This window comes from Lepidochelys kempii, chromosome 9 (assembly GCF_965140285.1).
Source record: "Lepidochelys kempii isolate rLepKem1 chromosome 9, rLepKem1.hap1, whole genome shotgun sequence".
Classification (NCBI taxonomy): domain Eukaryota; kingdom Metazoa; phylum Chordata; order Testudines; family Cheloniidae; genus Lepidochelys; species Lepidochelys kempii.
The window spans coordinates 987001-1274115 of NC_136388.1; the positions used below are offsets into that span (position 1 = coordinate 987001).

At 49.0% G+C, this 287115-nt stretch overlaps 2 protein-coding genes across 7 annotated transcripts; both read left to right on the top strand.

The window, feature by feature from the left end:
- Positions 1 to 345: 345 nt before the first annotated feature.
- ACAP2 (ArfGAP with coiled-coil, ankyrin repeat and PH domains 2) lies at positions 346 to 121453 on the top strand. Of its 4 annotated transcripts, XM_073358980.2 has the most exons (24): positions 346 to 572; positions 30710 to 30767; positions 32616 to 32735; positions 35482 to 35535; positions 38281 to 38339; positions 39813 to 39996; positions 42202 to 42246; positions 43802 to 43897; positions 51105 to 51179; positions 73076 to 73188; positions 77430 to 77450; positions 81132 to 81183; positions 83175 to 83275; positions 84517 to 84622; positions 94729 to 94940; positions 95187 to 95256; positions 97266 to 97360; positions 99879 to 100060; positions 100852 to 100944; positions 106212 to 106399; positions 106710 to 106819; positions 112601 to 112711; positions 112985 to 113046; positions 117971 to 121453. In XM_073358980.2, exons 1-24 carry the CDS (start codon positions 520 to 522, stop codon positions 118072 to 118074), a joined length of 2364 nt encoding a protein of 787 aa, XP_073215081.1. In that variant the 5' UTR covers positions 346 to 519; the 3' UTR covers positions 118075 to 121453. The 4 variants fall into 4 exon arrangements, with proteins under 4 accessions (XP_073215081.1, XP_073215084.1, XP_073215082.1 ...); XM_073358983.2 differs by lacking the exon at positions 100852 to 100944; XM_073358981.1 differs by lacking the exon at positions 77430 to 77450.
- A 4489-nt stretch (positions 121454 to 125942) lies between these two features.
- XXYLT1 (xyloside xylosyltransferase 1) lies at positions 125943 to 229518 on the top strand. 3 transcript variants are annotated; one of them, XM_073358987.1, is made up of 4 exons: positions 125943 to 126017; positions 150881 to 151028; positions 189731 to 189863; positions 228046 to 229518. In XM_073358987.1, exons 2-4 carry the CDS (start codon positions 150938 to 150940, stop codon positions 228440 to 228442), a joined length of 621 nt encoding a protein of 206 aa, XP_073215088.1. In that variant the 5' UTR covers positions 125943 to 126017; positions 150881 to 150937; the 3' UTR covers positions 228443 to 229518. The 3 variants fall into 3 exon arrangements, with proteins under 3 accessions (XP_073215088.1, XP_073215086.1, XP_073215087.1); XM_073358985.2 differs by lacking the exon at positions 125943 to 126017 and adding an exon at positions 126248 to 126633; XM_073358986.2 differs by lacking the exon at positions 125943 to 126017 and adding an exon at positions 129045 to 129438.
- The last annotated feature ends 57597 nt before the right edge of the window (positions 229519 to 287115 follow it).

Here is a 287115-nt window from a genome sequence, read left to right on the forward strand (position 1 = left end):
CGCCTACTGCTTTTCCCCTCTGAGGTTGGTCGACCTAACTGTCAGTCAGCAGTAGAAGACGTTACTTTGTCTATCTCCATTGGCTTGCGTGGTTGTCATTCACTGAGAAAGGGCGGCATAAGGAAGTAGCTCTCTGTCGCGTTCCGTGATTGGCTCTCTCTTCCTGCGTGCCGCTGCTGTAGGCGGGGCGTAGAAACATCGCCTCATGCTGGGTTTGGTGATTGGCCAGGCCTGGCTCAGCTTCTGATCTGGTTGGATAATCTGGTTGTCACTCACGCTAGTAGGCTGCGCAGCAGGAAGCCCGCCTCTATCCCCCCAGAATTGGCCAAGCCTGTGTAGTTCGCTTTCCGATTGGCTGGCTGGGTTGTCAGTCCCTTCAGCGGGACAGGAGGAGCGCGAGCGGGGACGTCTCTCGGTCCCGTGTAGGCGTAGTAGCAACGGCTACGGCCGCCCCGCGCCGCCATGAGCCCCGCCCCGCGCGCCTAGCCCCGCCCCGCGGTCGCTGCCCGTCGCCCCGCGATGAAGGTGGCCGTGGACTTCGAGGAGTGTCTGAAGGACTCGCCGCGCTTCAGGTGGGGGGGGCTGGGTCCCGGGGGGGGGTTCCCCTGAGCCCGCGCAGCGCCGAGCCCGCGGGAGGAACCGCGTTGCGCTGGGCTCGGGGGCGGCGGCGGCGGAGTCCCAGCCGCGACCCCGCGGCCGCGGTCCTCCCTCCAGCCGTGCCTCCGTGGCCTCGCGGGGGCGTCCCGTGGCTTGCGGCAGCGACGCGGGGGGCCCGCGCCCCTGCCCCGCCCCCGCCCGCCGGGGCCCCCGCCCGCGCCCCTGCCCCTCCCCCGCCCGCCGGGGCCCCCGCCCGCGCCCCTGCCCCTCCCCCGCCCGCCGGGGCCCCCGCCCGCGCCCCTGCCCCGCCCCCGCCCGCCGGGGCCCCCGCCCGCGCCCCTGCCCCGCCCCCGCCCGCCCGCCTGCCCCCGGGCGGGACCCCCGGGACCCCGCGCTGCGGCGGCCGCGGGCGCGTTGCGAGCGGACTTTCTCGCCCTTTTTTCTGCGGCTGGCCCAGCCTGGCCCCCCGCGAGGAGCCCCGCACGGCCCGGGGCGGCGGCGCCTCTCTGGCCTCTCAGCGCCGCTGCGAAGCGCCCGGGGAGCGGGTGCGTCCGTCCGCGCTGAGCGCGAGCTCCCGGCGGCTTGAGGGGGGTCGTGGAGCTGTTCCGCGGCGGGGAGTTGCGGGGCGACGTGCGGGATCGTTAGGGCTTGCCGAGGGCTCTGCGAGCCTACACACCAGGAGGTGCGGTAGAGTTGGAAAGTTTTACTTTTCATATTCGTGTCTGCAGACCCCAGGAGCTGTTGGGAGATGGGGGTCTCGTGAGACCTTTCTGCGCCCCCTCTTAAAACGCAAAGCTAACAAGGAAATGGGGACGCGGCTCTCTTGATATGTTTAAATACCTTGCACCCAATGAAGAAGCTGCCCTGCGGAGGGCCCCTGGGGCAGGGCGTGTCTTGTGAGAACTGAATTGGGACAAGGAGCTTTATAGGGGGTAGCAAAGACTACTTGGATAAAAGTCTTGATTTATTTTTTAAGTGCAAGTATTATTAAGATCCTGTGTGTACTCTGCAAAAATTAAAAACACAAACCATATTTAAACAGTGACAAATAAGTCAGACGTTGGTTGAACAGATTCTGTTGATGTGACTCATTTTCTCTGTTTATAACTGGGGGATAACTTCCTTTCTAATATGTGAAACAAATACAGGGCAACAGAACCAAAGTCTTAGTTTGAATTTTAAAAAGAAGCAGCAAATTTAAAATACATGGAAATATATCTGCTGTGGGTGACAATTGCCAATCTTAGTAAATAGTCAAATGAAAAATGTACTCTGCTGATCCAGTTTTATGTAACTGAAGCAGCCTTTCAGAAAATTTGGTTAAAATACCGGACTGAAACAATGTACAAATGAGCCCATGAAAAGCAGGTAACGGGTCCTTATATATACTGCAGAATTGCTAGCCCAATAGGATATTTTAGCTAATATCACATGGATGAACATTTCTCACATTAGTCACTTTGGGAAAGGAATATGTTCTAGCCCTGCAGACTCGGGGACTAAAAGTTATTTTACCTTTAGCTAAGAATGTTAACCAGCAAACATTTTAATTGTACAATTTTTCTTACCCCTAACATCTGTACTGTAGTTCAGTAAACTAGAAAAACTAGACAGTACCCATGGTATTCTATTCAAAACTGCCAGAGACTAGAACTGACAACAGCAGTTTCAGTCAAGCACTAAACCTGACCTGTGATGAATGAGTATAGCTCAGAGACATCTAAGTGATTTGCATATTTATAATGTATTAGGTAAGACTTGTAAAACAAAAATACCACCCACGCCCTAGTTGGCTGATGGAGAAAGTGGCTTGCATGAAGGATTGTCAATTTGAATTTACCACTTCTTAGAAGGAAAAGCCTCTATAGTCATTGGAATAATTAATGCACTGTAATGTGAGCTCACAAAAAACACTTTATTATTTTTATAGATTGAATTCACCTAGAATATTACATAACTATTGTTCAAGAAAGAAAAGGAGTACTTGTGGCACCTTAAGAAACTAACCAATTTATTTGAGCATAAGCTTTCGTGAGTTACAGCTCACTTCATCGGATGCATACTGTGGAAAGTGTAGAAGATCTTTTTATACACACAAAGCATGAAAAAATACCTCCCCCCCACCCCACTCTCCTGCTGGTAATAGCTTATCTAAAGTGATCACTCTCCTTACAATGTGTATGATAATCAAGGTGGACCATTTCCAGCACAAATCCAGGGTTTAACAAGAATGTCTGGGGTGTGGGGGGGGGGAGGAAAAAACAAGGGGAAATAGGTTACCTTGCGTAATGACTTAGCCACTCCCAGTCTCTATTCAAGCCTAAGTCATTATGCAAGGTAACCTGTCCCGTCCCCCCCAAACCCTGGATTTGTGCTGGAAATGGCCCACCTTGATTATCATACACATTGTAAGGAGAGTGATCACTTTAGATAAGCTAGTACCAGCAGGAGAGTGGGGTGGGGGGAGAGAAAACCTTTTGTAGTGGTAAACACCCATTTTTTTTCATGCTTTGTGTGTATAAAAAGATCTTGTGTACTTTCCACAGTATACATCCGATGAAGTGAGCTGTAGCTCACGAAAGCTTATGCTCAAATAAATTGGTTAGTCTCTAAGGTGCCACAAGTCCTCCTTTTCTTTTTGCGAATACAGACTAACACGGCTGTTACTCTGAAACCTATTGTTCAAGAGCTTTTGTAAATGTGTCATGTATTACAAATTTTACAAATTCAGACTCAAGGAAGGAAAGTGGGACTGGAAAAATCTTCAAATACTGTGAGCAATCATGAAACTGACAAAAACAATGAAGTTTCACCCTGCTGCTTAGGAAACTGACAAATTGCTGCAGAAGAGCCTAAAAGAGCAAAAACAACCAAGGAGTGCTTGTGGCACTTTAGAGACTAATTGTTAGTACTCCTCAGTTTTTTTGCTGATACAGGCTAGCATGGCTACCACTCTAAAATAGAGCAGTGGGTTAGATTAGAAGAAACTCCCTCCAGCTTCCTCAAAGCAGACCATAGACACTGGGACTGGGAAGTGGGGCAAACAATGAAAGCTTTCTCTCCTCTTTTAAAGCCTGAGAAGGTAGTAGGTTTTTAATTAATCTGATATCTGCTAGTCAGAGTCTGATAAAAAGGTGGAGCAACTTGTCAGGGTCTGAGGACAGCAGGCTGGTAAGAATCCCAGCTGTCTGTGGGTAGGTACTTGAGTGTTTTAGGAGGGCAGTGCTCATGGATCTTGCTGCTGCTGGTAATTGTCTGAAGTGGTGTTAGTAACACAGGTAATTTATTTTAGCTCTTCTCTTTAAACACAAAGATGAGCAGCTATATGAATTGGTAATTGTCATATGCAGAACATCTTCTCTAACTAGGAGCAAGTTGGAATGTGCAATTGACTAATTTACCTTTAGAGTTAGGAAATCTTTTAAAAATATCTAATGGTAACAAAAATCAGTTCTGCTAAAATCCATTGCATTTATTTTCTAGCTAGTTATCCCTCCCTCTCTCCTTTTTTAAAAAAATACAAACAAAAAACGCTTGTTTTGGCTTATTGTTGCTATCTAGTAACCCACAGTTTTCCTAATTTTTTTCTTGAGCCTTTATAGAGGCAACACTAAATATTTGTAAAATATTATTATAATGTAAAAGAGTAACCAATATTCCTTTACAGATAACTTTAAAAGAAAATAAAAACCAAATCTGAGTCCTTATGAGTATTCTTATCCTTTGTATCACTTTTTTCCAGCAGCGTGCTTACATGCTGCTATTATCATAACAAAAATCCATACCATTCAAGCTCAGTTGTATACTAGTTTTTCCCTCCCATATTGAGTTTTATCAAATTTATTTTATTTCTGGATTTATAAAATGTGCCTATCACACACACAGTGTGCTCTTAATAAATTGTGAATTTTTTAAACTACTGTCAAAGTAAACATATGCCAACCCCAAAATAGATCCCTGTTTCCTGAAAACACCTGACTAAATGATGATTTGCATTTGCATGATCTAAGCATGAAATGTGAGATTTCCAAAGCACTTAGAAAAGGTGAGTAAATATCACTTATTCCCATTTTACATGTGAGATGACTGGGGTGCAGAGAGAAAATATAATTTGACCAGAATCACATGATGATCATTGGCAGTTAGGAACAGAACCCAGACTGTCTCATTCCCAGCTGTGCTAACTGCACTAGACCTTGCAAGTTCACGGACTCTGTCTACCAGCATAATGGAGCGAGGAAATTCCAGAGTTGAGGGCCCTCCATTGATGATGCCTGGCTTCCAGTTCCCTAGTGTTCAGATTCAGGGACTGTGACCCACCCTAACTTGATCTGTCATGATATCACATAGATTGTGAGGCAGTGTTTCCAGTAGTGAAGAACAAACCACACTGAGCTTTATGCATCAAAATAAACTGCTTGAATGGCCACAAGCAGCAAGGAAGGAGCCAGTGCAGTCTTGGAGAACTGGTCTCGTGCTATTTGTGGTTCTCCATAGAATACTGGCCCAAGTTCAAGATCCTAATTCTAATCTTCACACCTTTCCATGGGCTGGGATCAAGCTGTCTGAAGCACCACCCAGCTGTCTATAACCAAACCTTCCATGACAACCGCATTTCTCAGGAACAGCGTAGTGGTCTAGAACAAGAATAAGACTGAGAGCTGGAGACAAAGCTTGTTTAGTGGTTGGTCCCACAATTGTAGAACTCCCTTGGTCACATCAGGATGTTTACGTATCTCTGTCTTCAGACTCATTTTATAACATCCTTACTTTCCCTGAGAAATTAAATAAACCCCAATAACACCAGTTATCCCTCACTATCATGGAACAAGAAGAGAGAAAGACTGCTGCTCCATTTTATTGGAGCCATTAAGGTTTGTGCATGCTTCGTTGAGTAAGTGTTACCTTTTCTCATACCTTCTCTTTTTGTCTTTTAATGACGCTTGATGTGTCATGTTAAATATAGACTGTAAGCTCTTTGGGGCAAAGATGTCCCTTTACTCTTTTTCTGTGAGGATCTGAAAAACAATACCCTATATAAAGCATGAACGTAGGCCAGAGTAGCATTTGCAGTAATTTACTGCGTCGTAATGGTTTAGGTGCTCACACATTTTTCATTCTGCTTGGTTCATAGGCAATGTCTAATTTAATCAGTTGCAGAATGCTGTTTGAACTTTGCACTTAAACAGTGCAACAACTTACTGGCTTTCAGGTTCCAAGCTCTGTGCTCCATCAGGAACTATGAATTTTCTCAAATCCTCTCCCAAAAAGATGGAAATAATATTTACAGCTTTTTTTGTTGCGGCGTAATATTTTGTTGATGGTGACTTGATTAGTCCTGCCACCATATTAAAAACCAGTAGTTGTGTTAATTGTAATGTTGTTGTTTGAGAAATATGAATACATGATTAGATATCTTTTTCTGTCCCCTAAATTTATTTTTGTCTTAATTAGAGCATGAAATAGTCATTTACCCTTTTGCCATTGCAGGACTAGATTACTGCACTTCTTTTTTTTAACAGGCTTGCTTGAAAACACCTTGCATAAATGGGATAGTCTTGCCTGTTGTTCTAGAACTTCTTTTGGCAAATATTCTGGGGACTTCAGAATTTTTTCTCAGTGCTCTGAAACCAAAGTTTAGTTGATAAGCTCCTCTGACCAAAATAACTGTCAATTTGAAATCCAGGTAATTGTAAGAAAGCAAGCTGAACTGTGCTGAACTGGGGTTTTTTATGTTGTTGCCTTGATTGATTACATGAGTTGTACAGGTGCCATTAAAGTGGACAGTTCAATCCCTTGCATATGTTCTGAGTGTGTAATATAAAATTCTTATGTATTCTTGATTCAGAAAGTGCGTTTATGAAGAGAAAATGAGAATGTCAGAAGAATCCTCCGATTGGAATACAATGCTGTTAACATTAAATGACAAAATACAGTACAGAAATGAACAAGTATTTCTTAAAATTCTCTTGCATTTTTATATCAGTTGTGTGAGAAGCAGATGTTTGGATGTGGATTACTGTGGTAGTAATACAAGAGGAAACTGATGTGTTATACATCCTTGTGCTCAGCTTACTCAAATAACTGGTTTGCATAAGTGAATAGTTAAATGTTGGTCTTAATCTACCAATGACAAATATAAGCAACTTACATGGACAATATTAAACTTAGAGAATTGTATCTTTTAACAGCATACCTGGGAGTAAATAGGAAAAATTCTATGAGCTGAACTTACTTTTCTGAAACTGTTCTGTCATGTAATGGGTGCGGTTGGGTATTTTTGGTTACTTATTCCGAGTAAAACTGAGCTGGAGTGCCCCTCCTCCTCTTCTTCCCCAGGCATTCAGGCCAGGCTGTTGGTCCTGGGGCGGTGGGGCTTCAGCTGTGAACCTCGCGTGGGAATGACAGCCAGCGGGTATTGTAAGTAACGCAGTGTTTACACGGACACTGCATTGCCCTAATTACATTGACCTAAGCGTGACATCTCTCACAGACATGGAGTTCATAGGTCGGTGTAGTGGGTGACTTACATCAGCAGAAGCAACATTGCAATGTAGACACAGAATTAGGTCGATGTAAACTGCCTTATGTCAATCTAACTAGTGTAGACCGGGTTATAGTAATTCTTAACTTTGGTTCTTCTTCGAGTGCTTGCTCATGTCTATTCCATTCTAGGTGTTGGAGACTTTTGCCTAAGCGCTATCTGTAGGGTGGGATTCAGCATCCCTTTGAGTGCCGCGCTAATGTGTCGGTATATTAGGTGCCGCGGACTCAACACCCTCTCTGTTCCTTCTTCCTGTCTGTTGATGGTTGGTTGGAGTACCTTGTCTTGCAGATGGTAAGAGCATTAGTGATTTTTACAGCTTTTCTTATCTTCTTTGTATATAGTTTATCTTCTTTTGTATATTTTAGTTAGCTGTTAAGTGTTAGATTAGTTGGCAGTTAGAGACCCAGCTGGGATTTCGTCCCGGAGCAGGGCATGCTCCACTCTCCTAACTTCAAACCGTGCTGGTTGTGCAGCAGGCCAATGCATATCGGTGACCCCCACAACAGCTGTTTGAAGTGTTTGGGGGAAACTCATAGAAAGGAAAAGTGTCAAATCTGTAAAAACATTTGACCTAGAACCCAAAAGGAATGGGATATCCACTTGAAGGCCCTCCTCATAGAGGCTGCATTTTGTCCTGCATCAGAGCCCTCCCACTCGGCCCCATGCTGAGTACTTTGGCTTCGGTGTGGAGTGCTCCGCCCGGCACCGTTCCCCCTCACCAGTGCCTAAGTGGCAAAAGAAGAGCCTCCTGACACTGGAAGGGAAGGGGGCTTTGAGCAAAGGACCGATGTCAGGCCACGTGACTGCCTTGGGGCTTCGCTGGTGTACTGTAGAGGTTGGACCTCCCCAGCCCAACCAGGGATCCGCCTCTGGGGAGTGGCAGGAGACCCTGGTCTCTCCCAGGACCCTCATAGTCTGAAGTGGCCCTGGCGGCTAAAGAATAAGTAGGTTGACTGGCACCACAGGCACTGCATCAGGCGGAAGACTTGGCTAAGACCCTGACATCTAAGGGCCAGCTGATCATGGGACTGCCTCATAGGGCAGTGGAGCACCTTGGTCACCGGGCTGCAGGCGCAGATCTCCATCTCTGCGGCCGTGGACCCCAGCACCGTATCCTAGGTCTCCGACCAGAAGGCCGAGGTCTTTGACACACTCCCCACCTACAAGACGTGGGACGCCAGACTCTCGGTGCCGGTCCCCATACCACAGGTATCGGCAAGCTTCCCATCAGAGATCGCCGTGGTCCAGGTCATCTTTGCCTAGATAGTTTCCCAGTCATTGGTCCCCGCCCAGGCAGGGCTGCTCCTGGTCACGGCACCAGTCCCCTTTCCCTGGTACCGTTTGAGCAGGAGTTGTCCCCGGACGAAGCGGTGGTAGATCCCTCCCAAACAGGCAGTCCTCTGACGGCTTCAGTGTGCACCAGACCCTCCTCAAAAGGGTGGTTGCTAACTTGAACCTACAGTCTGAGGAGGTTGCGGAGGAGTCTAATTACCTATTTAACCTTATAACCTCATCTACCCCAGCCCGGGTCATGTTGTCTGTTCACCCAGGCGTCCTTAAAATTGTCAAATCACTGTGACAAACCCCCTCTTCCATTCTGTCAACTTCTAAGAAGGTGGCAAAGAAATATTACGTCCCTACGAAAGGGTTCGAATAACTCTACATGCACCCTCCAGCAACGTCACTGGTCGTGTACGCTGTGAACAAATAGGACAGGTAGGGCCACATTAGTGACACACCCAAGAACAAAGATGCCAAGAGACCTGATTTATTTGGCAGGAAGATTTATTCAACAGTCAGCCTACAAATCTGGGTGTCTAATCACCAGGCACTGATAGGCAGGTACAGTTTTAACCTATGGGATTCCCTTAACAAATTCAAAGAGGCCATCCCACAGGATTGAGCCCAGGAGTTTGTCACTTTGGTGGACGAGGGTACTGCAGTGGCAAATGGCCTTGGACGCTGTTGACTCAGAGGCCAGGATGGTTGCCTCTGCGGTGGCCATGAGGTGCAGCTCCTGGTTGCAGTCCTCCAGGTTGTCCCAGGAGATGCAGGCCACTATTCAGGACCTCCCATTTGAGAGGGTGATGCTCTTTTCCAAGCTCAGGGCCTTAAAGACTGCCGCTCCACCCTCTGCTCCTTGGGCATTCACACTCCTCAGCAGGCCAGGAAGCCGTTCTGTCCTCTGCCCCCGCAGTCTAGGTCCTGGGGAGCTCCCCGATCAGGTTCCTACAGGAGAAAGGACAGAGACAAGGGTCTAAATGGCAATACCATCATCTTCCCACCTGTCTGCTCAGCCTGACCCTCCCAGAAACCAGGGACGCCAGAAGCAGTCATTTTGAGGGTGTGCTCAAGGATTACACCCCAGTCACTTCACTTGATCTACCCTCCCTCTCTTTCCTTGATCGCCTCCGCCCCTTCCAGTTGGCCTGGTCTTGGCTAACCTCAGACCGTTGGGTGCTGGAAGTAATATCCTCAGGTTACACCCTACAGTTCATAGACAACCCTCTCTTCCACCCCCCTTCCCCATCCCTTTCAGGGACTCTTCTTACAAGCAGCTGCTTGTCTAGGAGGTCGAAAATCTCCTGCGCCTGGGGGCAGTGGAGGAAGTACCTCAGAACATGAAGGGAAAGGGATTCTATTCCCACTACTTCCTAATCATAGAATATCCTAGAATATCAGGGTTGAAAGGGACCTCAGGAGGTCATCTAGTCCAACCCCCTGCTCAAAGCAGGACCGATCCCCAGTTAAATCATCCCAGCCAGGGCTTTGTCAAGCCTGACCTTAAAAACTTCTAAGGAAGGAGATTCCACCACCTCCCGAGGTAACTCATGCTAGTGTTTCACCACCCTCGTAGTGAAAAAGTTTTTCCTAATATCCAACCTAAATCTCCCCCACTGCAACTTGAGACCATTACTCCTTGTCCAGTCATCTGCTACCATGGAGAACAGTCTGGAGCCATCCTCTTTGGAACCCCCTTTCAGGTAGTTGAAAGCAGCTATCAAATCCCCCCTCGTTCTTCTCTTCCGTAGACTAAACATCCCTGGTTCCCTTAGCCTCTCCTCATAAGTCATGTGTTCCAGTCCCCTAATCATTTTTGTTGCCCTCCGCTGGACTCTTTCCAATTTTTCCACATCCGTCTTGTAGTGTGGGGCCCAAAAGTGGACACAGTACTCCAGATGAGGCCTCACCAGTGTCGAATGGAGGGGAACGATCACGTCCCTCGATCTGCTGGCAATGCCCCTACTTATACACCCCAAAATGCCATTGGCCTTCTTAGAAACAAGGGCACACTGTTGACTCATATCCAGCTTCTCATCCACTGTCACCCCTAGGTTCTTTTCTGCAGAACTGCTGCCGAGCCATTCGGTCCCTAGTCTGTAGCGGTGCACTGGATTCTTCCGTCCTAAGTGCAGGACTCTGCACTTGTCCTTGTTGAACCTCATCAGATTTCTTTCGGCCCAATCCTCCAGTTTGTCTAGGTCCCTCTGTATCCTATCCCTACCCTCCACCGTATCTACCTCTCCTCCCAGTTTAGTGTCCTCTGCAAACTTGCTGAGGGTGCAATCCACACCATCCTCCAGATCATTAATGAAGATATTGAACAAAACCGGCCCCAGGACCGACCCTTGGGGCACTCCGCTTGATACTGGCTGCCAACTAGACATGGAGCCATTGATCACTACCCGTTGAGCCCGACAATCTAGCCAGCTTTCTGTCCACCTTATAGTCCATTCATCCAGCCCATACTTCTTTAACTTGCTGGCAAGAATACCGTGGGAGACCGTGTCAAAAGCTTTGCTAAAGTCAAGATACAATACATCCACTGCTTTCCCTTCATCCACAGAACCAGTAATCTCATCATAGAAGGCGATTAGATTAGTCAGGCATGACCTTCCCTTGGTGAATCCATGCTGACTGTTCCTGATCACTTTCCTCTCCTCTAAGTGCTTCAGAATTGATTCCTTGAGGACCTGCTCCATGATTTTTCCAGGGACTGAGGTGAGGCTGACTGGCCTGTAGTTCCCAGGATCGTCCTTCCCTTTTTTAAAGATGGGCACTACATTAGCCTTTTTCCAGTCGTCCGGGACTTCCCCCGATCTCCATGAGTTTTCAAAGATAATGGCCAATGGCTCTGCAATCACATCCGCCAACTCCTTTAGCACTCTCGGGTGCAACGCATCCGGCCCCATGGACTTTTTCTAAATACTCCCGAATCACTTCTTTCTCCACAGAGGGCTGGTCACCTCCTCCCCATGATGTGCTGCGCAGTGCAGTAGTCTGGGAGTTGACCTTGTTTGTGAAGACAGAGGCAAAAAAAGCATTGAGTACATCCTCTGTCACTAGGTTGCCTCCCTCATTCGGTAATGGGCCCACACTTTCCTTGACTTCCTTCTTGTTGCTAACATAGCTGAAGAAACCCTTCTTTTTACTCTTGCTAGCTGCAAGTCCAGGTGTGATTTGGCCTTCCTGATTTCACTCCTGTATGCCCAAGCAATATTTTTGTACTCTTCCCTGGTCATTTGTCCAATCTTCCACTACTTCTTGTAAGCTTCTCTTTTGTGTTTAAGATCAGCAAGGATTTCACTGTGAAGCCAAGCTGGTCGCCTGCCATATTTACTGTTCTTTCTACACATTGGGATGGTTTGTCTCTGTAACCTCAATAAGGATTCTTTAAAATACAGCCAGCTCTCCTGGACTCCTTTCCCCCTCATGTTCTTCTCCCAGGGGATCTTGCCCATCAGTTCCCTGCGGGAGTCAGTCTGCTTTTCTGAAGTCCAGGATCCGTATTCTGCTGCTTTCCCTTCTTCCTTGTGTCAGGATCCTGAACTCGACCATCTCATGGGAACCTGGGAGGCAGTGACCATCCACTTTTGCTTCCCTACTGATTCTTCCCGGTTTGTGAGCAGCAAGTCAAGAAGAGCTCTGCCCCTAGTTGGTTCCTCCAGCACTTGCACCAGGAAATTGTCCCCTACGTTTTCCAGAAACTTCCTCGATTGCCTGTGCACCGCTGTATTGCTCTCCCAGCAGATATCAGGGTGATTGAAGTCTCCCATGAGAACCAGGGCGTGCGATCTAGTAACTTCTGTGAGTTGCCGGAAGAAAGCCTCATCCACCTCATCCCCCTGGTCCAGTGGTCTATAGTAGACTCCCACCACGACATCACCCTTGTTGCTCACACTTCTAAACTTAATCCAGAGACACTCAAGTTTTTCTGCAGTTTCATACTTGAGCTCTGAGCAGTCATACTGCTCCCTTACATACAGTGCAACTCCCCCACCTTTTCTGCCCTGCCTGTCCTTTCTGAACAGCTTATATCCATCCATGACAGTACTCCAGTCATGTGAGTTATCTCACCAAGTCTGTTATTCCAATCGCATCATAATTCCTTGACTGTGCCAGGACTTCCAGTTCTCCCTGCTTGTTCCCCAGGCTTCGTGTAAATCCTGAAAGCAAAAGGGGGCCTCAGACCCATCTTGGACCTGTTTCGTCTCAGCAGGTCTCTCAAGAAGTTGAAATTTCTCATGGTCTCCCTGGTTTCCGTTATCCCCTCCCTGGATCCAGGAGACTGGTATGCCGCCCTTGACTAAAACATGTATTTCCATTTTCCCGGGTCACAGACACTTCCTTAATTTTATGCTGGGCCAGCGCCATTTCCAATTCACAGCAATGCCCTTTGTTTCTCATCATCCCTGAGAGTGTGCACAAAGTGCATAGCGCCAGTGGCCACTTACCTCCGGCATTGGGGTGTTCAAATTTATCTGTACCTTGATGACTGGCTGATAAAGGGCCGGTCCCAGGATCAGGTGCAGTGGCGGCATCTCAATGTGGTTTGTTCCACCTGCCGTGACCTGGGGCTGTTAATAAATGAGAGAGTCAATCGTATCCCCAGTGCAGTGCATAGAATTAATTGGAGCAGTCCTCGACTCTACTCAGACCAGAGCCTTAGGCCCTGAGGCTTGGTTCCAAGCCATGGGAGACCTCATCTCGTTCATGCAAGCCCACCCTCTCACCTCTGCTCACACATGCGTGCTATTGTTGGGACACATGGCGGCCTGCACCTACATGGTTCGGCACATGCGTCTCTGCCTTAGGCCCCTGCATGCACAGTTGGTGTCAGTCTACATCCCCAAGAGGCACAGAATGGATGGGTGGTCAGGGTTCCGGACCATGTACTGTTGTCATTCACCTGGTGGCAGAATTCTACATCGGTAATTGAAAGAGTCCCCTTTGTGGCTCCATCCTGTCGGTGACCCCCGTCTCCGATGCATCGGACCTGAGGTGGGGAGTCCACCTAGGCAATCTTAGCATGCGAAGTCATTGGTCCAGTCATGATTGCTCTCTACATGTCAATGTCAGAGAGCTCAGAGGTTTGCCTGGCCTGCCAAGCCTTTCTACCTCATAAAGAAAGCAAGGTGGTCCAGGTCCTAACAGACAATATAGTGACTATGTTCTATATCAACAAGCAAGGCGGAGCTAGATCGTCTGCCCTTTGTCAGGAAACCCTCGGGCTCTGGGACTCCTGTCTGTAGCATAACATCCATCTCATAGCAGCTCACTTCTCCAGGGCCAAGAACCTTGGGGAATGTTACGTCCACTCTTCTTAGAATTCTGAGGTGCCTCATCGCTGGCCCTGGCACTGTCAGTTTTCTCTCTTGAGTTGCTGCCCAGGTGTGACCCTGATGTTCTTTTTTTCACTTATTCTTTCCCCTAGAAGTTTTTCTGTTTGCAGAATATCCACCCTCATTTTATCAATGAGGAATTCAGGGAGCTACTGCTGCTAATGTCCTTTTAATAATAATTTACAGTTGCCAGCTCTTGAAAACTAAATGACTACTTAAGATAACTACTCTTTTTTGTGTGTCCTTGTTTTTCATCTTGAGCACCAGGAATAGTTTACTCCTACTGACTTCTGGTTACCTGTCACATTTTGTATATGCCAATTATTTTGATTTCACTTTCTGAATATATATTCTTTCATAATTTTCTTTTTCTGACACAGGAATCTTAACTTTCCTGGGACAACCATTATTTCTTTTAGTGTGTTAAGTGGTCTTTCCCAAGCATTTTTCATAGCCCAAGATAGGAAGATAATGTTTGTTTCACTGTTTGCTTCCTCTCCATGCAACCATCTGATTATTTATACAGCTTCTTTCTTTATCTATACTTAATATTCTCTCCTGTGTCTCTCCTTTTCTGCTTACTAGTTTATATTCATCCCAGCAGATCTATCTACCCAGTCAGCCGATTTGTTGTTGCACCTTTTTGTGTGCATGTAATCATCACGCTTCTGTCTGCCCATTTGCCTTTTTTTATAGTTTATATATTGCCATTGGGGTGGTGTGTGTGTGTGTAGTGCTTCAGATGAACACAAGTTCTTGCTCCAAGGACCTTACTATGTAAACAACCCAAACTTATGAAAGATAACGTTAAGCCATATGGGGAGAGGAGAGGGACATTACATAAAACAAAACAAAGGGAAAAGAGGCACAAACTTGAAAACAGACTATATTTGCAGCTATATTCTTAGTACACTTGGTTCCTCATGTACTTGGGCATAGATATGTCCAAGAAAATGATCATTTAGGGAGGTGCTGTTCTCTAGTTTACTTGTTATAATTCCTGACACCTAGTTTTCGTGACCTTTTGTCTACAGTTGTTTGTCACTGATGAGAATATGGACCAAAACTGTTCTCTCTTCAGTTTCAGCCTGATTCTAGTCCACTTGTCCTATGATATCTCCTACACTGCCAAAAATCATGAGACTTGGTCATCACTCAGGCGATCTGTTTTGGAACCTGGCTCAACCATAGACTCTGTGTGTGTCCATGAGCAAGTCACTTAGTCTCTGTTCCTCAGTTTGCCATTTATAAAATTCAGATAGTAATATTTCCCTATCTCACAGGGTTGTTTTGAGGACAAATTAATGTTTGTGATATATAATTTAGCTGAAGGGATCCATATAAGCCCTTAGATTGACACGTACAGATGATAATGAGTGTGATAGATTAATATGCAAAGAAGAGTTGTGGAATACATTTAATATGTTCTTTTAATGTACTTTTTTAACAACCGTTTTAAGCTGAGTATTCTGAATATAGTAAGGACTTATTGGTCAGGTGATTCTGCAAGAAAAGTACAAGAGGCAAGCTAAGTTAAGTGTATGAGATCATTGCAATTTGGCAAATTAATTCTGAAATTTTACAGAAAACTAACATAATTCCTCAGAAAACAAAATTCCAATGTTTAGTAAGATACTGCAAACATGGTACAGCATTTTTGAGTTGTTAGGGCAACAGTGAGCTAATACTGCTAACTTTCAAAGATGCCCACAGTTGTCTCAAGATTTGAAACATGATAAATGTAAGCAAATGCTCAAAAATTACTCATCTACCTTTAGTAATCCCAAATTTTGGGAGCCATCCCTCACATACTTGAAACTTGGATTTCTTGCTAGGATCTACCAAATAGGAATGTGAGGAACAAGGGCTAAATTACAGCTGGAATATCCAGGGAAGAGATGGTCTTCTATAATGGTTGACGACCACTATAGGTTAAATATAAATTTAAATTGCGTAAATAAATTTAGTCTCGATAAATATAGTTTGGAGACAAAGATTTTTTCAGTTGCTAGGTTTGCCATTACTTTGTTTAGTAGTGATGCCTTTAAAAAAGTTAGTATGAATACTCAATTTGTACAGAAATGTGTTAGAATTTGAGGAATCGCCTGCTTTGCAAGTTTGTATTTGCAATTTAAGAATGCGTGTGGAGAATCTTTGACTCTGTCCTTTCTTGTCTTGAGGTAAATTTTCAGATTGGTGTAACATAATATTTAGTGCAGAGGAATGGGAAGTAGGATGAGGAAGCAGTTGGGGTCATGCTGTTTTGCAGTGTAAATTTAGCTCTGGACTTGTTGGTTTGGACACATAATTGAGGACAGGATTTTGTCAAGTAACCTTAAATGATGGGCATTTTGTCCACAGTAACACATACACTGGCTCTGGATTTGAAGCTACTAACTAAAATGGTCAATCCCTCTTACCTAGGCCACCTAAAACCCAAATCTACTTGACCGAGTTAGAGAGCTCTGTTAGCTTGTATTGCTCAGATTTCCTAATCTCCTTAAATGTTAAAGTGAGGAAGTAAGAACAGTGGGAAAAGGACAAAAGGGCGTTCACCACAAAACCATTCACTTGTTAGCTGTCCCTCATTAAATGGAACATGGCAATGGTGCTTTATTTACTTTTGTTACTCTAGAGCCAGCCTTTGAAGTTGAATGCAGCTACACTGTAGTAAATGAAAAAGTGATTGCGGTAACTTCACCATAAAATTAGACATTTGAAGAAAACTGGAATTCACTGGATAATCTATAGCTAATTTTGCTTATCCATTTTATGCTATTGAACTGGTGTGGATATTCGTCTGAAGGAGACAGCTGCTAGTCCAAGTCATGCATCGGGGGTACATGCAGGAAACTTGACTCTTCCCAGATTTTGAAAATGTCACTTTACTAACATTGTGTTTTTACAGTACAACTTGGCATTGATAAAACTTCAAACAATGAAAACCTATTGTCCCCATCTCAGAAATAGAAAATGTACAGGCTGCTGGCTAGGGGTATCTCCACAGATAGCACTTAATTTTGTACTCTTGTATACTGGCCAGCTGCCAGTGAAAGTATAGTCTTCTGAGCCTTTCACTTAATTGAAATAAATCTGAAGAAATTATGGTAGCATTTGGCTAGCTCTGCTTTCCTTGTGTACCGAGGTTCTATCTCTTCTTTCTAAGGAAATTATCTCCTAAATTTGAGATGCGTTATTCCTGTAAAATTATGACTCAATGTTATATGTTGAGTATCACCTTGAGGCCTCAGACAGGTGGCACCCATTGTGTTAGGCGCTGTACAAACATGCAGTGACTGACAGCTCCCGCCTCCCAAACCTTATAGTCTAAAACAAGACATAACACCTGAGTGAGGCAAGGAGATTGGAGTAACAAATTGGCCAGCCTTCCTGCATCAATTAGAGGGTGAGGTAACTATCGTCACTTTCATTTTGTTCTTTCAAAAAAAAAAAAGACAATTAATTAAGCCAGACCTTAAGTTTTTTTTCCCCATCATCTCCCCTACTGCTCCTTCCATCCATCTGAGGCCATTCAGGGAGATTGACTCTAACCACACTGCACCACACTCGGTGGGTGGCTGCAGAGGAGAGAGTGATGTTCTTGAGTCTGCATTACAGAGTGAACATAAGATTGGCCAGACTGGGTCAGACCAAAGGTCCATCCAGCCCAGTACCCCATCTGCCGACAGTGGCCAATGACAGGTGCACCAGAGGGAGTGAACAGAACAGGTAATGATCAGGTGATCTCTCTCTCTCTCACCATCCATCTCCACCCTCTGACAAACAGAGGCTAGGGACACCATTCCTTACCCATCTAGGCCAATAGCCATTAATGGACTTAACCTCCATGAATTTATCCAGTTCTCTTTTAAACCGTTTTATAGTCTTAGCCCTCACAACGTCCTCAGGCAAGGAGTTCCACAGGTTGACTGTGTGCTGAGTGAAGAAGAGCTTCCTTTTATTTGTTTTAAACCTGCTACCCATTAATTTCATTTGGTGGCTCCTAGTTCTTATATTATGGGAACAAGTAAATAACTTTTCCTTTTTCACTTTCTCCACACCACTCATGATTTTACATACCTCTATCATATCCCCCCTTAGTCTCCTCTTTTCCAAACTGAAAAGTCCTCGTCTCTCTAATCTCTCCTCATATGGGGGCTGTTCCAAACCCCTAATCATTTTAGTTGCCCTTCTCTGAACCTTTCCTAATGCCAGTATATCTCTTTTGAGATGAGGGGACCACATCTGTATGCAGTATTCAAGATGTGGGCGTACCATGGATTTATATAAGGGAAATAAGATATTCTCCATTGTCAAAGTCAGATTCATTACTCTCAAAATTCGTCAGACCACTCTGTTTATTAGCAAAGCGCTTTGCCAATGCACCCAGATATGTGAGCCTCCTGCAAAAGCTCAAGCTAACTTATTTAAACCGATAAGGGAAAGCCAATTTAACATAAGAGACAAGAGGAAGCAGAAACTGACAAATATACATACATATCTTATTTGCATACTAACGTTTACCAATCTCCTAGCTAAGTAGGAGCTCCAAGTTAATTAGTTTGAAGACCCATTGTCTCACACTCCTTAATGTTTCTCTTCCTGACAACTATATTTCAACAAACCCTTCAAGGAGCATTTCTTTAATGAATTATAATTTCAATATAATTCTTTCTATTTTCACAGTCCCTTCTTTTGGTCAAGCTACACAATGACCAACAATTACTGGGTTCCACATATCAATCGTTCTTTCTCTTTGTTCATCTGTGATACTTAAAATCATCACATTAGCACTCTGGTTTGGGGCAGCTATCATAGAATCATAGAATATCAGAGTTGGAAGGGACCTCTAGAGGTCATCTAGTCCAACCTCCTGCCCAGAGCAGGACCAATCCCCAACTAAATCATCCCAGCCAGGGCTTTGTCAAGCCTGACCTTAAAAACTTCTAAGGAAGGGGATTCCACCACCTCCCTAGGTAACGCATTCCAGTGTTTCACCACCCTCCTAGTGAAAAACTTTTTCCTAATATCCAACCTAAATCTCCCCCACTGCAACTTGAGACCATTACTCCTTGTCCTGTCATCTGCTATCACTGAGAATAGTTTAGATCCATCCTCTTTGGATCCACCTTTCAGGTAGTTAAAAGCAGCTATCAAATCCCCCCTCGTTCTTTTTTTCCGTAGACTAAACAATCCCAGTTCCCTCAGCCTCTCCTCATAAGTCATGTGTTCCAGACCCCTAATCATTTTTGTTGCCCTTCGCTGGACTCTCTCCAATTTATCCACATCCTTCTTGTAGTGTGGGGCCCAAAAGTGGACACAGTACTCCAGATGAGGCCTCACCAATGTCGAATAGAGGGGAGCGATCACGTCCCTCGACCTGCTGGCAATGCCCCTACTTATACACCCCAAAATGCCATTGGCCTTCTTGGCAACAAGGGCACACTGTGTAGCATACCTGACACAATTTTGGATACAAAAGGAAAGTAACTGAAAACATACAAAAATTATTAGGATTCCAAACAGGAGAGTTAGGGCTCCCTGAAACAACCGGTTTCCTATGTCAGAGAAATTGAAAAGGTTACTTAGCCACTTCCATAAAGAATTTGGCTCTTCGTGGGGAAGATATGCGATTTGTTCTAAGTGGCTAGCATGAGCTATTACCTCATTGGTGTTGTCTGGTATATACACACAGCAGTCTTTTCCAATGAGAGCACAAGTTCCTCCTTTTGCCGCCAGCACTATGTCCAATGCCTGACGGTTTTGGAGGGCCTTCTGTCGGATTGCCCCTGTTTCTTTGGCCAGGGCTCTTAAACTTTCTCTGGTTTCATTTGCCATTATTTCAACTACTGCTTGTAACCTTAGGAGCCTTTTTGCATGGTGTATTACTCCCCCTAATGGTATGAAGGAACCGCCAATGGCCTCTTCCCAGGTTAAGGGGCTTATGTTATTTACACACCACTGGGCATCTGTTAAGTCCCTTTTTCGCCTGAAATTGCAGAGGTGTTCTCAAGGGAAGGTTCCTAGTACTCGGAATTGTGGGAAGAGATGGGCGGGATAACAGATTCCTGACCAATTAGCTGGTAGTGTGGTATAAGCTCTGGTCCCACACACCCAGTGATGGCCTATTAAGGCTGAGAAGGGTTGGTTGCACCCATTTGTCATATAGATGTTTGCAAAGGAGGAGTAATATCCCCCAAAGGGTACAGGGTAATTCTCCTTACGAGGAGTGATGTTATTTGCATGACATTGAAAGATTGTATTGTTTTCACTAAGGTTACTGTAGGGGGAATATGAGATTGATTTCTCTGTTTGATTCCAGGTTGAGAAAAAATTCATATCTCTGTACTCGGCCCGCCACTTTTTAGTTTTGTTTGAATAATCCCATACACCATTGGCCACAATATGCTGAAGGCAATGGCTTTTCCCCAGATCCAGCCCTGTCCTATTACACACCCGACACCAATGACCTTTTCCCTCCACCACACTTATCCATTTAGATGCATTTATTCCCATCGCTTCCCAAGTGTTATTGCTGTTCCATATTTTGTTAAATGGACGAGGCCCTCCAGTGAGGTCTGGGGACTTGAGTGGGATAGCCAGGACAGGAACACCAGTTTGAGAGTGGACTGGGATGTGGCTGCACAGACCCAGCAATTAGAAATATTAAGGGTCTGAGCTATCCACACCTGCTGCTGGATAAAAGAATTGTCATCATGGTCTCCCCAGACCGTAAGGCACCAGCAGCCAAGGAACAGGCAGAGGCGCACGTTGGAGGCAAGGCTCTTCTGGTTCTGACAATCTCAACTGAGGGAATCGCAGTCACGGTTTTACGCCCACCAGGCAGTAGGCGCTAGGCTCGCAACTGCTTTTTTTGTTCGTCTGCTTCTGGCAACCCTTACGAGAGCGTAGATTGTAAGGTATTGCAGACTGTTTCTCTGCGTCGTCTTCTGGAGTCAAAATTGACTCTGCGTTGTCCTGAGGTGATGAGTGGTTCTCTGGGGATGGTGCCTTCTTACACTGTGAAGCATGTATCCACGCTGCGATGCCAGATAGTTTGACTGCTGTCTGTGTAGTAAGCAGTACCTGATGAGGACCCTTCCACCGGGGCTCCAAGGCGTGCTTTTGATGATGGCGGTGTACGTAGACCCAATCGCCTGGCTCGAGGTTGTGGCAAGCGTCGGAGGTGGGTTATGTGGGCCAGGCGGCTCGAACCTGTGAATGGAAGTGACTTACAGCTTGCATTAGTCCATTGCAATACTGAAGGAGCGCACTGTGAGTCAAGTTAAAATCTGGAACAGGAGTAATGGTAGTCATAGCTCACATAGGGCATCCCATAATAATTTCAAAGGGACTTAATTTATGCCTTTGGGATGGAGTGGATCTCATGTCCATAGGGGCTAATTGTAAGGCTACCGGCCAGCTTAATCCTGTAGTCAGAAATTTTAGCAAGCTTATTCTTAAGTACACTAGTTCGTCTTTCAACTGCACCTGCACTCTGTGGGTGGTAGGGACAGTGCAACAGGTGTTTGATATGCAGTATACAGTCCAGGTGTTGAACAAGTTGTCCAGTAAAATGTGTACCCCAATCACTGGACAGAGTAGCAGGAATTCCCTTGGCAGGCATAATATGATTTAACAAACATTTGGCAACAGACAGTGAGTCAGCTTGTCGACGAGGAAAGGCTTCAATCCAACTAGAGAATAAACATACCATAACCAATATAAATTCATATTGTTGACACTTAGGCATTTGTACAAAATCAAGTTGCCAATGCAAGAATGGTGCTTGAGGCAGGCCCCGGAACCCATGGGCCACTTTTACAGGTTTACCAATATTATGGCTTTGGCAAATGGTACAGGCCGCACAGTGGCGGGCTGCAAAAGAGCTAAAATGGGGGGCCCACCATCCTGTCTTAGTTACAGCAGAGACCATCCCCTCCTTTCCGACATACAAAACGCCGTGTAGCAGGGTGGCCAGAGACGGGTAGAATGGAAAGGGGGCTACAAAGGTACCAGTAGGCAAGTGCCAAAGAGAATCGAGATGTAGAGAGCAACCTTGGGCAACCCAGGATTCTTTCTCGGTTTCTGGGGCACAGTCTTGGAGCACGATGAGGTCAGTGAGGGACGGCGGCAGTATAGAAACAGAAAGGGAACCTAGAAATGCATCTGGGGAAGGTTCTGTGGCAGCAGCATGTTTAGCACAGGCGTCAGCAAATGCGTCACCCTTAGCAACATCAATATCCGCCATTGAGTGGCCAGGGCACTTAACAATAGCTAGGGCAGACAGAAGTAAAACTACATACAGAAGGGCAGCGATGTAGGGCTCATTTTTAATAGGGGTACCGGCAGAGGTAAGGAAACCCCGAGTTTGCCAGAGGGTACCAAAGTCATGTACAACCCCAAAAGCGTAGCGGGAGTCAGTGTAAATGGTGGCGGAGCATCCCTCCGCCAAAAAGCAGGCACGGGTAAGAGCAACTAATTCAGCGACTTGTGCTGAGGTTACAGAAGGTAAAGGCTCAGCTTCCTGGGTTTCAGAGAATGAAACTACAGCGTATCCTGCAAGGAGACAACCTTGGCCTTCTCGAAAACAGGAACCATCAGTAAATAAAACAAGGTCAGAGTTAGGGAGAGGGACATCAGAAAGGTCAGAGTGCGGGATGGTAACAGCAGAGACAGTTGCAAGGCAATCGTGGGGATCACCGTCATTAGACAAAGGAAGGAGAGTGGCAGAGTTTAACTGAGAACAACGCTTTATGGTGATATATGAAGCTGATAGTAGTAAAAGTTCGTACCTGGTTAGGCGGGCAGAGGAGAGGTGGCCTGTGTTATGTTGTAGCAGGAGAGTTTCTACAGAGGGAGGGACCAGGAGGGTAAGAGGAGAGCGGAGAACAAGGGAATCAGACATTTTGACTAGGCGCGCTGCGGCAGCCACAGCACGCAGGCGGGGGGGGTAAGCCTTGAGCAACAGGGTCTCAAGTGGCAGAGAAATAAGCCACTGGGCGGTTCTTTTCCCTGTGCATCTGAGTGAGAACTCCAAGTGCACACCCAGATTGTTCGTGGCAGAAAAGGATAAAAGGCTTAGAATAGTCAGGCAGCCCTAAGGTGGGGGCAGAAGCCAAACCCTGTTTGAGGGAAACAAAGGCAGAATTGGCTTCAGGGGGCCACGGCATGGGGTCAGGCACAGAGAATCGAGTGAGTTCCTGGAGAGGTTTTGCAAGGGAGGCATATTGGGGAATCCACTGTCTGCAAAATCCAGCCATGCCTAAAATCTTCTGGACCTGGCGTGGGGAGCGGGGTCGGGGAAAGCTAAGGATAGCTTGGATGCGGGTGGGAGAAAGTGCATGGGAACCCTGGGAGAGGAGAAAACCAAGGTATGTGACAGAAGCTTGACAGAGTTGTAGTTTAGAGCGAGAAGCTTTGTGACTCTTATTTGCTAGGGCAGTAAGGAGCACTAAAGAGTCAGTTTCAGAGGCAGACAATGAAGGGGAACAGAGGAGTAGATCATCTACATATTGGACTAGTGTGGACCTGGATGGGAAAGCAAGGTCAGCAAGGTCTCGGGCTAATGCTTGGGAAAAATATGACGGGCTTTCAGTATACCCCTGGGGCAGTGTGGTCCATGTGTACTGTTGCTCCTTGTATGAAAAGGCAAACAGGAACTGGGAGTCAGGGTGAACCGGGACAGAAAAGAAAGCAGAGCACAAATCAACAACAGTAAAATGAGTTGCATCTGGTGGGATAGAAGCCAGAATCGTCGCTGGGTTAGGGACAATGGGAAAGGCAGGAATGACAATGCGGTTAATGGCCCGAAGATCCTGAACAAACCGCACGATTTACCATCAGCTTTTCGAACTGGGAGGATAGGGGCTAGAGCAGGGGATGATAATGCCTTGTTCCCGCAGGGCGGTCAAGACTGGAGCAATTCCAGCCTATGCTTCAGGGTTTAAAGGGTATTGAGACAGGCGAGGCAGAGGTTTGGAGGAATCAACAATAATGCAGACGGCGTCAGTATGTAAACGGCCCACTTCAGATGGGTGGGTTGGCCACAGAGGATGGGACCTGTGAAATTAGGTGTTCAAGGGATGGGACCAATGGGTAGCAGGGGACCGCAGTGGAAAGGGGAGTTTCAGACAATAGGGAGACTACAGAATCACTCAGAGGACTGGGGGATTTCTAAGTAGACACCATCCGGGGAACAGTAGATGGTACAGCCAAGTTTACGTAACAGGTCCCGACCCAAAAGGTTCACCGGAGTGGAATCCGAGAGGAGGAATGCATGGTCCGCGGAAAGGGGACCAACCTGGACTGGTAGAGGTTTTGAAAGGGGATAAGGGGTTGGGACTCCCGTAATGCCCACAGCGGATATGGTTTTTTCGGAGCGGGGAACCTCTGGCAAGTCGACAGTACGAACTGCAGAGAGCGAAGCTCCCGTATCAACAAGGAAAGGGAGAGAAAGATCATTAATAGTCAAAACACATTCACCCGTGGGAGTGAGAGGTAGTAAAGGAGCTAAAATTTCCTGAGGTTCCCTGGTGTTCTGTCATTGCTATGGGACAAAGTAAGTCTGGGGACTGTCGGGCTATGCCGACGGGGGGTCTAGCTGGTTGGCCGGCGCGGACACTTGTTTTTCCAATGTCTGGGTTGTTTACAGTAATTACAAACACCCCCAAAACCCGAAAATCCAGTTCCGCAGCCCCTCCCGTGACCGCGCTTCCCCCCTCCCACCCGTACTGTTTACCTTGCCCTGAATAATGCTGTATTTGCAGGGCCATTAACTTTTGGGCAGATTGTTCCTCCTTTCCCTTTAGAGTGCGATGGCAGTGTTCTGTCACTGATTGCAATTTATCCATGGTTTCAGTTTCCTACCCAACACTTATTTGCTTTAGCATACTGCCAGTAGCAGGTAGGAGGCCATTAACAAACGCATGAGCCAGGGCGCCCTTCCCATTTTCACTGCTGTATACCAGAATGTTGCAGAAAAACATCAGTCCGTTGGGTGCGACAGTCACCCGGACTTTCTCCCTGTCGCTGTTTACAGTAATGTATGGCTGTCCAGTTTGTTTTTGGAGTCCATACTCGAGGGATGGCCTCATGTAGGTTTTTAGCTCGGTCTTTACGCTTTTTCCGGTATTCAGCGTCAGGACCAGTGTCTGGTAAAGTTGAATGGCGCTCACTGATGGGCCAGTTGGCTGCTGTGAGCCATTTTTCGTGCTCGCTAGGGGTTACAAGTAGCTTGCACAGCTGCAGGAGGTCTGCCTCAGACAGTTCATAGGTGTCGCACGCTAACAAAAATTCCTCTGCAAATGTGGTAGGATTTTCCAGGGGCTTTGGAAAGCCTTTTATAATTGAAAGGAGCTCTGTACGAGTCCAGGGTTCATAGCTCCAAGTGGAACCCTCTTGTGGGCCCCCAGTATGCAGGATTTGGAGGGGAGCCTGGATAGGTTTAGAGCCAGAGCATAAGCGTTGGGCCCAATCAGTGTCCAAGCTGTCTTCGTATGTATGGGGGAAAAATAGGAGTCAGGCAGACTGGAGGGTTTCAGGGGAACGGGGGGTTTTTCTTTACGGGTCTGAGTGGTACCGGAGGAATGGGCCTGAACAGTATTGGACGATCTGGACTGGTCTGAACTGGAGACCCCTGGGAGTTGTTGTGACCGCCTATTGATCCGATGCAAGGATGCCAGGCCAATTAATGCATCTTCCTCATCGTCATCCCCAGAATTTAACAAGGGGTTTTCTTCGTCCTTTCCCACAATGAGATGGGAGTATGAAGGGGGATGGGATCGATCCTGGTTTTCTCAGAGAACTGGATAAAGGGGAGCGCTCGGTCTGGCAGTGAGAGGGGAGGCTTCTAATAAAGCTTTTAACTTATCATTTGAATCTTTGAGAGAGGCAAGTTTTGATTCTGTCCACCTATGATTTGCCTTTTCCCACCACTGCATGAAACAATCAACCTGTCCTTTTGCCAATTTAGTTTGGCCGAGTTTGTTGTTTAAGATGTCTACTCGGTCTTTGTCCTAAGATCCTAACAGTGGCCACTGAATTTTGGGATTCTCCTGAGTTAGCCTAGACCATTTTTCCAGTAATTTATAGGAGTCCGGACCCTTCCTAAAATACATAAAATGAGCCGGTGTTCCTTTAGGGAACTGTCCCGACTTAGACGTCTGGTAACCTATTCAGGAGGACTTTACACACCAATCACACAAGAAGGAAAGTCGGGTTCGTCAGAGCGATGCCTGGTGCAACGTACAAAAGGAGCCCACAGGCTACTGCCTCAGTCGCCCTTGCTTTCACACCGAGGGTTTTACCCAAGGTGCGGTGCGGCTGTGATTGTGCAGATTTCACTCACTCAGACCGTGGGGACAGGAACCCTTTGGTCAGCCGATCACCGGATGGAGATGGCGCCCAGACTCAAACACACCACAGGGAGGACGGATAGACACAGAGACAAGACAGTCCTCAGTCCGGACAAAACACAGAAATAATTACCTGACCAGATTCCTGATGTCAGATCCCAGGATCCCTACCAGAACAGAGTGGGAACCAACAGGTTCGATGGTGTAGACTTCACTGTGGTCATGCACCCTTTCGTTCTGGTGGAGGACCGCTTGGGCCAGGTGCCGGCTTGCCACGGCCGTCCTAAGAATGGTCAGGAGTCACACGGCCCCAGTGAAGATGGTTGCCATCTCGGTGGAACCTCCAAATTGTCAAAGTCAGATTCAAGACTCTCAAAATTAGTCAGACCACTCTGTTTATTAGCAAAGCGCTTTGCCAATGCACCCAGATATGTGAGCCTCCTGCAAAAGCTCAAGCTAACTTATTTAAACAGATAAGGGAAAGCCAATTTAACATAAGAGACAAGAGAAAGCAGAAACTGACAAATATACATACATATCTTATTTGCATACTAACGTTTACCAATCTCCTAGCTCAGTAGGAGCTCTAAGTTAATTAGTTTGAGGACCCATTGTCTCACACTCCTTAATGTTTCTCTTCCTGACAGCTATATTTCAACTTTCACACCATCTTATTCTCTATCCCTTTTTTAATGATTCCTAACATCCCGTTTGCTTTTTTGACTGCTGCTGCATACTGCTTGGACGTCTTCAGAGAACTATCCACGATGACTCCAAGATCTCTTTCCTGATTAGTTGTAGCTAAATAAGCCTCCATCATGTTGTATGTATAATTGGGGTTATTTTTTCCAATGTACATTACTTTACATTTATCCACATTAAATTTCATTTGCCATTTTGTTGCCCCAATCACTTAGTTTTGTGAGATCTTTTTGAAGTTCTTCACAGTCTGCTTTGGTCTTAACTATCTTGAGCAGTGCAAGAGAAGAGGTAACTCATTTGCACCAGACATCATGCTCCCTTCAACTGCTGCTCTGGTTTTGTTTTGCCTGCTTGGGTTTGACTAGCTCAGGAGGTTATAAATGTTTCATGTTGCATGAGTGAGAATCAAGACAGTAGAGTTGTTCCCTTAGTCCTAGTGGCAAACCAATCTGTTATAGACTACAGTGGCTCAAAGCCCTAACCCCACATCCTGCTTCTTTCTGGAAATTCACGCACTAATGGACAAGCTTTCCTGGTACTCAACTTTTGGTCTTGTTTTATGACTACTTCCCATGTTAGAGTTTTGACTAAGTATGGGGATTAGGTCTGAATTAGTTTTTATGAGGTTTAAATGATCCCTGCCCCAGATGCCTTATAGTGTAGAAAATGTGCCCGCTTTAGTTTGCATCGCCTCCCTTCTGGCAACTAAAAAGAGAAAACAAATTTTTTTGTTAGTATAACAGTCTGAGATGAGCTGTTCTCAGTGTGTTCTCTGATATGGCAATAATTCATTCTTTTCAAGTAGCTTGAAAATTCATTGATACACTGCTACTACTACATTCCTTGTGCAGGAAGGACAGCCCATTCATTGTCTGTCCTAATATTAACGCGTTGTGGGTCTGATCTTGCAAAACACACATGCATGAATGTAATTTTACTCAGATAAGTAATGTTAGGAGTGTGTTTTCAGGATGGCACCCTCACCTGGCAAATGTACTGAAGAATTAATTCATTCTTTTTTTTTTTTAATTTGCTATCTAAACATCTAAATACCTATTCAGTTCTTCCTTTCTGTTTGACCCTAATCCCAGCTCTCCTTTGAAAAACAAGTACCTACTGTAGAGACCAGATGAAAATGAATCCCTTATGAGCAGGAGGTGGAAGGGAGCGATCAATGACTCTGTCATACCTGAAATCCTGCATGTTCTGATGCTGGAGAACACGTTTTTTAGATTTAGAGAGAGTAGTGCTATAGATGTACCACATCCTGTGATGTGTTGAGAGCCTCCCATTGAAGCCACTGAGGGTAATCAGCAACACCTTACAGAACTGGACTCTAATAAACTTGCCAGGGTTTAGGATTTCTAGCTCTGTATTTCTTGGTCTCTGTGAACAAATGTGAATTGGAGGAAGAGCTACCAAAATTTGTAAGGAAAATGGAAAATTCCAGTGTACTAAAACGGAGCAAAAGGCTGGATCTTTAGGTGTTAAGTGAAATCCTAGAACGCTGTGTAAATGTAGGTGAAGAGGGGGTGAGACCAGGATGGTAGATGGTTGTGTAGCTTGAGAGCTATATTGCCATAAGACAAGCACTGGTGCTTGACTTTGTCATAGATGAATAACTGAACAAAAGCATTTGACTTTATCTTGCTGAGGATTACAGCAGAAAATGGTGCAGTGTAGGCTTATCATTCTGAGAAGAGCAAGATTGAGAGAAGGAAGATGCTGGGTTTATACCAGAGAAAGTAAATGAGCAGATTTTCATGGTGCAGCATTTATTGCTAGAAGTGGAAGGATTCAAAGTCCCAAGCATTAGACTGAGCAATTCTAATATGGTAATAAACTTTTTGCAAACCTCCCTTAATCTATAAAGCAGTTCTCAGTGCTGCATGTTTCAAGTACCAGTGATCTTTTTCTAAATTAAATTTTAAACCTCTCAAAGGGGAGGTGGGACCACCACATAAGCCACTCTGGTCATAAAGTAGGTTTTAGAAATGTCTTCTCCAAGCAGCTTGTATTAGCTCAAATATGAAAGAAAAACAGAATCTGACTAGACTTGACACAAGACCTAAAAGTGTCATCTGGTATTTTACTACAAAGACAGATACATTATTGTGTACATTGGAGGAGATAGTATGATGGGATATCATGGTTTTGGTAATTAAATATTCATGGTAAATAGGCCCAATGGCCTGTGATGGGATATTAGATGGGGTGGGATCTGAGTTACCCAGGAAAGAATTTTCTGTAATATCTGGCTGGTGAATCTTGCTTATATACTCAGGGTTTAGTTGATCGCCATATTTGGGGTCGGGAAGGAATTTTCCTCCAGGGCAGATTGGAAGAGGCCCTTCCTCTGTAGCATGGGGTACGGGTCACTTGCTGGAGGATCCTCTATTCCTTGAAGTCTTTAAACCACGATTTGAGGACTTCAGTAGCTCAGACATAGGTGAGAGGTTTTTTGCAGGAGTGGTGGGTGAAATTCTGTGGCCTGCGTTGTGCAGGAGGTCTGACTAGGTGGTCATATTGGTCCCTTCTGACCTAAATATCTATGAATCTATGAATTATGTGTGATTTTTTTCTGATTTTTTCAGTCTAAATTTCACCTTTTTAAAAGCTCATCCTCTAATTGTTTATTGAATGATGATACAGGGTGATTGGCACTGTCTGAGATGCATAATATAGACAGTCCGTGCCCCCCCCCCAAAGAATTTAAGCTTCAATGTGTCACATGATTCCTCTCATCCTTTGGTGCTATCATCTTCAAATGTTTGTAGGCAGTTGTCATGTGTTCCCTTAGTCTAGTGGTTCCCACACTTTAACAACCTGTGAACCCCTTTCACTAAAATGTTGTCTCGTGAACCCCCTCCTGAAAATGAATATTTCCAGGGATTTTCTCCTTTACCTGAGTATAAATTATAAAAGCAGTGATCTTGGAAATATAAAATGTTGCTTTTATGACATGCTTATTACACACTACTATGATTACAGTATTTTTATTACATTATGAAAATAGCAGCACTCTTCCAAGATCTCACTTTCGTAGCTTGTATCACTTTAAATAAGCCTGTTATAAGACAAGGCTCCTATGTTTCATCAGTGGGTATCAGATGTGGAACAGCATGAAGGTATTTAAGAAGCCAACTCGGAGTTCCTCCTACACAAGCATTCAGGTCTTGAGCAGTCCAGGCAAACAACGCACATTACAACAAAGCTTAAACTTGTTCTTCGTAATAATTTTAAAAACAATACCAGCTGCCTATTTATTTAATTTTAAAAACATCAAAAAATATCCTCCTCCCTTTCCATTTCTTATAAGTAGTCTTGAAGTTTAAATCTCCTCAGTGTGATAGATATGCTTGCTTTGATCTGCTTAGCTCTTGGAAGTCCAGGGGCTCCGGGCTGCTGGCCCCATGCTACCTGGGGTTCCTAGGGACAGCTCTGTCCGCCATTAGAGAATTTTTTCCTGGGAAACCCCTGTAACATTTCGCAAACCTCCCAGGGGTTCATGAACCCCAATCTGGGAACCACTGCCTTAGTCATTGCTTAGCCAAGCTTATACATATGTAATATTTCTCATAAATCAATTCCACCAGCCCTTCTTCCCCAAACCAGCCAACTTGTCACTATTTTTCTGGTAATGTGGTGCACATTCAATTAGCAAGGGATTAAGCATGTCGCCTCCTTTGTGCTCCATTATAACCCATGCTAGTCTAAACTGTGTTCTTAAGCATTCAAGTCTGCATGAAACTGTGGACTCATGAAAGCTCTTAATATGAGCAACTGAGACCTCGTGCTAAATCAAGAGAATTTTTAAAATAAAAGATGAAGTGTGTTTTCTGTGTAAAGTCTTACTTTCCAATATATTGTTTTTAACTTTGCAGGGCTGCTTTAGAGGAAGTGGAAGGAGATGTGGCAGAATTAGAACTGAAACTTGAAAAGGTAAGATGCTTAAGTTGATTGTGTACACTTTGAAAACTTAAAAAAATTCAGATGAACAGGATCAAATAAACCTATTATTCTGCTTCTGATTCTCTGTGGCAACTGTTGCAGTGCTGATGTTCTGTTGCAATTAATGTTACGTTAGGATGTACCTGATACATTCAGCAGCACAGTCGTTCATTTTCTATGACCTGCTTTTTGTGTTAGGCACAGTCAAGGGGTTAAGTACTAAACCAGATTTGGTATAGTAGTCACAGCTATAGATAAGCAAAATTGTAAATTTTGCATATAATAAATGATTTCAGAAGCAATAGAACTAAGGTTAAAAGTATCAGATTGTTGCTAAATCTGTTTAATAGACAAAAGGTGGGTTGTTGCTGGAAACAAGAGGAACTTTCTACAAGGTCACTCAGCACTACTGTATCTCTGCTGTTGTCTTGAAGTGCAAGTTACCCATTTGAATTCCAGTGCTCGTCGTCACTAAGCATTTTGCAATTACATGTATTTTAAAAATAAATTGACTCCTCTTGGCCATCACGTCACCTTTAACTGATTCTACTTTTACTGAGTTTTTGTGCTATTTTAATGTGAACCTTGCAAACAAGTACATTTTTCTTTGCATTATTTTACTCTAACTTTTTTTAAAATGCTCCCAGTACTTCCCCTTTCCACCTGACCAGGATGTTTCCATTCACTGCTTCTCTTGATCTTCCAGTTCTTTCATACAGTAATAGGATAGTGTTTATAAATGTATAATAGGAGAAATTCTTTCCTCTTGCATGCATGGTGGGTAATATGCTCCTCTTTAAATCAGTTTCATATTGCTTCCTTCTGGTTTGTTACAAGTCTGAGATTCACACATAGTTGTAGATTAGACACAACTGGCTCTAATAATGATACTGCAAAAGTAAACTTTCTCTTTTTTTAACCTTTATTGGAACTGTAGAAGTTCCAGCTGCAGTCAAGTCAGAGAGAGCAAAAATCAATCAAGGTGATCTGAAAGCAACAACTAGGCATGAGGTGTAGAACTTTTGAGTTAATGGGGCAGGAGAAAAATAATACTGAGTCCTTTTCATAGTTAAGAAACAGTCAAGGTGCATTACACAGTAATGAGTAAGTTACTGATATTTCACTGACTCTGTAAGTAAATGGAACAGCCATTTTCCACAAAGCACAAGCTTACGTTCCACCTTGAAAATCAGAATGTTTCATTTAGAGTGCGTACATGAATTAAGATGCTGGAGTTTTCACTATCAGAAACAGCATGATAGTGCAGTACTTCATCGATAAGACAATATTGGTAATAACCCAGCAATACAATAGAATGACTAAATCCAAACTCCTTTGAGGAAGTGAAAGTGCTACCGCTGAACCATACTGATGGTGATGACTTGGAGTTGCCTTCTCTTTTTGAAGAAAGTGTGTGTGATCTCGGTTAACTGTAAGGGAATTTGTGCTTACTGATGGTGAGAAGAATAAACCTCTTAATGTCACAAGCACTCTAAACAGTCTCTTGGAATGCTGGTGAGATCAGTCTATAACAGCTTGCGGTTAAATGTTTTCATACAGCTTAGGACAAAATTAAGCAGCAATTTCTGAAATACTGAAGTCAAATCATTGGTTTCTAAAGTATTTGTTTTAGTTCAGGCTCTCTCCTATGCCTGGACTAAATCTGCTACAACAACTTGGCTTATCTAATGGGTCAAAATAACTACTGCACCTGTGTGTGATCGCTTGCTATGTACCTATAAAGGTTGTCTTTCACAGGAAATAACTTTGAAATTCTGTGTAACAAAGTAACTGAAATTTTTTTTATTTACTATGATCATTTTCCCCCCCTCTCTTTAGCTAGTAAAGCTTTGTATTGCGATGATCGATACTGGTAAAGCTTTTTGTGCTGCCAACAAGCACTTCATGAATGGAATTCGAGACCTTGCACAGTATTCCAATAAGGACGTAATAGTTGAGGTAAGTGTTTGAGGGTTAAATATTTAAAAGGTGGAAACATATAATAATTTAAGTGGGAGCAAGTGTTGGAGAAATCTTTCATTTACAGTATTACTCATTCTTGCTACTTCTATACAAACTTACTTAACCATCACTGGCACACCTGTCTTGATGAAGAGGCTTCATTCCAGGCCATGGCACAATCTCCTAGTCAGTTTTGGGTTCTGACCTGCACTGGAGATTGGGTTGTGCCACACCCCTACAAAAAATATTCTGGGACAGGGTTCTCAAGTTGGGGGGTGCTGAACAGGCATGACGGTTACAATCACTGTGCCCCTTCCTATGTAGGGGGTTGGGTACTGGTATGGAAAAGCTAGAGAACCACTGGTCTAGGTTTGACTACAATAAACCACAAAATAGGTAGCATCAGTTTAGATCATGGGTCTGAGATAAAGCACTTTTTGTAAATAAAATACTCTCCTGGCCTACCTTTGCACTGCACTGGGCCCATTTCAGCAGAGGCATAACTTCAAATTCAAATGTTGTGTGGTACAGCTAAGTTCTTTAGTCTGGTAAACTGGTATAACTTGTCCTAGAAAATATACAAATTTTGTTCTATGGAATTCTGCATAAAATTCCTTTTAAGTGTGATTTTTCTCCCTTCGCCCCCTGAAATTTTGACTTGCTATTTCAACGAAGAGCTTGTCTACACATACAGCATGGCAGCAACACCATTGCAGCTCTGCTGCCGTAGCACTGTAGCGAAGGTGCTACTCTACCGATGGGAGAGCTTCTCTGGTTGGTCTGGTTAATCCACCTCCCCGACAGGCAGTAGCTATGTCGGCCGGAGAAACTCTCCCTTCAACGTAGCATAAGAACATAAGAATGGCCATGCTGGGTCAGACCAAAGGCCCATCCAGCCCAGTACCCCATCTGCCGACAGTGGCCAATGACAGGTGCACCAGAGGGAGTGAACAGAACAGGTAATGATCAGGTGATCTCTCTCTCGCCATCCATCTCCACCCTCTGACAAACAGAGGCTAGGGACACCATTCCTTACCCATCCTGGCTAATAGCCATTGATGGACTTAACCTCCATGAATTTATCCAGTTCTCTTTTAAACCCTGTTATAGTCATAGCCTTTACAACCTCCTCAGGCAAGGAGTTCCACAGGTTGACTGTGCACTGAGTGAAGAAGAGCTTCCTTTTATTTGTTTTAAACCTGCTACCCATTAACTTCATTTGGTGGCTCCTAGTTCTTATATTATGGGAACAAGTAAATAACTTTTCCTTATTCACTTTCTCCACACCACTCATGATTTTACATACCTCTATCATATCCCCCCTTAGTTTCCTCTTTTCCAAGCTGAAAAGTCCTCGTCTCTCTAATCTCTCCTCATATGGGGGCTGTTCCAAACCCCTAATCATTTTAGTTGCCCTTCTCTGAACCTTTTCTAATGCCAGTGTATCTTTTTTGAGATGAGACCACATCTGTATGCAGTATTCAAGATGTGGGTGTACCATGGATTTATATAAGGGCAGTAAGATATTCTCCGTCTTATTCTCTCTCCCTTTTTTAATGATTCCTAACATCCCGTTTGCTTTTTTGACTGCCGCTGCACGGACGTCTTCAGAGAACTATCCACGATGACTCCAAGAGATCTTTCTCCTGATTAGTTGTAGCTAAATTAGCCCCCATGTTGTATGTATAGCTGGGGATTTTTTTTCCAATGTGCATTACTTTACATTTATCCACATTAAATTTCATTTGCCATTTTGTTGCCCGGTCACTTAGTTTTGTGAGATCTCTTTGAAGTTCTTCACAGTCTGCTTTGGTTTTAACTATCTTGAGCCGTTCAGTGTCGTCTTTGCCACCTCGCTGTTTACCGCTTTCTCCAGATCATTTATGAATAAGTTGAATAGGACTGGTCTAGGACTGACCCCTGGGGACACCACCAGTAGCGCTGTCTACACTGCAGGTTAGGATGGTATAACTCAGTCAGGAGTGTGGATTTTTTCACAGTCCTGAGCAACACAGTTATACTGACGTAAGTTTGTAGTGTAGACCTGGCCTACGTATTTTTCATTGAAAACTTTTGAAGATGTCGTGTGTGTGTGTATGTTTTCAATATGAAGTTTACATCTAACTGAAAAATTCTCATTTTTTGTTTGAAAATGATTTTACTGAAAAATGCACATAAAACAGCAAAGTTTTTTCCATGGAAAATCTGGATAATTTGTAATTAATGAAATTTGAAAATGTCTGAATTCCAAGTAGCTTTTTGTTTGCTAACCTCTGGATACAGTTGCTTGAAAAGGCCAAGGACCACTGGTTTATAACACTTTTCATGGAGACATTGTAAAGGATACAGAAGTTCACCTGAGATGTTGCTCTGTTGAACTATGCTGATTTGCAGCAGCTGGGGAATCATTCTTTTTTTGTTTGACAATAGTTGACCCCTTTCACACAGCAAGCCTCTGAGTGTGGACCTCCCCCCCCTTATAAATTAAAAACACTTTTTATATATTTAACACCATTATAAATGTTGGAGGCAAAGCGGGGTTTGGGGTGGAGGTTGACAGCTCGTGACCCCTCACGTAATAACCTTGCGACCCCCGAGGGGTCCCGACCCCCAGTTTGAGAACCCTTGCTATACACTTTATGTTCTCAGTATAATGGAAAATTTATAGCCTTTTGAAGGTTTACTTTTTGTGTTCCATATCTGATGGGATTTACCTTTACCTATTTGTTTTCTTTCTTTACAGACGAGCTTGACAAAGTTTTCTGACAGCCTACAGGAAATGATCAATTATCACACAGTAAGTGTGGGTAATTAGAGGATAATTGTGACCACTTCACCTAAACAAACAGATTTTGCTAGCTAATGGTATATTATAATATTTATTTATGGCCCTTAATTCTTAATGGATTTGAAATGTGTATGCCTTGATTGTGCTGATATTGCTGGAACTCAACTTTGCACCCTTTGATGCAGATCTGGAAACTGTGGGTTACTTCTCCCTTCTTAGCAGGCTAATGGCAACAGAACCAATTTGTAGCCAGAGTTCTTTGCCAGACTGAGTCTTGCTTTCCCTCTCCATTGTTTGCTCAATGTTTCTGGCACAACAGAGATGATACAGCGGATGCAGTGTCTCTGTTCTTTGTGCAGCTTCCTTCTTTGGAGCTGTGACAGATCAGTCCAGAACAGAAAACAGAGAAAATGCCAAGTTTGAACACAGCAGTAGTTTGTACCATTGTGGACTCCATCTGGAAGCTCAAGTACAAGTAGAGAGGTTATTTTTTTCTATATTTGGCATGGTTACAACTGCTGCTGGAATATAGTGTCCAGTTCTTGTGTTCACAATTCATGAAGGATGTTAATAAATTAGAGAGAGCTCAGAGAAGAGCCACAAGAACGCTTGAAGGATTAGAAAATATGCTTTATAGTGATCTATTCAAGAGCTCAATCTGTTTAGTTTAACAAAGAGAAAGTTAAAGGGTGACCTGAAGTCTATAAAAAAAACCCTACATGGGGAACAAATATTTAATGGGCACATCAGTCTAGCACAGACAGGTATAATAGAATCTAGTGGCCGCAAGTTGAAGGTAGACAAATTCAGATTGGAAATAAGGCATACATTTTAACTATGAGGGTAATTAACCATTGGAACAACTTGCCAAGGGTTGTGGAGAATTCTCCATCATTAGTAGTTTCAAAATCAAGATTGGATCTTTTTTCTAAAAGATCTACCCTAAGAATTATTTTGGGGAAGTTCTATGGCCTGTGTTTGACAGGAGGTCAGACTAGATTACAGCGTTTCTCAAATGCGGCCACCGTGCCCTCTTGTGGCCACAGCCTCCTGGGCTGTGATTGGAGGGTGAGGGGGGAAGCAGTGGCTCCTCCCTGGTGCTCCTGGATACACTGCCTTGGTGTTGATTGCTGGGGCCACCATCGGGGTTGAGCCCTGTCCCCATCTGGAGACGCTTGGGGCACAATGGTGGAGGAGCAGGCAGCCATGGGTTCCTCACCTTCCCAGGGGCTGTGGGACTCAGGCTTTGGGGTTCAGCCCTGGGGTGGCGGGGCGGCAGGATCTGGCTCCGGCTTTGGGCTCTGTCCTCTGGCCACGAGGCTTTGGGCCCAGCCCCCTGCTGTCTCACTGGCCCCAGCTGCCTCCCCTGATCACCCATCCAGGGCTTAATTTGTCCCCAGACTTGCCAGGGCTGAGTAAGTCTGCTGTGAATGTTAGTTAATATCACTTTTCACAACAGACTTACTAGCTAGCAATAAATAAATTTCGAGTTGGACATGTATGTGTGCATGTTTGTTTGTTCCTAATGCTAATTAAGTATTTTAGGAAAAGTGTGAGAGCAGCTACCAGCGAGGGTTGGTGGCTGCACTTTGTGGCCACCAAATTAGTTGTTCTGAGAGCCTTAGGACTAGATAGCACCCACCTCCTATCATACAGATTACTACTTCTCAGTCACCAAGAGAGGAGTGTACTTGGACAAGCACTCAAAGAAGAAATGGTTACCTTAGGGAAACTGTGGTTCTTAGAGATGTTGTCCATACATATTCTGCGACCTTTCCCCGCTGCTGCAGAGATCACTATCTGAATTGTGTACTGGCAAAGGAACTGAGATGTTTGTGGTCACCCCACCTTTTATGCCTTTGGGTGAGGTGTCCCAACAACACTGTGCTGGCCAAATGGATTCAATCTTGAGTGCATGGGGCACATGTGCACCAAGAATGAAATACATGGGGACAAGGTGTCAAAGAGTCACAGTTAAGCTAAGTAATGGTTTGTCTAATTCACTGTTTTTCGTTAAACCTCTTGGAATGAGGTGTAATCATGCGGGCACATGAACGTTAGGCAGAATACTCCACTGAGCGTGTGTTCTTATAGGTGCTCCACTGCCTGCCCTCTTTTCCTCCCTGCTTCAAAGTTCCCTTGCTGGACTTTGTGGTAGAGAAGGAACTGGGGAAGGTTCGCCTGCTAAGTCCTGTACAGCCTTGGTGCAGGGCATGAGGATGAATAGGGCGCATGCATGGGCCGAACGGAGATTGATAGTGAAAATCTGCGATCAAAGGCACTTGGGGCATATGTGCACCTGAAATGGAGCTCCCATGGGGGACACATCTCAAAGAACTACAGTAACTTCACAAGGTGGGTAACTTCCTTCCCCAGCTTTATGCTTTAAACTTTCTCATATGCACATCATTGGGAACAAGTACAAGAGCAGCAGCCAGAGTTCGTCACTAGAGTAGCTTTAGCTTTTCTTTTATCTTGCTGCATAGTGGTATGCTGCGAAGACTTTTCAGGTGAAAGATGTTTTTAATTTTGAAATATGTCTAATTTTTTAAAAACAATTTTAGAATAATGAGAAATGCAGTTTAAATGCAAAATCTACTGTTAGACCTGGAGACTTCAGAGAGATGGCCTAAAGAGATCCAGGTCTTCGGCAGAATTAAAGGCTTTAGATGTTTTTTGGCCTAAAATTAAAGGACTCCAATACTTCCAAATCCTTTATTGAACGAAGTTTTTATGTTTTTTTCCCTCTTTCAGACCCTATTTGACCAAACCCAAAGATCAATTAAAACACAACTTCAGATGTTCGTTAAAGAGTAAGTTAATTTTCATTTCAAATAAATTCACCTTAATAAACTGCAAGGAAAAATATCTCCACTAAGACCAACTAGGAAGTGAAATCAGCTTCTGAGAGAGGTTGAAGATATTTGGAAATCGTCAAGCCATAGCTTGCATAGCACCTCTTAAACTTGCCAAAAATAACCCAACAGCCCAATAGGGGTTGGACTGGCATGGAGACATTTTCAGTCATTGTATTTTTTTTAAATCATTGCTTTAAGTCATGCATTGAGTGTTTGTCAAACTAATCTGAAAATCTGTACTATTGCAACTTTAAAATACCATTTATAATGAATTCAATTATGGATGTTTTTTTAATGTCACTACTGGGATGGTATCTTATTTTAATTTTACGAAACTATAATGGGCAAAAAACAAAAGATTGAAAATAATGGCCCTGATCATGCAAACACTGAAACGGATATGTAACTTTACTCACCTGAGTAGTCCCATTGACTTCAGTGGAACTATCAATATGTTTAAAGTTAAGCATGAGCAGAAGTGTTTTCCATATGAGGAGCTTTTGTATTAAAATTTTCTCTTGTAGGCCCTCATCCTGCAAACAGTTAAGCAGCTCCTTAACTCTGCCCTGGAAGTAGTCTCAGTGACTTTGGTGGGACTGTGCTCACAGTGCATAAAATTAGTATGTGCATACGTTTTTGAAGGATTGGGGCCTTAGTGTCATAAAATCTTTCACTTTAAAACAGTACTTCAGAACTAACAGCAAAGATTCATATTTAAGCACCTAAGGTTGGGATGTCAAAAGCACCTAAGCCACTTAGAAGCACAAGTCCCGTTAACTTCAGACTGCAAACTGTAAAGGAAGAGTATGACCTGGTTGAAGCATTTCAGCTTTCTTGACATTTTGAAGTTCAATACATCAGAAGGTAATGCTGGTTTCAAACATAGCATGGCCTGTTTCCTTACCAATTTTGTGTTTGAGTTTGTGGTGGTATCACAGTAGAGATGTTGAATGAGATCATGGATTGTCTTTTTCAGGATAGATGAACATTTAATGTGAATCTCAGCAGAAAAAAACTGTTAAATCTGAAATTCTAGTAACAATTAGGAAACTATTTAAAGAAAATACAAAGCAACCCACCTTTTTTGTTTTAAATCAGATTTTTTTAAATCATGGTTACCATCTGCCCTGGGTTGGACTAGAGGAATATACCAGTGTCTACAAAATGTATTCTTTCAAATTATACTCCCTCACTTGTTCAGAAGAACAGAGCAGCCAGGACAGTCACACTTCCATCATTCTTGTGCTGTAACTTGCACCTGATCCAGATATTTAAGGTGGAAAAGGGAAATAATAAAAAGATCAAATATGATACCTGTAAATGGAACCATGTTAGAAAAGGTTTAAAATTTGGTATATTTTTAAATATTTCATGATCAACAAAATGAGCCTTCCAAGGATATTGCAATTCATCTCCCCTTTTGTTTAGAGATATTAGAAAATTTAAAGATGCAAAGAAGCAGTTTGAAAAAGTCAGTGAAGAAAAAGAAAATGCACTAGCAAAAAATGCTCAAGTTCAAAGAAATAAACAACATGAAGTAGAGGAGGCCACCAACATTCTCACTGCAACACGAAAATGCTTTCGGCACATAGCTCTGGATTATGTTCTTCAGGTAAGTGTAGTTTTTCAAGAACAATGTGTTACTCCTGGGGGTGTTCTGCACCAAAAACTAAAAATTCTGCACACAATATTTTAAAATCTACAAATTTTATTGTCAAAATAACACTGCATAATCACACCAGTTTAAATTATTTTGGTAATTTATGTCAAAATACCCCCCCCCCCCCCCCCCCAGGAGTAGGGAGTTAAAGAAACCTCTATGACAACTCAGTTCCTGTTTCTCTCTAATGCCATGACAGGTCTGTATCCATCCATGGATGGATACAGATCCTGTGGTCATCAGCAGGGATTGAATCTGAAACCTTCAGCACCAAGGATTAAATTAATTCCTGTCCAGAGGCCCTGCACAAGATCTATGATCTCTGGACCACTTTACAATTAGAACTGAGGCTGCACCTGCAGGCTAGACACTGTACAGGTGCAATAAAAACATTCCCTGTCCCGAAGAACTAGTATAAGAGAAAAAATAAAGGTTTATTCGGTAAATGAGAAGTGTAACATAACAAAGAACAGCACAAGCCGTACTCACAGCATTCCAGCTGCCTAATCATTATCAAGGCTTTTTTTGTTGGCATTATGTCAGAGGAGAGGTTTCAGAAGATGCTTAAGTGAACATAAGTGGTTCATAAGGGTCAATATAGGGGTGAATTTAGTTCCTACTATGTGAGATAAAGGAGTACAGTAGAGTTACAAACACCAGTGTTATGAACTGACCAGTCAACCACATACCTCATTTGGAACCTGGAAGGATGCAGTCAGGCATCAAAGACCCACCCCTGTCCCCCCACCAAAATAAAGCAAGGCAAGGTAACTGTGCTTGTTTCCTTTAAGATGGTTAAAAGCAGAATTTTTCTTCATAGTAAAGTTTCAAAGCTGTATTAAGTAAATGTCCAGTTGTAAACTTTGAAAGAACAACCATAACATTTTGTTTAGAATTACCAACATTTGAGTTATGAACATGTCCATTCCTAAGGTGTTCGTAACTGTGAGGTTCTACTGTAACTTAGCTGTCCGTAGCAGGCTCTTACTATTTTGGTACAGGCTTAGGAGAAATGATCACATGCATTCAGCCATTTTTGCACATTCTATATTGGAATTCATGTGCCTTTTGGAGTTCATCTATTCTTGTGTACACTACAGTCCACTTAATAAAACTCCATTTATGGTGAAGGAAACTCCCAAATTTTCCATGTAATCCGCCATGCAAACAATTCAAGTTATAGATGGACCTTTCTGCTTACAATGAAGCTTTCTTCTGGAGGAAAAAATGACTTCACTATGAAAGGAGTCTACTGGAGTGTCTCTGTGGTCATATTTACTTGGATTTAATGTGTATTTCAATATTTCTCCGAGTTCCCTTTTATTTTTTTATCCAGGAAAGTCTTTTCTGAGTGAGTGTGTGTGTGTGTGTGTGTGTGTGTGTTGCAGAATGCTTTCCAAAGCATTGGATGTGTAGCTTTAAAATACCGTCTGTTTTTGTTTACAAGTTCTGTAAAAATATTGTACTTATTAGCATTAAACAGACATACTAAGGAAGTGAATTCCACATTAATGTATGTGTCCGTTAAGTGAGGGTTTTTTGAGAAAATCTTATATTGTGGCAGGTAATTAAAGCCACTGACGAGAAAGCAAGAAGAGGACATGTGAAAAATCAGATATTGCACATAAAATAAGACAAGGGGCATGAATGTTACTTTCTTGGATAACCAATGAACACAAGTGGTTAGTGATGTCAACTAACTTAATAGCATGATTGAGGTGGCAAAGATAAAATGTAATTAGCTTAATAGAATTCTTGCGAAGACTTTTAGACTCCGCTCTCAGAGGTGGGGACCCAGTCATCTTAAGTGACTTTAAAGTGTCTGACATGTTTTGGCATTACATGAATAGATTTTAAGAACATAACCCGTGAGGTTTGTAAAATACTTTTTTCAACTAATATTGAAACTTCATGAGCATCTTTTGGGAATTCTAGCATTGCAAGTTTTTTCTCTTAACTGTAAATGGCGATGGTAAATACAATTAGTTGCAGTCTTCTCTGTAATATTAAAAAAAAATTTCTATGAAGTCAGATTTTTGAATTCTGTTTTCCCCATATTTTAAGGTTACTTTATTTATTAACAGTTAACACACAACCTGGATTATTGCAGTTTGCGTGGGGATTGGTGAATAAAGCAAGATGTTTGTTTTTTCCTAGATTAATGTTCTTCAATCTAAGAGGAGATCAGAGATCTTAAAATCGGTAAGATCTTTACATTTTATGTGTAAAATGTCTGATTAAATCTGAAATATAAAAAATAAACATTTGAGACTACAAGTTGCTACCCTCTGATCAGCGACCTATGTAACATGAATTTGTCTGTTTGTCTCCATGTCGCACAGCCACCATCACAACTGGCACGCTGGCTGGTGGTAGCAAGAGAGGCTAAGACTGGGTGGGCATGTGAACTACACTCTATCGCTATGCCTGCACTGCAGTCGGAGGTGGGATTGCAGCTCATGTAGGCACACCCATGCTAACTTTAATTTAGCAAGTGCAGCTAAAAATAGCAGTGAAGAGACGATGGCTTGGGCTTCAGCGCAGACTGTACAAATCTTCCCAGAAACCTGGATGTGTGTGTGTTGTGCTAGCTGCCCCCAGATCCACGCCACCACATTGTCACTGCTATTTCTAGCTGTGGTAGCTAGGTTAAAGTTTGTCCAGGTGTGCCCACCTGAGCTGCACTTGCAGCTCTGACTGCAGCGTAGACATACGCCTAATGGTGATCCTTTCACATCAGGGTGGAGGAAATCACTAAGGTTTTACGGCTATTGTGTATGCTGTACATGTTGTGTAGCGAAACTTGAATAGTTTGGTCTCCAAGGCTTTCAATAAGGCACCCTTTGGGAAAGCTGCATTCACTTAAAATTAATACTTCTCCAAATCTGTTTTCAAGGTTGTCTCTCATTTCCTTAAAATGGCACATTTTTACATGAAGAAAATAGATTGGGACCATTTGAGGCTAATGTACGTTTTTGCTTCAAATCTCATCTCTTTTGAGTGCCAGATACATAACTGGAGACCGTGTCCTTGACTTTGTCCCTTTCAAATTCCACTTTCCATTCCTTCACATCTTTTTTTCATGAGATTAAATGAATTATACAAACTGTGACAGGTTGGGTCATTATTACAAACCAATCTTTTTCTCTGTGCCTTTGGAATCCTGGATATCTTCCCTTCTTTTTTTCTCACAATGTATGAAGACTGCTTCATGGTTTCATCTCTTGTTTTTGATGAGTTGTCTTGGAAGTCCCAGGGAAGCAGATTGTGAGCTATTTCAGCTGTAACTGTAGAAGTTATGGATCTTTAACAAGCAGATTCTGTGCCTTCCAGCTGGTTTCTTAGGTGTTTGAGTGGCATATTTTTTTAACAAGTTTTAAATAATCGGACTAAAACATGACCTCACCTGTCAATCAGGTTTTATAGGATAATTTTATTAGCCCGTTTATGAAAGATTTAACTTAGTGGGATGATTCATTTCTGTCTTGACCCTTGTATAGTCATTTAGACCTGTGCAAAGTGACCACAGAGTGGGTGTAGAGCACTACCAAGGCAGAATGGTAGTATTTTGCATGCACCTTGCACTCACTTTGTACTCATGTGTATCTCCACGAAGTGCAGAGCAGTGGAGAATTAAGCCCTGCACTTCAAGCTTGTTTGTGAGAGTTCATTCAGTGTGAGTTATGTATGCAAGATCTGATAACGCTCTATTTAAAACTCCTTTCTAACATATACTTGTATTCTTTCTTCCTTCTAGATGTTATCCTTTATGTATGCTCATCTGACCTTCTTTCATCAAGGCTATGATCTATTTAGCGAGTTTAGGCCATACATGAATGATCTTGGAGCACAGGTAATGTTACAATACAACTCCTGAATTAAAATGCACATACTAATTTGTGCTTGGGAAAACTGTTGGGGAGAACTATGTATGTACCAGAGCCACTGTACATTTATTCAATAAAAGTGGAAACTTTGGGAGATAGCCAAGATGAAGGCATAGTATCACCATAAAAATTATACATTTAAAAATGTGTTACTAATTAAATGCAAAAAAAAAAAGTTAATACAACATTAAGGCTGCACATAAAAATAAATTTTATTTCCTTGCATTTTTCAGATTTCCCACAGCAAAATTTCCTTTTCCTTAATTTTCCTAATTAAGTTCCACATATATAGTAAAATCTGTCCCTGTTTTGTTAAGTATGTTCATGTTGTTCAGTATATACTGTAAAATGTACAAGTTTATTCAATGCGTCAGTTAATCCCCCCCCCCTGTACTTTCTTCTTTCTATTACCTTATATACTTGTTCATAAGCCGAAAATTTTTGGTAAAAAAGTGATGCATCAAAGAGCAGGGGTCGGCTTATAAACGGGTCAGCACCAAAATTTGATTTTAAACTCTATGAAATCATTGAATTGAATATCTAATACATTGTCGTTTTGTTTACCTGGAGCGTTGGCAGGAACGGAGCCCCTCAACTCTCTGTGACTGCGGTTCGCTGTTCCCAGCCATTGGGAGCTGTGGGAAGTGGCTTACCCTGATGGGCTGGGAGGCAAAGTTTGCCAACCCCGGAAATATAGGGTTGGCTTATGAAAGGGTCATACAGTTTTTACTATTTTTACCTATCCATCTTGGAGGGGTCAGCTTATAAACGAACAGGCTAATGAACAAGTGTATACGGTATGTTAAGATCATGTCTATTTTTTGTTGTGAAGAATTGTGCTTGTTGAGTTTAATAGAATATCAGGGTTGGAAGGGACCTCAGGAGGTCATCTAGTCCCACCCCCTGCTCAAAGCAGGACCAACCCCAACTAAATCATCCCAGCCAGGGCTTTGTCAAGCCTGATCTTTAAAAACCTCTAAGGAAGGAGATTCTACCACCTCTCTAGGTAACGCATTCCAGTGCTTCACCACCCTTGTAGTGAAAAAGTTTTTCCTAATATCCAACCTAAACCTCCCCCACTGCAACTTGAGACCATTAAATCATCATAGAATCATAGAATATCAGGGTTGGAAGGGACCCCAGAAGGTCATCTAGTCCAACCCCCTGCTCGAAGCAGGACCAATTCCCAGTTAAATCATCCCAGCCAGGGCTTTGTCAAGCCTGACCTTAAAAACCTCGAAGGAAGGAGATTCTACCACCTCCCTAGGTAACGCATTCCAGTGTTTCACCACCCTCTTAGTGAAAAAGTTTTTCCTAATATCCAACCTAAACCTCCCCCACTGCAACTTGAGACCATTACTCCTCGTTCTGTCATCTGCTACCATTGAGAACAGTCTAAAACCATCCTCTTTGGAACCCCCTTTCAGGTAGTTGAAAGCAGCTATCAAATCCCCCCCTCATTCTTCTCTTCTGCAGGCTAAACAATCCCAGCTCCCTCAGCCTCTCCTCATAAGTCATGTGTTCTAGACCCCTAATCATTTTTGTTGCCCTTCGCTGGACTCTCTCCAATTTATCCACGTCCTTCTTGTAGTGTGGGGCCCAAAACTGGACACAGTACTCCAGATGAGGCCTCACCAATGTCGAATAGAGGGGAACGATCACGTCCCTCGATCTGCTCGCTATGCCCCTACTTATACATCCCAAAATGCCATTGGCCTTCTTGGCAACAACAGCATACTGTTGACTCATATCCAGCTTCTCGTCCACTGTCACCCCTAGGTCCTTTTCTGCAGAACTGCTGCCGAGCCATTCCCCTAGTCTGTAGCGGTGCACTGGATTCTTCCGTCCTAAGTGCAGGACTCTGCACTTGTCCTTATTGAACCTCATCAGATTTCTTTTGGCCCAATCCTCTAATTTGTCTAGGTCCCTCTGTATCCTATCCCTGTCCTCCAGTGTATCTACCTCTCCTCCCAGTTTAGTGTCATCTGCAAACTTGCTGAGGGTGCAGTTTCCATGAGAGAGTTACAATTGTTATATAATTTGTACTGGTAGCAGCCCCTATATTTGACAGGTTAGAAAGAAGGTATATTGTGTCATCCCAGAATGGGAGGGGATTCATTAGACTCTACAGAAAACTTTAGCAGATACCTACTGATCATGCTCATAAGTGAATTTTCAGTTGCTTGTAACCAGTCTGGTTGTGGATGTATTTTAAAATGGCTACTATTTACACGTTGACTTTTGAAGTTCAGCTGATTTTAGCTCTCTCTACAGAAGAAGCATGGCATTAATTTTTTTCAATGAGAGAACCATATTCCTTTCATAATTCAAATGTATGACATGATTTTTCTTAAGCTTTCAGCAATAGCATCACCCTTCAGTTGAAAGCAGGGATGGGAAATGTCAGTCCAGAGAGCGTAGTTCAGAGTTTTAGTGGGAGACCTTAACCAGTGTGTGCTGCCTGGGACTCTGTGTACCTCCATTCCCTCTTCTGCCACATGCCAGGGTCCCCCAGTTTCCCTCTGCCAGGGAATCTGTGTGCACTCCATTTGCCTCTAGTTCCCATATCAGGGTTCCCCATTCTTTCCCCATGCTACTGGCTTTGTGTGTGCCCCTTCCCTCCTCCCACATATCATGGTCCCCTAATACCCAGAACTCCTGGTGAGGGGGAATCCCCTATTCCTCTTTCACTGTTCCAGAGTGCCTCACCAAGGCAGGGGCTGTGTGCGCAGCCCATTGCTCCTTTCCCTTGCATGCCAGTGACTGTCTGCTTCCCATTTCCTCTGCATCTCACAGCAGGTTTTCCCATTATTATGTCAGGAGCTCAGTGTCTCTTCTTTTCCTTCCCCAAAGTACACCCCACCTCCCAGGGGAGTAGGCAGGGGGCTAGGAGGAAGGAAAGAATGAAGCCGCCTCCTCTCTCCTATCCCTCTGGCTGCCTCTGCTGACTGACATCTGTCCCATGGCTCCCAGCAGGGAGAGCAGCTATTTCTTCTCTCTCTCTTGGGATGTAAGTCATTCAGGGTGTCAACATGTTCCATTCTGCTGGGAGGATGAGCAGGGATAGTGTTATGCTGGAAGATGTGAATAGGTGTCATCATCTAGTTGGATATATAGATGATTTCAGAGGTGCTCAGAGCTGTGGCTTTGCTAATCAGGTGGCAGGGGCTCCTTGTGCCCCCCCTTTTGGTTTTTGGAATTCCCCCCAAATCAATAGAATCATAGAATATCAGGGTTGGAAGGGACCCCTGAAGGTCATCTAGTCCAACCCCCTGCTCGAAGCAGGACCAATTCCAAGTTAAATCATCCCAGCCAGGGCTTTGTCAAGCCTGACCTTAAAAACCTCTAAGGAAGGAGATTCTACCACCTACCTAGGTAACGCATTCCAGTGTTTCACCACCCTCTTAGTGAAAAAGTTTTTCCTAATATCCAATCTAAACCTCCCCCACTGCAACTTGAGACCATTACTCCTCGTTCTGTCATCTGCTACCATTGAGAACAGTCTAGAGCCATCCTCTTTGGAACCCCCTTTCAGGTAGTTGAAAGCAGCTATCAAATCCCCCCTCATTCTTCTCTTCTCCAGACTAAACAATCCCAGCTCCCTCAGCCTCTCCTCGTAAGTCATGTGTTCCAGTCCCCTAATCATTTTTGTTGCCCTTCGCTGGACTCTCTCCAATTTATCCACATCATTCTTGAAGTGTGGGGCCCAAAACTGGACACAGTACTCCAGATGAGGCCTCACCAATGTCGAATAGAGGGGAACGATCACGTCCCTCGATCTGCTCGCTATGCCCCTACTTATCCATCCCAAAATGCCCTTGGCCTTCTTGGCAACAAGGGCACACTGCTGACTCATATCCAGCTTCTCGTCCACTGTCACCCCTAGGTCCTTTTCTGCAGAACTGCTGCCTAGCCATTTGGTCCCTAGTCTGTAGCTGTGCATTGGGTTCTTCCGTCCTAAGTGCAGAACCCTGCACTTATCCTTATTGAACCTCATCAGATTTCTTTTGGCCCAATCCTCCAATTTGTCTAAGTCCTTCTGTATCCTATCCCTCCCCTCCAGCGTATCTACCACTCCTCCCAGTTTAGTATCATCCGCAAATTTGCTGAGAGTGCAATCCACACCATCCTCCAGATCATTTATGAAGATATTGAACAAAACCGGCCCGCGGACCGACCCTTGGGGTACTCCACTTGATACCGGCTGCCAACTAGACATGGAGCCGTTGATCACTACCCGTTGAGCCCGACAATCTAGCCAGCTTTCTACCCACCTTATAGTGCATTCATCCAGCCCATACTTCCTTAACTTGCTGACAAGAATACTGTGGGATTTGCTGTGGGAATACATAGGGTTTTACCTTTACCTTTGAGGCCTGAACACTCCCTGAAATTTTGAAATTGATCAGATATGGTGTTCAGATGTCATCATGTTATAGACCAACAGAAATGCTGTCAAGTTGATTATAAGGCCTTTGCAAAATCAGCCAGTGATGTGAAAGGATTCTGCTGCGAAAAAATCAGCTTAGAAAATTATTTTGTGCCTTTTTTGAACAAATGCATGTGATTGATTCCCCCCGGGGTGCCATCTGGAGCTGGGGTACCACTGAGCATTCTGACCCACCAGCCTGGGCTCCCTCTCACACTGTGCTGCTGTGACTAGTTGCAAAGGCCTCCAAGCTTGCGCTTTCACCAGCATTCACACAGGTAGGGACACGCCCAGCTGCAGTCACATGCACGCTTTCTAACCACCAGCTTCCTAGCCTAGGACCCCGGAGCAGTACTGTCCTTTCACGGTCAAATCTGGCCAGTATATGGGTTTAAAACCTTGTACGCCTCTCCCTCAATGTGAAGAGGACCATACATACTTGTGGTGACCAAGCTGAGATTTTCCCCAGAGACCTTAGTTAAACGCACACTGATTTGGATTAAAACATAAAATAAGTTTAACTACAAAAGGATAGATTTTTAAGTGATAAGTGGTAGCAAACAGATCAAAGCAGATTACCTAGTAAATAAACAAAACCGCAAACTGAGCTTAACGTACTAGATAGGTAGGATATGAATTAGTAAATTCTCACCCTGAGTGGTAAAGAGGCTGGCAGATTCTTAAGGCACAAGCTACCTTGGCTTTGCAGCTTGGGTTTCCCAGGTTTTCATACACAGGCTAGAAATCCCTTTAGCCTGGGACCATCACTTCCCCCCATTCAGTCTTTGTTCTTCAGGTGTTTCCATTGTTGTAGGGAGAGTGAGGTACCATCATGATGTCATTTCCTCCTTTGTATATCTTCTCACTTTCTGGAAAGCTCTTTTGCTATGCCCTGGGTCAAACAGTTCCCACTGTGTAGTGCTATCTCTACACAGAGAGATGTTTCTATTGTACACAGTTGCTGGGGTAATCCTGGTGCTTTTGTGCATTTCCTCAATAAGCTATTAACATTGTCTGGCCTTTTTACTGTTGGACCTGAAAGACTGCTTGTGGGTGTGTTCAGCGTCAGAACATGTTTCAGTAATACATACCTAGCCAAACTTCATAACTTCACATACAATCCAATGACATATTAATGTCGAGCAGAGCAAGGCTTCTAGAATGATGCGGGGATTTAGTACTGCAGTCATCTTCCACCCTGTGCAGCGGGGTGGGGGAAGTGCTGGCAAGAAGCCAAGTACGGCTTCTGGATTCTGAGGTCAGTTTTGTGCCAGGCCTGGCCCTATGAAGTTTAGAGCAGTCGAAGGCCTGTTCTAAACATGGCCAGATAGTAATGGAACCCCAAGGATAGCTGGAGTAAAGCATGCTCTGGACACTCTCTGTACTAGAGAGTAGAGGGGCGATAGCAGAGGAACCAGCTACAGAGCATCTATTCCTCCTGAGGAAATGGCAAACAGAGAGATGCGGCTAGTCTCCATCCCTTTTGCATTGCCGTAATGGTAGAAATGAGAAGGGCAGGGCAGACTTCCTCACCCATAGTTAGTTTTACGCGATGAGTTTCTCTACTAGGGATTCTGTTGGTCAGATACTGTGTCCTTCTTCACGACTGACTTGTGGTGGTGAAGTGCAGTTGCTCTCTGATACATACAACTTTGCTACCCCAGTGCTGAGGTAGGGCAAAGGCTGCACAAAATCACATATGCAAAATTGCTGGTCATCACTCTGTTTAGTGCCAACTCTTAGTCCTCCAACCGTAACTTCTTTATCTGCATTAATGTTCAGTGATCTTGTAACACTGATTGGGGCTGAGGGAAGTATAATATTCTGGTTTGGGGTAAAAGGACCAAATTACCGTACTTAATTTTTATAGGATGTTGAAAGACTAAAGTCTACAAGAGTATACAAAATATTATACCACGCTGTATCGTACCAAAGGATCTGTCAACGAGCTTCCATCTCCACCACATCAGAATACCTTTTAACCAGTCATATATTCATAGATCTCTCTCAAGTAATTCTGGGCAAAAGCACTGACATCAGTAACATTATTATCATAGTTCTACTGATTATTTTATTACAAGACAGGTTTTAAATAGTGATATTTTTTATCTTAAGACATTTAAATGTGGGTTTTTTTAGAAATATCTCCTGTATGCCATGTTTTCTGCAATGATCACTATTTTTACAACATCTGGGAAGCCGCAAACCACCTGAATAGCTATAGAACCTTGCCCCATTTAATGCTGTCTCAGGGAGCACATGGGAGCTGTCAATTTTAAAAAAGCTCAGCTGGGGACATCACCACCTTCTCTTTGGAGGGGAAAGTCCCCAACCTCCCCTTCTGTCTGGCTTTCTCTGCTAATGCCACTGCTGCTGAACGGACCAGTCAGCCAGCAAGAGCAGCTAAAGCATGAGTCATTCCTTTCTTCAGAGGCTGAATATGTCATCAATGCAGTGTACCAGTCGCATATCCCTGGCACCATACTATTCTTGGAAACGTTTTCCTTAGAGCCTAAAGGAAATGTACACCTATCAAAGAGGTTTTGTGTCAGGAAAATTTGTTAATTCAGAATGGTAGTAAAATGCTTTAAACAGGACTTTAGTTGATATTAAAGGTAAAGCTCTGTGATCAAGGAAGTGACCTTCCTGTGTATAAGGCAAGTCATGCAATGTCTAGACATAATATATTTTTTCTAACATGCATTATAAAGTCTAAAGAGCCAAATTTCTTTTTCTCTTTACAGCTGGATCAGTTGGGTGTAGATGCTGCAAAGGAGAAGAGAGATATGGAGCAAAAGCACTCCACTATTCAACAAAAGGTACTTGAAGGAATGTAAAATAGAAACTGTACACACATTTTGTACATCTGTTTGGTATGTCTCCGCAACAGAGCATAACTGCATTAGAATTGCTAGAAATAGTGTCCGTGCAGTGCAGTGAAATAGAATTACAGGTAATTAAACGGAGAGATGGTTTGCAAACGTTCGGATTGTGTTACCAAACAAGGTCACAATATTTCTGTGCGCTAGCTAAAATATCAATTTCACTGTTCTACTGAATGACTATATTCAAATGCTGAGAAATATAACCCATTTATTAGAAACCTGACTCTGAATATGGTATCTTGGAGTCTTCTTTGCCATAAAGTTAACTTTTTGCTTGCTGTAATTGTTATAGAAAGGGCATCCTCCATGTGGCCTTGTAGATGTACGTTCTTTTTTACTTTCTTCCTGAATTGGGGCGAAATATAGTGTTTTGAAGTTGAGAGTATCTGCCACTCTTGTAGACAAACAGTTAAAGGAAACCCAAGGGGAAGCTTGGCTTGTATTTCTTATTTAAATGTATATGAATGTGAAAGCTAAACACTAACTGAAAGTTAATTATTGGCAAATTTGGATATGTACTAACTGGTGCTATAGCATGTTGGGAAAATTGCAGCCATTTAAAGTGGAACAAAGCATCTTCAGTTGCATGGATAGTTATAAGGATCTGGGTCAATATTCATTTTCTTATTGTAATGCTAGAATTTAATAAGAAAATTCAGTAGCAAAATGAAGTTGGGAATAGGATGGAAGTTCTTTTTTGGGGAAAAGCTATAGTTGGAAAGTAATAGCTGCTGTTAGAGAGCAGCAGCACCTGGCACAGGATTAAGACCTCTCTTGGTACATACTATCAATTGACCACTGAAGGAGTAAGTTACGTGATTAGTTACCATGAGCTATAATAATTGCTGTAGGCCCATTATCCTTACTTGTTTTGTTTTTTTCCTTAAATGCTGCATAAGGCTGCATTACAGGTAAACTATTTCTAATAAGCTGAGTGGTTACTATGGAGCTTTGATAAAGAAATCCAGTACTTATGGAAACCTGATCAGTTAGAACTTCAAAAACATGAATTGGATCTTACTTCTTGTTGCCGTTCAACTACTGCACTGGAATTAGGTTAGCAAACTATATGAAAATAATTCATCAAGTCATCTGTAATTATTTTAGTTTCTTAATAATGTTACACCGTTTACAAAGACTCCCAGTGCGTTTACAGATGCTATTCATGCTGGTTTTGCTCTAAAAAGCCCTTGGGTTTAGGCCTTGTTTCTGTTGGACATATGCTCCTCATCTCATAAGTCAGGATCACCTCATTTGCTGTGATGATAGTCCCTAAATTCATCATTCTGGGGCTTGAAGGAAGACAGAGTTTTTGGTGGAAAGCGCTTAACTTGAACAGCAGCTTCTTAAATTGCTTTCCTTGTCTCTCTATCCTCTTCAGATCCTTCCACTTGCCTATGTACCAGGTTTAAGCTTCTTGCCTCGCAGGGCCTTCACAGCTCTCAGCTGGCCTAAAGCCTAGCTCTGGTTTCTTGTCATCTCATTTCCCTGTCACTCGATCTAGAGTGCCAGCCCCTTGCTGTCCCATTTCTTTCCTTCTCCCCCTCCCATTCCCATCATTGTACCTTCTTCCATACTGCCCATAGGCATGAACCCTCACAATGTTGGCAAGCCAAGCACTTCCCTCCTCCTACCAGTATTCACATCCCTCCTAAAGGTTCACTTATTCCCACAAACATTAACCTTCAATAAAAAGTGCGTGTGTGTGTGTGTGTGTGTGTGTGTATATATATATATATATATATAATTCATAGTTTTAACTTGACACCTTATCTAGGTTTTTCAGTGTGTGTATTCTTCTTTGAGTACTTGCTCATGTCCATTCCATGTTGTGCGCATGCCATGTGCACTGTTGCCGGAGATTTTTCCCTCAGTGGCATCCGTTGGGCCGGCTCCAACACCCTCTGGTGCTGCGCGCTTATGCATCGGTATAAGGGGCCCCACGGACCCCACTCCCTCTGAGTTCCTTCTTACCACCTGTGATGGCTACTGGAACAACTCCTCTTGCTTTGGCAAGGCGTCTTTCAGTGGTTTCGTCTGTTTCCTAGTTTTTTAATCTTAGTATAATTGTAGCGTAAATATTATAAATAAGACTAGCGTAGATAGTTAGAACCCCTCCTGTGGCATGACCCACATTCCAGTTGTCTGAAGTGTCTGGGAGTGGCTCACGTATGAGAGCGCTGTCAAATTTGTTGAGAATTTAAGCCTCGTACGAAGAAGGACAGAGGCTAGATCGAGGTCTATCCTAATAGAAGCCGCTCTTAGACTGGCTTTGGAGCCAAGCTGCTTGCATTCGGCACAGAGCACTTGGGCCTCAGTGCAAAACACTCCTCCAGGACTGCACGTATCCCGATACCATTCTCTATCTCTGGTGCTGAGGAAGAAACATAAAAAGCAATAATCAGAGAGGGCGCTTGCTGGTGCCAAAGAAAGAAAGGCAAGCAAGGGGAAGGTAGTAGAGTGCAACCCATGTTGGACCACTCCGCCCCCTTCCTTCCCTTCCGCACCGTTGACTCCGCCCAGAATGTTGATTCTGCTGCGGGACCCTCTGCTGATGCCGAGAAGTCATTGTGGCACCAGTGGAATCATGGTGCCTTCAACCCCAGAGGCCTTTGCAGGAGCCAAGGACTTATTACTCCTGGTACCACCGACTCCAATGGTACAACCACCAGCTCCGATGAGCATGAGCAGAAGAGAACATGGTGCTCCGAGCTCCTTCCCAGCACCGGGACCTTTGATACCTTCCAGGGGCAAACTGACCCTACTTTCTTCTATGAGGTCAACCCCAGTCCAGCACTTGTTGCCAGACTCTCAACAGTGATTAGTGGAAGTGAGGGTTACCGCTCCCCTGTGGTCACCTCAGGACTCCTCCTACACCCAGTCCAAGAACTGCTACCGGTACCCATCTTATGTGCTGCCGGACCCTGGTGAGGTTCTCCTCGCTGGTACCTGCCAGGTGGTCAGGGCTTATGCAGTGGCCATTCTGGAACCCATGAGGGTTTTCCCTGGTATCGGGTCCATCTCCTCACCAGTTCTACTTGGTTGCTTCTGAGAGGAGAGCTCCTGCACCACTCCATTCGGCACTGAACCCAGTACTGACACAGGACATGGACCCCATTGAGGTAGTTGAGACTGAAGAAGAGGAAGTAGTCCCCCCCGGTACAGGCCTCTTCCTCTTCCTCCCATCTCTGGACCAAGCGGCTCACTGCTGCAAGATGACTTTATATCCTATCAAGCAGAAGGACACACAGAAACTCAAACTGTTTGGGAGAAACATTTATTCGCCAGGCAGACTACAGCCATGAATCTCGAACCAAGAAGCCCTGCTTGGGAGATGCAAAATTACAACTTGTGGGACTCCTCAAATGTAAAGACTCTGTGCCTCAGGACTCAAGGCAGGAATCCTCTGCCCTCTTAGAGGAGGGAAAGAACGTTGCCAGAACCTCTCTCCAGGCAGACCTGGACGCAGCCAACACGGTGGCCAGGCCAGTGGCCTTTGCAGTGGCTATGAGGCAGTGTTCTTGGCTGGAGTCTTCAGGGCTACCTCAGGAGGTCCAACAGTTGATTCAGGACCTCCCTTTCAAAGGCTTATTGTTGTTTTTTTGAAGCAAACGGACATAAAGCTCCAAGGCCTGAAGAACTCAAGGCCTACCCTCGGGTCCCTGGGCTTCTATGCTCCAGCGCCTTCAAGGAAACCCTTGGAGCCTCAGTAGCCAACCCGTTTTTTCGGCTCTGCCACCAAGACAGGACTTCTTCAAAAGAAGAAGCGGAGGTTACAAGCGCAGTCAACTGCTTCCATCTGCCTCCGCCTCAATGCAGGGGTCATATAGGTACTTTGGGCGGGCCCAAGCAGGCCTTTTGAAGGTGCACCCGAGGGCACTATGCCAGTTCCTGCTTTGGATCCTGTCCCCCCTTTGTTTTTGGACCAACTTTCCCACTTCAGCCTGGCGTGGTCCCACAACACGTCAGACCACTGGGTGCTAAATACAGTGGTGGGCAGTTATATCCTTCAGTTTTTGTCCACCCCTGCCTGCCACCACCCATCCCCATTCCTCTTCAGGGACCCTTATCACGAACAACTCTTAGCCCTACAGGTGATGACTGTGGAAGAGGTACCTCAAAAATTGAGAGGGAAAGGGTTTTACTCCCAAAATTTCTTAATCCCAAAGGCCAAGTGGGCCCTTGGTCCCGTTCTGGACCTGTGTCACCACAACAATTATCTCAAGAAACTGACATTCCACATTGTCTCCCTAGCCTCCATCATCCCATCCTTGGATCCAGGGGACTGGTACACTGCCCTCGACTTGAAGGTTGCTTACTTTTACATTTCCATCTTTTGTGGCCACAGAAGATTCCTCAGATTTATGGTAAACCAGACTCATTATTAATTCACTGCTCTTCCTTTTGGCCTGTCCACGGCCCCCGGGTTCTTACAAAATGCATGGTGATGGTAGTGGCTTTCCTCAGAAGGCAAGGCATTCTAGTCTACCCGTACCTTGACGGCTGGCTGATCAAAGTCCAAGCAAAGAACAGCATCAGCATGGGCGAAGCCACCTTCTGAGTACTGAGCCTGTTGATAAAGGAACAGAAGCTGACTCTCATTCCAGTACAGAGAATAGAGTTTACTGGGGCAGTGTTCGACTTGACCAGGACAGAACCTTTCTTCCAGAGGCTCAATTCCAGACAATGTTGGACCTGATACCCAAGGTCATGGCCCATCCAATCACAGCAGTCCGATTTTTGCCTCAAGCTCCTGGGACACATGACCACGTGCACTACGTGGTACGGCACTCAGGGCCTGCAAGTGTGGTTAGGTTCAGTGTACTCACCAAACAAACACCACCTGGACTCGGTGCTCACTGTTCCAGCCCTGGTCCCTGCCTCCCTTGACTGGTGAAAGAGCCCCCCTTCGGTGATGGCGGGTGTCCCCGTTGTCGCCCCTCAGCCGTCACTGTCTATAGTGTCAGATGCTTTAGACCTGGGTTGGAGAGCACACCTCGATCCGCCGCATAGCCGGGGGGAGGGAATGGGGGAGCGATCCAAAAAAAAAGACGCCACCCGCTGTGGCGCTTTTACTCACCCAGCGGCGCTCTGGCGGCCGCCCTCACTCGCTCCGGGTGTCTGCTGCCAAAGCCCCGGCGTGGGTGACTGTCCCGCCGCGGTGCCGCTGAAGCCCCGGGGCGCTGCCGGGTGAGTAAAAGCCCCGCAGCGGGTGACGCCTTTTTTTTTTTTTTTTGGATCGCTCCCCCCGTTCCCTCAACAGAGGAAAATTTAAAAGGCGCCAAGACATTGAGCAGGTGCCACTTGTGCTCAGTGGGGGAGTGGGCGCTGCCCCGCTCCCCCCTACCTACGCTACTGACCTTGATCACCTCAGGACACAGGCCCTGCGGTCCCAGGACGGACTCTCCCAGCATGTAAATGTTAGGGAGCTCCGAGCGGTCTACTTAGTTTGCCAAGTGTTTCTTCCCCAAATCACAGGCAGACACCTCAGTCATCTTCTACAAGCAGGGAGGAGCACACTCCTCCGCCCTGAGTCAAGAGGCCACACCTCTATGGGACTTCTGTGTAAAGCACTCAATTCACCTCGAGGCTTCCAATCTTTCAGGAGGCAGGAGTGCCCTGGAAGATAATCTCAGCAGATCTTTTTCCCCTCACCACGAGTGGTCCCTTCATCCAGAGGTCATGAAGTTCATGTTCCAAAGGTGGGGATCTCCCCAGGTAGACCTGTTTGTGACCAAGCAGAACAGGAAAGCCCATCAGTTTTGTTCGCTGAACAGGAACAGCCCTGGCTCCCTTTCAGACGCTTAGAATCATAGAATATCAGGGTTGGAAGGGACCCCTGAAGGTCATCTAGTCCAACCCCCTGCTCGAAGCAGGACCAATTCCCAGTTAAATCATCCCAGCCAGGGCTTTGTCAAGCCTGACCTTAAAAACCTCTAAGGAAGGAGATTCTACCACCTCCCTAGGTAACGCATTCCAGTGTTTCACCACCCTCCTAGTGAAAAAGTTTTTCCTAATATCCAATCTAAACCTCCCCCACTGCAACTTGAGACCATTACTCCTCGTTCTGTCATCTGCTACCATTGAGAACAGTCTAGAGCCATCCTCTTTGGAACCCCCTTTCAGGTAGTTGAAAGCAGCTATCAAATCCCCCCTCATTCTTCTCTTCTCCAGACTAAACAATCCCAGCTCCCTCAGCCTCTCCTCATAAGTCATGTGTTCCAGTCCCCTAATCATTTTTGTTGCCCTTCGCTGGACTCTCTCCAATTTATCCACATCCTTCTTGTAGTGTGGGGCCCAAAACTGGACACAGTACTCCAGATGAGGCCTCACCAATGTCGAATAGAGGGGAACGATCACGTCCCTCGATCTGCTCGCTATGCCCCTACTTATACATCCCAAAATGCCGTTGGCCTTCTTGGCAACAAGGGCACACTGCTGACTCATATCCAGCTTCTCGTCCACTGTCACCCCTAGGTCCTTTTCCACAGAACTGCTGCCTAGCCATTCGGTCCCTAGTCTGTAGTGGTGCATTGGATTCTTCCATCCTAAGTGCAGGACCCTGCACTTATCCTTATTGAACCTCATCAGATTTCTTTTGGCCCAATCCTCCAATTTGTCTAGGTCCTTCTGTATCCTATCCCTCCCCTCCAGCGTATCTACCACTCCTCCCAGTTTAGTATCATCCGCAAATTTGCTGAGAGTGCAATCCACACCATCCTCCAGATCATTTATGAAGATATTGAACAAAACCGGCCCGAGGACCGACCCTTGGGGCACTCCACTTGATACCGGCTGCCAACTAGACATGGAGCCATTGATCACTACCCTTTGAGCCCGACAATCTAGCCAGCTTTCTACCCACCTTATAGTGCATTCATCCAGCCCATACTTCCTTAACTTGCTGGCAAGAATACTGTGGGAGACCGTGTCAAAAGCTTTGCTAAATTCAAGATACAATACATCCACTGCTTTCCCTTCATCCACAAAACCAGTAATCTCATCATAAAAGGCGATTAGATTAGTCAGGCATGACCTTCCCTTGGTGAATCCATGCTGGCTGTTCCTGATCACTTTCCTCTCATGCAAGTGCTTCAGGATTGATTCTTTGAGGACCTGCTCCATGATTTTTTCAGGGACTGAGGTGAGGCTGACTGGCCTGTAGTTCCCTGGATCCTCCTTCTTCCCTTTTTTAAAGATTGGCACTACATTAGCCTTTTTCCAGTCATCCGGGACTTCTCCCGTTCGCCACGAGTTTTCAAAGATAATGGCCAATGGCTCTGCAATCACAGCCACCAATTCCTTCAGCACTCTCGGATGCAACTCGTCCGGCCCCATGGACTTGTGCACGTCCAGCTTTTCTAAATAGTCCCTAACCACCTCTATCTCCACAGAGGGCTGGCCATCTCTTCCCCATTTTGTGATGCCCAGCGCAGCAGTCTGGGAGCTGACCTTGTTCGTGAAGACAGAGGCAAAAAGAGCATTGAGTACATTAGCTTTTTCCACATCCTCTGTCACTAGGTTGCCTCCCTCATTCAGTAAGGGGCCCACACTTTCCTTGGCTTTCTTCTTGTTGCCAACATACCTGAAGAAACCCTTCTTGTTACTCTTGACATCTCTTGCTAGCTGCAGCTCCAGGTGCGATTTGGCCCTCCTGATATCATTCCTACATGCCCGAGGAATATTTTTATACTCTTCCCTGGTCATATGTCCAACCTTCCACTTCTTGTAAGCTTCTTTTTTATGTTTAAGATCCGCTAGGATTTCACCATTAAGCCAAGCTGGTCGCCTGCCATATTTACTATTCTTTCGACTCATCGGGATGGTTTGTCCCTGTAACCTCAACAGGGGTTCCTTGAAATACAGCCAGGTCTCCTGGACTCCTTTCCCCTTCAAGTTAGTCCGCCAGGGGATCCTGGCCATCCGTTCCCTGAGGAAGTCGAAGTCTGCTTTCCTGAAGTCCAGGGTCCGTATCCTGCTGCTTACCTTTGTTCCCTGCTTCAGGATCCTGAACTCAACCAACTCATGGTCACTGCCTCCCAGATTCCCATCCACTTTTGCTTCCCCCACTAATTCTTCCCGGTTTGTGAGCAGCAGGTCAAGAAAAGCACCCCCCCCTAGTTGGCTCCTCTAGCACTTGCACCAGGAGATTGTCCCCTACGCTTTCCAAAAACTTCCTGGATTGTCTATGCACCGCTGTATTGCTCTCCCAGCAGATATCAGGAAAATTAAAGTCACCCATGAGAATCAGGGCATGCGATCTAGTAGCTTCCGTGAGCTGCCGGAAGAAAGCCTCATCTACCTCATCCCCCTGGTCTGGTGGTCTATAGCAGACTCCCACCACTACATCACTCTTGTTGCACACACTTCTAAACTTAATCCGGACACACTCAGGTTTTTCTACAGTTTCGTACCGGAGCTCTGAGCAGTCATACTGCTCCCTTACATACAGTGCTACTCCCCCACCTTTTCTGCCCTGCCTGTCCTTCCTGAACAGTTTATAACCATCCATGACAGTACTCCAGTCATGTGAGTTATCCCACCAAGTCTCTGTTATTCCAATCACGTCATAGTTCTTTGACATCACCAGGACCTCCAGTTCTCCCTGCTTGTTACCAAGGCTTTGTGCATTTGTATATAAGCACTTGAGATAACCTGTTGATCGCCCCTCATTCCCAGTATGAGGCAGGAGCCCTCTCCTCACAGACATTCCTGCCTGTGTTTCCAGGAACAGAGCTTCTGTTCTATGCATTTCCTCAGTTTCTCTGGTACACAAGGTCCTTCTAAAAATCAAGCGAGGCAAGGCAAGAGCTATTCTTATAGTCATAGTGCAGTCATGCCAAGACTGGTTCGGCATGCTGTTAGACTTATCCATAGCGCTACTACTTCCACTCCGCCTAGACCTGACCCTGGCTACGCGGCTGTAAGACAATGGCTGTTTACTCCACCTGAACCTCGTGTCCCTTTACCTGACTGTATGGAAGCTCCATGACTGAACCTGGAGGAGCAAACCTGTTTGGAACAAGTTTGACAGGTCTTGCTGGATAGTAGGGAGCTGTCCACTAGAGCAACCTACCTCGCTAAGTGGAAGCACTTTTTTGATATGGTTGTCCCGACGAGGCCTTTCTGACTGTCTTCTCTTCAATCCATTTTGGACTGCTTGCTCCACCTTAAACAAGGAGGTCTGGCATTCACATCTGTCACACCTAGCAGCAGTCTCAGCCTTCCATCTGTCAGTGGGGGGGAAGGTCATTTTTCTTTCACAAGATGACAATCCACTTTAAGGGGTTAGAGAGACTTTACTGTCAGGTTTGTGAACTGATTCCCATGTGGGATTTGAACTTGGTCCTTTTGAGCGGCTAGTATCATGTCCTCTGCTGTTTCTCTCCTGGAAGGTCACCTTCCTGATAGCGATGACCTCAGCCAGAAAGGTCTCTGAAATCAGGGCCCTTATGTCAGAACCACTGTACGTGGTGGTCTTGAAGGGCAAGGTTCAACTGTCCCGTCCCCCCCCCCCCCATATGGCCCTCCTGCCAAAGGTGGTCTCGCAGTTCCAAGGCAACCAAGCCATTTTCCTGCCAGTCGTCTTCCCAAAGCTGCACAAGAATTCAGAAGAGCGACAACTTCACTCATGGGATGTTAGTCGTGCCCTTGCTTTCTACATCGAGAGGGCTAAATTGTTTTGCAGATCCATACAACTCTTTGTGGCAATAGCAGAGAGGATGAAAGGACAACCAGTTTCAGTCAAGAGAATCTCATCCTGGATAATCTCCTGCATTTGGGTACACTATGAGCAGGCGAATGTTCCGCCGCCTGCCATCTTGACCATTCATTCCACAAGAGCTCAGGCTTCTTCAGCAGCGTTTCTGGCCCATGTTCCAATCCAAGACGTCTTCAGTGCTGCAATCTGGTCATCAGTGCATACTTTCTCATCCCCCTACGCCATCACCCAGCAGGCTTGAGATGACGCCAGGTTTGGGAGAGCAGTGTTGAAGTACGCATGTCCGTGAACTCAGAGCCGACCTTCTTGGGTACTGCTTGTGAGTCACCTAATGTGGAATGGACATGAGAAAGCACTCGAAGAAAAAATGGTTACTGACCTTTTGTTCTTAGATATGCATTGCTCATGTCCATTCCCCAACCCACGCTTTTACCCCTCTGGTCACTGAGGGAAAAATCTCCGGCAGTGGTGCACACAATGTGCACACACCTAATGTGGAATGGACAAGAGCACCATATCTCAAAGAACAGCAGTTATGGAAGGTCAATAACCGGATTTTGTGTAGATGGCAAGCTTTTCAGGGACAGGACTTGTGTATATAGTAATCCTAATTAATAACTCATTTCTCAAGTTGATGTTCAGTGTGCTGAAAAGTGTATTTTTTTAATTTTCGCTTTTCCTGAGAGGTTGGTGTAAAAGTGGTGGGGCTGGGTTAGATGTGCTGGGTAGTCTGGTTTTTCTGTAGATAAGATGACCTCCATTTGTTATGGTTTAATTTATGTCTGTCAGGTTCATGCACATACTGCAAGGATGCTAGAAGCAATCCATATGTATAAAAATAGAATAAATGAACTTTTATCTCATATTTGCTCAGGTACATGGTGGTTGGTGGAATAAGATGGCAACACCAGGTGAATTCTAGGACCCTTTCTGCTATAAATTTACAGACGGAAAAACAAGTATTTTAGCTGCCAAAAGAGGATAGGCAGCCTTCAGCGAATAGTATTGTCAGTCTAATGTGAGACTGCCAGATTTCTTGTTTTCTTAGTCTGATGCAGCCGTGTGTTGCAGCAACAACTGTTGTGTAATTAAATAACTTTGGACTCACTACATTAATCCCTTTCTCTCAAGGCTATAATGACTTTTTGTTTTGTAACATAGCTTATATGATGCTGTGAACACAGCAATAATACGGTAAAATATGTTTTTACTGTATTCAAAGTATGTTTTTCATTGTATTCAAACACACTTTTTACATGAAAGAATAAACTTAGAGTAATGGTCAGGAGGGAGCTGGAGTGAGGGGAGGTGGATGAGCAAAGTATCATAGCACAGGCTGTGTCTACACTACAAAATTAGGTCGAATTTATAGAGGTTGATCTTTTTAGAAATTGATTTTATACAGTCGATTGTGTGTCCCCACTTAAGACCATTTAAGTCGGCGGAGTGCTTCCACAGTACCGAGGCTAGCGTCGACTTCTGGAGCATTGCACTGTGGGTAGCTATCCCACAGTTCCTGCCGTCTCCGCTGCCCATTGGAATTCTGTGTTGAGGTCCCAATGCCTGATGGGGCAAAAAAACATTGTCATGGGTGGTTCTGGGTACGTGTCGTCAGGCCCCCCCCACCCCCCCTCCCCAGTTAAAGCAATGGCAGACAATTGTTTTGTGCCTTCTTTCCTGGCTTACCCGTGCAGATGCCATACTATGGCGAGCATGGAGCCTGCTCAGCTCACTGTCACCGTACATCTCCTGGGTGTTGGCAGACCCAGGACTGCATTGCTACACAGCAGCAGCAGCTCATTGCCTTGTGGCAGCGGATGGTGCATTACGACTGGTAGCCATCCTCGTCGTCTCCTGGGTGCTCTTGGCTGGCCTCGGTGAGGGCGGTTGGGGTGCCTGGGCAGACATGGGTGCTCCTGGCAGACCTCAGTGAGATCTGTCAGGGGCGCCTGGACATAAATGGGAGTGACTCAGGTCATTCTCCAAGTTTTGTCTAATGGAGATTCAGTCCTGCCTGGAATATTGGCAGAGGGATAGCTCAGTGGTTTGAGCATTGGCCTTCTAAACTCAGGGTTGTGAGTTCAATCCTTGAGTGGACCATTCTGCTTCAGGCTGCTCTCCCGGCCAGCAGCACTGCAAGCACCCAGGAGACGATGACAGCTAGCAGTTGTACTGCACTGTCTGCTGGCAAGCACCCAGGAGACGACGATGGTGGTAATGGGGCAGGTTCATGCCGTGGAACGCCGATTCTGGGCCCGGGAAAGAAGCACAGACTGATGGGACCGCATAGTGTTGCAGGTGTGGGACAATTCCCAATGGCTGCGAAACTTTCGCATCCATAAGGGAACTTTCAGGGAACTTTGACTTGCTTTCCCCTGCCCTGAAGTGCCAGAATACCAAGATGAGAGCAGCCCACACAGTTCACAAGTGAGTGCTGATAGCCCTGTGGAAGCTTGCAATGCCAGACAGCTACCCGTTAGTTGGGAATCAATTTGGAGTGGGCAAACCTTCTGTGGGGGCTGCTGTGATCCAAGTAGCTAACGCAATCACTGAGCTGCTGCTGCCAAGGGTAGTGACTCTGGGAAATGTGCAGGTCATAGTGGATGGCTTTGCTGCAGTGGGATTCCCTAACTAGTGGGGCGATAGATGGAACCCATATCCCTATCTTGGCACCGGAGCACCAAGGCAGCGAATACGTAAACCGCAAGGGGTACTTTTCAATGGTGCTTCAAGCATTGGTGGATCACAAGGGACGTTTCACCAACATCAACGTGGGATGGCCGGGAAAGGTACATGACGCTCACATCTTCAGGAACTCTGGTCTGTTTCAACAGCTGCAGCAAGGACTTTCTTCCCAGACCAGAAAATAACTGTTGGGGATGTTGAAATGCCTGCAGTTATCCTTACTACTGAAGTGAGCTGTAGCTCACGAAAACTTATGCTTAAACAAATTTGTTAGTCTCTAAGGTGCCACAAGTACTCCTTTCCTTACCACAGTGTAACTCTTCCCCCCAGAAATAAGTAACAAATGCATTCTTAGTGCTTAGTTATCCTTGGGGACCCACCCTACCCTTTAATGCCATGGCTCATGAAGCTGTACACAGGCAGCCTGGACAGCAGTCAGGAGCTGTTCAACTACAGGCTGAGCAAGTGCAGAATGGTGGTAGAATGTGCATTTGGACGTTTAAAAGCGCGCTGGCGCAGTTTACTGACTAGGTTAGACCTCAGCAAAACCAGTATTCCCACTGTTATTACTGCTTGCTGTGTGCTCCACAATATCTGTGAGAGTAAGGGGGAGACGTTTATGGTGGGGTGGGAGGTTGAGGCAAATCGCCTGGCTGCTGATTACGCGCAGCCAGACACCAGGGCGGTTAGAGTACAGGAGGGTGCGGTGCGCATCAGAGAAGCTTTGAAAACCAGTTTCATGACTGGCCAGGCTACGGTGTGAAAGTTCTTTGTTTCTCCTTGATGAAAACCTTCTTCCCTGTAAGCTAACCACCCTCTCCTTCCCCCTTGAATCACCACTTGCAGAGGCAGTAAAGTCATTGTTGCTTCAAATTCATGCATTCTTTATTTATTTATTCACACAAATATGGGGATAACTGCTAAGGTAGCCCAGGAGGGATGGGTCAGGAGGGAAGGACAAGGCCACGCTGCACTTCAAAACTTATTGAATGCCAGCTTTCTGTTGCTTGGGCAGTCCTCTGGGGTGGAGTGGTTGGGTGACCGGAGGCTCTCCCACCGCATTCTTGGGTGTCTGGGTGAGGCGGCTATGGAACTTGGGGAGGAGGCGGTTGGTTACAAAGGAGCTGTAGCGGCGGTCTGTGCTGATGCTGCCTTTCCTGCACTTCAACCATATGCCGGAGCATATCAGTTTGATCCTCCAGTAGCCTCAGCATTGGCTCCTGCCTTCTGTCAGCAAGCTGACGCCACCTATCATCTTCAACCTGCCACCTGTCCTTGTGTTCATATTGTGCTCTCATGGACTCTAATATTGTCTGTCTACACGCATTCTGCTGGGCTCTTTTAGTGCAGGAAGACTGCATGAGCTCAGAGAACATTTCATCACAAGTGCGTTTTTTTTTCGCCTTCTAATCTTCGCTATTCTCTGGGAAGGAGATGATGTTGTGAGTGTTGAAACATTTGCAGCTGCAGGAGGAAAAAAGGGAGAGTAGTAGTTAGACACATTTTAGAGAATAATGGGTAGACTCTTTCAGGGTGAACCTTGCTGTTTAATATTATATAGCACATGTGCATTTGGTACAAGATCGCATTTTGCCTCTTATATTGAGGGTCTGCCGGTTTGGTGTGAGAGATCACACACGCAGGGCTGGTGGGCAACAGAATTGGGCTTGCAGGCAGCCATGGTAAGCCACGGTCTTTTGGCTTCTTTAACCTTCATAACGTGGCAATGGTTTCAAACAGCAGCGCCCGCATTTCCCATACCAAACAGCCGTTGGGTTGGCTATTTAAAATGGGTTGGCAATTTAAAAGGAGGGGCCAACTAATGGTTTCTCCGCTTGCTTGCTGTGCACTATCTTCAGCCGCCGCCTCCTCCTCATCTTCCTCGTCCCCAAAATGCGCATCCCTGTTGCGTGATAATCCATTGACGGAGTGAAAGCACGGGTGGGGTAGTGGTGGCTGCACTCCCTAGAATGGCATGCAGCTCATCACAGAAGTGGCATGTCTGGGGCTCTGACCCTGAGTGGCTGTTTGCCTCTTTTTTTTGGTAGGCTTGCCTGAGCTCAAGTTTCACATGGCACTGCTGCGGGTCCCTGTTATAGCCTCTGTCCTTCATGTTCTTGGAGATTTTTTTCAAATGCTTGGGCATTTCGTCTTTTGGAACGGAGTTCTGATAGCACAAATTCGTCTCCCCATACAGCGATCAGATCCAGTACCTCCCATTCGGTCCATGCTGGAGCTCTTTTGCGATTCTGAGACTGTGTGGTCACCTGTGCTGATGAGATCTGCACTCACCCGCAGGTCACTATGCTGGCCAAACAGGAAATAAGATTCAAAAGTTCGCAGGCCTTTTCCTGTCTACCTGGCCAGTGCATCTGAGTTGAGAGCGCTGTCCAGAGCGGTCACAATCAAGCACTCTGGGATAGCTTCCAGAGGCCAATAACGTCGAATTGCGACCACACTACCCCAATTTCAACCCGGCAAGGTCGATTTCAGCGCTAATCCCCTCGTCGGGAGAGGAGTACAGAAATCTGTTTTAAGAGCCCTTTAAGTTGAAGTAAATGGCTTCGTCATGTGGACGGGTGCAGGGTTAAATTGATTGAACGCTGCTAAACTCGACTTAAACTCGTAGTGTAGACCAGGGCAGTCTCCTTCAGCCAAGATGAGGAGCCAGATGCTGCCATGTCTATAAATCAGGAGTGGATTCCTTCACTGCTGTTGCTGAAGCACGTGCACATTTTGGCCCTTTGCTCCTGAAGGGAGAATGATCCCTCTCGTCCACCTAAAACAGAACTGCTGTTGGAAAAATAAGAGTTACTTCCTGGCCCTAAAATAGGGATGAAACAACCTTGTGTTTTCCCAGCTTCTGCTAACTACTCAAACTATTTCAGGTTTTACTAAAATATCTCAAGTTTGTTGGCTTTTTTTTTCTAATGGTGATTCAGTTTCAAAACCAAAGATACCTTTCTGTGATGCTGGCACTGTATGAGGGGAATAGATGATTCCCCTCTCAAAAGCTGGATTTGCACAATGGATATCCTAAATACTGGGTATGCTGTATTTATTTTTCATTAAGATTTCCTCTCCAGTCATCTCTGTTTTTGTCGCGCTCTTTGTATTTGATGTTCATTCAACCTGCCCCATTTTCCACCCTATTTTTCATTGAATTTTTTTCTCTGCTCCTTTTTTGACAGTATCACTTAAGCAAAATACAAACCCAACTTTTGAACATTGAGTGCCTTCAGAGTCTGGCAAAATGAGTTTAACCATCTTTTCTATAGACTTTAATGAAGAACTTATAACCAATCACTAATTTTGGCTATTGCAAGGCTCTAGAACTGCAGTTGCTAAAGAATAGGATTATATGCAATAGCCGCAAGAAAATTATCTTATGATAAAAGTGGAAAAAATACATGTCGCATAGCAAGTTTTAAAATCCTATATGTCCAGAATATTGGTGGTGTTTTTCAAGCATTTCTGAGACATTATGGCTCTTATGTAACACTGTCAGATTTAGTAAGACGTACTGCGATGTTGCATAGGCGCTGACTTTTTAAAATTTTTTCCTGGGGGTGCTCTGCTCCACCCCTTCCCCTGAGGCCCTGCCCTTGCACAGCCTCTTCCCACCCCTGCTCCGCCATCACTCCGCCTCTTCTTGCCTCTGCTCCAAACCCTCCCCCGAGACCCCCACTGCTCGTTTTTCTCTGCATGCCCTCAAGCACTGCCTCCAGCCACCCAACAGCTGATCGGCTGCCCCCAGCCGCCCAACAGCCGATGCTGGTGGTGCTGAGCACCCACATTTTTTTTCTGTGGGTGCTTGAGCCCAGAGCACCCACAAAGTCAGCAATTAGGTGTGTGACTTACTAAATTAGTGTTGGTTGCACATGTTAAAGTTGCCTTGGGGTAGCTTTACTAAAGGGGGATCCCTGCTTTCAAAGATATGAAAAAGTAGAAGACCATACTATACATTTCAATTGTTTGTCTGGCTCATTTCCTCTACGTGACCCTCCCCCAGTAAATGGCAAATCTTGAGAAATGAATGAATACCAAAATAGAAAATATAGTTTGAATTAGAAATCTAATGTTGTAGCACTTCAGTTTTGTCTGTGCTGGCTAGTGGAAACATAATTTCTGTTTTTAAATGTAAATAAATTTGCAAATAAATTCAGTCTTTAGCAAATATGTTTATGCTTAAGGAATATAAAATTCTAAATCATGTGAAATGAGTGGGTTTATTTCCTATAGAGCTCTCTGGAAAGAGCTGGAAGTATTTTTTTTTTCCCCCCTCTGATTATTTTTGTGATTCATTAAACTTTTTTCCATTTGTCAGGATAAAAATACATTACAATAATATGACTGCTTTGCCCCTCTTGTTTATATTATGAAATACAAAGACGCTAAAGATGATACTCTGCCAGTTTCTTTTTCAACAACTACTCTGTTGCTGTTATAGAAAATCCCCCTTCTCCCCCCCAAAAACAAAAAAACAAAAAAAAAAAACTCCACCAGTAAACTACCATGGATAGAGCAGTTGGAGGCCTTTAATTGGTTTTGGCTTTCTCTTGCAGTTTGATCTTTGACTCATATGTAAATGATCTGCTGGGAAGAACAAACATTAAAAATACTTAGTCAGTTGTGTACTGCATGTAGTTAGGAAAGTATGAAACTACTGTCTGCACCTACTCTCAAGTCTTAATGTACCATGTAAGGTTGCAAGTCAGTTGAGCTAACATCAGCAGTATTGTCCAGGCCTTAAGAGAAAGTCATGATTTCAGTCAATGTGAATTGAAGCAGGAGCTGCATAATGAGAGAGCACTTGGATCATTCACGCAAGGCTACAAAGAAAGCAACTAATGGATCACGTTTCTTTTTACAAAACAATTGCAATGTCAAACAACTTTGCGAACCTAGAGGAGAATGTGATGACTGCATGGCACTCTTGGTTGGGCAGAAAGAATCCAGGAAATCTACCTTTTTTCCTCAGACGACAAATCACAGAAATCATTAAGGACAGTAAGATGCAAATCTTTAGCAGGTTTCATTATGTTTGGGAGTTGGTAAGTTTGAGCGAAATTAAAACATTTATTAACTTAATTACATTTTGTAAGAAGAACGTTAACTCAGCAAATTTTAGCCCTTTTGAAAAGGTTACAGTATGGAAAAAGAAACCCTGAAAATACTTTGTAAAACACTTATATTTTAAAATGTTTGTATGTTATATATGAATTCTTACATTATACTAAAATGGTACTATAATATTTATATTGAGTGTGCATTTTTATATGAAATCTTTTTAATATTTAGCATCTTCTGAATTGGGGACCAGGTATCAGAGTATTAAGGTTTATGAAGTGTTGAGGACTAAAGAAAAGTATGCATGTCTGAATTCTGGGTTTTATGAGCATCGGGTTATAACTGCTTTGTTTGTGTTTTTTAACATATACGCCCATACAATAGCTCGTTACTGCTAAAATTCAAAGAGTAGTTTTCACTTTTATAGTGAGTGCCTACTATCAGATTCTGAATTATTAACCAATATTCTGATCATGATATAGTTACCTATTAAAATAAATTTGGAATAGCTGAGAATATTCTGTGTGTAAGCTCTTCGGCCATTTTATTGAATAATGTACTGTCCTGGGCCCAGGCACCTGCTGTCTTTATTGCCTGCATCCATTCATAAAAGGCCTAAATTAACAGTTGTAACCGTGCCCTTCTGGGTTACCACTTTCTTCCAATCACAGGGGCAGAGCAATGTTCCCTTTGGGATCTTTTTAGAATCCTATTAGTAGGGTATGAGGCTCATCAGTGGGAGCAGATTATGCTGTCTTTGCTGCTGCCTCCTTTTCCTTCTACCCTAGGTCTGGTCATGACACAGTTTTTGTGTCCATTCAACTATTTCAGTTAAGGGCAAGAACCCACCCCACCCCCGTGCACGCGCACACAGACACACACACACCAAAATAGCTAAATCAGTACAACCCGTAGTGAGGACACAGGTATACCAGCATAAAGATGCCTTATGGAAGTAAAGCTTCTTCCTCCACATTTCCATGAATAAGCTATGCTTCAACAAGCATCTTTATACCGATATAACTGTCTCCATACTAGAAGGTTGTATTGCTCTAACGACACTCATATCTGATATAGTTATAAGCAATACAGAAAGTGTTGGTAGATGAGCCCCTATGGAGCAAAGCTCAAATCAGAGAATTAAATGGGCGTCCCTCATTAATTTAGCTACTGCTAAAAATTAGTATAGTCTGGCCACCTTGCTCTTTGTGAAAAGTCTCTGTGCAAGTTTGTCATTCTCACCCTCAGCAATGAACTGCCCCCAATGTGATGAAGGACTGGTTAAACTTAGGGTTTGTCTACATAGCCCTGCTCTGTAGGGTAGATTCAAATCCCAGCTTGCCATGAGCTAAATGTTATAGTAGAAAAGCCCTCAATTTATTTCAATTAGTTTACAACGTGAATTAAGATAATACTGAATTCAGGTCACTTTAAATCTGAATAAGCATGACCACGCAGTGGTTTCATGCAGTTTAAACTACTCTGAAAGTGAATTCAGTTTGTTTCCTGAGTTTGCCCATGTAACCAAGTTCTAAATGTATTTCTTGTCCTTTGGGCCATGACCTAAGGTTTCACAGTGTATATATGTATATAATGTCACTCTGTGTGCATGTAAATCCATGGCAGACTTCAGCCTGTTACATGCAATGAAGATCTAGAATTTCTTAGGAAGATTTGAACTCTCCACCCAAGAACAGGTCTGTGCACCTCCAGGAATATGAAAACCAGCAACAATGACGATGTATTCTACTTGTAGATCAGCACCTCCTTCATAGAAGTAAATCTGTCAGCCTCCCTGAAGAATGTACTAGCTGACCCAGTCCTGAAAAAAGCCAATATAAGATGGAGACAATCTTTCTATCGTCCTGTCTCTAGCATCATTCTGCAGTAAAATCATTGAGAAAATAGTGACAGCCAAGCTCCAGCCTTGTATGATCTCTGCAGCCATGCTGGATGCTTTGCAATCAGGCCCCAGACAAGGACACAGCATAAAGCAAGGGTGGCCAGACTTATTGTTCCTCACATACAATAATCTTCAGAAATTTGAGAGCCCCAAGATGTATGCAACCTGCCCCGTGGGGCGGAGCCTATTGGGGCTTGGGACTTCATCCCTGTGGGGCAGCGCATGCCGTAGCTTTGGGCTTCCACCCTGTTGTGTGGTGCCTTGCTGGGGGGCACACCTGGCTGAAGACCTGACCCACACCATTTACCTCCCATCCCTGCAGGGCAGAAGTCCCTAGCCTCACCACCTTGATGCAGGGCAGAGGCCCCAAGCTCCCTCCCCTAGACTGGTAGCTGGAGAATGGTGGGGGAGTGCAGAGGGCTCTGCGAGCCATGCTTTAACTGTAAAAGAGCTGTATGTGGCTCATGAGCTGCGGTTTGGCCACACCTGGCATACAGCCAGCACTAATGGAGTTAAGAGAGCCTTCTTATGGCAATGGATGGAGACTACATCTCAGTGTTTCCACACTTAACCTCTCCTCTGACTTTTGACACAGCTGCCCTGTTTAGATGTGTCAGGAGACGGTGGTGTAGATATACAATGGCTTCAATCGTTTCTCTCCAACCAGATGCAGAGAGAATGGACAACTGCTTCTCTTCCTTTCCCACACCCCCTAACCCTCACTTAAGGACCTATCCTAGTCTCCCTCTTTAGTAACCATGCAAGACCATTTAGAGAGTGGTGAGGCCAATAAAAGGTTGATGAAACTCAGCTATCTTTCCTTTTCCAAAAAGTCAACTAACGTCTGCATAAGGATGCTGCAGGTCTACAAGTGACTGACTCCTGGAAGAAGAGTAGCTACCTCATATCAAAGCAAGCAAGACTCAAGGGAGGCTGGTCAGAAGAGGGGGAAAATCTTTGAAGGAGTGGTTGGGTATTGTGTTCCCTTTCAAATGAAGGTGCATTTTGTGTCATTGCAGAAATTGTTTTGGGATCGTGCTTATTATTCCAAAATCCATTGGCTGTATATTTATTGACAGCAGTGCCCATGTTTTTTTCGTTGGACCCTGTGATGTATTTATTTTATGCTCTGGATGTTCAACTTCCATTAGGTTTGTGTTTGTCGGCAAGGTTGAGGAGAAGTCCTATCAGACTTTTAGCCAGATATGGTCTTCCTTTGCTCACTGTTTTCTCCACCTCATACATTTATTGAATAATATCTGTTGATACATAGTTGTGAGTTCAGTCATGATTCCAAAGGGCAGTTTAGGATATGAATTTCACAGCCATCTACTGTATTTGGATGCCTATTTACTATTCATTTGATTGGGAATAGTGTTCATATCCCTTAGACATCTTTGAAAATCTCACCCTATTAATAAAATATCAGATGTAAAATTCAGATGTAATCAAAGCAGAGAGATAATAAAAGAAATAGGATCATGGGATGGGGGACTCTGTACAAAACACAAATATACAGTGTTGAGCGTAGGGTGACCAGACGTCCCGATAAAATCGGGACTGTCCCGATTTTTAGTTCTTTGTCCCGCCTCCCGACTGATGCATGGTCGGGACACCATTTGTCCCGATATTGCGGCTTTGGCCGTTCTGGTGGTTGGTTTGGGGTTTTTTGTTTTTTTTTTTTTTGCTTCGGCAACTCCGACCGCTTTTTTAATGTTACTTTTGTTTTTTTGTTTCCCCCGTGTGTCCCAATATTTTGTCCGTTTCATCTGGTCACCCTAGTTGAGTGTGTTGCTGTGAAATATAACGTTCCAGTAAAGACATGGTGATTACCACAATTTCTGCTTAATTGCAACTTTCTGAAAATATACTCTTAGTTCAGGTATTGTTACTCAGTCACTCTTTTGTATCTAGACAGTTGGATGCTCTGCTTTTAATGAAATTACAGAAGTTTTCATATTTCCTTTCAGTTTGATTTCAGTTTCTTGGCTTTTCTGCCACTTGCCCACTGCTGATGTGCAGTTTACTGAGCTGTAGAATGCTGCTCTTTTTCACAAGTATCTGTAAATATGGCTGGTAAAACTCCCCATGTCTTGTTATGTAATGCAATTATGACGGGTATAGATTTTGTGAAATAAAATGGACTCTAATGCCTTAATCTTCCCTGAAAATTCACCTTCTTAATGTTCGCAAAAAGAAAAGGAGTACTTGTGGCACCTTAGAGACAAATAAATTGGTCAGTCTCTAAGGTGCCACAAGTCCTCCTTTTCTTTTTGCGAATACAGACTAACCCGGCTGCTCCTCTGAAACCTTCTTAATGTTGTGTGTGGGCCTAATAGCTGCAGAATAATCACTAGGAATTGCAGGCATGATGCTATTGCCAAATATCTGCACAGTTTAAAATTAATGTTTTTGAGCTGCATTTGAAATTTTTTTTTTTTTAAATACCAGGATTTCTCCAGTGATGATACTAAGCTAGAATACAATGTAGATGCAGCCAATGGCATTGTTATGGAAGGGTATCTCTTTAAGCGAGCCAGCAATGCCTTCAAGACTTGGAACAGGTAAGACTTCAAAAACTCTCCTTGTTATGGTTTGTAACCATGCTGATTATTAGGCTAAATTCTGGGCTGATTTATAACCCTGGAAAACCCATTAATTCCACAAAGTTGCCTGAGGCATAAATTGATGCACCATTTGGCCAGTTATATTTACTGCAGTGACTGTACAGAATTCAAGGAAATTTCTTCTTTTGTTTTGTTTTCTTGCTTGTTTGCAAGCACAAGGCCTGATCTTTGCAAGTTCTCTTCTCAGAGCTTCTATTGAAATCCATAGATGCCACAGGTGCTGGCTTCTAATTTTCCCCGGAGGTGCTCAAACCCTGCTCCACCCCTGGCCCCACTTCCACTCCACCCCTCCCCCGCTGCCCCATCCCTGCTCCTCCCCCTCCCTACTAACACCTCTTGCACACTGTTCCCTGGCCTGCAGGAGGTGCTGGGAGGGAGGGGGAGGAGTTGATTGGTAGGGCTGCCGGTGGGCGGGACTGGGGGGAGAAGGAGGGGAGCTTGGCTGCCGGTGGGTGCTAAGCACCTGCTAATTTTTCTCCATTGGTGCGCCTGCTGGCTTGCTGGATTGGGCCCATGGGTTGTGACTTCACACAAACTTTGCCTTGCTCTTTGGGTGGAGCATGAAACTCGTGATTGTGTGCACAATGTCATTTGGTCACAGCGTTGCACTAGAACAAATGTTCAGTTGATTATCAGAGTCACTGTTTCACAAGCTAGAATGCCCCATCCTGTAAGTATGGCCTACATTCTTTGTTCCTAGATGCATATATTTACAATTAGTCATATTAAAATGCATATTGTTTGCTTGCTCCCAGCTTACCAAATTATCCAGATAGCTGTGTATCAGTGACCTGTCCTCTGCATTATTTACCACTCCCCTAATTTTTGTCATCTACAAACTTTATCAGTGCTGGTTTGGTCTTCCAAGTCATTAATAAAAATGTTAAATAGCATTCAACCAATAACAAATCTCTGCGGATCCCACTGGAAACACACCTGTTCGATGATGATTCTGTGTTTATAACTACATTTTAAGACTTGTCAGTTATTAAATGGGTTTAAAATTGGCTGTGGGCCATGTTAATTTTATATCTTCTAGTTTTTTAATCAAAATGTTGTGGAGTACTAAGTCAAATGCCTCCCACAAGTCTAAGTATATTACGTCAACGCTATTACCTTTAACAACCGAACTTGTAATGCCATCTTTAAAAACATCAGGTTAGTGTGACAGGATCTATTTTCCAAAAAGTCATGCTGGCTGGCATTAATTCTATTGCCCTACTTTAATTCTTGATTAATCATGTTCTATATCAGCCATGCTGTCATTTTGCCTGCTATCAATTGTCAGACAGGCAGGCTTATAATTTCTTGGGTCATTCTGTTAACTCTTTAAATATTGGCACCACATTAGCTTTCTTCTGGAACTTTCCCAGTGTTCCAAGACTTATTGATGGTCCAGCAAGCACCTCAGCGAGCTCCTTTAAAATGATTGGATGCAGGTTATCCAGTCTTCCTGATTTTAAAAATGTCTAACTTTAGCTGCTATTTAACATGTTCCTGAGCTGCTAGTGGAATGGAAAGTGTTTTATCATATGATATGATTACATCAAATGTTTTTCCCCAAATACAGAACAGAAATATTTATAGAATGCTTATGCATTTTGTGCATTATTATTGATAATTGTACCATTGGCACCTAGAAATGGACCAGTACGCTTATTAGGATTCTTTGTTCCTAATATATACTTTAACATCTCCTTTACTGTCCTTAGCACCACTGACTGGATTTTTCCTTGTGTCCCTCAGCTTTCCTTATCAGTTTTCTGTAATTCCTAACTTTGGATTTGTATTCATTATTATCAACTTCCCCTTTCTTCCATTTGTTGTAAATATATTTTTCTTTATTTTTATTTACAAGTACATTTCTAACTTTAGTTCATTGCTTTCTTAGGCATAAATGCAGTAACTTCCTATCTGTTTCTGAAGCCTAAAATGAGAGGTGATCAAATGCATTGTTTACATATAGAAACTGGACATCTCACTGAAATGTAATTAGAAATATGAAAGGTAAAGGTGACATAAGAACCAGTTTTACACACTTATTACAGTGACATCACACTTTATCACAATGAGATGCATTCTGTCAAGAAAAAAAGATAACATTTTTCTCTTGCTCTCCTATTTTCTGGTGTGTGGTTACTTCAATTCCCAAACTGGCCAGCTTCTCTCCATGTATTGTGCAATCCTCTGGGCAAAAGATTTGCTTTTGGTTTGTGTTCATATTCCTGAGATTCCAGAAATAGCCAGGAATCAGATGCTATAGTCCAGAGCGCTCTCTTATTGGCTATACAATTAACATTACTGCCAGGAGTTCAGACTGGTTTTCAGTGTGGCGCTTTTTTTTAAGATTAGTACTGATGCTGCAGTGCAATTCTTCATTTATTTTTCTCTTTTTTTTAAAAAAAAAAAGAATATTTTTTACTACAGAAGCAGAGACTTCAGTGTTAATTTAATTAAAAAGGTCTGTCTGGTGTTATGACAGTAATGCCAGTAAGTGGTGAAGATGTTAGAAACTTCTGTGGATTCTGATGGCTGAGGCTCATAGTTAAGATTTAAAGTTTACAGTGTATTAAAGGAAAACTGCATTAGAATGTCTCCAGTCACTTGACCGCATATAACACGACTATAGTGCTGTTTATTTCTTTAAAATGTCCTGTATATAAAAATGTAAAATGAAGCAGAAAGCATTTAGGAATTCTGATGCCTTTATACATCTGAAAAAGTTGAGAACTGCAAGACCCAGGGAAGCGCAGGAAACTTCCACAGTGTTTTTTTTTTTTTTTTTAAAAAAAAGATTTCTGCACACATGAAATGGGGGGAAAAACAACAAAAAGCCTTAGGAAAAAATATAGAATTTGCCTAGAAAGTGCTGTTGAAATGTACTTTCCTGAGTCTCCTTCTACAGTGCTGATCTTCTTTCTTGCTAAGTGCAGGCTGCATTTCCAGTTGAAATTATTTTAAAAAGGGTAACTGCCAGTTCCACCCAGTTTCTGTCAATTAGCACTTTGACATCTCTTCAGTATTTTAAAATAGTTCTTTGTAACTCATTTTCTAAAAATACATTGTAGTAAAAATCATGGCACGTTTTACAAAAACATTTTGATCTTAACTTTCCAAGATGTTTTACGTTAGACTGTCTTTTTAAAACTGCCATTGTGTTTCCGTAACTATCAAATGGATGCTGCCCTAATTAAATAAGTTTATATTACCTTTGATGAAGACATCATATGAAAATGTAAGAAAAAGGAAGTTGACAGCTTTTGGGATTCTTTGGGGGGAAATTATCTGTTTACAGGCAACCCCGCCCCTTTTCCCAATAAAAATACTATTGTAAGTTTTCATTGGGTGTGGAACAGATCAGTGCAGTGCTAGCTGACAAATACTGTTGATGGTGCATGTCTTGGTATATAAGATTCATAAATAAACTTGTGGATGGATTACTAGGCAAATATGGAAACTCTACACAATGTGACATTGTTGTCATGTAACTTTATCAATCAAGACAAAACAATTGGGTGATATTCTCTGAACATTATTTGTGATATTGAGTGTTCTTCCCTTTATTTTCATTTTGTGTAATTGTATGCTCTGCAAGTGTGTGTGTGTTTGAGGGGGATGAGGGTGGTACCCAGTGCTCCTTCTTTTTAAAGTATTAGGAGCTAAACATTTTGAAATCTTGTATACTACTTACTGTGGGTATTCATATACGTGATGATGGACTTCAGTGGCGATGGGAGCTGAAATGTAGTAATTGGACAATGGAAAGCTTGCAAAGAGGGGTGTGCAGATTTCTGCTGGAGTTATCGATATATGTACTAAAAGATACACACACATGTCACCTCAGTGGTTCAGGAAGTGAAACCACACTCTGTTCTTAGTGTGATGCACTCTATGGAAAATTACTTGGGTTCCTGGAAATTCAGTATTTTACAAAAATTCCTTCACTCTATCAGTGGTGTGAATGTGGTGGGTGGAAACAAACCCCTTAGGAAATACAGTAGTACTCTCTGTGTATTCTGTGCAGTTTGTCAGGTTGTGGGCACTGTAAGCCTTATCTTTGATTTGTGCTGGGTTTTCATATCATGCTAATTCTTCATTTATTTTGCTCATTTTGCATTTTCATTCCTGTCCCTCCTTTCCCTTATGTTTTAATCCTACCCAATTTTTTCACACGACAGGAAAAAGCCAGATCACATCAGGTACCAACCAGCTTTTTATACTTTCCCAATGTTCTTTGGCACGTAAAAGCTCATCATTAACCCTGCATTTCATTTTGATTACTTGCAATGGATATAAAGTGTCTGTTTATGAAAACAGAAGGATTTTGCATGGATTGACAGCACATGTGCTGTTCAACACCTTTTAAGTTGATAAGAAGGTTTGATGCATTTATAGTCAGAGGAGCTTAAAACACCCCTGCTTCCCCAACTTAGTCTCCACTGTCAGACTTTTCCAGAATATACGTTAAAAGTGCTGTCTTGCTCCCATTTAAAAGTCAATGGGCATTTTGCTACTGACTTCAGTGGGAGCAGGATTGGGTCTTCAAGTGTTTCTCTTTTGATCATTCTATTTAATTCTCTGAGCCTAGATGATTCGGTCAGCTGCATGCCTGTCAAACAATAAACAAAATGACTCCCTCTTGAAAGTTGTTAAAGCTGATTTAAGTTTTATGTAAAGACACGAATGTCATTTTTAAAATTTTCTTTTCTCATTGCTCTTTTTTCTCTCTCGTATTTTCAGACAGCTTAAGAACTACTCTCCACTGATTTTTGTTCTTTTCTAACTGACAAGTGTTGATTTTATTTTTCCTTTCTTTTGGATAAAGAAGTGAAATTAGCCGTTTTATTTAACGGCAACTTTGAATGATATAGAAGAATTTAATGTCAAAATATCTGCCTTGTGGAGCAGCATCGTTTTAGTTATGTGCTACTAGCGAGCCAGCAGGAACAAAACTAATTTTTTTTAGGCCCCCACAAACTGTCTCTTCCCCCCGTGTTTTGAGGTAATAGAGTGATGTATTTAAAACACATGGTTGATAAAGCTCAGCACTTACAACACAGCTAGTCTCCAAATCATTTACAGTCAATCCCAGGAACGCACTAGGGACGTTGCATCCAAATAATGTAGGAACAGAGGCACAAGGTGCGAGTCTGATTTGTCTTTGGACCATGCCCTTCTGTGTGGATTAGAAACCAGAGAACTTCCCTCATCGGATCTAACCCTTTTAAGATAGACTAAAATTTGGGCCAAAAAAAATCTCGATTATCTTTAATAATGAAATCACTGTGGTGCTACTAGTGACCTTAATGCACTGTATTTTGTAGTTGTCACTTTTCAAAAAATGCTATAATGCTAATGCGCAGTCACTCACCCATTTGGCATAGACCTGTGGCTAAAGTAAAGCCAGAAACTAACAGGTATTCATTATGGCATATACTGTACCAAATAAAGGGTTACATTTTCAGTGAAATTTTTTCCCCATCTCTAAAAATTTAAATCATTGGGCTTCTTTACCTTGACTTTTTGTAAAAGGTAGATAGAGCAGTGTGAAAACCTCCAAGAGAAGACTTCAGAAGTGTTGTCATACTGTACATTTATACTGTCAGATATACCATGGTTGCCAGATTGGAGTTTATTCACTGTGGAGATTCACTAAATGTTAACTGTACAAGTGGAGTGTGTTGCATTCATAAAACTCACCACACTTAACAGTGATTATTAGAGATTTGCTCCATTGCATGTTATCTCTTGTGGCAGGGCTGCACTTTGCTTTGTAGGGGTTGCTTTTCATGTATCTAACTGGTTGTCTGTACAAAAGCAAAGAATAAGTGGGAGTTTATCTTCCTTTTTCAGCCTGCTTTGTAGCTGAATTATCCATTTCTTTACTTAAAAATCTACATAATGATTGGGTTACATCCTCGATTAATACATTCCTTTTAGATGGTAAAGGTGATACCTTTTTAAATTTCAGTGACTGAAATATACTGTAGTTAATAACTTGAAAAAATCCTTTCCATATTTCATCTAAGTATTTCAGTCATTTAGAATTAACCTTTATAATTTTCTAAATGGAGATCTTGCTTTTTGAAACTAAATATATTCCTACAACATTTGGAAATATAATTGTTAAAAGGTAGAAATCTCAGCTTTCTACAGGCTAAGTACTAACTGTTTTACAATAACAAATTCCTGGCATGAGTCTAATTCTTTTTATACCTTATTTCCTGCTTTGTTCTTCCTTAAGTATTTTTTGTGTTTGTGGTGGTTGAATGAATAGGGGTGTTTTGTTACTATTTGTAGTGAAGTAGAGTTCAGTATTAAACAATTTCATGGATATGTGACTAAATGTTTTGATGGGTACTTTACATAACATTGTTCTTCGTCTTAACAGGCAGCCAAAAATAAGTGACATACTGTATGAGTGTGTTTGTGATAGCCACTTTGATAAAGGTTTATTTTAATACAAGCCTGTGTTTTATATCTTATATTAAACAAATATGCCCAACTTTGACTGTAGTGCTGAATTGCTTTTGTTTTGTTTTTTAGTTTTTTCTGTACTCTTTAGCCAGTTACAGTGATTCCAATTTTGTGTTGCATCCCAAGGAAATAGAGTGGCAGTTAATCAGTTATATTTGTCATGTTTCGTGTATGGTAGCCTGATGATGAATCAGATGTTCTGGACCAGGGTCCTATATGCAGAGTCTTTTCCAGAGTAGTAGCAGTATTTCCAACCCCAAGCATTCAAAAACCATGAGTCAGGGCCCCAAAAATAAGATTGGCAATTTTGGGAGTCTTTTTATTTGCCTTCTGGTATTTGAGCCTGCAGGGTGAATTTGCTTCATGTTTTCAAGCTTATCTCTCCAAAAGCAGGGGCTAGGAACTAGCTTAAAAAAAAAAAAAAAAAAAAAAAAAGGTTGATTCTCATGCAGTCTCTTAGAATCATAGAATATCAGGGTTGGAAGGGACCTCAGGAGGTCATCTAGTCCCACCCCCTGCTCAAAGCAGGACCAATCCCCAATTTTTGCCCCAGATCCCTAAATGGCCCCCTCAAGGATTGAACTCACAACCCTGGGTTTAGAAGGCCAATACTCAAACTATTGAGCTATCCCTCCCCCTCGATTCTAGCATCTAGGGCTTTAAGAAACACCAAATACTAGAAAACTTGCAATAAATCGCAAGAGGTGGCACACTGCAATAGTTTCAGCAACTTCATAAGTTATTTCTAAAACCTCTCTCTCTCAAAAAATATTTGAGTGAGGAATTCATATATTCTAAGGCTGGAAGTGACTGCGGTTATCACCTAGTCCAACCTCCTGCATAACAGTTCATGGAACTTCCCCGAAATAATTCCCTGTTTGAACTAAAGCAGTTATTAAAATCACATCAAAACTTGATTTTAAATTTGCCAATAATGGAAAGTCCATCACAACCCTTGGTATATTGTTCAGTGCTTAATTACCTCACTGCCTTGATTTCAGTCTGAATGTCTAACCTCTCAGCTTCCAGCCACTCCCTAGTTTAAGTGTTGTTGGTAAACAAGCTAAAATAGTTTGATAAATAACCATTTAAAACATTTCGCTTGTCATAAAAATATAGATGTGACCATACATTGGAATATGTAACTTTTGGAATGAATAGCTTCTCTAACATAGTGATAATGTGCATGCACTTGTGTATGATTTAACTAACGTGAATCTTGCTTAATTTCTTTTCTTTTGTCTTGATGAAAGCCCATCCTTGTGCAAATTTGTCAACACTTACTGAGACATAACTTTTGTGAACTATTTTATTCAGTGTGATTCCATAGATATGTTTGTCTGTTACAACCAGTAAGCACTGTGAAATCAGTTAAATGTTTGGATGTCTTCTTATTTATATAGACGCTGGTTTTCGATACAGAATAATCAGCTTGTTTACCAGAAAAAATTTAAGGTAGGTACTGTACTTCCAATACCCAAGAATGTTGTTGTTGGGAATTAGGGTGGTCTGTTGATGAGAGCAGAGGGATGAAAGTTGAGAGATGCTGCCACTCATTTGCAACATGACCTTGAGCAACCCACTTAATTTCTCTGTCTCAATTTTCTCGCCTATAAAATGGGGCAATATCAACTTTGTAAATCTCTGAGATCCCTGAATGATAGGTGATTTGTAAGTGCTCATTGTTATCATTGGGGTTCCTGATAATGATTCCACAGGTTGGGCTGCATTCCAAAATGAGCATAAACTCCTGTTTTTCTCTCAAAGTAGGCTGCTGGTTGCTGTTAAATTTCATATAGGATTAGTTTTTATGCCCTTTGAATTTTCTGTGCAGTTTTTGTCTCGCTTTCATTCAGAAATTTGTAATAGGAAGACTTTTAATTTGGGCTTTAGTTAAAACTGCCAGTGACAAATTTAGCTTTTCATTGTTGGCTGATGCCACTTTTAAAAACATTGTCTGTTTTCATAGAACTTGGGAGAGCTGTGGTACATGGGCAAATCTGGTGCAATAGGTAGCTTGTTTTTTAAGTAATATTCTTCCTATAATTGAAAATTTTTGTGTGCACACACAAACCTGATTGGGGCGAGGAACGTGCAGTCCTGTTTGATTGATTGGGAGGTGCAGGTGGGCAGATCCACATAAAAATTTCTCTGTTAAGAGTTACACTTTGGTCAGATTTTATCCTACAAGAGAAGGTATGTGGAGCTGCTGCTGGACACAGTATTCTATGATGCTTCAACAACAGCTATATTTCTACCCCTACTGGTCTGCTCCCTGCCTACTTATCCACCTCCCACCCCTAATTAAAAAAATTATAGGAAATGAATACATGGAAAGCTTTGTTGTGAAGCACTTGGGGGTTGCTACACACAAGATGCCTGACCCAACCCACAAAAGCAAGGCTATGAAAAATTAAGCTACTTTATATACATATCCTCTTTTCTTCTACCCACAAGCACACACCTTACATTATCACAGCTACCAAATACCACAGATCGCTCAGAGCATCCTTAACTCTGCCCCACCTGCAGCCCAGGGAGGCCAACCTTCTTCATTCCCTTCAGCAAATATGCCTGTACCAAATTATCCGTTTCCCCATACAACTAACTTCTGCACCAAACCGCCCACAGTTACTAGTGTTGGGGGAGAAGAGTCTAATAAAGGATTGTGTGCAGAAGGGCAGAAGTGGGGTGGGGGTGGCAGAGTTAGTTAGAAATTGCCATAGTAGATCAAAACTGAGGTCCATCTAGTCCAGTGTCTTGTGGCCAGCAGCTGGGTGTGGTGTGTGGTCTGTTGTGTAAGGTGGCTCTGGTAATGGTTGGATTACCTGTGGGTGGACTGGAAGAATGAATGTACTGATTAGGTGATTTAACTTTTTTTTTTCTTTTTTCCATTTGGGGGTTTGTCAGGTCTGGGAGTGTGTGTCAATCCTAACAGCTTCGTGATAATGTTTTGTGAGCAGTATTATTATTATTCTACCATGATCACACTGTAGACACCATAACAAATATTATACTTCAACAAAATCCTTAAACTAGCATCAGTTTTTGTGTTTTTATGGACCCAAATTTTAAAGCACCTTCAACTTAGCGTCTGATTTTGCACTTGCAGTGAAATGTGGGCACATTTAATTGTGACCCCTCTGTCTGATTTGCAAGCTAATTATTTTCTTCTCAGAAAGAACAGTGGTACTCAGTTGAGCCACTGTGCTGTTTAAATATCAGCTGTCAATCACACCGTCAATTTTTATAGGAAAGGAGGGGGTTCTCCCAAGTCTGTATTACATTTTCATACACATTAATGTTTAACTTCTACTATGGATATTACATGAAGTCTGTTTTGATGAAATGGAAAAATTGGAAAGCAGTTGGGACTAGCAGTGGCTTCAGTAAGTTTCTCCCCTCACCATAAACTTGACTTGTTTTGTTCATTTTACCTTTTCTAGGATAATCCCACAGTAGTCGTTGAAGACTTGCGGCTTTGCACAGTTAAGCATTGCGAAGACATAGAAAGACGTTTCTGCTTCGAGGTGGTCTCTCCAACAAAGTAAGGGGTAATTTTTTTTAAAGTTCATATATAACACAAGTTTTACATACCCATTTCAGACTTGGAATTTAAGAAGGCCATGTAGGGTTCTGGACTAGAGGACCTCTTGAAGTCTCTTCCAATCCTATGATTCTGTGTTTTGGGAGTGGTCACAATGGGAAAAGAATCTCAACCACTTTGTTTTCTAAATTCTGGGACCTGGAGCATGTGATATTCTGGGCAGCCGTAGTGACTATTCAGTCTGCTTTTTGCACTTGTAATAAATATGCATTCTGGTGCTCGTTATACAGTAGTACAGTTGGTAGGCAGATTGCTGCTATATGGATCAGTTGCAGGCAGTACTGTCAGGCTGCTTCTTAATAGTACAAAAAATGGCTTCCAATCACGTCTGATAATTTCTAAATTCAGGAATAAAGCACAACCTAATAAAAGGAAAATATTGAATTTTTAAAAAGTAAATATTAGCCCAAGCAGCACCAGATAGTATAAAATACTGCCTAGTGTGTTTAGAGAGAAAAGGCAGCTCTGCATGTGCAAAAACTGGACATTCATGTCACGTTAGTGTCCTGTGGTATAAGGCCAGCTGCTCTTGCAGGGCGCTGTGTGTGCGTGTGTGTTCTCTTCATCTTATTATTTGTCTGTTTCCTGCTCTTTCTCCCTCTACCCTATAGCCGAATTCTACCTCTATTTGGCTTTTGCCTATCTACGCTTTCTCAACCCTTCAGTTTGACACTTGATTACTTGTTTTCTCTGAATGTTAGTGGGGGCAGCGGTTTTTCCTCTTTAAATCCCTGAAGTCTCCTGCCTTTGAATTCAGTCCCATATGTTAGACATCAGAACTTTGTGCCTTCTCTAGGACTGATGTCCATGTCCTATTTAGTCAGTCATGCAGGTGAATGGGAGTTGAGGATGCAAAGCAGAAGCTTCAGGATAACTACATGGAAATTTAAACAGCAAATTAAACCCTCCTTTGGATTTCTTAGAGTGTCCTACCAAGGTATCCATCATTTAGATTTGAGTATTTTGAGGCAGGGAACATCTTCATTCTGTGTTTATGAAGGCTCAAGCACATGTCAGCTGTTAACAATAATAGTAACTGTGTGGTATAGTATGTATACAAGGATGTGCTGAAGTTTCTAACATAAAACTTGCTTAAGAGTCTGGGTTTTAATGAGTGAGTCTCTTCTTTGAGCCAATTGGTCAGTTTGCTTGAATCTCAAAGTCTGTCTTATTTCTCATAGAAGCTGCATGCTCCAAGCTGATTCTGAAAAGCTGCGGCAGGCATGGATTAAGGCTGTTCAAACCAGTATAGCTACGGCATACAGAGAGAAGGGGGATGAATCCGAGGCAAGTACATTTACCTTTCAGGATCCAGTAATACAGTAAACCATTTCTGATCCTTTTTTCTTCAAGTGAGAATTGTACACGAAATTTAATTATTTTTGTGAGGTCTCTGATCTGTCTCTACTCAACTTTTCATCTGGTAAGGTTATTTTGACCATTATGTTTTGAATCAATAACTTCTTTGAGTGATTATCTACACAGATTTCACTGTTGGAGTGCATGCAGCCCATGTGCACAGATTGGGTTATTTTGAATGACAGTGTCTGTTGAGGGGCACAGGTGTGGTTCTGCTCCCACTGTAGATGAGAGAATAAGGGGCAAGGTGGCCTCAACCACCTTGCAGAGCACCAGCATGTGTCCCAGCGCCCAGGTAAACAATACCAAAAACTACAGAGATCTTGGTCCTCCTTCAGATACCAGTCCTAGCAACAATTCCAACAGCGTCTCTCAGAACTACTGAGGAAATGTCAGTGGTTCCACTTGCAGTGCTCATCAGTCTCGCCCTCCAGCAGGGACAAACACCAAGGAAGCAGTTTGGAAGGGACACTTGAGAACTCAGCTAAATCATCTGTGGATCCACCCCCTTGGTTTTTGTTTGGCCTCTATTGTTTCAAAGAAGTCTGAGTTAGGATGACCTTGGACTGGTGGGTCCCAGAGGTTGTGAAGAAAGGTTCTCACCCAGTTTCAAACTATTCATCTCGCCCATACCCACCCTCCACCTCCTGTCCCTCTTCAGGAACTCTTCTAATGAGGCACTTCTACAACTAGAAGTCAGCTTCCTACTACAACTGGGAGCTTTAGAGGAAGTTCCTCAAGCATTGAGAGGAAAATGCTTCTACTCCCACTACTTCTTGATCCCAAAGAGGAATGGTGGGTGGAGACCCATCCTAGTTCTGTGATGTCTGAATTCCTTCATTGATGTTTCAAGTTCTGGATGGTCACCTTAACCTCCATCAACCCCCATTGGATCCTATGGACTGGTTTGCAGCTCGTGACCTATAGGATACTTATTTCCACATCTAAATAGTCCTGGAACATAAACAATTCCTGCTGTTCATGGTATGAACATCCTGCTCTCAGTACAGAGCCCTACCCTTTGGTCTGGACAGCCTGAGCCACATTAAAAAAGTCGTTCCCCAATAATAGTTGGATTGGGTTATGGGGAACAGCAGCAACTGTTAATTCAGCTTGCAAATTCTCAATTTCCATGTGCACTTTAGCCAAAGGCTCAAGGATTTTGTGACCCCCCCCTACTAACAAAAGCTCTGCCATCTGTCCTGGCAGTATGTCTTCCTCCTGAACAAGATCTCTCCTGACCACAGAAATTTCTGTGCCAGTATCCTTCCACCCAAGAAGTTCTTTGCCATTTACTCTGACAGCCTTTGTGCTTCCCGCCAGGTTGTGCAGTTGCTATTTTTACAAACCCTGTGTGATAAGTGGCAATTGCCTGAGGTGTCTCTGTGCTCTGGGTAGCAGCATTTCCATGAGCTGCTTGCTGCCTGTTCCCACTCAGCACTGGTCATTTATTCCTCAGGTGCTCAGTGGAATTACAATGATAGCACCTTCTGGGCTCTTCTGTTTTTCAGGAGAGTTGGGATGAGGACTGGAGGAATTACTTGGGGAGCTGAGAGCCTACCCTCCCATTCATCCTCCTTCTTCCCAGGGGTAAAACAGGAACCCTGCTTCCCACCAAACTTAAACCCCTCTGCCTGTGATTTATTTCTAATAGATGCTTGGGATTCAAATTCCTCCACAAAAGTAGCAAGCTCTTCAACAGTTTTTTCACCTTTTTTATCCCATAGACACTGTTTCACCTCATCATTAGACATATTCAGGAACTGTTCCTAGGCAACCAGATCACACATTTCAAGCTTCGAAGAAATACCTTTTCCCCTTACACACTTATCCAGTAAATGTCTCATTTGGTTACGTATGCCACATTACTCATTCCAGCCCCTCTCTTAAGGCTTCTAAATTTTACTGTAAGTTTCATGTGTAATCTGAAACTTAGTTTTTAAAACCAATTCCTTAAATTTACCATAATTTGAAGCATTACTAATTGGCATCTTACTGAATATATCCAGAGCTCTCCCAGACAACTTTGGAACTAAAGTGGTCATCTTTTGATCATCAGCAATCTCATGGAGCACTCAGCCTTTCAAAGGTGATGAAATATTCAGCAATGTCCCCAGTCTCGCTATATGCAGAACACAACCACTCCCATTTGTGGATTTTTGGAGAGGTGGGGCCCCCTGGTATGGGGTTCTGATTCCGCTTCTCTAGCAAGGCCAGTTCATGCTGTCTCACTTTTTCTCTCTCCTCCATGTCTTTGGCTTGCAGTTCCAGTGCAGCTTTTTGCCTAGCTGCTTCTGTCTCCATCTGCAGACTCTGTAATTCCATACGTTTTCTGTGTTCTTTTTCGTTTTTTGCTGCCTGCGATCTGCAGAGCTCCAATTTTGCAACTGTTTCACTATCACTCATTTTCCTGCTTTTTCTGCCCCTACTTCCCTTGCCCGAAATAAGCAAACAGAAAATAACAAACTGGTAACCACTTTCTGTTCTCTAGCCAACACGCTTAAAACTCCCTTAAAATCACCACCAGTGTGTCAGAGCAATAAGCTGTGCACATTACCCTGCTCTCTGTGCCACTGTGACGGGTTGACCCCGATTTTCCGGGGTGCCACCTCGTGCTGGGATATCACTGAGCCCCCCTGTTCCACCAGCCTGTACTCCTTCACCCTGTCCTGCTGTGCCAGGCCCTCAAGCCTCCTCTAGCACACACAGACAGGTAGGGACACACCCGGCTGCAGAAGGACATAGACACTGGAAATCAGCTCTGCGTGGAAAGACTCAGCTTGAGAATTGCCCTTTCTGGAGTGTAAACCCAAAAAGTTTATTAACTACGAAGGATAGATTTTTAAGTGATTATAAGGGTTAACAAACAGATCAAAGCGCAGATTACTGAGCAAATAAAGCAAATGCAAAGTAAGCTCAATACACTAAAGAAACTGGCCCCTAAATATTGTTTTAAGCATTTCTTTCACAGGCCAGATGACTTTTTCTGGCCCAGGCTCAACTCTTCTTCTCTCTTCCCTGCCCTCCCCCCAAGTCCTTGTTTCTGAGATCTTCTCAGCAGTCATCCTGTGGGAGGATTCAGTGAAGAAGAAGCTTTGATTAACTTTCTTCCCTGCATTAAATAGGATTTACATATGGCGGGAATCCTTTATTTCCCAGTTTGGTCTTTACCCCTTCTGTGGAAAAATACTAGCAGGCCAAGATGGAGTCCAGTACCAGGTGACAGGATCACATGACCCTGCAATGTCAAAGCAGCATCCCAGGAAGCTTCTCAGGAAGGTGGGAGATTAGCATCTTCAAAGTCCTATTGCCCTCCCTAGTGGCTCATTGACTAACCAGCCAGTCTTGTGGGCATTCCCCAGGTGCAAACACTTTTGTAGTTGATACATAATCTATATTCCTAACTTCAGATACAGAAATGACACATGCTTACAAATAGGATAATCATATTCAGTAAATCATAACCTTTCCAATCGCTTACATGACTCACCTTGCATAAAACCTGTCCTAGTTATGCCATATTCATATCATAAGCATATGGGGCATAGTGTCACAACATCCACACCGACTTTGATGTAATATACAGAATTCATAGGAACAGTGATTGATAGATTCCTAGTTGGCAAAAGGATACCTTCCACAGCACCCAGACATCAGTGACAGACATACGACAATTTTATGTGCACCCAGTAACGCAAGTGAAAATCTGCCTGAAGCTACTGGGGCTCATGTCGTGTATGACCTGCAGCTTGCTAAACCTCAAAGGGTGGTTAAGATCTGTGTATTAACCCAAGAGAGACTGTAAGGACATGTGGATACCTCTCCACAGAGAGCCTTTCTTCATTAGACTAGTGGATACACCCAGACCAGGAGTGCACAGGAGCTCCGTTGTCTGCCTCCCTCCCTTAGAATAATCTGATCACGAGTACCTCCACCTATAGGTGGGGAGCACACTTGGACCAACTCTAGATTCAGGGGAAGTGGTTGGCTCTCATGTCATTCCTTCATATCAGTGTGTTGGAACTCCAAATAATTCGATTGGCATGCAGAGTATTCTTACCTCTCCTTTAGGGTCTCCCTGTGCAAGTGCTTATATACAATACCATAGTGATGCACTACATCAACAGGCAAGGAAGGGCCCTATCCTCCCCCTGGTGCCAAGAAGCTATGAGTCTGTGGATATGGAGTATTCGGCACCAGGTCACCCAGTAGCTTTCCATCTCCCAGGCCTTAGGAACATCTTGGTGGGCCAGCTCAGCAGAGATTCTCCAAGAGCCACAAGTGGCCCCTCAAGCCCTTGGCCCTCCAGACAGTCTTTTGCAGATGCGGCTACCCAACAATAGACTTGTTTGTGCTATGCCACAGCGACAAATGCTAGAGGCTCTGCTCCAGAGGAGGCGGAGTCTGGGATTCCTCACAGGTGCTTTCCTCATCCCTTGGTCTCCAGACCTCATATATGCTTTTCTCCAGGGTCCTGTGAAAGTTCAAGCAGGATTCAGGGACAGTCATCCTGATAGCATCCGCTTGGGCCAGACAGTTCTGGTACCATACCTGATGAAACTGTCAGTCCAGAGGCCAGTCACCTCACTAAGTCTGCCTCGCCTGCTCTCTCAGAATAACAGTCAAGTCCTGCACCTGAACCCAGAGTAACTGAACATGACTGCCTGGATACTGGCTGGCTGATGTTCCCCAGGAGGAGTTGTTTGCTGGCAGTCCTTGACATCTTGCTGCAGAGCAGGAAACTGTCCACAAGACAAACTTACCAATGTAAATGAAGCAAGATGGATTGATTAAGTCACTTATTTAAATCACTGATTTTTAATAATTTAGATCAGCGAGCAGGAGACTTTGTCATCAATTTTAATTTTGTTTTGCATTTGTATTTTTCTACAGAAAGATTGATTCTCATTGATTTGATAACTATTAAAATATGTTGATTTGTAACTACATATAGTCTTTACCCAGTTTTTCTGACTAGGAGGATACACTATCATCTACACACATTTATTTAAGCCGTTATATAGCTTAACTTACATTTATTCACAATATTAATTTTTACATTTTTATGTTAGAAAGTGGTGAATGATGCATTTCTTATTTAGTAAAATTATTAGTTTTTTAAGTTGTGATTTGTGTCAAGCTGTATTTGGATGGAAATTCAAACAAATTAAAATGCACAAGCGTTTCAAATTGTTTATTAGTTAAATAAAATGACCTTAAATGAGCTGTATGCATAAGGGAAAAATGGTTATAAAAGCATGTCTTGCATTTAAAACTAACTGATTTATTAAACAAAAGTATTATCTGTTAGTGAATTGAACTAATTTTTTCTGGTCACCATGTCCTTCAAGATTTTAGAACTAGTAGCTTTCATCCTCGAACACCCAATTGTTGTTCTGTAGAGTGGGAGAGGATAACAAGCTTTCCTGCTGTTTCAGCTTTCAGATGTTTTCTTACTTTGAGCTAGTTTTTTAACTGAACTGGTTTAATAAACTGAAATTAAGAAATTATTCTCTCTGTACCTGTAAAAAAGACTACTGCTATCAAAGCTGATTTAGCACTTCAGCAAACTCTGGGTGCAGGTACTTAGCCAGTGACTTCCACAAGTTCAGTGATTTGACTTTCTTTGAAACTTGGCGACAAGCATGTACTGCTTACTATTGTTTAATGTATCTGTTTTTAATAGATTATACTAAGGTTAGTCCTTAACATAGGTTGTCAAAGTTTCAAATTTAAATGATTTAGTTTTTTAAAAATCAACCCATATTTAAATAAAAATTCCTATTTTTAAAAATAAAATTTCAAATACTGATTTTTTTTTCCTCCACCTTACTGTAGGGGGATTAACCATGTTTGTCCCTATGTATATTCCACATGTGACATGCACGTGCATCAAGTGCTTGAGACTCAAAAGCCTTTCAAGTAGTGTCTGTTGGTCCATGCCTGTGCTCTGGTCCACGCCTGCGTCCAGGGTACAAGTGCCTCTGCAGTTCCTTCTTACCATCACGTGGCCTGAGTTGGAATCTCTTGTGTCTGAAGATAACTTTGCACTCTTTCTTATCTATAAATATAATTGCATCCAGTTCTTAGTCTAGTGTATTTGGTAGTCTCTTTATAGTTAGTGTAGATCAGCTTTTCCCTGCACCAGGGACCCTCTCCATTTCCCCTCTTGGGAGGAGAACTATGCCCAGGGTTCAAGAACTCTCTCTTGTCCTTGCTGCTACTTGGTCAGCAACGACCACCAGTGCTATCTTTACTGCCTTAGAGAGGCACGTTTCTCTGCCCTTTCCTCCCTGGACCCGAGGGATGAGAGCTTCGACTGTGGAAATACCTCATGGATAAAGTGGTGAGACCTCAGTTGGATCCAGGCTGGGGTGAGTTCCCCGTTCGTTGGCCTCAGCACTCGAGTAGCACCCCTCCGAGCATAAGCTCTGGAGCGGAGGCCAGATCTGATAAAGCTAAAAACTTTGTGTCAGGCTTCTCATGAGAGTTGAGGACACCAGTCACAGAAACAAGAAAAAATGCCCTTCCGGGTCTGTTCCCAAGAGAGAGGATCCCTCTTCGACTCCTTCCAAATCAGGTGAGCTCTCGCGTTCAGGTCCTAAAGACTTAAGCCTCCCAACCATGAGGGTAAGGTGCGCAGGAGCAAGTGTGACATTTTGGAGATCACCAAGATCAGTAAGTGTTTCTCTCACCATCTGCCCTATAACCTCAGGTGCCTTCATGCTCTTCTGCTGTAGCTCACATCCCTGATGCTGGACCAGCTGCTGGTCTCCTCCCTGAGTAGCTTTGCTGCTAGGCAACCAGTGAGCCCAGCTGCAGTGCCTTTGAACTGACAGAGTAACCACAGCCCCTGATTGGCTGCTGATTTACCAGCCATGCTTATAAGCCTGGCCCGATAGTAGATGAGCGGATGTTCAGTGTGTACCAGTCCTGCAGCTATGCTTGCCCTTGTTCCAGCCATGCTCCAGCCTGCGTCCAAGGCTTGCCCCTGCTCTGCACCAGCCCTGTTCCCTTCTGGCTCCACTGCTCCACTTCTTCCCTACGACTCTGGTTGACCCTCTGGCTCTGGCATTCAGCTTCTGTCCCTCCAGTACTGACCCTTGGCCCATTCCTGAACTCTGTCTACCCTGGACCTAGCTCTAATCTCTCATTTCACTAGGCTCGACTGTCCACAGCTCAGTGGCAACACCTACCTACAAGCCCAGGGTCTCACCCTGGCTTCCACTAGCCCAGTTACTACTTGTAGGGTAACCCCAATAGCGCTTCTTGTCCTAAGTCTGCCCAAGTCCATCCTTTCCGAGTTCTTAGGTACCTTATGCTCAGACTGTTCCCTCCATCAGCCCCTTGGCCATCCACTCACTTTGGCATCCACATGCCACACAATTTGCAAATAGAGGGCTGCTTGGGGTGGAAAAGTAAACAAAAGATTTACTTAATAGAAAAACCGATTCAAAGCTGAAATAGCAAGGGAAAGCAAACAGTCAGGTTACACATAAAATAAACATAAACGCAACATCAGGCTTTGTTCTTCTGTATTAGATAAAATCCCTTTTCTAATGAGAGTTACCTATTGCCTTTGGACAGTTTCCCACGTATCCCCCTGGCTTGGGGATCAAGGGTTCACAGACAGCTTCCGACTTAAAGACTGCTCCTCAGTTTCTGGAGGCCAACCCTAAGACACATGCCTGCTTTTACAAAGCTTCTCACCCCTCCCTCCACCCCCCCCCCCAATACATGGTGACTCATGGTCATACAGACTGTGGAGATCCCCTCTTGATTCGAGAGCCGGGATGTCTTTCCATTACGTTCAGTGGTCCACCATTGTCCTTTCCTGGGCTGGAAAATGGATGTGTACTTGAAGTTGGTCTAGTGTCAATGACTGGCTGGGAGGTGCCTTTCCCTGTCTGATTGCTCACTGTACTACTGTAAGGTGGAGCTGAAGTTTTATAGACTGAGGCTTATAATTCCCTGGAGGACATCTTCGCCCTCCCATACCCATAATCGCCTGGGCTTTCAGGTTCAGTCCTTCTGAGGGAAGTATCCACACCAGAAAAGGAATCAACTTCAAGGAGAAAGAGCTACTCCACTGACCCTGAGTGGGAGATACACAATTCAGTGCTAAACAAAATCTTCATTCAGTGGGAAACTCCATCGTGGGACCTATTCATCTCTGATATACAAGGAGTTCAACATATACTGCACTAGAGCAGCACTGGGTTGGGACTCCAAGGCGATGCCTTTCTACAATCCTGGAAAGACCACTTGAACTTTTCCCCCTGTTTTGCTGCTGCTGTAGGTTCTGTGGGAGGTTCATCATGACAAAGTGCAAGTCATTGTTATTGCATTCAACTGGCCCAGGCTATTCTGATTTCCAGACCTCCTGTGAATGTCTACCCATCCACCATCCAACCCTTCCTGCATCTATCACTAGAGAATGGCAGAACTAGACATCCCAGCCCATACGGTTTCCACCTCACGGCCTGGTGTCTGGAAGGGGATCAGACCTAGAGCGTTCATGTTCGGAGGCTGTTCATCAAACTATTCTTAATCACAGCAGACAAGACTCCACCAGAAAATGCTATCTTGCTAAATGGAGGCACTTCTCTACCTGGGCACAACAAAATCATTTATCTCCAGAGACAGCAGGTATTCCTGTTTTGTTCTAGAATACCTCCTCACTCTTGAGAAGTTGGGCCTTCGTATTCACTTGCTGCCGGTCCACCTAGCAGCAATCGGTGCCTTGCATCTTTAAGTAGAGGTCTAGTCTATTTTGACTCACCCCATAACACTCAGATTCCTGAAGGGTCTCACTAGGGCCTTCCCACCAGAATTGAAGCCAACAGCTAACTGGGACCTCTGTCTTGTACTCTCAATACTTACTAAGCTGCCCTTTCAACCGCTGGCCATGTGCTTGATGTCCCACCTATTCGCAAAGGTTGCCTTCCTTATCACCATCACATCAGCCAGGATGGTGAGTGAGCATGATTGAATGCAATCATGGCCAACCTACCATAGGGAACTTTTCTTTTTGACAAGGTATCCCTTTGCCTCAACCCAAAATTCATCCCTAAGGTAAGTTCTGGGTTCCACATAAATCAAGTCCATTAACTTACCGGTATTCTTTTCAAAGGTTTATAACTCCAGTAAGGAGAGGAGGCCTGACTCTCAGATGAGCTTTGGCATTCTGCCTACAAAGAATGAAACCAATTAGAAAAATGCCTTGACTATTTGTTGCTATAGCAGTGTGAGCACAAGGACAAGTAATACCTGTTCAGAGACTATCTACATGGATTTCTATCCTCCTTTACTGTGAGTGCATCTCCCTCTCCAGGACGGTGTAAGGGCCCATTCTACTGGAGCACAAGCAACCTCAGAAGCATCTCTTTGATACTCATCTATGGTGGACCTTTGTAAGGTGGCAGCCTGGGGTTCCAGCCACACTTTCGTGAAGCATTACGCTTTAGTCTAAGCCTCTTCTGCAGATGCAGGTTTGGAACATGTTATGGGCATCTGTACCACCTGCATCCTTGTGGCCCGCCCCCCCCCCCCCCGCTATTTGACTCTTGCTTACCAGTCACCCATGTGTGGAATACACAAGGATCAGCACTCAAAGAAGAAATGGAGGTTGGTTACTTGTAACTGGTGGTTTTTTGAGATACGTGATCCCTATCTGTATTCTACCACCTGCCCACTTTCCCTTCTGCTCTGGATTGGATTCATGGTAGTGAAGGAACTGGAGAGGCAGGTGGTCCACAGCTCCCTTTATAACCCTTGCTGCTGAGCACAAGGAGCTCCAGGGCATAGGTGCAGACCAGTAGATGCTGCTTGCAAGATTTTCTGATCTCAGGTTCCTGGTGCGTGTGCATATTGGATGTTTTTGTAGTTACATATCTTTCCTTTCAGTTGTTGTTTAGCAATTAAAGAGTTATAGATAAATGTGGAAGCTTCCTCCAGGGCCATAGCAATGTTAACTGCTGTGTCTCTAGTTCTTCTTTTTTTTTTTTTTTTTTTTTTTGGTTGCCTCTTTGTAGAAACTAGAGAAGAAATCGTCATCCCCTTCTACAGGAAGCCTAGAATCTGGCAGTGAGTCAAAAGAGAAGTTGTTAAAAGGAGAAAGTGCACTACAGCGGGTTCAATGTATTGGTGGTAACATCACCTGTTGTGATTGTGGCCTGGCAGATCCTCGTTGGGCCAGTATCAACCTAGGAATCACATTGTGTATTGAGTGTTCTGGGATACACAGGTAGGTAAACCCTTCACACATGCCTCATTTCATGCAGCATGGCCAAAGCATTACTTCATTATGAGGTGTTTTTTCCATCTTGTAACGTGTTTGGAGGCAAGATTAGAGACCCCTGCATGCAGATAGAATTAAGATAACAGCTTGATCTGCAAGAGGGACTAGTAAGCCTGCTTAACATAAGACAGTATGTTAGCGTACAGTAGTTACGTATTAATATGAGGTGTTTTTTTTTTCTCCCCTGTTTAGGAGTCTAGGAGTTCACTTTTCAAAAGTTAGATCCTTAACACTAGATACATGGGAGCCTGAACTTCTAAAGGTATGGTAATCCTTTATGAGAAGAGAGTTTCTAAAAATGATAGTAATAGTTTGTAGCAGGAATTGAATTTTTTTGTCTAATTGTTGGTCTAGAGCTTGTGCTTGGAAATGTCTGTTGGCACGGAACAATTAGTAGTGGGCCAAGTAGCCTTGGAAAGTGAGAGAGGATTATCATATTTTTTATTCACAGCATTTTCAACCTGATTTAAGCACAATAGCTAATGAAATCTGAGTTACAAACCAAAGCCCAACACCATTTGAAAAAAGGGATTCCAAGGCTTCGCTTGGTATAGAATATTGATGTTCAAGACATTACTACAGTTGCTTCAGATTTCTTGTGTGCGCGCATTGTGGGGGGAGGAGAGAGTTGTGTATGTACTGTGACGGGGCAAGGGCAGATGGCTTTAGTAATGTAGTGGGAGATGGATATATTAGCCCCAGGCTAGCCAAATCCCTGTTACCAGGATAAGCAAGTGGCAGCTGCTCCAGGTCAATTAAAACACCTAGGGCCAATTAAGATCCTTCCAGAAAGCAGGGAAGACAGCTAGGTTGATTGGAATACCTGAAGCCAATCAAGGTCTGGCTGAAACTAGTTAAAAGCCTCCCAGTTAAAAGCCTCCCAGTTAGTCAGGTGGGCATGTGTGTCAGGAGCTGTAGGAGGAAGCCGTGCTGCTGGAGATACTAAGCAGTACAAATCATAACAGGCATAAGGAAGGAGGCCCTGAGGTAAGGGTGAAGTAGATATTGAGGAAGTGAGGGCTGCTGTGGGGACGTGGCCCAGGGAATTGTACGTGTCCTGTTTCCAAAAAGTCCGCTACCATAGCTGATACTATAAGGGTCCCTGGACTGGAGCCTAGAGTAGAGGGTGGGCCTGGCCTCCCCCCTCCATTCCCCGATGAATCACTGAGACTAGGAGACGACAGAGACACTGCAAGGGAGAGTAGCTTCTCCTGGCCTCCCTTGCTGTCTTATGTTGAAAATGGCACAGTAGACTGTGACCCGTGCCTCTAGAGAGAGAAGGGCTATGGGGAGGGTCACAGTGAGCCTCTGAGGCTAGCATAATCCGCCAGGAAGCGCGGGACCCACTGAGACAAGATCAGAGCTTTGTCACAGTACGTATTTATCAGAATGGTGTGATTATTAAGATCCAATGTCACCTGATGAATAGAAAAAATGCTTTATACATTTGTGCAGTTGGATAGCTCGTCCAAAGCATTTGTTTCTAGCTAGGATGGTTCACAAGTTATTGGGCCTTACTGCTTTTCTAATCCTAAAGAATAACCCTGTAAAAATGGCAGCAGGGATAAGGGTGCGGATTTCATCTTACTTGTGTTGTGGATTTCCACCTCAAATGTGTTAATTTTACAATTAAGCACTCCCCGCCCCTTTAAAAGTCAGGTTAGCAATCTCTATCTGGGTCTGAGAGTCAAGCTGCATTCTTTCCTTCTGACACACCACTCCCAATAACAGTTCTGCAAGGGAAATTCTGCTTGCAGTGACACCTGTGCAGCCCCTGTACCGTTGAGGGTTTTGTACAGATGTAAGTGATTGGAGCTGATTCTGTTGATGCATGAGATGGACTAGAACTCAGTGTATTGCCTCTTATGTGTGCAGGCTCTGCAGGACTAAGAGGGGTATATTCAGTAAAAGGTGCAGGTATGGCTGAGTGAATAAAAGAACTGTTGAGCACGAGGGTGGTGCAATTTTTACATAATCACTTTTCAGACTAGAATCACACTTTAACCTGCTGCTAGTCCCTTGACAGAGTAGTTCTTTTTTGGTACTTGCCATTTACCAGCCCAAACTGTTTTTTCATCACCTCATTTGGAAGTCTGTTTTCTTTTATTCACCACTCTTGTTTCATTACCCCTACTCTGACAAGGTTTGTTAAACTATTGTAAATGAAAGATATCTCAAGAGGCCCAAACGCTGTGGTGATGGGCGAGGTATGAATATCACTCAGAGAGATAATGCCTTTTATAGTTGTGCTGATATTTTCTTGTCTTGTAGCTGATGTGTGAATTGGGGAATGATGTCATCAATAGAATATATGAAGCAAAAGTTGAAAGAATGGGAGTTAAGAAGCCACAACCTGGAAGCCAAAGGTAGTGATTTAGTTTGGTTTTACTGATCTTCTTGTAACTAGTGCTATAAATGTTCTCCCTTTAAACTCTCTGCATTGTCACTTAGCACAAATAACTTAATTTTGTCTTTGTGTTGCTAATTTGTGCCCATTTTGCACCATTGCTCCTTCGGGTCAAATGCCTAATGGTTACAGGTTCTCTTTCATCACTATTGCTTTAATCCTCTGTGGAACAGTGTATTTCTCTCTGCTTCCATTCAGCACCCCAGCATTTTCTGGGGCGAGGAAGTAAAGTCTGCTTTTCTCTGACATGCTTTTGCCAGGAAATTCTCAAAACTAATCTGGTTCATAGACGCTGCTTATGGTGGAGACTAAAGCTTTTGTGTTTTCCTCAGCACTGCACCATATTCTCCCTCTTGGCCTTCTGCTTAGCTCCCTTCACCCTTTCCCCAGTCTCTTCCTCCCACAATCCTGTCATTTTCTGTCTCTTCCAGCCTTAGGCTATATCTACACTACAGACCTTACAGTGACACAGCTGTACCACTCAACTGTGCTGCTGTAAGGTCTCTCGTGCAGCTGCTCTCTGCTGGTGAGAAAGCTCTTCCACTTGCATAATTAACGAGTGGCGGTAGCTATTTGAGGGGGAGAATGTGTCCCACTATCATAGCACTGTCCACACCGGTGCTTTTGTCAGTGAAACTTATGTCAGTCAGGGGTGCGTTTTTTTTCACACCTCTTACTGACAAAAGTTTTGCCGATGAAAGTACTAGTGTAGCCAGAGCCTTACGTTAGCCTCCTCTGCGTGTGTAAAGTCTTCCTCTACCTGTTCAACTGCTTCTGTTCCACCTTATTTTCATCTCCCACCAGTTCTCGTGTACGTTAATTTCTCCCTCAGCTCCTTCTCTGCCACCATCTCTTTGCTGCTGGCAGCGTTTGTTATGACCCTAGCTCTCCTGGCATCCCTGTTATCTCCCACCAGCCTTATTCCACCTGCTGCTCCCTCCCAGCATTCCTTCCCTTGTTCTCTTCCTTCTGAAGCTGTCACTCAATCTCCAGCAAAGCCACCATATCTCATACCCTCTCCTCCTGCCCTTGTGAACATGTGACTGGTCCCTGGGACGCAGTTTGCACAGATCCCTCTGAGTGCCCTTTCTTTCCCCCTCCCCCCCGGACACTGTTGCCTTCTGTTGGCCCTTTCAGCTTTTCTTTAGCTCTCTGCCCTGTCCAAATCCTCTCCTTTCTCCTCCAGGAGGCCATCATTGGCCATCCTTATCCTGTGCTGATGCTGATTCCCTAGTTTTTCCCTTTTCTCAGTCCCCATCCCTTAACCTGAGTGACTTCAACTTTTATGCTGATGACAGTCTGACTCCAGGGCTACTCAATTCCTCGCAGTCAGCCTGCAGCAATGAAATATATCTCTACCAACTATCTCTGCCACTCCATGACTGACCTCTTCTCAAAACAGTGCTCTTTTGAGTCCTTTGCATCAGGGTTCCCTCTCTCATCGTCACCTTATTGCATTTAATTCTTATATTATGTTCTCAACAACCTTCAAGTAGGTATTTCTGATCTTGCCACTCTGTCTCCTCTCATTCCTTCCTATGCTTCATGGTCAAGCTGTGCCCAATCATGCATAACATTAGGTCTCTAAACTTTCATTCTGTGGGTCACTTTATAAGAGAGCTCTTTGTAGAACACTTCCATACCCAAATTCCCAGTTCCCTTCTTACACAGCTTCATGCTCTGGACCACCACGCTTTGCAGATCACTCATGGTGCATGGACACTAGAAAACCACTGTTGCAGGATGCTTGACATCATTCCCACGAGCGTCTTAGCTATTCTTCAGTAACTCCAGTGATGGTGGTTTCATCAACCCTTTCGTTAATTTATTCCTATACTTGATTGCTCTTTCTTAGCTTGCACCTGAAAGGTGGCTGAAAAATAAAATCACCTGTTTGTCTCTGCCACACATTTTGTGTGTACCTGGTGATGGCACCCTGAGGTGAGGAAGAAGGCGCATTTCAGTGCAGATTATGCTGCAGCTGCCTACTTTGCACCTAGCATCATTCATCACTCACGTGTCCAGCCCTTATAATCTTAACTTTCCCAGGCATAACATTAATATTTACATAAAAATCTAAATGGACAATATTTTATTGGGTTGCTGTTACATATATAAAGATACGGTATACAGATGTTTCTAAAGTATGACACACTATCATGGGAGTGTAAGCTATTCTAAACATGGAGTTTGGTTTTCTTATAAACTTGTGTTCATTCACTCAGCATTCTCAAAAACTCTTCTCTTGGGCTGAAACAGATGCAGGCTTACTTCCAAAGTGAACTTTGTCTGTTCAAGAATTTTGCATTTTAGAGAGCTGGAAAATATTGTTTTCAGCTTTCTTAAAAAAAAGATTGTACATGCAAATAACTGAGGCTGAACTGCATTACTTTAATAATGGCTTTCATATGAATGTGTGCACTACTTACTGTGTTAAGTAAAGTTAATATAACTTCATTGATGTTTGTCTATGCCAGGCAGGAGAAAGAGGATTATATCAGAGCAAAATACGTGGAAAAAAAATTTGTGGAGAGACAGCCTGCATCAGTGTCTCCTGGGCATGGAACAAAAGTTCTGCCTCAAAGTCAGGAGGAAAAGAGGCACAACATTCCTGAAAAATCCCCTTTGGCTGGTGAACAAGTCACAGCTTCTCCAACAGGTATTTACACCCCCCTATCCTTGTATCTATTAGCATGTTCTTTTAAAATGTGTCACTGATATTTTATTTACTGAATTGCTATCTCAGTAAAGAGAAGGCAGAGCTGGGTCTCAGTTGTTCAAAGTCTGTTTCAGAGGCTCAGGGGAAATATAATACTTGCCCTGGAGTGTGTTTGATTTTAAGGGGGAGGAGCATCTTAAATTCAGACATGTACTAATCACAGTCTTTCCTCCCTATTTTTATCATCCTAAACTTTCCCAATAACTTCTTCCTGCCCTTTCCCCTCCTTGCTGCCTGCTTTGTGCTTTGCTAACTTGCATGTCCCCAGCGGTTGCTGTAAGTAGCGACGAGGTGAGGCGGGAGTCTCTGTTCTGTCCTGATGAGCTAGATTCACTCTTCTCCTACTTTGATACCTCTTCAAAACTGCGTAGTAGTAAGTACTACTCTCATGATGGGTTCAGCATCTGCATTGTGGTCCATTGTGTGGCGTGGTCATCTCTCTACCTATAGTCCATTGTCTCCAAGCTATTGCATTGCTTCGTGTTTCCATGAAATAATTTTAAGCTTTTGACTTATCCTGACCTCTTTCCTTTTTATAAAATGGTTGCAGCTTGAACCACTGTAAGTGTCTGGGTCAAAAGTGCAGTTTCAGATTATTTCTTTGAATACATTAGAAATATTGAATCGTTACCACTGTTCCCTTAAAAATAACTGGTAATGAATTCAGGACTAAGTGTAAGAGATGGGTACCTTAGTAGCGTGAACTCTAATACGTTTTTTCCTGAAAACAGTAAGAAGCAGTGACAGTGGGACCCAGCACAGTGCCAATGACCGTAGAGAACACCTCGCTTCCACCATCTCCACAAACAGTTTGTATGAGCCAGGTCCGTTTGATCTTGCACTTAAAGATGGGACTTAAGTGATTTCTTTTTCTGATTAAAAACATGCTAGCAAAAAGCAGACTGCGACTTGCTGGTCCCAGTAAATACTGGTGGTATTACTAAGATTTCCCCTTTTCCCCCTCCTGTTCCAAGTGTCGTTTTAATATAGCTGCTAATTCCTGCGAGCGAGCAGCAGTATTGTCTTTCACCCGTTCTCCCTCTCATGTGTGGTAGCAGGAAGGTAGCTGAATCCTTCTACATCCCACTGGAAGATGTTTTTCTGCCTCAGATAATACCAAACTGGAATTTATTTTTACATCATTTAGAGCAGTGCTGTTTTGACTGTCCTCTGAAGGAAGGCTTCTGGCATTAAAGACTTACATCCCTAGTTAGCCACCATTCATAAAAATTGCAAATAGGTGTCCAGAGGAACATATATAAATGGTTGAATATATATTGCATCCTGGTAGCTGGAATTCTGACTCACTCAGAAAGAGTGGGAACTTAATGAATGTACAATTCTTGTTGGAGTCTGAAAGCAGAGCAATGAAACAGTCAGAGTTGGGAGTTCCTTTAAAAGTTGCTCTTATTTCCCCAAGATACCTTCATTAGCCCAGCTAGTAAAAACTGAAGTGTTTTCGGTCTTGTCATAGGGTGGTCTGGGCCTGAAGAGCTCTCCTGCCGCGTGCTGCAGCATGACGGGCACACCTGCCTGATTTCCCCCCTGCAGACTCTGTAGAAATAGTCAAAAGTCTTTCTGAGGACAAACAGCCCTTCTGAGGTTCATTTATTGCAGAAGTCCCATGCACATAAATCATAACAAAGCATGTCCCATGCTATAGAATTTCCCCAGCATCATCCAAATGGTACATGCAACACACAGCTCTGGTGCCCCCACAAGGCCTCAGCCCTCCGGCGCAGCCCCGGCACTCTTCACCATGCCCCAGCCCACACTTCCATACGGAGTGCAACTCCGTTCTTCCCAGCGGGTACCTGGCAGCATCCGTCACTCCCTATAGCCCTCTCACTGTTCCCCTGGGTCCAGCTCTCCAGCATGGAGACGTTAGCCAGTAAGCCTCTCCCCTGCTCTCAAGCTCTGGCTCTCTGGCTTGGGACATAGACTAGCAAACCTCTCTTGCTGCTCTCTTTGCCTTCAGCCTTCCCCCAGGAACGACCTTCTGCTTCCTTCTGGGACCATCCAACAGCCCTGATCCTTGGCAGCTCTCACCTGTCCCTGATTCCCACTCAGGCAGTTCTGATTCACCAGGTCTCTCTCTTTGTGCATCTCCCTAGTCTGTTTTAGCTCCAGGTGCTGCCCTAGCCTCTTAATTGGCTAAATGGGAGTGTTGCCCTGAGGGAAGAATGCCTTCCTAATCCCAAAAAGTGGTGATCTGGTCAGAGGTGCTTCAGTTTCGAAACACAATTCACAATATACCTGTAGGGCAGAGAGAGCAGGAAGGCAGCAGCTGCAGCAGGAAGGCTGCTGCATGGTTGTGGGGGAGGGAGAAGAGCCATTCAGCTCCACCCCCACCCCCACAACAGCCTGCTGAATAGATGGCACCAGGAGGCAGAGAAGCCTTTTCCTCTTCCTCTGTCCCCTCAGCTCCCCCATACAGTTTCCACATCTGCTCTGGGCTGTGTGTGTGTGTGTGTTTGGGAGTGCGCCAGGGGGTGGTGCTATTACAGAGCATCCAAGTTACCTCTTCCTGCCACTGTTCACCTGGAGCCCAGAGGATACTTGCTCTTGCCAGTCTGGTCTGATCAAACGTTCCCCTGCTGAAATGGGCAGCGGGGGCAATCCCAGGTTCCAGGCCATCTTTTTTAGCACAGTTCTATAGCTTTTTGCAGCAGTTCTGACTGGGATCTTTTTCTCCGCTAGAGCTGTGTCAGTAAACCCTTTGCACCAGAAGGGAGCAGACTCAGGCTATGTCTACACTGCACTTTCATTGGTAAAACTTTTGTCTGTCAGAGGTGTGAGGAAAAACTCATCCCTGACCAACAAAAGTTTTACCGATGAAAAGTGCCGGTGTGGACAGTGCTTTGTGGGCGGGAATGCATCTCCCACCTGTCGTTGGGAGTGGTTTTATTTTGTTGGCAGGAGAGCTCTCTCCTGCCAACAAAGGGCAGCTTACGCTGCATGCCTTTCAGTGCAAGGCTTTAGCAGCACAGCTATGCCACTGTAAGGTGTGCAGTGTAGACATAGCCTTAGAAATCTTCCCGTGTTGCCAGCATTGCTGAAACATATCAGGCATCTTTTTGGCAACATGCATGCTTCTCTTACTTTTGTTTACTTGATCACCAGTCATACTTTACTTTATCACTACAAGTCATAATTGCTCCCTGCCTGATGGATCTGTGTGTCTGACATTCAGACAGCTCAGATTTCTGAATGTCCTATGTGTCTGAAGACAGGCTGCCCCTTGCTGCGACTGTGAATGATACAGCAACCAGCCACTGCTTTGCCACGGCCTCCCCTTCTCAGCCCTTGGATGGAATTGGAAGTTCCCTTCAATGCTTGCTGACTTGCCCTTTGCTTGCAGATCTCAGATGACTTGTTTTCTGTTTCTCTGTAATTCTTTTGTCAGTTAATCGCTGACTTGGGGCATGTCTACACTTGCCATTTAAAGTGGAAAAAGTCCCTTTTTTGCACAAAAACCCATGGGAGCGTCTACCCTTGCCCAATGGCTTTTTGCGGTGAAACTCTGAAGTTTTACCGCAAAAAGAAAACCACCTCCACAAGAGCCATACAGCTCTTACTGGTGATGCTTTTGCGGTGATGTGCAAGTGAAGACACGCTCTTCCTGTTTACAGAGCTTTTAGCCTCCGTAGGATCTCCCACAGAGCCTAATGTGACCACTCTAGCCTGCAGCTCTGATGCCAGGTAAACAGACATCCACCCCTCCCCTGTAGAGCCCCGGGAACTTTGAAACGCCCCTTCCTGTTTTCTTGGCAAGTGCTCACCTATCATCTGGCCAGGTGACAATGGCTGCTCCACAGAGCAAAGGATCTCCTGCTTGGAGCAATGCTGAGCTACTGGAGCTGATCAGTGTTTGTGGGGAGGAGGCTGTGCAGGGACCCAGGGTGCCCCACGATATCCCCCCTCCCCCACAAAAAATGGAGAGAGCTGCACTGTGGGATAGCTGCCCTCAGTGTGCTGCTCTCATCGGGGTGGAAGTGCTGCTCATGTAAACGCACTGAAGCCTGAGGAATGAAGTGAGGAGACAAACCAGCGCTGTTCTTTCCCCGGTTCCCTATCACCGGTGAAACTTACAGCGCAAGAACTCTGCAAGTGTAGACGTACCCTTAGTTTTCTTTTATTTACAAGCCTGACTGCTAGAGTGAGGCCAGGCTTAGCCAGTGTGGTGAGACTTTGATGTGCTGTGTGTCTGTGATGCATCTTTTTTGCTGATTTGTTGGGGCTTTTTTAGATTAAGTTTCAGTTCTGATGGTTGGTTTGTTACGCTTGGGGAATGACCCCAGCAGTTGAGCGGTGTCACCCAGGTACAGTCATAGCCTCCAGTGCCTGTATTGGATTGGCATGTAGGATCACCTCTTGCAGTCAGATCCTGTAGTGAATGCCGTTTTGTGACAAGCCGCCCCAATGCATCCCATAAGTTAACACCATCATGGTACACAGCCTTAGGGAAGGAGCCCTTAAGCCGTGTTTAGCTCTCACTGGTACCGAGAGTCTGGGTTGAAAAGTGGTGCTTCAGAGCAGAGCTGGCCTGATAGGCCCAGAAGCACTTTTCAACATTTTTGTAGCTATTTTTTGTCCCATAGGTCAGAGCTGAAGGGCTGTGTCCAGGTATCAGCTCTGAGTCTTGACGTTTCATGCCCTGAAGCCTGCCTCAAGGTGTACATCAAGGCTGCTACTTCCCATCATGTACCTCTCTTGTCTTTGCTGGAAATACAACTGAACTTCCCAGACAGGCTTTTTATTCACTCTAGTCTGCTTGGGGAATTGTGCCTGAGGTTCTCTGGCCTGTGCTATGCAGGAGGTCAGACTGGATGATCGCAGTGTTCCCATCTGGCCCTGGAATCTGTGCATCTCGGTGCAGTTCCGAGGGGTCAGGCTGGTGGATCCGTGGCAGCATAGCCACATCACTAGTGTAGTTGCACCAAGGCATCTGGAATCTCTTGCATCCAGTCTTTCCTTTTCTTTAATTGGTCATAAATATCCTTATTCATGCCATGCCGAAGAGCTGTCTGACATAATTTTTCACTGTTATTCCCAACTAGGCTTACAGCTTGAAAGCTGTGTTAAGGCACATTCGGACAGAGGGCAAGTCTGCAACAGTTGCTAGATTAGCTCCTGTGCAATGGAGTTGCAGGGCAGCCACATGCAGTTCTCGTGTGTACAAAGCATTATTGCATAGACTCACTATCATGGCACCAATCCTGATTTGTGCCATCTGCTCAGCAACCATTTTCTGGGTTGAGTACCCAAACTCTGCTTCCGTATACTTTTTTTTTTTCATATTCAGAGCAATCTTGCCTCTCTATTTAAAACTTTGCATTACTGTTTGTTTATGCATTGTATTGACACTAGGTGGTTCCTTTGACCCCTATTTCTACTAGGTTAGCTTAATAGCAAGTTTCTATACATTGCTAAAAGAAAAGGAGTACTTGAGGCACCTTAGAGACTAACCAATTTATTTGAGCATAAGCTTTTGTGAGCTACAGCTACATACTGTGGAAACTGCAGAAGACAGTATGCATCTGATGAAGTGAGCTGTAGCTCACGAAAGCTTATGCTCAAATAAATTAGTTAGTCTCTAAGGTGCCACAAGTCCTCCTTTTCTTTTTGCGAATACAGACTAACACGGCTGTTACTCTGAAACCTATAGATTGCTAGTTAAGGTGCTTTTTATGGATGCATCCCTGGAGCTCTCTAGTTTCCTTTACAAGCTGTACCTTGGGAGAAAAGAAAATTTCTTGGCTGTAATTCTTGTTCTCTGAAGTTAGATACAACAGCTAGATTAATGAGTGACGTTCCACAATTACTAATAACTTGGTGGTTATTAATAGTTTTGAATGGAACCACAAAGTGACTTTTATTGGCTAGTGACTTTTATTGAACTTAGCCATGGCCATCTATGTCCCCCAATGGCAAGATGGTTCAGTGGCTCAGAACACTGTTCTGCAAAGTCTGACCTGCCATGTGCCAGAGGCATGGATTTGCAGTGTGGAGTGATCTATTTCTATACTCTAAGTGTATTCAGCACCTTCTGAGAGCAAGAATTACAAGTAATTAATCTTCTTTCTTTCAGAAGGAGAAAAGCGAGATTCTTGTTTGTTTCATGATTCAAAACAGCTTCATCCAGGACTGCAGCTTTATCGAGCTGCCTATGAGAAGAACCTTCCTGATATGGCAGAGGCATTGGCCCATGGAGCTGACGTAAACTGGGTCAATACAGAAGAAAACAAAGCAACACCACTGATTCAGGCAGTCTTAGGGGTATGTGACTTACTGCATCTTGATTCATGGGGGGAACTAGTAGAAATATCACTGGATAGGTGATAACAGCTAATTATTTGCCTTGCTATCTAATGATGGCATTTGATTTGTGGTACCAAAGTTGACTATCAAATTACCTTCCTTTCTCATAAAGTGATCTCTGAACATTTCTGTGTTACTGACCTGGTTGAGACCATATACACTGCCAGTACTGAAATGTGATATCTGAGGCCAAATCCACTGAAGGCAGGATTTGGTCTTGGTTCTAAAGGGTTAAGCATTGAATTGGTCTTTTGTCTTCATTCCTTAGGGCTCATTGGTTACATGTGAGTTTTTGCTGCAGAATGGTGCCAATGTCAACCATAGGGATGTGAAAGGAAGAGGACCACTACATCATGGCACAGTCTTGGGGCACACTGGGTAACACGCTGCTGCAGGACTTGTTGAACACCCATTCTTCCCTGTATTCGTTGATTTGCAAATATACTTCTTACGTTTTCAGTATTTCCTGGCATTTTAATATATGTTGAATAACTGAAGTTATTCTTAAGGACATTCTGACTTTTTATGCACAGCCCCTTTTCAAACTAGCATTTTTATTCATTAACAAGCAGAGTATTGGACTGTAAAGGGCTAGACTGAAAAGTCCAGTGTCCTTTTGGTGGTAATATGTATTAAATGATAGTTAGAAGAACTTGGGACGTATTTCAATTACCAATTGCTGCTAACTCCTGAGGGGCACTGCACTTTTTACGAAAGTGACAAACAGATAGAACTGGTGTAGAGGGGGCCAGAACAGTCCCTGATTTCTTCCTGTCAACACACACTGCTCTGCCAGTGCGCCTCACGTGTGTTCAAACATCGCCAAGCGCAGTGGGGCACAGATCTATGACTGAGGCCCCTACATGCTACTGCAATAAAAATAAGTAGTAGAAAATAATAGTCTGACCTGCAGTGTCCCTTCTATACGCCTGCTTGAACTTCTCTTGACGAGATACTGCCAGGCTTGCCAGAATTTCACTTCGTCCTGGGGGAGTTTTGAGGAAGGGAGGAAAAGCTTAGTGCCTTCCCTGGTGTGGGTGAAGGGCCCCTAGTGCCGGGCAACTGAACAGGGTTTCAGATAGCATCTCTCCACTGCTACAAGCAGGTACCTGAATCTGAAGACTCTTCAGCATGTACATTCTATCTTGTTTGTGCTGCTCAGTGGTGGTTCTCTTGCAACACGCTGGAGGTGGGCGGCCAGATTTCTGGCATGTCACATTAAAAAGATTGTAAAGGAGATTTTAAACTAAGGGCTGGGGGAAACAGACAGGTGCGGAGGGAGCACCTTCTTCCGACAGAGACATCCCTTAGGGGAGGATTTATTAAAGAGGATCTTCTATATCCTAGTAAAGAGGAGAGGATAGAAATTGATAAAATACAGGCAGAAAATGAAAAGAAACAGACAAAAAGTTGCCCATTCAATTACATCAGGTGAAGGCAGACAACCAAATACTGACCAGTTTTGCAAGTGTTTGTATACAAAAGCAATAAGTCTAAATACTAAGATGGGTGAACTTGAGTGTCTGGGATTAAATGAGGTTGTTGATATAATCAGCATCACAGAAGCTTAGTGGAATAATGATGATATAAAATATACAGTAGAACCTGAGCTATGAACACCTCTGGAATGGAGGTTGTTCATAATTCTAAACAAAAGTTTACAACTGAACACTGATTTTATACAGCTTTGAAACTTTAATGTGCAGAAGAAAAAGGCTGCTTTTAACCGTCTTAATTTAAATGAAACAAGCACAGAAACAGTTTCCTTTCCGTGTCAAATCTTTTTTTAAATTTTCCTTTTATTTTTTAGTAGTTTACGTTTAACACAGCACTGTACTGTTTGCTTTTTTTCGTCTCTGCTGCTGCCTGATTGTGTACTTTTGGTTCCAAATGAAGGGTGTGGTGGACCGGTCAGTTTGTAACTCTGGGTTTTGTAAATCTGAGGTTCTACTGTATAGGAATGATGGAGTAGGTTGCACTGATGGGGAGTGGCACTATATGTGAAAGAAAGCTGAATCAAATATAGTAAAAAATCTTAAATGAATCAAACTGTACCATAGAATCTCTTGGAATTTCTATCCATAGCTTGAATAATAAGAGTATAGCAGTAGGAATATACCACGGACCACCTGACCAGTGATTTTGAAATGCTCAGGGAGATTAGAGAGAATACAAAAAACCCAAAACACCCCAATAATAATGGGGGATTTCAACTATCCCCATATTGTCAAGGAGCATGTCCCCTCAGGGCAGCGTGCAGAGATAAAATGTCTAGACACCATTAATGACAGCTTCTTGGAGCAGCTAGTCCTGGAACCCACCAGAGGAGAGGCTATTCTTGATTTAGTCCTAAGTGGTGCACAGGATCTGGTCCAGGAGGGGAATACAGCTGAACCGCTCAGTAACAGCAACCGTCATGTAATTAAACGTAACATCGTTGTAGGGGAGAAAATGCCAAAGAAACCCACCACCGTAGCATTTACCGTCAAAAAAGGGAACAACACAAAAAAGAGGAGGCTAGATAAACGGAAGTTAGGGGGTCACAGGAGCGAAATGCCTGCAAGCTGCATGGAGTTTTTTTAAAAAAACCTCAGAGTAGAGGTGCAAACTGTATGTATACCTGGAAAAACAACAACAAAACCCGAGAGGATCCCCTCCAAAAAGCCACCATGGCTAAACAGAGTAAAAGAGGCAGTTAGAGACAAAGAGGTATCCTTTAAAATTGAAAGTAAAATCCTACTGAGGAAAATAAAGGAACATAAACGCTAATGATTCAAGCGTAAATGTATAATCAGGCAGGCTAAAAAAGGATTTGAAGAGCAACTAGCAAAAGACAAAAATTATCGGCAAAAGTTTGTTTTAAGTAGATTAGAAGCAGGAAGCCCGTCAAACAATCGGTAGGACTTCTGGATGATTAAGATGGTAAAGGAGCACTCAAGGAAGACAAGGCCATTGCGGAGAAGCTAAAACAATTCTTTGCATTGGTCTTCACTGAAGAGAATGTGAGGGAGATTCCCACACCTGAGACCTTTTTTTAGGTAACTGATCTGGAGAGCTGTCCCAGATTGAGGTGTCAGTAGAGGACATTTTGGAATAAATTGATAAATTAAACAATAGTAAGTCACCAGGAATAGATGCTGTTCACCCAAGAGTTCTGAAGGAACTCAAACCTGAAATTACAGAACTACTAACTCTGGTGTGTAACCTATCACTTAAATCAACCTCTGTACCAGATGACTGGCAGACAGCTAATGTAACATCAATTTTTTGAAAAGGCTCCAGAGTTGATCCTGGTAATTTCAGGCCATTGAGTCTAACTTTAGTACCAGGAAAATTTCTTGAAAGTATAGTAAATAAAATAATTATCAGAGACACAGATGAACATGATATGATGGAAGTCAATGCCACTTCAGTAAAGGAAAATTATTTCTCATCGATCTCTTAAAATTCTCTGAGCGGGTCAGCAAATGTGGCCAAGGGTGATCCAGTGGCTATAGAGTACTTGGACTTTCAGAAAGCCTTTGACAAGGTTCCTTCCTCAACAAATGCTCTGTCATTAATCAAACTAGGCAGTCATGGGATAAGGGGGAAGGTTCTCTGTTGGATCAGTAACTGGTTAAAAGATAGGAAACAAAGGGTAGGAACAAATGGCCAGTTTTCACAGTGGGGAGAGGTAAAAAATGGGGGTCCCCCAAGGATCTGTACTGGGACCAGTGCTGTTCAACATATTCATAAATGACTGGGAAAAGGTGGTGAATAGTGAAGTGGCGAAGTTTGCATTTGATACTAAATTACTCAAGATAGTTAAATCCAAAGCTGACTGCAGAGATGGGATCCCATTAAACTGGGTGATAGGGCAACAAAATGTCAGATGAAATTCAATGCTGATGAATGCATCGTAATGCAAATGGGAAAATAGAATCCCAGGTTTGCATACAAAATGATAGGGTCTAAATTAGTTCTTACCACTGAAGAAAGAGATCTTGGAGTCATTGTGGAGAGTTCTCTGAAAACATTTGCTCAATGTGCAGCAGCAGTCAAAAAGCTACCAGAATGTTAGGAAAGGGATAGATAATAAGACAGAAGATGCCACTATATAAATCCATGGTACTCCTATATCTTGAATATTGCATGCAGTTCTGGTTGCCCCATCTCAAAAAAGATATATTAGAATTGGAAAAGGTACAGGGAAGGGCAACACATGATTAGGGGTATGGAAGAGCTTCCCTAGGAAGAAAGATTAAAAAGACTGGGACTCTTCAGTTTAGAAGAGTGAGGATGGCAGATTTGATAGAGGTCTATAAAATCATGAGTGGTATGAAGAGTGAATAAAGAAGTGTTGTTTAGCCTTTCTCATAACGGAAGAACCAGGGTCACCCAATTAAATTAACAGGCAGAAGGTTTAAAACAAAAGGAGGTACTACTTCACACAATGCACAGTCAACCTGTGGAACTCATTGCCAGGGGATGTTGTGAAGGCCAAAACTATGAGGGTTCAAAAAAACTAGATAACTTCATGGAGGATAGGTCCACCAATAGCTATTAGCCAGGATGGGCAGGGATGTAGCCCCAGGCCCCTAAGCCTCTGACTGCTAGGAACTGGAAGTGGATGACAGCTTTTGACACGGTCTCCCACAGTATTCTTGTCAGCAAGTTAAGGAAGTATGGGCTGGATGGATGCACTATAAGGTGGGTAGAAAGCTGGCTAGATTGTCGGGCTCAACGGGTAGTGATCAATGGCTCCATGTCTAGTTGGCGGCCGGTATCAAGTGGAGTGCCCCAAGGGTCGGTCCTGGGGCCGGTTTTGTTCAAATTGGAGGATTGGGCCAAAAGAAATCTGATGAGGTTCAATAAGGATAAGTGCAGGGTCCTGCACTTAGGACGGAAGAACCCAATGCACCGCTACAGACTAGGGACCGAATGGCTAGGCAGCAGTTCTGCGGAAAAGGACCTAGGGGTGACAGTGGACGAGAAGCTGGATATGAGTCAGCAGTGTGCCCTTGTTGCCAAGAAGGCCAATGGCATTTTGGGATGTATAAGTAGGGGCATAGCGAGCAGATCGAGGGACGTGATCGTTCCCCTCTATTCGACATTGGTGAGGCCTCATCTGGAGTACTGTGTCCAGTTTTGGGCCCCACACTTCAAGAAGGATGTGGATAAATTGGAGAGAGTCCAGCGAAGGGCAACAAAAATGATTAGGGGTCTGGAACACATGAGTTATGAGGAGAGGCTGAGGGAACTGGGATTGTTTAGCCTGCAGAAGAGAAGAATGAGGGGGGATTTGATAGCTGCTTTCAACTACCTGAAAGGGGGTTCCAAAGAGGATGGCTCTAGACTGTTCTCAATGGTAGCAGATGACAGAACGAGGAGTAATGGTCTCAAGTTGCAGTGGGGGAGGTTTAGGTTGGATATTAGGAAAAACTTTTTCACTAAGAGGGTGGTGAAACACTGGAATGCGTTACCTAGGGAGGTGGTAGAATCTCCTTCCTTAGAGGTTTTTAAGGTCAGGCTTGACAAAGCCCTGGCTGGGATGATTTAACTGGGAATTGGTCCTGCTTCGAGCAGGGGGTTGGACTAGGTGACCTTCTGGGGTCCCTTCCAACCCTGATATTCTATGATTCTATGACAGGGGATGGATCACTTGATGATTGCCTGTTCTGTTCATTCCCTCTGAAGCGTCTGGCAGTAGCCACTGTCAGAAGACCAGATTCCTTGGCTAGATGGACCATTGTCCTAGTATTGCCCATATGATCATTCTTACGTTCTTATGAGGTCTTAAAGCCTTTGGTCCTACTGAGTGTGATCTCCAAAGGGAGGAGGGGCCCATTGTAACAGTCTCCATTCCCTTAACCTGATCTGCAAGGTGCATCTGTGATATTTATCAAAAACTATTCCACAGCTCCAGCTTAGTTTTGATTAAATTAAGAAATGACTTTCTGCACTATTGAAATCTTGGCATCATTTCAGATTAATTGAGCTGATGGATTGAAGCTGTGTTGCTAGGGTTTGTGTAAAATGTACTTGGACGAGATTTGAGATGTTCAGATTATTTTAGTTGGTTTAAACTAAACTGGATTGAATCCTGCTTGTTCGTCTGTAAAAATGTTTTCTTTTGTTTTTTCTAGTGGAAATTATGCAATAATGCAATTTCTTTAATAGGCAAGTGTGTTTATTCCTAAAACGAGGAGCAAATCAGCATGCCACTGATGAAGAAGGGAAAGACCCTTTGAGTATAGCTGTAGAAGCTGCAAATGCAGATATCGTAACTCTGTAAGTGTGTTCTATTAGGCTGAATTTCAGATTTTTTTCCTGTATTGCTATACTCTGAGTCCTGTAAGCATATAAGAAATACTTGATTGGATTTATACCAGAATGGACAAACTCAAGACAGTCCGGGGGGGGGGGGGGCGCACAGTGTTCACTGGATGAACTGAAAGAAGCCCTGTGTATCTTTCACTGATGAAACTCAGAAATGCATTATAGTTTGTACTATGTTGTTTTCAATGTAGTCAAAATGACGTTCTTGTCTTTTCCAAACCATAGGTTACGTTTGGCAAGAATGAATGAAGAAATGAGGGAATCAGAAGGACTTTATGGACAGCCAGGTCAATACTCTACTAATAACCATACTGAGATGCAGTATAAGAAATGCATTCAGGAATTTATTAGTTTACAGCTAGATGATTCATAGTTTTTGAGCAAAAGAAAATTAAAGTAGCTTCATACCACAGTGTTTTCATAAGCAACATATACATGTATGATGTTAGATTGAAGTGGACAGTTGTATACTCTAAACGGTCATGTGTTCACAGGTGGAGGAGGGAGGGTGCTTGAAATTCACAATTGTAGTGGTACATGTTAGCACTGTTGTATGCAACTCTTTTTGCTGCTGGCCTTCCACACCATCTGCTGTGCAGCTTTCTAGTAATGTGCTGCTGAGGACCCAGGCAATGGTCAGCTGCTGCCTTCTATCTGGATGGTTCAGCAGCAGTCAAGCGTTAATCTTACTACGGGATGTCTGTCTTCTCCATTATAACCCTGTTGTGTCTGTCGTCTTCATTATAACCCCATTTCCTGAGGCCTACACCAAACTTTCATACAAAATCACTGTGGGCAGAAACATAAAAAGAAGGGCTTTTTTTGCACTAATTTTTTAAAATGTTTTAGACCAAACATTCATTTTTAAAGACCCGTTTTTGTACTTTACAACTAAACCAGTACATCAGAAAAAATTGGCAGGCATTTGGTCCAATTGGTATTAAAAAGCAAAAAATCTCACTTAGCATACATGTACAAATAACTCACAGGCAAACAATACCATTTACACTTAAATGTCTAAACTTGTATTTATACAAACCACTTTTATTATAGAGGACTTATTTAAACTAATGCTAAAGGAAACCAATAATAGAAATGAAGCTGGTTGACAAGTTCTAGTACTAGGTATTGTTAAATCTGACTTAAATGGGCACCAGCCAGGCAATTTAGTTAAAGCAAAACCATCCTGCTTAAAGGGCTCGTTCCTGCAACATGCTAATCACTGTGGTGTTGATCCAACAAAGCACTTAAGCTTGTGCCATTCACTTCAAAGTGACACTGCAAAAGTGCTTTACCAGCAGATCAAACCATATACCAATAGCCCATAAATATGCACATAAATCCTGCAGCATAATCCAGTATTCAGCAACCTAGGATTATGCATTTCATAACAGACCTTAAGGACGGATTTTCAACCATAACTCTGAATTTTCTTGGAGTTGTTAATATTAAAGGTTTTTGACATTAAACTTGGAAGAAACCACCAGTCAAAAATGATGCAAGCTCTTCTGCTGAGTAAAGGAAAGTCCATCCCCTTTTTGACTGTCCAACATTTAGCCAGTGACATTAACAGCTAACAAGATGTGTGCTGTTTGATTGACAGGCTACAGGTAACAGGGAACCTCCTAACTATTTAGTTCTCAATTTCATTTTCATTTTAAAGTTAAAAGAAAGAAATGACCATCTAATTTCAAGGGTGGAATGCATTTGCGTTGCAGCAAAATGCTTGAATTTGGTAGCTCCAAAGTAAAATCTTTTATATAAATTTTGGGTAAATTAACTGGTGTGCCACAGATGTGAAAGTGTTAGAAATCAAAATTTGTATTTGTATAGTGTATAGAAAAGGTTTTTGTTACTGAACATTCCAGGGCTTGCGCTGGCTTTCATTCATAACGAATACAGGCAAATTTTATTTACATAAAGTGCATTGAATGTCTAACCTTTAACTTGAGGTGACTGAAAATGTCTTCCCTAGCGTTGTGTTCAAAGGATTTTTAGACAAAATTTTTTCAACCATCTGGAGAACTCGGAAAACGTAGAGAATTTGTTTCATCAAAGACAATTTGAGGATTATCTATTATTTGTGTTACAGCAGTATCTCCAAGCCCCAGCTGAAATTGGAGACCCCATTGTGCTGGGCATGGTACAGTGAGACTCAGTCCCTGCCCAATCTAAATCAGCAAGACTGACAAAGGGAAAATAGAAGTGCAGAGGGGGGAAGTGACTTGCTTCAAGTTATGCAGGAGGCGATTGGCAGCGTCAGTGGTAGAACATGGGTCTCCTGACTCGTGGTCCAGCACCTCAATCACCGGATCATGCCGCCTCCCTGGGCACTTTGTGACCAGCAGTATTTGATTGACTCAGAACATTTACAAATTATAACAAATGATCTGAATGTTTTCAATGTTAGTATATGTTAGCCTGGCAAATTGTCCTGTGAATTTACCAGCCTGAGAACAAAATATGTTCACCCTGCCTTTACGGTGACAACAAAGGCAACAGCTTTGCAAGAGAGATGTATCTTAAAGTGTCCTTACCACCCTTACTCTAATATTGCTCTTCAGAGGTGGTTCTGAAAAAGATGATGGTATAATTATAGATTCTTTGATAATTTTCCTGGGATTGGGAGTTGGATGAGGGTAAGTGTGGTGTAAGAGAGTCCTGATATAAGCATGGAGTGATGCGAAGTAGATACTTCTCTACTTTAAGGTATGTCTACACTGCAGTCAGAGCTCAGGTAGGCATACCTGTGGAAGCTTTAACGAGACTGTGTGGCTAAAAATAACAGTGAAGGTGTGGTAACACTGGCTTTAGCATAGATTGTACAAACCCACCTGGAACCTGGGTTACATACTTGTGTTGCTGGACTGCAGCAAAGATCTGTGTTGCCAGGTTTTCACTGCTATTTTTAGCTGCATTTGCTAGATTAAAAGAAAAGGAGTACTTGTGGCACCTTAGAGACTAACCAGTTTATTTGAGCATAAGCTTTCGTGAGCATCCGATGAAGTGAGCTGTAGCTCACGAAAGCTCATGCTCAAATAAATCGGTTAGTCTCTAAGGTGCCACAAGTACTCCTTTTCTTTTTGCGAATACAGACTAACACGGCTGTTACTCTGAAACCTAGCTAGATTAAGTTAGTGCAGGTATGCCTACCTGAGCTGCAGTCACCCCTCCGATTGCAGTATCCACTTACCCATGCTATGAAGTAAGTGAAACCAATGATTACTATAGCTAGGTAGCATCAGCATTTCTGGTGTAAAAACATGTGATTGGTTTGACCCGTTGATGGAACATATACATGATTTTGCATGGTACAGTGGGTCTTCCAAAATATACTTTATGTAATGGGTATTAGCTGATTTAAACAGCTCATTCTACAAAATAGGCATTGCTGCTGGTAGAAGCCATATACTCCATGGGTACCGTTCCTTGCATAATACTCGAGAATGCTTACCTTTTGGTGCTGCAGAACGTCTGTTACTATGTGTCTGCTACCCCTTTTCCTGTCTTTTCTCTTAAATGTTCAATGTGTGCCTTTGAAGTTATTTTGCTGTTGAATGGTTAATCAGTGATATAGTATTTTTGTATTAAAAATCTGCACTTTAGCTACATTTTGCTTGGAAAGGGGCTTTCCAGAATTCAATTTTAAACACTTAAAAATAATATTTACAAGGTTTACAGTATTAAGTATGTTCATGCAGTGTGCAAACTTAAGGGATATTTTATTTTACTCGTCTATTTTTGTATGTGATACTTTTTTGTTATTAGCCAAAAATAGAGCCAAAAATATATCTTGCAAAAACAAAAAAGCATACATCTAATGAAGTGAGCTGTAGCTCACAAAAGCTTATGCTCAGATAAATTGGTTAGTCTCTAAGGTGCCACAAGTACTCCTTTTCTTTTTGCGAATACAGACTAACACGGCTGTTACTCTGAAACCTTACATTTTTATGTAAGCCCTGCCACTATTCTAATTTTGTTCTGGCCAACTGTCATTTCTGAGAATCTGTTTTCAAATGAACACAATGCTAACCACAAATACACAGGAATGAGACAGGTTTGGCACTGGAAATGCACATATAAAATGGCGGAAAGACATAATGGCAATGTAACCTTCTACTCCCTGTCCCTTAAAGACTCTGTAAAGTCATTTAAAACCATACCACGTGGAAATGGATGAAGGGGGACTATCTGCTTCCCTTCGCCAGCCAGACAAAGGGAAGGGAGGTGTGTGTTGCACACCACTGTAGTTGGTGAGAGAGGTAAACTTTTGGTTCCCCTCTTCTCTTATGATGTGCAACATATAATGGAGTTGTCAGACAGGGAACAGCAGTGTTTGGCCCCTGCATACTCCTTTCCCGACTTGGAAGGGGCAGGTTTTGGATGGCAGCATATTACCTGCTTCTGCAAGGCGTTCAGCACATGAATAAATTCCATGGAAATCAATGGCTGAAAATTGCTTAGCTGCTAGTGTAGACAAGACAGGAAGAGAGACCTGGAACAAATCTCCTTTCCATGCTCCACTGTCTATCAGCAAAATCATTTTCAGTACCCATTGAAGGGGGCTGGGTGACACTGCTGAAGAAACATTGTCAGCAATGGGTCATTGTCTTAGTGTAGAGAGACTCCCATTGCATTTAAAAATAAAACAAAATGCCATTTTACCTATTAAAATACTAAAGCACCAGCACTTGCAAACTTTAATTTCCTCAGTAATGTGGGAATGTGCTCTGCTCTTATACTGTTGCTTGCTAATAATTGTTATAGTATGGACTAGCTGGTTATGACATTTTTTCTTCATCCCTTATTTCTGCCATAGATCTACTTTCAAGAGAGCTGCTGACTTTTTCGTTTTTAAAATAATGATTTTATTCTGTATATATTAAACATGTTTTTCTTTTACATTGTTGTAAAATACTTGCATCTCTCCTTTCTAACTCTGAACTTTCCTCTGTGTGGCTGCCTTTGAGGTGCTATTTCCAGGTATAATTTGGCTTCGTTTAATTTGCTTTTACAGAGTGTGCATGTAGTCAACCAGTCTGTCACCTTTCGTGTCACCCATTTTATACCATATATGAAAAATCTGTTCTACAAACATATAAATGTTATGCAGTAAGGACTAGGAGATTTGTGAGATGATGCATGGTGTTAGCCATCATGGTAAATATTTTAGAAATATTTTCCTAATTTATTTTTTTTTCTTCTACCCAGGAGATGAAACTTACCAGGACATTTTTCGTGATTTTTCTCAAATGGCATCCAATAATCCAGAGAAGCTAAACCGTTTTCAGCAATCAGATTCACAGAAGTCTTGAGTGTCTAAGAAGAAAAAGAACTAAACCTGGTTCTTTTCTAATGCTTCTAGAGCAGCAGTCTTTATTTTTTTAAACTGCTTTCATTATGTGTGTTTTGTGATATATTTGGTAGTCTGGATTGAGTGAGCACTCTAGTGCACCCTTAGGCTGGGTGGGAGGTGTAATTTGCTGCATGTGATTCAGGGTGAATACTGCAGCAGCTGGAGATGAGCTGTTTTAGCAAGGGATACTGCCTCTGATTGGAGAGAGTTTTTTGTTTTGCCATGTGGAGGCAGGATTAGGTTGAGTCACACTCAAGGCTGGCGGAAGCTGGGAGCGTTGCAGAACTCCTCCTCTGTCAGTGGTGTGGGATGACCAGATCCTCACTGCTCATGGGCAGTCGCTAGCAGCACAATTTCCCCATGCCTCCCGTTCTGCCTAGCTGTAACCCTACAGCTCCTATCTCTTCAGGCAAGGACCAGCTTGCCTTTTCCCTCTCCAGTCTGTTTGGATGGGAAAGCTGGTGATCACCTGCCTGAACTCCCCTTCTGTACATCTGCCCATGACACACACACACACACGATCCTCCATCTCCTCTGCCCGGTGTGCTACTAACACAGGAAATGATGATGACGTTGCAGGCTCTTCCACAGCTGACTCCTTCTAACCAGTGCAGGCCATGAGGCCAGTGACTGCTGTCCTGTCGCTGTACGTATGTATTCTGGAGGACCACATGTCAGAAAAGCAGCAACTTCCCTATTTTACTATAAGACTTGTTGTGAACAAAGTTGCTTGTTTGATTGATTCTCTGTGGAACTTTCCCTTTGGAGTAAATTTGATCCCCTAATGCCATCAAGTTTTGTTTTTAATGCGTTAAACTGACTGACATCAAAATGCATCTCAAAAGCTGGAATTAGGGAGCAGAAAATAAATAGTGAGCCAAGCAGAACATTAACATAGGACAGGCATACCAATGAAAGGTTGCCTCTCCTGCCAAGCTGTTGTCAGGATTGTTCCCAATAAAGAAATATTAAAACACTCACAAGTTATGCAGCTGTCCTACACTCGGGGCAATCAATCCTTTTTGCCAGAGCCTGCCATAATATAATCTGTGTACTGGCTCTCTAAAATAGGGCATGTAGTAGAAAACCTGGAAGTCTTACTGTACGGCTGCTCTAAAAAAAGAATATAATCAGAAGTGGTATTCTGTTGGCAGCAACCAGAACTTTTCAGTGGGCTCCACCCTGTGTTCTGTTGATGTGCGCAGGCACATGATGTATAAAAGTAAAGATTTATCTGTGTATTTATAGTAGATAGCATATAGATAGATAGATAATATACATCTGAGCCCCAGAAGCATCACAGACTTTTAGTTATTGGTCCTCCATTTGCTGGCACTTTGAACAGTGTAAGAAGGATTTCTAGGTAGGCCTTCCAAACTACTGCAGATTTCCTGTAATCTTCGTCATCTATTCAGAACAATATACTATACTGCTGCTAAAATTTACTTTGGAAATAAGTGAGATTTAAAAACATTAGCTTGTTACAATGCAGATACAGAAGGGGCTTTCTAAATTTATGTAAATGTCTGATAAAATTAAGTTTTCCAGGCATGTTACATTTCAGAGAGTTTTTTAAATATTTATCCTTGTGCATTCAATAGCTAATCAAAAATAAAATATATGAAAAATTTTTAATACCAGAATAAAATCTTCATGCTATAGAAAGTGTCCAATAGGTTATTGTGGTAAATGGGTGAATTTTACAGTCTCATCATTGCTTTATTTGTAGCCTAATTACTTGAAGCAAAGTAAATTGTGCCCATTTTAACTGCATTGATTTTTGGAGAGTAATACATTTGCGGTTACTGCTTACAAATGAGTTTCATAAGCTTTTTTAATAGGAATTGGTTCCTGGAGAACGATTGGGTGCTCTCTGATTTGTCTGCTTAAATAGCATTCTATCTTGAGTAAGTTAGAGCTTAGAGAGTAGAAGCTTCCACACGTAGAGTTGGGACGCTGTGTAAGATACGCCCATTATAGAATACTCATTTCAGATACACAGTTTTGTCTAGATGCCTTGTCCTCTTGCGTTACAAATAATGCTTGGTGTACAGTGAGAGTGACTGTACAGAAAAGCTGCCTGAAGCTTCAGGGCACAATCACTGTCTTTATTCCGTAGTGCTGAAAGATATTGGAAGTCTCTCCTCTGAGATGCCCCATGCCATATCTCCACCCTTGTGACCATTGCAACATTTCCTTCCCAGTCACTCAGGGCTGCTGCTTAAACTTGCAAAAGGGTTCCCTATAAAGCACAGCTCTTTCTCTGTAGCTGTGTGGAGCCCCTGCTGCGTTCCCAGCTCTCGCCAGTCAGGGGAGTGAGTGACCCAGCTTTTGATACTGTGATTATGCTAAATTGTAGAATCTGCTTGGATTGTTTGTCAGTGCGTGATTGTATTCGAGTGCTCTGACAGAAGACCTAGAGTTTGTAAAAACTTGAAGTCGTTTTGGCAGCCCAGGCTAGGAGGGGTAGTTCCTTGGCCTGGTATGTGCGCTGAGATGTGCAGTGTAATGTGCGTTCACCAGAAGAGCATTGTTGTGATCATCGACACACTGACAAAAATGGACATGCCGTGAAGCTATCTGGTGTGTAGCAAGATCAAGTGTTCAGTTTGCAGGACGAAGTATAGTTGACCCCCCTGGCTTTAGAGACGGTGCTTGATGGGCAAATCTGTAACTCATGTGTTGCTGTTTTGCTTAGTAGTATTAGGAAATTCCCACTCCTGCTGTGAGGTAAATCTGAATATAACTTGAATAGTGTGCATGAAGTAAGACTCTGTTGGGCTTTAGTATCTGCTGAGCCATGTGCCAAGTACTGGGAAAGTTTAGTTCCAGTTCATATTTTCACCTATGTGTAGAATACAACTGGCCTTAACTTGTGGAGAAGGCAGCAGTATTTTCTTAACACAGTTTAAAATAAATTGATCATTTATTTTAGGCTTTTATTATCTTTATCCTAGCCAGGGCCAGATGTGCAGAAAGACTTTTGGAATGAGTAAATATGGAAAAGCACATAATACATTTTAGCATACTTTTGGACATGATTTATGTAGGTTACCTGCTGGTTAAAATTTTGGCTATAATGTTTCATTACAATCTGTACTTGTTTTTAAGGCTTCCTGTTTTCTGTTACTTTGGGTACAATGCTTATATATTCAGGTATTTCTGTACTCTGCTGAATTTTATACTATTTGACATATTGAAATTGCTATCCTTTTCCTTAAGTTTGAGTGAATCCAGTAGGTGGTGGAAGTCTTGCTTTGCTTTCACTCATGTTGCAGTTGGAACATGCACATCAGTTCATTAATACAGGGTAGAATTTAGTTTCCTCACCTGCGCAATTGGGACCTAATCTCAACCTCATCGAAATCAGCGGGAGCCTTCCCATTGACTTCACTGAACTCAGATTATGCTCTTAACGATTTATAATGTTCATGGTATGTTGGAAGATAACTGTCTGTATCTTTCACTTGTAGGGATTCATTTTCACTTGCTTTACATGTAGACAGGGCTGACCCCTCCAAGTGCTGTTGATTTATCAGTAAATTCTCCATGTAAAACGGAGTGTCTTTCTCTCATTCTGAATCATGACTTGTACCCACAGCATGTTGTTTGATGTATAGCAATTATATGTAAGCACTGGTGCAAGGGATACATGAGAACTAGAAGAAGTGTAACATTTGCTATAATGTTTTCAGTGTGTAGACAGCTGCTGGGAAGCAGGGAAATCCTGTTTTTTAACAAACGTGCATGTGAAGCATGCATTTTAATAATCTCTGAATGGCACAGAGAACATAAAAGGACCATTTCATGGAATTCCAAATGTACAAATGCCTTGAGTCCAAGGCACGAGTATTTGTATATCAGAAGGATTAGAACTGATGATTAAGATACTGAAAGCATTTTAAAAGCCAATTCTGAAAATATCCACTATCCATCCACTTACAGATAGGAAAAGAATGTTTTCCCCAGTTTAATACAATGCCATGGTTGATGCTCCTTTGCACAGAGTTCTGCCTGACACACACGTGTCTCGGTATAGGTATCTGTTTGTACAAATGGGCACTTTTTTAAAACAGTCAGCCAACTATGTACAGACACGATGGGGGGAGGAGATGAATGTACTTTTTTATTTGCATTTTCCCCCTTCACCATTCTTTCTTTACCTTTCTGCGTACTGTATTTCTTCTCTCTTTTCCCATGGAAGGAGATGGTAAAGAAGGAAAATTCCCACTTGATTTTTATCCTCAGATCAGAATTTTTCCCATGTTATGATAGTAATTACTGAGGAATCAAACCATGTTTCCTCAAACTGGATGGTTATTCTGTTTGGAGTGATAAATGACTTTCTGTACCTATCCCTAAGTACATCTTTACTAGACAGTGGTTTTGAACCAGTCCAGTAGTAAATTGTTGTGATTTTTTTTTTTTTGGTTTTCCTAAATGCATAATTGGAAAGAATGTATAACCAGTCCTACTTTGCATTTAATAAAAAGTCTATAGACTTTGTATCAGAAACTTGAATGTAGTTTTATTGTAGTTTCATTGTAAATGAAGAAAAATACATTATCTTAATAGTTACTCTATGTACATTATGTAAGAACTGTAAATACTATACTTGAATAAAGACTTTGTATGCTGCAAAATCCTGGTGAAATGTGTACAGCTGTCAAGGCTTTGCCACACTCTTAGAACTAAAAGTTAATACAGCTTAAAGCAAGTAGCCTTCAACTGCTAGTTTGGTTGTGAGCTACACCTACCCTTGGCATACTGCATTTGTGAGTAAAAGTTCAGCAATGGCAGGTGCTTTGGCAGAGTAACGCTTCCAATCACTGCGTTGGGAAGGAGCCTCTCCTGCAGAGCTTTGGAATTTTGCAGAAGGAAAATTCAAATTCTTAACTGCTCAAATCATCCCAGTTTGCAGTTTTTCTAGTTTCAATTTAAAGAGCAGATTATTTCTGATGGATTTTGAAAGTAGTAGTCCAGACTGATGCAGAGGTGGAACAAGTGTTGCAGCCAATCTGAAACAAAACTGGGAAGAATCCTCCCAGACACACTATAGGTGGGGCTGGTAGCGCTGCCTATTATTCAAGTTGCCTAACACTTCCCATTATAAGACCCTCTTCTCTGTTTAAAATTTTACCAAAATGTAACTTGGCTGAAATTTTCCATGTCAGGTGTGACACGTTCGGTCACAGAGACCCCCTTGGGACTGTCACCTGATGTGCTGAGAATACCTCTGAGCCCGTTTCCCCTGGTAGCTTGGGACTCCAGAACCCTGTCTTGTTGAGCCAGACACACAAGCCTGATGCAACACAGACCCAGGGTCTGAACCACATGCCCCAAAGTTGCAGGCTTAATTGCAAACAGCTTAGCAACTGCTGCTGTCTCTAGCACCCAGACACCCAGCTCCCAATGGGATCCAAACCCCAAATAAATCTGTTTTACTCTGTATAAAGCTTATACAAGGTAAACTCATAAATTGTCCGCCCTCTATAATGCTGATAGAGAGAGATGCACAGCTGTTTGCTCCCCTAGGTATTAATTACTTATTCTGGGTGAATTAATAAATAAAAGTGATTTTATTAAGTATAAAAAGTAGGATTTAAGTGGTTTCAAGAAATAACAGAACAAAGTAAGTTACCAAGCAAAGTAAAACAAAACACGCAAGTCTAAGCCTAATACAGTAGGAAACTGAATACAGGTAAATCTCATCCTCAGATGTTTCAGTAAGCTTCTTTCACAGACTAGACTCCTTCCTAGTATGGGCCCAGTCCTTTTCAGTCCAACGTCGCTTATGGCCTGGGTCCAGGAATCTCTTACTCCCGTAGTTACAGACCTTTGTTCCAGTTTCTTTCAGGCATCTCTTTGGGGTGTGGAGAGGCCATCTCTTGAGCCAGCTGAAGACAAAATGCAGAGGCTTCCAGGGCCTTATATTCTCTCTTGGGGGCGGAAACCCCTTTGTTCGTCTGTGGAAAATAACTGCAACAAGATGGAGTTTGTAGCCACCTGGGCAAGTCATGTCCATGAATGATTCAGCTTTTTGCAGGCCAATGCCATTATTTACATGTTAGTTTGAACGTTCCCAGGAAAGCTCAGGTGTGGATTGGCGTCTCCCAAAGTCCATTGTCAGTTAAGTGTTTCTTGATTGGGCACTTACTGAGAATAGCCCTTTCTCAAGAATAACAGCCGTGTTAGTCTGTATTCGCAAAAAGAAAAGGAGTACTTGTGGCACCTTAGAGACTAACCAATTTATTAGAGCGAGCTGTAGCTCACGAAAGCTTATGCTCTAATAAATTGGTTAGTCTCTAAGGTGCCACAAGTCCTCCTTTTCTTTCTCAAGAAGCTGACCAAATGCTTCACTGAGGCTACTTAGAATCAAACACATTGCGATACAAGTACATAGTCAATATTCATAACTTCAAATACAAAAATGATACATACAGCATAATCATAACCAGCAAATTACCTTAGTCTACCTCCTTTGTACAAGATTTGGGGCAACTATAGGACCTCGGTTGCACCAATGATCTATACGGTCACAGTTCATGTCAATAACATCACACCAGGTATCTGCCTCATAATGATTTCTTTTTTTAAATTCAGTCCATACAGTTGGGTTGTTTCTGAGAAAAAAGCTAGAGGAAAACATTGTTTTGCCAATGTTACAAAATTCTTGATCTTTTCTTTGAAATGCTCCCGCACCCTGATGCTTTGGATTAGGGAGCTGAAATTAGGGGGTCTTTGTGTGAGGGATGTGCCTTTTGTCTTCCCCGTGAAAATCTGCCCAAATTGGGCCAAGTTATAAGGCTCTGAAAAATGGCAGGTGTCACGTACTCAGCAGACTTCTTTGATCTTTTGATAGCAGAAACCTCTGAAGATTGTGCCCTTGCTGAGCCTGCTGGAGTATCCCACAGCTCCTAGTGCTGACCAGTGTGCACGCTCCACGGTCAGAGAGGCCCTGAATATGCTCCTGTAGGGTGGATTTGATTTAAATCCTGATTTAAATCACTAGTCAGGAAGACTATTTCATTATGGATTTCTACATAAAAGCACATTCTTGTTGGTGGTTTTAACCTTAATGCATATTCTTCACAACTCAGATGTAGGTGTCATTTTCAGAAGGTACATGCTATACAATTTTGAAGTGATTTATTCTGAAAACTTTTCAGATGAGTTTTACAGCTATATCACAAAACGTATGATTGTTTGGTTAGGTCATTTACCAAAGGTATTTGAAGCAGATATTTATGAAGTCACGGGGAGGTGAACTATCATTAATAGCTGGAGGATTTTCTGTCCAGGCTGTCTTAGGAGGAGAACCTCACCAGACAAACATTTCGGTTGTTTTTTTTTAACTACAGCAACATTATGTATTCTGGATTTTTTTTCTTCAAGAGCAAACGCTATTTTAACAGAACAAGGCTATGCGGTTTTGAATTTAGTTAAACATTCGCGTTTTTTCAAATCCGTTCGTAGGGGGAAGCGGGTCGGGCCGCGGACGGACGCTCGGCCGGGGCCTGGGGCCTGGCTGGGGCCGGGGCCGGGGCTGGGGCCTGGCCGGGGCCGGGGCCTGGCGCCGCGGGAACGGGCCCACAGGTTGGGGCGGCGTTTCCCGCCTTGACTCTCCAGCCCTCGCCCGCCCAGGGGCCCGGTGCGTTCACCCTTCGCCGGTCGCGCCTGAGCTGACTCCGCGGGGGCTGCAGGCCCCTTCCCGCCCAACGAGCTCCTCTCGCGCCCCTGCGCTTTCCCGCCCCGGCTGCGCGGGGGGCACCGGGCGCGGCAGAGCCGGGGCGGCCGGGTTCCTCGCGCTCCAGCCCCCGCGGGAGCCGGAGGCCGGGACGCTTCCGACCCCCGCCCGGGGCGAGGCGCTGGGGCCGGGGCCCGCCGCGGGACCGGGGGCAGGTCGGTTCCTGCAGCCGGGGGGGCGGAGCCGGGGGGGGCGGCTGCTGCTTTCCGAGGGACGGCCCCGAGCCTGGGGCTTTTTCCCTAGAGGCTCCCGGGCCCGGCCCCGTGTCCGGCGAGCTCCGGCCGGGCTCTCCCGCCCCGCGACCCACCGAGCTCCGCCCGGCCCCACGTGGCTCGGAGGCGGGGCCGCTCCCCGCGCAGCCCGGCGGCCTCCGGAGCGCCCGGCCCGGCCCGGCCCGTGCGCGCCGCCATGGCCCGGCTGGGCGCCCTGCGCCCCCCGCCCTGCGCGCTGCTGCTGCTGCTGGGCGCCGCGCTGGGCGTCTGCGCCTTCTTGGGCCTGGGCGCGGGGCGCGGGCCCCTCCCCGGCGCCCCCCCGGGCCCGCGCCCGGCCCCGGCCCCCGCCCGCCTCCACCTGCTGCTGATGTTCACCAAGGCGGCGCGGGGCTCGGCGCTGCAGGCCCGCGCCCAGGCTGCGCTGCGCTCCCTGCTGCGCCGCGCGCGCCTCCCGCCGGGCCAGGCGCTGCACCTGCACTTCGTGAGCGAGCCGCGCAGCCGCCGGATCGCCCGCGGCCTGCTGCGCCCGCTGCTGCCCGGCCTCCCCTTCCGCTGCCAGGTAGCGCGGGGCGCGGGGGGCGCGGGGCGCTGGGGCAGGGGGGATGGGATGGCACCGGGCGCTGGGGTGTGACGTCTGTGCCGGGCACAAGGCGCTGGGGGGCACCGGGCGCTGAGGCGGGATGGCTGTGCCGGGCGCTGGGGGGCACCGGGCGCTGAGGCGGGATGGCTGTGCCGGGCGCTGGGGGGCACCGGGCACTGAGGCGGGATGGCTGTGCCGGGCACCGGGCGCTGGGGCGGGATGGCTGTGCCGGGCACAGGGCGCTGGGGGGCACCGGGCGCTGGGGGGCACCGGGCACTGAGGCTCTGCCGGGCGGGGGGCACTGGGGCAGGGGGGATGGGATGGCACCGGGCGCTAGGGTGTGACGTCTGTGCCGGGCACAGGGCGCTGGGGTGGTACCGGGCACTGAGGTGGGATGGCTGTGCCGGGCACAGGGCACTGGGTGGCACCGGGCACTGAGGCAGGATGGCTGTGCCGGGCACAGGGCGCTGGGGTGGTACCGGGCACTGAGGTGGGATGGCTGTGCCGGGCACAGGGCACTGGGTGGCACCGGGCACTGAGGCAGGATGGCTGTGCCGGGCACAGGGCGCTGGGGTGGTACCGGGCACTGAGGTGGGATGGCTGTGCTGAGCGCAGGGCGCTGGGGGGCACCGGGCGCTGGGGTGTGACGTCTGTGCCGGGCACAAGGCGCTGGGGGGCACCGGGCGCTGAGGCGGGATGGCTGTGCCGGGCGCTGGGGGGCACCGGGCACTGAGGCGGGATGGCTGTGCCGGGCACCGGGCGCTGGGGCGGGATGGCTGTGCCGGGCACAGGGCGCTGGGGGGCACCGGGCACTGAGGCTCTGCCGGGCGGGGGGTACTGGGGCAGGGGGGATGGGATGGCACCGGGCGCTAGGGTGTGACGTCTGTGCCGGGCACAGGGCGCTGGGGTGGTACCGGGCACTGAGGTGGGATGGCTGTGCTGAGCGCAGGGCGCTGGGGGGCACCGGGCACTGAGGCGGGATGGCTGTGCCGGGCACCGGGCGCTGGGGCGGGATGGCTGTGCTGGGCACAGGGCGCTGGGGGGCACCGGGCGCTGGGGGGCACCGGGCACTGAGGCTCTGCCGGGCGGGGGACACTGGGGCAGGGGGGATGGGATGGCACCGGGCGCTAGGGTGTGACGTCTGTGCCGGGCACAGGGCGCTGGGGGGCACCGGGCACTGAGGCAGGATGGCTGTGCCGGGCACAGGGCACTGGGGTGGTACCGGGCACTGAGGTGGGATGGCTGTGCCGGGCACAGGGCACTGGGTGGCACCGGGCACTGAGGCAGGATGGCTGTGCCGGGCACAGGGCGCTGGGGTGGTACCGGGCACTGAGGTGGGATGGCTGTGCTGAGCGCAGGGCGCTGGGGGGCACCGGGCACTGAGGCGGGATGGCTGTGCCGGGCACAGGGCGCTGGGGGGCACTGGGCACTGAGGCGGGATGGCTGTGCCGGGCACAGGGCGCTGGGGTGGTACCGGGCACTGAGGCGGGATGGCTGTGCCGGGCACCGGGCGCTGGGGGGCACCGGGCACTGAGGCGGGATGGCTGTGCCGGGCGCAGGGCACTGGGGGCACCGGGCACTGAGGCGGGATGGCTGTGCCGGGCGCAGGGCGCTGGGGGGCACCGGGCACTGAGGCGGGATGGCTGTGCCGGGCACCGGGCGCTGGGGGGCACCGGGCACTGAGGCGGGATGGCTGTGCCGGGCACAGGGCGCTGGGGGGCACTGGGCACTGAGGCGGGATGGCTGTGCTGAGCGCAGGGCGCTGGGGTGGCCTGGGCCAGCCCTGCCCGGGCACCCGAGGGCTGGTACCCGCAGTCCGTTCCATGGGACTGTGCACCCCTCTTGGCAGATCCCCAGGAGCCAGCGCCCTGCCACTCTCCCACCCCAGGGCTTAGTCCCAGGTTCTTTGTCAGAGGGGCTGTCCGAAAGGGACAGGTGCCAGCTGCACGAGGGGATGGTGCTGCACACCCAATAACGAGCGACTATGCAGAGACCTTGTCAATCGAGAAGTCTTCTCCTGAGTCCCAGCCAGGGAGTGGGTGGGTCAGGCAGAGCAGGAGGGCTACTATCCCTTGGCTTTTTATTCATGTAACTTGGGAGTTTTATGTTATCCTTATAAATGTTGAATCCCCCTTTTAAATCTTTTAGCGCTCTGGTCTCATGTGGCAGTGAGTCCCACAAGTTAATTCTGTGCCACAGAAAACATTTGATTTGAGTTTTAAATATGTTGTCTTTTAGTTTCTTTGGGTGGCCTGTGAGGGGCTGTTCCCCTTATTGAAATGCTGGCACCTGGGGAACCTCTCTGCCAGTTTCAGGCCCCACCTGGATTGCTTCTAATGCCTGGCCCTCTCCTGCAGTGATCGGAAGGACTCCTGGGGCTGCTAGAACTGCCTGGCTGCCTAGCCTGAGGCTTTCTCACGCTGTGGTTGCTGGGCCCTGTCTGCTGGCGACGCACCTTGTGTCCACGCTCAGATGTGCTCCCCGCAGCACATGGGATTCGCCCCAGCATGTAGGCCGGACTCTCTCTGAGCAGGCCTAGCCACTGGGCAGGCTCCTTTCTGCCTGATACAGTGCCAGTGAGGCCTGGCTGCGGGGGACACATCCTCAGCCGTGCAAACGTTCCTCTTCCTGCCATCTCACATGCCTCAGCACCTGGGCTCTGCTTCCCGTGCCTGGACGCACAGGCCTCACGCTGACTGGAAGCCCCTGAGAGAGGACTCATCTCTTCTGAGACCTGTCTGATTCCTCCGCTGGGGGGCTGCTGCCTGCTCTCCCATCGTTTGGGTTCGTTGGAGCTTTGACCGGCAGCGCTGGGGCCGGCTCCGGCCTGCCTAAGGAGGGTGCCGTGCCTACAAGTGGAGTGCCCCAAGGGTCGGTTCTGGGGCCGGTTTTGTTCAATATCTTCATAAATGATCTGGAGGATGGTGTGGATTGCACTCTCAGCAAATTTGCGGATGATACTAAACTGGGAGGAGTGGTAGATACGCTGGAGGGGAGGGATAGGATACAGAAGGACCTAGACAAATTGGAGGATTGGGCCAAAAGAAATCTGATGAGGTTCAATAAGGATAAGTGCAGGGTCCTGCACTTAGGACGGAAGAACCCAATGCACAGCTACAGACTAGGGACCGAATGGCTAGGCAGCAGTTCTGCGGAAAAGGACCTAGGGGTGACAGTGGACGAGAAGCTGGATATGAGTCAGCAGTGTGCCCTTGTTGCCAAGAAGGCCAGTGGCATTTTGGAATGTATAAGTAGGGGCACAGCGAGCAGATCGAAGAACGTGATCGTTCCCCTCTATTCGACATTGGTGAGGCCTCATCTGGAGTACTGTGTCCAGTTTTGGGCCCCACACTTCAAGAAGGATGTGGATAAATTGGAGAGAGTCCAGCGAAGGGCAACAAAAATGATTAGGGGACTGGAACACATGAGTTATGAGGAGAGGCTGAGGGAGCTAGGATTGTTTAGTCTGCAGAAGAGAAGAATGAGGGGGGATTTGATAGCTGCTTTCAACTACCTGAGAGGTGGTTCCAGAGAGGATGGTTCTAGACTATTCTCAGTGATGGAAGAGGACAGGACAAGGAGTAATGGTCTCAAGTTGCAGTGGGGGAGGTTTAGGTTGGATATTAGGAAAAACTTTTTCACTAAGAGGGTGGTGAAACACTGGAATGCGTTACCTAGGGAGGTGGTGGAATCTCCTTCCTTAGAGGTTTTTAAGGTCAGGCTTGACAAAGCCCTGGCTGGGATGATTTAACTGGGAATTGGTCCTGCTTCGAGCAGGGGGTTGGACTACATGACCTTCTGGGGTCCCTTCCAACCCTGATATGCTATGATTCTATGGTTTACCTCTCTCCATTGTGAAAATTAACCATTTATTCCTACCCATTGTTTCCTATCTTTTAACCAGTTACTGATCCATGAGACTTCTTGTCCCATGACTGCTTACATTGCTTAAGAGCCTTTGTCGAGGAACCTTGTCAAAGGCTTTCTGAAAGTCCAGGTATCCTATATCCACTGGATCATCCTTGTTCACGTTTGTTGACCCCCTCAGAGAATTCTAATAGATTGGTGAGCACGATTTCCCTTTACAAAAGCCATGTTGACTCTTTCACAACATATTGTGTTTATCTATGTGTCTGATAATACTGTTCTTTACTGTAGTTTCAACCAGTTTGCCTGGTACTGAAGTTAGGCTTACCAGCCTCTAATTGGAGTCTTTTTTAAAAAGCAGTCACATTAGTTACCCTCCAGTCATCTGGCACAGAGGCCGATTTAAGCGATAGGTTACATACCAGTTAGTAGTAGTTCAATTTTATATTTGAGTTCCTTTAGAACTCTTGGGTGAATACCATCTCGTCCTACTTGTTGCTGTTTAATTTGTCATTTTGTTCCGAAACCTCCTCTATTGACACCTCAATCTGGGACAGTTTTTCAGACTTGTCTCCTAAAGTGAAAGGCTCAGGTGTGGGAATCTCCCTCTCATCCTCTGCAGCGAATACAGATGTAAAGAATTCATTTAGCTTTTCTGCAATGGCCTCAGGAGGCTTGTGGTCTGTCAAGATGCCAAGTGCTCCTCATAATGCAATCACAGCTCTGACAAGCTGGTTCGACTAATTCCTCCACCGGTCAGTACAGCTACCCAGCCCAGGGCATGCAGCTGGAGAGCATGCAGTTTATTTGCAGTGAGTGCTGCCCGCTCCCGGGGCAGAGTCAGTGCCCTGGCATGTTCTGTAACTCTGTACTTCCTGGGTTTCAGAAGTGTGAGTTAATGCAGCGTTAAGGGTGCCCCATGGCTTTTTGTGCTCTTCCACAACGTCGACAAGCACGGTTGACTGTCAGAGAATGGGCGCTCAGCGCTTCCTAGGAATCGGGCCCCTTCTGGTGCCTCCGGCTGATGGGTGAATACGCGGCTCGAGGGGAGAGGGGCAAAGCACAGCCTCATCAAATGTAAATGAGAACCGGCCTGATTTTCCTGTTTCATTCACTGGAGGATGAATGTGCTGGCTGACTTTGGGACACGATCAGTGCGTCAGTGCGTAAGGATCTTCCGGGGAGAAAACACCTGCTACTGAAGGGCTCTTTGATCTGGCGGAGAAAGGCAGAACTAGAACCAAGGGCTGGAAGCTGAAGCCAGACCAATGGAAATGAGTAATCTGGCACAGTGAGGGTGATTAGCCATTGGAACAAACTCCCCTGGGAAGTGGTGGATTCTCCAACTGTCTGTGACTTCAGACCCAGACTGGAGCCTTTCTGGAAGATGTTTTAGCCAAACCCAAGTTACTGGGCTCAGAGCAGGGGTGGCTGGGGACGTGCAAGGGCCTGTGCTCCACAGGAGGTCAGACGAAGGTCCGTTCTGGCCACACGCTCTGAGTCGGAACGTGGCTAGCTGTGGAATGGGCACAGAGCAGAAGCATGAACGTAAGTGCTCAGAGGTTCCAGGAAGCTGCTGTCGCAGTAGAGAGACTTTCTCTCTGTCCGTCACTTTAAATGGAAAGTTTCAAATGTATTTGAACAGTGGGGAATGCGCCTTCTTCTAATGAAATTAGAACGGAGCTGGTGAGATGTCATTCGCTCCTCTGATATTCCGAAAGCAAGATCCTCTTCTTTACAGACGCTTTTGGCTGAATAATTAATCATTGAGTAACCTGTGATCAAAGAATGCTGTTAGGAAATTACTACAGTTTGTTAAATCATTTTCCGTCTTGTTGGCTGGGGGCCCTGGGAACTGTAGATAGCTTTCAGCCCGCTCTGGCTGCTGAAAACACTGTGAAGAGGATAGTGGGGGATGCTGCATGCAGAGCCACCCGTCTGGACTCTGCTGACCTGGCTGGGTTCATGGGTCTGGAAAACATGGAGCAAGAGAGAGAGACTGCCGGGGAGTTTGACTTGCTCCTTGCGGGTGTCCAGCGCATGTTCCAGCTCCTTGACTGACATCTTAGCTAGGGCAGGGCCTTCCCTAAAGGATGAGTTGGGGGATGGTCATGCTGAGACTGAATCCCTGGGCTTTTGCACCTGATACTTGGGAATCCTGCATTCCTCAGCTACAGACGCAAAGCGCTGTAGTGCAAAAGGCAGCCGACTCCCCCTGTGGCTGTGGGCAAGCTGCCTGCACAGTACTGCAGCCCTTGCTCCTTTGACATGGGGTGAGTTCCCCTCCTCCCAGCCCTGGGTGCTGAGGTCCTTATCGATTCACAGATGGCAAGGCCAGCAGGGACCATTGTCATCATCTGACCTCCTGTACAGCACAGGTCAGAGAACTGCCCCACAAGAATGCCTAGAGCAGAGCATTCAGAAAAAAAATCCAGTCGTCATCATTTCATAAAAATCATAGACTTGTAGGATTGGAAGAGACCTCGAGAGGACATCTAGTCCAGTCCCCTGCACTCAAGGCAGAACTGAATATTATCTTTTAGACCACCTTTGACAGGTTTTTGTCTAACCTGCTCTTAAAAATCTCCAATGATGGAGACTCCACAACCTCCCTAGGCAATTTATTCCTGTGCTTAACCACCCTGACAGTTAGGAAGTTTTTCCTAATGTCCAACCTAAACCGCCCTTGCTGCAAGTTAAGCCCACTGCTTCTTGTCCTATCCTCAGAGGCTAAGAAAAACAATTTTTCTTCCTCCTCTTTGTAACAACCTTTTATGTACTTGAAAACTGTTATCCTGTCCCCCCTCAGGCTTCTCTTTTACAGACTAAACAAACCCAATTTTTTCAATCTTCCCTCATTGGTCATGTTTTCTAGACCTTTAATCATTTTTGTTGCTCTTCTCTGGACTTTCTCCAACTTGTCCACATCTTTCCTGAAATGTGGCACCCAGAACTGGACACAGTACTCCAGTTGAGGCCTAATCAGTGCGGAGTACAGCGGAAAAATTACTTCTCGTGTCTTGCTTACAACACTCTAGCTCTCAGAATGATGGGGGGGAGGGTTTTTTTTTTTTTTGCAGCAGTGTTACACTGTTGACTCATATTTAGCTTGTGATTCACTATGACCCCCAGATCCCTTTCTGCAGTACTCCTACCTAGGCAGTCATTTCCCATTTTGTGTGTGTGCAACTGATTGTTCCTGCCTAAGTGGAGTACTTTGCATTTGTCCCTATTGAATTTCATCCTATTTACTTCAGACCATTTCTCCAGTTTATCCAGATCATTTTGAATTTTAATCCTATCCTCCAAAACACTTGCAACCCCTCCCAGCTTGGTATCGTCCACTAACTTTATAAGTGTACTCTCTATGCCATTATCTAAATCATTGCTGAAGATATTGAACAGAACCGGACCCAGAACTGATCCCTGCGGGACCTCACTCATTATGCCCTTCCCGCATGACTGTGAACCACTGATAACTACTCTCTGGGAACCGTTTTCCAACCAGTTTTGCACCCACCTTATAGTAGCTCCATCTAAGTTACATTCCCTAGTTTGGTTGTGAGACGGTCATGCGAGATAGTATGAGGTACTAAAATCAAGATACACCACGTCCACCCCCATCCACAAGGCTTGTTACCCTGTCAAAGAAAGCACTCAGGTTGGTTTGACAGGATTTGTTCTTGACAAATCCATGCTGACTGTTACTTATTACCTTATTATCTTCTAGATGTTTGTAAATTGATTGCTTAATTATTTCCTCCATTATCTTTCCAAGCAGTAAAGTTAAGTTGACTGGTCTATAATTCCCCAGGTTGTCTTTGATTTCCCTTTTTGTAGATTGGCACTATATTTGCCCTTTTCTAGTCTTCTGGAATCTCTCCCACCTTCCATGACTTTTCAAAGATAATTGCTTATGGTTCAGATATCTCCTCAGTCAGCTCCTTGAGTATTCTAGGACGCATTTCATCAGGCCCTGGTGACTTGAAGACATCTAACTTGTCTAAGTAATTTTTAACTTGTTCTTTCCCTATTTTAGCTTCTGATCCTACCTCATTTTCACTGCCGTTTGCTATGTTAGACGTCCAGTCACCACCAACCTTCTTGGTGAAAACTGAAACAAAAAGAGCATTTAGGACTTCCATCATTTCCACATTTTTTGTTATTGTCGTCCCCACCTCCTTGAGTAAACATTATCAGTGATGGAGGATCCACCATGACCGCTGGTAAATTGTTCCAGTGGTTAATTACCATCACTTTTAGAAATTTACTTTATATTTCCAATCTGAATTTGTCTAGCTTCAACTTCCAGCCGTTGGAACGTGTTAGACCTTTCTCTGCTAGATTGAAGAGCCTGTCATCAAATATTAGTTCCCCATGTAGATACTTTAAGTCACCCCTTCACCTTCTCTTTGTTAAACTAAATAGATTGAGCTCCTTGAGTCTGTCACTGGCAGTATGTGTTCTAATCCTCTGATCTCTGTTGTGGCTCTTCTGTGAGCATAAACGCTGGCAAATGAAGTGTAAAAATATAATTAGGAAGGCCAAAAAAGAATTTGAAAAACAGCTAGACAAAGACTCAAAAATTAATAGAAACATTTTTTGTAAGTACATCAGAAGCAGGAAGCCTGCTAAACAACCAGTGGGGTCACTGGATGATTAAGATGCTAAAGGAGCACTCTGGAGAAACTAAATGAATTCTTTGCATCAATCTTAATGGCTGAGGACCTGAGGGAGATTCCCAAACCTGAGCCATTCTTTTTAGCTGACAAATCTAAGGAACTGTCCCAGATTGAGGTATCATTAGAGGAGGTTTTGGAACAAATTGATAAACTAAACAGTAATAAGTCACCGGGACCAGATGGTCTTCACCCAAGAGTTCTGAAGGAAGTCAAATGTGAAATTGCGGACTACTAACTGTAGTCTGTAACCTATCATTTAAATCAGCTTCTGTACCAAATGACTGGAGGATAGCTAATGTGATGCCAATTTTTAAAAAGGGCTCAAGAGGTGATCCCGGCAATTAGAGGCTGGTAAACCTGACTTCAGCATCAGGCAGACTGGTTGAAGCTACAGTAAAGAACAAAATTGTCAGACACATAGATGAACATAATTTGTTGGGGAAGAGTCAACATGGTTTTTGTAGAGGGAAATCATGCCTCACCAATCTCCTAGAATTTTTTGAGGGGATCAACAAGCATGTGGACAAGGGGGATCCAGTGGATATAGTGTACTTAGATTTTCAGAAAGCCTTTGACAAGGTCCATCACCAAAGGCTCTTAAGCAAAGTAAGCTGTCATGGGATAAGAGGAAAGGTTCTCTCATGGATTGGTGACTGGTTAAAAAATTGGAAACGAAGGGTAGGAATAAATGGTCAGTTTTCAGAATGGAGAGCAGTAAATAGTGGTGTCTCCCAGGGGTCTGTACTGGGCCCAGTCCTATTTAATATATTCATAAAAAGGGGTAAACAGTGAGGTGGCAACATTTGCAGATGATACAAAACGACTCAAGATAGTTAAGTCCCAGGCAGACTGCGAAGAGCTACAAAAGGATCTCTCAAAACTGGGTGACTGAGCAACAAAATGGCAGATGAAATTCGATGTTGATAAATGCAAAGGAATGCACACGGAAAACATAATCCCAACTATACATATAAAATGATGGGGTCTAAATTAGCTGTTACCACTCAAGAAAGAGATCTTGACATCATTGTGGATAGTTCTCTGAAAACATCCACTCAATGTGCAGCGGCAGTCAAAAAAGTGAACAGAACATTGGGAATCATTAAGAAAGGGATAGAAAATAAGACAGAAAATATCATGTTGCCTCTGTAGAAATCCATGGTACGCCCACATCTTGAATACAGATGTGGTCGCCCCATCTCAAAAAAGATATATTGGAATTGGAAAAGGTTCAGAAAAGGGCAACAGAAATGATTAGGGGTGTGGAGTGGCTGCCATATGAGGAGAGATTAATTAGACTGGGGCTTTTCAACTTGGAAAAGAGACGACTAAGGGGGATATGATAGAGGTCTATAAAATCATGACTGGTGTGGAGAAAGTAAATAAGGAAGTGTTATTTACTCCTTCTCATAACACATGAACTGGGGGTTGCCAAATGAAATTAACAGGCAGCAGGTTTGAAACAAACAAAAGGAAGTATTTTTTCCACACAGCGCACAGTCAACTTGTGGAACTCTTTGCCAGAGGATGATGTGAAGGTCAAGACAAAACAGGGTTCAAAAAAGAACTAGATAAATTCACAGAGGATGGCTATTAGCCAGGATGGGCAGGGGTGGTGTCCCTAGCCTCTGTTTGCCAGAAGCTGGGAATGAGAAACAGGGGATGAATCACTTGGTAATTACCTGTTCTGTTCATTCCCTCTGAGGCACCTGGCATTGGCCACTGTCGGAAGACAGGATACTGTGCGAGATGGACCTTTGGTCTGACCCCAGTATGGCCATTCTTATGTTCTTAATCCTCTTTAGTTTATGAACATCCTTCCTGAATTGTGGACACCAGAACTGGACATAATATTCCAGCAAGGTTCACACCAGTACCAAATACAGAGGTAAAATAACTTCTCTACTCCTACTTCAGATTCCCTTGTTTACGCATCCAAGGATCTCATTAGCTCTTTTGGTCACACTGGGAATTCATGTTCAGCCGATTTAAAACTCCCCTTCCCCCCCCAAGTCTTTGTAAGAGTCAGCTTCCCAGGATAGAGCACCCCATCCAGTAAGCATGGTCTACATTCATTATTCCTAGATGTGTCCATTTAGAGTAGCCATATTAAAGACCATATTGTTTGCTTGTGTCCGGCTTACCAAGCAATGCCGATCGCTCTGACTCAGTGACCCGTCCTCTGCTTTATTTACCACTCCCCTGATCTTTGTGTCATCTGCAAACTTTATCAGTGACGATTTTATGTTTTCTTCTAGGTCATTGATCAAAATTTTAAATCATTTAAATCATTTTAAATCAGGCAGTGATCCCTGGGGGACCCTGCTAGAAACACGCCCCCACCCCAGAGCTTTGATAGGCACCCATGTTGCAGGCTGTTGAACAGCATGGGCCCTGGGGTCACTCACGTTGCACTGGGTGTTCTTATTGCTTCCACGCTTAATTCAGCTGATCCAGCTCATGTGCTGTGCTCGCCGCCTATGAGGCTGGCTCCAGGTAGCATCATCTGTCACTTGGTCCAGCCTTAGGGAGTGAAAACGTGGCAGTTGCATGAGAAATGCCGGTGCAAAGGCAGCTGAACCTGAAAGAAGCTGAGCTCAGTGGAGAGGAATTTGAAACACAGCTAGAGAAACCTTAAGAAAGCCAGGTTAATCTAAAGGCATAGCAAACCGGGAAGGTTCACAGAGAACTCAGAGGGGAACCAGACAGGGACAGTAGTTACTCCTGGGGGCATTCTGTGCCAAAAAAATAAAAATTCTGCGCACAATATTTTAAAATTCTGCAAATTTTATTTGTAAAAATAAATCACACCAGGTTCAATTATTTTGGTAATTTATTTCAAAATACCTGTCAGCAAATATGTTTGGCAATACAGACACACAAAAATTTCCCCAGGAGTAGAGAGTTAAAGAAACCCCTATGACAACCCAGTTCCTGTTTGTCTTCCCTTCCCCACCAGCCCAGACACTCACACCCCTGCCCCTCCAGAGCCCAGCTACTGCCCCCCCAATCCGGACAGTCACATCCCTTACCCCCCAGAGACCAGCCACAGCTGCCCCCCCAGCCCAGACACTCTCACACTCTACCCTCCAGAGGCAAGATGCGGCGGGTCCCCCCTTCCACCCAATCCTCCTAGAGCCAGAGGGGGAGACAGCCTGCAGCTGGGTCCTGGGCTTGCAGGGAGTTTCCTTCGCGCTGCCGCCTTCTTCCTTCAGGGTGTGCTGGGATCTGCAAGTGCTGGGAACCTTCCGGTTTCCTCCCGCTCCCCTCGGCCTTGTCTTACGTTTGCGATCTGGGCTCTGCCCCTAGTGGCGGCCAACGTCTCTGCAGCCCATGGCTGTGGGGGAAAAGGGAAATTCTGCGCATAGAACATTAATTTCTGTGAAATTCTGCATTGCGCAGTGTTGCAGAATTCCCCCAGGAGTAAATAGCGTCGGGCAATAGGGACTGCACCTAATCAGTCGTGGATATAAAGGCACAGGGGAGAAAAATGAAACTAGCAGAAAAGGTTTAAAGATGAGCCGACATCCGTGCAGGAAGCGGGTTCACAGGAGCAAGGCGTGGCCCTGCCCTCACGCTGGCACGACTGGGTCACTCAGTGTCAGTTAGGCTGGGAAGCTCTTCGGGGCAGGGCCTGCAGTCGCAGAGGCTGGGAGCACACCGCAGGGCCCAGGGCACGGACCCCATGATCAGCAGCCTGCACTGGAGTGGGTGTCAAACGCCCAGAAGGTGGGAGAAGGTCCCCTGGAGGCCAGGCTGCTGGGAAGGAGCCATCCTTGCCGCCCGGCAGTAGGGGGCACTGGTGCACCGTGAGGCTGCACGGCAAAGCTGCCAGGCAGCCAGAGAGGAACCAGAGGAGTTTGTTGCAAGTGTCTCGGTGGCTGGGTAGAAGGACCCTGCGAGTGCCAGGCCCCTCCTTCCCCAGCTGCTTCCTCCAGCGCCCTGGCTCTGCTCTATTTTTGGAGGTTTTGCTGGATTTTTATTGTTTGTTTCTGTTGAAAGTTCTTGAGGGTGAGCGTTTCCGGCCTGCCGGGCTCCGATGCCCCCGGGCTGCCAGCCCTGCCTTGCGCCCAGGATACGGCTGACGGCGCTGCGTTCTCCACAGCGCCGCGCTCCCATTCTGGAACTGCAGGGCTGGTGCGCCGTCCCCGTGGCCGTGCGGCTCCCTCGGCTGCAGTCAGGCTGGCCTCCTCTAGGGAGCGCTGCCTGCGGCTGGGTTAGCACAGATTTATTTGAAAAGAAAAGCTGATGTGAAAGCTGCAGAGCCGTGCTTGTCTTTGCCTCCTCCCGGCAGTGCGGTGCAGAGGGGCAGACGTGCGCATGTGTTGGACTTAACAATAACCCAGTGAACCATTCCCATGTCTTGTCATCAGAGTTACCCATTTTCTAATTGCCAGAGCTATTTTTGCTTTAAAACAGAGCTTGTTCTCCCAGCCTATCACAGGGAAGCATCACTGTGATCTGACATTTGTTACCAGCTGTGCTGCTTGCTAGCTTTGCAGCCCTGGGCAGGTAGCTTCCACTCTCTGTGCTTTGCTTTCCCCATCTGTAACCTGTGGATAATAACGCCCTTACTGCCGAGTTCGGCACTGGACCAGAGAGGAGTATTCCCTGCCTCCTCCTGTGGGTTGATCCTGCAGTGAAGCGCTGCTGATCTGTCTGTAATGCTGTGCTTATGCCATCACTGTGAAGCTAATTGGCAGAGGGGGCGGAGGGAAAGCAGGGATAAAGTAAAAATGGAACCTGGGTGTTAGTGAGAGTGCATGGAAAGGGTCTCTTCCCCGTGTGGGTGGTGTGTGTATTAAAAGCTGTTTGCACAGGAAACCCACAGCCACACTTTCCTCAAGTCCTAAATGAACTCAGCCAGATTTTGCACCAGGGATTTTACTTGAATGCTGCAACACAACTAAAGAATGAAATACAAAACTACAGCAGATGAACTCGCTGCGTCCAAATCTGTGCTGGGGAGAGGAAAAAAGGCCCTTGAAATATCAGAGCATAGCTCCTCTGGAGGAGAAAGCCCCCCCCCCCGGCTGCGGTGCAGAAGTGCCTGTGGTAATTGAAAGCACATGCTGAATGCAGTTATTTTCCCATCTGTTTTCGGCAATGCTCCTTCTGACGGCTGCAGCTTCAGAGTCTGTTTTCCAGTAGTTTTGCCTTTGCTGTTGGGCTTTGTGTGCATTTCCAAGGCAGCGGGCTCCACTCTGTCCCAGCTCGGTGCTGATTAGCCTGGGAAGGGAGCCGCCGGAGGTGCTGCAGGGCTCCAGGAGGGGGGCTCTTCCCTCTGAGTCAGCATTGAACTGACGCCCTGGCTTGCGGCTGAGAAGCATGGTGCTGCTGATGCTGCCATTTGCACGGTCAGAGGAGACAGACCCAGGCCCTGGCTATGGTCTGCGGCAGATGTAACCTGGGCAGAGCGGGGCTTTGTGTTGTGTTAGCCTCTGGGATCAGCCAGAGAGCCGGGGCGGGGGTCAGGCAAGGCAGCTGGAGCAGGTGCGGCGAAGTGCCCGGGCCAGTCAGCACAGAGGAGAGCGTGGCTGGAGGGAGCACAGGGACACCAGCTGCGTAACATCACCCGTGGCCAAAGGTCCCTGCTGGTCCCTGCCCCCCCCCCCCCCCCCCGCGCTTCCTTCCAGCCTGCTCCTGCCAGTCTCAGTTCCTCTGGGCCCTGGAGCTTCGCTTTGCTGAGCCCCGGGAGGGGGGGCGCTGTGACCCCAGCCTCTTCTCCACACCCCATTGCAGCTTGCATTTAGGACAGCAAAAAACGGGGGGTGGAGGGTGTTCGCCAGATGTCCCGCGGCTCCTGGTGCCGTTAGCTCTAGAACGAGAGCGAACGAATCACTTTGTTCCAGGTTGTCTGGGGCGAGATGCTGATGCGCTGCCTCTTCCCTGGCTATCATCTAACCCCTGGGCACACGGCCCCGTGCACAGAGGTCAGGCAGCCACAAAACCGGGCTCCAAACAGACCCCTCTCTCGGCCGTGAGAGCCCGCCTGGGGCAGTACCTGGTTCCCCACCTGCCCTGAGGAAGGGGAACGTAGATAAAGGATTTCTTTGTTGCTTGTGCAGCATCTCTGAGTTAGTGATGTTATGCAGAGGAGTCTGGTGAGATGACGGCAGAAGGTCGTGGAGCTGATGTGGCCTCCCTTGCAGTGCGAGCCGGACTTTACCTTCCCCGTCGCTCCCCATGCATGGAGGCCGCTCTCGGCACTGGGGAGCCCTTCAGCTGACGTCCCTGCTTTGCTAAGGCTGGCTCAGCGCCCCGCTGTGGGAGCCCTGGCGGCTGGCCATGCAGTGTTGAGCACCACGCCCTCAAAGCCTGCTCAGAGAGGCCTAGTTGCTGCGGTTCTCCAGGGCACCAGCCGTGGCTGGATCTGTTGCGAAGAGTTTGTGTTTCTGTGGCGGTCGTCGCCCCACACCTGGTTGTCCTGGCCCATCCCGTCTCCATGGGCGGGAGAGGGTTCGTGGAGGGATCCTCCCATGGGTGAAGGGTTCTTTGACACAGCCCGTCTGAGTGTGGGGGAGTTGCAGATGCCGGTAGGAGGCTGCTCTGTCAGCACCAGCCTGAAGTGGTCTTCGCATTGGTCCTGTGCCACAGGCCACTTGGACCCAGTTTTATTCCTCTTGCTCCATTTCTGGCCAAGCTCTGCCACTTGTTTCCACGTCTCTGGATGCAGCAGCTTCCACCCCGGCGCGTGGCGCTGGGTGGGCTTGGCTTTGGCTTGTTTTGACAGCGCGTGAGCCCTGGGGGGAGCAGAATTCCCCTTTCCACCCAGGCCCTGTGCACCTGACCCCGGCCCGGCACGCAGAGCCATTTATCAGGAACTGCCTGGAGGGTGATTTGTTAGCGTGGCGGCGGGGCGGAAGCGCTGCTGATGGCTTTTATTAATGACGAGGAAGTGGCAGTAAAGGAGCAGTGGGGCACCGTGACTCAGACAGCAGCAGCTTCCCTTTCTGTGGCAGGGAGGGGAGCCCTGCACCTCGGGGCACAGTGAGGCTGAGGCAGGGCCAGGCAGCGGCTCCCAGGCAGGCTGGGGCAGCCCGGGGATGATGGCGATCTCTGGGGGAGATGGGTTGGTGGGACTGCCTCAGGCAGAGCCGAGTTGCGATCGCTGCCCCATGGGCTGAGCCTCACGCTCACCCAGTTATCACATCTCCCCCTCCCCCAGCCCGACCCACTCACTGGTTGTTCTGTCTCGGCACATAGACCATGCACTCTTGGGAGCTGGCGTTCGCTGGGGGCCTGCACGGGAGGCTGGGGCTCTGATCGGGGGGGGGGGCGGTTCTCGAGCTGCTGCTGCAGCATGAACGTTTAAGACTAGGGCTCTTGCAACCCATGGATGTCCGCTTGATAGTGCCCCTTTGCCAGCATGCAGCAGCGCCCCCCGCTGGCCAGGGCTGTAGCTGCATGCAGCCCAGCCCCCTGCAGGCTCAGAGCCAGGCTGGGATTACCGTAGGCGCTCCTGGTTCCAAGCTGGTGCACAGACCAGGAGAGCTCTCCTTGCCCCAGCCCACCCGCCATAGCACGGCCTGGGAAGTTTACTGTGCATGGTTCTATTGGCGGCCTTCTCCAGCCTGGCGCTGGTGGGGATCTGCGCTCTGACGCCCAGCCCACGGCTGCATCTCAGGCCTCTGCTGTGCTGGGCGCGAAGGTGTGACACTGGCTCCCCCCAGCCGTCTGACTGGACCCTTTCCTTCTCTCTCCTCTGTGCAGCACCACTTCATTCCTGTAGCTCTTCGCTGCCCTCCCCAGGTCCGTGCCAGCTCAACGCCCTCTGCACCCCCCTGTTTTTCTTCCACTCGCATTTGATTTCCCAGCCCCTCCCATGTGTCTGCTTCATCCATTTCAGCAGCAGCAGCTTTTAAACGCAATGGTCAGTGTCTTGGCCTATGGCACTAGCTGAACCAATTCTTCTTTCCCCTTCTCAGCCGCTCCTCCGACCCAACAGACAGCCGATAACAGCTCTTGGTTGCTGACCTGGTCTGTATGGGAACTGGTGGCCTGGAGAGGGGGTGTGTCCCATTCCTGGGCCGTGACCCTTGCAGAGCCCAGGTGACAGGCGCGTGGCTGCGTTCCAGCTCCCGGGAGACAGCATCACAATCAGGCTGCCCTTCGCTGGTTTTTTGCAGTCCCAAACACAAGCAAAAGAAGAAGCTTAATCATGTTGCACAGATGATTGTGCCGGTGAGAAAGGGAGAGAAACCGTGTGGCTTAGGGGGATGGATCACTTGATGATTAGCTGTTCTGTTCATTCCCTCTGGGGCACCTGGCCACTGTCGGAGGAGAGGATACTGGGCTAGATGGACCATTGGTCTGACCCAGTAGGGCCGTTCTTATGGGGGAAATCCAGCAATGCAATAGGGCTTCCCCTCCCAGATCCCAGAACACTGCCCAGGAACCAGCATTTGCACCGAGTTTGTGCACCCAAAATGTCTTGCACTCATGTGATAGGGCCATTGTGCAGTGGTGACAGTGTTAGCAACACACGCTGTGCTCACGCCGTCCCCCGGCTGCAGAGCTGGTACCAGGGATGACAATACCCTGGGAGAAAGTTGGCTTCTGGCAGGGAGGGACCCTGCAGGAATTAGGGGCTGAAAACAGCTCAGGAGGCTCCCGGTCTGGTGGCGCCCTTGGCAGACTCCTGGTTTAATGACACCCGTGCCCTGAGAGAGAAGAACAGAAAAGAAAGCCAGTCGCTCTGTTTTCCCACTAAGTGCCATCTGAAAAATTCATGTAGCGCTGGGAGGTTCTCCGAGTGCATGGAAACGTCCCAGCCTGCGACAAACCTGCTTATTGCCCACACGTGTGCGCAGCCCAGCAGCATGCCTGATGAGCCTCTCCAGATACTGCTGCCCTACCTGCAGTGTCCTGGGAGAGAGACGCTGACTGGAGCTGAGGTGCAGGTGCTGCCTTTTGGCTGTGTGCGCACAGGAGCAATCTGCTCTGATGCCTGGCTGCACGGCTCACAGGTCTCCTGCCCCTTGTGTTTCTGGAGGCAGAGTCGATTCATTCCTTGTCTTTATTGCTCAAGAATGTACTGCATGAAAAGAGAATTCTTGGAGTGGAAGGTCTGCTCCTTTCTCTGCAACAGACAGGGAAAAGCTGGGGCTACTTCCCATATGCCAGAGGGTTGGGGAAATCCCATGGCCTGATTCTCCTCGCACATTCACTGATGTAACTCCACAGCATTGCAGGAGACTCGGCTCTCATGTTCCTAATAGCACGGTCCTGCTCACTCCAGTCTGGTGGCTGGGTGCTCTGACCAGCTGGCATGTGTGGGAGTTCCTTCCCGGGGCTCTCTGAAGTACGGGTCATCCCCCTCCCAGCTGCAGCCCTGGAAATGGTGCCGTTTGTGGGGTGCTGGGCTCCCACTGATAGCAGCAGCCCTTGTCCTGTCGCCAGTGCAGAGGGGAAGAGCTCCTTGCTGGGGATGTTCCCTGCTCCCTTGCTTGCCTGATAGCAAGACAGCATTGGCCTCACCGCAGCACAGCGCCCCTGCTCCAGCCTGTGTGGGAAACCGAGCCCTGCAGAGCAGGTGTCTTGGGTGCTCTGCGATGAACGTGGTTGAAATGCCAGAGTCCTCTGTGCATCTCGATGTTACCGGGGTCAAGAGAGAGCTCCGTTTCACATTGGCCTTGCCATTATCCACTCACGGAGATGGTCGGTCTCCTGACAGCATGATTATTGCTCAAACGCTGTAACCGGTGTTACGTGCTCTCTGCAGCGGTGCCTCAGAAGGGCTTTTATGCTGGTCATGTCACCCAAAACACAAAACCTGTGGCTAATAATAGACTCTCCTTCCAGACTTACTGCTACGCTCCCCTTGGTGCATCTCTCCTGCTTTCCATCCTCACCGTTGGGTCCGAGAGGGAAATCACTGACTGCTAGATGCATCGGCCTCTCCACTGGCACAGACAGGTTGCCCTGATACCAGGATGATGGGCACTTTATCAGGGCTGACTATAGTACGTGATCTTGGACATGCCTTCCGTGACTGAGGAGCGCTAACTGGGGGGAAGCCTGTGTTCCTTTGGCTCTTCCCCCAGTTACAGGGCCTGCTGGAGCCATTTCTTTCCTTCCCACGTGTCCGTGTCATGTTGCTCCCGTGTTTACTCTGCTGACAACGCTGTTGGCTCTGAGAGGGAGTGGCTGGCTCAAGGATTGGCAGTGATGCGAGGAGCCGCCTAAGTCACCAGTTCCATCCAGCACAGTGACGTGACTGGTCATGTCCTGGTGCCAGGCCGAGGTGCAATGGGGTCAGGGCCCCGCTGTGCTGGGCGGGCTCTGAGGCGGCGTACGTAGGCCGTGCGCTGGAGACGTTACGGTCTAGGAAGGCGAGGAACGTGTCACGGATGGAGAGAAATGCGTCCATTGGGTGCTGAGGAGAGAAGGGGCGAGGGTGAGCTGCCAGCAGGCATGGCATGGCGCGGAAGGGCGCTTCTGAGAGGAGTGTCAGCAATATGACGTCGTTGGAGAAACCCCAGCCTGCGAGCAATTTGACCATAGCAGTTCCCTCTCCTCTCCCCCATCTCTGAGAATGGCTGGGGCCAGCTGCCTCTGACGACGGTGCAGACAGTCCTGTAGTGGGTGACTTGCCAGGGAGCTGCCCACAGGGAAGTTTCTTCCTGGCCCCTGTCAGCTACAGGCTGACTCATGCCCTGAAGCAGGAGGATTTTTTTTGCCCTTTGTAAATTTTTATCCTGTGTGACTGTGACATTCCCCAGAGTACAATCTGGAGCATTGAACAGCTGTGTCCCATCAGTTCACCAACCTGGGGTGACTCTTATGTTGCTTGCGGTAAGAACCTCCACTCCTGGTCTGTTCACACACCACCTCAAACATGTAAAATCACTCCCCGTGGCACCGCATTGAGCGCTCCTTGTTAGCCACTCAAGAATTAAACTGCAGAGCAACACCAGCAAATCCTTAGTCCCAGACTTTCCTCAGAACTGTGCGTCTTGTACTGTCTAGCACACTACTGAACAGTAAAGCTCACAGAAAGTCTGTCATTTCATCAAAGGAAAACCGATTTATTAAAGCTCAATTTCTTGGGCGAGAAACATCCTTGCTGAGTCGTGGTGACACATAGTCCATTGTGGACCTGTGGTTTGAAACATTCCTGTGATGCAACATAAATTTCTTGTTCACACCTTCCAGTTGCTGGAGAAGGGATGCTTAAGTCAGCCCATTGACTTCGTTGATACCTGTCTGGGAGGGCCAGTGTGTCTTTGTCTCTGAAAAACTGGTTTGTGCCTGCTTGTCTTAATCTTGGAGCATGTGATAACAATGATACATACTAGAATCTAACAATTTAACATACAGTGTTGATACACACTGTTTATCAGGATGACAATATTCAGCAGATTGAGTTTTCAAATGATATCTCACAAGGCATACTTTGTACTAAATTTATCAGAGTCTTGTAAAAGTGGTGACCATAATAGAATAGACCATCACAGTGATGTAATGCTGGACATTCTTCTTGTCCAGATAAATGTCTCATCCTTTTTCGAATCCTGTTGAGCACTTGGCTTAAATATCGTTTTGTGGCAGTGAGTTCCATGGGTTAATGTGCATTGCGGTAAAAAGAAGTCCTTGTGGGAGTTGTAAATGTGTTGCCTTTCAGTTCGTGGGCTGCCCCTTGCTCCCTCATGTCAGGAAAGGGGTAATTTGGAGTCCCAGCTCTCCACGCCAGCCATTTTTCTGTGCACTCTCTCACACCCCTGCAGGCCAGACCAAACTGTTGTTTGTTGATCTCTTAGCAAATGCTTTTTAGCTACATCTGGGCTCCCGCATGGCCTGTGGAACCGCGCTGCATAAAGAGACAAAATCCTTACGTACACCCTGTGTATCGCTGTGTTGGAATCAGCCTGTGTCTCCATCAGCCACAGGCAGATCCCCAATACAACCTGAGCTGCGGCCTGCCCCTCCCGAGGGGGGAGCGCAGCACGGCACGGGGGTGGCCTTCCCCCCACCCCGGGGCGGGAGCGCAGCACGGGAGCAAACGTGGATACGTGAAAGGCAGCCAGTCCCATCCAGACAAAGTGGCGTGTTTGGCCTTCCTCAGCAGGTAGTTCAGGTCCCCACAGACAGCTCGCTGTGCAGAGGAGTCGCTTCTCCTCTTGGCGCGAGCCGTTATCATTCAGGGCCCGGGGAGCAGGATGTGTGTGTGCAAGATGCCCCCCGCAAGGCTGGAGGAACTGGGAGGGGGTGAGATGCCCCCCTGGGGATAGGGGAACAGGTGGGGTCCAAGATGACTTCCCTCTATGGCAGGAGGAGCGGGGGGCAAGATGCCCACCCCCAGGGCTGGGGGGAGCAGAGCGGGACAGTACCTCTGAGGCTAAGGGCCATCTGGCTGGCATCTCTCTTGGAAGCTGCGTGGAAGGCCAAGGGCCCAGCAGTGATCAGTGATGGCCTGTCCTGGGTTTCTGCTTCCCACTGACCCCGTTTCGGTGCCCAGGACATTCGTTAAATAGCACTGCACTTCTCTTCCACTCGCCAGCTGAAGCTTTCCAACCACTTTACACGGTCCAATGAGTTCAGCCTCGCCAGGCCCTGCACTAACTGCTCCATTTGGCCGGGGCACTCATGCCCAGAGCGCTAACGTGGCTTGCGGAGCTCACTCCGGGAGCCTGGCAGAGTTCGAGACTAGAGCACTCTCTGCACAAGGAACGTGACCTGTGGCTGGCAGCTATTGTCCACCATGAGCCATTTTCCTCAGGCAGCCAGTGTCTGAGAAGTTTTGGCATGCGTCTGACAAGGCTTGGAGAGGGGAATGCTGCTGAGATCCCTGCCCTGGAGGGGACTCAAGGAGAAATCGGTACCCTATTAACAGACCCTCTTCTGTATTTAGTCAGCAATGCTGCCAGCCTGTGATTTGACTTCTCTATTCCCTGTTCATCGGGAATATCGCAGTCAAGGTTCTCAATGGTAGCAGATGACAGAACGAGGAGTAATGGTCTCAAGTTGCAGTGGGGGAGGTTTAGATTGGATATTAGGAAAAACTTTTTCACTAAGAGGGTGGTGAAACACTGGAATGCGTTACCTAGGGAGGTGGTAGAATCTCCTTCCTTAGAGGTTTTTAAGGTCAGGCTTGACAAAGCCCTGGCTGGGATGATTTAACTGGGAATTGGTCCTGCTTTGAGCAGGGGGTTGGACTAGATGACCTTCTGGGGTCCCTTCCAACCCTGATATTCTATGATTCTATGATTCTAAGGTAAAACTTCAACTTCAAGATCAAACCAGACGACAGGGAGGGAAGGTCCATACACAGAGGTAACCCTTGCTGCACTTTCCTGAGGTCACTGTTACATAATGTGTCTTGCAGAAGAATAGAAGATGGTGTTGTCAGTTAGTGCGTTTCCCAGGTATCAGAGACTTCTCCCTCGTGTGGATGAGATGGAAGGCCCTGGAGGTTTTTCGCCTTCCTCTGTAGCATGGGGCACGGGTCACTTGCTGGAGGATTCTCTGCTCCTTGAGGTCTTCAAACTACAATTTGAGGACTTCAATAGCACAGATATAGGTGTGAGGTCTTTTTTAGGAGTGGTGGGTGAAATTCTGTGGCCTGCATTGTGCAGGAGGTCGGACTAGATGATCATAATGGTCCCTTCTGACCTAAATATCTATGAATCTATGAGTTACCTCTTGGTTTGATGGATTGAAGTAAAACCCATCACAGTCTGTTTGAGGGTTGGTCTCTGAGTCTAGTTTAGAATCAATTTGCAGCTCGTCTAGTGATGATGTTTTAGTGAGACAGTACTGCCTGGGAAATGTCTGGGAAGGGAGAGCCATGGAGTACAGCCCCTTTGTCCTCTCTGGATTAGGCTGCGTTTAACGTTATTGAAGAGCCAGTGTCTGGTTGAACTTTTCCAGTTTTCCTTTACATGCAGAATACAACGTGACCTTGACTCTCCAGGTCTCAGAGATCCCAAACTCTCTTATCAGCAACAGGGTCAGGTTCTTGATGTCTGTTAATTACCCTGAACGTTCGGTTGGTTATCTGGCATGACTCAGTAACCTGTAGTATGGCGTTTGGATAATAAACATTGGACTGCATAGTAGTTACTGTGTGTCAACTTAGTCACATCTCAAAATCAATTAGGGGCTTGTAAAATGTCAGTAGCTAATGGCTGACGAAGTACATCTGGGAACACGTGCTCCTCGTGGCAAAGCCCCTTTGTTAGCCTCCTTTGTGTAGTCTCCAGTCTCTCAGAGGGCAGTACAGCATGTGGGTGCGTTGTTGTTTTGTTTTCCTATAGCTCATGAAAATAACCAGATTTTTATTTGTGCATCTATTTAATTATGTTGTGTGTCACCAGCAAGAGGGGTTATAAACAGCATGCATTCGGAAGAGATCTCTACGCAGCAGGGTGTCCCAGAGCATCATGGGAGTCCAAGTGTTCCGGGCCATAACGTTCTCCACCGTATTTACAGTGGCAGGCCACAGTGATGTCTGTGAAGGGCTCACAATCTCCCTGCATGTCCAGCCACAGAAACCAGCCCCGGGAAGGGAAGGGGAGAGTGCTCTGCTTGTGATGTGATGTGTTCAATCCCGTATTAAACCAGCCTCTGATCTGACAGCCTGTAGTGCACCATAGCAGCAGATACACCGGGCGGGTTTGTGGCACTGATGTCCAGGGACCCTCTGAAGCACTAGCAGAGAGCAGTTATTTTTCTTTCTTTCAATGCACCGTGCAGCGACTGCAGTCCTTGGCCTTGTGAGTGCCCAAGCCCTGGCAGCAAACTAGTGCCACAGGACAGTCTGTTATACCCCCTCGTTCAGCACAGGGTTCATGGAGATATAGAGTGTACTGAGAGATCCGCATGGGAAAAGTGAGATGTTACCTTTGATCTGGGTGGGAATTGTTCTCGCGGATGATGGTGGTGGTTGTTTTATTAGCATTTATGGTGTGTGCCCTCCTTGTGCGAGATACTGTGCAGACCTAGGTGGAGGCAGAGTCCCTGCTGCAAAGAACTTGCAGGCAAGGGTGTGCAGTCACACCTGGTGGGATCAGGCCCCTGCTGACCACCTGTGGCTACAGTGAGATCTCCCGGGGTGAGAGTTTCTGGTCCCTGACCACTGACCTTGAAGGGAGTTTTGCCACTGGTTTAAATGAGAGCAGGTCCGGGCCATTGGCCCATAGCACATTCTCACTGCATCAACAGCAGTGTAAGAAACCCCAGGAAGCCACCTGTGCCACAGGCTCTGACCTCCTACTGGTGCAGTTATTGGACCCTCTTTTATTTGCTGGTTCGCATGCTGTGGCCCATCCTTCCCTGCACCTAGTCTTGTGCTGAAATGTTAGAGAAGGAGGCTGGGCTTGTGGTCAAAGCACTGGGCTGGGGCTCCGGGTTCAGCTCCTGGCCCTGCCCCAGATTCCCTCTGTGGCCTTTGGCAAATCACGTAATTGCTGTGTGCCTCAGTTTCCCCATCTGAACAATGGAGATAAACAGTTCCCTTGCCCTATCTCATCTATTTAAATTATAAACTCCTTGGGTCAGGGGCCCTTAACTGTGTGTGTGCAGTGCCCAGCCCAGGGAGGCCTCTTGGCAAAACTGAAGTCCCTCTAAATAATCTACGTGGTTCAGTATTAAGCACCAGCGAATGTGCCCAGCACGTGGGGGGGATTGTCTGCGGTGCACAGTGAGCCCAGTGGTGGTTTGTGTGTCTCCCCCAGGTAATATTCCATGACGTGGACGTACTGACAGAACAGCTGTTCCCAGTGGTTGAGGCCATGCAGAAACACTTCAGTGCTGGGTCCGGGGCCTACTACAGCGACTCCATCTTCTTCCTGTCCGTGGCCATGCACCGCATCATGCCCACAGGTGAGCCTTCCGGGCGCGGCAGCAGCCAGGGGCAGCACAGCGGGTTTCTCCCAGCACATAAATGTACCCAGTGGTCCATGCAACGCAGAGAGGCTGCTGTCGCGGGAACAGCAAGCTTGTCCATGTGCCGACAGGCAGGTTTGACCTCGATGAGCTACGAGCCACTGCCCTAGTGTGGCGCACAAGGGCATTCTGTGTAGCCTGGTGCCCAGTACTGCATCACTGACACACACAGGGCCGTGTTGGCTGGTGATTTCCAGCTGTGCCCTGGGGCTCCCTGGCCCGTTACAAAGGTGGTGCTGGAAGGTGCAATGCTGCAGCTGTTGTTTCCAGGTGTTGGCTGGGGAGTGCCCAGGGCTGACCTGCAGTGGGGCTGAGCCCTGCAGTCAGACGTTCTTTCCAGCTGCTGACACTGCATAAGGCCTCTCCTCCCGAGGCTCCGAAGTATGCTCACACGTTCCCCCGAGGAGGTAATTCCCTGTGATGGGGTCAGAACCTGATTTCTGCTCCCTGTTCTTAAGGAGCATGGTGAAGGCCCAAGTTGTCATGGACTCACAGGTCGTGCTCTCCCGGCTCCGTGCGGTCCCTGGGAGAAACTCCCTACAGTGCGACAGCCCTTCTCAGGGGTCCACTCTCTCTTGGGGGTTAAGCCCCTCCGCCTCCTGGAGCCGCACCTCTCTGAGCCTCCAGCATGCCTGACTCTCACTGTGGGCCCCCTCAGGGAGTCCCCTCGCTCTGGACCCCCGGGGCCTCCATTCCCGGGGGAATAATGCCACCCTGATCTCTGGATCAGAGCAACTCTCAGTCAGCGGAACACAGGAGGGTGTATTGAGCATCTGAACCCAGCACAGGAAACTCTCTGGGCCTCAGGCCTGGCCTCCCTCAGCCCAGCACATCTAGTCTCTCCAGCATCCAGGTTGGCTTCGGCTGCTCATGCTCTTTGGGCTGAGCTGTCCCCAAAGCCCCGGGTGGGAGAGCTGGTGGGTCGGGGAGCCTGCATTTAAAAGGCCAGTCCTCAGACACAGATCTTTCCTTCACCTACAGTGGTTTCAAACCAGCCCTGTTGTGGACCAGGCCAGAGGGAGCTCTCTGCGCCATGTGGGCCTGAAGCTGTGACTGCCCCAGAAGCTCAGGTTGAAAGGGGTGTTGCTGGCGAAAGGCGCTCGGCGCTTGTGAATGGGACAGCGGCTGGGATACGGGTGTGTGTTCGGAGCGCCAGTGATTTTGCGGGTTGAGTCAGCGTGTCAGGACGCTGCTGTGTTATGTCTGAGTCTCCTTCGTGCCCCTGGAGCCCACTGAAAGGAACTGAAGTCGAGGATCCAAACAGCCCTGAGCTGTAAAGTAGTACGGAGCAGGAGGCTGCCCTGGCCCTGTCTCTGCTTCCGACAATATCTGAAATTCTCCAGCTGTGTTAACTTCCTGCTTTTCCATCCCCGCCCATGCCTGGCGAGCAGATGGGGATGCAGCAGGTTTGTGGTAGCTGATGGCCCCTGGCTGGCTGGCTCCGTGTGAGCAGACACTGGGAGCAGAGCAGGGTATTGATTAGTGCATTCCTTTCCCATCGGAAAGCTCTGTTGATGGATGGTCATTGATTTTGTCTTTATCTGTTCTTATCTTGCCTTGCTCTCTGCATTATTGTGGAACCAAGGGACAGCAATAAATCTACAGGAAAACAAAGCAGCCCTGGAAAAGGGGCTTGGCTCAGTTAGCTGCAGCCTTTTCCTTCCTCTGCAGCCTGTGGGTAGTTCTCCTGGGACACATCTTCTCTGTAAGCTCGGCCTGTAACTCGCTGTGTCCCTGCTCTGTCCTCCCTTCCTGCTAAGACTCCTGTTTCTCACAGCAGGGGCCAGACCTGGGAGAGTGGCTGAGTTGCTGGCGCACTAATGAATGTTTGGGTCAGAATTTGATGGTCACAGACCATGTGGGTGTTATGGAGCCTTCATAGCGTTTTGCATCCCTGATTCAGCAAGGTACCTGCGTTTGAGGAGCCCTCTGGCTTCAGGGGGGCAGCCCGGCCCTTGCAGCTCAGCACACACGTCAGTGTCTTGCTGAGCTGGGCCACTGAGCAGTGTTTGGCTATGGCAGGGAATGCGTTGCAGTGGTTAGAACAGGGGGCAGGGAATCAACCTTTGCATCGGTGACGGGAAAGGCCTGTTAGGTCATCTTGCCCAACTGCCTGCCAGTGCGGGGTGGCTGGCTCTGGAGCTATGTTCTGGCCAGCCAGTGTTCCCAGTGACAGCGCTCCCAGGGCTTATCATAGAATCATAGAATATCAGGGTTGGAAGGGACCTCTAGAGGTCATCTAGTCCAACCCCCTGCTCAAAAGCAGGACCAATCCCCAATTAAATCATCCCAGCCAGGGCTTTGTCAAGCCTGACCTTAAAAACTTCTAAGGAAGGAGATTCCACCACCTCCTTAGGCAATGCATTCCAGTGTTTCACCACCCTCCTAGTGAAAAACTTTTTCCTAATATCCAACCTAAACCTCCCCTACTGCAACTTGAGACCATTACTCCTTGTCCTGTCCTCTTCTACCACTGAGAATAGTCTAGAACCATCTTCTCTGGAATCACCTCTCAGGTAGTTGAAAGCAGCTATCAAATCCCCCCCTCATTCTTCTCTTCCGCAGACTAAACAATCCCAGTTCCCTGAGCCGCTCCTCATAAGTCATGTGTTCCAGACCCCTAATCATTTTTGTTGCCCTTCGCTGGACTCTTTCCAATTTATCCACATCCTTCTTATAGTGTGGGACCCAAAACTGGACACAGTACTCCAGATGAGGCCTCACCAATGTTGAATAGAGGGGGACGATCACGTCCCTCGATCTGCTCGCTATGCCCCTACTTATACATCCCAAAATGCCATTGGCCTTCTTGGCAACAAGGGCACACTGCTGACTCATATCCAGCTTCTCGTCTTCTTCTCATGTGAAGCTTCTTCTCATGGGGAAGCTTCATTCTACTAGGGCAGAGTTGAGCTCTCCAAAGCTGTCTAAGGGATTTGGACACCCAATTCTCATGGGATCCAAGTCACCTGGCAGCAGCTGCTTGTGTGCACGTCCTGGGTCGAGGTGTCACCAAGTCCCCTGGCTTCCCTGCTCTTGTTACTTGCGCTGCCTAGATCAAAGCTGACTCGGGTATGTCTGCTTGTGCTACGGTCACGCCTCTGATGGCAGTGTGGACGTAGGTGTCATTAATGATTGGCTGTAAGCCAGGGGCACTGAAATGTGCTCAGGGAAGTTTCTGTTGGGCCATAAAGCCCATTATAGCTGAGTGAACACGAGGGGGTGGCTTGCCTGAGCCCATAGTGTATCGTGCAGCGCCGGCAATTATATGAGCAGTTGTTATTTTCCAGACAAGGAGGAAATGGAGCAGACTCTGGCATCCTTCCTTTGTTCTTGGGCCGTCCTTTCAAACGCAGCCTTCTGGAGGAGGGTCATAGCGTCAGGCAGCAGGGAAGGCAGGAGGGTGACCCAAGACCTTCCTGGTGGAGGTCTGGACCAACTGGCACCATGAGGCATGCAGAATGGTTTGTGGGGGTGGGGGGAATCTCTGGAAGAAAGAGGCTGTCTTGGGTTATTTTGTGATGGGCTTTCTATTCTCTGAACAGTCACCCAGATAAAGTGAATCTGTCTAATGCCCAGTGTTGTTAGATATCTGGATTGGCCTGGCCAGGCACCCGGTGTGGGGCAGAACAGGACAGTGGGTGGGGGCTGAGTCCAGGAATCTGTCCTTGATGCTTGTTAACTTCCAAAACAGCAAAGACCTGCTTTTCTACAGCCCAGCAGGCTGCTCTCTTGTGTTTCTTCCCATCCTGATTTGTCCTCCTCCATCTGAGAAGCAGGTACATCCCACCTGCCCTCCGGGAAGTCTCAGTTTGGCTTGGAATGCTGCAATCCCAAACCCCAGAGATGGGTCTCACAGCAGCCTTTGCGTATTTGTTTCAGAGTAACAGCCGTGTTAGTCTGTATTCGCAAAAAGAAAAGGAGTACTTGTGGCACCTTAGAGACTTTGAAATTCATGGATCAGGACAGCAGTAGGGGCATTCTGTTACATGGTGGCTGATTTTGTACCTACCGCAGCTGAAATGACTGCAGCCCCCTCTGCCCCCTCCTCCCAGGCCTGGAGCTGTGCCAGGACCCTGACTGAAAGGTTTCCCTGCTGCGGTGACCGAGTGCCAGGCAGTGTGCTTGGCTCTCCTGACGTGACTCCTGTTGGAAGGGTAAGGTGCTCTCGCTGTGGATCATTGGCTGCATGGGATTGTGGGCCCTTTGGAATGGATTTTGAACGACTGCCTCTAGTTGCTTCCCGTGCAGCAGGGCTCTGTGGTGATGGTTCCCATTTGTGAATTCTTGTCGCTCTGAAATTGGCTCCTTTCTTTGGCTTGTATCACTGGCTTCCTGTGAAGCTGGCGCTTACCTTCCAAGAATAAGGCAGAGCCACTTGAGCTTGCTGGCCTCCACCCAGCGTAAATCCCGCCTGCGTGCTTTGTGCAGCTTGGCAAACTGCGAGCACTGTCTCCCTCTGCAGAGGCAGGTGTGAAATGCAAAGGTCAATATCTTGGTGGCCAGACATGTCAGTCACTTGTCACGTTCCTGAAGCCGGAGTCTCCTTCCTGTGGGCATCTGGGACAGTTAGCGATGACTGGTCACTTGCCATTAACAAAAGAGACGGAAAAGCGCAGACTGGAGAAAGTCACATCCTTGGAAACCTTGTCAGAGAGGCTCTGAAACACGCAGGTTCTGTCGTCGCTCTGAGCATAACGCGTCTGCCGTGGTTTGAGCTGCTGGAGGAGGAGTGGTCAGGTGATGCTGGGGTGGGCAGAGGCATGCAGGGAACAAGGAAAGGTGAGGAACAGACTGCATGTCGTGCGCAGAATGGACCAACATGCCAGCCAGCCAGCCAGGGTAGGAATAAATAGTCAGTTTTCTGAATGGAGAGAGGTAAATAGTGGTTTCTCCCAGGGCTCTGTACTGGGCCCAGTCCTTTTTAACATATTCATAAATGATCTGGAAAAAGGGGTAAACAGTGAGGTGGCAACATTTGCAGATGATACAAAATTACTCAAGATAGTTAAGTCCAAAGCTGATTGAGAGGAGCTACAAAAGGATCTCACAAACCTGGGTGACTGGGCAACAAAATGGCAGATAAAATTCAATATTGATAAATGCAAAGTAATACACATTGGAAAACATAATCCCAACTATACATATACAATGATGGAGTCTAAATTAGCTGTTACCACTCAAGAAAGATCTTGGAGTCATTTGTGGATAGTTCCCTGACTGCATTTGCTGAGCTGTGTAGTGTCAGTCAGAAAAGCTACTAGAAAGTTAGGAACCATTAGGAAAGGGATAGATAATAAATCAGAAACTGTCATAATGCATGTATATAAATTTATGGTACCCCCATACCTTGCACACTGTGTGCATATCTGGTTGCTGCATCTCAGAAAAGATATAGAATCATAGAATATCAGGATTGGAAGGGACCTCAGGAGGTCATCTAGTCCAACCCCCTGCTCAAAGCAGGGCCAATCCCCAATTTTTGCCCCAGATCCCTAAATGGCCCCCTCAAGGATTGAACTCACAACCCTGGGTTTAGCAGGCCAATGCTCAAACCACTGAGCTATCCCTCCCTAATAGAATATCAGGGTTGGACGGGACCTCAGGAGGTCATCTAGTCCAACCCTCTGCTCAAAGCAGGACCAATCCCCAATTTTTGCTCCAGATCCCTAAAGGGCCCCCCTCAAGGATTGAGCTCACAACCCTGGGTTTAGCAGGCCAATGCTCAAACCACTGAGATATATTGGAATTGGAAAAGGTACAGAGAAGGGCAACAAAAATTATTAGGGGCATGGAACAGCTTCCGTTTAAGGAGAGATTAATAAAACTAGGACTTTTCAGCTTGGAAAAGAGATGACTAAGGGGAGAAAATGACTGGTGGAGAAAATGAATAAGGAAGTGTTATTTACCCCTTACTTAGCACAAGAATCAGGGGTCACCCAGTGAAATTAACAGGTAGCAGGTTTAAAACAGACATAAAGAAGTACTTCTTCACACAATGCACAGTCAACCTGAGGAACTTGTTGCTATGGGTTGTTGTGAAGGCCAAAAGTATAACTGGGTTCAAGAAAGAATTAGATAAGTTCATGGAGGACAGGCCCTTCAATGGCTAATAGCCAGGATGGTCAGGAATGCAGCCCCATGCCCTGGGTGTCCCTTGCCTCAGTTTGCCAGAAGCTGGGAATGGGCAATGGGGTGGATTATTTGATGATTCCCTGTTCTGTTCATTCCCTCTGGGGCACCTGGCATTGGCTGCTGTCGGAAGGCAGGACACTGGGCTGGATGGACCGTTGGTCTGGCCCAGTCTGGCCATTCTTATGTTCCAATGGAGACTGAAGCTCTTTCCTGTTGATGCTGTTGTAATGAACTGGCTACTACCCTGCCCTGGGCCGAATCAGAACTGCCAGCTGTGTGTCACAGGCCGTATACTGCAGAGTGCTAAGGGAGAGTCCGCTTTAGTTCCACTGCTGGGGTGCTTTGGCAGCAGAGGGCTCTGGGGCCTGCTGTTGCTGCCGTGAGGAGAAGTGTGGAAGCTGCAGGTGGCAGATGAGTTTATGACACTGCTCTCGTTGCCTGCTCCGGCTGGAGAACGGTGCCGCAGCCCGTGCTGATCTTCAGAAGCAGGAACCTGCTCCCTGCTTTAATGCAGGGAGCGGCGCCATATGCAGCTCCTCAGCTCCGCTGGGTCTGAGCGCAAGAGTGAGCAGAGACCAGGGGTTGGGGCAGGCTCTCACCGGAGAGGGGCCAGGCTGATGTAAACAGTGCCCCGCCACCCCTCCCAGGCAAAGGAGCAGAGCAGGTGCTGGCCCCTCTCTGCAGACCAGCACCAGGCTGTCTTTCTGTGCTAGGGAGTCACGTGCCCTGTGTCTGGTCCAGAGGGACACGCGAGGGCTATGTGACCCTTAAAATGCAGTTGGCTCCTGGCTCGGAGGCTCACCGTGGTGATGGCTTTGAGAGCAGAAGGGTCAGTGGGGCGCTGGGGACCAAGGGTGCCTCCGAAGACCCGGGGCCAGTTGCCAGTGCAGTCTCTTTGCCTGCGCGTGTGCAGTGCCCGGGTGTCGGGAGCAAATGCAGAACGTGGTTTGTTCCGCCGGCCCTGCGTGCCCATGTGGCAGGTGGATAACCTGTTTCCATGTCGAGTAAATGTACTTCTGGCCGGGGAGCCCCAATAGGTTGCTTTGCCTGTGAGAATTATTGGGAGGCCTCTGGAGATGATGCTCCTAAATAGTGCCGCTAGCCCAAGGAGATCCCAGGGCAGGAACAAGTCCATGAGCGTTCAGCCCAAGCAGGAGCCGAGCTGTCATGGGCTGAAAGCTGCCCCCGGTGGGTGGTGGGGATCCCAGGTCATAGGCCCCGAAGCAGCTCCAGCTCTGCAGATTTCCCGCTTGGGCCTGAAGCAGGCAGCATGGGCCAGTCACTCAGGCCCAGGGCCCTGGGTTGTTTACGAATTTGAATAATAAAAAACGAGAGCCACGCAGTGCAGGTTGTGGAGCAGGGAGAGGGTCCTGGGGCACCCAGCCAGGCTGGACCTGGCTTAACACCCAGTGCTCTTCTGTCGCGCTGCTGGGGGTGCGAGGCCTGCCCCTCCCTCTTGTGTCAGCGCTGGGGATGCGATGCCCCGGGCCTGAGGGTGCACGTCTCTCTGCCCGCCAAGGCCCAAGTGTGGGATGCACACCCAGAATGAGCAGCGGACACATGAATTGCTGAGGGTTCGTTTGCGCTGTGTGAATAACTCTGCCCCACCAGGGCAGCTCTGCAATTTGGTCCTCCTGCTCTCCAACCCTCTTAGCTAGCATAGCAAGCGGGGGCCGGGAGGAGGGGCCATTCTGATCCGCGTGCAGGCCGGAGAATCCAGCCAGGGATTCCCGTGGCTAAGCTCCAGCCCAGCTGTTAGAAAGGCGCCCACTGTTGATTGAAAGAGCTCATGTGGTGGCGAATCCACCGCAGCCCTTGGGAGTTGTTCCGGGGCTAAACCCTCTTGTTTCTAGTCAGACGTTGTCTGGCTTCAGCTTCCCACTGCTGGGTCTCGTTCTGCCTTCGGCTGCTGGCGGGAGCAGCCCTCTGCCAGCAGGAATCCCCTCCCCGTGGACACTCGCTCACTGGGATCAAGTCACCCCTTAGTCTGCCTTGTGGCCAAGGGCTGGGGGAGACACCTAGCGTGCTAGGGAACACTGCGGACCGCCCTCATGTTGCCGGGCACTGGAGAGGCCTGAGAATGTGACTCTCTGAGTGGGAAAGACCACGGGCCTGTTGCCCGCCCCCCGGATGCAGGCTGAGCTGCCCGGTCCTGTCAGCACTGGGCAGCGCTGGTACGGCTGTCGTGGAGGCCGAGACCCTGTCAGCAGCCTCAGGTTTGCGCCTCCGAGAGATGCCCAATGAACTGGGGCATCGCTTCTTTCAGGTGTTCAGCCCTGATCAGCCTGGCCCAGCTACGCCCAAGCCAGGTGCGTCTCATCCCATGCGACTGCTGATGTAACCGTGGTGCGGGTGTGCGTGTGCGCGGTCAGTGCCCTGCGGGTGGAAGGGAGCTCTCTTTTCACACCTGGTGGGGCGTGACTCAGGTGGGGTCTGGGCTGAGTAGCAGCAGGCCAGGAAAGACGTTTGCTGGAGCCACTTTTCCATTAAGCTCTTGTTACGGTTTTGGAGGTGTAGGACGTATCCTGAATGCGAATAGCAGTATTATTATGGTCTGCGTCACTTAGACACTGTCCTGGTTTCTTTATTCTATGGCTTGAAATGCTCAGGATCTCCATGCTGCCCTGTCGCAGAGGAGTTGCAGTGGGGGAGGTTTAGATTGGATATTAGGAAAAACTTTTTCACTAAGAGGGTGGTGAAACACTGGAATGCGTTACCTAGGGAGGTGGTAGAATCTCCTTCCTTAGAGGTTTTTAAGGTCAGGCTTGACAAAGCCCTGGCTGGGATGATTTAACTGGGAATTGGTCCTGCTTTGAGCAGGGGGTTGGACTAGATGACCTTCTGGGGTCCCTTCCAACCCTGATATTCTATGATTCTATGAGTCTGAAGCTACTTAATGTGAAATGCTTGTTCTCAGCTGACAAGTGTAACTTGGGGTTGCAGTCCTGGCTCTAGGGTCTCATAGAGACCTGTCTGTGTCTCTGTCTGCCTGCCTGCCTGCCCATCTGTCCGGGCCTCGCAGGGGCTGGCTTGGTGCCCAGTATTTTTAAAAAGATGTGTGACAGTTTAACAAGTTTAACTTGTTTCAGAAGCTGCTAGTGAAGCTGATTGATGCTTCCTTCGCAGCGTGGTCAGATTTACTGCCCCAGGTGTCTGCATTATGTGTGCAGTGCCTGTGGTGCCTGTGGTGATTGACAGGGTGGGCCAGGCCTCCAGGCTCACTCCCTGTGTTGTAATTGAAATCAATATATTTGAAAACGTAGAAAACATCCAAAAATATTTAAATAAATGGAATTCCGTTATTGTGTAACAGTGCGATTTATCGCAATTAATTTTTTCAATCGCTTGGGAGCACTAGTTTTAAGTGTAGACAAGCCCTTACATTTCTAACTTCAGTGGAGTTAATCTGATTTGAACGGGTGGAGGATCTGGGCCACTGTATGCAGTAGTGTGACTTGCGTAACTCTTAGACTCTGGTTTGGGCTCATGTACCGTTTTTCAATACAATGGTCGATTTTGTGCTGGGGAGACTTGCCCAGCGAGAGAATGTGGGAAGTTCTGAGCTTTGAGGATATTGCCAAGTTAAGGATGGTGTCAAGGTGAAATAATGCCTCTCCAGTGGTGTGCAAAGCTTCCTGCTTGCAAAGGGCGCTTTGAGCAGGGGATTGGACTAGATGACCTCCTGAGGTCTCTTCCAACCCTAATCTTCTATGATTCTATGTCCTTATCCCACCTGGAGTGAGAAGGGGTGGGTTCCCTGAAGGTGGACGCAGTAGAGGTACCATCCCAGTCACTCCTTTGCTGTCTGACTGACTCTGCCAGCAGGTGACAATTAGTGCTGATTGTGGTGCTGGTTTGATGTCGCGGATGCTTGTCCAGGAGAACCTGACTTGAGGCACCAAATTCAGTTCTTCACAAGCTAACACCTTTTGGTCACATTTGATCTGACCCAGATTCAAAATGGCTGATGTAAAGCTGAAGGGCTCCGTCACCCATTTCTCATCCCCTGGGCCATGCGGTCACCCCCAGAGTCTCTTTGCGTTGGTGGCCAAGGATTGGTGACAAAGGAGGCACCGAAGCCTACTGTGAGCTCAGATCCGTTACCCAGGAGAGAGAAGGAATGCTTCTGTGCGGGGCCGGTGATGTGAGGAGAATTCAAGGGCCTAAGGAGCCAGAGCTTCACTTTTAACGAGTCTGAATAAAAATCATAGTCTGTGAGGTTCAACTGAGGTGTGATTAGCAAAAAGAAAAGGAGGACTTGTGGCACCTTAGAGACTAACACATTTTTTTGAGCATAAGCTTTCGTGAGCTACAGCATCTGATGAAGTGAGCTGTAGCTCACGAAAGCTTATGCTCAAATAAATTGGCTAGTCTCTAAGGTGCCACAAGTCCTCCTTTTCTTTTTGTGAATACAGACTAACACGGCTGTTACTCTGAAACCTGAGGTGGGATTATTGCTAATTGAAAATTTTTACCAGCGTGTGGTGAGCTGATGTCAGCGAGTGTCGTGAGCAGCTGGTTTGTCACTCAGGAGAAGACTCCAGTGGGGTAGGCCCAGCTTTGAAACTTCGCCCTGTTCGTTTGATTGTTATTTATCTGTTCCATTCAGAGTATGCTGAGTCAGGAGAGTTGGATGGGATGACGGGAAAAGGAATCAAGGGGGTGCTCCTCGGGAATATGATGGACTGTAAACATCTGATCCAAATACATGGGACCTGAAGGTTATAAATGTGTATCTGGCTGTTGTGTTCTGCGTCAGACAGCTCTCTGTAGCCTCTGATTACACTGGAGGATTGGCATCTTTCAGCTTTGAGGGAATCTCTGAAAGGTCACGGGCAGGCAGACGTGCCCTGTGGAGTCAGAGAGGTTTCGTAGAATTTGGGTGAAGGTGGCGTTCGGTAACCGGGAGGCAGCAGGTTCTTGCTTGGCCCATAAGAACAGCTGGCAGGCTTAGGAAGAGGCGTGGGGTGCGTTTGCACCGCGGCTGGGCGCGTGCTTCCCAGCGCAGCCAGACAGATGCGCTAGCCGAGAGCGAGCTCACGTGCTAAAAGCAGCAGTGTGGCAGCCCAGGCGGCCGGCTTGGGCTACCTGGACGGGCGGCTGGCACTCTGCAGTGCAGACGTGCCCCGTACAGGCCCCATTCGAGCGGCGTGAGAGGCAGGCCTTGCAGACGTTCTGTACCTGCTAAACAAACTGACAGGAAGAAAGACGCCCTGGCAATAGAGGAAGAAACCAGCCCAGACTGCAAAGTGCCCTCAGGCCTTAAGGTTCCCAAGATGAGAGGGAGGTTGCCTCTGGCACAGGGCTTTGCATCTTTTTACTAAGGAGATTCACCCACTGCATTGTGCCTTTTCCCCAGCACAGCAATCCTAATCCCAGCCTGATGCAGCGGGGAGGCCCCAGGGAGCAGGGCTGGACAGCGAGCGCTCCTGGGCCACGGGGCTGGCCAGACATTACAGCCTGGCACACAGGGTCCCAGTGCCACCGGGGTTGGGCCAGCCACCCCTCTGTCCGAGTGGCACTGCGAACCTGTGCGCTAGGTCAGGGCTGGCGTTAGACTCGTTGGGGCCCAGGGCAGAAACTAACGCATCGAAGCCCAAGCCCCTCCACCCAGGGCTGAAGCCGAAGCCCGATCATGTAATTGAGCTTCACAGAGGCCCCTGTGGCGTGGGGCCCTGGGTAACTGCCCTGCTTGCGGCCCCCTAATGCGGCCCTGCGCTAGGTCACCGCACCCAGAGCAGAGAGCTGGCCCCAGCCGCTGCCACGCTGCTGCTTTTAGCACGTGAGCTCGCTCTGGGCTAGCGCGTCTGTCTGGCTGCGCTGGGAAGCACGCGCCCAGCTGCGGTGCAAACGCACCCCACGCCTCTGGTGTAGTCATTGGGGCACAAGCTGGAGCCCAAGCTCAAGCCCCAGGACCCTGTGAGGTGGGAGGGCCCCAGAGCTCATGCTGCAGCCCAGACCTCAGCGTCTACACCACCGTTACACAGCCCCTTAGCCCGAGCCCAGGAGCGCGAGTCAGCTCTCACGGGCCAGCCACAGGTGTTTAACTGCTGTGTACACGTACCCTGAGAGAAACTGAGGCCAGTGGGAGAGCTGGGAGTAAAACCCAGGTATCCAGACTTCATACTTTGTTCCAGCAGCTACCGCACAGGCCGATCGGGCCAGATCGTCTGAACGCCGCTGCCCTGACAAAGCCACATGCATTGTGAGGTGAGCGAGCGCCATTTTCAATGGCAAGGTAACAATGGATTGTTACACAAAACAGTAACGGGTGGGTTGGGGTGACAGACTTTAAGAAATGTCATTGCAGCATCTGTGGAGAAGGGCAGCCGGAAGCACCCGAAGTGAACTCCCATGAGGCAGTGCAACAGCATGTCAGAACTGCAGTATTTTGTTGTTGGTTTTTGGCTGAAAACACAACATTTTCCACAGGGGAAACTCCCCCCGTTTTCTGTCTGGTTCTAATCGCAGCAGCATGGCGTTGTGATCAGGCGTTTCAAGGGCAACAAACCGAGGTGCTTTAAGATTTCTAAACAAGCTGGAGCTGTTAACAAAACTGGAGGAAAATAACTGCTCCAGCAGGGAATAATCTTCGCCTAGACTCACACCAGCCCTTTAACAAGAATCTAGGACAAGGAAAGTGAAGACAGTTCCCTTCCAGTGCCAGCAGCCCAGTGGGACACAGACTGATTGCTTCTTCCCAGGAACCCTCCTTTCCCCGAAACAGTGACATTGGCATCTGGAAGGAAGGCTGGAGTTTCTAAATGACACTCTGGGTAGGGAAATCCGATCATTCGTATCAGGGCTGTGGATTGTCAGGCTTGCTCCCTGCCGTGAATTTCTAGGATGTACAGTGCACACACAGTGAGTGTATGACAGGCCATGGACTGCATGGCTTGCTTTGCCCACACATCTGCCAGCTTACATGTGTGCCTGGGGGAATCCCTCAGGTGCCTTGCACTGGGCTGTAATATGGCACTTTCAGAGGCACCCAGACTGAACCAACACCAACTGAAGCAGTAACCTTAAAACTAAGCAGGAATGTGTAAAATAGCCATCTCCTCCCCAGAGTGACCTTCCATTTTGTCCAGTGCTTGGCAGCTCCACTGAGCAAGTGCAAACCTCCTGCAAACCAGTCCTGGCTCAAGAGCGAGCTTCAGGAAATCCTGCTGCTGTTGTTGGTTAGAGCCTGGCTTGAAGCAAGAGCCACCCCGCAGAGCTTGGAATCTGAATCAGCTGGCGCTCAGCCCCACCTACACGACAGCTGCCGTCTGGCCATAGCGTCCAGAGCTGGTTGAAAAATCTCCATCAACACTGTTTTTCGAGAGAAAATTGGGTTTTTGACAAAACAACTTTTCATGCACGGTGTGTGCTTTCCACAGAAATGTTTTAGGCCAAAATGTTTTAGGCTGAAAACCTAAAGTGCCGCCCATGGTTCCTCACGGAAGTTGTGGTTTGGGTATCTCATGCCCCCCTGTCCTCTATGGACTGGGCTCCCCCTCCCATGATGCATTGTAGCCATGCACCCTCGCCCAAGGCGGGCTGGGTTGTGGCACATCATGGGAGGTGTCATTTGGGTAGGGCCCTGACTCTTAAATGCAGAGGGGCTGGAACAGTTTTTATAGTGGGGGTGCTGGGAGCCATTGAACCAAACTGTAAACCCACGTCAAGCCAGGGGATGTGGCAGCAACCCGAGTTCCAGCACATATGGTTAGAGGAGAATGGGCCCTGGGGCACCTGATCTATGGCTGCCGTGAGGCACTGAAGCAGCATTTCAGAATCAAAATATTTCACTTTTCAGCCAAGGGATTTTGGTTTCCGTGGGGTAAACCCCACATTTTCCTACCAACTGGTCTGTACTTAAATTGTGCTGAAGTCTTGCCCTTCTTTAGCAAATAAGATAGTACACTAATGACCAAAACCACCAGGGAGACCCTGCAGAGAGGGCGAGCGTGAGAGTGTGTATGTCTGTGCACACACATGCCTCTGGGTGTAACACAGGCAGGCTAAGAGCTGTGGAGACCAGAAGTGGGGAAAGCTGCTGCCCTGGTCTGTGTTGAACCTGCTGCTCCAGGGGTGAGCAGAGGCCTTCGGTGCCCGGGGCTGTCCATCTGGCACCTCTCATGAGCACTCTCACTCTGTCGCTCAGACTCTGGTGAACAAGCAGACTCAGTGCGTGCCGCACACATTCAGCAGGGCCGCTGTGACAGGGATGATATTGTTGCTGTTTGAGCGTAATGGGAGAGGCGTGTTCAGGACAGTCCCATGGACGGTGCTTAGCCTAAAACGCCTGTTTCCCCTGTAGAACCATCGTCTCAGTCAGTCGTGACCCATAGCCCCCCCCCCGGGGGTAGTGTCAGTTTGTGTTATTTCCGTGAGCTGCCCCTTGCTGTAGCTGATTATTTTCGGCGTCCTAGATCTGTCAAAGCAAGGCAGGCATGTGGTGTTATTTCACCTGCTGCGGAGCGACAGGGTCTTGGCACCTGCCCTGCCAGTGCTGTTATGCAGATACACGTCCTGGGGGGGCTTTCTTCTAGCATTTGTAGCAGTGACTATTGATTGTGATCATGGGAAATGGGAGGGTTGGAGAGAAGTTAAACAGCAACCGGTGCCAGCCAATGGCTTTGGGGCGGCACTGATTCTCTCTGTGCCTTCGGCCACTCTTCCTGTGTTTAAAGGAGCATCGCAGCATAAAGACGACTTGGGAGTGCATTGTATGGTGCCTGCCCTCGTATTTACACACCAGGTCGACAGTGAGGTGTGACATGGATGGCTGTGCAGGGCCAGCTGCACTGTGGAGTCTTGCCAGCCATCTTCTAAGGATTTGCGACTTTAGAAGAAGACGAAACGAGGATGGTATTTGTCTGTGGTACCATTGTCCCTCCCTAACTGCCCTCGGTAGCTAGTTAAGGCATGAGCTCGTTTACCTTTGGTGGATGCATGAAAGAGGAGACAAACCCCAGTGAACTTTGGAATCAAACAAAAACGATTATGCTTAAAACCACCCTAGCACTCATTCCATAAAGTCAGTGTCAAGCCACACCATGGTTAACTGAGAAGGTGTTTGAGCTGCAGAAAAAGGAGACAGAGTGAAAGAGCCTGGCATGGAGATGGACGAATGTAGGAGAGAATATAAGGAACCGAGTAGACAGATTCAAAGGTAGATTAGTTGAGAAAAGGATGAATATATATAAGGGCAAAATGTATGGAATGAGAGAATTATAAAACAAGTAATAATAGAAACGGTATGGTCACAGTGGTCAGACTTCTTATCGAAAGGTTCCCCTGCGATCAGACATAATCAAAGATCATGATGGCAGAGTCCTCACTGAGGGTGATGATACTAAATGTAGGTGGATCTGGAGCCACCAGTCCTGAGAGAGGAAGTGATGCATGCTATTGTCAAATGAAACCCGGGAAAGCATCTAGACAATGTGCCTGCAGGATTGTTGAAAGGGATTGGCCAATGCGGTACTGATCTTGTGTTAAAAATTTGTAACGATGTGTGGATGACTATAAATTGGCTGGCGGATTGGACGCAGGGAATTTTTCAGCCCTTTCCAAAGAAGAGAAACATAGGAGAGTAGTAACTGTTGAACCATCTCCCTGATGTTGTTCACAAGCAAAGTTCTGCGCCCCATAATCCAGGATTGCAGGAAATGAAGAAGAGAAGCAGAACTAACACGACAGGAAGCTGGTTTCAGAAAAGGCTGAGGCATGTGTCACCAAACCACGAGTCTCTGTCCCACCCTTGATGACTCGCTCCTTAGGGTGGAGTTCAAGATGTGGGAAGTCCCCAAGTGGCTTCATCACCTTCATATGGGAGCACATCACAAATTTCATGTGGTGGGGGTGGAGCTGAGGGGTTCGGCATGCGGGAGGGGGCTCAGGGCTGGGCAGAGGGTTGGGGTGCAGGAGGGTGAGAGCTCTGCCTGGGGTGAAGGGTCTAGGGTGGTGCTGGGATGCAGGAGGTGGCTCAGGGCTGGGGCAGAGGGTTGGGGTGTTGGGGGGTGGGGCCCGGGATGAGGGTTTGGGGATGCAGGTTGTCCCGGGGCTGCAGCAGGGAGAGAGGCCCCCCCACAGCCCTCTCACCGCAGCAGCTCAGGGCTGGGGGAGAGGTGCCTCTCCCCGTCGGCAAGGCTGACGGGGTTGAGCTAGGCCGAGGGTGGGGCTCGTCTCCCCACTGCAGCAGGTCCGTGCTGCAGGAGAGGCATCTCTCCCCACCACAGGCCTGAGCCCCTGCACAGGGCTTAACAGGCAGCTGCATGGCCGCGCGGCGTAGAGCGAACTCATCTGGGGGCCCGAGGAGGGACAAGTTGGCGAGTGCTGGGTAGGGCAGATTGGCCAGCTGGTGCCTGTGGCATCACACCTGCACCGTCCCTGGCTGCAGGGGAGCTGGAAGCAGCCTGCTGCTCGGGTTCCAGTGACGCCCACAGGCCTGGGCACAGGAGTGGTGGGTGAGGGTCGGAGGGCGTGGGCCCTTCTCTCGCCTCTGTCCTGCCATCTGGTGGCCGTAACGGGCAGGTCTGGGTGTCTCAGTGATCACTCTGGCCGGTGGAACCGGACACGTGTGTGCACAGACGTACGGACACACACACATCCAGCCGCGTGCCGGAGGAGGCTGTAGAGAGGGGTGGACCAGGGAGAGTCGTTGCTCCCAATCCCTGTGGGAGATGTGGCTGGCATCAGGGCCCTGATGTGCTGGGACATCCAGTAAGCATCACCCCAGCTCTGAATGGGGTTAAAATAACTGTGTGTTTGCCCTTGGGGAGCCACAGCCCCTCTCAGCCAGGGCTAAAATGCTGGGAGAAACCAGGACTTGAAACGAGGGACTTGGGTGGGAGACGCTTATAATTAAGGCTTGAAAAATGTACCAGTCACCGGTGAGCCCAGGCTTAACCCTGCTAGCCAGGGGGACGAGCACGTGGGCACCCCCCTGGGTCTGTCACGTGGAGTGACGGGGCCCCATTGTACAGGGTGCTGCACAGCCCTGGGCCGGGCAAACAGGCCTTGCTGCAGGGCCAGGGGAGGGGAAGCGTGGCTTTGCACTGCCCCGGAAAAGCCCAGGAAACTTGTCTGACACAGAGGGCAGCTTGCCTCCCGCTTCCCTCTTGCTCTGGGAGGAGGGGAGGCGCCTTCTGCCCGAGGACTGGCCTAGCCAGGGAGGGTGCCCTCATTGCCTGGCCAGTGCCTAGGCACAAGCAAAGGGGAGGGTGCAGCATTGTCCCACGGTGGCTGGGTCCTGGGTATGAAGCAGATCCGGCCCTGGGCCAGGGCAAGTGCTCCCATTTGACCAGGTAAGAGGCTGGGGCAGCACCTGTGGGCTATGAAGGACCAGGTGGATTCTGATTGCGAACGAGCTGGTGACTCAGAGCAGCCTGAGAGTCAGGGAAAGAGGCAGGGGAGAGCTGCCAGCATCAGAAGGCAGGTCCTGGAGGCAGGTGAGCAATAAGGGGGGTTTGCCGGGTGACTTCTCCAAGCCAGAGAGCCAGGGCTGGGGGGCTGAGGACAGAAGGAGCAGCCGAGCTGCTCTCTATTTAAGCCAGAGCCAAAACCCAAGTGCTCCGTGTCTCATATGCCAGCATCCGAGATCAGTGCCCAGGTGCTGTAACCAGCGGTTGGCCACTATCGAGGGGGGCTGGATGTTGTAAACTGCCCTCCGGATGTCGAGTTGGACACTTGCAGCACGAGTTACTCCTGCAGCGCTGTCCCACGGTCACAGCTGGGGCAGGAAACCAGGCCCAGGCGGTGCCTAGCTGGGGCAGTTGCGGAGGACTCAGAGCAGATTGTTGAGGCTGGTCCAGGATCTACAGTCAGGGAGGCGGGGAGGCAGCCATGGACTCCTGAATTTACGTAGTGTCTCAGACGCGCTCTCCCACCGACGTGTCCCCTCGGTAAGGCTGTCGTCGGCTGCTCTCTGGGGGCCGTGCATGGTAGAGGGTCCGTAGTCCAGCTCCCCCGGGCGTGTGGGCTGCCACAGCAAAGGGGTGTTGAGAGCTCAGCCGCGGTGTCTCATCCCAGCCGGCAGCAGGGGGATTCCTGCCCTGAGTACCAGCAAAACTCTGAGTTGTGCCGTGTTTTGTTTCCTGCCGGAAAATGGGGCGTCAGTCAGGCAGAGCTGAAATTGGGGTCATCTGTCCCCGCTCTCCCGGCAGGTTTGCCAGGAACGGTGTCTCATCGGAGGCCTGGCGGAGCAGTGTGCACGGGCATGCACAGACTGGAAATGGACGTACAATTCCAGCAGCCACTAGCAATGCCAGTGACCAGGTTCTGCTCCCTGTCAACAAGCTGAGGGTGTCGCTACGCGCCCGGCCCACAGCGCACCGTTCAGGCGGAGCGAACACCAGGGCCGATACGGACGTAGTTCAAGTGTTCGTCGTACGTGGAGAGGCTGAAGGGAAGGGGGCAATGGAGGAGTTTGCCTGATGGAGTTTCCACCCCAGAGGAACTGTGAGAGGACCGGGGGAGCAAGGGCCCGGGGGAGTGGCAGGGGTGGTCTCCTGGCGGACAGGCTGCGGTGGTTCCCACTGGGAAGAGCCTGGTTGTGCTCCCGCTGGAGGGGCTGGGTGACTGCCTGGCAGAGGGACAGAAGAGGACCTCCAAGGAGCCTAGGTGTGGCAAAAGGCGTCTGTGTGGGGTATGTGGGGCGCCGAGGGATGGGATTTTAATGACTACTTGCAGTGGGGTGATAAATGGGCTACGTGTTGGGACTTAGGTTTTGGACAGTTTGCTCAGTGGTTTTGAAAGGAGATGTACAATCGTATCAAAAGCGCCTGGTGGAGAGTCCTTGGGTTTTCTGAGGGGGAAACTGAGGCAGGCACCCATGTCATGCTGTGGCCTTCCACAAGAGGGTCGGGTTTTCAGGCAATGCTGAGCACTCAGGCTCCTCTCAAGTGAGGCACCCAAGTCACTCATCAGCTCTGTCGTGCCGTCTGTCTGTGCCAGGTGTGCCCTGCGTGCCCGAACGGCAGAGCCTTGGCCAGCTGGTGCCCCACGGGTCGGAGCTGGATGTCTGTCTGGAGAGCAGACCCGCTCAGTATGACCTCACGCACCGTACACACGAGGGCACAGCGCGTGGAGGCTGCCATTTCGGATGGCTTAAGGCATGCGAGTGCAGAATTGCATGCCTTGCTAACCCTGTCACACCAGGCCACTGCTCCTCCGGGCTGTTGCTCCCAGCCTCGCCCTGTGACAGTCCCGTGGCCTGCTCTGAGCTGCTCGCTGCCTGTCGCTGGGAAACAACAAAACCATGTGGAAGCTGCAGTGCAAGTGCAGAAGCAGCCAGGTGCAGGGGCTGTTGATGGTTTGTCACCAGTGGCTGGCACACACCCTAACTGGTTAATTAGCCGATGGGCTGGAATCGCTTTGCAGGAGCTGCTGTTCTGCTGTGTCAGAGGCATGATGGGGTTGTGGCCTCTGCTTACTGACATCATTAATCAGGAGAGTGAGTTCTGCCTCTGGGGAACATCCTTCCACTCCTCTGGCCATCTCTTCTGCGGCAGGTATTTCCCGGGCAGTCTGACAGATGCCTCTGGCTGGGTCAAGAGCATGCTGGGGCTTCTGCTCATTGGACAGCTGGTGTGAACTGCCTGCTCTGGACCGTCTCCAGAAGAGGCGGACGGGGGGGGCTGGTGTGAACTGCCCGCTCTGGACTGTCTCCAGAAGAGGCGGACGGGGGGGCCGGTGTGAACTGCCCGCTCTGGACTGTCTCCAGAAGAGGCGGACGGGGGGGCCGGTGTGAACTGCCCGCTCTGGACTGTCTCCAGAAGAGGCGGACGGGGGGACTGGTGTGAACTGCCCGCTCTGGACTGTCTCCAGAAGAGGCGGACGGGGGGACTGGTGTGAACTGCCCGCTCTGGACTGTCTCCAGAAGAGGCGGACGGGGGGGCTGGTGTGAACTGCCCGCTCTGGACTGTCTCCAGAAGAGGCGGACGGGGGGGCTGGTGTGAACTGCCCGCTCTGGACTGTCTCCAGAAGAGGCGGACGGGGGGGCTGGTGTGAACTGCCCGCTCTGGACTGTCTCCAGAAGAGGCGGACGGGGGGGCTGGTGTGAACTGCCCGCTCTGGACTGTCTCCAGAACAGGCGGACGGGGGGGCTGGTGTGAACTGACTGCTCTGGACTGTCTCCAGAACAGGCGGACGGGGGGGCGGGGGGGGGCTGGTTTTCTTCAGTTGACTTTAAAACTTCCTGTGGGTAAAGAGAGGAAACCAGCATCTCCCGCCTGGGTGCAGGGTTGCGGGTGGGGAGCCGCCTTAGCTGCAGCCCCTAGCAATGAGAGGGAGATTGGGAGCACTGTGCAGGGAGCACCCATGGTGCAGCTGCTGGGATCCGGTCACTCTGGAATTGCCTGGGCAAGCCCATGTCTCGCCCCCTGGCGCACGCTGCAAGTCCTGTCCCCTTCCAGGGGTGAGGGTGCAGTGACACATGCCCAGCAGTGTACCCCTGGCTAATCCAAGTCTGGGGTGGAGCTCAGGTCCCATCGCAGACGTCCTTCCCCGCCAGTCTCGTGTGGCCAGCGCCTGTTCTGAGCGTGGGACGGAGGGACAGGTGGATGGGCAAACACCGTTCGTGTCTGGGCGTCACTGTAGCGGAACAAGAGAGCTGAGCAGTGTATGGATGAGGGCGCTGTGGGAGTGGGCACCAGTGAGAGAAGATGGATGTTGTGCCATCATGCGCGGCTGGATGAGTGGCTAAAAGGGCGGGTTGCAAGAAACCCCCAAGGGCCAAATTGTGAGAGGCTGAGAGCAAGCCAGGCCTTGGCCCCGTGCACAACTTGCACGAGAGTCTGTAGCAGTGGGCAGTGTGGGTGCATCTCCTTCAGTGTGCCCCAGAGACCTGCTGGTCCGTGTGGGGAGGGGGCATTGCATCCCCTGCCCCACCTGACAGCCGAAAGGAGGGACAACTTCCCTGCATGCCCGGCTGCTTGGGAAGACTTGTAGCTCACCATGTATCATCCCCAGGGGTCTGCACAGCCCCCTGCTCTGGCCAGTGGCAGAGGGCCCCAACGTGACCCTAAGGATGGAGCTGGCCTGCTTGGCGTAGCCCAAGATGGTGTCAGTGTGGGGCTGCCGGGGGCATGCTGGGGGGAGCTGCGTTTCACACCAGGCCTGGGAGTGGAGCGTCTCAGGACCGTAATGGGCTTTTCCAGGGGTCTCCTCCTCCAGGCGAGTGCAGCTCAGCTGTGCCACCTGGGCTTTAGCAGGGCTCAGGTGGCCACAGGACGCAGCCACTGGGGCTGGAGCGGGACATTTCCATGCGTGTTTGGGGCTTGCAGCTGCCTTGCGAAAGGATAGTTTTCAAAAGGCACATGTGTTGGGGGGGATGCCAGGAGTGTGCAGTTCCCTGACCATGGCACAGTGTTCTGAGTTCTCAGGCCAGCTGTCCCATGGTGTGCCCTTCACGCTGGCTGCAGAGCTTGTGAACTGTGTCACGTTTGCTCTTGCTCACACTGCAGCTTCTGACAGCAGCCTCCCGGCTTCCTCTTGGCGTGGCTCTGACGTAGTCAGGGCTCTGCTCCGTGGGAGGCAGGATTTGTCCTGGGGGCAGAGGGAGAGACTTTATCTGTCAAGAAAACAGGACCCTAACAGGGGAACACACAACAAAACAGGAAACTGCTCACGGCCCTCAGAGAAGCCCAGGGGAAAACTGCCAGGAACAGCCCAGAACACGGGGGTTCGAAAAACAAAGGAAGCCATGAACAAAGGAGCGGAGCGTGTTTGTATAAATAACCTGCCTATCCATGTGAGGTTTACCATAGGTCTGGGCATCTGAGGAGCTTCTCTGCTGACTTTTTCACCTTGTGCCTGTGCCCTGCTGCCTGTTGCCATTGGCATCCCCTGTGCCCGGCAAACTGTGCTGGGCCCTTTAAGAGTCACCTGGCACAGTACAGATGGCTTCTCTCCCCCATCCGCTGCCTGCCCAGGCCCCTTCCCACATCTCCCTTTGGGCATCGGAGTGCTAATTTGGTCGCTTAGGTGATGCTTTTTCCTGGGTATCGGTGGGCGTTGCTGGAGCCGGGCTTCACACCCTGCTGGCTGACCCAGTTGCCCGAGCCAGTGAAATACACTTTATGCATGTCTGCGCGCGTGCATGCGTGTGTGTGCATATGCACAAGTGTGCACGTGGAGTGTGTACGCACAGGCATGTGTTCAAGACACACTCAAGTCCCAGAGCAGCCGTAGTGCACTGTGGAGCACAGGGTGGTCGGAGGCTGGGGCATGATCTGGGAGGTGGTGCTGAGCTGACTTCCCTGGGGGGTGGGAGTGCTCGGCACCTCTTGAGATCGTGCCCTGACCTGGAAGGAGTGACTGTTACGGGTGCACAGCCAGGTGCCAGCCGGATCTCCCAGGCAGTGCAGAAGGGGGCTCTAGGCCGGCCCATGCCCACAGAGACAGGCCACAGCTGGGGTGGGGCTTAGCCAAAGCATGTGCCCGTTCAGTTCTGGGGTGTGGTGGAGATAAGGGGCCGTTCTCCAAGTTCAAATCCAGGTGGGAGATGGTGCAAGGCTGAGAGGGTGGGCTGTGGCATGTGGAGCTGCCCGGGGCCCATCTAGTGAACAGCGCTGGCTCTGGGCTGGAGGTTCACACTCAGCACGTGGGAACCTGCTGCTCTCCCCGTCATGAGAGTCATTTCCAGGTAGCAAAAATCATCAAAGGAGTCAAGATTCACACGTGAAACAACGGAGCAGTGAGCGTGCAGCCCGGGGCGCGTCTCTGCCGCACCTGCTGGCTGCCTGGCCTTCAGGCCGGCCTGCGCGCTCGGCTTGGCTCAGGGGCGGGGCCACGTCACCTCATCGCTCGCTTGGCCGGCTGCACGCGCTCCCCCCGCGCGCTGGCAAGGAGGCAGCTCCCAGCCCAAGTTAAAGGGCTTTGTTTCATCGGGTTGCTCGACACCAGTTCCTAAAACACACACGTGCACGCACGCGAGGGAGGCTTGCTGGCAGCCTGCATGCGGCCCGTAGGTGGTGCTCTCTTGCCTCCCGTGTGTGACTTGGCGGCTCCCCCCACCCCCCTGAGCTTTACACCCTGTCCGTACAGATGCCAGGCAGTCAGCTCAGACAAGAAGCCACCCGCTGTCAGTCCTGTGGCTGTAGTCCTCACGCATCGCCGCGGGAGCTTGCTGGCTCTCCCTCGCAGTCCCCAGGAATGCAGGGCATGCCGCTGCGAAGCTGGACACAGCTGTTCACGGCATTGCTCAGTGCAGGTTATAACGCCCACCCGCCTGGTCAATACGTGGCTTTGGCTGCTTGCCCCGGGACCCAGCACTTTCCACGCTCTCCGGAGGCAGGAAACGGGCTGGTGCTAGAGCTGCGGGGAGGAAAGGGAAGGAAATGAAATCTGGGACTTCTAGGCATTTTTCTCCTTGTCTTAAATTCTCCTCTGAGAGTTTTCCAGCCTGAGCCCACACAGGCCCCAGCGCAGCAGAGAGCAAGTTCCCGTGGGTCAGGCAGACACCTCCGCACCCTGCACTAGAGATCCATCCTGGGTGGAGCTGAGCTTGCAGGGAGCTTGTCCCCTCTGTACAGAGGGGGCAGACACGGAGAGGCCGAAGGACGTGCTCAGGGTCTCACAGCCACTCCGGGTTGAGCCGGGAAGCAAAGCCAGGAGTCTGACGGGTAGCCCCCTGCCTGGAGACAGCTGCCCCCAGGGACCAGGGCTGGCGAACAGCTAAGGGCTCTCGTGCTGTGGGGCAGGAGCAGCTGTGTCAGGCTGCCATCCTGCTAAAGAGCTGCTGACACCTGGCTCCCGTGGAGATGTCTGGTTTCCGTGGCGAGCACTTCCCGGGCCGTGGGAAATGAGCGTGTGAGCGAGGGGGTACGTGCCCCCTCCCCCGTGGTTTCCCTTGCGCAGGCGGAGTGGGATCTAACCCAGGGGAGGCTCTCGTTCCTTTGGCTGCAGGACGGCTGCAGCTCGGCGTAGAGCGCGCCCTTCGCGAGGCAAAACCCTGCGGGCTGCGCGTGGCGGGCCGGTCCCAGGGGCCTGTACCGCTGGCTCTGGGCCTTCACGTCGCCCACGTGGGCTGGAGGCCGCGCTGCATTTACTCGTCCCGCCAGCCCCTGGCCAGCTGGCGGCCCGATGGTCAGGTCGCTGGAGGCCAGTGGCAGCAAGGTCCCCGTTATGCCAGGGATTCATTTGGCCCGTGAAGGGAACATCGGTAAGAAACCACTGAGCACAGGCTGCTCCGTCTGCAGGGGCGGGCGTGTCTGCCCCAGCACGTCTGCAAGTTGCCTGGTGGGGCCGGTACGGGGAACAGTCACGTTTGCTGATGTGATTGAAAGCTAAACATAAAGCTAAAGATAAGTGCGAGGGCGGCCGGCTCCTCCCAGGCCTGGCGTGTGCTGCGGGACCATGGGCTTCGCACCCTCCCGCAGCGTGAGTATCGCGGGGTGTGCTTTTCCCCGTGCATCTGCTGCACGGCCACAGCTCAGCTGCAGCAAACCGGCGGCCGCCTTGTGGCGTGTGTGACAGCTGTGCATTGCGGTGCAGAGCTCTGCACCCCAGCCATGTGCTGTAGCTGGCCCGGGGTTGACTTTCGGGCCAGGCCTGCTCCGATCGCAGCCAGTGGGCATTGTGCCTTGACTGCCAGGTCCCAGCCCTGCTCCCCCTGGCCCGCTGAGCTGCATGGCTGCTGGACAGGGCCGGGGCTCCATTTCTGCTCTCTGCGCTACAGGCCCTGCTCTCCATTCCCCTGCAGCGAGTCCCGTGTGTCCCGCTTGCTCTCTCTGGGGAGGCTTGGCGTTGATCAGTCTGAAGTGGAGCTGGGGAATCTCAGAGTCTTTCAATGCTCCATCTCAGGCCAAAGGCCCTGACGCCAGCCCTGCTCACAGGGGGGGCTGCTGGGCTTGAGGAGTTCAGCCAGCCAGCGAGGACAGACTTCTGCTCTCCAGTGCCATTGCTCATTCCCGACATGCCAAAGGCACCCACTGCACTGCGGGACCCTGCCGAGGAGCCGCAAGGCGGGGCGGTTGCAGGGGTGGCACAGCTGGGCCCGGTAATGCACCATCTGCGCAGGCTCCCTCATGCAACCAATGAAGGTGGAGGTGGGGGGGAGGTGCCGAAGACTCTCCTCGCCTCGGGTGCCATTTGGTTTGGGGCAGCCCTGCACCCCACAGAGCCTCAGTGTACGTCTACACTGCAGTTAAACACCCGCGGCTGGCCTGTGTCAGCTGACTTGGGCTGGAGCCCGGACGCTGCAGTTCGATCGCCCTGCAGCCTGTCAGTGTGTAATTGCAGTGTGGACGTACCCTGAGAGAGCGCTGGCAGTGGGCCTGGCCCACGCTTGCTGCTTAAGCCTCACAGCACCCCCGTGAGGAGGGGGGAATCCAGGGCAGGAGAAGGAAGGCCCTGATCCAGCCACAGGTGTGGATCCGTTTGCCGGCCCAGGGGCTGGTGACATGCCCATTGCCAGGCAGAGCCCGTGTCAGAGTGGGGACTAGAGCTCAGTAACGCCCGGCCCCTGTCCGGAGTTTAGATCACAGATTAATTTGCACTCTCATGGAAACTCAGCTCTGGCAAAGAAACGAATCATGTGCCTTTGCCACTTCCTCCTCTGCTGTCTGCGTCCCTCGCCGCACATGGTAAAGCCAGGCTCCTGGCCACGGCAGGGTGAGAGCTCTGGGCGGGGAGTGTCTGAGGAGCTCAGTGTAACGCAGCTGGAGCGAGAGGGAAAATGCCATTTTCAAGCCCACGGTACCCCTTGAGCGCACTGAAGAGGGGCCCTGGCCCCCAGGGCCGTTCCTGTGCATTACCCGGAGCGCCTGAGCCATGCTGGCTGCTGCAGCAATTGCAGTACTGACAGGCTGTCACTGGGCCAGGCTCTGCTGGGAGTGGTTTAAAGCCCTTGTTTGCACAGCAGCTGAAAGCCCCAGGATCGAAGGGAACGGATGGCAAAATATAGTTACCAGTTCAGTGGCAAAGTTAAAAGAAACCTTGTCTTCCGAGACACATCCTCACGGTTCCACGCACGAACTGGTACCCTGTGCGGGGGGTGAGATTGGGCCTCGGAGCTGGAACCACCTGGTTCCTCCACCCGCCCTTGGGAGAAAGGGGAAACTATCTGTAAAGGGACCAAGTGCCCCAGTAGATCATAACGATTCCAGCCCGGCACACTGCCGTTACCAGGGAGCGCACAAGCCGTGCTCGGAGCCGTTAATCCAGCTGGGCAGACGGCAGCTGGCAGAGCAGTGGTTATTTTCTCCTGTGCTCATTTTCTGCCTAAGTGCGAGATGCTTTTATAATGTTTTTACTCTCTCCATGTCTCACTTGAGGGTGGCTGTTCTCTGGAGGTGTGTCAGCCAGCGCGGCCTACAGACCAGTGCAGAGAGGCGAGAGGAAATTGGAGTTCCTCTCTGAGCTCAGCTTCCTTCTGGGGCACAATTAATTGCAGTTTGTTTTCTAGAATTACAGAGAGCTGTCAGGTGGCATGGCTGGTGGCTGGTTTAATTGAAACCCGATGAGCTGTCTCAAGGCTGCTGTACGCTAGAGTAGATAGCTTTGGAAACCTCGCCTGCTGCGGCTGGGAGCTCTTCCCAGAGCCGTCCCTTCTAGGGGTACCAGATCCCTTCCCCCATTCCTGCTCCTTGGAAGCACATGGCAGATGGAAGTTTCAGTCCCCTCCTCCTGGCTCCCCCGTTCTGAAGCCAGGCTGCTCCTTGGGGTGCTTCTCCCCGGCAGAGGTTACAGCCGCCTGCTCCCATGGAGATCGCTCTGCCTCCTTGGCTGCGGGTTTGCAGGGGCCAAAGTTGGGTCTGGTGCAAACTGTGCGCTTTCCACAGAAACAGGTCAAAATTTCCCATCGCTCTGCCTCCTTTGCTCGGGTGCTGCAGGAGCCCAGGGGCCCAATTCCTCCTGGAGACAGTTTGGCGATTTTGGTTAAATGTCTTGTAGTTAAAGCAGGGAATTGGGGCTCAGGAGCTCTGGGTTCAGTTCCCAGCTCTGCCGGACTCCCTGGATGACCTTGGGGAAAGCACTTCGTATCCCCGCCTGTAACAGGGCTAATGACGCCTCCGTCCCCTGGCACTTGTGAGGCAAGTTCACGAACAGTTAAAGTTCTCGGAGCATCTCGGATGTTGTCATAGGAGGAAGCAGTAGCTGCATTAGAGCATGGCAGCATATGTCTGTCACTGTCCTCCGCTGTGTGGAATTACCCACTCATCTATGTGTCATAGTGCCTATATAGCAAACCGCTAGTGGAGATTCCCTTTTAGCACAAGTTGTTGAGCACTGACCTGTGACGGGCCCTCCTTGCAGTTGCCTGGCTGCAGCTGAGCTGAAGTCGGATTCTTAAAAAACGTTCTGGTAAATGAAAGAAAGATTCTGCATGTGACTGACAGCTGGAGGCACCTCCCTGCACAGCATGAGAGATTCCAGAAACAGCCTGTTGTCCCAGCCACGGTCCACGGAGCCTGCGCTGCCATGGAAAGCAGCGGTGCGGGCGAGTTTGCACCCTGCGAGCCTGCTGGCTGGTAACGCTATCGATTTCACAGCACGCCCTTTCCCGCCAAACGGTTCCCTTCGCCTGGGGTTGGACTATCCCATTTATGTGGTTTGCCCTAAATCCCAAATGGGGCACACCTCTCTAATCCCCGCTCCCTTATTCCTATGTGTAGCCCAGGGGCTGTTCTGGTCGGGGTCAGTGAATGGACGGTGCTGGTCTGCACAAGTGACTTCCAGGATCCATCTTCAGGTCCCTGTGAGTGATGGGGCTAGCCAGCCCAGTTTTATCTATATCCACGTCTGCGTTCATGGGACATGTGGGTACAGGGATTTGGTTTGGCCCTCTGTAGCGATACTGAGCAGCTGTGAAATCCTGGTTTAGCTTTAAGGTTCGAGAAGGCACCCTGGAAAGACCCAGGGGTGTTCAGGCCTGTGTCTCATGTTCCCAGTTCGGAGAGCCTACTCCTATGTCACTCTGCTTGCATCGTGCTAACGCTTCCTAAAGTTAGCCAGAAAGTGAGGGGATCTGCTTTAGCACACACATTACTGCACACCGGTTTGAAATCTTTGCAAACAGAGGATTATGATGGTGGCAAATACTAGCCAGGCCGTGGGATTGTTTGCTGCAGTCTGAAGTGAGTACATCTCTCCCCTTTAGATAGTGTTGGATGAGCACATCTCCAGCTAACAAAACGAAATACTGAGCAGGTTGGCGCTCAGACAGTATTTCACCTTGATTTACAGTTTAGCTTCGATACTTCAGCAACTAGACTGCAAGTCTCTTGTCTGATGTCATGGTTTATTCTTTAACTTTTCTTTTTCTTTTCCACTGAGGATAGTATATTGGATAGGCCAGGTGCTGAGTGCCCTGGATTAGTGCAGGGTTTTGCAAAGAATTCAGTGCTGCTGTAAAGCCATGTGTTCCGGAGACATATAAATAGAAAGTGCTGGATGCATTTGAAATGGAAAAGCCACATACTTGATCTATATGTTCCCAGCCCCTCCAGTCTGCGTCGTCTCTCCTATTCCCTGCAGTATGCTTTTAGATCTGAAAACGGAGGGCTTTCCACCCATCCTCAGCACAATGGTAACTGCGGATGGTGTGACCCGTGTGCAGAGCGGCCAGAGAGCGCGTGGCAATGTAAGATGTTTGGCCGTGGGCAGGGGAAAGGGAAATGCTGTCTTCCTGCCCTTGCTGCATTGCTCTTCAGCCCGCTGAAATGTAAATGCAGTGAATGAAATCCACATGGAACAAGCGCTCTGGAAAAGGGACCCATCAGCCCTGAATGGTGCCAGCCCTGTTGTACAATGAACTGTTCTATAAACGTAGGGTAGGGTAATGTGGCAGTCTCCCCTCCCATCCCCTCTTGTCAGAGTCCACCTTACCTGGCTGGGCTGCCAGTGCCCTTCCGCCTCGGTGGTGTGTGAAGGAGCTAGGTGTCTCGGGATCGGGAATGGGCCAGGGAGCCTTTCACCTCCCTCTTGGCAGCTTGGAACGAGCCCGGCGTGATCCTCTGGCTGCTTGGTGCGCAGGGGCTGACATGTTGGATCTCAGACCTGTTCCAAGTGAACAGGGCCCCATGATGGTCACTGACTGGCTGTGTCAGCAGAGGGTGAGGGCAAGGCCCGGGCAGACCATGGAGACCGAGCTGTGTCTGGCACGCCAGGGCAGGGGCAGGCATGTGGCTGAACTAGGTGAAGATGCTTGTCCCTGCACCTTCTCTGTAGTTAAGTGGAGGCCTCTGGCACTCAGCACTGTCAGCCCATCAGTTTTACCCTGGTAAAGTCACTGTGCAGATCGGTCTCGGTGCGTCGTCAGGTGTGAGCGGCTTGGTGCGTGGTGCTTAGAACAGTATTGGAGTGTTTCTTCTGGAGAAGCAAATTGTGCAGTGAGCCTTGAGCTGGGCACTCGGCGCAGGTCTGCTCTGCAAGTGACCCTCATTTCTCACTGCGTCTCTGATTTCTAGAGCACGTTGCCTCATCCTGCAGCCAAAGAGCACTCTCCAGCTGCCAGCCCTGCGAAATTGGGCAGCTCCCGTGCAGCCGAGTCAGTGCTGTGACCTGGGAGCTCGCTACCCACACTCACGGAAAGCTAGTGGGTTGCACCGGGGATGCTGAGGATGTAATTTGACCCATAGAACCTGACTTACGTAATGATCCAGCCTAAGGTGGAACAGCCCCACGGTAGCACTCCGAGTCTGCAGGGCTGGCAGCTGGAGCACTCTGTGCTTGGGGGATGAGCTGATGTGCTCTAGGACTCAGTGAGGCTGTGTACCCATTACTGCTTAGGTTGGCATAGGTTATGTCGCTCGGGGGTGTGAATCCCCCACCCCCCCCAGCGACCTGAGTCACACCGACCTGAGCACTGGTGTGGACGGCGCAGTGTTGGCAGGAGAGCGTCCGCCGCTGGTTGGGGGTGGATGAATTACATCGACGGAGAGCTCTGTCTGCTCTAGCGGCGCTGCATTGGACAGCGGCGCTGCCGTAAGCTCTGTCCTGTAGCCGTAGCCTGAGACACAGTGAATGCGCAGGTGATGCTCTTTCTACAGACTCACTTCCCAAGACAGCTCCATGCTTAAAGGTATCCATGGAGACTCAATAAATCTACAGCTCGGAATTGCCTTTACTTCTTCTGGTGGCTAACAACAGACCAAACTAGAGCAGGGAGAGGTTTAGACAGCAGCGAGAGCTAAATGATGATTAGAAATCAATTTACACAAGTGGAAGAGAAATTAGAATCTGCCCAGAGAATCTAGAATTGTAACTAGCCTAAACGGTGGCTCTGTTAGTGGTTTATCAGAGGGGTCCATTGGCACATTAGAATGCCTGTCCAAAGCATGAAGGCCAAGACCTGGAAGGTCTTTAAACTTCTAACTTCCATTGCCCAGATACCTTTGAAGAATCGGCCCTAAGTTATTAGTATTTAAGTTTCCTGAATTTGATGGAGCTGTTCTCAGGTTACACCAAAGTAAGTGAGATCAGAATCTGGCCCACTGAGCTGTGTGGCCCAGATCCTAGATTCATAGATTCCAAGGCTGGACGGGACTGTCGTGATCATCTCGTCTGACTTCCTGTACAGCACAGGCCATTTAACTGCTCCACAATAATTCCCAGAGCAGAGCTTTTAGAAAAACATCCCATCTTGATTTAAAAATTGTCAGTCATGGAGAATCCACCACGACCCTTGGTAAATTGTTCAGGTGGTTAATTAATCTCACTGTTAAAAATATTCGCCTTATTTCCAGTCTGAATTTGTCTAGCTTCACCTTCCAGCCACTGGATCCTGTTAGACCTGTCTCTGCTAGACTGAAGAGTCCATTATTAAATCTTTGGTCCCCATGCAGGTACTTACAGACTGTGATCAAGTCGCCCCTTAACCTTCTCTTTGTTAAACTAAATAGATGGAGGTCCTTGAGTCTGTCACTACAAGGCTGGTTTTCTAATCTTTTGATCATTCTCGTGGCTCCTCTCTCCAGTTTATCAACATCCCTCTTGAATTGTGGGACCCCGAACTGGACACGGGATTCAAGTACCAGTAACGGCAGTGCAAATATAGAGGTAAAATAAGCTGTCAGCTCCTACTCGAGAGTCCCCTGTTTATCCATCCCAGAGCATGTTGTTGTTGTTGATCACATTAGCTTGTTGTTCATCACGCCGGGCGCTCATGTTCATCTGATTGGCCATCATGCCTCCCAAATCTTTTTCAGAGTCCCTGCTTCCCACGTAGGGACCCCCCTGATCCTGTAAGAAAGCAGTTCTTTGCTCCTAGATGGATACATTTACACTTAGCTGTATTATACCACATGCTATTTGCTTGCGCCCAGCTTACCAAATGATCCAGATTGCTCTGAATCAGTGACATGTCCTCTTCGCTGTTTATCACTCCCCCATTGTTGTGTCGTCTGCAAATGTTATCAGTTGTGATTTTCTATTTTCTTCCAGGTCATTAATAAAAATGTTAAATAGCATAGGACTAAAAACCAATCCCAGGGTGAAACAGACCCGCTCAATGACAATTCCCCGTTTTACAGTTATATTTTGAGACCTATCAATTAGCCAGTTTTTAAACCATTTAATCTGTACAATGTTGATTTTATATATTGTTCTAGCTTTTTAATCAAATAATTGTGTGGTGCCAGTTCAGTGCCTTACAGAAGTCTGTAAGTATATTATGTATGTATATTAAATATATCATTTTTAGATGACAAATCTGAGGAACTGTCCCAGACTGAGGTGTCATTAGAGGAGGTTTTGGAACAAATTGATAAACTAAACTGTAATAAGTCACCAGGACCAGATGGTATTCACCCAAGAGTTCTGAAGGAACTCAAATGTGAAATTGCAGGACTACTAACTGTCGTCTGTAACCTACCATTCAAATCAGCTTCTGTACCAAATGACTGGAGGATAGCTAATGTGACGCCAATTTTAAAAATGGGATCCAGAGGTGATCCCGGCAATTAGAGGCCAGTAAGCCTGACTTCAGTACCAGGCAAACTGGTTAAAACTATCGTAAAGAGCAGAATTGTCAGACACACAGATGAACATAATTTGTTGGGGAAGAGTCAATGTGCTTTTTGAAATCCTACCTCACCAATCTACTAGAATTCTTTGAAGGGATCAACAAGCATGTGGACAAGGGGAATCCAGTGACTATAGTGTACTTAGATTTTCAGAAAGCCTTTGACAAGGTCCCTCACGAAAGGCTCTAAAGCAAAATAAGCTGTCATGGGATAAGAGGGAAGGTTCTCTCATGGATTGGTAACTGGTTAAAAGATAGGAAACGAAGGGTAGGAATAAATGGTCAGTTTTCAGAATAGAGAGCAGTAAATAGTGGTGTCCCCCAGGGGTCTGTACTGGGCTCAGTCCTATTTAATATATTCATAAACAGGGGTAAACAGTGAGGTGCCAAAATTTGCAGACTGCAAAGAGCTACAAAAGGATCTCTCAAAACTGGGTGACTGGGCAACAAAATGGCAGATGAAATTCAGTGTTGATAAATGCAAAGAAATGCACACTGGAAAACATAATCCCAACTATAAATATAAAATGATGGGGTCTAAATTAGCTGTTACCACTCAAGAAAGAGATCTGGAGTCGTTGTGGATAGTTCTCTGAAAACATCCACTCAATGGGCAGTGGCAGTCAAAAAAGCAAACAAAATTATTGGGAATCATTAAGAAAGGGATAGAAAATAAGATAGAAAATATCATGTTGCCTCTAGATAAATCCATGGTACGCCCACAACTTGAATACTGCATGCAGATGTGGTTGCCCCATCTCAGAAAGATATATTGGAATTGGAAAAGATTCAGAAAAGGACAACAGAAATGATTAGGGGTATGGAATGGCTTCCATATGAGGAGAGATTAATTAGGCTGGGATTTTTAAGCTTGGAAAAGAGATGATTAATGGGGGATATGATAGAGGTCTATAAAATCATGACTGGCATGGAGAAAGTAAATAGGGAAGTGGTGTTTACTCCTTCTCATAACACATGAACTAGGGGTTGCCAAATGAAATTAATAGGCAGCAGGTTTGAAACAAACAGAAGGAAGTATTTCTTCACACAATGCACAGTCAACCTGTGGAACTCTTTGCTAGAGGATGTTGTGAAAGCCAAGACCATAAAACGGTTTAATACAGAACTAGATAAATTCATGGAGGGTAGGTCCATCAATGGCTTTTAATCAGAATGGGTAGGGATGGTGTCCCTAGCCTCTGTTTGTCAGAAGCTGGGAATGGGTGACAGGGCATGGATCACTTGATGATTCCCTGTTCTGTTCATTCCCTCTGGGGCACCTGGCACTGGCCACTGTCGGAAGACAGGATACTGGGCTAGATGGACCTTTGGTCTGACCCAGTAGGGCCATTCTTAATTTCTTATGTAAACACTATTACTTTTATCAACCAAACTTGTAATCTCATCAAAAATATATAAACTTAATTTGACAGGATCTGTTTTTCATAAACCCATGTTGATTTGCATTACTTACATTACCTTATTTTAATTATTAATCGAATCCCACAGCAGCCACTCCATTATCTTACCTGGGATTGATATCATGCTGACAGAGTTATAATTACACAGGTCATCCTGATTACACTTTTAAAATATTAGCACAACATTGGCTTTCTTCCAGTCTTCTGGAAATTCCCCAGTCCTCCAAGACTTATTGAAAATCAACATTAACAGTCCAGCGAGCTTCTCAGCCAGCTCTTTTAAAGCTTTTGGATGCAAATTATCGTGACTTGCTGATTTTAAAATGTCTGACTTTAATAGCTTCTATTTAATATCCAGATACATTGGTGGAATGGAAAGAGTGTTATCACCATACAATGAGATTGCCTAAATCTGTTTTTTTCCCTAAATACAGAATAGAAATATATATGGAATACTCCTGCCTTTTCTGCATTACTGTTGATAATTCTTCTATTTCCATCTAGTAACGGACCAGTACTGTTGTCAGGATTCTTTTTGTTCCTGGGATGTTTTTTAAAACACTTTGTTATTGTCCTTAACTCTGCGGGCCATAGACTTCTTATGTTCCTTTGCTTTCCTTATCAATTTTCTACAGTTCCTAAATTCTGATATATATTCATGACTATCAACTTCCCCATTCTTCAATTTGTTGTGGTGTATGTGTGTAAACACATTATTTTTTATAGGTGCCTTCACTTATCCTCTAACCCAGGTGGTTTTTTTAAACCGGTACACCTTCTTCCTCGATTGTGGTTTTTTGGGCAGCTAGTAAGGTGTTCTTAAACAATTCCCAGTTATCATTCAGATTTTTCTGATTAAATTGTTCCTCCCAGCTGATTTGTCTCATATTCGTTTTCAGCTTTGTGAAATTGGTCCCATTAAAACACCAAGTATATATAACTGGTCTGGAATTCATTGTTCTTGGACATTATAAATGTGATCCAATCATGGTGTCTTATACCTAAGTTACCATTAACTTTTAGTTCTGTGATCTGTTAGGATAAAGCCTAATAAAGAATTCCCCTGTGTTGAGTTAGGAAATTGTCATCTATAATGTTTAGAAATTCCAAGGATGTTTTAGTACTGGCAACATGAGACCTGCAATGTATGTCGCTCAAATTGAAGTTCCCCTTGATCACTCAGCTTTTCTTCCTAAACATTACAGATAGGTGCATAAGGAGCCTGTCATCCTGTTCTCTAGTGTGATTTGGGGTCTGTAGCAGACACCAGCTAATACCGCCCCCATCTTGTGCTTGATCCATTGGACATTGATCCATAAGCATTCATGAGCATTGTCTTCTGAGTTATCAGTGACCCAGACACAGCTGATACCATTTTTGACACAGAGTGCCCCTCCCCTCTCCCTCCCCTTTTGCTTACTCAGTCCTTCCTCAGTAGGTGATAACCACTGATTTTAACAGTGCAGTCATTGGCATCACCCCACCCGGTGTCAGCAATGCCAACTAGGTGGCATTTACGGTCACAATGAGTGAGACTAAGATTTTGTCATGGATAATAATAACTAATAACTGTAGCAGTGTCCAAGGAGCTGCCAGGGTCGTCCTCCTTCCCAGAGGCGGTGGAGAGCCGCTGGGGTCCCTCTGCGCCATGGCTGGGGAGCCGCTGGGGTCCCCCTGCTCCACAGCAGCTGGCAGGGAGGTGTGGGTGTCCCCCTGCTGCCACGGCTGGCAGGGAGCTGTGTGGATCATCCTGTCCCCCGCAGAGGCTGGGAGGGGGATACCTCACAGCTCCCTGCTGCTGCAGGAGGCAGCGGGACCCTGCAGCTCCCAGCTGCCGAGGCTGAAGTCACGGAGGTCTTTGGAAGTCACGGATTCCGTGACTTTGGCTACTTCTGTGTCAAAATTGTAGCCTTAACGATGAGCAATTCCGATTCCTCTTGGCAGTTACCCAGGCTCCTCACACTGGTGTGTTGGCAATTTAAAAATTTCTTCTTTTCACAGCCTTTGGTTCCTTCATTAATTTTGTCGTCTTCATCTCAATTTTGTGTTGACTGAAGGCTCGTGTTTTCCCTGTTTTTACCCTCCTCTGCTGCTGTTAGTTTAACCCCCTCCTTACTGCTGTGGCTAGCTGTCACGGAGTCCCTGGGCGATGCTCTGGAACTGCTCCCCATGAAGCCAGTCAGGACTCTGGGGTAGTCGCCTTTCTGTGAGCAGCCTGTCTTCAGGACACACAGCTCACACAGCTTCCACCTTCCTGGGTCTGGCCTCGGAGCATTCAGCATCCTCTGCCCCTCCGTGTGCTTCCCCCCAGCGAGTCCACTCAGGTGGGGCTCCTGGGGAAGCCAGAGGGTCCTGCACCCCAACTTCGCAGTCAGACGTGACTCTCAGCCAGCCAGTAAAACAGAAGGTTTATTAGATGACAGGAACATGGTCTAAAACAGAGCTTGCAGGTGCAGAGAACGGGACCCCTCAGCTGGGTCCATTTTGGGGGGGCCGTGAGCCAGACAACCACGTCTGCACTTCACTCCATGTCCCAGCCAGCCCCAAACTGAAAACTCCCTCCAGCCCCTCCTCCTCTGGGCTTTGTTCCTTTCCCGGGCCAGGAGGTCACCTGATTCCTTTGTTCTCCCACCCTTTAGCTCTCACCTCGCAGGGGGGAAGGGCCCAGGCCATCAGTTGCCAGGAAACAGGGTGTCGGCCATTCTCTGTGTCCAGACCCCTGCACACACCGGCCCTCTAGGGCTCTGCAATGATCATACACCCTTACCCCACCACCTAGAGACTTAAGAACTGCCTAGGGGAAACTGAGGCACCCCCACACTATTCAGAGGAAACATTAAGAAGAGTCCCACTTCGTCACATCTCTCCCCCCTTCGAGATCGAACTGAGCGGGGTCACTTTAGCCGGTGACCTGGGGAAGTTCGAAGCCACCAACGTTCCCATGGATGCCCCAGCCTTCCTTGGTAGGAGTTACACCAGGCCCTTCCAGTTTCACGCCCTCCCTTAGGTCAGGGGTGGTCGATAGCACTCGCAGGCCGCATGTGGGAAGGTTTATGCAGCCCATGCCCTTTGGCCACCCCAAGAATGTCTCCCCATTGACCATCACCTTCTGCTCCCACTGGAGATCCGAGGGGCCTGGCCCCAGAAAACTCCACACAGACATATAGGTTGGGACCAGGAGTGGGAGCGTGTCCACCTCCCCACCCATCTGGCTGATGGAGTCTGTGGCCTTGGGACCCAGCAAGGGAGCTAGACACCGGGGCTTTTCCGCAGGGTCCCCTTGGTTCAAATCGCCAGCCTGCTCAAAGGCAGTGAGGTGGGCATCCACACCCCCCCCCTTAACTAGGGGCAGCAATTTAGTCTCGAGGTTCCCTGCGGAACTGGCCCCCCGGGGTCTATCCCCACTCACCCCGGGGAGGTCCCCTAGGCCTCTCCACCCCACCACCGCCAGTTCATGCTGCTGCTGCTTCTGCAGCTCTTTCTCGGGCTCTCGCTGTCTCTCACAGTCCTCTTGCTCCCTCGGACTCAGCTCCAATCCCGTCCGTCTCGATCCCCCGATGGGGAACCCGATCGTGAAGACCCCCGTCTGGTCGGGGACAGGAGTCTTGGGGATGCCTGGCTCCCACTCCAGCTGCTCCCAGATCCTGCTATAGCCCCAGTTGGGGTCAGGAATCTGTTCCTTAGAGCGGTCATCCTCCTCCAGCTGCACGATTAACTGTGCTTTGGTGAACTTTCCAACGCTCAACCCTCTCTTTTTGCACAGGGTTACAATGTCCTTCTTAAGGAGACGGGGACAGACCATCACTCCGCTCCTCCCAAGTTGTTGTGGACTCACAGGCCCGTGTGTTCTCAGCTCCCCACGGTTTCCAGGGAGAACCCCTAGTGTGCCAGCCCTTCTCGAGGTCACCACCTCTTTGCCAGGGTCGAGCTGCAGACTCCTCCGCCCCTTGGACTGCTCACTGCAATCCCCAGGGGAACCCTGTTACTGCAAAAGTCCTTCTCTCTCCCCGGGCCAAGCTGCAGGCTCCTCCGCCCCTGAGACTGCTCACTGCAGTCCCCAGGGGGACCCCACTACTGCACAGTCCTTCTCGCTGGTCACACACTCCCAGGGGTTAACCGCCCCCTGAAACCGCTCCTCTCTGAGCCTTCAGCAGGCCTGGTCCTCGGCAATCCCCCTTCGTGTTACTGCTCCCCAGTCACTTACTGCAGGAAGCGCCATCCACGGGGTGCAGTACATCCCACCGCTGCCACCAGTTGTCACGGAGTCCCTGGGCGATGCTCTGGAACTGCTCCCCATGAAGCCAGTCAGGACTCTGGGGTAGTCGCCTTTCTGTGAGCAGCCTGTCTTCAGGACACACAGCTCACACAGCTTCCACCTTCCTGGGTCTGGCCTCGGAGCATTCAGCATCCTCTGCCCCTCCGTGTGCTTCCCCCCAGCGAGTCCGCTCAGGCGGGGCTCCTGGGGAAGCCAGAGGGTCCTGCACCCCAACTTCGCAGTCAGACGTGACTCTCAGCCAGCCAGTAAAACAGAAGGTTTATTAGATGACAGGAACATGGTCTAAAACAGAGCTTGCAGGTGCAGAGAACGGGACCCCTCAGCTGGGTCCATTTTGGGGGGCCGTGAGCCAGACAACCACGTCTGCACTTCACTCCATGTCCCAGCCAGCCCCAAACTGAAAACTCCCTCCAGCCCCTCCTCCTCTGGGCTTTGTTCCTTTCCCGGGCCAGGAGGTCACCTGATTCCTTTGTTCTCCCACCCTTTAGCTCTCACCTCGCAGGGGGGAAGGGCCCAGGCCATCAGTTGCCAGGAAACAGGGTGTCGGCCATTCTCTGTGTCCAGACCCCTGCACACACCGGCCCTCTAGGGCTCTGCAATGATCATACACCCTTACCCCACCACCTAGAGACTTAAGAACTGCCTAGGGGAAACTGAGGCACCCCCACACTATTCAGAGGAAACATTAAGAAGAGTCCCACTTCGTCACACTAGCCAGTCCCCGAGGAGATTGGTCCCCCATCTATTGAGGTGGAGTAAATCGGCGTAGCCCCCTTGACGTCCCCATGGATTTACAGCTGCGTGAGTTTGTCACCTTGTGTTGCTGATTTTTCTTCTCTCTCTCTCCTAGAGATAGAACGGATAATCCAGCTGGACTTGGACCTGCAGTACAAGACCAACATCCGAGAGCTGTTTGAGGAGTTTGACCATTTCCTGCAAGGAGCCGTCATTGGGATAGCCAGAGAGATGCAGCCTGTCTACAGGTATGCCAGTGTGAGTGGCACTCAGCAGAGGTGGCGAGACAGCAGCTGGCGTTCCTGTGCTTTGCTCACATGGAGACTTACCCTGCAGAGCAAAGTACAGAGATCCCATGAGTCCTGCCTACTGGGGCTGTGTATTGGGGGTATTCAGAGTCGGGTGTCTGTGTGAAGGGAAACATACAGGACGCTGTTCTTTGCCTAAGTCATTAACTCCATGTGTCACTTCGGACAGAGAGGCCAAAACTTGCAAAGCTGAGTTCCTGAAGTCTGTACATGGGCTCCCTGGACGTGGCCTGGCTCCCGGCCGTGCTGCTCCCAGAGGAGTCGCTGTGACTTGTGGGTGCTAAGGCCGCTTCTCTCTAGGTGCCTACAGCTGGATTTAGGAGCCTAACTCTGGGCGTCTCCATCTAAAACCTTGGCCACAAAGATTCAGTTCTGTCAGTCAGAGCAGCAACGGTTTCCCAGGCCAAGGTGGGTGCCAGGTGACAGCTGCATGTGTGTTTTGCTAGTCTGACCACTGAGCCGAACCAAGTTCTAATCACAGGCTCTGTGCAGTGCGGCCATCCTCCTGGCCTCTCTGCTCACCTCGGGGGGCTGCGTGCACGGCATCGTGGTGATGCTAGGTGTAAATGGGTCTCACCCTCCACTTCCTGCACCGATTTCAGACCACATTCAGTGCTAAAAAGTGACCCCGGCCAGGGAATCCCTGACCCCAAACACGGTGAGCACCTCCATACTAGGGGCCACTCTTGGCTCCTTGCACTTGATTGGTTCTTTCGTTTCACTGCAGGCACAGAACAAAAGGGAGGAAAGCGAGGCTTTGAACTGCCTGAAGGGTCCTGCTGGAGTGCTGAGTATACGGGCTGGGAATATATTGACTTGCATGTTGTGTAGATGTGGGTTTCCCACATGTCCTGGAGGCTACTGCTCTTGCTGGTGCTGATTTCAGTTGCAGTCGATGATTTTTGTACTGAAAAATGTCCTTTGGTCTAAGACATATTTGTACGAATGCTGGAGACTACACACTGATAAAACTCAGTAATCCTGCTTTGCAAGCTCGACCCAGGTGGAGAATTCAGGAGTTCAAGCCGCAGCCTGCTCCAACAGAGCCAAAAATGTTTCCAGTCACAGTCACAAGGCCTGGCAGGGGCAAGCGAACGGCATTTCCAGTGTCTTTGTGTTGGTTTCTCTCCACTATTGCCGGGTGAAAGTCACATAACCAATGGGGAGCCTGGCTGGGTAGCTAGTGACTCCGAGGAGCCCCTGACTGACCCTACACCCCATGTAGAAATCGGCAAAGGAGGATAGGGAGAGAAACCGTTTTCCCTTCTCTCTATCCCTGACACAGCATCTGGGATCACTAGAGCTAGAGACATTCACATGGCTTCAGACCACAGTATGATCTTTTTAAATATGTGTAACCGCTTCTGAGAGTGCTGGGATTTCTTTAAGGAAACGTGACTGCTTCCAGTGAGAGTCACTGGCCTGGGACTTGGCCTGGTTGCTAAAACACGATAATCCTTTTGAAATGTTTTTCTATGAGATTAGGGTCCATCTCCAAGCTGTGCCTTGGTTTCACATTGGGAGTCCGCTTGCAACATGAGCTCAGTGGGATCATGGATCTGGATTCACACGCTAATGAACTCCTCACAAAGTAATTGTCCGACCTGGGTGTCTCTTGGCACCATTGAGTCGCTTGTGCTCAGCAGGAAGCCCAGACTGAGCCAGTGCAGAGTGAGGTCCCATTTCCTTTTCAGAGACAGAAATGTGGGTCAGGTTTCAGGCCATCAGCGAGGTGTAGGAAATGGATGTTTTCACTTCCTTGACTGGGCCAGGCTTGTGGATAACGAGGAGCCAGGGTTTTCCAGGGCTGTCGCCCTTCACCACTGCAAATCCCAGCAGCTGGGAAGTGGAGTTAACAGAGCTCTGGCGTCCCCCGTCACAGCCAGAGCTGAGTGTGCACCCAGTAGGCCCAGAGATTCACGGAGCTCCCCCTTGGCACCTCAGTAAGTAGCCTCGTTTTCAGCAGAGCCCGGTGTGTTGGGAGCTGAGCCATTCCATCAGCTTGGTCTTGCGTGATCAGGGTGACGTGGCCCCGGAGCCTCAAGCGAGCTCCAAGCTGCACAGCATCCATGGTGATGCACAACCATCCAGTGCAACGGGAACCTGATCCATTGTTTTAAAGGAGTTGAAGGTATGTCAGGGTCTTTCCCTGTCCCTGCTGCCGCGCCCACCCACCACTCCCCCTCCTGCCAGGTTCATGGGGGTTACAAACTCTTATATAAAACCAAACCCCGCCCATGCTGCTGTGCGAAAGAGCCACAGAGACTGGGAGCCTGGCTGGCTGGCTGCTCAGGGACACAGCGGCACCGCTGTGCACAAGGGCCTCTCCTGGGCACAGAGTAACCGAACTGCCAGCCTAAGGGATGTGTCTCTGCCTCTCTCACCTCTAGTGACCATACACGAGGCCTGTAACGGTGGCAGGGAAGAAATGCTTCAGACAGTGGCTTTGAGTTTGACGATGCCCCACAACTTCACCCCAGCTTTGGGGACAGACGAGCCTAAAACACAAACCATAAAGACGGTGGTGTGAGGGCAATGCTAGGCTCCTTCATGTGCAGAGAGAAAGTTGTTATTGAAGAGAGGTGCAGGGGAGTGATCTGAGCGCAGACCAGGGAGCTGGAGCGAGCTAGCAGACCAGGTGCCAGCTCATGCGAAGGTCCCCAGGTCCCAACTGAGCACGGACACGCCCACAGCTCGAACCGAACTGGCTCATCTGGGTGCTATGGGTTTAGTGTTTAGACTGTATTGAATGCTTGTGAGTTGCTGTTTACGTTAATCTCACATATTACTATGTAACATGAGATGCAGATATTCTATGTAAGCATTGATACAGTAAGCCCCTGTGACTGCGTAATCGCCAGACAGGGGAGGGACATTAGTGTAAAGTGCTGGTCTCCAACAGAAGGAGACCATCCTGGCCAACAAGGAAGGCCCATCGACACCAGACGGGCTAGTGTGGGACATTAAAGAGGATAAAAGACTTTGTTGCTCTACTTTTCCCCCACCCCAATGAAGATGAGTCTTGCAAGTGGCTTCCTCCCATCCGCTGAGGTCACAGTTCAGGGCACATGCGGGGATGGGAATAAAACCCCCTAAGAAGGAGGACTGGACTCTGGGGGCAAGGTTTTTAGGCAGAAGCAAGAGAACCCCAGTGCTTAGCTTGGGTTAGCCCTAAAGGACATATAGAGCTTGCTTTTTATAGAAGCTTCTAGTACCTTTTGAAACTTAAGATGGTAGCTTATTTGTGTATGTAAATTTACCTGCTTTAACCTTGTTCTTTAAGCTCTTGTTTCCTTTTCCTATTTAATACATCTTTAGTTGGTTTATTATAAGATTGGCTACAAGCATTGTCTTTTGTGATAGGATCTAAGGTGCCGTGGGAAAGTGACTGGTCCTTTGGGAGTGGGAGTAACCTGAATATTGTTGTGATCCTTGGTGTCAGGGACCATCTGTCACACTTAGGTGGAGAGACAGATTGGAGTACCCAAGGAGACTGTCTGTGACTCCATGTGAAGACTGTTATAGTGGCCGGGGAGTTTACACTTGCTAATTGGTCGGTGAAATCTAAGTGTAGAACTCGCAGCCAATCTGGGGTTTGTGCCCTGGTTCCTAACAGTCTGCCCGGAGCTTGGTAGTCATGACCTGGAGCCGCTGCAGGACAGCTTGACACCAGGAGCCCCCAAGTTCTAATCCCAGCACGGATCTAGGTGAACTCGGGCAGGTCGCTGGAGCAAAGCTCCCTTGGTGGCCCGTAGACAGAATTCGAACTCTGTCCTCGGGCGCCTGTCTCGAGGTGCCTGATTTACAAGTGTGCTGAGCACCTGCCGCTCCCATGGACCTTCCATGAGACCTGGGCAAGGGCTTTGCTGAATTACGGCCTAGAAGGGACTTCAGGGTTTGCTCTGCTGTGTCTGACTCCTCGGGGGGCCGGGGGAACACGGCTACCCCATGGGCACCGTTCCTCATCTCTGAATGCAGCAGGAGCGCTCACGCCTGCTGTCAAATTCAGCCGTAACTTCCTGCCTGTAACAATAGTAATTCCTAGCTCTGACACAGCATTTTTCATTAGAGACTAGTAAGGTGCTGTGCAACGTGAGTCAGCAGCATCACTCCCTTTGTGCCTGTGACGCGTGTGGCCGGCTTTCCGCACAGTGCAGTCAGACTAAAGGAGCAAAGCAGGTTCTTGCGGTGTCATTTCCAGATCCCCTTTGAGGATGTCTCCTCTAAACTGAAATTCACAATGTTCTGATTAGTACACAAGGAAATTGATTTAGTTTGGCCTTGTCTATTCAAAAGACGAATCTCAAATTTCGTTGTAATCGAGGCTGAGCCAGATCCTCACCGTGAGATGCCTTGATGAGTTGGTTGTACCAGATTGGCTTGCACGAGGGTTCTCAGGTGGAGCGGCTCAGCTCCCCAGACTGGAATTGCTGGTTGTAATAAGTGTGTGCTCAGGGAAAGATCAGAAATTAACAGCTCTTCATGTCTCTTCTTTTCCCATTTCAACTGTTAGTAATGGGCATTAATAATTAAATCTTCTTCCGAGGGGAGCCCAGCCATACTATGTACGCTGCTGGCTGGCCGGAGCCAGGATAAATTCAGTGCTGGGTGCACAGACATGGCGTGGATTCTGCTCCCATGCCCAGTCTGTATAACGGACAGGCAGCGGCAGGCTTGTGCCCAAAGGAAATGTGCCAATGTTTAAGATTTGTTATTTATCAGTCTAAATGGATTTTTCTTAATATTGGAAATTAAAGACCCAGATTCTCTCCTGCTATGAGACTCTGTGCAGCAGGCGGGAGGCTTGGGGCTTCCTGGTTTTCAGCACGTAGCCCTACCCCGCCAGCCCTGGGGCTGCTCTCACCTGGCAACCGTCCCCACGGGATCAAAGGCCGTCGGGGGCTAGCTGAAGTGCAGCAGTCTCTGGCCACACACCCTCCCTTCACCCTCCTCCAGGGGTGGTACGGAAGCTGGGTACACTAGCATTGCTGGGTGGGTCGAACGGTGGCTGGCACTGGGAGGGTATTTTTACTGTGCAGAGGCCTACGTGACACCAGTGTGCCACTTGCACCCCCGTGACGAGAGCCATGGGAGAATGAGCTGCATGCAACCTGCCTGACAAATCGCCAACCAGCTGTCCCCTGAGCTCCTGCTGTAGATCTGCGTTCCCAGGGAGAACGCACAGGCCAGGAATAACCAGTCTTGACTTTCAGGACCCTGACTGAGTTTGCTGGGCTGGTAGAAAATATCTCATTTGTAATTAGAGCAAATTTGCTCGGTTTGAGAGAGACTGTATATGGAGCCACAGTACCATTTGTTCTCTGACTTTGGCTCCCACCGTGCCGTCGAATCCCTGCACCCATCCAGAGAGTCATGACTGCGGGACCGGGGCTCGTCTTTGCACACAACCCTTCTCGCTCTCCGGGGTTGGCGAAGCCAGTGGGACCATGTGGGGGACGTGTTCTGGCTAAATGGATCCCTTTCCATTTAACACTGTTTATTTTTTTAACAGTTTTGTGAGCGGAGCTGAAATGAAAGCGGCTGTTTGCTGCGCCCTTGTGATGCTGGTGCATAGCTCAGGGAGAGGAATGGCAATGGGCTGTGGTGCTTGTTGTCACCTCTAGGTCACTCGTCCGAAGCCGGCTCAGTGGCCACATTTAATACACCACAGGGACTAGCTACGGTGTTGCAGAGTCAGATTTCAAGGTTAACGTCAGACTGAGATCATTGTACAGTGTTCGCAGTGTAGACTCCAGGAGTCTGTGTGCATGGAACAAAATGTGTCTTTGTTTTCCGGGAATGCCTCAGAGGTAGAATGGCTCTGTGTGTGGTGGCTGAGGCCGGAGCAGCCTTATGGGTAGCTCTGGAGGATGTAGCCTGCTAACCCCTCTCTGCAAGTGATCTTGTAAAGGCAAGTTGTGGTTCTCGGGCCAAGTCCATGAACGATTGGCCATCCCGGGAGGGCTGAATAAGGGTGTAGTGCTTTACTTTCTGCTGTCAAAGGAAAGCACCTGCATGGTAGCAGACTGGGGTGTGGTGTCCAGCGAATATTCATGGCAGTGACAGGCTGGGTGAGTGGTTATTTATATCCCTATTTCATGTTTTCAGACCAGTTTTTGCTTCTGACTGATCCTCTCATGTTTGGTTTGGATTATCCGTATTGTTGTTTTTATCCATATTAAAAACCCAAGACTCCCTATCCTCCAGCCATCCAGGGCGTGGAGAGCTATGGGGTAGCCAGGGCACCCACTCCTGCAGAACTCCTCTTGCTCGTTAGCACTGAAACCCCCTGTGGTGGAAGACTTGGCAAACAGAAACCAAACAAACAACACAAGAACAGGAGCTAGGACCCTGATGCCATTTCTAAGCCCGATGAAAATGGTGCATTATTTATACAGAAAAACAGGGCATCAGAACTGCAGCCAGGTCCTTTCTCGTGTGCCCTGTGACCCAGGGATGGATTGAAGGCGCTGCTTGCGGTGCCTGAGGCCATGCTGGCTCCAGGTCTGGGGGGACCCTGCTTTTCCCTTGTGATTTCCTCCCTGCTCCCTTGCAGCTTTGACAGGTCCCCTCTGTGGGTGCAATGGTGCTGCAGCCCCAGAGTGAAGCTGGCAGAGTGGTGTTTCAAGGATTGGCCCCCGGTTGGTTGCCCAGGGTTCTGCGATCCATGTCCAGCAACAAGGTGCACGTTCGCCTGGGGTCAGATCACGTTTGTGTGAGCAGTGGCCGTGCCCAGGGCCATGTGCTGCGGCTCTGACTGTGCTAGGAAGTGCAATGCCTCTTGTGCTACCCGCGGTGTCGGCACAATGACAGGCAGGGCTCAGGCATCTTGAGTAGCGGGTCATGAAAACCTGCCCGGGGCAAGGCTACATAGCACAGCAGTAAAAACGCCCACATGCTCACAGCTGTGCAGAAAAGCACACAGAGAATCCCATAGTGCAGACAAGGCCCGGAGATGCCTGAGTTCGTGCCATCAGTGGGCCTGGGGTTTCCCTTACCCATGTATTCGTCAGATTTCCTTTGACCCCATTCTCCCTGTCCATCCGGAGTCAAATCACCTCTGCCCTGTTGCCTGTGATCACATGTTCACTGTCTCTTATGGGCCATCATTGTGTTACTTGTAACCTGTTAAAAGTTAATGGTAGCTTAGGTACAAGTGATCATGACTTGATCACATTTATAATGTGCAAATAGAATTAAGTCAAGACCAGTCATATATACACTTGGTGCTTTAATAGGGCCAATTTCACAAAGCTGAAAACAGTTATGAGCTAAATCAACTGAGAGGAAGAATTTCATCAGAAAAATCTGAATGATAATTGGGAATCATTTAAGAACACCAAACTAGATGCCCCAAAAGGCATAATCCCACAACTGAGGAAGAAGGCCATGCTGGTTAAAAAACTGACCTGGTTTAGAGGGGAAGTGAAGGCAGCTATAAAAATAATAATATATGACAAATGGAAAAATGGGGAAGTTGATAGTAATGAAGATAAATCAGAAGTTAGGAATTGTAGAAAATTGATAAGGAAAGCAGAGGGACACAAGGAGAAGTCTATGCCAAGCAGAGTTAATCACAGTAAGAAGGAGTTTTTAAAATATATTAGAAACAAAAAGAATCCTGATAATATTTGTGTATTAGTAGATGGAAATGGTAGAATTTTCAATAACAATGCAGAAAAGGCAGAAGTGTTCAATAAATATTTCTATGCTATATTAAGGGAAACAAGAGATGATGCAGTCTCATCATATGGTGATGATAACACTCTTTCCATTCCACCAATATCTCTGGAGGATGTTAAACAGAAGCTACTAAAGTTAGACATTTTACAATCAGCAGGTAACTTGCCTCCAAGAGTTTTAAAAGAGCTGGCTTAGGAGCTTGCTAGACCATTAATGTTGCTTTTCAGTAAGTCTCGGAGCACGAGGCAAGTTCCAGAAGACTGGAATATTTAAAAACTGTAAACGGCATGACCTGGATAATTCTAGATCTGTCAGCCTGACATGGATCGTGGGCAAGATAATGGAATGGCTAATATGGGACTCAATTAATACAGAATTAAAGCAGGGTAATGTAACTAATGCAAGTCAACATGGATTTCTAGAAAGTCTGATAGATTTAGATTATAGTGTTGATGTAATCTACCTAGACTTCTGTAAGGTCTTTGACTGGGTACCACACAATTTTGATTAAACAACAATTAATTAACATGGCACACATTAAATGGATTAAAAACTGGCCAGCTGATAAGTCTCAAACTGTGACTGTAAATGGGGAATCATCACTGAGTGGGTGTGTTTCCAGTGGGGTCCCACAGGGATCGATTCTTGGCCCTGAGCTGATTAACATTTTTTTCAATGATCTGGAATTAAAATGACACCACAATTGGAGGAGTGATAAATAATGAAGAGGACAGGTCACTGATACAGAGCGATCTGGATCGCTTGGTAAACTGGGCACAAGCAAATAATATGGGTTTCAGTACTGCTAAATGCAGATGGAAACCTCTAAGAACAAGGAATGTCAGCCAGACATACGGGATGGGGGGCTCTCTCCTGGGAAGCAGTGACTCTGAAAAAGGTTTGATGGTCATGGTGGATAATCAGGTGAACATGAGCTCCTAGTGTGATGCTGGGGCCGAAAGAGCTCATGTGATCAACAATAACAACATGGGCTAGGACTTGCGTGACCAGATGTCCCATTTTTATAGGGACAGTCCCATTTTTGGGGACTTTTTCTTATATAGGCGCCTGTTACCCCCCATCCCCTGTCCCGTTTTTTCACAGTTGCTATCTGGTCACCTAGCTAGGACACGCAGACTGGGGACTCTCGAGTAGGAGCAGAGAGGTTCTTTTACCTTTATATTTGTCATTGGTGTGACTGCTGCTGGAATATTGTGTCCAGTTCTGGGGTTCACCGTTCAAGAAGGATGTTGATAAACTGGAGAGGGGTCAGAGAAAAAAGAATTAGAGACAATGCCTTATAGTGAGAGATTCAAAGAGCTCGGTCTATTTAGCTTAACAAAGAGAAGATTCAGGGGTGACTTGATGCCAGTCTGTAAGTATCTACATGGGGAACAAAGATTTAATAATGGACTCTTCAGTCTAGCAGAGACAGGTCTAACAGGATCCACTGGCTGGAATTTGAAGCTAGACAAATTCAGACTGGAAATAAGATGTAAATTTTTAACAGTGACAGTAATTAACCACTGGAGCAAGTTACCAAGGGTTGTGGTGGATCCACCATCGCTGACATCTTTAAAAACTAGACTGGATGTTTTTCTAACAGATCTTCTCTATGTTGGGGCAGTTCTCTGGCCTGTGTTATACAGGAGGTCGGTCTAGCCGAGCACAAAGTTCCCTCTGGCCTCGGGATCTATGAATCTACACACACAGCCCCTGTCAGAGTAGATGGGAAGTGTTTAATCAGAATCTTTTTTTCAACGCCAAGGTGAAATGCTGCTGTTCCCCTGCATGCCTCCCAGGGTCTAGGACGCAGGTTCCCGCTCACGCCATCCATTTGCATTTCTGTTTTCTGTTTTTAGGCTTTGTAACCATAAAATGCTGTCGGTGCAGAAACCCGGAGCACTGAGCTGCTGGGCAGTATCAGTACAAATGCTTGCAGGAAATGTAACAGTAAGAGAGAAGCAGATAGGAAACGGCCCCGAGCCTGCGCTCATATCCTGCAGAGTTAGGGGAAACCTCCACACAGCAGAACAGGGTGGTGCTGGAGTGTTTCCAGTCACTGACTCATGCTGAAACAATGCCTGGGTGATGTTTGTGTTGGACAAGTGCATTTCCAGAGCATGACAGTCTCTCAGCCTGTCCGAGAGCGAGTTGCTGAGGTTTCTGTGGCGTTGGCTGGGGATGGCACCTCTCCTGAGCAGTGATGGCTCAGGTCGTTGCACTGCGGCTTGTTACTTGCAGGTGATGCTCTGCATGTTTCGCTCTCCCCTGGGATCCCAGCATTGTGGCCCAGCCGTGCCTGGCAGGTTTGCTTTGGCGGTGGAGTGGACAACACAATATCGACGTACTCAGTGGGGTGCAGATGCTGCTTTCTGTGGCATGGATGCACCGTGGGTGGGAGAGGGTGTGGGGAGCCTGCACGGGTCCCTCCTCTGGCATGTTATTAAATACCATTGAAATGTAAAGCTGGATGTGTCCCGTACCCTTTCCTGAGCTGGGCTCGCCCTTTTCTGCCAGCTGCTGTGTTTTGACCCAGGTTCTTTTCATGGCTCAGACATGCTGTACTTCCTGCTCCACTTGCATCAGACACACGGTACAGGGGATTACAAATGTCTCTGCAAGACCGGCCACAGGAAGGGGCTGATCCAGCCAGGTGCTGAGCACGCTCAGCTGCCCTTGGCTCCAGTGGGAGTTGAGGGCACTCAGCATCTGCGCAGGACTGTGCCTTAAGCTAGAACGTGCCGGTAGGTTCGTAGTGGCAGCACTGGGCTCTGATGCCGCCAGCCCTTGGTCCCCAACAGGATGTGGGTTATACAGGGACTGTGCGTGAGGTTTGCAGGTGGGGCCCCTTAAGGACAGTCCGGTACCTGGTCACATGTTCTCTGCACGTAAGGGGACTAACGCCTGGGCTGGTGCATCTGTGTTAGCGTAGGGGATTGTGGCCGTGGCATCAGCTCAGCCCCAAGGTTTATATTAGCAGACGGGGTTCTGCGCAAGGAAGCACTTATGCAAAGTCATAATCTTTACAAAGCTTATTGCGCCTGCTTAGCGTTCCAGCTAATCGGGTGTGCTGCTTAGTAACGTGTGCACCGGCTGGCAGAGGGCTGGGGACGATGCTCTTCGTCCAGCAGCTGGGCTTCCGTGCCAGCTCCTGAGCTCACTGAGAGTGATTATCATTTATTATTAGCATTGCCGTGGTGCCCAAGAGCCCCAGCCATGGACCAGGCCCCAGCGCTGCACAAACACGGGACAGAAAGACAGTTCCTGCCCCCAGAGGCTACAATCGAAGTACGACACAAGAGACAGCCCACCAGGGGAGCACTAGGAAACAATGGGGCATTGGTCAGCCAGAGAGGCAGTGGTCCCCGCACGCCAGTGGCCAGACGATTCCAAACCTCCTACCCTCTGGCCACATGGCTGCATCAACAGCCCTCTTGGATGTGCAGGCAAACTCCGCAGGCTGCAGGCGTAGAGCCAGGAGTGACAGGACGAGGGTCTGACAAGAGACGCTGCTTGGCTCACAGCTAGACCCTGACCCCCTGCACAAAGCTGGACTTCCTGAACAAGGTGTTCAACTGAGCTGGGGGGCAGATCCCTGCTCCAGGCCATGCTGCAGGGCCACAGGCCTCAGTCCTGGCCCCTTTGCGCCCCCTCCACACAGGGTTGTGGACATGGAGCCGTTGGGATGGAGAGCTGCCGTGGAGTCCTCCATCCGGCAGTCTCTGCATGGCCTGCCCCCAGGCAGTGGGATTGTGTTGCTGCTGTCACCGTGTGTGGGGCCCTTCCCGTCAGTGCACAGGGCAGAGCCTCGTCTTCACGGGTGAGCGGAAAGATGCACAGGGTGGGAAATGTCCAGTCCTGAGTGCTATGACCCACCCCCGAGGAAGAGCCGGGGCTGCCGGTCTCGCCCATTGTGCCAGATCACTGCTGTCTTGGGCTATGCTCTGCACTTCCCTTTGGAGTGCTTCCTTGGCACGTACCAGCCCTGCTGGTCTGTGGGGAACACCCCGCCTGCGGAGGCAGCCCTCGGGGGTTGGAACCTGTGAACTGTCCCTGGGGAAGGAACAGCCAAAGCCCAGAGCATGACTTCCCGTGTCAGCGCGTGTGCTTCAAACGTAGGAGGCCCTGGGTTCAATTGCCAGCATCTCCAGGTTCTCCTTCGGGGGGAGGATAGCTCAGTGGTTTGAGCATTGGCCTGCTGAACCCAGGGTTGTGAGTTCAATGCTTGCGGGGGCCATTTAGGGATCTGGGGCAAAAACTGGGGATTGGTCCTGCTTTGAGCAGGGGGTCGGCCGAGATGACCTCCTGAGGTCCCTTCCAACCCTGATAGAGTATGATTCTGTGTGCCAATTGCCATGTGGAGCCCTGTGCTGGGATGTGCTACTTCGCAGCCAGCAGTCGACAGAGCGCAGCTGGCTCTGTACTGTGCGCCGTGTCTGAACGCCGGGGGTCAGGGGGCGACGGATCAGTGGGCTGCGATGCTGGACGCTTTGTGCACAGCTGTGGGAAGTGCTGTCCCCGTGTCGGCAATGGGGAGGCTGAGGCAGAGATCGGGGCGGAAGTGTCTGCACTGGGCTGCACTGTGCTCGCCCTACCGGCAGTCACGGCAGAGCTGCTGGCTGCAGATTTCCTTGCCTGCTGGAGGGCGGCAGCTCACCACTATCTGAACCCCAAGTGTGGACAAGAGCTGGGTGATTTTCAGAGCCACACTGTGGGTCTGCTAATGGCAAGTCTTCTCCCTGCGCAGAACACTGTACTGCCTCTCGCATTGTGGGGCTGGTTCGCCAGCAGGACGGCACAGGGAAACTGCTGCATTTCCCGGGGCTCTCTCAGGGTCCGGATGGCACGAAGTCTCCAGCAGCAGAACGTGGCCAGAGCTCTGTGGCCTGAGCCACCAACCGGGGCAGCGACAGAATGGATCCCAGTGGGCGATTGCCAAGGGGTCTCTGCAGGGCGTTGGTTGCCGGCGCATGCTGGCTGGCGTGGTTCATGGCTCAGATGTAATCCCCTGATTTCATAGATCACCAAATCCTGCTGATCCTAGCGCTGTCCCCGCTTAGAGAGTCTCTGCCAGTCAGGTGGGTCTGGACAGGGTGGACAGAAAACGACTGCAGAAACGGGGCCCAGCAGCTGCACTGCCAGCCCGTGGCGGATTCATACCTAGACAGGCTTGGACTAGCGAGCCTGGAACGTTATCTGAGGGCGTAGGCAGGGCTGCAGGCAACCAGCGCAGGCCATCCCGTCACAGCCGTAGCAGGGTTCTTGCAGCTCCCTGTGGCACTGGCCGCTGTTGGAGGGGGGACACCAGGCCAGATGGATCCTGGGTCCGATCCAGGCTGATAATGCCTGTGGTGTTTGTTAACCCTCTCACTGCCAGCGCTCCTGCCAACCTGCTGTGATCTACGGGTGTCCTGGTGGAGGCAGGGGTTGGGGGGGCACGCACCTGGCCCTTGGAGCAGCTCAGTAGGTAATGGTTGACTTGGATGCATCTGGGATGGTCAGTTGCAGTCAAGGGGGTTAAAAGTTCTCCATGGACCCCTTTGCATGGACATTAGGTGCCCTACAAAAGGCAGAGGGGACGCCTGCGGGGGATAAGAACAGCTATAGTGGGTCAGACCAATGGTCCATCTAGCCCAGTGTCCTGTCTTCTGACAGTGGCCGATGCCAGCTGCTTCAGAGGGAATGAACAGAACAGGACAATTACCGAGTGATCCATCCCCTGCCAGCCAGTCCCAGCTTCTGGCAGTCAGAGGTTTAGGGACACCCAGAGCATGGGGTTGTGTCCCTGCCCATCTTGCCTAATAGCCATTGATGGACCTATCCTCCATGAGCTTATCTGATTTTTTTTTTTTTAACCCAGTTATAGTTTTGGCCTTCACAACGTCCTCTGGCAACGAGTTCCACAGGTCAACTGCGCGTTGTGTGGAGAAATACTTCCTTTAGTTTGTTTTCAACCTGTTGCCTGTTAATGTCATTGGGTGACCCCAAGTTCTTGCATTGTGAAGGAGTAAATAACACGTCCTGATTCTCTGTCTCCACACCTGTCATGACTTTATAGACCTCGATCATCTCCCCCTTAGCCGTCTCTTTCCGAAGCTGAATGGTCCCAGTCTTTCTAATCTCTCCTCATACAGAAGCTGTTCCATACCCCTCATCATTTTTGTTCCCCTTCTCTGCACCTTTTCCATGACTAATTTGTCTTTTCTGAGATGGGGTGACCAGAACTTCACCTAGTATTCAAGGTGTGGCATTAGAGGCATTATGATATTTTCTGTCTTATTATCTATCCCTTTCCTAATAGTTCCTAACACTCTGTTCGTTTTTTTGACTGCCGCTGCCCATTGAGTGGGTGTTTTCAGAGAACTGTCCAGTGACTCCAAGATCTCTTTCTTGAGTGGTTACAGCTAATGTAGACCCCATCATTGTATATGTATAGTTGTGATTATGGTTTCCAATGTGCATTACTTTGCATTTTATCAACATTGAATTTCATCTGCCAGTTTGTTGCCCAGTCACCCAGTTTTGAGAGATCCTTTTGTAGCTCTTCGCAGTCTGCCTGGGACTTGGCACAAAACTGTTCAAGACAGTTATCTGCAAATGTTGCCACCTCACTGTTTACCCCTTTTTCCAGATCATTTATGAATATGTTAAATAGGATTGGGCCCAGAACAGTCCCCTGGGGCACACCTCTATTTACCTCTCTACAGTCTGAAAACTGACCATTTATTCCTACCCTTTGTTTCCTGTCTGTTAATACTGCTCAGTTCTGTTCTGATTTGACTTGCTCCTTTCACAGGCAAAGTCCCCCCGAGTGTCGGGTGTAAACTGAGAGCCATCAGCTCAGGACTCAGTCTAGAGCTGGAGCTTGCCCGTGGTTGCTGTGCCTGTCACGGGCAGGCTCCATCTTCATGGCCCTTGTGCCGCCCTGGGCTCTCCGGCTGGGCAGGGGAAAGACTGGGGGACCCAAGGTGTTGTGGATCCTCCGGCATTGCCTCGGAGCCCGTTGCAGTGTGCAGGGGCTGGGTCTTGGGGCTGGGAAACGCCCCAGGGGCTCGGGCAGATTCGGTTTGGCCATGATAGTACCACTGTTTGTTTCCTCCCTGGGGGAAAGTCCATGGCTATATTCAGTGCTGTGCCTTCCCGTTGGGAGCATGGAACCTCCTTCAGGGCAGGCGCTGGCCACAGGCCCTCTGCACGTGTGGTCCCTGTGGCCTGTCCGAGTCCAGCCAGCCCATTCTTCCCAGCCGTTCCTCCTCCTGGCAGCGTTGGCTGCTGCCGAGCACTGCCAGCAACACCTGATGGTTCCTGACAGGCTTGCACAAGCTCCCAGCACGCATGAGCTAGGCATGCAGAGCAGCCTTCTGCCCGTCAGGAGATCAGCCACTGCAAGGCTGCACATCAATTTGCAGTCAGTGCTGCTGTTCTATGTGTGGGGAAGAACGGAGCCTAGGAATTGTTGGGCAGTTGCTCCCTAGAAGAAGCAGCCAGAATTACAGAACAGCCAGTGCCTTTAGAAACTGGCAGGAGACACCCTGATTTGCAGAGAGCAGCAGGAGCTGCACTGTAAGCTTTTGATCAAATAAACACCCCCTGTTTTGTAACCCACAGTGTGCACACACGTTCTCACATACGCTCTGTCCGGGGCGGGGGAGGGTGGTATGATGTGTGTGCATCATGGGGCAGCACTGACTGAGCGTTGCTGAGCAGCTGGCCCGGGATGTTCTTTTTTCTGAGTCCAAAACTGACTTTATTTTTTTTTGTAGCTTTGGCAAAATTGTATTCGCCCGTTTTGGAGAATCCCAAGTGCTACAGAGACGATACTTCTCAGCAGCTGAGAAAGCTTAAGATAACGTGTGGGTGTGCACAAGTGCTTGGATAAGTCAAAGCGTTTTTTTAGTAAAAGCCCCGAACTTGCCAGGGATGGACTAGGGCTGTGAGCCTGCACGTAGACCCTTGCCAGAGTTGGGATCTGAGTGTGCGAGGCCTTGCTGTCATCAGGGCTTTGCTTAGTGCTTGCCCCTGGCTGGATTGCACAAGCTTCCAGCAGCCAGTCGTAGCCAAGAATCAAAAGCCATGGTTCAAAATACAGTCATGAAGGTCTCTGCTTTTCTCATCATTCAGGGCAGCTGCATCTCCTCTCTCTCCGCTGCCTTCTCCCATTCCTGAGATGGTGCTTATCTGGGTGATTATTGACATCTTCTGGATTTAATATGTTCTGTGCATTTTACTCTCCAGGTAATTAGCGGCAGTGATGAGATGCTCTCCTGTTGCTTTGCCATGTTGCTGTCTGAGCTAAAGCTCTGTGTGTCTAGGTGTTTATACCACACTTGTGACTGCAGCACTTGCATATAGGGGGCAGGACTCTCTGGGTGGCAAAGCGCGCAGAGATCACCATTTCATGCTGCTCCGGCCTGGCTGGCCAGCTCTCAGCTGGACCCGCTGGGCACGTTTCAGACTTGGACCAGGACCCAGTGGAACCAGCAACGGCTCTTGCCTGGGAAGACGCTTTGTGCGTAGCCAGCTCTTGATGGCGCTGTGGCTTGCAGCGCACACGGCTGAGGCAACTGTGATGTGATCTTGCTGAGGGGAAAGGATGTGGATTGTGCAGGCCTGGCAGCACCCGGAGGGCAGGGTGTTGTCACTAACCAAACAGACAGTCCCTGTCTGAAGTTGGAAGTCTATGCCCACCCCCTGCACTTCTCTATGGGAGCTCAGCCTGCTCTTGACAGAGCTGGTGAAGGCCAGAGCCTTCATCTTTGTGCACACAAGACCTGATGAGGGCTAACCCCCGCACAAAGGAAATACCAAGCCTTGAAGACCTGCAACGGAATCAGTGTCGGTCAAAGTGCCCTTTGCAATCACATTGAAAGAGTCTTTGATCTGACAAGGCCCTGGAGCCACTCGGAAATCATAGCCCCTTGGTAAAAGCTGCCCAGAATTATTCACATTTGCCTTGGGAAAACGGGGCGTGTTGCTCTCTCTTCTGCATGAACCTGCACCTGTCCATCCCTCCGCATCTCCCCTGGCCCTGGCCTGGAGGCAGAGGTGGTCAGGGTAGACTTCGTTGTGTTGGGGCCTCACCCAAAGCCCACCGAAGTCAGCGGGAGTATTTCCATTGACCACAGTGGGCTCTGAGTCCAGCTGTGCGTGTGCACTCTGGCAGGAATGCACCACGTCCCTGTGCGGCCTGCCCCCGCTGCAGCCCCGTGCCTGCTCTGTCAGCCCGGGCGGGAACATGCAGCCCGTGCTTCCCGGGGCGCGGCTGCAGGGACCACTGAGCACGCTCAGAAACAATAGCTCTGTGGTGGTCCCTTCACCGTGGACCAGCCGCAGGGGCCTCACCTGCAGGGGTCAGCCGAGCGCTCCGGTGTGGTCCTGAGCAAAGGGAGTGGCTGTGTGTGGACGGCATTAGTAACACAGGCGGCCGTGCGGGGCAGATTGGCCCGAGTGGACAGTTACAGCCTCAGAGGAGCTTTTCCCTTCCCCCAGAAGCTATGAGGGAACGAAGCGGGGCTACAGTGAAACGAACACTGCATGGGACCTTCCCTGCAGCACTGGCTGCCCCAGCTCATCCATCTCCATGCACGTGCCGTGGGAGGGGGACGTATCCTGGAGCTGTGGTGAGCCGCGAGGTGTCTACCCCCCTGAGCGGTGGAATAGGGATGGGGCAAACCAATTTACTCTGCTCCTCCCCACCTCCAGTGCCTGGCTATGCTGGGCCGTGGATCCAGATGGTGCTCGTCCTGGCCGTGCAGACAGCACCTGTTGCGTGCCAGAGGAGGCAGGACAGGTGGGAGCGCTGCTGGAGGACCATGGGCGGGCAGGGGTCCAAGTGGGCTGTCTGTCGCTGTGCACCGGGCGTGGCCCTGCTCATCGCTTATATGCAGATGGGGAGCGGTTTATATCTGTGTCGTCCGGATGCGGCACTTTTGATCGAAATGAGCTGGTGCTGGTGGTTCTGTGCTCGATATCAGTGCTCTCGGGTTGTGCCGGGTGTGTGTGGGGGCGTCCCATGGGACTGCCGGGGTGCAGTGCATTGGCGAGGGCATGCATCGCTTCTCGGCTCGCCATCGGCACTGGGTGCAAAGCAGATGTACTTCGCAGGGCTCAGAGCTTCGTGTGTTCTGCTTGGGGGGTCCTCGCATGTCTGCTTTTTGCGGGGGGGGGGGTGAGTGCTGTGATGGTTGGCACCCTGGCTAGTGTGTCTGGGTGGGGGAATAAGAGGATGTTATTTTGTTTGAACCAGTTGGGAATGTTTACAAGCCAGGCCTTGCTCATCCCATGCTCAGAGCTGGTGGGGACTGCCCAGTTAGTAGTAAATATCCAACAATAGACACCAACAAGTCTGTGACCAAGGGACGAAGGTATTTGGGGATGTGAGGGGGTTACTTAGGGCTGGCACACGCTCCAAAATCTCCAGAGGAGAGGTGCCGGAGCAGCATGAGAGAGCTCGGCTCAGCACCAGGCTGTTGGAGGTGTGTCTCCCTCGTGGCACCAGGGAACCTGAAAGAACGTTCTTAGCCCTGGGGCCTGACATTCTGCAGCTCAGTTCTGTTTGGTTCTGAATTAATGCAAATGGGAAGAGGGTCCGGGTGGGTCTGTTACACAGTCTCATGCAGCTAGATATGAAATAACTGTGGGGGCCTATACAGTGGGCTGTCCTCCATGTGGCTCTCTAGGAGAGCTGGATGATCAGGTAGCGATGCTGTAAGACTGTCCCCAGAGTCGTGCCCGGTGCTCGGCACAGCCCCCGGGACCCGGCAGGCTGCACTGCAGAGAAGAGCTGTGGCACGGTACTTGGAGCATGGCTCTGGGCTTTAGACCTTTAGTGCCCTTGGGCCAAAGCCACTCCTGGTGAATCCCACGGGCTTCAGGAGACTCGCCCCAGGGATGCATTTGGCCCATGGTCAGGACCCATTGATGGCCGGTAACAGACAGTGTCTGCTGCCAGCCACCACCTGAGGTTCCTGCCCCTCCACCCTTGCCTCTCCCGGCCTCAGCTCTCAGAGCACGGGCTGGCAGCTCAGACGAGGTGATGTTGCTTTCAGGGAGCAGGAGAGGGTTTTTCATCCTCTCTGGGCTCTGGGATGTTCTCCTCTAAGGTGCCCGGCGTCGTCACAAGGAGCGTGCGGGCCTGCCTCAACCCGTGTGCCCCTGCCCTCGCGGACGCTGCTAACGACAGCGAGGCACTGTCTCGGGAATGGCATCCTGCCAGCTTGGCAGTAGGCACCCTCCGTGCCACGCGCGGCGGCGGTGGGCCAGGGCAGCAGGATTCTTGACAGGATGGATTAATGTACCGCGCTTGCGGCATAGTGCTGGAGCAGGGAGAGAGTGGAGGACGGGGACTGAAGAGCAGCAGCCCAAGGAGGTGAGGAAAAGGATGCGGCCCTGGGGGAGGCCTTAGCTGAAATGGGGGGGCTGTGGGTGCTACTGCACGGGGCTGTCCGGGTGTGCGCAGTAGATGGGTCTCATGTTCCTTGCACCGATCCTAAGGGAAGAGAGGAGACTGCCTTAACCGCCTCAATGACCAGAGTGCAGGGGACAGAGCCCCGCACTAAGGCTTCCTGCAGCCTAAAACATTGGTTGTTGCTGTGTTCCCTTGGCTCGCCGCCTGGAGCAGTCAGCCAGGGACTCTGGAGAGCTTTGGCGGTGCGGTGACTGGCTCCGAGCTGAAATGCCAAACCCCCCTAATCTCCAATTGACAGAGTTTGCTTTTGAACAAGCTTGGGAATGTAAACAGGGAAATGGATCCCAGCTGGTGGGGTGGGGTGGACTGGTGCTAGTGCTCCCCACAGGAGGAGGCATGTCGAAAAGCTTCCTTGTTTCGCTGAGAGTTGGTAGTGGAGAAGCAAGCTGGGCTGCCCAACCCTGGAGAGGCAAGCTGGCTGGATCCCCAGCCCAAAGGACGCGCAGTTGGTGTTTGTCTCCAACCTCTCCTGGCCTCTGGTTCTTTTCTTTTACCGTCTGGAGTGCAGGGAGCAGGGAAACCCTTCCTTCCAGACCCAGCTGTCCGTTCAGCCCGGATGCCTTGTGTGCTTTGTGAGGAATAAAGCAGAAGTCCAGGGCCTCCAAGACTCTGGAAGAGCATGTGCCTGTTCCTCTAACCACGCACCCCGGGCTATGTTATTGAACCCGTAAATAATCCCATCAGATCTGGGTCTTGTCTCAGCCCGTAGACATGGGGCCCTCTTACTGCTAATGGCCCCAGCGGCCAGCCCCTCAGTCTGACACTGCATCCCAAAGCTGTCCTGTCCAGCAGTCCAGCACCGCTACCATGAGGCTAAGAGCTGGCTCAGCGTTGACGCTGAGTGCCCCTCACTGAGTCACCAGCTGCAGGAGCTTTCATCCACGCACAGACCCAGCCCTGCACTGCGCAGTGTTACCAAGCTGCCGCTGGAGGCCAGACACGTGGCCAAAGGGGGCTCTGCAGGAGGGAGCTGTGTATACCTTCTCTCCCATTGTGCAGGCACGGGGCTTACGGCAAGCCAGATACCCAGGTTTGGGTGGTGTCTGGGCCAGATTGCAGGAATGCAAGTTTCTAGCACTCAGATTCCCTGGAAGTTTTGGGCAGTAAAATAATTTCTTGATGGTTTGACGAGAACTTTACAAGACACCCAAGCAGCCAGCCAGGTTTTGTTGTGAACCTGTTATGCTGTAGCTGAATCTCAGGCAACTGCAGGCAACAAACTCCTAATAAGCTGTCTTCCTCTAGGGCCATGTGTTTTTCACAGCTGTCCAGAATGTCTCTTCAGCTCCAGGGAGTCCTGTCAGCTTCCCAGCCCCTTTCCTCATCTGGTAGGGCCACGGTCATCATTCAGCAAAGCCCCACTTTCCCCAGCTGCTGTTCACTCCCCATCAACAGTTCCTGGTGTTCTTTCTCAGCCCTTTGGGCTGCCCTAGCCCTTCGCCCGTGAGTCCGAACCTCTTTGCTCATGTCATTAGTCCTGGAGAAGGTGGAGTCAGGGCAGATCCTCAGTCAGCAACGGATTCACTGACTGCGGACAAAAGCTCGAATCCAGCCAACAGTGACCAGAATTGTTCCCTTCCTGGTGCCTTTGCAGGGGTGTCTGTGGATGTCTGGGCAAGTGTCCACATCCCACAGACCAGCCCTCAGTGGGCCCCTGGGGCACAGAGACTGATGCCCTGCTCTCTCCTGCGGGCGGTGCCTCTGGGGTGCAGGAAGGGAGGGGGGAAGTGATGGGTCCCTGAGTCAGTGACACGCATAGGCACATTCACGCACCTGGACCCAAGGGGAGACGCGCTTTGATCCAAGTTTGAAACCATGCCTACCCCATGGAGCCGCAGACGTCCTAACGAGAGGAGAGAGAAAGCACATCTGGCCTGCTTGCCCAGCCTGGCGCCCCAACGCCTCAGTGCGCCCCAGGGCCAGAAGTGTAGCATGACACCAGTGTTTGGTCTGGGCTAGGGCTACTGGGCTGGCACTGGTGGAGTGGAAGGCCGGATCTTTCTCCCACTGTCAGGGGAAAGGCCCACACACTGGCTGCAGGAGCGTTAGTCCAGGAACTCTGCTCTCTGTTCCTGTGAAAGTCTTCACACATGTCCTGCTCGCCAGGCACCAGCCACTCCCTGTAAAACGCTATCACCCCGAGCGATCGAGTGGCACTGCCAGGCGATACTTGCCCTCACAGCCCAGATCCCCAGAGCTGGGGGCTGCTCCTTTTGCCCTGCGTGCCCATCATCTTGCCTGACATGGATCCCAGAGAAGATAGTCGAGTGGCTGACACAGGACTCCATTAATAAAGGATTAAAGGAGAGTAATAGAATTAATGCCAATCAACACGGCTTTTTGGAAAAATAGATCTTTTCACACTAACTTGATATCATTTTTGTTGAGATTATAAATGTGGTTAATAAAGGTAATAGGACTGATGTAATATATTTAGGTGTTTGTGAGGCATTTGACTTGGTACTGAATAAAATTGCGTTTAAAAAAACTAGAATGATATAAAATTAACCTGGCAGACAATAAATGGATTGAAAACTGGCTAACTGATTGTCTCCAAATGTAACAGTAAACGGGGAATTGACATTGAGTGGGTGTGTTTCCAGTAGGGCCCTGCTGGAATCAGTTCTTGGCCCTACAGTATAGAACATCTTTATCAATGACCTGGAGGAAAACAAAATCATCCCTGATAAAGTTTGCAGGTGATACAAAAATTGGGTGAATGTTAAATAATACAGAGGACAATTCTGATACAGAACAATCTGGATCGCTTGGTTAACTAGGCGAAAGCTAATACTGTGTGTTTTACTATGGCTAATTGTAAATGTATATGTCTGGGAACAAAGAATGCAGGTCCTATTCACAGGCGGGAGGACTCTTTCCTGGGAAGCAGGGAGTCTGAAAAAGATTTGGCGGTGGTGGTAGATAATCAGCTGAACACAGGCTCCCCGTGTGACACTGTGGCCAAAAGAGTGAATATGGTCCTGGGCTGGATAAATGGGAGTAGGGAGGTTATTTTCCCTCTGTATTTAGCATTGGTGTGATGACGGCTGGAATCCTGTGTCCAGTTCAGTGTCCACAGTTCAAGGAGGATGTTGATAAACGGGAAGTTCAGTTCAGAGAAGAGCCATGAGAATGATTACAGGATTAGAAAACCTGCCTTAGAGTGACAGAGTCAAAGAGTTCAATCTATTTAGCTTAACAAAGAGAAGGTTAAGGGGTGACTTGGTCACAATCTGTCAGTACCTACATGGGGAACAGCTGTTTGATAATGGGCTCTTCAGACTAGCAGAGGTAGGCCCAGCATGATCTAGTGGCTGGAAATTGAAGGTAGACAAGTTTAGAATGGAAATAAGGTATACATTTCTGAGAAAGGGAGTTACTGACCATGGGAACAACTGACCGAGGGTCGTGGTAGATTCTCCGTCACTGGCAATTGGGTGGTTTTCGGAAAGCTCTGCTCTAGGGATTCTTGTGGGGCAGTTCTCTGCCTGCGCTGTACAGGAGGTCAGACAAGATCAGGTCAGACAAGATCAGTTCTCAAACTGTAGGTTGCGACCCCAAAGTGGGTTGCTACCCCATTTTAATGGGGTCGCCAGGGCTGGTGTTAGACTTGCTGGGGCCGGGGGCCCAAGCCTGGAGTCCAAGCCTGAGGGCTTCAGCTCTGGGCAGCAGGGCTGAAGACCTTGGGCTTCGTCTTTGTCCCCCCCTTCTCCTCCTCCCAAAGCAGTGGGGCTCAGATGTCTCAGGCTTTGATCCCCCCTCCGGCACTCGTGTAGTAATTTTTGTTGTCAGAAGGGGGTCATGGTGCAATGAAGTTTGCGAACCTCTGGACTATATGATTACAATCGTCCCTTCTGGCCTTGGGATCTATTAAAGGCACAGCACTTCCTCATTTATAGCACGTAGCAAATCTCTTGTTGACTTGAATGGGAGCAGGTCCTAAGCAATTATTGTACCATGGCTCTTGTCATCTCGTCATGGCAAACCCGTGAAAGTCGGAGGGATTCTGGGTGCATAGGAGATGCAGATCTGGGGTGGGGAGGGGGGGGGTGAGAGAGAGAGACAGATAGACATATACAAACATATACAATACATGGAAATATCCATTTTCACCTTTGAGAATATTCTTGGTGATTTAACAAGAAGCTATTTTAGAACATATTATTACAGCCCTGCCTTGAAGCCCTGCTGTATGCCAGGATCGTCGGTCTGCCAAGCACTGGTAGGTTGTTTATTTCTAAGGCAGACAGCTCTGAGGTAGGACAGTCATCTGAGCTGGCCGGGCAGCAGCACCGAGCATTAAAGGAAACATCAGAGGAAGCCAGGCCAGCAACTGTGTGCCCAGTGCTCAGCCGGCAGGGGAAGTCCTTGTGGAATTTTTTATCTAGCTTTCCTGGGCTGTGTGCTTTGAATGCTGGGAAGTGCTATTCTCCAGATGTTTCCTAGCACATGGACGCTCTGTTTATAAACAGTTGCTCACAGCAGAACCCCTCTGCAAGGGGTAGCCCTCAGCCAAGGGGGCGCAAGGCTGCAGAGTCATTAACAACACAAGTGAAAAACTTGACCATGTTTTGTTTTGGGGTCAAGGCCCCTGGGCTGCTCTCTTGCCCTGGCTTTGGCTGGAGCCTTTTTCCCCTTTTGAAAGGGATCGTGGAGGCTAATGAAGCTACGCCATGATCAGGCTTGAAGTTTAATGGAAGGCTGAAAGTTTCTCTTCTCCACAGAGCAACTTCCTGCTGCTTGTCAGCCTGGGGAGAGAGCAGGGCTAGTGAGGTCTGTCGTCCTGCCTTTGCCGGGGGCTCCTGGGTGGCCGAGAGAGCTGGAGCGGTCACAGGGCAGGGCGTCACTCCGCGACGGGAGGGTGTGTCACGCCGTTAACGCCAGAGGCCAGACCTGGGCTGACGTAACGCAGCCTAGCGTGGGGGAGACCACTGGATGCAGCAGCCGGCGCAGCCGGCAGAGTTTCACACAGGCCGGGAGAAGGGCCGTTCATGGCTCAGCTTTTGCCCTCCTCTCACTACCGATGTACCATGGCCAGAGTCTGTCCCCGGGGGCCTTGCCAGCAGGGGGAGTTTGGAGCAAGAATTTCCGGCTGCTGCTGGTCCCCATTGCGCCCGCCCCGTCCCAGTAACAATGGGATGTGCTGGTGTTGCAGGGTAGTGCAGGCCGGGGCTCTGTAGCCCCTGCAGGCACCCGAGGGGTGGAGACACCGAGGCCTGGCCCAGCTCCGGGGGGGGTGGGGGGTTTGTGTCTCCCTTTGATTTCAGTGCTGTTGGCTCACGGCCAGTGGGCAGAGAGGGCCTGTCTGCACCAGGAAGTTAATTCGGTTTAAGGTTGGGGGTGACTTTAAAGCGGACGTACCCCTGGTGTGACAAGCCTTCGGTGCGATGGCATCTGGCTGCAAAAGTGTGGTTCCATCCTCCGTCCGCAGAGGGGTTTGTGAACAGACGCCCCCACTATCAAGTTCCAGAGTAGCAGCCATGTTAGTCTGTATTCGCAAAAAGAAAAGGAGTACTTGTGGCTCCTTAGAGACTAACCAGTTTATTTGAGCATGAGCTTTCGTGAGCGACAGCTCACTTCATCGGATGCATTCAGCGGAAATATGCTCAAATAAACTGGTTAGTCTCTAAGGTGCCACAAGTCCTCCTTTTCTCCCCACTATCAAAGCATCCCCATTCAGGCTGTGCCCCTGAGCCCCATGTGAGATTCTCCTCTGGCCCCTTCCCTGGCTCCTGGCACAGCCGATGTCACAAAGCCGTGAGCTGCAGATAGCACATTTATTGGGTTACAGTGTACCGGGGAGACTGGGGCTTTCCCTGCATTCCCAAATGCACACTAAAGGCAGCTTCTGCCTGGCCTGGACACAGCTTCTGTCTGCCCTAGCTGTAACCATACGGGAGGACTCTGGGGTCCCCAGGGCCCCCAGTAAGTTCTCACTGTTAGCTTTGGTTCCCCTTTGCTTATCCCATGAATACCAGAGTCTCCCGAGCACGTGGTGAGGAGATTTGGTCTGGCCTGAGGGGAAGAGCTAAAACTGCAGTGGCCAGGGTAAGCGGTAAGCCTGGCAGCAGCCCCCCCAGTGGGAGCACTGCAGTGTTACCGACCGGAGAGTGAGCGGAGCAGAGCGGAGCGAGGACCCAGCTGGGGCCGTCCCGCCCAGCAGGCATACACTCACAGGACCGAATGGCCGGCGAGCGTCCGTCCCTTGAAGTAGTCACCTCTCAATGAGATGCCCTGGGACCATGCCACTTGCTTGCTGGGTACATCAGGGCCATGTGCTTGTGGGGAGGTTTCCTGGCGCCTGGACACGGGGTGGGAATGGCTGGCCATGCATATCCTGCTGCTCGTGTGAGCGTCTGGGTTCCCCTCCCTGACCCGTGCTGCCAGGCGACCGTGTTGCCATCGTGGCAGCAGGAGCCTGCGGGTCTCTGAGGCCTGCAATAGCAGCTGCACAAACCCTAACCCGCACCGCCAAGAAGGCCGTCTCCCACAATGGTATAGGGCTCTCCGTAGCCCCTCGCGGGGGCTCTCAGGCCCTGGCGTGTCCAATCTATGTGAGCTCTCTGCTTTAGGGCCTGATCCTGTGCTCATCTCTGTCTGTCCCAAGCAGAGGAACGGGGCATCCAGGAGTCAGATCTTCCCCCGGCGAGTGCAGGCTCGCAGCCTCCCTCAGGCAAGGCCTGGGCTCTCCGGCCTGCCCAGCCTCCAGCTTCCCCCAGTGCCGCTTGCCGGGCAGTGTGAAGATCCTCATGATGCTGAGAGCTGAACATGGGAGGAGAGCATAAGCTAAGCTGACTTCAACATCAGACTCTGGCCCAGGAGCCACAGCTCGAATCCTCTGCTTCTCCTCGTATTTAATTCCAGAGCAATGCAGAATCCAGCGTCTCGTGCTGGGACGTGGGGGTCCAGTTTGCCGCAGAGCGCAGGGGCCGTGAATATAGCTTGTCACAGCGCTCCGTGAGCACAATGCTGATGGCGTTTTCACATAGAATCATAGAATATCAGGGTTGGAAGGGACCCCTGAAGGTCATCTAGTCCAACCCCCTGCTCGAAGCAGGACCAATTCCCAGTTAAATCATCCCAGCCAGGGCTTTGTCAAGCCTGACCTTAAAAACCTCTAAGGAAGGAGATTCTACCACCTCCCTAGGTAACGCATTCCAATGTTTCACCACCCTCTTAGTGAAAAAGTTTTTCCTAATATCCAATCTAAACCTCCCCCACTGCAACTTGAGACCATTACTCCTCGTTCTGTCATCTGCTACCATTGAGAACAGTCTAGAGCCATCCTCTTTGGAACCCCCTTTCAGGTAGTTGAAAGCAGCTCTCAAATCCCCCCTCATTCTTCTCTTCTGCAGGCTAAACAATCCCAGCTCCCTCAGCCTCTCCTCATAAGTCATGTGTTCTAGACCCCTAATCATTTTTGTTGCCCTTCGCTGGACTCTCTCCAATTTATCCACATCCTTCTTGTAGTGTGGGGCCCAAAACTGGACACAGTACTCCAGATGAGGCCTCACCAATGTCGAATAGAGGGGAACGATCACGTCCCTCGATCTGCTCGCTATGCCCCTACTTATACATCCAAAAATGCCATTGGTCTTCTTGGCAACAAGGGCACACTGCTGACTCATATCCAGCTTCTCGTCCACTGTCACCCCTAGGTCCTTTTCCGCAGAACTGCTGCCTAGCCATTCGGCCCCTAGTCTGTAGCAGTGCATTGGATTCTTCCATCCTAAGTGCAGGACCCTGCACTTATCCTTATTGAACCTCATTAGATTTCTTTTGGCCCAATCCTCCAATTTGTCTAGGTCCTTCTGTATCCTATCCCTCCCCTCCAGCGTATCTACCACTCCTCCCAGTTTAGTATCATCCGCAAATTTGCTGAGAGTGCAATCCACACCATCCTCCAGATCATTTATGAAGATATTGAACAAAACCGGCCCCAGGACCGACCCTTGGAGCACTCCACTTGATACCGGCCGCCAACTAGACATGGAGCCATTGATCACTACCCGTTGAGCCCGACAATCTAGCCAGCTTTCTACCCACCTTATAGTGCATTCATCCAGCCCATACTTCCTTAACTTGCTGACAAGAATACTGTGGGAGACCGTGTCAAAAGCTTTGCTAAAGTCAAGAAACAATACATCCACTGCTTTCCCTTCATCCACAGAACCAGTAATCTCATCATAGAAGGCGATTAGATTAGTCAGGCATGACCTTCCCTTGGTGAATCCATGCTGGCTGTTCCTGATCACTTTCCTCTCATGCAAGTGCTTCAGGATTGATTCTTTGAGGACCTGCCTCAAAGGTGTCACAGGTGTCACATGCCCAACCCCCTCTACCTCAGTCCCACTGAGCAGAAGGAAACCACCTCGGGCCTACCCAGCGCTCCTGCGGGTGATCCTGAGAGCCTCCGAAAGCACTGCTGGGCCTTGCGCTAAAGTCCTGTGCGGCCACAGGGGCGCACTCCTGCAGGGTGCAGAGCAGGCTGCAGAGACCTTGGCTCGCCCGGGGCTGTGCGCAGAGGGTGCGATGCTGAGGAACCGCAGAGCTGCATGGGACCCAGACGGGCCACACGGGTGGATTCTCGTGGCTGTTTCCTTTGTTCCTTTCCATGTCCTTCTTCTTCCCCCTGAAGTGCCTGGCTCAGGCACCTGGTCCCCTTCGCCTGGCCTCTCGGCTCCACATTTCATTTCTTCCTGATTTGCCTGTGATCTGTGTATTCTACCGCCCTGGCGTGTTCCATTGTTTTGGCGCTCCTGCTTATTCCGTCGCCTCTCGAAACATAAAACTTTTCCATTTGTTCCCCTCCCCCCCCCGCCATCAAAAAGCACCTGTTGCTTTTAAAGCAAAACCAAAGCACGTTGGAATGAGCGTGCTGGAAAAATCACAGCTGGCCCTGGGGTTAGTGGAGAAAAATACCAGGCCGTGCACAGCCTGGCTGGAGTCTGGGGAGGGTGAGGAGCTGGGGCTTAGGCCTGGTCTTCCCATGGAAAGCTGATGTGCATGGTTATCAGGTATGGAAAGTTGCAGCCCAGAGAAACAGAACTCTGCCCAACCCACAGGCCTGGGGGACAGCTGGGCTTTCGCTGTAGTGCGAACTCTGCTGTTCAGGGTCATTGCCCACATGGATTTCAGTGCAGTGGTCGGTTTAGGTGGCATGCCGTTTGTGTTTTGTTTTACTTTGCTATCGTATTGAGGAGTATGAAGCACCCACCTGGATTTCCTTCCCAAATGCTGAAGTTTCTGTTTGCAGGAAGAGCAGGAAAAGGTTCCAAGGAGTTTAGGGATGAAAAGCCACAGCTGGAGCATCTGCCAGGCAGCTGCGTTTAGTAGCTCCTACTGATCAGAGAAATCAGCAGCCCTCGGGCGCCAAGGGGAACACTAGTTGTGACAGTGTATCCTCCCAGAGCAGTCCCAGGCTCTTTTAGTTGGTAACCACACAACAGACACATGGACTCCAGCCTGCCTCTGTGCTCTGGGAATCACCAGGACGAATTAACCGTTTAATTCCAGCCTGCCGGTAGCTATGCAGGAGCATAGCAAACATGCTCCCAGAGCATTAGCAACTGCGCGTCCACGCTAGACCCATGCCATGGGGGAACTGCACCGCCTGCCCTGCAGGGCCTGTGTGTGTATCTGGCTATGTCAGTGCCTCTCCGGAGCTCTGGGAGCTTGAGCCTGATTCTGCAAAGAGTTACCCCACACAGGGAACTGGCTGCCCTGAACCACCCAAAATAGGGATCCGGATCAGACGCTGAATGCACGATGGAACTGCCTGTGGGGTGCACTTTACTTTCCGGACAGCAGCCTGGCTAGGCCGCCTCTTGAACCCCTGGGAATCGGTGGGGAATTTTACCAAATCCTGTAGAATTTTCCTCCCAGACTCTGCACAAATTTGGGTGCGGGAGGGAGGGGAATTTCTCCTGCAGATTCTCTCCGACACTCAAACACTGGGTAATGTTTGTCCTCACTGAGTGTAAACTCGGGTAGCTGACTTTACCCACTTCTCGTTTGGGGAATATGGAGTTTAGTTTGGGTTAGTTTAACCACTTATATTTTTTTGTCAGTACACGACCATTAGATCACATAGATTTGGCGCTTGGTTGTTTCACCCACTCTGGTTTCCTTTAAAGAAAATCGACCTCTTCCATCCCTCTTGATCTCATCCTCCCCCCCCCCCAACCTCCATGGGGCGCTCCCTTTGGCTGGGCTCCCTCTTCCCATACTCCTAGCTAGAGAGAACCAAAATGCCACAATTAAAGGAGCAATTTGGCAGAATGGTCAGTGACGGTGAGATCTGCACGAGAGACCACGCCAGTGGAACGCCAGACCACTCCAAAGCAGCTGTTGTTGGTTGGATTTGAACCTGCACCTGAAAGGTTAAAAGCTGTCCATGCTGTTACTCGCTCCTGGAGCTGTCCGCTCCCTTGCCACTGAACTGTTCTCACCCTCATGGACTCTGTGCCTTTGGCAGCTGACACCGGGTCCCTGCGTCTCTGAAGAGCTGCGCTGGGATTTATTCCCTTGTGAACAGTGCAGTTACACGTGCGCGCACACGCACTGTGACTTGACCTAGTACATAACAGGACAAGGGAAAGTAACACTTCCTCCTCCAGGTTTTGGCTCGGGACTAAACAATTGCTTTGTTTGTTTGTCCACCAAAAAGCAGGGTATTGTTCTCTTCCCCTTACTGCGTCTGCATTTACTTGGATTAGCGGCTGCACGCTAATCCCCTGGGGAACGATGCTGCTCTAAAACTGATTTAGTCATTTAAAGTAAATCTGCTTTTCTGACTGGTTGAGCTGGGGCTGGAGCCCAGCCTACGGTGGTGGATGGCGCAGTCGAGGGATGAGTGGCGCTCTGGGTTGCGGCTGTGTCAATGTTCCTGTTACAGCGACAGGGGTTATAATCCTGTTTTCAGGGGTTATAATCCAGCTCTTCGACAGTCGCTCTGGGCTACCCCTCGGCTATCGAGGGTGCAGCACGCTTCTTTAAAATAAAAATGTGAAACAAATGATCAGTCCCATCGCTTCCGAGGTGCCGCCATCCCTTTCCCCTCTTGGCGTCTGGCTCTGTCCCTTCCTCTGCTCTACGTTATTTTCTCTCATTTCCGTGGGTGGAAGCTGATTATTTTCATTATAATGCTTGAGAGCTCAGAAGAGAAGCTGGATCAGGTAATATATAGAGATGGGCTGGAGCCCCAGCCCTGATCCAGAGGCCCTGAACATTGAGGAAGAGTCGCTCCGGAGCCAAGCTTTGGGGTGCAGGTCTGTATCTACCAAGGGCTGAATCAAACCCTGCGTGTTGGGGAAGCTTGGTTCTGGATCCAGTCTTTGCATCTTGGGCTATCTCTAACTCTGTGTAGTTTTGTTATTTTCTTTCTCCTGTAAGTGCAACGTAGATGATGCGATGCTGTCTCACACCTGGTATTTGCTTGGTTCATTGGCACTCACAGACAGACTGTCATCAGTCTGGGGGGAGGGATAGCTCCGTGGTTTGAGCATTGGCCTGCTTAAACCCAGGGTTGTGAGTTCAATCCTTGAGGGGGCCATTTAGGGATCTGGGGCAAAAATTGGGGATTGGTCCTGCTTTGAGCAGGGGGTTGGACTAGATGACCTCCTGAGGTCCTTTCCAGCCCTGAGATTCTATGATTCTGTGATCACTGTGGCCTGCGTGGTCCTGTCTGACAGATTTCTGTGCTAGCCACAGAGCCTGATGGAGAAAGGTCTGATTCTTTTCTCTCTTCCCAGCACTTTGGATTGCACTGATCATCAGACCGTACTGACTGCCCCATGCGCCTTCGCTGAGCAGACCATGCACTGCCCCCCGCCTCCCCACCTCCACACACACATCATCACTTCCATTCTTCTGCCTCCGAAATCCCAGACAAGGGTTTGGGTAGAACTGTCAGAAAATGGAGTTTTCCTTCCATGGGAAATGGCCACATTTCAAAATGGCTTTCACTCCCACATTGGAAGGAAAGGCCAAAGTATCAGAAATATTCACAAAACAAAAATTCCCAAGTTTCACATTAGAAACGCCTAGATGGAAAATTTTGCCTTTCCACTTGCAAAGAAATGGGCTCAATGTTTGGAACTGACATTCTCGGTTTGATTCAGCTGATCAGAAAGCTGAAGAGTATTGTCCCAGTCGACATGGTTTTGACAAAGCCATGTTTTCTGCCGGGAGAACGTTTCCTACCGAGAATGCCTGGTCACTCTGGCCTTGGGTATTGGCTCCCGTTCGACGCCACCGCTCTCCGTGGTTCTACACGGACACCCCTCCTGCCAGTGGGCGTGGGAGGGCTCTGGGAGGGTGCAAAACTTGGGCTGTGGAACCACCAGGCAGGTGGTGGATGGCTGTCTCATTTCTTCCGTCCCAGGAGACGCAGGACTTTTGCTTTCCCAATGCCTGGTTGAACTCGGGACTCGGATGAGACCCCGGCCCGGTTAGGGCTTTGCCGTGCACGAGGGAGGCAGCGCTGGTGAGCTGTGGTGCAGAGTGTTCCAGCTGCACTCGTGTTCATCTGCGAGTCGGAAGGTGGATGCAGTGCAAAGCCCTGGTCCAGTTACTGGCCACACCCAGGCAGGGGGAGAGGGAAGGAGATTTCATCTTGGGAAAGAGACGACTAAGGGGGGATATGATTGAGGTCTATAAAATCATGACTGGTGTGGAGAAAGTGAATCAGGAAGTGTTATTTACTCCTTCACATAACACATGACCTAGGGGTCACCCAATGAAATGAACAGGCAGCAGGTTTAAACACACAAAAGGAAGTATTTCTTCACACAACGCACAGTCCACCTGTGGAACTCCTCGCCAGAGGATGTTGTGAAGGCCAAAAGTATAACTGAGCTCGAAAGAGAATTAGATAAGTTAATGGAGGATAGGTCCATCAATGGCTATTAACAAGATGGTCAGGGATGCCTCATGCTCTGGGCGTCCCTAGTCTCTGTTGGCCAGAAGCTGGGAATGGGTGACAGGGGATGGATCGCTCGATGATTCCCTGTTCTGTTCATTCCCTCTGGGGCAGCTGGCCCACTGTTGGAAGACGGGATACTGGGCTGGATGGAGCTGTGGTCTGACCCAGCCTGGCCGTCCTTGTGTGCGACGCAGCCCTGAGTCAGCCCCACTGTCATGAGCACCAGCGTGTTGGGAGAGTGGCAGGTCGAGCTGCGCTGGTGTGGACCCTGGCGGCTGCCCTCCCATCAGACTCCTGAGGCCACTGCAGTGTCTCCCCTGGAGCTGCAAGAACCGTTAACTGGGGTTTCTGCAGTGCCGGCCCCGTGTCTCGGGCGCATGTGTGCAGAGCGCAGGTTAACGCAGCCCGGCTCCCGTTGCTTTCCTACCAAGGGCACGTCCAGAGGTGCTGCAGGGCCGTTGATGTGTCCTGTGCGAAGTGCCTCACTGCTGGGACCTGGCAGAAAATCAGCAGGACTTCTCCAGGGCTCCACCTCCTCTGCCATCCCTTCTGGCTAGGGTGGCATTTGGAGCTGAGAGCCTTCCCGCCCCACCGCGCAAATGGAGCCAGAGCTCAGGGCACGGGTCAGCTTTGCAGAGCCATGAGCTGGTTTGTGTGTGTCTTGTGGCTTCCCTGCTGCTCTGGTTTGCCTGGTGACGGTTCTCCCAACTGCTGAGGGACAGCTTCCAGCCACCCACCAAACTCACCTTCGGGGGGTCTGCTGAGCCCCCTAGAACCCTGAGCCGTGAATGTGATGTGCTTGGAGCAATGAATCCTAAAGCAATGAAAAACAGCTTCCCCCCAACCCTTCCTCTGGGTCTAAGCAAGGCCTGTCCCCACGCACCATAGTTGTGTGCTCCGGCTGTCAGCACCACCTCCTGCTGGGCTGCCAGGTGCTGGGGGAACCAGCCGCCAAGCACAGGGCTGGTGGCAGTGCCGTGTGGATTTGTGTCTCTCACCCTTCGCTTTTACTCAGCGTGGTGGCTGGAAAACGAACTTGTCAGTGCGACTGCTGTCAGTTTCGCTGTCTGTCCACCAGGCTTGGGCTGCAAACGCTGCAGGGGTGTTCGTCTGGTTTAATAAATCTGTTTCTGTGGGAGTTGTTTTGAGTTTCGCAGAACATTTCTGCTGCTCTTAGGGATTTTGTCAGCTGTTTTAAAAAGCCTGTTTTTACAGACCCTAAGTGTTATGCCCAAATCGGATCGGAGAGCGTCTCTCTACTGTCTAGCAACCTTCAGCCACAAGACGCCTTCTAATCAGCCTGTGCCACAGCACCCCTGTGAGATGGACATTACACTTACAGCTGGGGAAACCGAGGCACAGAGCCATTCACTCTGCTGTGTCCAAAAGCACCTACTGGATTCAGTTGTCTCATCTTTGGAGGCTCAAGTTGTGCACCCAGACATTGTGAGACCCGAGTGTTGAGAAAGGTCTGGCTGCATGTGCGTGTCCAGGGGTCACACAGGGCCAGGTGCAGAGCTGGGAACCCACTGGGTCCTGGCTCCCAGTCCTGTGCTCTGACCAGCTCTCTCTCTGTACATTGCTAACAATGGGCCCGATTCTCCGCTGCCTTGCTGCTTGCACAGTCATGACACCCGTGCACAATGGGCTGTAAATGCTGCCGTTCAGCCTGGTTCACTGGCTGCACAAGGGTCGTGGAGGATTATTGGAGCGGTCCGGGCATGGATGTGTAGATTCAGAGCAGTGCATAGGAACTTGGAACATTTAAACACACCACCACCCCGCTGCTGGTGTGCACATTTGAACATATCCTGCCACACTCTGAGCCGGAGGCCTCTCTTGGCTCGGACACGCCTGCCCAATGTTGCAAACAGCCTTCATCAGCAAGTTTGGGTTGTGTGTGCCCTGCTGTGTCTGACTGAGTTCCTGTGCTTGTTGCAGCTGCCTGGAGCCCGCTTCCGGTGCGGGAGAGGGGCAGATCTAGACGGGCGGGGGGGCTGCCACGCCTGCAACACTCTTGGCTAATGTGGCTCTGAGGTGGTGGTCATGTTTTGAAGAGAGGGAGCTGGGCCTGTTCCCATTGCGGCTGCTCTGCGGGGGAGCTGCAAAACCCGCCCTGAACGGCAGTGACCACCTCTCTCATTCAGAGGGACTAGCACGGGGCGGGGGGACTTTTTGGCCTGAGGGCCACTTCGGGGAATAGAAATTGTATGGCGGGCCAAGAATGCTCACAAAATGGGGGTTGGGGTGTTGGCTTTGGGCTGGTGCTGGAGATGAGGAGTTTGGGGTGTAGGAGGGTGCTCTGGGCTGGGACCAAGGCGTTTGGAGGGTGGGAGGGGGATCAGGGCTGGGACGGGTACACGAAGGGGTGCAGATTCCGGTTGGGGGTGCGGGCTTTGGGTGGGGCTGGGGATGAGAGGTTTGGGATGCAGGAGGGTGCTCCGGTCTGGCTTTGGAGAGCAGGAGTGGGATCAGAGCTGGGTCAAGGGGGTTGGGGCATGGGGAGAGGCTCAGGGGGTGCAGGCTCTGAGCAGCACTTACCTCAAGGGTGGTGCGGCCCCCGACCCAGCACCCCGGCCGGAGCGGGGCTGAGCTATGTGGTGTGGCTCGCGGGCCGGATCCGGCCCATGGGCTGTAGTTTGCCCACCCCTGGACTAGCAGATTGGTGAGTGGGGTCTTAGCGTCTAGCCTGCACTGCACCACAGGCTGAAAGAGCAACGAGGCGGTGACTAGGCACCAGCAGACAGCGTCCAGTCCCTCAGGGGTCTGCGTCTGGGCTCGTTGATCCGAGGGTCAGTCAGGAGGCAGTGCGGTTAGATCAGAACCAAGCCCGCTAAGCCTCAGCAGGATGGTTATGCACTGCTGCCATTCCCCCCTCGTGCAGGGCTGTGGGTGGACCCCAGTCCACGCAAGGGGGGTGCAGTATCCTCCCAAGGACAGGATGCTGGGACCCTGCCCCCATGAAACCAGTGTTTGTGGGCACCCAGAGAGAGGACAGAGACTGACTGGAGGAACAGAAGGGCTGCTTTGTGCTGTGATGCTCACCAGTCCTGTGAGCTAAGCAGGGCCAGACCAAAGCCTGGTTTTAACCACTTACACCATCTGGATCAATGGTGTGATGTTCACTGCAATAGTTCTGCCTGGTGTGGATGCAGGGCTCCTGCCAGCCCAGCTTATTCCCCTCCCACGTGGGTATACAAAGCTTTTATCTGCAGGTGAGCTCTGATTTTCTGCCTGCGTGAAAGGCCCCCAGAGATCACAATGGTATTTCAGGCCGTGGGCATGGTGTTTCAGTGCTCTGCTGAGTCAGCCCTCGGTGCTGTTCCAGGGAGCCCCAGGCTCCTGGAGGCACTGTCTTTCCGCCAAGATGTAAAGCCGAGGACCTGCCTGATGGTGATCATTAAAACCCCCCAGTGAGCGCAGTGGCTTTAGTCATGGTGTCTTGGTCAGATTCCAGCAGCTTTCCTGAAATCCCCATGCAGCCGCCATTGGACATGGTGTAATGCTTTGAAATGGGTGAGTGCTCTTACGGAGCTACTACATTCCACCCCAGAGGTGGCTGCATGTCAGTGGTGAAAAGTTTGCAAAGTGCATCAGGATGCCCTGGAATGAAGGAAGGTGGCCTGAACTGGGGCAGCCGCACTGACTGCAGCAAACTCAACCCACTGTGCAAGTACAGTGTGACTCCAGGGGGAGTTTCGGTGCCCAAAGAACGCAGGGTGTGTCCAAAGTGACCAGTGCTGTGTATGGACCGCACAGTCCCACCCTTGTATTTGTCTCATGCCTGTCCAAAATGAGAGGAAGAAGCCGGAGTGCTGGCTCACCTAGTCCTGCCACAGTCCTGGCATCGCAGGGCCCCTGCAGACAGGACATAAGAGCAACTTGATCTGCGTTTCCTCTGCGAGTCAGGAGCCTGTTCCTGCTGCACGCACAGCTGAACCACGGCTATTGTTCGCAGCTGCTCGGGGTTGTGTGGGTTCCCGTGCAGGTCTCTGCACTAGGACGCGAGCGCCAGGAGCCAACACATCAGAGAGCTCTCCCGCGAGCACCAGGAGCCAACACATCAGAGAGCTCTCCCGCGAGCGCTCTGTTGTACCGAAGAAGTCAGGGGGGTTCGCAGGGCAGAGGGACTGACGGCGTCACTGCTGGGGAAGGAGCTGCGTGGGGCTTCTTCTGTAGCCACTCAGACTCCTGTGTGCGTCTTTCACAGGACCGTTGTGTCTGGGTAACCCAGCGGCCCTGCACAAAGCCCCGTTGTGACTCTTCCTGCCGTCACCCCTGCCGCGGGGAGGCTTTGTCTGGGATGGAGCTTTGACGGGCTCTGTGTGAACAGTGTTCACGGGACCTTGAGAAATGGTGGCAGGGCTGAGAAGGGTTTGAGTGTTGCTCTGCAGGGAGCTCGTCTGGCCTCTTTTCCATCCTTTCTTGGGAGGCACCGGGGGTTGGCTTTAATTCCCAGCCCCTTCCTGTAGTGGGAGAGCTTGTGACCCCAGTGATACGGGCGGGAATGGAGTCACTGCAGACTGACGCCAGAGGGCCTACAAGCAGAATCTGGCCCACTTTGTTTCACTGTTTTTATTCCGTTTGTCTTCTAGAATTTGCCTTTGAAGGGGAGCTGAACCCTGTGTCCCTGAGTGCCCCATTGGCAGCACACATTGCACAGCGGCTCGGGGGCTGGGTTAGCCAGTAGCTGTCAAGGCCTTTGACCTCTCAGTCGGCAGCACCCCTGCAATGCAGCCCATTAATCTTCCAAGCCTTTTTCTGCACCAGCAGATCCTTCCCAGGGGACCAAGCAGGGTGACCCAGGAAACTGGGGAGCCTGATGCTGATCCCCGCAAACCCCTGGGAAGGCTGATGGGGGATGCCGGCAATACAGCATGAAAAGATGGTAACAGAATGAATGCCCATCAGCATGAGGGGCTCTGTGGGAAGCAGGACTTGTCACACCACCCCGTCGTCCTGTTTGTGAGGAGATCACAAGTGTAGCTGATAGAGGTCACTGTGTTGACTGAGGTCTGCATAACTTCCTGATAAAAACAGCACACTACAGAAATCGGTGCAGCCCATGTTAAGGGATTAAAGACCAGTTTACCCAACAGAAGGGCGAGCTCTACCTGGGTAGGAGTTTCTGATAGCAGAGGGCTCTGTAACTGATCAGAAAAAGGCTTAATATGATTCCATGGTTGGAAGTTGAGACTAGATAAATTCAAACCACAAATAAGAGGCACATTTTTAAACGGTGGGAGGGTAATTAATGGTTGGCATCATTTACCAAGAGTTGGGGTGGATTCTCCAGCACTTGCCATTTTTAAATGAAGACTGCATGTCTTCCCAAAAGCCCTGCTCTATCTTAGCCAGACATTAGGAGCTTGACCCAGGAATTACTGGGTGAGGTTTTCTGGCTTGTGTTATGCAGGAGGTCAGACAAAATGACCACAATGGTACCACTCTTTAAATCTATTAAGGGCTGTTATAAAGAGGTCAGGGATCAATTGCTCTCCATGTCCACTGAAGGTAGGACAAGCAGTAATGGGATTAATCTGCAGCCAGGCTGATTTAGAAAGATTTTCCTAATATCTAACCTAACTCTCGGGGTGGTTAAGCTCTGGAACAGGCTTCCGAAGCAGGTTGTGGAATCCCCGTCACTGGGATGGTCCAGATTTACTTGGCCCTGCTCACTGCAGGGGGCTGGACTTGATGACTTCTTGAGGTCCTTTCCAGTCCCATAATCCCTTCTGGTCTTAAATCTAGGAGTCCCTGAGGCAGGTGTGAGCTCAGGCTTGCATTCCTTGTCCACCCGGAACACCTGGAGCCTGGAGAACTGTGGGCTTGCAAGGAATGGGTCCCGGGGTGGACTTTTATCTCAGTCCTGCAGGGGCAATGCTGAGGGTGAGCGAGTTTCCCTGGGGTACAGAGAGCATATTTGTAGCTGGTGGAGTTACTGCTTCTTGCGAGGCTTGTGCTCAGCCCAAACCTGGTTGCTGTTGGAGCCATCTGCCTGTGGCCTGTAACGCCCCCATGTTGTGCTTTTCTCCCTTCTCCAGGCACACGTTCTGGCAGTTCCGCCGTGAGAACCCCCAGACCAAGGTGGGTGAACCCCCTCCTGACGGACTGCCTGGCTTTAACAGCGGGGTCATGCTGCTGGACCTGGAAGCCATGCGCCAGTCCCAACTCTACAACCAGTTGCTGGAGCCAGACGTGGTGCGGCAGCTCACGGAGAAGTACCACTTCAAGGGCCACCTGGGGGACCAGGACTTCTTCACCATGATTGGCATGGAGCACCCCGAGCTGTTCCACGTGCTGAACTGCACCTGGAACCGGCAGCTCTGCTCCTGGTGGAGGGAGCACGGGTACAGCGACGTGTTTGATCAGTACTTCAGGTGCGAGGGCCAAGTCAGAATCTACCATGGGAACTGCAACACGCCGATCCCCGAGGACTAGGCCGCTCGTCTCTGTCTGCTGGGGGCAGCACTGCCTTTTCGGTGGTGGGAGAAGCAGCTCGTGAAGTGTGTGTACCAATGCCCCGTGCAAAGGTGTGTCCACCCCATTGTGCGCTAGGCTTCCGCGCCACACTCCAGCTGTTCCAGGAACATTCCAACGCACCTCACCTCAGGGAGGAAGTGCAGTCTAGTGGTTAAACCAGGGCACCAGGGTTCTGCTCCCAACTCAGACACTGACATGGCTACATGAGTTGGGCAAGGCATGTCGCTCCTCCATGCCACAGTCTCCCTACCTGTAAAATGGGGCTAATAATATTTACCCTCCTCCCACTGTGAGGCTGAATGAGTTCGAGCAGCGAAAGCCCCTATGTACATGCAATGTATGCCGATTCAGTGCAACGGCACATAACACTGCCTGCCCTCACATCCTGGGTGCGTCGCCCTGTGGGATAGGGACAGTGCCTCATTTGATACTGACCGTGTCAATGTTTGCACAGTGTTCATGAGCATTGCATTGTTATTTGCTGTACCTACAAAAGGGACCATCACTCGGTGACCTATTTCTGTGTCTAATGCAGGGCGAGGAGACGCCATCTCCAGCCTGGCCTCATTTAGAATAAAAGCCAAACGAGACTTTGTAAAGACTGATTTGTGCTGATGAAATTACAAAGCTGCATTAACACTGGGTTACTCCTGGACCAAAATTGAATCCAAATGAGCTTTAAAGCCTTCTCTTGGTTCTTTCCAGTGCTAAAAGCTTTTCTGCTGTTCTCATCTTAGAACCACACAGAGTGTGGACTAGTGTGTTCTTTTTTACTAGCTCTTCAGTTAACCTTTTGTGGTAGAATAAAGGTGCAAATGTAAAATACTCTGTGTCCATTTTCCACAGCACAGCTGATGCCCTGGGTGAAAAGGTTTGATAAGGGTTTGGTTCTTTCTTACGGTGATTAAAAAGTAGCTGACATGCAGCTGTTGGGTAAATGAAAAAATGGTGTCCTACGTACCATCGCCACTCTGTTTAACCGCCTGAGAGTCCTGAGTCAGGTCTATAATAAAATGTATTCATGGCAGTTGTTATTGCCCCTGTGTGTGTGGCTGATTATAAATGGCAGAGATAATGAGCCTCATTAGACCATTGTCCTTCCTTGGCAGCAGTGAGCTGCTTTTCACCAGGTAAAGCCTGCAGCGTTCCAGCCCATGCTGGCAGAGTGCTCTCTGACGGCCATGCACAGCACCCCCAAGCACTCCGGGTCCTGTCCGGTCTCTCCCAGATTCCTCCGTCGCGGAGGAATCACTAGGGGTGGATCTAGCCCAGTGTCCTGGCTCTGCTGACAGCCTGCAGCAGCAGCAGACAAAGGTGGGATACCCTGCACCCTGGGGAAGCTTCTTCCTACCGCCAGGCATTTAGTGATTGGCTTGTGTGGTTCGGCATAACGGGTTAATCAGGAGGGCAGGAAGTGAGGGTCTTGCAGGCCCTAGCTGGGGTGTGAATGGTGTGCTCCAGCTCTTTAGCTGAGGACATGTGTTCGGTCCTGACCCAGCAATTCCAGAGGGGGGCACAAAGCGGTGCAGAGAACTGGTTGTCTCAGTCTCTAGGACAGCTGCTGTGGTACTGAACGCCTTGCCGTATGCGAGAGAGAGGACAGGGGTATTAGTACATGGGCTTTAATCCTGTGGCGCCGTTAGCCACTGCCCAAACCCACCTCCTGCCTTGCCAGCGAATCCCCATTGGTCCCCCACAAGAGGCAGGCCTTGTGGAACAGAGCCTGCAGAAAGGGGTGCAGATTTCCCGGGGATCTCGACACAGCCTAAGCTCCATGTCCAGCAGAATTGCGACAGTTGCACTTAGCCTAGGGCCTTCAGCGGCGCTAAGACCAGTCTGTACTTTCTAGTGTAACATGTCCGTCGTTCAATGAGCAGCACAGAATAAAATCCAAGTTACACAAGGTATCGCTGCATCACAGGCTGACAACATACATGTAAATATCAGCCCTGGGCTCAGCTATTCACAGCCTTCCTCCTGCAACGTCTGGCTTCCTGAATATTGAGAAACTCCTGAACAGTGAAAACACACCTACTCTGCAAACACAGACAGCTTGGCAAAATCACCAGAGGAGTTTACCCACCCAAGCACACGCTCTTCTAGCCAGCTTGGTTAGGGTGAATATGAGTTACCAGGCACAGCAGTTAGAAGTGCATGATGTGAGAGCAGCTGTGGCTTGTCTGCCTTACTAACCCTGCATGTGTCTGAATATGCTTCAGGTCTGGTCATGTTATTGCTTACCGCGGGTCTGCGGCTCAGAACGAGAGTGCTGGGGCTCTTCTCTAGCACATGCTACCTCTGGGAGGGGTCACACAATAGAGTACAACGCTATCGGTCATATGAAGTGCCATTTATGGGGCCAAAGCTGTAAAGTGCCACCCCTCGCCTGCTCCTCTTCAGAGTCACAGCCCTTGCTCTCAGGCAGTGCAAAGCCTGTCTCTGCACCTGTGTTTGCTTGCTCAAGGGAGGGTGGGGCGAGGCTGGCCCCCATGTAGGAAGATCACTAACCCTGTAATGAATTTGTGCTGGACACTGTACCCATTTAACTATGAGTTTCCAACCTGGGTTGGTAGAATCAACACCCCTTGTGTGTGTAGACAGGGGCTTAGTTAATCGTCAGTTACCCTACAACCTAGCGCTAATGACCACATGGTAAATAGCATGGCACATGACAACCCTGTGATTAACACAGCAGCCTCGGTGCTTTTGCTTCTATACATACTATTCTTCATCCTTCTGTAATGACACGAGACTCCCAGTTGTCGGCAGGTGGGATCAAACCTGGGGCCTCTGGCCCTTAGTGCATGCGCGAAACACCACATGGCCCTTAGGCTATGGCCCTAAGGCTGTAGAGCAGACTCATTAATCTCTCTCTAAGTGATCTTGTTGCCACTTGATGGGCCAGAACCCCACACCCAGGAGATGTGGGGGTTCCACTTCCACTCTGCTAAGTGGGAATGGGGGAGGGGGGACAATGCAGTGAGAACTTTTAACTCCGTGCTGCCTGTTAATAAAGGAATAGCTTTTAATTTTTTTAAAGGCAAAAAAAAGCTGGCAACAAATGTAACCAGCTTGGCAGTGGTGGGTCTGAGCATCGCTCACCTTCGCCTCATTTTGGACCCCAGACAAGCAGCAGCTCTTCACGCTGTTGGATGGCCCCAGCACTAAGCCTGCTCCTTCTTTGAGTCGCAGAACCAATCTGTTTCCAAATCACAGCACAAGCGCTCGGCTCCAAATTTCCTCCCAGGTCCTCAGGGAAGGAATGACTGAGAACAAGGGAGAAGCAATGTCCTCTTTTCATTACTCCACCATTTTAACAAAGGGGAGGAGATGAACAATCATTGTGACCCCCTGAGAGCAGCGTCAGCTGCGGCCCAGCTGTGCCCGGCCTGCCAGCGCCGGAGGATGCAGTGCACCAGTGCCCGGGCTAAAGCAGAGCTGGTGATTTAGTGCCCCCAGTAAAGCCAAAGTCAGAGGTGACTTTTTCCAGCTGCGCCCTTCAGTACAAACTGGCTTTGCCCAGAAGCCTGCGTGCTCGGAGTGAGGCAGCCACAATGGGCCTGAAGCGACTTTCTGTGTGGGGGTCCCAGGCTCAGCTTGGGCCCGCTACTATGTGTAAAAGGCCTTTGCCTGGCTGCAGCTCTTCTCGACTGAGCCTTGCCGTTCTCCTTGCAGTGAAATAAGCCTCACACCCTAGCACTGGCCCCCACGCCATAGCTGGGGCCCCAAGGCACAGCGCGGTAAAGTGATCTGCTCACGGTGACGCAGCAAATCCGTGGCCGAGGCGAACAGACCCCAGGAGGCTGGACGCCCCCGTCCCCTCCTCCAGCCGGCGGCTGGCAAGGCCGCTCGCTGCTCATGCTGAGCTGCCATGCCCACCCCAGCGATGGCCAGGGCTGACGTGGGAAACGGTCTTGTTACGCAGTCACACAGACCTGGTAGCGGGACGCTTACAGCGCTGCCCCCAGCAAGGATCCGCACGTCAGCCCCTAGCGCACAGAGCGTGGTTTCCTCGCCCTACGCGGCACGCCCTGGCCGGCACCTCGTTGTACCCGTCGCTCTTTTAACCACGTTACCGACACGGGTGGCAGGAGCTGTGTTCGAAGGGGCTGAGCCGGCTGGGAAGGTGCGTCCTGGGCTGTAAGCGTTGACTCCGGCCCTGAACAGCTTTGTGACGCTGGGCCCCAGCCACCCCGCACAGAGACGGGGTCTGGGCCGGGCCGAGCACACGGGTGTTCACAGCACGGCCCCGTTTGCTACTCAGCGGCCTCCTGGCTGCCCACATCATCGGCAAGGGCTGTGCCGCACTGGGCCGGGACCGGGGCCAGGCAGGAGGCGCACACCCTGATGCTGGACCCCCGACGCTGCTGTGGGGAAGCAGGTGCAGCAGCTGAGCTGGGCTGGGGCTTTCCAGAGTCCGGCCCTCGCTAGCCCTCAGGCCTTCACCACCAGTGGCCTGGCCACTTAGACCCAGGCACTAATGGGCGCAAAACTTCAGCCAGGGCTAATCGCCCTGACGACGAGCAGATGCCGCGGCGATTACGTTTGGCCGGTAAAAGGGCGGCTTATAAACTAGCATTTGGCTTTGCCCCAGGTGTCTGCTCGACGCACACGGGTCCCTCACACAGCCGGGGCCACACGGCGTAATGGTGCCAGGCAGTAGGGGCTCAAGGCGCCATGCCCAGGGCCAGACGAAGGAGCAGCCTGACTAGGGCCTCTCAGCTAGTGCGTTTCCAGGCCTTATGGATGTGAAACAAAGCATGGAGCTGTGACCCAGGTACAACCGATGGAGCCACAGCTGTCTGAGTCTGCAGAGAGCCTGAACCACCAGCCTGGAGACAGGAAACTGCCCCAGTCGCCACACTGGAGTGTAAGCCAGACCCTGTTACTCAGATGGGTGCGTCTGCTGACACCCTCATTCCTGCCTGGGCCCCGAGTGTGTGTGTGTTGGGGGGGGTCGCCCCGTGGGCACCACACCATAGTGCTGCTGGGGTTGTGGCTGGCGGGCCCCAGGCCTAACTGACGACAGGGCACCTTGATGTGAGGAGCCCCAGGCGTGCAGGTCTTGCAGCCTGTGAGCAGGACCAAGGCAAACCAGGCAGGCCCCTGGCATGGGCCAGGGCGGAGGGCAGTGGTCAGGTTGCTCAGTTCAGCCAAAGATGCTGGAACACATGCGAGGGAGCAGAGGTGAAGTGTGGAGGGGCATGTGTGTGGGGGGGGACTGTCACATGTCCCCCCCGATTATTCGTCACATGGTGTGGCCGGGGGCCACCTCCCAGCGAAGCAGCTGTGCTGGGCAGGGAGAGGACCAGATGGGACCTGCAGGGGAGGGGGCTGCTGCTTTCTGGGGATGGGGATGGGGGGGTATGACTTGAGCGGTTCTGGGGTTGTTGTCCCCCCCCACACACGCAGCATGTATGGGTCGTCTATGGGGGGGGGGGTCTGTTTAGGGTGAGTGTGCGTGGGGTGATGATGAGAGCACACATCGGCATTAGGGGGTACACTTAGAAGGCACATGGGGGGCGCAGCCATCCCCCAGAAACCTGGGGAACTGACAACCCCCCCCCCCGGCTCCTCCAGCTACGCTTGCCGGGCACTATGGCCCCCATGTGTCCCAGAACCCAGGGGCAGGCACCAGCCAACCCAGCCCATCACTAGTGATTGCAGCATTACTGGGGCCGGAGGGTGGGGGGTGGGGGCCCATCCTGGTGTGTACTCAGCCCCACTCGTACTCCCTGGGGTGTGAGTACCCAGCACCAGGCTCCTCCCCCCCACCCCCCCCCGGTGGGCCATTGTTCACTGCACGATGCCACTGTGTCAATGCGTCCTGGGGGGGGGGGCAAATTGGGGAGCAGCTGCGAAGCCTGGAGCTGCGGCCTTGCCATGCCACGGCACCTGGCCCCGTCCCTCATCAGTCCCATGCGGCCCCCTCTCCCCGGCTTGGGCGGGGGTGTCCTGCACCCTCGTGTGTCGCACGGAGCAGTGTGGGGTGGGCAGGCGACCGTCCTGGAGCTGGTGGCAGTGAGTGCTGTCCCTGGGGCACTTCTAGCCACGCGTCACCCCACGCCCGAGCGTCAGAGGGCTCAGAGGACTCAGCGGGGCAGGGCCTAGGGTGTGAGCAAGGGGGTGGTTTACCCAGAGAGCACTGGGGGAGGGGGTCACCTTGGGATGAGCAGGAGGGGACCCTTTAGGGTGGCCCTGCGGGGGGGTGAGATTGCATTCAAAGGGAGCAGGGCTTTATGCCGCTTGACCAGGAAGAGGTTTAGGGTGCCTGCCCAGACAATGGTTTAGGTAGCGCACCCTTGGAGCGTGCGGGTGGGGGGGGGCAGCACAGGAGGCGGGGGTGGGGGTGGGGTCAGGAGTCTGCAAAGTGCCATGAGGTGGAACGAGCCGCTCCGGCATCAGGCACTACCCCCGGCTCTAGGACAGAGTGGCCGTTCATTTCTGCCTGGCGCAGCGCTGATGGGTCAGGAGGCCTGCTCGGAGAGCAGCTTGCATGATGGATTATTCTGGGGCGATGGAGAGCGAGGGCAAGTTCAGTGTACAGAATTGGGAGCACGAGCAAATACACATGTAGAAAACCTCTTAGGGCTCATCTACAGTGCAGCATAAGCCAGGGTTCGTAGCACTCATGGTATCAGACCCTGGGTTTGTGAACCTCGGGCTTGAGCATCTATACGCATTTGTAACCCGTAGTCAAATAGTGTAGCAAAGCTGAGCATCAGTGTCACGTAGTGGCGTCCCTTGCTGGAGTAAAGTAACAATAATACATTTATGTAATGGGAAAGTGTGAGGAAGACTGGCCCAGAACAGACCCCCCCTCCCCCTCCGCCCCCAGATTTGGCCTGACCAGTAGAAAGAAATAGGCCTCTCAGCCTGTGGAGTCTGTGCTAATTGAAATATGCCTGTCAGTTTACAAGATCTGTGTGAATTGTAAATGCACATCCTGAGACAAAAAGTCTGTTCCAAAGTGACAAGATTACCATTAAGGACAGCTGCTGTTACAACTTGTTTTCCTGAACTCAGGGATAAGATCTCTTAATCCCCACACTTGCATTTTTATTTTGCTTGTTTTCATATGTAATAAGTGGTATAAACAGGGTTATTGGACTCTGTCAAGCCACAGTGATTTTAGCGTGGTTATGGTAAAGAATGAGTAGGTAATCAAATGTGGATGTGAAAGGGAAAAATGCTCAGTGAACGAGAGTGTGATTGCGGGTGTGTGTTTGGATGAGGAGTAAAAGGTTGAGGCACCAGCCTTAAAATCATAATAAACAACACCATGTCTTGTGGAAGAAAAACAGCTACCCTCCGACAGGACCGTTTGGCCGAAGAATACGCTGGGTGAGATAACGCTGAGGGCACACTGGAATCCACCCCCCCAATCGCCCCAAGGACAGGGGGACCAAAGAACCGAAGCGCAAGATAACAACAAGCCGTCACTGCTGTGCCGTCTGCGGGATTGACTAAACATGAGAACAGCATGATGAGGCAAACCCCATAGACTTGTGTGAGGCTGGAGCCCTATAAAGATAGACCCTAAAGACTGAGGACTTTGGGTCTGGTTCTGCAACCAACTTCCAGGAGCATCGGCTGCGCATCTGACAAGGCCCGGCTCCATCCTCGTGTCCAGGCCACCTGGCCAGCGACTTGGCACAAGCAACTCCTAGGCTGGTAACTATGACAACAACCTTGCAGAACCTGTGTGTGTGAGTGAATGGAATGTTATAGCTATAACTGACTGCTTACTCTGATTTTGTCTGTATTCACAATAAACGCGGCATATTGCCTTACCCCCTGAATAAGATCCTGCTGGTTTTTATTTTCTAAGTATAACACCCTCTGCTCCGCCAGGCGGATGTGGGGCTTTGGTGACAGCTCCCAGACTGGGGCTTGCTCATTAGGACAAAGGACAGCCAGAGAGACCCCAGCGCTCAGCAACTGTGTGGTCATGTGGGGAGGGTTTTAAAACCTCCACAGCTGCACTCAGCGCCCTCCTGACTGACTAGGAAGAGGTGGAACCTGCAGGCTGAGGGCCCAGCCCTACAAGTGCGTAGGCACCCCTGTAGTGTTCGTAGGCTTAGGCCCGGCAGCTAAGGTGTGACAAGAGCTAGTGGCAGACAGCAGGGAGAGACAGGTGGGGGAGGAGGGACACAGCAATGTGTGTCCACATCTAACCCACATTGCTAGTCCAGCAAGTGTTCTCATTGGTCCACATTGGGCAGGACAGCCAGCCTGACCCACAATACACTGCAAATGTTTCCGAGGGCTGCACAGTGCCGAGCACCAGGGCATTTGCCCCCGGAAATCCTAGTGCCCAGCCTGGATCGAGCAGCACCAGTGGGACTGGGAGTCTGACCGAAGTGTGGATGCTCACAGCCAGGTTTGACTCACCTGGATGCCTAGCCCTCGGTAAGCACTGCGGGGAGCTGGACCCAGGGGTTGTTTCTTGTGCTCAGCATGTCAGAGCCCCTCTCTGAAGGAAGGCAGAGCCTTGTCAGCGAGGCAAGGATGCACAGCTGTCTGTCTCAAGCCATGGACCATGGACATTGTTGCTCTAGGTTGGAGGCTCCTTGGGTGACATGGCCGCTGCCGGTCTGGTGCAGGGCTTACCTGGCAGATGGTCGGTTCATTACAAGTACAGAATGAACACGTGGTGCTGCTGAACCAGGCTGAATGACCCTGTCAGAATAAAATCATAGAATCGTAGGAGATTAGGGTTGGAAGAGACCTCAGGAGGTCATCTAGTCCAACCCCCTGCTCAAAGCAGGACCAAAAGCTCAGACACCTGCTGCTGGAGGGGAGGGGTGACCTGGGGAGTCACCCTGTGACATCACCTCCAGAAGATGGGTCTCAAAGGAGGAACGCCCAGCAAGGGTGCTGTGTCAGCCGATCCGTGCTCAGGAAACTGCAGGCCCACTCTTTACAGGGGCTGTATTCAGGAGCCAGCTTCTGGGCCCAATGCCCCAAACATGACAGCAACAGCAGGGTTTGGAGGAGCCGGATGCTGGTGCTGGAGTGTGGGCTCCACAGTATAGTGAGGCTGGGCTGGACCCACAAGCCAACATCCCAGAAATGGCCTTTTGAAAAATGAGTGTTCATGAGCCGTCGGTTCTGTTACTCCAAGCTCAGCGGGCTGCAGAACGACGGTGTGACACCAGAACGTTTCACTCTTTTCATTGAAAACGGTAAGGAAATGGTATCAGCATGGCTATCATAAACTCTCCTTTCCTGACAGCTACGCCGCTCGCCAGTGTCGATGGTTTGCCTGAGTCTGCTCCATTGCCAGCCTGTGCCCCCCATGAAGGCCACCCCTTGTCGCCCCGTCTCGCTGCCACCTACAGAGCAATCCTGGGGCACTTGGCTCCCGCACCTGCTCCCTGCACACCTGGGCTGCCTCTCAACCTGGTGTTGAATACAAGGGTCCTTATCTCTCTTGGGCTACTGCCGGTTTGTGCCTGACCCGCTGCAGGGCGGGGCCATCGCACCAGTCCCCTAGAATGGCTGCCAGCTGCTCTGTGCCGCACATGGAGAGGCCAGGGCTGTTGGCTGGGTTCCCATGGACTATCACTCATGCTGAGGAAGTGACTGCAGAGGCTTCACCAGGCTGCCAGCTCCCCAGTACCACCCCACAGTGCAAATACCCCGAACTTAAGGTGTCAGTAAATGACAAACTAGCAGTTCCCAGGGGTCCCGGGGACAAGTGTCTCTTCAGGACCCCTTTGCACCCACCCAGCTGCTCAGCGCCCAGCTTCTCCTCTGTAGCCAACTCCTCCGGCTCCGTCCGCAGACAGTCCATGGCTGTCCCGTGTCTGGGGATTGGGGAGCCCTCTGCCAGCTGAGAAACACAATCCCCTCCACTGGCTGGATCCATCCCACCAGCTCAGCAGGGAGCAGAAGGTTTGTTACAGCAATAGCTGAAAGCCATCGTTCTCGGGGGCGCAGCTCCAAAGCCAAAGCCACCTGGGAAGGCTGGAGGGTGGGGGTCTCTGTCCTGGCCCTGCGCCTGCTACATGCATCTGCAACCCAGACTCCAGTGCACAGTGTCCTACCTACTGAACGGTCCTGGGCTGGAAGGGACACTCAAGAGCAGTATTCTTGCTCCGGTTCCCTGGTGCATCTCCAGCTATATAGAGGGGCTGTGGGGCAGGTTGGATCCCTCTGTGATGGGGCGCAGCCGGCTGGCCCATGGTTCCCTGAGCCACCAGCCTCTGTTACATTCCCACTGGTTGTGTTTGCTCCCTCCAAGGCCCATGACCAAGCTGGAAGGTGTAGTCGGGGCTAGCTCTGTGCCCGAAGGAGCCTGAGCTGAATAATGCTTCTCATTAATTTCAGCATCACACAGCAGGATTCATTTTCCGTTTCCTTAAGAAACCAAAATATATTTATCAAACCAGGCAGGTCTCATAAAACAGCCTTGCTGGCTGGAGCCGAAAATACCAAGTGCCTGCAGGGTAAAAATAGCCGGCTTTGCTCCATAATGACAAGGTGGCTCATTACCCTGCACTTAGCACAGTCTCACTGTGCTGGGCGAGCCAGCCAGTTACGGCAGGCAGCAGCCTCGGAAGGCAGAATGGGAGCTTGGCCCGCGTGCCCGAGCGTCAGCTCCACCACGCATTAGCCTCCTCATTGGCCTATGGCTCTGCCTGCCATGGAGCCGCGAGCACCTTGGTGAAAACATCTCATGGGGGCACCTCTGTCCTGGTAACCTCCATGGGGCAGCCTCACGGAGTCCCCACAGGACAGGGGAAAACACACAGTCCTGGCTGAATGGGCGGCAGCTGGCGAGCACTGGCCCATGCCCATCAGAGCTTCCCCATGACGCTCGCCTAGCGCTGCTTCCGAGCTCCAGGCGGCTGCGAGGCCAAACGGGGTGAGGCCAGCTGGTATGTGCTGTCGTTGGTCAGCACCTCGGCGTAGGGGGCGCTGCTGTGGAATTAAATAAAACTCTTCTGAGTCAGTGCTGATGCCATGACCCAGTACGGTGCCAGCAGCCGGGTGTGACTGGAGGTGGGCATGGGCTCTGGGGCCACACAGGGGCCCTGTAGCGCTTACTGCAGTGGTGAGATGGAGGGTAGCCCCAGAGTCCTGGCCACCGCTGGGTGTAGGGACCTGCACTCTGCCTACCTAAAAATCCTTCCTCGCTTCCTGTCCTAAACCATGTTGCTGTGTACTATCACATTACTGGTCCGCTCAACCCAGAGGCAGCCTTATTTCAGGGCTGGCTTACTGGGTAAATAGCTTGGTTGATTTGGGGCTCTTTGGTGAAAGGGGCTATTTGAATTGTTTGATATTGTTACAGAAGGGAAATGTCATAGCAAAAGCCATCATTATAGAAGAGACCAGGCCACCCCAGGCCCTGTACAGACCCCCAGGAAGACACAGTCCCTGCCCCAAGTAGCTCATGATCTAAACAGAGACGCCAGGAGATGAGATCCAGCTCTCAGCAGAGGCGTCAGGGTGGGGCTGGCACAGGGCTGGCTGGTTCCCATTCCAGTCTAGCTCAGCCCATCTCCGCAGCTGCCTCTCCGCCCAGGCTCCAGCAGCCGGCTGCTCCTTTGCAGGTGTCAGAGCAGCGGGGTGGAGGGGAGCGGCCCAGCAGGGTGTCTGACAGGCCGGGTGCAGAGACGAAGGAATTGCAGAGGCAGTTGCAGGAGACGCAGAGGAAGGAGGTGGCCAGGCTGTTGTGGGTGGGGTGATGCGATCCTGGCAGATGTGTCGGTGGGGCAGAGCCGTGCACGCTCTGACAGCAAGGCCGAGGAGCTTGCAGCTGATGTGGCAAAGGAGCCGGAGAGGGGGCGATGAGAAAGGGAGACGGGTTCAGAGGCTGCATTCTGTGTGGACAGCAGCAGGGGCTGGGGGGCCAGGGAAGGGCTGCAGCCATTGAGATGCGAGATGATGAGGGGCCAGGCAGCAGGGAAGGCCGGCGGGGCCGGGGTGGGGGTCCAAGCACTGGAGCCGCAGTGGGGAAGGCAGGGGCAGGGGGGTGTTTCTCCAGCAGAAAACCTCTGTCTGAAATTATGGCCCCTTGAGCACAGAGCTCGTCCCATACCAGACAGGAAAGCTCCCCCTCGACCCGCTCACAATGCCGCTACCTCGGCTTCGGCAAAGGGCCTTGCTAGCAGGCTGGGGCCCCCCCAGCCCAGCCGTTGTTTTCTGGTACCCGAGCACAGCCAGGCCCATTTGTGCCCTGCTAAGAGTGGAGAATGGGTCTACCCGCAAGTGCTATTTATAGCTCGCAGCAGCTTATCACAAGATGTTCCCAATTACTCAGCATGCAGCCTTTGGTGAGGCTGGCCAGGGGATGTTTAACATGACAGATGTTATTGCTGAACACAAAGGGGGTGTTTTCTGTTCCTGCAGCAAAGTGAATTAATCAAGGCGCTCAGTGGCTGTGGCTAGGCCTGGCTTTGGAGCCCAGCCAGGCCCCGGAGTCACAGGATTCCTCTTGCAGGGCAATTAGTGCTGGAAACCAGAAATCTGGTGAACAAGCCCAGGTCGTTCCCCTCTCAGGAGCAGCTAGAAGCCCTCCGGGGGCTTTCCCTGGGCTTTGGGCACTGGCGGAGGAAGGAGGCTGATTTTGGTGACTGGGGGAGAAGTTTGCTCACAAAGCAAGAAGCTGAGAGAAGCATGAGAGAACAAGGCAGCAATGGACAGAGGACTGTTCCCTCCCTGGCCACCGTGAGCCACTCCACGCAGCGTGTCCTCTACGGCTCTGGCTGGTTCCCTGTTAATGGCCAGGGCTCTTCCCGAGGGAGACTAAGCAGGCTCACCCCCGCCACTGGCCCCCGAGCCCGATACTCATGTTATATAGCACGAGTCTCATGAGTTTGGGTGTTTTCCTTAACGCTCCAGCTCCTGCAGTCCTGGGGCTAAGCGAGGATCTTGGCTTTCTTAAACAAGCCCATTCCCAGCCCTTGTGGTTGAGGAAAAAAGCTGGGAAACGTGACCCCAAAAGGCCCCAAACGTGACCCTGAAGGGCCAGACCATTTGGCAAATCCATAAAACCCAATGCTGATTGTTTTTAAAGATCTCATGATTTGGGGGCCTGACTCATGATTCCTGAGTGCTCAGGGGCTGTGACGCACTCCCACTCCTTCCCCTTTGCTGTGCCCCTCAGACACCCACAGCAGCAGTGGGGCCTGTGGGGGGACAGGGGCCTGTGCTCGCAGTGACCCCAGTGTGAATCAGGAGCAGCTCAGTGTAAACCTGTGGGAGGGTTTTGCAAGGACTGGGGCTAGAAGCCGAGCTCCCCCCACCCCGGTGAGCCTGCCTGTGGGAAGTGGAGAGACGTCTATAACGTGGCCCAGTGCCGATAATGCTAAACGCTGACAGGGAAAGGTAACAAAATTCCAACTCAGCCCCTTGTGTAAAACTGTTTATAAACATCGGTACAAGTGAAAGCGGAAGGGCTGGCCTAGCCAAACAACAAGGCTCCGGCCGCACGTTAATGGCTGTGCTGAGACCGTGCCTGGGAAACGAGAGCGAGAGAGCCACGACTGGTGTGTTGGAAATTAGGCCTAATTAGTAGGCAAAATAACGAGAGGATGGGCTGTTCCCCTCCATCCCCCCCTTTCCTTTCCCTCTGTCTTCCATGGAGTGACACTGAGTGACAAGGGCTGGGGGCTGGCCTGTAGGGTCTGTCCTCTGCGGGTCAGCCCCTAATGGGTGACACAGCTGCTCTCGCTGCTGTGGTGTTGCCTCCAGAGGTGGCTGTGTGGCCCAGGCAGGCTCCGCCAGACCTTGCACTGGGATGGCTAGCGAGTAAAGGGCATGTCAGACGGAAGGGCAAGTCCAGCTCCTGCTTAGTGACGCCCACCTTAGAGAGGAGTCAAGGACAGAGTCCACCCCTTGCAGCACACACTCTGAGATATTTGCATTTGCCTTCGTTTTGAGAGGAAGCCGACAAGGCAAAGGGCTGGTGAGACTGACTGGTCCCGAGCTGATCAGCAATGGATGGGAGCCAGAGGCTGCACGTGGGTTCTCCTGGTTCCCGGCACGTTTGCTGTGCTGATTTGTCGTCACCAGGTGATAATCGCTCCTGGCCACGTGGACATCCCCAGAACACTCCTAGGGCCAGGCTATCCTGTGCAGGGACTGATCCAGAGGCATTATTACTGTAACACTAGTAGGAGCCGCCCTGGTACTGAGATTACTGCTTATCATGAAGATCTGCCTGTTACGAGCCTATTATTTCAAAATATTTGTAGTTTGCACACCTAATGCATCTGCACAAGACAGCACAGGCCAGGGGATTCCAGACTCTGCAGCCAGAGCCTTGTACCTCCTTTTATACATGTGATAAATATAAAGGGAAGGCTAATCACCTTTAAATCCCTCCTGGCCAGAGGAAAAAAGCCTTTCACCTGTAAAGGGTTAAGAAGCTAGGATAACCTCGCTGGCACCTGACCAAAATGACCAATGAGGAGACAAGATACTTTCAAAAGCTGGAAAGAGGGAGAACATCAAAGGGTCTGTGTCTGTCTGTGTGATGCTTTTGCTGGGGACAGAACAGGAATAGAGTCTTAGAACTTAGTAAGTAATCTAGCTAGGTAGGCGTTAGATGATGATTTCTTTAAATGGCTGAGAAAATAAGTTGTGCTGAACAGAATGAATATTCCTGTCTGTGTGTCTTTTTTGTAACCTAAGGTTTTGCCTAGGGGGATTCTCTATGATTTGAATCTAATTACCCTGTAAGGTATTTACCATCCTGATCTTACAGAGGTGATCCTTTTCTTTTTACTGTTTCTTCTATTAAAATATTTCTTTTCAAGAACTGAATGCTTTTTCATTGTTCTAAGATCCAAGGGCTTGGGTCTGTGGTCACATATGCAAATTGGTGAGGATTTTTACCAAACCTTCCCCAAGAAGCAGGGTGCAAGGGTTGGGAGGATTTTTGGGGGGAAAGACGTTTCCAAACAATGCTTTCTCAAGAATCCAGAGAAACGTTTGGTGGTGGCAGTGGAAAACCAAGGGCAAAGTGTAAAATAGTTTGTACCTTGGGGAAGTTTTAACCTAAGCTGGTAAAAGTAAGCTTAGGAGGTTTTCATGCAGGTCTCCACATTTGTACCCTACAGTTCAAAGTGGGGAAGGAACCTTGACAATACACATGTACATAAACATAGAAATGCATCATCACACCCATAGCATTGTCTGCTCACCAAAGGACAAGTCTGCTTGTCACCTAAGGTCGTCAGCAAAAAACCCACAGCTGTGTCCTCAGCCTGTGCTGAGTCACTGCTCAGCAATCTGACCTGCTGGAGATACACTTTAGGGCTTAGACAGCCCCTTTTAAATCTAGTCCTCGAGAGCAACTGACCTGTCTCAGACGTAGAGGTCTCTGTACTGTGTGATCCCACGAAAGCTGGCCCACTTTAACCTTGGGTCCGCAGGCTGCAGCCAGAACGTGGCCATGGCCAGGATAGCATGGGTTCTGCCAGGCACCACTGTTCTGAACCATCTGGACTGCCCTGGGAGCGGAGATGACCACGCAGTCCTGCGGCTCCACCTGGAATAGTTCTGGGTGCTCTGTGTTGGACTCCAGCCAACTATTGGACTATTGTTCTGGGCTGGGGTGGCCGTCAGCCGCCTCACAGAGCCAGGCATGGCAGAGGCTAGTCCGATGTCCTTGCCTGGCTCCATAGCTCTGCTCAGCTGGGGATCAGACACAGACCTGCCCTCCGCTCTCCAGCCAAAGGCGTCTTTGCCAGGTGCTGCTTCTGGCAAAACCAGTGCCCCGCATGACCAATCCATGTGACACAGCTGAGGCCCAGGGGGCTTCCCTAAATCAGCAGCATGTGGGCTTTGCCCATCGCACCGTAGCTCCGGCCGTTACCCTTTGGCCTGACAGAACGTCGCGTTTTTGAGACCCTCCAATGCCAGGCGCTAGCGAGGCGCAAAGGGCTTTCATTTACATGATACAATAATAATGGCGGGTGTCAGAGATTCTTAGCTTGTCAGTTCTTTGGGACAGGGCCTTTTTGTTCTGTCTGAACAGCACCTGGCACCAGGGGCCCTGGGCCCTGCGATAATATGCATAATGCTGGCCCAGTCCTGTCACGCTCGGCACCTGCCGAGACAGCTGCAGGCCTGCAGTGCGACCAGAGCACGCGCAGAGAGAGCGCTCTTCACAGTAATACGAGCTGGAGCAGATGCCACGCAAGTAGCTTTCAGGTCTATGATCCATAATGCAGCACTAACAAATGCTGCTCAGGCCTGTTTAAAAAATACCATTGCTTCCCCAGAGTGTAAAACCTCTGACTGCTGGAAGTGGGGCTGGATCACTCCATAACTTGCCCTGGTCTGTTCATTCCCTCTGAAGCATCCGGCACCATCCACTGTTGGAAGGCAGGATACTGGGCTAGATGGACCTTTGGTCTGACCCAGCCCGGCTGTTCTTAGGTTATGTTCTTATTTATCTAATTGGCCCATTATTCATTAGCCACACACCCGTCACTGCTACTTATCACCTGTGTCTCTGAGCCCTGCGCAGAAGAGAATCCAACGCGGGAGAGAGCAGGGAAAACATTCACTGGGGATGCCCCTGGAAGCAGAACCAAGTATCTGATTTGTATTTGTCATTAAAAAATATTTTCTTTAATTTTAGTTTCCATGTTTCTTAGCTTCAGTTTATGCAAAACTAACGAACTGGCAGGTTGTGGGGAAAAGCCCTTCTGGAAAAACCCTTGAGTCATCGAAATGACCCGTTAGTAGACAGAGAACATGCAATCTCACTAACTCATCTTCACCTAGAAATGGAGGGGAGTCCAATTTTTCTCAAAATTACAGGATATTTTTCCTTTTGGTCTTTCTGTCTCCTTTTCACAGTCCCTTTGTCAGGGCTCCTTACATCCCGGGGCTGGGGGGTTAGAAATATTTCCTTAATAGTAAATGCTGCAGAACGGAAATGGCTAGAATGGCTCTACACACTCTTGGAAGCTGGACTGTTTTTCACCATTACTGGAGTGCATTTAGATAAGGGCCGCACTGCATCCCAGCTCCCATTATTAGATACCCTGGAACTGCAGCCTCAGAAAATACAGCGCCCAGGCAAACTGCCCTGGCAGTACTGTGACTAAGCAGTAAGTGCAGGGCCTGGGCCAGTCTGACTTTTACGGAGCTCCGCTCCCATGCTCAGGTAGCAGGATGCTGTATATGTACTGAGCTCACCTGAACAAACAGAGGGCAGGAACCTAGCCGCAGCTGCCATGCCACTCTGGGCTCAGCGTCGCCGTCAGCCCTGCCTCCCTGCCCACACAAGCTGCTAATTCAGAAGGACTGCTCCTCTCACAGCCCTGGCTGCTCGGCAGAGCCATGTTTCTCTATAGTCCTGGCTGTCCTCAGAGCTGTGGGAGGATTCGGAGCCACCTGCATTTGGAGACCGTGGCTCACTCTGTCCCAAGCCATGAGCCCAGCCCCGTTCCCTTCGCCACACTCCGATACACGGCTCTGTACGGGTCCTACAGGGCATGGAGGGCCAGAGAGCCGTTACTGAGGGCCCATTAGGGACTGAGGTAATTACCACTCCACTGGCTCCCATGCTGTCTGCCCTGCTCATGGCCAGCCCGTTCCCTGGCTCTGCAGAGGGCAGCCGCGGTGTGCAGGGGCAGGACTCTGTGGGTTTTCCATTGTCCTGCTTCTGCACAATGCTGTGACTCCGGATACCTGCCTCTGGGGATGTCTGCACCCAGGGACATGGAGGCAGGGCTGGTCCCTAAAAGCAACCGCCCCCCAGGGCCACCCAGCACAGGGCCCTGCAGGCCCCCAGGGCCGTAAGCAGGCTCCCCTGACCCACAGTGAACCCCAGCTGGCAAAGGCCAAGGGATGAGCTCACTGCCCCATGGCCAGCCTGTCGGGGCAGCAGCCCCGGCCAGGAGGGGAGCTGACACAGTGCCTTTTCATCTGCACTTCTGGGCTGCAGGCTGCGGCGGGCATGGAGGCTGAGTGTGGGCGCCCAGGCTCTGGCATCAGGGCAGGCGGCCCCAGGCTCCTGCCGAGCTCAAGGGCTTTCCCTATTAATTCGCAATGGTCCAAGCTGAGCATTTGGGGGCCGCCTGGCTGCGGGCTATGGACTCCCTGGAAGATGGGGTGTGCTGGGAGTGGGAGGCTCTGGGTTCTGACATGTCCCTCCCCAGTGGCCCTGGGGCCGGCCCTGCAGACGGAGACCAAAGGAACCGAGACCTCACTTGACTATGTTTCAAAAATCGCTGCTTTTGGGGGCCTGATTCCCGAGTGTGAACACAGGAAGCTGGTGAGGCTGCAGTCCGGAGACACTGGGAGATCTGGGCTGCTCCAGTCTCAGTAGCACCTTTGAATCACTTGTTGCCTAGGGAGTGAGAAAGGCCGATCACAGCAGATCCAGCATAATCGCATCAGGAGCAGGAACTAGCCTGTGCAGAGCAACTTTGCCCAGCTGCTCAGGGTCTTGGGGCCTGATGCTGTGACTGAACTGACTGTACCCCTCTGGACTAGGCTACAGGTCTGGGATTCTATCGCAGCCTAGGGGCCCTGGTAGAGTCTGTTTCACTGAGGCCGGTACCAGCGGGGTGAGGCTGGTCTTACTTATTGCTGGAGGAACTTCACTGGTGCCGATCCCCGGAGGACTCACGCTCCGGCTTCACACCCATGTGAGTGAGCTCAGAGGCTGGCCCCGGAGCTCCCCTCCCTTGTTACATGGCAGTAGCTGCAAGGCCATCAGAGCAGACAAAGCAGAGGAGGGTCCTGCTGTGGCTCCCAGGATGGGTGAGTCAAGACCTTCTGAGGTTTGGTTCGGTCCTTGGCCAGGCTGTGTATCAGGCGGTTTGGGTCAGAGACACCAGGCCACTGGACTGACTGAGCCCACCAACTCATGGCGCTGACATCACTGGGCTGGCCTCAGATGGCAACACCTTGTGATCAAGTCCTGGGCTGCCTCTCATGGTGTTTGTCTAATACACTAGAAACACCTTGCTGGAAGCAGCTGCTTGTGTGCAGTGGCCACATCTAACTCGCAGAGATCACTGGGCTGTGTTGGTGTCCAGCCCCCTGGGCTTTACCCGCCTCCCCATCTGTGCCGTTTGGGCGAGTGAAGACACCCAGGCCCCTACACAGTGGGCACCGGGTCACTGGATGAATCAGCCTGGCTGCATTACAGCCAACAGAGCTGTCTGCCGGGCAGCCAAAGGGTACCCTGCTGATGCCACTCACTGGGTGTCGCAGGGACGGGGAGGGAGCTCCCCTCACTTCCTGGACTTGCAAGTTTAACTCAGAGATTTCGTTATTTTAGATCTTGTTCTGATGGCACCGGGTAGAGGCACTTACTGCCTGCAGCAGATGGCTGGAGGGCCTGTTCTTTAGAGCCCAGGATGAATGCTAGTGCTCAGCATTGCCACCTAACCTTGAAGAGAAAGCCACTTCTTTGCACATGGATACAGAATACAGAGCCATTAAATTTGAGCCAGCAGCCTCTCTGCAATAGAGTGAGGGGTGCTGGGGTTTAAGTGTAAACACCGTTAATGAAACCACCAGTACTGATGGAGTGATGAGTTAATTAGTCACATGGCTCTATTATTGGTATTACGATTGCACTCAAAGTGCCTTTTCACCATATGTCTAAGTAGGTCGACTGCGGTGGGCACAGAGTTAAGCCCACACCGACCTTTTCTGGAAATCCCTTCTGAGGGGTTGCAGTGGGAGCAGCTTGGGGGTGAATGCTTTTGGAAACTGCTCCCCACATCTGTGAATTAGTGGCGGGGGAGGCATAACTGCTTCGTGGAGCGTGCGCAGGAATTTAAATTTGACCACTTTTGGAGGGGCGTGTTCTGTGCCCCCGCCGTGGCTCTGGGGCCAGAGGCGCTGTCAGCTCCTGCCAATTATTGGGTGGGCCTATGCCCCTGCTTGCCCCTCCCGCCCCCGTGCACACCCCTGCTGCTTCCTGTTTTCATTAGGCTGGCAAATTCTCAGAGCTGCTGTGTTTCTACCACATTGCACACAAACACACGGAAACAAAAACAAATCCTTGGTTGCCAGCCAAATTGCTATGTCCCCACCCACCAGTGAATCGATTGACGTTTGCATCTTGTCACTTTCAGAACTGAAAATCCTGGTGACACACAAATGCTGAAATTGAGGGGTTTACAATATTCACACCTTTGACTCAGTTCTCTCCTGGCGTGGGCGTGAAACATTGGAGACAGTGTGAGAGCTGGGCTTGGCCTGAATCTCTGTCCTGTGCCTATGTCTTTAATACTAAGGCTCTAAAATGGTTTGCAACAGCAAGGCATGAACGAGCTGTAAGAAACACTTCACAGTACCATGGGGTGCACGGACAACAGCTGCCATGATCGATGCGGAGAGAGTCGATGCAGGAACGGTTCACATGGAAAAGGTTCCTGGTGTGGCCAAGCATCCTAGCACATTCATTGCTCTGAGTGGGAGGAGGCAGGTAGCATCTTTAGGGGAGAGGAATTGGTTTTAGAACATTATAACGGCCCAACTTTTCAGCGGTGGCCTGTAATTTGGGGTGCAGCCATTCTGGGATTCCCAGTCTGAGGTTCCTGGGGTGTGATCTCCAGAGCTGCTGAGCACACACTGCTCCCAAATCACAGAATCACAGACTATCAGGGTGGGAAGGGGCCTCAGGAGGTCATCTAGTCCCACCCCCTGCTCAAAGCAGGACCGATCCCCAACTAAATTCGGAGCATTAGGCACACTAGGGCGGTGACAATCAGAGGGCACGGTTGGAGCCATGGCCTCTACTGCATTCATGCTGGCCTCGCGTCTGTGGGCTGGCAAGGCTGTGACGCGTACACAGCCTGCACCAAATTGCAGCCCCATCAGGCAATGACTGACTCCAGTGGGGTCAGGATTGCCCCCCAGTGTACATTTAAATGGACCCACGGCTTGGCTTCTAGGCAGCCTCAGCACTGCCTGTTGCAAAAGCCATAGATGTTGTTTTCTCTCCCGGAGCCTGCTTCTGATCTCAGGCCCCGGGGCTCTGAAGGGGAAGGCGCCGCTTCTCTCCGGCTGCGCAGCTGCCTCTGCTCCTGGCTGGGGCCCCGGCGCCCCCTTAGCCCCGGGCCCTGCAGCCCCTAAAGCCGCTGTGTTCCGGGGGAGGGGGAGCTCCCAGAATCGTGGCCATGGGGGCAGTGCTACTCTGCACGGAGCCACCTGCACCCCCCCCCCCACCAAACAGGACCTGCCCCAGGTAAGTGCTCTGCACCCACTGCCTGCCCCAGCCCTGAGCCTCCTCCCGCATCCCCACCCTGAGCGCTCTCCGGCCCCCTAACTCCCTCCCAGACCCCGCACTCCCACCCTGAGCGCCCTCCCGCCCCCTAATTCCCTCCCGGACTCCGCACTCCCACCCTGAGCGCCCTCCCGCCCCCTAACTCCCTCCCGGACCCCGCACTCCCACCCTGAGCGCCCTCCCGCCCCCTAACTCCCTCCCGGACTCCGCACTCCCACCCTGAGCGCCCTCCCACCCCCTAACTCCCTCCCGGACTCCGCACCCCCACTCTGAGCGCCCTCCCGCCCCCTAACTGCCTCCCGGACCCCACACTCCCACCCCCTAACTCCCTCCCGGACTCCGCACTCCCACCCTGAGCGCCCTCCCGCCCCCTAACTCCCTCCCGGACCCCGCACTCCCACCCTGAGCGCCCTCCCACCCCCTAACTCCCTCCCGGACCCCGCACTCCCACCCTGAGCGCCCTCCCGCCCCCTAACTCCCTCCCGGACTCCGCACCCCCACTCTCAGCGCCCTCCCGCCCCCTAACTCCCTCCCGGACCCCACACTCCCGCCCCCTAACTCCCTCCCGGACTCCGCACTCCCACCCTGAGCGCCCTCCCACCCCCTAACTCCCTCCCGGACCCCGCACTCCCACCCTGAGCGCCCTCCCGCCCCCTAACTCCCTCCCGGACCCCGCACTCCCACCCTGAGCGCCCTCCCGCCCCCTAACTCCCTCCCGGACCCCACACTCCCGCCCCCTAACTCCCTCCCGGACTCCGCACTCCCACCCTGAGCGCCCTCCCGCCCCCTAACTCCCTCCCGGACTCCGCACCCCCACTCTGAGCGCCCTCCAGCCCCCTAACTCCCTCCCGGACCCCGCACTCCCACCCTGAGCGCCCTCCCGCCCCCTAACTCCCTCCCGGACCCCGCACTCCCACCCTGAGCGCCCTCCCGCCCCCTAACTCCCTCCCGGACTCCGCACCCCCACCCTGAGCGCCCTCCCGCCCCCTAACTCCCTCCCGGACTCCGCACTCCCACCCTGAGCGCCCTCCCGCCCCCTAACTCCCTCCCGGACTCCGCACTCCCACCCTGAGCGCCCTCCCGCCCCCTAACTCCCTCCCGGACCCCGCATTCCCACTCAGAGCGCCCTCCCGCCCCCTAACTCCCTCCCGGACCCCGCACTCCCAGCCTGAGCGCCCTCCCGCCCCCTAACTCCCTCCCGGACCCCGCACTCCCACTCAGAGCGCCCTCCCGCCCCCTAACTCCCTCCCGGACCCCGCACTCCCACCCTGAGCGCCCTCCCGCCCCCTAACTCCCTCCCGGACTCCGCACCCCCACCCTGAGCGCCCTCCCGCCCCCTAACTCCCTCCCGGACTCCGCACCCCCACCCTGGACGCCCTCCCGCCCCCTAACTCCCTCCCGGACCCCGCACTCCCACCCTGAGCGCCCTCCCGCCCCCTAACTCCCTCCCGGACCCCGCACTCCCACCCTGAGCGCCCGCGGTATCACAACGTGTTAAACCAAGATTTTCAAAAATAACGAAGCGCGTTCCATCACATTGCTCTCACTCAAAATATTATTAATACTAATTTTTTTAGTGAGAGGAAAAAGGTTTTTTGTACCGTTAATAAATAAAATAAAATAAAAAATTATTTTATTATTGTTTATTTCATCTTTATCTCATCGGCTTTTAATTTCTATTTTTTGTGTATGTTTTATAATTTACATGATATCTTCGGACAGTAGCACATGGATATAATTTATACATACATAAATATACAGATATTGGGGGTGCGTGCTCCAAAATTTTTTACTGATAGGGGTGCGCGATCAAAAAAGTTTGGAGACCACTGCTCTAGGCCACAGCTGCCCCTCTGATGAAGCAATAAGGGCTGGCCTTTAGTACCGCTTCACTGATCAAGAAAGCTATTGACCATTTTAACTTTATTGCACATGCAGCCTCATGCCCTGCTCATTGTTACACTGGTAATACCCGACACAATATTTTTTAATTTAATTTTTATTCACAAAAATACCTAACACTTCAGCATCTATTAAACAATTAATTTAACTTATTTTTATTTTTTAAACATTATTACCAATTTCAACTAAATGGAGTTCTTTCCTTTTAAGAAAATTTGTCAATTAAGCCCTAATTTTAAAATAGGTATTCTGAACTCTGGAATAAGCTGCTCTACTAAATTCTGGTAATTAAGGGTAAAATCAATTATAGTATCGTTAACAAATTGCTGTATGGCCAATCATGATGTATATTGTTAAACTAACGCAAACCCTGGGGTGTGTAACAGAGCACTTCATTCCAATATAATATTTTTTTCTATTAATCACTATAACAACATCCATCATTCCCACAGACCACGCTCTCCACTGGTGTCTTTCACTGTGTTAGTCGCACTCGGCATGTTCCTCTGATTGGTTGTGCTTTTGGTCCCACGCCGCTTAGCCACAGACAGGCATAAGCACTTCAAACACATTACAGCGAGAGACGTACAGAAGCCCCTTCCCAGAGCTACAGGCGGTCTGCAGGGTGTTCCATGTCTGTGTCTCATAGGGATGTACCCTCAACCTTTCTTGGTAGATGTTTGCGTGGAGATGGTCTGTGGATTGAACGAGGGCAAGTCAGCAAACGCATCTGCGTTCAGGTTAAATATGAGTAGTGAGGCTGTAAAAAACCCACAAAAAGTGATACACAGTGCAGGTCTTAGGTAAATAACAGGAAGTATGTTTAGGATGAGGTGTCGCTGATCCCAAATTCCTCACTGCCCTAAAGGACAATTTCTCACACATTTGAAAGACATTCAGTCTTTCTTCCTGGATCATTGTGTATACAATTAAAGCAATACCGATTTAATAGTTATTTGTTCATAATCAAATCAGGCACTTTTCCCAATTCCAAACGTACTAATATTTGGATTACTGTGTCCAAAACATATTTTTCATAAACAAGACAAATTATTTTCCCCACACAATAATTTCTGGCTTGATCATTACAAAAAACAATTTACTCACTTTAATTTGGATTTCATTAAACATGGCAGCAATTTCATGCATAGAAAAACTGTAAATCTTTTTGGAGAGGGGTCATGGGGGGGCAGTTCTCCATGTGTTACAAAGTGGATTAGTTGCTTTCTTGGCTTATTATTTTAACACATAATTAACATATTTCCTAATTTTTACACAAGTTTACACAATTCCCAATTAACATTTCTGAACCAAACAACGCTGACATGGCTCCTACTACTCCCAAGGCATCTAATTCTCATCTCTTCCCAGGAGAATAAAAATTATGAGTGTGACCAAATCCCAAATTAGCCACATCTTGAACTCCTTGTAGATAGGCTTGATAGGTTTGTATTGGCCCTGTGTCCCCGGATAGGTCAGACTACCCCCAGAGGCAGCTGGGCCCTGTGCCTCCCTCGGCCAGATGGGCACATAGGCAGCGCCCTGTGGTTAGGTGAGTTCTTTGTTTTGATTACAAGCTGAGCCAGGGTGGCTGCCTGGGAATTCATTTCACACTGCAGCCACACCCTCTCTTCTACCGTGCGTGCAGACCCTGCTTAGTCGTGCGGGGAAGAATGTGCATAAGGATGAAGAAGCCGACCCAATGCACAATCCAACCTGCCTGTTGAAGCAGATGCTCCGATCCAGGTACCAGCTCCGATGCTTGTGGCCTGTATCGATGCGGTGCTGTGTTTTACAGCACTCCTGGGGCAACCCACTATGTTTGCTACCCACCATCTCCAGGCAGCCCTAGACGAGCAGGAACGTTGTCATTGCCCAGGTGCAGAAGTGAGCAGAGACGTCAGACCCAGCGCATGGCCCGTTAGCAGGATTCTTTCACAAGAGTTGTGTTAATGGAAGAGCCAGGGAGGGACAAGGGGCCAGTCATCCCCGGGATCATTGACCATAGGGATGACGGTGGCTCAGGAAGTCCAGGGGTGCACTTTCTGAGATCCATACAGCCGGTACAATCCGGTGTCACACTGAGAGCTGCAATCAAGCTCTGCTGCCTGTAGAACTGCCTTTAAATCTGGAGCAAGCCAGTGGGCTGAGCCATTAGTCAGCTGCACGCTGTAATTAGCAATAGCAGGACGAGGGGTCCATTAACAAAGGAATGAGCAATTCTACCAGGGCAGTGGCTCTGGCCTGACCCTGGGCAGCTCCAGGGCAGCTTTGCATCACGCCGCCAGCGCAGAGGGTGCTAGCCAGCATGGCCAGCCGCGGGATGATCGGTGCAGGACAGCCTCCCGTGCACAGAGCTGGAATGTGGCTCCTATTCTGCTCCCTCCATAGGGTCTGGGCAGTCGGGGCTCCCCTGCACCCCCATGGTGCCAGGCTGCTGTAATGGCGTTTCCTTCATGCCAGGGGCCAGCCCAGGGCACAGAGGGGCCAGGATCACGGGAGGCAAAGGAGGCATAAGCCCTGTGTCTGTCTGTCCCTGGACGGCATTGTGGGTGCTGGGGACAGGGACAGTGTGCGAGATGTCCCCGGTGCCCGCCGCTGAGAAATCCCTGCACCATGTGCAGTCTCCTCCTGCGAGGCCGGAAAGTTTGACGCTTCCTGTGCAATGTGGCACCCCAGGTCCGGGAGCACTTAGCCAGCCGAGATCCAAACCACCACACACCGTTACCCCTTGCAAGGCTGCCATTCCGTGGGACGAATGGGCGCTGTTCAGCCATGAACCATCCCCACCTTCCTCTGTCACTGCAGGTCTGTCCAGGTCCTGGCTGTGCCTCTGCCCCAGACACCCCACAAGGAGGGTGGGAGCTTTCCATGTCAGGGCGCCTTGTGCTGCCCAGGAGTCGGGATGGAAGGCAGCTTTCCATGGGTCTGGGCCTGGGAATGACCCTGCCTGGGGAGAGGCCTCCCGTATGCCCTGGGGTGCACTGGCTCCCCTCCATCCCCTTCCTGTGCACCCCAGTCTGCTGCTGTCTGTGCACGGGGAGCCTCTCCTCGCGCTTGTGGGGAATGTGAGCTGCTAGAAATAGCATCACAATCGTATTTCACTGGGAAGGGCTTGAATCCCCTTGCCAGGGGAACTGGGCTCTGGTGGCCATCAGGTGCTGTTCTGGAACACCAAAATGAGCAAAGTGCACGTTAGTTTCTCGATAACGCTGCTGCGACATGTTGTGTCTTCCAAGTACATGAATTCTAGGTACCTGGAAAAGCAGTGCGCAGTGGTGAGAGAATGATGTTCTCTGAATTTGCAAAAATCTGAAGCTAGTCTCTTCCCAGGGCTCTCTCTAGAGGTGGTTGCATACAGTATGGCTCAGCATGGTCTCTTGAGGTTATTCGCACTGAATTTCCTTTCAGAAGTTCAATATATATCACCAAATTCTTCGTCAAGTTCTTCCACCTTTCTCACGAGGCCCAACATGGCCGCCATGCTGCGGCTGAGATGGCTGCTGGGCTTTGATCCTTTGATCACATACAGCAGCAACATGGGTGGAATTCAGATCCTCCTGCTCCTGTAGCACAAGCCCCTGCCTTGAGAGCTGAGGAGGAAACGGGAGTCCCAGTGAGCCATTAGCACTATAGGGCACATGACACACCATGAAGCCGTTCTGATTCTATTCAGTAGGTCTCATTCATGGCGAACTATTCTCTCCCCTCTACAGTGCTCTGTGTGTATGTGTTTAACCAGGACTGCTGGGCTGTTTGTGACAGGATCTACCCTGCCCGCTCTCAGAACATGCCTTCTCCATCCACCTATGCCCCCCTGCGATGCCCAAAGCAGTGATCCCCCTGGTAGTTTGGAAAGCCTGTGTATGACAGAAGTGACATGGAGGGCCAGCCCCACCCACGTGCACTTTTCACCAGTGGATCTGTGCCAAGTTTCCAGTAGGAATTGGTCCTGTTTCACACTGCCTGGCCCAGCTCTGTAGCCAGGTCCATTGCACCAAAAGGCCCCTCTGGTTACTTGTTACAGCTTCTAGCGAGTGTCCACGTCCCCATCACCTGTCACCATCCATCCCCCCAAATGAACAACTTAACAATCAGGGCTGTTCTTAGGCAGCCCCAGGGTGTTCTTCAGTCACTGCCCTGGGCTGGCTGAAGTACTCGGCTAAGGAGATGAACATGGCTGGCCTGATTGCACAGCCCTAGGCACAGCCCTGATCCCACTCCCGCGACTGGCACCAGCGACATTGCAGATTTCCAAAATGCTCAGTGCCCTCTGGGGAGGCAGAACCCAGGGTCAGGTGGGATCGGATTCATGACACTTCTTCTTTTTCTCCACTTGCTCTTTAGGGGTTTGCATGTGGCCTGACATGTCCCCTGGATTTCCCCTGAGAATTAGCCTGGTCTCCCCTCAATGGTGGTGAGCAGAACGGGACTGTGAGATGCCTGCCCAGCCCTGCAACAAGAGGCAATGAGCTGCCAGGAGACACTGTGCCTGTGTCCAATACTGCAGCCACACCTGCTCGTGCTGCCCTGCCTCGGCAGGCAGCCTCCTGCCCCGTCTGTGGGCAGGGAAGGGCGCCAGGAGGCGATCCATGAGCCTCACTGGCTAGGATTTGCCTTGGAAAAGGAAAACATTTGCAGTTTCCTTTTGTTATTGCACCAGCTGCCTCTGCCACGTACTGAGGGACGTGGTGTGGGGGGAAGACGCCATGCAGAATAAGGGATGTGTCTCAAAGGGCAACCCACCTGCTGGGGAAGCTGAGTGCCCCTTCCACACTTCAGCCCTAGTCAGCAAAACACTTAAGCACATGTCTGCTGTTAAAAATGTGCATAAACGTGTTGATGAATCAGGGGCTCAGGTGCCATTGACTTTGGTGGAGGATGAGGGAGCTCAGCTCCTTCAAGAATTGGGCCCCCAAACAAAGCTGTAGTTGGGGCTTAATGAGAGAGTGAAAGTGTGAAAAGGCACGTGGCCAAAGGGCCAGGGCCCAGAGAACCGCTGGGTGGCACAATAACTGCAGTGCATATGGTATCAAGGAAAAGGAGAGTTCTGAGCTGCTCCCAATCCCTGGCAGAAACACTGGGCCAAAGTCATCTGCCGAAGCCAGGGGAGTGAATCTGACCCCATGCGTTTGACTCTCCTGTAATGGGAAACTTTCCACACGCGCTCTGCACAGCCCTTGCCCCCGGAGATCAAGCCGGGGGGTGTGAGAGAGTCACACAAGTGTGCCGGGGGAGGTTATCCTGCACTCTGCGGCCCGGTGAAATTAGCTCTGTCCCTACGGCTAGCACCACCCCAGTGGAACTCCACGAGTGACTATAAGACTCCAGCACTCGGCGTGTGCCCCAGACCCTGCATGTAGAACGTCTGCAAATGCTGAGTTTCCTTCCATAGAAAAACAAATTGCTGCAATATGGAGGTGGTGCAATTATTTTACAATGTCATTTTATAAGAGGCAGTTCTTTTGTGCTTTTCCCCCTGCAAAACACCAGCTAAATTTTGCTCACGTACACCTCTCAGATCTGATAGGCTGCAGGGTCTGGTTAACTCGGGGAGAGGACACTCCTGCATGCTCCTCGCTAACCCTCGGGGTGGGGGGTGGCTTCAGTGGCTTTGCCCCAGCTGGCATGGAAAGTCCATGGTGCATTGGTGACTTGCAGGCTGCGCTAAGCAGGCTCTCACTGGATGATTTACTCTTCCTCTAAGTAGCTTTCAAATTCACTTGGAAGCACATTTAAGTGACTCGTAAAATCCAATTACTGCCATTTTACATAAATTGAAGTACTTTGCTCTTCACTTCATTGGGGGCAGATCTTGAGCCCCGTGCACTGGGACTGGATTTGCACAGTGTCTCTGAGAGCCTCCTAACCAGCCTCCTTTATGCCTTGCTGTGAATTCTTGGGCAGGAACTTGAAGAATCTGGACTTGGCTGCTTTATGCCCAGTTTCTTTGCTCCAAGCACCACCCGGCTGATCCCTGCACTGCCTCACTTGGTGCCTCCAGCCTGGCTAGCAGGGACCCTGCCAGGGAACAACGGGACTTTGGCCTCTCTACCTCTTTCGGACCTCAGCCTGTCCACAGATAGTCTGCCAGTGGTGTGCTGGGGTCCAGAGAGGGGGCTGCGTGATACACCCTCCTGCCCATGAGCAATTGGGCTGAAACCAGCAGCTCTGCTTGCAGCCAGCAGCAGTGGTCCAGAGATTCCAACCAGCCAGGGCTGGATCCCAGCACGTAACTGATGTGAAAGGCTCTGTGGCCATTCCCAAAGCCCTGAGCCACCAGCTCTCTGCATCCCCCAGCTGCTGAGCCCTGTAGTGTGGGGTGTAGTGTGAAGCCTAGAAAGACTGATAGAAATGGATCCAGATGTAGTCCCAGAAGTGGGCGACGGGTGTGGGGGGTGGGGTAGAGACTCCACGGGGCTACACATTCTCTTCCTTCCAAAGGGCCGGGCCTGGATTGGAGGTGGGCTCCCGGTGCCACCCGCATGCCACGGGATACACCTGGCCAGGCTCTCTTCTGAGCCGTCTCTGGGGAGTGCAGCCAATCGGAAATGCCTGGCTCCCATGTAAATGGAGAATTTCCCCCTTCCCAGCCATTGCTGGCGCCTACGCCCCTCGCACGGAACTGCTCTGGGCTGGCCTGAGCCCAGTGCGCAGCGGGAAGGAGGGGGGAGTGCCCGTGTGGGAGCGGGACAGGGCTGCAGGCTCTGCTCCAGGAGGTGCATGAAGTCAGGGCAGCATCACCCATATGTAGGTTGCTGTAGGGTGCTCATCGCCAAGTGGGTGAAATCCCTAGCCAGATAAATTGGAGCAAGGTGGCCCTAAGGAAGTTTAATTCACGTTCACACTGGAAATAAGATGCAGGTTTTTTACGGTGCGGGTAGCGATTGTAAGAGCTCACCAAGGGACATGGTGGATTCTCCATCCGGAGTCTTTCCACGCCGTCTGTCTGACGAAAAGCCGTGCTCCAGCTCTGCCAGAAGTTACTGGACTAGCTGCAGGCGTCGCTGGGTGAGGTCCTCTAGCCTGGGTGAGGCAGGTTTTCAGTCTAGTCTAGATGATCACAGGGGGCCTTCTGGCCTGGCCATCTGTAAACGAGTGTAACATACACACTCAGGGTGGCAGAGGGGGTGTGGCACGAACAGCAGCTCACAGTCCCCTTACTTTAACCCACACTTTCTTTGGCCACATGGGGCATGCTCCGTTCCCAGGTACAGCTGAGTCAGACTAGTCACATCAGCTACTAGCAGTCATTTATCTTGACCTTTGTTTCCCAACGTACAGGAAATTCCCTTGGCTTCTAAAGCGCGATTCTCGTTTGTAACCGGTGTCAGTGACTGGAATTGGGCAGCTGGCCTATGAAAGTTACACTGATTTAGATTCCCCTCCTGCCACGGGTTTATGTGCAACTAACACATCGCTTCTTGGGTTGGGCCGGGGGGAGGTTTCCACCCACTGAGTTTAATGTGAACCACACCCCCACATCTGACAGCAAGATCCTTGCACTCAGCAGAGATGCTGGTTGTGTGTGAAAGCCTGTGGGAAGCCATTTTTAAAAGTCATCGCATGATGTGAGTGAAAGTCACGGGGCCTTGTGCTCCTACGTCACTGCTGTGCTCCTGAAGCTCTCACCCTTCGATGGTATGTTTCCTTCGTCAGCCAAAACCAGTCCACGGGATACTTAATAAATAAAATAACAATGACTGTACAGAGACGGCAATTCCTCAGCCAGCTGCAAAATGTATGGGTGACTCTGCATATGACTTATTTCCAGGTAGCATTCGGGGCCTTTCCGGATGTCTTTCTACCCATCCAGAATCACTGTTCAGAGCAGCAGCCACATGTGCCGGTTCCCCCGTAAGTGGCCTGCGCTCTGCACCCACAGCTGTGATTTCCCAGCATTAAGATGTGATTTCTAGCCTCCAGAGACCAATGTCGCTGAGAGATGAGGCACCTGGGGACCTGGCCTCCTGTCTTAAGCCATCAAGCCCCAGTTCATTTTGCAACCCTAAAGCTCCCGGAGTTGACACGGTGCAGTAGGTGCATTTTAACTGTCCTCTGGTTTGTATCCTTTGTTAATGGCATGCTGGGAAAGTGTCCTGTAAGAACTCAGCTACACGAGCCACGCCAAACACAGGCACTGTGATTCCCATGAGGCTGCCTCCAAAGGCCCGGATAGCTGGGACCTCAGCTCTCTGTGACTATGATTTCCTCTGCCAGCCCGCCAGGGAAACCCCCTCTCCGTGGCAAACCAAGCGTGACTCTGCAGTGCCAGCTCTGAGCAGTTCCTCAGTGATTGGTGAATGGCTAATCCGAGTCTCTTGTCTCCTCAAACGAGCAACGCACTGGGACATGCTGCAGAACAGGAGTCAGTGACCTGGGGCCAGGCCGGGACGGGGATTTGCTGTTGGGGGGGAGCAGCGTCTCAGTGTGGTGGGACCTGCTGGCTCAGGGCAGAGCTCTGGGCAGAGCTCCTTTGAAAGGATGGGAACTGGCTCCTCCCCATCACACGAGCTTGTGGGCCATGAGCTGCCGGTTGGGCACGGCAGCCACAAGCAGGCTGTGCCCCTGGTTTCTGGTTGTTGTCACTCTCTGGTTGTTGCCTGTGGGGAGCGCGTACAGAGGGGGCAGGAGGTGATTGCCCGGCATTCCTGAAGGAGCATCTCTGCTTGCCCAGTGCACAGAGACCTCCAGAAGGGCACGTGGAGAGAGAGGTCAGGTGGTTTCTACCTCAGAGGCCGCTTCCATCGCACAGACCAGGAGCATGTCCACACTATAGAATCAGGTCACAGCTCCCGCAGTAACGGAAGCGGTGGTTCACATCCCCACTAGCGCCTTCTGTCAGCGGTGCGTGTCCTCACCAGGAGCACGTCCACCCACTTAACTGCGGGGCACTGATAACTGGAGCCCCCCGCAGACACTTTACAGAGTTAAGGTGACGTAAGCTGCCTCGCATCGACCTGACTCTGTGGTGTAACCAGCCTGAGAGGTGTCTTGTAGGTTAGGGACAGGCAGAGCCATCGTGGAGAACAAAGTAAGCAAGGGGCTCCAGCTAACGCAAGGCGATAACATGATGAATGCCAGCGTCCTGGGCTGTTTCACAGCTGTGCTCTTCGTGCCATGCTGGGACTCCACCACAACCGTTTCCCTCCTAGTGCCAGTTTCGGGGAGTGGAGCTGGGGGATGGGAGTTAAGTCTTGGCTACAGAGCATTTTAAACATTTGTTTCAAAGAGGCTGCTGATTTTGTCCCTGTCCCCATTGCAGGATGGGTGAAAAAAGGCAGATGACTTCAGCTTACTGCAGGAGTCAAGGTGCTCACTCCCCGAGCACAGAGCAGTTCCCAACCCTGCAAAAGAGGGAGGAGACAGTTCTTTTCTTTAAAGGGCAGGAAATGAGCTAATTGATGAGGCTGGTATGTTTAATTACAGGGAATAAAGAAAGGAATCGCTCATCATTTACAGACTGCCACCTTTCCTGGTGTTGGTGCGTCCGCAGCTGGGCAAAGGCTGCGTGGATCTCAGGACGCCTGGCTCCAGAGAGCCGGGGTGGTGCATGTCGCTCCAATGCTGGAGTGCAGACCGGCAGCGGGCGCAGTCTGACAGGGAGCAGGAGAATTCCCTGCACGCCAACGAGAGTCTGGTGCTAATGGATAGAAGTCGCCAGTGTTACGTTATTTAGACCGCAAGGATTCCAGAGAGGCTGAGCACTGCAGTGACAGGCCCTGCAGACATGGGAAGAGCAGGACTGAGACAGTTTTTGCAGGATTTCCAAAAGCCAGGCCATTGTGTTTGCCTTGAAAGGATACTTTGTTTTGCCATAAAGCAAGGTGCTCTAAAGCTGGCTGGATTAGATGTTTGTCGTTCCATTGGATTAGTTGAAAAGCTGCTGTTAGTACAAGGAAGCAGCTCCCTCATGGGTCACAGATTCCCTGTTCTTTCCAGGGGGTTCGATTCCACCTGAGGGAGGAAGAGGAGGCAGAGCAAGAAGCAGATGCAGGACTGACGGATGCAGGGTTGGGCTTACGTTGCATCGCTCGAGGGGCTTGAATTGGGGTCACTCAATCGGTGCAGCTGCCCCGGTGCACGTTGCCTTACTTAGCAAGGCCTCGCTGTGCTCACACTGGGGAAGCCTTTCACTGATGAAAAATCTTAGCAACTGCCCTAGGCAAACCAAAGTCCCTGTGGAGCGAGCGAGTGTTGCTGGGGCAGGAGGGGCTGGTGCAGGAGTGGGCAACAGGAACTGACTTCACTCTCTATCCCAGCTCTCCCCAAGCCTGACCTGACGGCCTCGGGGGAGTCAGCCTCATGCCAGAACCTGCATTGCCTGTGTTGGCCTCACTAACAGGTTCTATACCGGAGTCAGCCTTGAGTTAAGGATTCTTTGATGGGCAAAGACAATTTTTGGTGATTACAACGAGCCGCGTGATTAGAGAGAGGAGCTGGCAAGACACCGTAGTGACCTTCCCAAGCAGGGCTGTCTCTCTGGGGGAAGGCGACACTGATGCAGGCCTCACGGGCCTCTCACGGTTATTTTCTCAGGAGCGAAGCTTCGTTCTCAAGGCAGAAGTGGGAGGGGCAACAAGTCACAGCTGCTTCATGCCTCTGCACTTTGTAGGCCAGGCTTTCGTTTCCCTCAAGGATGGACTGGACTCCTGAGTTGGGTCTGCAGCTGAATGACCTGGGTGTTTGGAAGCACAGAACTGCTGGCTCCCATGCCAAGTGTGGGCCTGTGAACTGGAACTGGCCATTTTGCACTGGGCTTGGCCATTTTAGAGCTCTGCTGTCCTTTCTGTGGGTTGGATTCTGCACAGATGCATCCCTTCTTGCTGAGCACATGTTCCCCCAGTTCCCCCAGACCCACGTCCAGTTCGGAGCGACGTGGGTCTCTTCTTGGCCACCGTTCGCTCAGCACTTTGATCCCGAGGTGCTGCCCCGACGGAAGCTCTATTGGAACACCCTCGGCCGGTTCCGGTAGGTACCTGTGGAAGAGCACAATGTTAGACCAGCAGCCCGGCGGCCGAAGCCAGCTTTCATGTGGCTGGCCCGACCAGCTATGGGAGAGCAAGCCGGGTTCCTGTCCAGCTCACACATTCCATGCGGCAGGAGTTGGAAACACGTTTACGCTGGGGCTGATGCATGAGCCAGGAAGGCCCCAGCTTGACCCAGGTCGAGGATCCAAGGCACGCGTGGGGTGGATGTGGACGTTGTCCCAGCAGAGCTCTGGGAGATGCTGTACCTCAGCCTGTCAACCTGCCTTTGGAACTGCCAGGAGCACTGGGTGACCACTGCCCCAGGCCACCTCTCAGCGCCAGCTCTCCGGGCAGCGGGGCAACCCCAGCCGGTAAATGACAGACGTGACTGCCGGGTGAGAGGGCACCAGGCTGACAGCACTGCCCCTCAGTCCAGTGAGGGATCTTGTGAGATGAACGCCGGTCCATGGGGAACTGGGCTGTGATCGCTGCTCGCTGGGGAACGACAGCTCCAGCTCTCTCTGAGCCTCTTGGGTGCAAACTTGCCCTACAGCACTGGGAAGGACGGGAGAGGGAGGGTCTGTGGCTGCGTTCACATGTCGGTGACCGCGATGCTCCTCTCCTGGCCGTGCTGCTGCAGGAGGGAGCTGAAGGGAGTCCTGAGCTTTCTGTCTGCAGCTGTGGTGTGGGGCAGAGGGGGGTGGCACTAACTCAGCTTGGCGAGCCGGGCAGTTACCCCAGCTCTGCTGTCGTGGGGGGTGGGCCGTGCACTGCTAGCCAGGGGGCCATGAGAGTTAGTGTTTCAGTTGGTAAAAGTCCTTCACAAATGTCCTACAGCACATCGTTATCACTGTCCGAAAGGATTCGGGATGGCCAAACGACACCGGCATGTTGGCATGTGCCACAGAGGCACCCTCCCTGGGAAACGCTCCAGGGGCTACACCGGCCTGGTATCACACCCAGGCTCCAGGGTCTCAGGCTCCCGAGGGGCATGAACTCCAAAGCTGAAGAATGTGCCCATTGAGAATGCCCTGCCCTTAGTGCCCAGATATTTAGCGCTCAGGACTGTTGGTGGGGGCAGCTCCTCTCTGATGGCAGCTAGGGAAAGAAGCAGCTTTCGAAGCTCAGTGACTATGTAGGGTGAGTCGCTGGACCCTTCTCTGCTATAATGTCTGCATTGGTAACAGCGGGGCTCTCGGTGCCGATCCAGCCCTGTTCCACTCTGCGAGGTCTCACGGCTTGTGTCTACATGAGCATGGCTGGTTTTTACGGCTATGGATGGATTTCAGACCTGGTCTATTCATGACCTTTAGGAAGATCAGAACATAAAGAGCAGCTTGGCAGCCTGAAATTCACAAGAGCATTTTGATACCTCTCGTTGTTAAACTCCGCAAAGCCCAGCACTCTCACATAATGCTTGTGGGATGCGTGGCCTCCCCTAGTCTCTCATCAGGTTTGTTTTCAAATCCACACTTTCAGCCTCCATGACAGTTATGATTTCCCTTGCCATATTTCACACCAGCATGTGCTGTAAATATTCACCCGCTGAACCGTTTTGCAGTTCTTTCCGTGTTAAGATGATGAACTGTCAGTATAACCTCACCTAGGGAGCAATTAGAGCAAATGATCCCAGGCAGGCATCAGGGAAGAGCTGCTCTGGGGACATAGCAGCCATCCCCATTTGGGAACTATGCAAAGTCAGGCGGAAGCTCTGTTTCCTACCCCCAGAGGACACAGTATTTACTGTCCAGCCCTCCGCTATTTCTGCTCTGCTTGCTCCTGTCAGTGCACTGAGTGCCGCAGAGCAACACAACAGCGGCACTGATGAGCAGTCCCTGGCTTGCAACAAACAGAATTAAGTGATTCACAGGGTGGAATCCCGCCCTCCCCCATAGAAAGCAGGTGCCCGGGTCAGGCCTCTCGTCCCCACCGCTTCAGGGCTGTGAGCCGTGTGGTCTGACCTGCTCAGAAAACCAGCAGCAGAAAAGCGGGTGAACCAATGGTGCAGCGTGGCGCACTGCACCACGAGGTAAGGGCCGTTCGCCGTTCGCCGAGCAAACCCGCAGGCCTGGCCCAGGGCAGGGTCCCACTGCCCCGCAGGTGTGGGGTTTTACACACATGGGTCATTCAGCATGAGCCCTGCAAACGAATTGTTGATGTTCTGTACCTGCATTCTGGTCACACGCTAGTGACGTCCGGAGCTGCACCATCGCACAGCGGAACAAAGCCGCCTCGCAGAGAGCCGGGTGTGACTACTCCCCACGAACACGGCAATCGTCACAGCTTGGCATGCTGAAAAGTCACTTCAGATCAACTTGATTGGAAGGGAAGGGAGACCTGAGAGCAATCATGTGCCCTGAGAGATTGCCAAAGGGACAGGTTGTGGGCACAGGCTTCACTAGAGGGACCTGAAGTTAGGCACTTGAAAATCAGGCCGCATATTCCAGGGTGCTGAGCATGCAGAGATCCTACTGATGTCAGCGTGGACGGGGGTCTGTCCTGCTGCAGCGCTGGAGACCCAGGTGTCTGTGGATTGCTAGACAGAGCCAGGCCTAAGGGTTGACTTCTTGGCACCCGGCTTTCCTACACCGGTTAAAACGGATGTGGGTGGCCATTGGTTGGGGTGTTGGGTCAAGCCCATCCTTGCTGCTGAGACCCTGGAGGACTCAGCTCCGGAAATGAACTGAGTGACCAGTACCGGGAGCCCTGCTGGCTAGGGCAGGGGAAGTTTGTGCTCTGGCATCTGGAATCGCTCTCCATCGAGACACTACCATGAGGTAACTAGGTAGTCACCGATAGTTTGCACTGAGAGAGGTGCCCAGCTCCAAAAGCTCCAAAAGCCTTTCACTCCAAAAGGCACAGCCCCCAGCAGGTGTGTCAGCTGAGATGGTGTAATGGGGGTAAATGTCTCCAGCACTCAGAGACCTCACACCTTGAAGGGTCTCCAATCTCTTTATAACAGCGTCTGTCAACTGACGGCAGATTTGCTGCGTGTTCCTGACTTTATGGAGCAGAATCTATTTCTGTTTCTAGCATCCCTGGTAGCCGGGAGTGAGTACGACAGGGAGACAGGGTGCATCCTTTCCGGTAGATCCATCCCATGGAGAGGGCTGAGAAATGATAGCATCACTCCCGATTCGTGAGGCTGGCACTAGGCCTGGTGCATTCCAGCCTGTCTTTAAAAAGGCATTATTTTAGGAGAATGATTTCAGCTTTTGTTTCACTTTGTGAACTTTTCCCAAAGACTTTGCAGAGCTGCGGAACGGAGCAGAGCTGAGACATGTTCCGAAGCACCTGACTTCTAAAAATTTCACTTGGTTTTTAATAGCTTCAGCTCTTATCCGACTAAGTGGCTTAATTACAGACAAAACTGGTGTCTGCCCCTGTTGCTACCCTTTTCTATGATCTCGCTACCAAGTCTGGGGAAGCCACGGCTGACTCTCACACAGGACTATCAAATTAACTAGCCACCAAGGAGGATGAGAGGCATTTGGAGCAAGCGACACTCGTTATGTTATTCACAGGCAATTAGTTACAGTGTATCCAAATTTCAGCATTAATTCAGGCAATTGATCATGCTAAAGCTGGAATACAGTGTGAAGCTAAAAGAATGATTCAAGGTCTGGAAAACCTGCCTGATAACGAGAGACTAAAGAAGCTCAATCTATGTAGCTTGTCAGCTCCTAACCTTTCCTTTGCTTTGATCAGGGTCTTTAAGTACCTACGTACATGGAGAAAAGATGTCTGGTAGGAGAAGGCTTGTCAATGGAACAGACAACGGCAGAACATGATCCAATGGTGGGGCACTGAAACCGGACAAATTCAGACTAGAGATAAAGTGCAATTCTTTTTCCAGGGAGGAGAGTTACCCCGGGAACAGCTTCCCCAGGGATTGTCCATCACTTGTACTCTTTCAATCGACACTGGGTAGTTCCTTCTGAATGACATGCTCTAGCTCTGCCAGAAGACAGGATTAATTCATGACCCAGTTGGTGAAATTGTTTGGCGTGTGTCATGGAGGGAGCTCATCTTAGATGATCATAATAACCCCACTGGGCCTTAGTCTGTGAGCTAGCAGCATCTGGCTACACAGCAGAGCCCCCGATCTCCCGACACTGAGCGCCTCTATGGAGCTTTTCACCCAGAGATCCCAGCCTGCGTTCCAACGAGAAGTCAGTACTGTCACCCCCATTCGAGACCTGGGGAACAGGGACTTACACGGGGTGACGCAGCAGGTTAAGGTCACAGTACCCTGTCCACTAGATTCAGCTGTTATCAGGCCCAAGGGAACCACAAAACTGAGAAATATGCCCTGGATCAAGGGCTGGATTGGCCCCTACATGGAAGAATTTAAAAGTGCTGCTGTCCCCGGGCTCCGCAAGAGCTGGGCTGTGCACTCCTGCATGGCAGTTCTCTCCCCTTGTTCCTCTTGTGATGAGCTGAATTAAAGCGTGTCTTCGTGGCAATGAGCATTTTCCTCCCGGTTTGCTCTTGGCCGATTTTATGTTGCCTGCTCCACTTTCCAGAGTAGCCAGGAGGAGGCTGTTTACCCATTTCTTGCACCTGTTCTTGTGAGCACATTCTCATTGCTGAGCCCTCCTCTAACTCGGATTAAGCCAAAACACAGGGGCAACATTTATTTTATCCTGCTGGTGATGGGTCTTTAAGAGATCTGAACCCCAAAGTGAACCCTGAGCTGTTTTGACTCAGCAGGTTTTAGTCTGACTTTAACACTCAGCCCAGCCTTTGCAGCTATCGCCTGGAATCAGAGCACTGAACCCGGGGACTGTTCACTTGTATCCTCTCAGATGCTGCTGGAGTCAGCCACTGGGCAGCCAGGAGGCAGTTTCCAATGGTGCAAAGGTTAACTGGGGAACGAATGCTTAGCGGGACTCATTTTAAGGGGCCAATCCTGCAAGCCGCAGTGAGCTCAGGCAGGGTCAGGCACTAAAGCATCCAGTGTACTTCTAACTGAGCCTCAAAATAGCACGGTGACGGACGATGGCCGCACAGCATTTCACAATCAAGCAAAAGGCTCAATCTGCTCAGCCCGCTGTGCACAGACGTTGAGTTTGCGGCCAGAATGTGAGTCCTGCTGGGCCAGTGCCCATCTGGAGAACACGGAAAAGGCCTCGCAAGTAACCGCATTTGCTTTGCTTTAGTTTTTGCTCTAGTAGAGCTTAGGCTGGTTGACGGCTGTGGCCGGACATGTGGTTAACCTGGCTGGGATGTGCCAGGGAGCTGCAGCGTGGGACACTCAGATCAGGGTCAGCCGGGGTTGGGGTCAGAAAGTACAAAAGGTGTGGCTGCTAACTAGCAAAAAATGCACCCAGCTCTTCACTGGCCCACCACACTGAACGGCACACCCCAGGTTGTGAGATGCCACACACTGTGTCGCCATGGTAACAGGCACGAGTGTGCACAGTTCACGTCTAGAATCCAAGTGCAGAACAGCTGAGTGCAGCCCCAGAGATGAGAGGGTATTGCCATGCAAATAGTTATTAAAGAGAGTGATGCTCAATAAATACCTTCCATGGAAACAGGGTGAGAAGGTGTCTCAAATCCTCCTGCCTCCATCTGTACGCAAGCTGATCACTCACTTATCAGTGCGAATACAACCCGAGTGGGACGGAGTGAAAACTGTGCAAGGATTTCTGGATCCGCTCCAGTGTTTTATCCTAAAGGACCCCAAAAACACGTTATAAATCATAGGCCAAGTACTGTCCTCAATTACATCAGCCCCACTGACGTTAATGGAGTTATTCTGGATTTACACCACCGTAACTAAGATCAGAATGTTTCTCTCTCTGTTAGCTGAACCAAACCGCACCTAACTGAGCTGTGTTCAGCATTTGTCTCTGCAAAGCTGGGCACCTCCTTTGGGAAGGCATGATTCCAGCATGAAGCTCTGAGCTAGAGGGAGACGGCCAGCTCCTCCTTGACGGTGCTAGTATTTGATTTTGCATCCCTCGGGTGGGTTGTGGTCACGACTAAAGGGGCCTCCTCTATTTTATCTACCTCTGTGTATTTACGGAGAGTATTTTTGTGCAGAGCAAGCTCCTGCTGCGAGGGTAGCCCAGTGCTCTGCGAGGCGGCCAGCTCAGAGGGCAATGCACCACGCTGTTCAGAGAGCTGGCCCTGCCTCTCTCCTAAGCAGCCAGCAAGACAAACGAGAAGCATGTTTTTCTCCCTGCAGGTTGAAGCGAGTTAGGGCCCATGGGTCCCAGAACACCTATTCCACCAACCAGCAGCCTACTTAGGGCACCTCCCAAAGCTCAGACTTGCCAAAGCAGATTTTTAAATCTGCCAGCTACTCTCTCACCCCATCCATGCCAGCCAGCTTTCCTGTCCCATTCCTGCTCTGGCATTCAGGGCTCCCCAGCGGAGCGCTGATCAAAACAAATTGCTAGTTATTTGTCCAAACTCTGCTGTGAAAATCGTGCACTCTCACTGGGAACCCTGGAGTTCTCCTTGGGCCAACAGTACGCTCAGCACGAACTCAGAGGGCAAAATGCTACTGAGTCATATCTCAGACTCAGGGTGCAGGTACCCAGTGAAGTACTGCAGAGTTAGGTTGACTGCCATTGGGATTTAAGCACCGTCCCCTAACAGGGATGGTTTCCTGAATCAGGCCTTGGAGAGACTGGAAATCTGTCTCAGGGCAACAAGGGGGAGATTTTAAAGTATATTAGGAACAAAAAAATCCTACCACAGATCTAGGCCCATTACTAGAAGGCGATGGTAGAATTGTTAATGATGCAGAAATAAATATTTGTGTTCTGTATTTGGAAAGAAGCAGGATGATGTGCTTGTATCATGTGAGGATGATGACACACTTTCCCATCTATGAGTAACTAAGGAGGATTTTAAACAGCATTTAATTCTTTTTTAAATCTGCAGGCCCAGATAACTTGCACCCAAGAGTCCTAGAAGAGTTGGATGAAGAGATCTCTGGCCTGCTGATGCCATTTTAAAATAAATCTTGGAATACTGGGGACATTTCAGAAGACTACAAGAGTGCTAATGTACCAATATTCAAAAAAGGGCAAGCAGGATGACCAGGGTAACTATAAATGGATCAGCCTGTCATCAGTTCTGGGCAAAATGATGGTAAAGCTGATGCGGGATTCATTTGATAAAAAATTAAAGGATGGGAACAAAATTAATGCTAGTCGACAGGGCTTTGTGGAAATAGGTCTTGATGAACAAACCTGATTTCATTCTTTGACGAGAATACAAGTTTGGTTGAGAATGGTAACTGCACAGATGTAATAGACTTCTGTAAGTCATTTTATTTAGTATCACACAACCTTCAGATTGAGAATTTAGCTATATAATATCAATAGTGCACATGTTGAATGGATTAAAAACTGGCTAGCTGACAGATCTCAAAGAGGCATGTCAGTGGGGAATCATCAACGAATTGGGGTGTTTATACTGGGGTTCCACCGGGGTCAGTGCTAGGCCTGACGCTCTTCAACATTTTCACCCCATGATCTGGATGTTAATAGAAAATCACCACAGATAAAATTTGCAGATGACACAGAGATTGGCAGATAATGAGGATGGGGCAATCATACAGAGTGATCTGGATCATTTGGTAAACTGAGCCCTTTCAAACACAATGTGTTTTAATACAGCCCAATGCAAGCTCCTACATCTAGGGTCAAGGAGTGCAGGCCACACCCACAGACTGGGGCACTGTGTCCTGGCCAGCAGCAACTCTGAAAGGATTTCGGAGTCCTAGCAGACAGACGGCTCAGCTCAGGAGGAGCTCCCAATGCACGCTGGGGCAAAGAGAGCTAATGTGATGCTGGGAGGTATGAACAGTGGAGCAGCGAGCAGAAGGGGATTTTCACTTTTTATAAGGCATTAGTGAGACTGATTCTGGAACATGGCTTATGATCCTGGGGTCCACATTTTAAAAAGGTTATTGAAAAATGAGGGAGGGAAGAGAAGACAAGCACAAAAATGATTCAAGAGCTGGAAAATGTCTTAAAGGGCTCTAGCTGTTTAGCTAATCAAAGAGAAGACAGAGAGTGGCTTGATTAGCATGTCTAAGGAACTTCATGGGGAGAAAATACCAGGTCCTATCCAGCATTTAATCCAACAGAGAACTAGCACTGGGAGCTGAGCATCTTGCACCAATTTTGAGGTCACATTTGGTCTTTTTTTTTTTTTAAACTTCCAGATCTGCAACATTATCCTGAGATCTGCTCATAAATTGGGTTCTTGCCTAATCCTGTAACACCACCAGCAACCCTGGCCCAACTAATGTTGGTGCACGATAGGTGGAATTAAGGTGAAATAGAGAGTAGTGACACATTAATACAGACGGCCTGTGTCCACACTTTTGTGTTCCAGGCGCTGCAGGACAGTATGTATAAGTCAGACTGAAAGATCAATGGGCTACGGAATGGACTCACGCAAGAAGGTCATTCTCTGGCTGCGGGAGACGTCTGGTGGCACACAGGCCCCAGCCCCAGGAGATATGACGTGGGGCATGGACCTGTGCCCTGGAGGTAGGGAGATGCAGCATGTTTCATGGGCCCTGTGTCCCAGGACTGATTAAACAGGAAAAAGGGAGCCCCATAAAAGTCAGAGATGGGAAAGCTGTGGGATCATGCAGTCCCCTCTTTGTTTGCTTTGTCCAGCCTTGTTTTCAAGGGCTCAAGCAATGGGGCTTCCCCACTTCTGCTGGGTGTCTCACCCATTTGCCTCTTTTGCCCAATATGGACCTAACAACGCGCATGTTTCTGGAAGGGTCTCAGAGAGCCTCCCACCTCCCGACAGCAATCGGCGTACCATTGTGACTGCTCTCAGCCCCAGTCCTGCAGGCTCATTGAAGTCAATTTGTAGTCAAGGAGAGTTTTTCCATTAACTTCAGTGGGAGCAGAACTGAGCACTTCACAGACTGTCTGTGGTACAGAGAGGTTCAGTTTCTTACCCAAGTCAGCGGCAGAGCTGGCAACAGAGCCTGGATCCGGTCCCAGTCTCCCAGGCTCATCATTAGTCTGACCACCCCACTCTTGCATGGGACCCCATGCTCAGATCTATGGGACACAGGATATTTTTGCATTTTGTATTGAGGACAGCACTCTACCGCTGCTGTTATTTTATATTGCCACTGAGGCTGAGAACTTAAAAGGAGTTGGACATTTACATAGATATAAAGCATATCCAGCATGAATGTAACAGCAATTTTCGGAAGAGATATTAAACCTCCTGCTTTAAGGCTTAATTCAATCTCGAACAATTAGACACCAGCATGAGAACTGTGGGGCGGGGGCAATTATCCCACATCTGCGGCTGTGCGGTTCCTTACACCTTCCTCTGAAGCATCTGGTTCTGGACACTGCCAGTGACAGGCAACTGGGGCTGATCCAGCTTGGAGGTTCCTGTGCTCCTAAAGGTTTTGTAAAAACATCACATGGATGAACAGCAGAACAAGGGTAAATTAGAAAGTCAGGAAAATCAGCACATAGATGTTGAATATGCCAAAAAACACTCATAAGCACAGAGCCGCATGGGAATCAGTGTTTCACATCTTCTGGACAGCAGCCATCACAAAATAGGGAAGTTCAAAAAGTTAGACCCAAAACACTGACACTAATAACAATGAAATATACCAGCATGAATCCTTTCCACCTAAATCTCAAAAATCTCTGAGCAGCTGCCACTGAATTCGTCCCTCCTCCTTCTGCTCCAGTGCAGGTTTTCAGGGAAGAACAAGAATGATTTAAAATGCACACAACATCTGCTCTCACCCACCAGGAATAACTGGTAATAGGATGTATTATCAAATAATAATAGGGTGAAATATACATAATACAGGGTTGAGCTGGGAGTGCCAAATCACACGCTTGTCAGGAAAACCGAGTGGCAGATTTATTCATAAAACATGTTCAGTAAATTTGGATGGAAATGTCAGCAAGGGCGGAGCAGAGGTGAGCTGGGGCGGGCAGCTGCCGTATGGCGGGAAGTGGCCGCACATGGCTCCCCGGGCCGAGGGGAGCTGCTGCAGGGGGGGCGCCGAGGGAAGGGAGGGAGGGGGCCGAAGGGAGCTGCTGCAGGGGGGGCACCTCAGGGTGGGGGAGGAGGGGTGTTGCTGCAGAGGGGGGCACCTCGGGGGAGGGTGGGGAGCTGCCACAGGGCTCGCGGGGGGGTGGAGTGGGCGCTAGGTGGAATTTCGCCTAGGGCGCGAAACAACCTTGCACCGGCCCTGCACCCAGCTGCAGCTATACACACAGATGCTGAGATCAGCTCTGCATGGGAAGGGTCAGCTAAGGAACTGCCCTGTTACTCAAGTGCACACCCCCCTCCAGAGTGTAAATCCAGAATTATACCATCTTGTGCTGCACAGAGATCTGTACAGCATAAGCTCATGAAATTCACCGCCTCCCTCAATGTGGAGAGGAATATACAACAGCTTTTTGCCCCAAGTTATGATTTCTACACCCTGGTTTTGGACAAAACAAAACAAGTTTATTAACTACAAAAGATAGATTTTAAGTGATTATAAGGGATAGCAAACAGATCAAAGCAGATTACCTAGCAAATAAAACAAAAATGCAAACTAAGCTTTATATACTAAAGAAATTAAATATCTGTAGCAAATTTTCACCCTAAATGCTGTTTTAGGCAGATTGCAGAGATTCTTGAAGGCAAGCTGCACTTGCTTGCAGCTTAAAACTCCAGGTATTCCTTTCACAGGCCAGAAATTTCTCTAGCCTGGGTTCAGCCCTTCTCACCAGCTCAGTCCTTCTTTCCAGGTGTTTTCAAGCAGTCATCTTGGGTGGACAGTCAGTGGAGGACCAAAACGATGATGTCATTCCACTGCCTTAAATAGCTTTAGCATATGGTGGGAACCCTTTGTCTCCCAGTTTGATTCCCATACCTGGTCAGTGCAAAAACACCAGTACCATAGAATCATAGAATATCAGGGCTGGAAGGGACCTCAGGAGGTCACCTAGTCCATTCCAGTGCTTCACCACCCTGTTAGTGAAAATGTTTTTCCTAATATCCAACCTAAACCTCTCTGACTGCAACTTGAGACCATTACTCCTTGTTCTATCATCTGCCATCACTGAGAACAGTCTAGATCCATCATCTTTGGAACCCCTTTTCAGGTAGTTGAAAGCAGCTATCAAATCCCTCCTCATTCTTCTCTTCTGCAGACTAAATAATCCCAGTTCCCTCAGCCTCTCCTCCTAAGTCATGTGCTCCAGCCCCCTAATCATTTTTGTTGCCCTCCGCTGAATGCTTTCCAATTTTTCCACATCCTTCTTGTAGTGTGGGGCCCAAAACTGGACACAGTACTCCAAATGAGGCCTCACGGATGCCAAATAGAGGGGAATGATCACGTCCCTTGATTTGCTGGCAATGCTCCTACTAATACAGCCCAAAAATGCCATTGGCCTTCTTGGCAACAAGGGCACACTGTTGACTCATATCCAGCTTCTCGTCCACTGTCATCCCTAGGTCCTTTTCTGCAGAACTGCTGCCGAGCCATTTGGTCCCTAGTCTGTAGCAGTCCATGGGATTCATCCGTCCTAAGTGCAGGACTCTGCCCTTGTCCTTGTTGAACCTCATCAGATTTCTTTTGGCCCAATCCTCCAATTTGTCTAGATCCCTCTGTATCCTATCCCTACCCTCCAGCGTATCTACCACTCCTCCCAGTTAAGTGTCATCTGCAAACTTGCTGAGAGTGCAATCCACACCATCCTCCAGATCATTAATGAAGATATTGAACAAAACCGGCCCCAGGACCGACCCTTGGGGCACTCCACTTGATACCGGCTGCCAACTAGACATGGAGCCATTGATCACTACCCGTTGAACCCGATGATTTAGCCAGCTTTCTACCCACCTTATAGTCCATTCATCCAGCCCATACTTCTTTAACTTGCCGGCAAGAATACTGTGGGAGACCGTGTCAAAAGCTTTGCTAAAGTCAAGGAATAACACGTCCACTGATTTCCCCTCATCCACAGAGCCAGTAATCTCATCATAAAAGACAATTAGATTAGTCAGGCATGACTTTCCCTTGGTGAATCCATGCTGACTGTTCCTGATCACTTTCCTCTCCTCTAAGTGCTTCAGAATTGATTCCTTGAGGACCTGCTCCATGATTTTTCCAGGGACTGAGGTGAGGCTGACTGGCCTGTAGTTCCCAGGATCCTCCTTCTTCCCTTTTTTAAAGATGGGCACTACATTAGCCTTTTTCCATGCACATGCTTGCAGAAGCCAAGGGAGTGACTTGGCTTTGCTGCTCAACCAGCTGCTCCTTGGCTTGCTGGCTCCCTCAATTGCTAAAAGAATGAATGCCTGTCTAATTTTAGCCTATTTGCTGACACTGTCATGCTCGCCCTGTCTCCGGGTAACGTATGGCTCCATTATGTCTGGGATTGTATTGGTGGGTCTTTCAAGTAATCATTTTGCTGTGCACTAGACTGCCTCCACCATGCCTTTTTTTGCTTGGGCAAGGGTTGCTCAGAAAGTGATTACAGGGGAATGCTGGATGCACCATGCATTGAATCCCAATTGCACTAAGCATTAAATGCCAGATGCACCATGCATTGAATACTTGTGGCACCTTAGAGACTAACCAATTTATTTGAGCATGAGCTTTCATGAGCTACAGCTCACTTCATCGGATGCATACTGTGGAAAGTGTAGAAGATCTTTTTATACACACAAAGCATGAAAAAAATACCTCCTCCCACCCCACTCTCCTGCTGGTAATAGCTTATCTAAAGTGACCACTCTCCTTACAATGTGTATGATAATCAAGGTGGGCTGAGCCCTAGGAACAGGGTAAGGGTGGGTGCCCTAGAGTTTGTGAGTCACAGAGAATTTTGCATGGAAATGCGGAAAGGAAATGGAAATGGGGAAAGGGCTCACCCTAGAAGGAGACGGCACAGAGCTGAAGCGAGTGACCGAGTGGTGATGTCTCGCACATGTGTGGTTAGTTCCCTGGTCTGTGGGCATCATCTGTTCTGCTAACACCGCTGGGCAGTGGACTGGGGCCTGCGAGAGGATGTGTTTTAAGCGATGAGGGCTGAATCAGAGGGGAGCAGGTCAGTGAGGGGCACAGTGCTATAGGAGCTCAAAGGAGCTTAGGGTTAGTGTCACAGCTGTGCCGTGCGGCAGATCAGGTGCAGGGTGCAGTACCAGGGGCTACAATATCCTGGAGTCCCACTCCCAGGTCGAACACTCCTCCCCGCGTGCTCCATCGGCCCTGCTTTGCTGGGTGTTCAGCAGGGGCTGTGAGATGCCTGCTGCTGCCCCTCGGCATAGAGGCATCCAAAAGAGTGTCTGTTTGTTGTGATTAATTTCTGAGCTCCCAGGAGCTCCGTGCCCTGCTAGCGAGGGCAGAGTCTACATAACTCTGGGAACTGCAGCGCTGACCTGTCTGTGGCTGATGGCTCAGCAGCCTGCGTGGCCTGGCCCAGAGCTTTGCTATTTCATTCCTGTGCAGTCTGACGAGCTCTCACAGCCAGCCTGTCTGCAGGGTGCGGAGCAATGAGACGCTGAAGGATGGTTTAGTCTCCCAAAAGCCCAATGCAAACATCTAACTCTGACTTTGGGGCAACTCCATTTCTGCATTACCTTCACCCATCTGAGCCTCATTTCCTGAGGTGCCTCTGTCAATCGACCCCTGCCTTCATCCCACTCAAAAGCTACTGTCAACACATAGGAACACAGGCCTTCTCAAACTGGATTAGACCTGGGGTCCAGCTAGCCCAGGATCCTGTCTCTGCCAGTGACCAGCATCAGCTGCCTCAGAGGAAGATACAAGAATCCCACGAAGTAGGTAATGTTGGGATAACCTGTTCATGGAGAAGTTTCCTCCTGACCCCCAAGCCCTGGAGCAAGAGGATTATTAGCCCTGAAAAGCTCTTGTTTATTTTAAAAAATATTTACTGATGTAACTCTGGATGCTCTTGTCCTCCCTAGAAATGTCTAATCCTTATTAAATCCTACTACATCCTTGGCCACAAAGTTATCCTGTGCCAGTGAGTTCCACTGGTTCATTGTGTGTTATGTGAAAAAGCTCCAGCCTTCCCAATCTCTCTTCCCATCTCCCGGGCCTCCGCATTCTTAGCACCCCTCTCAGACCCCCTGTCTTTCTGCTATGTCCTTGTTCAACCAGAGCGACCAGGTTTGCGAAATCTCTCAGCATCAAGCGCAGGCAGAAGTTACTGGTGGTGCGGTTAGCATCCCATTCCAGGGCGAAGGTTCTGAAAGACCCCCTGAGATTGCAGGGGACAGCACACGCTGCGTTTAGTGGAAGCTAGAGAGTCAAGGCTTGACCTCAGTGACCCCTCCCTCCTCTGCCAGTGTTCAGTGCCTCTGAGTCCAGCCCCTTCGCCACACATCCCCTCCTGGGCTACGTGCCCTTGTGAGGTCACAGCAGCTCAGCCAGGCTGGGCGTGGCTGCTGCTTGAACAGACCAGCAAGGCAAACTCAGGGGCCATAGGAAGTGGAGGTTACTCAGCCCGCAGCCCGTGCCCTGGCTGTTTGTTAGCGGAGGAGCTGGTTTTTCAATGAGATGATCAACCGAGTTCCTGCCCAGCCTCATTCCTTCTAGAGTTTCAAGTGGCTGCAGGGATCTTTTCCCCATCCTGACCTGAGCTGCAGGGTCGCATTATTGTGCTCTGTTAACGGAGTTGGATGCACTTCGTTTGTAGCTGGAGCACTTCCCGCTTCTGAAGTGTTTGGGGACCTGAAAGGCAGATTGCCTTTCCTAATAGTCCACTCACCCGGGCGGCTTCCCATTCCTTTGGAATTCCTGCCAGGCCCCCGATGGTTGGGGCCAAGCTCAGACTGATTTAACTTCTGGAGGGGTGGACCTCGGGCCCGGCGGCTGGAAGATCTGCATTGTTGGGGATTCCGCTCCCTCTCCCGTGGCCGTTCGTATGACGGCGCTGATTAGTCCGATAGCTATGCGGACTCTCCGCACTGCCACTTAATCCCATGGCTTCTCGTTCTGTCCTTGCTGGCCAATGAGATTAACTGCTCTCTGCCCTCTCACATCCTTCTACGTGTCTGCAGACAGTTATGTCTCTGTTCAGCCTCTTCCCTCCTGCACCAGCGTGCCCTGTTCTGACCTTTCCTCGTAAATCAAGGCCCCTGTCCCCTTCTGAGCTCTCCCTCCTTTGTCTCTGCAACTGCAGGGCCCCAGACTGAGTGCAGGGGTGAAGTCAGAGGAGACTGGAGACTTCGCCAGGGATGGGCCTGCGGCAAGAGCCCTGATTCACACCCCCCCGAATTCTGGGAAGCTCAGGTTGTAACTGCACGTGTCTTTGTAATGGGCCGAAGCAAGCACCCCTCTCAGGAGCCAAGGTCTGTCTGCTGAGAGCAGGGCGCTTGGAGTGAGCTGGGCAAGCAGCAGAGAGGAGTCCAAGCAGAGCACTCAAGGTGGGATCCATTGGACGGAAGGCACCAGCCTGAGTGGAGTGGGACCCACCTGGAGGTGGCTGGCAGGGGAGCAGCCAGCGAGAGGAGAGAGGAGCAGACCATCTCCGGAGCCACTGATGCAGCGCAAGCCTGTCACTGCCAGGGATTAGCCCAGGACTCGTGGCCTACGTTGTCATGACTTGCACCATATAATGCAGGGCCAGGCGCTGGCCCTGTTGGGAGGGACCGATTGTGTCACAAGCGATACTAGCATGGCACCATTAAGCCGTGTGTTAATCTCACTGCTGCCCTGCAGCGGGGGTCCCCCACAAGCTCCTGGAGCAGGACCTGCTGTATGAAATCTCCAGTAACAACCCTGACCCTTAAACGGCGCTCGGTGCTCGGCTCCTGCACAGATTGTTCCAATGGTTAAGAGGTCTCCTGGGTAGCAGGATGAGCCTGTCTCTGGAGCTCAGGGCATGGGCACAGCCTTAAAAACCAAAACAGTGCAGCATTCTGTCTGAAATTCAGCAACAGGCATCCCTTCTCCCAGGGGCCAGCCACGGCATGTGGACTCTGCGCCTGGCCAAGGGCCGGCCATGCTGGGAGCTGGTGTACGGATGCAAACAATATACATTTTGATATGACTAAATGTCAATGTATACATCTGGGAACAAAGAATGCTCACTTACAGTATGGGGACACTATGAGGACACTTTGTATGGGGACACTTTGAGTGATTCTCAAAGAGATTTTGGGGATTGTGGTGGATAATCAGCTGAACACGAACTCCCAGTGTGGCACCGTGGCCAAAGAGGCTAATGCAATCCTGGGATGCATAAATGGGCATCTCAAGTCAGAGTAGAGAGGTTATTTTACCTCTGTATTTGGCACTGGTGTGACGACTGTTGGAATCCTGTGTGTCCAGTTCTGGTGCCCACAATTCAAGAAGGATGTTGATAAATTGGACAGGAGTCAGAGAAGAGCCATGAGAATGATTAAAAAGATCAGAAAACCTGCCTTATAGTGATAAGCTAAATAGATGGAGCTCCTTGAGTCTAAGAAAGGGAAGGCTAAGGGGTGACTTGATTACATCTATAAGTACCTACATGGGGAACAAATATTTGATAATGGGCTCTTCAGTGTAGCAGAGACATGTCTAACCAGATCCAATGGCTGGAAGTTGAAGCTAGACAAATTCAGATTGGAAATAAGGCAACAAAAGTTTAACAGTGAGAGTGGAACAATTTACCAAGGATTGTTGTGGATTCTCCATCACTGAGAATTTAAAATCAAAATTGGATGTTTTTCTAAAAAAAACTGCTCTAGAAATTTTTGTGGGGCAGTTCTCTGGCCTGTGAATCTATGAATCATTTTTTCTGCATCTTTCCTCCCACTCAGTCACTTGGTTTCTTTGTCCTGTGCTTGGAACTGTGATTCCAGTCTCCTATTTCTGTCCCCACATCAGGGAGGAAGAGGAAGTATCTTCTAGCTCAAGCAAACCCCTTAGCACATCTGTTGCCTTCAGTCTGGTGCACACCTGTGGCAGGTCTTGGCACTGATGGTGGATACACAGATCTACACAAAAATAATAAAATCGACACAGGGGCTTTCCAGGATACAGCAAATTCATAATAACTTCATAACATCAACCAGCATTCATAAGCTGCACAGACACTTACAAACATACCCTATATCACCCCTATACTGGGGCTGGAGATAAAATCATACTCAGATCACATCAATATAGAATCATAGAAGATCAGGATTGGAAGCGACCTCAGGAGGTCATCCAGTCCAACCCCCTGCTCAAAGCAGGACCAACCCCAACTACATCATCCCAGCCAGGGCTTCGTCAAGCCGGGCCTTAAAAACCTCTAAGGAAGGAGATTCCACCACCTCCCTAGGTAACCCATTCCAGTGCTTCACCACCCTCCTAGTGAAAAAGTTTTTCCTAATATCCAACCTAGACCTCCCCCACTGCAACTTGAGACCATTACTCCTCGTTCTGTCATCTGCCACCACTGAGAACAGCCGAGCTCCATCCTCTTTGGAACCCCCCTTCAGGTAGTTGAAGGCTGCTATCAAATCCCCCCTCACTCTTCTCTTCTGCAGACTAAACAAGCCCAATTCCCTCAGCCTCTCCTCATAAGTCACGTGCCCCAGCCCCCTAATAATTTTCGTTGTCCTCCGCTGGACTCTCTCCAATTTGTCCACATCCCTGCCGTAGTGGGGGGACCAAAACTGGGCACAATACTCCAGCTGTGGCCTCACCAGCGCCGAATATAGCAAAGAACGAACGAGACTTTGCTCTCTAAAGTAACACGTGCTGGAAGTTTTCTGAGTCATGCTGCAATTGTTACATGATACATTTCCTTTTGTGTGCAGAAAAGGAGCAATGTTATTCCTCATCCACTACCTATTCCAACATTGCTTCTATTACTTTCAGTTTGAACATCTGGTAACAGCACATTCTGTCTTAAAAACTCTACTAAATCCAGTGTCTTTCTTTTATGGATCGAGCAATTATAATTCTCTGCCTAAGCAAAATTTGTATGCAGAGTAAGACCTTGAGCAATATGTAACCAATGGGGGAAAACGCATTCCGATGGTTGAAGTAGGATCTCCATTCACAGAGATTCAGTGAGGAGAGAAAAATTGCAGATAGAGCTGTATTAACAAAGACAAATACCATCCAATTAAAGGGTGTCTAGTCCCAGAGGTACAGGCTGTTATTCTTCCTCCTTCAAAACGGTGTTGAAGGTATATTCCACCTGATAACAATTTTGTTTCATTTCATGCTTGGTCGGCGAATGTGGGGGTCAAATACTTTGGTAGGTTTTTAATTTTAAAACAACAGCATTTTTCAATAACTCCTGAATCCTCTGTTGTGCCTTTCACCGAAATATCACCCAGCTACAACAACCGAGCAAGGGCGATAGTGGGTTCTTCGTCACTTGGATGGAGTCTTTAAATCAAACCTGGCCGTCTCTTTCTAAAAGATCAGGTTGAAGTAGAGCAGCAGTTACCTTATGCTGTCGTGAGTGGGGTGCCCATGAACTGAGGCCCCAAAAGCACTGGTTATTTTGCAAATCTTGCCTGTTAGGTTTGTATATGACAGTGTGGTTCCTGCAGAGACTTTCACTGGCTATGTCAGCTGTTAGGCGTGTTCTGTACTTACAGGTAAGCATGCTTTATATGGCATATCTTCATGCTGCCAAAATAAAAATTTAAAAAATAAGGGAGCAACTCTTTGAGAATGTCAGACACGTCTTTCTCTTTTACACGTTTTTCTAAGATGAATCAATAAAGGGTCTGATTCTCATCTCACACCAGCACAGAACGGATGTAAATCTGTTGGCTTTACTGGAGTTACTTCAGTTCAACAGAGGTCAGAATCAGGTTTTTTTTCCCAGCAGTATGTCCACGTTTCTTTGAATCCTGCTAAACTCTTAACCTTAGTGATCTTTTGTGGCAATGAGTTCCAGAGGCTAACTCTTCATTGTGTAAAAAAAAAAAATTTCCTTTTATCAGTTTAAATGCATTGCCTTTTAATTTCATTGGTTGCCCCTTATTGTTGGGCAATGAGAGGGAAGGTAGGAGTCTCTGATTTACCTGCTCTGTGCTGTTCGTTACTCTGTATAGCTTTATCATGTTCCCCTTTACTCACCTCCTCCCAAAACTGAAAATCTCAAATCTTCTCAGTCTCTCCTCAGTTATTTTTCCTATGAATCTTCCAGGCAGTGTCACAGTGCTTGAAAAGCCTCCTATGAGCCTCAGCCTGAATTACTCACCCCTCTTCTTTGTCCCCCCTGCCTTGACTCCTCCCGCAAATGAGGGCAGGAATACAGCATCCACATCAGCACACTTCCTCTTCTGAGTGTGGTTGGCATGTACTTGATGTGGAATTACAGCTCTGCTGATATAATTGCTCCTTAGACAGATGCTTCAATCTATCAAAAGCTGTATCATCATGTAACAGACCAAATCAGCATGATTTGTCCAAAAGTAAAGTTTGGAGCATTTAAATAGAGAGATAAAGTACATCTCTGGGTACAGAGATTCATAGATTAAGGTGAGAAGGGACCATTAGATCATCTAACTGAGCTCCTGTAAATCACAGGCCACTGAATTTTACCCTGTTGTTCCTGCATTGAGCTCAATGACTTGTGTTTTGGCTAAATCCTGTCTTCCCGAAAGGCGTCTAGTCTTGATTTAAAGACATAAAATGATGGAGAATCCACCACTTCCAACGGTCAGTCACCCTCACTGTGCAACATGTGTGCCTTATTTCCAATTTGCATTTCTCTGGCTTCAGCTTCCAGCCACTGGTTCTTGTTCTGCCTTTCTCCGCTAGATAAAGAAGCCCTTCAGCTTCCCTTCCCTGGGAAGCTGCTTCTCAGCCTTTCTGATAAGATGAGCAGTTTGAGTTCTTTGGTCTCTCACTACGAGGCATTGTCTCTAGCCCTTGCATCATTTTTGTGGCCCTCTTCTGCATCCTCTTTAATTTTTCAACAATCTTTTTAAAAACGTGGCCCCCAGAACAGGACAAGGGGCTCCAGTGTCAAGGAGTTCCCATTGGGTTGTTTGTCCACTGTGACCTTTTTAGGACACAGGATCCTACACGTCTGACCTTGCATTTGGCTGTGTTAAAACACATCTCGTTTGAATGGGCTTAATTTACCAACTCTTCCAGACTGCTCTGCAGGACGGCCCTGCCATCTCAATTTACTACTCTGTCGATCTTTGTGTCATCCACAGATTTGATCAGCAGTGCTCGTTTGAATGGGCTTAATTTACCAACTCTTCCAGACTGCTCTGCAGGACGGCCCTGCCATCTCGATTTACTACTCTGTCGATCTTTGTGTCATCCACAGGTTTGATCGGCAGTGATTTATATTTACATCCAGATCACTGGTGAAAATGTTGGAAAGCCTCTGGTTCCATTTAATGATGAATCCATATTGACGACTACTTGTTGAAATCCTTCAGCTAGCCGGTCCTTAATCAGTTAAACGTGTGCTTCATTGATATTGTATAGTGCTAACTTTGTAATCAGAATGTCATGCAGTACTTAGCCAAACATCTTGCAAAAGTAAGTATGCTAAAGCAACACAATGACCTTTATCAACCCAACTCATCTGATCAAAAAATGAAATCAGGTTTGTCTGACAAGACATATTTTCCATAAACCCATGTTGACTGGCATTAATTATATTCCCATCCTTTACTTCTCTACCAGCTGACGCCTGTACCAGCTTTTCCATTGTCTTGCCTGTGACTGACTGCTCTATGGTTAACCAGGCCATTCTGCTGGCCCTTTTTGAACACGTGCACATTAGCACTCTGCCTGTCTTCTGAAATTTTCCCAGAATTCCAAGATATATTTAAAAATTAATATCAGCAGAGCAGAGGTCTCCTCAGCCAACTCTTCTAGGAGTCTTGGCTGCCTAGTGGAACTGATGGCAGCAGAGCTGGACCAATTTACACCGGGTGCGAATCAGACCTGGGTTTGCAAAGCACTTTGAGATCTTTAAACGGATGTTGCTATTGGTATTAGTACTGGGCCAAATTCCTCTCTGGTGTAACCCCCGGAGTAACACAATGGGTAAATGTGGCCTGTGGTGTTATTATCATTACCATGTCTTGTCTAAAGGGAGAGAGGCTCCCGAACCCGTTCCCCTCTGGCTCATCTCAGAACCGACGCTGAGATGGCAGAGAAGATCCTGATCAGTAGTTCTGGCTTCACTCCCCTGGGGCATCCCGGCGCGTAATCAAATGTGGTGCTCACACACCGCGCGGCACGCCTGCCTGGCTCTCTGCACACGCCAGCCAACCCCCCCCCCCAGGGTGCTGCTGAGAGCCAGCTGGCTGAGGGATTTTCTCCTAACTGCAGCAAGGGGGAGTGACCCACCGGGCGGTTACGTGACTTCCCCGAGGCCACACATTAGCTGCCTGCTCAGCTCCCGCCTCCCTCTGCGGTCAAGCACAAGAGGTGGTCGGCATCGCTGTGTGCTGTGCAAGCCTGGGCCCAGCCTGCTCCTGCTGGGCCGCCAAAGCCCCTTGGACACAGGTGGGCATCTGGGGCATGTCTGAGCAGGCCTGTGACAGATCAGTGGCAGCACAAGCAGGCCAGTGGTCCAGGTGAAGGGCTCGGCCCTGCCTCTGACTAGCACCACCTTGCACGGATTGAGGGGTGCGGGGGGCATTACTCTGCTTTAGACTAGAAAATGGCCCATAGAAAGGATATTCCCTGGCTCCTCTCTCTATCTGGGAGCCACGCCCTCATCTGAAGATGGCACGGAGCAGCCCCAATGGCACAGGGTTTTCCGGGAGACGAGGGTGGTACAGACACAACGCGAGAGGAGCTGGCTGGCTGGGTTTTGATGGTTTGATGAACAGTAACTGACTTCTGAAGGAAATAAAAAATGTAATTGGAACTTTGTTTCCTTTCAGATGTCCCTATTGTTTGAAACAAAACAAAACAAAAGACCCCAAACCTCCCAAAATGTCAGTTTTTCAAAAATCAAACACTGAGAATCTTTCCATTTTGGGTTTTCTAAAGCTAAACATTTTAACCAATATGCAACCGTTTTGCCCAAGGCTGCGGGTTTCCAGAAGAGGCAGGGGCAGGCCCCTCACCTGGGCATTCCAGGGACTTTTGCCACATGCTGGTTCCCACTGAATCCCATTGCGTTCCTGCGGGACGGTTGGAATGTAGAGCACTGGGGCAGGTTTCAAACCCTTTATATTCTGGGCTGGTTCAGCCAATCGGAGACGCGGACGGGTTCATCGGTCCCAAGCCAGCAGGGACCATTGTGACCATCTAGTCTGACCTGCTGCAGAACACAGGCCAGAGAACTGCCCTGCAATAATTCCTAGAGCATTTTTTCCCCACAGTTGCCTGCGGCAGATTCTAGAGATATGGACCCACCCCCCGAAGCCAGTGGGTGGCAGGTGCGGGACAAGACAGGGTTGTTACAGAACGGAAAGAGCCCAGAGGGAGGAGCAGAGCTTTTCCTCACCAATGGCACCACAGCCCGTAGGCACTGGGGTGGCCACCCAGCTGGAGGTTAGACTAGCCGCAATGGCAAATACTCTCCTTGACTCTCCGTATGTGATGCATTGGCTGGATGTGATCCTGGGTCTTGCAAACCCTTCTCTCCCAGGACCTTGGGCTTGAGAGGTTGCATGCCAGCCCCATCTCCTCCCAGGAGCCAGGCGTCTAAGGCCCAGCTTACCCAGCCCTCAGCAGGATTCGGTCATTCTGGGAGTTTCTGCAGAATAGAGACGCTGCACTCCACCGTAGCGTCATGGACCTGGGTAACGTGCAGCTGCCTCAGAAACCCACTGCAGAGGTTCGCAGCTTCTCACCAGAGGGAAATTAAAGAGAAAAATGGCAGCAGACATCCTTACTGGTGCTATGCACTATCCACCCCAGCAAGGGGGCTAGTGCTGAGGGCCAGGGACTGCGTGCCAGCACTCTGATTCCCCACTCTGCCACTGACTTGCTAGATAAATCACTTCCCTTCACGCTCCTCAGTTCACCCATCTGTATAATGGGCATAACACTGCTTGCCTAACTCTGGGGGGAAGGAGGGGGGATTGTGATGCTCAGCTAATGATTGGAAAATGCTTTGAGAGCCTCTGATGCAATGTGCTCTGGAAGTGCAAAGTATTAATACAGTACAGGCTGCTCTAATCTGCCTTCACAGACAAGAGTTATATACATTTGCCTTCCCTTTGCTCAATGGCATGCCGGGGTCAGGGCTTCTAGTATGCCCAGTACTTTCTAGGTTAAGGGAACAGTAACTGTGCTTTATACGAGGGGTTAGAGATTTTTATCAGGAAATGCTGGTAAATACAGATTTCATCAGATACACACAGACTGAAGGAAAATATCTCCATCAATAATAACCAAAACTTCAGAGAGGCAAAGTAAGAAAAATGCTGCTTGAGAACATGTTAGGGTTTGGTTTAAGGACATTTACTCTGTAGCTTTTGCCGTGATGGTGTCAATTTGTGTTTTAACGGTTATAAAGTTTTAGCTTTTTGAATCTCAACATCCAGTGTCATTAAATAATGATTGTCGGACACCCCCAATGATTTCCCACAATTGTGAACATTTACGTTGATAAAAATACAAAAAAGTTTAAAAATAAACATTGACACGATCCATCGGAATTACAAACAGAGAAAAATCAAATTCGGCCGTAGATAGATTTATGTTCACGCCTTCCAAACCTGCGGCTCCCAGGGCAAATGGTAGCATGAAAGGCAATATCACTAACCCCATTCACAGCAGCCAGGAGGGGGGCTGCATTAATTACCTGCAGTAGTTATTGGTCTTGTTTATGGGGCCGTGAGTTCTTTCGAGGACTGGTAGGATTTGGGCACGCAGTACATTAAATGTTAAAGGTAGCATCAGCTTCCATGGTAATTTAAGGCTGCCATTTGGTTCTGCTTTATTCCTACTTCCTATGTGCACTGAGTTCCTCTTTTCAAAGGGGCTATTGTTAAATACAATGAGCAAAAGCCTTCAAATCATCCCAGTATTTCTTGCTGACTGCGTTTCACTCTCTGCCGGGCTCAAAACCCAGGGTTATTCCTTTTCTTTGTTTTTTCCTTTTTGAAGTACTTTTTGCCAAATTTACACACACACATTTTGCATGCAACTCCTCTCTCTGCTTAAACATGCCAGTTGTGTATTACAGATACCATGTTTATGTATTTGTGTACATACATACACACACCTAGACACACACCCTTGCACTTCTAAACTCAAAGAAGGGTCACATGCAAATCAGGAGATGCAACGGAGGGAGGGGGATTCAACCGCTGGAAGCAAAACCAATGACTGGGGAAGGGAGGCACCATCTCCTGTCATAAAAAGGGTACGTAAAAGTTCATGGCTTGTAGTTCTTTCCCCGCCCATTTCAAAGGGGGCCTGCAGAGGAGTTTTTTAACCTGTGCCCTTATTTTTGGCTTCTTTATGCTGGAGAGGGAGAGAGCTTGACAAGCCTGGTTGTTTTTCAGTAGTTTGAAAGACATGAGCCAATCTCTGATGGGTGGGGAGGAAAGCTTCCCTTTGAGGCAGGTTATCCCACTAAGGGGTTTGAAGCAGCTGACTCTGG

Coding starts and splice junctions, on each gene's coding strand:
- ACAP2 (XM_073358980.2), top strand. CDS start 520: ATGAAGGTGGCCGTGGACTTCGAGGAGTGTCTGAAGGACTCGCCGCGC. Junction 83,276..84,516: donor GAGGTGGTCTCTCCAACAAA/GTAAGGGGTAAT, acceptor TATTTCTCATAG/AAGCTGCATGCTCCAAGCTG. Junction 106,820..112,600: donor ACAGTCTTGGGGCACACTGG/GTAACACGCTGC, acceptor TTTCTTTAATAG/GCAAGTGTGTTTATTCCTAA.
- XXYLT1 (XM_073358985.2), top strand. CDS start 126,271: ATGGCCCGGCTGGGCGCCCTGCGCCCCCCGCCCTGCGCGCTGCTGCTG. Junction 126,634..150,880: donor GCCTCCCCTTCCGCTGCCAG/GTAGCGCGGGGC, acceptor TGTCTCCCCCAG/GTAATATTCCATGACGTGGA. Junction 189,864..228,045: donor GAGATGCAGCCTGTCTACAG/GTATGCCAGTGT, acceptor TCCCTTCTCCAG/GCACACGTTCTGGCAGTTCC.